General features: G+C 39.6%; 1 protein-coding gene, 1 long non-coding RNA gene, 1 other non-coding gene and 1 pseudogene across 4 annotated transcripts; 2 read left to right on the top strand and 2 right to left on the bottom strand.

The window, feature by feature from the left end:
• Positions 1-19,277: 19,277 nt before the first annotated feature.
• Positions 19,278-19,384, bottom strand: LOC128579429 (U6 spliceosomal RNA). The gene has a single exon (XR_008378146.1). It is a non-coding gene; the product is annotated as a U6 spliceosomal RNA (small nuclear RNA).
• Positions 19,385-71,199: 51,815 nt separating this feature from the next.
• LOC128579422 (rho GTPase-activating protein 15-like) lies at positions 71,200-230,257 on the top strand. 2 transcript variants are annotated; one of them, XM_053581528.1, is made up of 6 exons: positions 71,200-71,669; positions 85,546-85,607; positions 96,579-96,666; positions 105,772-105,837; positions 120,741-120,830; positions 229,691-230,257. In XM_053581528.1, the coding sequence occupies exons 2-6, from the start codon at positions 85,546-85,548 to the stop codon at positions 229,712-229,714; spliced, it is 330 nt and encodes a 109-aa protein (XP_053437503.1). In that variant the 5' UTR covers positions 71,200-71,669; the 3' UTR covers positions 229,715-230,257. The 2 variants fall into 2 exon arrangements, with proteins under 2 accessions (XP_053437503.1, XP_053437504.1); XM_053581529.1 differs by lacking the exon at positions 71,200-71,669 and adding an exon at positions 76,756-76,866.
• Positions 114,715-116,282, bottom strand: LOC128579421 (methionine aminopeptidase 2-like; annotated as a pseudogene).
• LOC128579423 (uncharacterized) lies at positions 202,893-205,472 on the top strand. Its single transcript, XR_008378143.1, has 3 exons — positions 202,893-203,013; positions 203,143-203,803; positions 204,007-205,472. It is a non-coding gene; the product is annotated as an uncharacterized LOC128579423 (long non-coding RNA).
• Positions 230,258-234,939: the final 4,682 nt, after the last annotated feature.

The raw sequence follows: 234,939 nt of genomic DNA, 5'->3' as shown, positions 1-234,939 counted from the left end.
AAAATTCTTTCATCTATACACTCTTTAGATAACTAATCATTGGACTTTTTCCTATACTCCTAGGCCTCAAAACATTTTCTGATGATTATTCACATCTGGAGTTTTTCTTTATCCTTATCTTTGGAAAAATGGTCTCATGGCTATATGGCTTTATTGAAAATGCAAATTTATACTTAACTGCAAGAGGTGTTTTAATTTTAGTGATGATTCTAAGGCTCGTACTAAGTGCCATGTTGCAATATAAAGGGTACAACATTTTCCATTTTTAACTATAGGAGAAGTATTATCTAGAGTTATAATTTAATATTATGCAAATTAGTTGTTCATTTATTTCTTGTGTAATTTACCAAATAACTATTCGATGCCATCTGTCAATGTAATGTCATTTAAATTACATTCCTAGTGATAATTTTAATCTAAAAATTACAGAAAACCTTTCACTTATAGCATATTTAAAGAGCAACTGGCTGTGCTGATACTTAAAAATTTGTCAGATCATTTACTTAACATTATCTTGCGAATTTCATTGTTAGCAATGGAATTTTAGGGTTTTATGTTGAATTTTGAAACATGAAGTAGAGATTCTTCTGAAAGGGACAGGAACATTTATTCAAATGTTACTTTTGTAACTATACAGAGGGTTCATCATTATATCCTCAGTATCAAGAGTAGCATTTTATAAATATTTGTTTTAATTGAATAAGTTAAGCAGTACACAGAGTCTGATCTTATAAAGTAAATGAAAATTTTAAAATTTGCCTTACATAGAGTTTTATAGTTAATTTATATGCATTCCATATGTGTAACATACTCAGCATATACTTAAATAAATTCTTTTGATGTTAGGACAGTAGCTTATAATTAGTTTAAGTATATTGAAATGAATACTTGGAAGTCCCAAAAGAGAATACTGTGGAAAACAGTATTAAAAACAGTATAAAAAATAATACTGGTATTATTCAGCCTCATATACATGAAAAACAAGGTTAGAGATAAATAAAAAATACCAGTAACTCTTGGCTATAATTCTCTATTTATAAAGAAAAAAAAATTTGATTCTAAAAACTAAACAATTGTATCACTATTTGTAGGAATTTTTTAAAATTAAGAATTAAATTAAAGCTGAAAATGGTTGACAAAAATGGAATCATTCCTGTTTTAAGTGCAATCAGAACTAGAAATAGGGTAGAGTATTGTAAAATTATATTTTTCTTCTTGATAGCCGAGATCACTAGTTAGGGAATTTGTATTTAGGATAGATTGGCCAATCTTCAGGGGATTTCAGAAATATACTTCAGGACCTCATTTAGGTGCTTTATTCTAACATAGGACTTCAAGTCCAGAGAGTCTAGAGAAAGGATTTTATCCTAAGGTTAATGTTTCAGAATGGAGAAAGAGAGAGGAAAGAGGAGGAGGAGAGAGAGAAAGAAAAACAAATACACCCGGGTCATAAAAAAGAGAAAACAGCAATGTGGAGGGATGAAGAAACAGGAAGATTTCTACTCACCAAATACTGTCATTTAAACTTTCTTCCAAGGGGCTTAATTTTAAAATAATATATTCACAAGCACATTTTATCTCCTGTTTTATCTCCTAAGAAGTACTATATCTATCTATCTATCTATCTATATATAGATTAAATCAACTGTGTACATTAGTGCAATCAAGGGGTACAATGTGCCGGTTTCATATAAAATCTGAAATATTTTCATCAAACTGTTTAATATAGCCTTCGTGGCATATTCTTCTTAGCAAAGTATCTCAAGAATGGAAGAAAAAGTATCCAATGTACTCAGCCCTACTATGAAGCTAATTTATACCTTTCATATGAAGGCTATAACCCAACTATAGCACAAGAATATGGGGAAAGGGCCAAGGGAGGGGAGGGGAGGGGGAGGTTGGGGTGGAGGGAGGGTAATTGATGGGGTCATACCTATGGTGCATCCTAGAATGGGTATAGGTAAAACTTACTAAATGTAGAATACAAATGTCTACATACAAAATCCTAAGAAGCACTTTACAGAGGGAAAATCTTAGTGAATCTCCTTTTATTACTGGTGGTGCCAGAAGATAAGACTTAGAGACTACATATGGTTCTTCTGAATTTTGAGTTTATGATAAATATAATAGGATTTACTAATAGGGTACCACGAAGATGCTGGATCCCTCTTCTGGCTAACAAATAGTGTTTTTCAGACTCTAGGAAGTGTTTTAGTTTATCCTTAAATGTTGCGTAGGATGGGTCTTCTGCACCTGCCCTAATTCCGGAGTCCTGTTTGGTTTGCCCTCCCCTTTTAGGTGTAGACGAAGGTGGTGGGCGTTTTCCAGGGCATTGCCCCTGCTTTTCCACGTGGGCTGCCTCATCCAGGGCTCTTTGAACTTGCTGTTTCGATCTTCAGCTCAGTCCTCTATCACACTGGTATTTATATACAGTCTGATGAAATCTTCTTTTTAGTTGTAGTGTTTAATCTGCTTACAGTTAACATAATTGTTGATATGGCTGGGTTTAAGTTTATCACCTTTTTTTATTTTTTTTTTAATTAAGTCTTTGTCCTTTATGTGCAAAGGCTTGAGGGTAAATAGTAACCTCATAAATTTTGTAAAGTATAGAATGTGAAGTATAAAATTGTAAGAACCTGGAAGGGTGAGGAAGCATGTGTAAAGGGTCAGGTGTGAACTGGTACAATAAACGGGCATTTGAAACCTCACATTTTAATAGAATTGTGTTTTCTTCTTTAAGAAATTACAAGGAGAAAAAGCCCATCATACATAACATTCACTCACTTTCATTTAACATAGCCTTCCTGGCATTTTCTTAGTTATTGTGCCAAGACATTTACATTCCACATTTACTATGTTTCACATATACCCTTTTAAGATGCACCGCAGGTGTAATTCCACCGATCTCCCTCCCTGTGCCCACCTTCCCCCCTCCTTCCTTTCCTTTTCCCCCTCCACCCTATTCTTAGGTTGTAACTGGGTTATAGCTTTCATGTGAAAGCCATAAATTAGTTTCATAGTAGGGTGGAGTACACTGGATACTTTTTCTTCCATTCTTGAGATACTTTACTAAGAAGAATATGTTCCAGCTCCATCCATGTAAACATGAAAGAGGTAAAGTCTCCATCTTTCTTTAAGGCTGCATAATATTCCATGGTGTACATATACCACAATTTATTAATCCATTTATGGATCGATGGGCACTTGTCACCCACTTTTATACATTTTTCAGTGCTCTTCTTTACAACTCATTTACTACATATAGATTCAGGATTCCTCCTCCTGTTATTTCCCTTTTAAAAAAATAATGTCTTTTAGTAAAAGGAGAACAATTTATATGATATGAAGAGAATACAGAGTATGGAAATAATGCCTTTTAGAATCTCCCACAGTATAGGTCTAACAAGGAAATATTTCGGCTTTTTTTTTATTTGAAAATAACTTTTTAATTTTTATTTTGAGGATATTTATGCTGGATATAGAATTCTGAGCTTACAGATTTTTTTTCCTTCAGCAATTTAATATTACCATCCAAAGCATCACTAATGTAATTCAACTTTCACTGTTCTGATAAGAGGTAAGCAGTGACTTTCACTTACACAGAAGTTGTCTTTTTTTCCTCCTGGCTGCTTTAGTTTCTTTTTATCTTTGCTTTCTAGCTTTTTTTTTTTTTAAAGGGTTTTTTTTTTTTTTAATTTGGCCAGGGCTGGGTTTGAACCCGCCACCTCCAGCATGTGGGACTGGCGCCCTACCCGCTGAGCCACAGGCGCCGCCCTTTGTATATTTACACTGTTTGACATTTACTAAACTTCTTGAATCTGTAAATCAATGTTTTCCATCAAATTTGGGAAATGTGGGGCCATTAGTTTTTCAAATGTTGTTCACTCTCTTCTTCTTCTGGAAATCCTATTTTTTCATACAGGTCCCTGAGGTTTTTCTTCAAACTTTGTTCTATTTGGTCTGCAGATTGGATAATTCCTATTGATTTGTCTTCAAGTTCATTGACTCTTTCTTCTGCCATCTCTACTATGCACTTAAGATCATCCAATGAATTACTCATTACAGACATCATACTTTTCAGTTCTAAAGTTTCATATTGGTTCTTCTATTATTCTTTCTATTTCGCTCAACATTCTCTACATATTAAACTCACTGTGGCTATGTTTTCGTTTAGTGCTTTGAATATATTTTACTTTAGTTCTTTGTACCTTTTTTGGTATATTTTTATAATAGCTGCTTTGCCGTCTTTGTTAAATCCAACATCTGGGCCATCTCAGGATTGGTTTCTGTTGAATTCTTTTTTTCTTTGCTTGACAATAGGTCCTGTTTTGCTATTTCCATATACACATTGCTGATGATACCCTGCAGAGAGTCTGGTTTCTGTTCTTTTTCTCTAAAGAGATTTTTGTTTTGTTTTGTTTTTCAAAATGTTAAGGGGGTACAAATGTTTTTGTTACATAGCATGAGTCAGGCTATAGACGAGTCCATCACACGAATACTGTTCATTGTACCCAATAGGCATTGTACACTTCTCCTTCCATGCCCCTCCCCCTTGGTTTCCAATGACTTTTGCTTCCCTCTGCTCCTGTGTGCCCTGTCAGGTAGTTCTGATTTATTAGAGAGTGCATGTGATTATTTTGGGGTAGGCAATTCAACTACCTGGAAGACCATCTTAAACTTAGGTACCTGGGTAAGACTTGCATTATAAAAGTTTTGCTAGGGCAGATCTGTAGAATGCCCAGGGAATTTCCCAAGTCCTTTTAAATTGCTGAGTTTGGATTCAGCATCCAAACTCCATCCTCCTTGAGGATCTCTATCAAGGATTGATGGTTTTAGAGGAGGTCTTACTCATGGTTATGTCCTTACTGCTAAGGCATGGCGTTTCTGGTCTTTCTGGTATCCCAGATTGGTGCCTAGACATCTCTTCATTCTGGTAAGGCCAGACCTTCAATGTCCTCTAGCCCTGCTCACCCTCCAGCATCTCTATTCTGTTCTCAACCTTATAGGCACCACAGTCGGAAAAGCAGCATGTGGTCTCTTCCTGCATGTGTACAGTTTAGCTCTTAATCCAATACTCATGAGCAACTATATGAAGACCTCTGCAGCCCTACCTCTGAGCAGTTCCCCTGGCTCCCCATCCTACAGATGGCCAATTCACCTGGCCCAAACTCAGGTCTTTGCCTCCTGGTCTCAGTAGGACCACTGTGCTCTTCTTGGAAACCAACTCATTGCTCCGCAGTTAAGAAACTACTCTCAGGTAGAAAACTGAGGCAATCATACAGCTCACTTTCCATATTGCACTGCCTGTACATAAAAACAGTAACCACCTAGGTGATGCCTGTGGCTCAATGGAGTAGGGCACCGGCCCCATATGCCAGAGGTGGCGGGTTCAAACCTAGCCCCAGCCAAAAAACTGCAAAAGGGAAAAAAAAAAATAAAACAGTATCTACATATATTTTGTCCAGTTTTAAAATTGATTAAGGTGAGTTATCTATCCAAGTACCAGTACTTCATCATGGCTAATGGGGAAATGCCTCAGAGTTAAATCTAGTATTCAACTACCCTGTTTCCCTGAAAATAAGACATCTCCCCAAAATAAGACCTACTTACAGGAAAGATAAGACGTTCCCTGAAAATAAGACCTAGCGCGTCTTTGAGAGCACACCTTAAAATAAGACACTGTCTTATTTTCGGGGAAACAGGGTAGAGTAATTAACTCGACTTAATTTGCATCTCTAGCTCTCTTTCTACCTAAGTGGTTTCTTCTCATTCTTTACTATGGGAACTCCCTTTTTACCTATTATCCCATTGTAAGGAGTCTCAAATTGTTTTCATAAGTGGAAAATTACAATTACAAATAAATAACAACAACCCAATCTATATTTTACTACTTATCACATGAACTATTTTTAGTGATACACAGAACGGATGCCCCACACAATCTTTAGCCACAAAGAACTTATTTCCAAAGCAAAAAGCTCTATCTGTCATATTACCATAGAACAGGCACCTATTTTTAGGTCAATGGCTTCAGAGCACTTTGTCTCAGTGTCGGGCTTTGTTTATTGCTCCACCACAGACCATGGTGGGAAGAAGAGGGACAGCAGGGAGTGTCCTGGCCCATCAAGCCAAGGACTGCAAAGGGTCACAAAGAACTCCTGTGGGAAACGTTTTATTTTATGCATCAAATATGAAGTAAGAGTAGACTAGGATTGAGAGAAAGAGAAGAGCAAAACAACACGTCAGCAACCTGTTTCACTGACATAGTTATCATTTCACCTTTACAAGAGATGGCAATCCCTGATTGATAGTTTGATTCACTCGCTGATGGATGTATTTCAACATTTCCATACTTCTGGAGAGCTACCAGAGGCTTCAAATACTAGTGTCCATATTAGAAATTATATCCACTTTACTAATATCAGAAATTGAACCAATGAGATACAATGCTAATTATTCATATAATCATTTATCATTTACATTCTGAGCACAAGGAATAAGCATAATTTTGCATAGAAAATTTCCAATTCCAATTCTTAGCAGACCACATCTTGAAAGACTATTCAAACATTAACTACAGATTGTTACTATACCCCCCAAAATGCTAGAGATTAATCACAGTCAAAGCAAACTTAAAATGCCTCTTTAAAACTACAAAGTGGACATAAACCTATGGCTTACTTCATAAATGATCACAGCAAAGGAAAATGTACAGGAGACTTAAGAATGTTTTTCTAGGCATAGTCTGGAAACATCAAAAGATTGCAACCCAGTGAAAACTCAAAACCCTGGATTTCTTTTTTTTTTTTTTTTTGTAGAGACAGAGTCTCACTTTATGGCCCTCGGTAGAGTGCCGTGGCCTCACACAGCTCACAGCAACCTCCAACTCCTGGGTCCAAGCGATTCTCTTGCCTCAGCCTCCCGAGCAGCTGGGACTACAGGTGCCCGCCACAACGCCCGGCTATTTTTTGGTTGCAGTTTGGCCTGGACCGAGTTTGAACCCGCCACCCTCTGTATATGGGGCCGGCGCCTTACCGACTGAGCCACAGGCGCCGCCCTGGATTTCTTTTTTATAATTGATGCATGGAAATCACCTTGGGACCTGCTAAATAAAATTTCCTTGGAGTAAGATGATTCTGAAGAAATTCAAGAGAATGAAATTTCCTTGATATAACATTATTCTGAGGAGATTTGAGAGACTCAGGGCATAATTCATATTTTAAGTATGTGTGAGAGACAACCCTCGAGAGTCCCTGCACCGCCACATAAAAGCCACTTTCCTGCAAGCATTCTTGAGGAAGCAATCTAAAGACAAGAAAGCAACCCGAATTCCCAGAGTAACCATCATGTTCTTGGTGCAGGATAGCTATTTCTCTGTTTGATTATGTGCTCCTAAAGGACTACAGAGTCTAGTTTCTGTCTTTCACTTGCTCTGACAATTGGCCATTACGGATACTTTTTTTAGGATTAACTTGTGCCGAAAGATGGAAAGAAAGGCATTTCATTAAGGCATTCAATTAAGATGTCAGAATATATCTTTTGTATCCCCCCAAATAAATGTTTGTTTCATCTTCTGAATACATATACCTGTGAAAGGTTGTACACAAGGGCAAACTCACACAAAACAGAGCTGTGGACAGGGGGGCGCGGATGACAGAGGGAGGGAGGGCATGAGGTGGGATCGCCCTAATGTGCACCTTGTGAGGGTGTATAACACGTTCCCTGGGTGAGGAGCTCCTCTACAAATGGAACGCACCCTGGAAGTGAGAACAACATAACCTAAAAATTGTACCCTCATATTAATTTGAATAAAGTTTAAAAAAAAGATAAAGATATGCAGTATTAATTTTGGGATTACTATATATTGTCAAAACCAAAAAAAGAACGTAAATTACTTTTTTCACTTAATCATAGTTATTTCCTGTCCCTCTAAAAGGACTTATTGGTCTATAAGCTTTTATTCATGCTTAAATATATAGATAAGTACAAAACATATACTATCAAATGTAAGTTATTACTATCATTAAGCTTTTATTGCTCTTGAACCTTCTACTGGCGTCAGTAATACTTTATAATTGCACTGAACATTAACAGGATAAAGCCTGGTGAATGGCTGATTTCATTTTCACTTATGAATATGAGACTTACGAATCTGCACCATAAAAGTTCAATAATGAGAGCTCTTTTCAGAAATACATCACATGATGCTTAATGCTAACTGAAAAATAAATTGATTCAAAACAAAAAAATTATCAAATCACATGACAAAACTTCTGCTATTGAAAAAGACAGGACCAAGCTGGGTACGGTGGCCTGTAAGCCCAGCATTTTGGGAGGCTGAGGTGGGAGAATTATTTGAGAGTAGGAGTTCAAAACCAGCCTGGGCAACATAGTTAGACCCTGTCTCTACAAATTTTTTTTTAATTTGCTAGGTAGAGTAGCACCTGTAGTCCCAGCTACTTAGGAGCCTGCGGCAGGAAGACTGCTTGGAGATTGAGGTTATAGTCAGCTATGATCTCTGCACTCTAGTCTCAGTGATAGAGCAAGAATCTGTCTAATAATAATAATAATATAATAATAATACAAAAATAAACACTAGGTGAAAAATCACTACTTTAGACTTTAAAATAAAATCCAAAAAAGGCTATTTACTTCCACTTACTACTTTCTACAGAAAATCAAATTCAAGGTCACCAACAACCTCTATGTTGCTGAATCCTATGGACACTTCCCAGTTTTTACTTCACCTGATTTCTCCACACCTTTGACCTGCTGACTTCCTCACCCTTCTGGAAATGCTCCACTCCTTGGCCCCTGAATCCCCCCGTCCACCAATCCCAGGGTCTCCTGACTCCTACCTGTCTCTTCTCAGTGTCATTTGCAAATTCTTCTTCTGTCCCTCCTACAAATACTGGTACACCTCAGGGTTTAATGCATACCTCTGTTAACACTTTCTGCTGCACAGTGAAATCCTCCACTCCTGTTTGTCATCTGTGAAAGCATTCATTTGCATTGAGCTCTTTATTGTCACATATTGGACACTGCCATTTGAATATTCCAACATGTTGGACTCAATTATTGCTCTTAGTATGTTCCTTGTCAGAGTGAAGACGATCACCTTATACTCAGATCAGAAACCCGAACATTATCTCAACCCATCGCTTTCCTCAATTTCATTTCCAAACTCACAGGTTTTGAATCTCAAGCTTCCACCTGCGGTGCATCTTACAAGGGTACATGTGAAACTTAGTAAATGTAGAATGTAAATGTCTTAACACAATAACTAAGAAAGTGCCAGGAAGGCTATGTTAACCAGTGTGGTGAAAATGTGTCAAACGGTCCATAAAACCAGGGTATGGTGCCCCATGATCACATTAATGTACACAGCTATGATTTAATAAAATAAATAAATAAATAAATAAAAAATAAAGCTTCCTAAGCACATGCACTGCTCTCCCTTTCCTCTGTCACCCCTCTGCTCAGCCCTTATCATTTCCCCCCAGATTACTGCCAACGGTCTCCCTCCTCCATTCCTGACTTTCTCCACCCAATTCTCTATACCCTACTCCCCAAATCATCTTCCTAAAGTACAAATCTGTCACATGAATTCCCTGCTGACACACCCTCAAGGCCCCAGTCCCTCGTATGGTCCATGAGACCATCAAAGTCTGACACGAGCTTTGTTCTCAGGCCCCCCACCTTCCATCTCCTCTCCGTCACACTAAACTTCTTCCAGTTATTAAAACTGCAATATCTCGGGCGGCGCCTGTGGCTCAAAGGGGTAGAGCGCTAGTCCCATATACCACAGGTGGTGGGTTCAAACCCAGCCCTGGCCAAAAACTGCAAAAAAAAAAAACAAAAACAAAAACTGCAGTATCTCTCTGTCCTCCAGGCCTTGCCATGTGCTGGTCCCTCTTTCTAGAGCACCTCTCTCTTTCCTGAGCCCTCCATTTCACACCTGCAATTAAGCATCTGTGGGTGTGAAGATGAAACTTAGCTAAGAAGAAACTTTGCCCCTCTCGCCTGCTCCCCGGCACCCTTTACACAGCCAACTGCAGTTCACCAAAACTCTAGGACTGGGACTTATTCAATAACGTATCTTTGGTGTCTACTTTGGTAAATATTTATCAAATTGTTGGATATTTATCAATTGTTGGTGTTTACTCCCTTTCCCAACTTTCGGGTACATATTTTTCAGAACTGTTCCTGGGAGATGACTCATCCAGTAAGTGACAGAGGAGTCACTGCCCACTGTAAAGAGTGGGTGAGTCTACTAGAGACCCCACCTGAGGTGCTGGATAGAGGCCTGTGAATGCCTCTCCAGCGGCAGGCGCTGGGGCACAACTGGAAATGTGAGACTCAAGGTCTTGCTTGAAATTTTTGAGCTCTAACAGCTCAAAGTTACACTTTGTATATCAAAGTTACACAGTCATTGTGACGGGGTGCAATATTAAAACACTAACAGTCAGTAGAGAAACACCATCAAATTTATTTTCCTGTCTTCAAGAAAGGTAGATCACCAAGGTCCTCTTTAAAAATATCTGTCCAAATATCTCTCTCCAGAAGAATCTATGCTTCTGACTGCAGACCAGACCCAGATTGATTTTCTATGAGTTACGCCTTTCCTGACGGGCAGGCAGATGATCAGAGGTTGACTTTACTCTTGGTCAATTTTCAAACACAAACTCAGGAGTTAAGTCATAACTCAGGCTTTTATTAACACAGTGAACCTGAGGCTGAGGCCCTAATGTTCACCAAGGACAAAAGACATGACTTGTAAGATATTACTAACTATATCCTCTTCAGAAGTATGAAAGTGTAACTTTATAGGTAAAAGGCTCAGTTCTACAGTTAGAGAAATCCAGATTCTAATCTCAGTTTACTATCTATATGATTTAGGGTAACTCAAACTCTCCAGGTTTTAATTTCCATATGAATGGCAATTCTTTGACAGTGTTTTCAATAGAATAATTGAACTAATATACACAAAGAGTTTAACGTAATGCCTGCTACAAATATTAGCTACCTTAATTAGCTATTCATCCTTCTCTCTTATATGTTTTCTAAATCAGGCAGCGATTACTGGAGTTAGCAAGGGCAGAGGGAACATCTCTCAGTTTTGTAAGTTACGATGTTTGCATTAATTACTAGAGGATTACCCACCACAATAAGAGAACCAAACCACACTTCCATATTCCACTGGAGGGAATATGCAGTCCTCTTAGATGTCAAAACATTCATTTCATTATGATTCAAAGAGAAGAGAATGACCTGCCAAAACACCAACCACTAAGCTTCCCACAACACGTGGATGTCTCTGACAGGTGTCTCCATTCCAAACACTGACCAGGCCAGCAGCCGGAACAGATGGCCCAGCTGGCAACATAGGCCTTTTCATCCGCCTGCGGTTTCTCACAGGTGCTGGGAGAAGGCGAGATAACTCAGTGTTTTCTGTTGTTTTGATAACCTTAACTGCTGTCTTTCCCACAGGCCAATTTTATTTTGGACATATTTCTATTTTTTAATATTTGACAACTGAAGACACTGGTAGCAAAAATAAAAACGTTTTTCTGAAAACTGATCTCATACACACATAATCATACAGCTGGCTTCTTCCCAGCCATCATTAATTTCCTTTCCCTTGAGCCTTTTTTCTCACCCCCATTAAAGTGTAACCGTCATCAAAATATCACAAAATCTGCTTGTAAGCATTTTTCACAAGCTGGGTTTAATACCGGAGTGTGTTTAAATAAGACATTTCCCCTTTTCTAAAATGAAAAAAATGCAAAAATATAATCATTCTTCCTCATGGTAGCCACGGCAGAGCACACTTGCTCTTTGTCTGTGTAACTTCCAGATTAAAACAGATGGGCTGACTTAAGAAACAGGTAATTTTAACATCCACCTTCACAAGCAGAATGGTGGCATGGCACATTAAAGTAGAAAAGCTTACACGTTCTAGGTGTAATTTATTAGTAACTTTTCCTTAGAACTTGACAAAGGCTTAAAACACAGAATAGAATTTTATACACAGAAAACATCTCTTTTTAAAGATATTTTAGCTATTCCTTTATTTTTGGCTCATTTGTGATATAGCTCATGAATAACTGCCATTATGAAGCTGTTCCTTTAAACGTGAGAAAACTAAGGCACCAATAATTATAGGTTGTGTATACCTAATGTTCCTTTCATTAGCTGGAATCCAGTGTAAGAGCCCCTCCCTTATCATCATCATCGTCATCGTCACCAGGTACAGTGGTCAGGAGCACAGCTGTGTTAAGTGGGACCTAGGTTCAAATTCCTGTTCCTGACCTTCCTAGCCCTATGACCTGGAACAAGTTGCTCAACTTCTCTGAGCTTCCATGTCTTCATCCAGGAACCCGATAAGCACTCCATAAGGTACTTCTTATTATTTATCATTTACTTCTAACATAAATATAAAAGTATGCCAAGGCCTCCCCATCTTAAACAAACTAATTCTCTCCAACTTCATTTAACTACTGTTTGTTTTTCCTCCCTTCCATTTCCTTAATTACTATTAAGTGCTCAATCCATTACAGTCTGGTTTCTGCTTCTACTAAAACTGGTCTGACGGTGGCCACCAACTACCACTTCTCTGCCAAATCTAGTGGATGTACTCATTCCTCGTCTTCCTTTACCTCACTAGAGAGAGCATTGACCCTGTTGGTCAGGTTGTCCTTGTTAAAACTCTCGTCTCCTGTAATTCACGTGATTACCCTCTCTCCTGATTTTCTTCCTACCTTCTTGAGCCTGCTCCTTCTGAATTCCTGAAAACTCCTCTTCCTCACCTCCTGAACTGTTGGCATCATCAATGGAGGCAGAAAAAGAGCTTTCGGCTCTTGTTGGCTCAACAAACATGACCCTTTGTGATCTGGCCCCTGCTTGCTCTTGTAGACTCGGTCTCTCCAATTAATCACATTTCTATTTCTGCCCCTCTCTCCCAGTCCTTTTATGCCATCGACCTACTTCCAAATCCCTGCATGCACCCATTGTATCCTGCTTCTCAGCCTTCCAGAAGACACGTCTTTTTCTTAGGTTCTCTCTCCTCCCTCCACATTTTCTCTGTATTTAGCCTTCAAAACTCAGCTCAAGCATCACCTTCTTCTCAAGCTGTCTCAACAGGGGCTGAAAAAGTCATCTTTAATATTCTACCCTCAGCTGAGGTTTCATAAATAGAGACAGGCTTCCCTATAGAGCCCCGGCAAAATTATAGAATCATGAGGAAATAAAGAATTGTTATTGTTTTAAGTGGCCAAGTTTTGGGATGTTTGTTAGGCAGCAATAGATAGACAAAACACCCCAAACTCACTAGATTTTAAGTTCTTCAAAGGCAGACTCATGTTGCGTTGAATACTGTATTGAAAACAACAATTCTCTGGTTTATGAAGCCCCCATGAATGATTAGTCAACTAACCACCCAACCAACCAGTCAACTAATGAGCCAGTCCATCAGTCAAAGTGGTCTAAAGTTAGTCTTTTCCCTTTAATTTAATTAAATGTTTCTTTGAACGTGGAAGCCAACAAAATGGGGAAAAGGGAGAGATAAGGAGAAGAATGAATGCTAAGTAAATTCATGTCTCTGGAGGGACTTACCGACCTAAAGTTCTAGCTCTGATCTGCTCTTATCACTACAGTCTCACTTCTATTTCCTACTACATATTTCCATTGAAGTATGTCCCTCTCTCTTCTGCCAAACCTAAACTTTTTACAAACCTTTATACCAGGGTCCTATTTCATCTTTTTGGCTATGTTACGATCATTGTTCATTCTTGAAATCTCAGTCAGCTTTGATTTCTGCCTTCTTCTCCCTACAAATATATTCCACCTTATTATTAATTTAGACCAATTTGCCTTGGTAATTTTTTTCTTTTTTGGGCCAGGGCTGGGTTTGAACCCGCCACCTCCAGTATATGGGGCCAGTGCCCTACTCCTTTGAGCCACAGGCACTGCCCTGCCTTGGTAAATTTTTTTTGGTGATTCGTCCTTTCCTTTAAACTCCTTCTTCCCTCGTGCTAGCTTGGACTCACATTACCCCATTTCTGTATTAGTCAAATGTCTTATGATGATAATGCTGTATTGAGAGTCTTTTAGTTACATTTCCAAGTCCTGATATGTCTAATGAAGCCTTTTTGTAGATGAAACATTTAATTTCAGGGCAAATAGGTTAAAGAAAATGGTAATTATTTCAATTGTCATTACTCTTTCCCAAAATAAATATTATTTGTAACAGTGAAAGGAAATCAGTTTTAAAAATGATATCCATGAAGTGACTAAACATTAGAACCTATTATTTGACAAATCTTATTAATGAGAAGTGTCATAAGAATAGATGACAGATGATGACTCTAGTGAGGAAGCAATCTGAATTTGTTTTTGTTAGCCTGAAAGCCAACATGAAATAAATAGGCAAAAGAAAAGGGGACAAAACCCAAGCTGGAACCCCATCTCTTTTGTATACATCAGTTCAACCTTTGTTAATAGGATAGGGAATTCATTATTTATATCAAGAGGAAATGGACAAACATTTTACGCCTGATAAGATTTTTTTCTTTATGCGTCAAATTCTTTAAAGGATCCAACTGAAAGATAGTCTTCATCATGGGAAGTTTGGAGAAAGAATTTATCCATATGCTAAATCTATCAAAGCTATTTCATGATTCTGTACCAGCTGAAGCTAACCCCAATTACCCTTTTTTCAATCAAGGGATTATCTTTCATGTACACATTAATGCACATCTTGATTTTAAGCAACAGTGAGTTATTTGCTTTGTGAGAACATGAAAGTCATCTTGATATTAAGAACAGAAAAAAAAATTCATTCTAATTAAGTAAATCCCATAATGTTATAATCTTATCTAGGAAACAGCTACGAGATAAGAATAGCTGTTTGCAAACTAACAATTGAGTTAACAATTAAGGTCACCTAACCTTATCTATCCCTACTAAAATGTCCTATTTTTCAGTCATTGTAAGAATGTATCTTATCACCAATAATAATTCCATATCAAAAATGATTCTGCCTTCACAGCAGGTGCCACAAAGTATGTATTTTTAGAAAGCTTCCACCCTTGAATTCATTTACTAGCAATCTAGTGGTGATTTACAGTGGACAAGAGGAAATTAAGAATAGGAACAAATGAACACATGTCGTAGGACAACATACAAATAAAGGCAAAACAATAACAAGGCCAAGGTGAGAACCAGTGCAAGGTGATTTTCCACTTCACACAAATGTTTTTATATCCAGATTACTACTGAGGGATCTTTATTAAATTACAGAATACTTACTCCAAAATCTCTGCTTGTTCCCATCCTTGGGTCAATTTTGCCAATTTAATTTCCAAAGACAAAGCATGCCCACCTTGACAAAAGGCAGTTGCTGAAAGGGAGTTTGGGGGAATGTGGAAACCACCTCCTCTTCCAAATTCAGTATTTGGCACTCCAGACGGCCTCATAAATTACACCAATCGTGGTGTTGGCCAATTAAGTTACACAGAAGTTAGAATTAGTTGAATACCCTGCAGTGGGTCTTAAGTGAGTCAAGGTGACCAGAGGAAAGTTGCCTAAATGGTATACAGAGTGAAGATGTCTGTTCCTGGTACAGTAAACAAGACCAAACCAAAAAGATTTGCAAGAGAGAGGAAATAAGGTGCTAACTCAAATACTGGCAACTGAAAGGAAAATTATGTAAGGGACATCCAAAATGCTGAAAAGCAAAAGAAAAATGAATGGTGAATGCAGAATATGATTGTCTTAACACAATAACTAAGAAAATGCCAGGAATCCTATGTTAACCAGTGTGATGAAAATGTGTCGAACTGTTTATAAAACCAGTGCATGGTGCCCCATGATCGCATTAATGTACACAGCTATGATTTAATACTAATAAAAATAATAATAATAAAATGGCAAAAGAAAATGCAAAAAAAAAAAAAAAGAAAAATTAATGGTGTAGCATGACCATGCTTTGTGGTCTACTCTGGCTGTGACAGATGGGATGGGAGGAAGGGACGGAGAACCGAGAGCTAGATGTTACATGAGTAAGAGGTTTCTGTGGTTAGACATGAGAACAATATAGTCTAGACAAGAAGGGCACTCGAGAATTATCCCATGGAGAGGAGGGACTCTGCTTTTGCTCTAATTAAATTGTTTTGGTATGTTCATGGGTGTCACTGGTGGGAAGCAAGAAGAATGGCTGGATTTAATGAAGAAGCACCAGAATTGGGAAAGTTCTTCCATTTCCTTGCCTTAGCATTTGACATTTTCAGAGGAGTTCTGGGGAGAATGTGCTCATCTCTCATTACTCATAGCCATAAAATGGCAAAGTAATAGGAACTAGTCCAGATGGTTCAGAGGAAAACTCTAACATGGATACACTGTGCTTCTTTCCTGCCAAAAGTTAGTGAAAAAACATTTACTCCCCTCAAATTGCTGGCATTTTCATTGCCTTATCCTGCCCCACAGAGGTTTTCTACTGCTTCAGATACCCCAGGACTCAAGAAGAGTTCTGAGCTCTTCTTCTGTTGTGGTCCCGAATCTCAAACTTTCTTCCCCCTATATAAAGTCTTGTGGCTCCCAAAATGACAGCTGGATCTGAGCTCTTCTATACTTGCTCTTTTAAGAAAAGATTATATAACCCGAGAACCTGGACTCAAATAAATATTTATGGGGTGAAGGTATGGAGAGACCCGGAGGGGAATCACAGAAATTGCTTTGCTCTCTCCACCTCACCAGATGTCTTCATTAGCCTCTTCTCTCAGATGGGGCTTGAGAATGGCCACCAAAAGCCATAGAAAATCCCAAAAGTGGAATCAGAAACTGCATTAGTGCTTATGTTTCCCTGATGTTATTATGCTTAAAACAACATCTGCCATTTCCTAATCCCGCCTAATCATTTAACAAGTTTTTTAAAGACCATCTATTTAGCATCTTGCTACAGATACAGCCTCAAAGTGTGGTAAAGAAGACCCCCTGGCAGAGTGACTACTAGCCTACTGTTGGCCTTTGTAGAAAGCAGAAAGTTATCTCCCATAGGCGAAGCCACATGGTACCCCAGCTTGGTGATCCTGGCAGACACAGTTCTGCACCAAAGCACAAGACCTGGTGAGCCAGCATGAGCCGGATGCCAGCCCCACTCCAGGAGGCTCTGTGTAAAGCACTAACTGCATGACTCTGCCCTCCCCCAGCCCTGCTCCCAGGCTCTGACCACTAGTAGCACATCTCTGCATGACTCCGACTGACCCTTCCTTATCAGTCTGGCTCTCTGGTCCTGGATCCCAGGAGCATCCCAACATCCTCACTTGGCCTGCTGGCCACTGCCCCCAACCTAAGACCTCAGCATGCTGAGGACTAATGAGTTACAGCTCCTTGTTCTGATCTTTTGTCATCCAGTTCTGCTTCTGACAAGAGAGAATACACAGAGGCCCAAACAGCCAATTATACAAACTTATGCTTATCAAAGCTGATAGCATCCAGAGCAGAGACACAGTTTACATTATCTTTTAACTATTCCAAGCACTGAGATCCCAGGCTGGTTTAGAATGTGAAAACAATCTATACTTCCTGTCATTTAAGTAAAACACTCTTGCTTTTCTGATGTCACACTTTTTGGAGGTGATGAGCTTTGCTGGCAGCTCTTGCGCTCTTTGGGAATGCTGGTAGCAAGATGATGGCCAATGCTACCACCGAGAGTGTTAATAGCAGAGGACTGAAGGCCAGAACACTTATTTCTCTTTGAGAATATTACCAACCACTTAATATGCAACTTATGAGCTAAAGTCCACAACTCATAGAAAGTGCGAAAAGCTTTATGAAATTTTATACTTTTTAGAGTCCTGAGGATTTAGTAGGCCTGGCATAGGAAACTGAAGGGCACCCTTCACATTTCAATCACTCTTGATAGAACCAGCTTAGACGGTGTCACAGGTTCCTTCAAAAGATTCTACATCCTTTCCAGGATTATCTCATTCCTTCCACTTGACAGAGACACATTATGGAGGTGGGGGAGGAGGGCAGAGACACTGAGGCAACAACAGGGGATGACACTCTAAAGACCAGGAAGGACCGCCGAATGAGTTCAGTTTTCTGTAGTTAGCTACAAAGACCCAAATACTTCCTCGTAGGAGAGAATAAGCAGCACCAACCCTAACATCCTTGTTTAAAAGACTAGACTCTAGAAACATTTTCCCGGCCTCATCCAAGCAGGTAGACACAACACAGAATTTGTGCCAGGTAAAAGCATGACCTTTCCAAAACTGACTTAGCTGGCACTGCGAGTGAGGATGTCTCTGGGTTCCGGCCACATAGTTACCCCCAGTTCAATTCTCCTCCTGGCCAGTGACCTTTTGTTCACATCCTCCTCTCTTTTATGTTTCCTTGACTTCCTTCATTCGGGCCCTTCCCACGGAGCCTCCGTGGTTGTTTACAGCCTGCCTCTGGTTTTCCTCTCCTACATCCTTTATGTCTCCACCATTGACACTGCAGCTACTCCTGCTTTAAATCTGTCTAGGTGCTCAGGCCCTTGTTTTAATTGTTGGGGATTCATCGAGGGTAGGCACTCAGAACTTTTTAAAAATAATTTTCTTTCTAGTGCAGGGAGACTGTTATTTCTTTTCATTGCGACTGTGGCATGCTGTGTCCACTAAATGATAGGAGATATCTTTGGGATTCATGCCACAGCACCCTACTATGGGGAACACAAATGCCCTTTAGATACACGTCGTCAAGCTCACTATATACACGTAGAGAATTAAGCCCTGCAGAACATGAGGTGACCCTAGATATACAAGTGAGAAAACAAGTCCTATTGTTTGAAGCCTTTGAAATTTTGCACATATATATGATAGTACCGACTTACTTCCGAACAAACTCAAAGGGTGCAAGGCAGATGAAAAACATTTACTGAGAACATGTTATACCTTGGTAGGTTTTCCTCTATCATTTCATCCAGTTCCCACCACACCACGTAAGTATTAGGGAATTTAGGTAACATTTTTGAAGACCACAACCAGTTCTGCTCAGGTCTGAGTCTTTAGCTAAACAATTCTATAGGGCTAACACATCTGTAATATGTTGTAGCTTATGATTCATAATATATTTCATACATTTGAAAGAGCAATTACAGAGAGCATAACATCTAATTCAATCATTTAAAATATAATTTATAATACACTTGATAGCATAATTTTTATTTTAAAATATACTTTTACAGTATTTCTTATTTTAACATAGACTTCATAATATGCTTTTTTTTTTTTTTAAATATGGAACGCTTCACGAATTTGCGTGTCATCCTTGCGCAGGGGCCATGCTATTCTTCTCTGTATCATTCCAATTTTAGTATATGTGCTGCCGAAGTGAGCACCATAATATGCTTTTATAGTATACTTTTAATTTTTAAATATAGTTTAAAAACTTTTTTTCTATGTTATAATCTGATGAAGACTTACAACTATAGTCTTTCACCTCAAGCTGCCACTTCTATGGCCACATCTCAACGTGCTGTCATAAGTTTTCTCTGCAACACGCTGTAAACATAGGCCTGGCAAATCACAGTGGCTCTCGCCTATAATCCCGGCATTCTATGGGCCAAGGCAGGAGAAGCCCTTGAATTCAGAAGTTTGAGAACATCCCGAGCAAGTGAAAGATCCCGCCTCTACTAAAAATTAAAAAAGTTAGCTGAGCTTTGGGGTGGGCACTGTAGTTTGAGCTACTCAGGAGGCTGAGACAGGAGGATTGCTTGAGCTCAGGAGTTTGAGGTTGCTATGAGCTATGATGATGCCACTGCACTGTGGCCTGGAAGACACAGTGAGACTCTGTCTCAAAAACAACAACAAAAACCTGCCCTCCCCACTGACACTGACCAGCACCCTTTCTTTTGCCTAGGGATTTGTTTCCTGCCAAAGCCCTGGGGGGGAAATGCCAACATGTCCATCTCAGGGAGAGACACTTTTCCTACCCTACAAAGATTTACAACTGTTATGGACCCATAATAATCAAAAATAAAAATCTTAAAACAACTCTTATATTAGTATGTGTTTTGATTATTTACAAGGTAATTTAAGATTTTAATTTTTTAAATTTCTGGGACCACGCCATTCTGTAAAAATTTAAGTTAGAGGCTCAGCATCCATAGCTCAGTGGTTTGGGTGCCAGCCACAAGTACCAGGGCTGGTGAGTTCAAACCCGGCCTGGGCCTGTAAACAATGATGACAACTACTACAAAAATATATCCAGGCATTGTGAGGGGTGCCTATAGTCCCAGCTACTTGGGAAGCTGGGAAGAAAAATGTCAGGCTGAGAAAGCCCATGAAATTATTGGGATCAAGAGAAAAGCAAATTAATGAAGCCTCAAATTTGGTGTGTAAGCAGCACAGGAGCAAAAAGCAGCTGATGTGTTCAGTACCTACAGTGACAGAAACTGTGTCTTTAATGTAATGGCCTGACCCACTGTCGTAAGCCCTGCAATGCCAAAAATCACACAGGCTCACCCCACCCATGCTCTGCTCTGGCTCCACAATGTAATCTTCATGTAGTGTGTTTGTTTGCTTATTTATTTATTTGACGGAAGAACTTCATCTGTAAACTGTCTTGACTAACATCAACTTGGCAACAACTCATCAGTTAAGTAACTGTTGACAGATTCTTCAAGATATGACTGCTACACTGATACTTTATCTTCCTGTTAATTAGTAATTATGCACTGGCAAGAAAAAGTGTTTCTTTTCAATTATCCCAGAATTCAGTGATTATTTAAACTTGACTAGTACATCTTCTGGGCAAATTGTGTTTGATAATCCTTATTAAAATATACATAGTGGTTGTTGACTTGTAACAAGAGAAAAAAAAGTGGTAGTTCAAAGGGTATTAGATATAGCACAAGGCAAACAGGGGCCCATTAAAATTTCCCCAACTGCTCTAATGAGAATGCCGAGGGTCATTTCTGCCTTGTTTACCATCTGTTTGGTTTCTGGCATGTGCCTCTGGTGAGAAGGGAGTGCCCCAAAGCCCTTTTGGCTTATCACAGTGTCATCCAGGGTCTGAAGTAATTTTGGCCTTTCATAAAGTGGCGCTTTCATAAAGTCAGACACTTACACATGTGGAATGAAAAACTTATTAAGTGTGAAAATGATGCTACCTGACGAAAAGCATCCTGATTTTTGTTGTTGTTGTTGCAGTTTGGCCGGGGCTGGGTTTGAACTCACCACCCTCCGTATCTGGGGCCAGCACCCCACTCACTGAGCCACAGGCACCACCCAGCATCCTGATTTTTAAAAACAGGGAAGCAATGTTTAAAAAGGAACTTTACAAAACATCGTATATTAAATTCTGTGTCTGCTTTCCAATCACCCAAAGGTTTTCATGATTTTATGATAATGAAAAACAGCTACTTTTCAATAATTAGGCTCTCATTAAAAAAAGGATTTGCCTTGAGTCATGTGATGGTATGCTAGACAGGACACAGGAAGCGATAACCACAAAAGAAAAAGTTGATAAATTAGAATTTCTCATAGTCATCACATAGTAACATTGAGGGGAAAAAAAGAGACAAGCCATGAGCGGGAAATACATTCACAAAACATAAATCTGGTAGAAGACTATAGCCACGTCCTCCTATACAACTCAATAAAAACACAACTCTGTCTTTTAAGACGGGTGTAAGATTTGGCAGACTTTGACAAAAGTGGCTGATAAGCACATGAAAAAGTGTTCAACACCAATCGGCATCTGGGAAATGCAAATTAAAACAACAGCGAGATGCCGCCACACACTCACAAAAATGGCCAAAATTAGAAACAGACTGTGTTGAAGATGCAGAGAAATTGTGACTTTCACGCTCTGTTGGTGAGAGTGTAATATGGGATAACTGTTTTGAAAAAAACATCTCATAGCGTCTCATAAAAGAAAAACCCAAACCACCACTAGGTTTTTACCCAACGAAAATGAAACAGGTATTCATAAAAAGGCTTGCAGAATGTTCATAGCAGCTGTGTGCACAATAGCCAAAAATCAGAAACAACCCAGGTATCCAGTACAAGGAAAATGTAAAAACAAACACAGGAATACCACACAGTAATAAAAAATTGTAAAAACTACTGATACATACAACATGGATAAATCTCAAAAACGTCATGTTGAGTGAGAGAACCTCACTCATCTGAAGGTCTAGAACTGGCGAATTAATCTATGGACAATCAAAACAGCGCTGCCTCTGGGAAGCAGGGTGAGAGTTGACAGAGAAGAGGCATGAGGGAAACAGGAGGTGACGGTAACATCCTATGTTTTTTATAGGGGTTTACACAGCTGTGTACATTTGTGAAATCTCATCTCATATACCCTTAAAATGTGTGCAGATCATTGTATATATAAACGTTACCAACACAATGGGTGTTGTATGATTCTTTCAATTTTGATATTTGTTTAAAAATTATAATGATGTGTTAAAAAGTAGATTGATATGACTTTAATCAAATCCCTACTAAATTCCTTTTAAAAATAACATTAGTTCACTAGGTGAATCGCTACATATAATGTAAAGCCACATAAATGTAACTGTTGACAAAGCATCAGTTCATTTTGTCACATCGGCCTTGCGATAGGAGAGCAGGTACCACTGCTTTTGTGTTCAATATCTGTCCTTCTACCAGTGTGCCAACCTGGTGTTCGCTTATATGGGTATGCATGTGGTATGTGCCCCTCAACCTGTTTATCCCATTTGAACCTGATATTATCGTAATGTAATCTCATCAAATGGTATACAAATTGATGAAAAATGAATACAGGCAGTTCCCAGCTTATGAGAGAGGTTCTGTAGGTCTGCCCTTAAGCTGAATTTGTATATAAGTTTACAACAGGTAAATTTGCTCTTACATAGTACTTGTAATAGTCTCTGTTCATAAGTGTGAGTTATACACCAATTAGATGTTTATAACTTGGGGACTCACTCTAATAGCCTCCATTCTCATAAGTGCAAGGTGTACTTAAAGTGGATGTTTGTAACTTGGGGACTGCCTGTATGCATAAGAAAAGGAGTTTTTGTTCATATATAAACTAACTTGAATGTTTCAGGCAGACGTGACAAAAAGAAGCTAAAGAAACGTTGCTTTAGATTATGATGAAAAGGGTACCAGTTAAAGATTGCAAAACAAAAAATCATAAATATCTAGAATTCTGTACTCAGACTTCTTCACAAGTCTGTTTATGTTTCTGCTCCATTTTAAAGAAACGAAAAGTAGGTAAGTGGTTTATGTAACAAAACAAAACCCTAGTGGCCTGCCAATCACTGGGCCCACATTTAAAGAACAGTTCTTAGATAAACTTTGAAAAGGGTAACTTTATTACCAACCATCCTATTTGATACCCAAACGGGTTAGGCAGGAACTAAATCTGGAGGGCGGTTCCTAGGGGACGGGGACCAATCAGGGGCAGGGGCTGCAGGAAACCACAGAACACCTGTCAGTCACGTATCTCAATCTCCTGGTAACATCCACACTTCCCTTAACCCCTGTCCAGAACTAGCCCAATAAAAGGAAACCACCTGAGAGTCCTTAATTTCTTTCTCTGCTCTTAGAGATTGACCCATTCTCTCTCCACTTTGTATAACTTCCTTCTTTTCGACAATAAAAGCTGTTTGTGTGGAACTGCTTCCTGTCTGAGCTCATTCCCTCCACCAGCTCTGCTTGTGATGCTTCCAAGCAAGGAGCCAAAGACCCAGGACAACAGTGCACCAAGAGCCCAGACCGGACAAACCCACACAAGTACTCTGTTACCTATCCCTAGCCACTTCCTTTCCTCCCCACGGGATTCACCTTTTAACAAACTAATGAAACTGTTGCTTAATTATTCATAGAAAAATCAATATCAAGCATGTCTAACCGATTTGTTTTAACTCCCTCACTCCTAGTACTGATCAAGTCAAATAACAGAGTTCCTGTAGTTTTTTTTTTACATAATTTAGTACGGATACGAATGTGTAAGTATTTGGAGAAGCAAGGTCAATTTTTAAACTCCGTGTGTGTGTATTTGTATACATATTTCAATTATACTCTAACCATTAAATATTATGCAAAACATAATTTTAATTACAGCATTCTATTCCTGAATGCTAACTTAATATATTTCCGTATTTAGAAAATTTTCAAAATCTTATCATAAATAGTGCCTAGTGAACAATCGTGTACATCGAATTGTCTGTGTTTGTTTTTTTAAATTTATAATAGATGTCCAAAGGTAAAAGAACAGAGTCAAAATATATAAACATTTTAATGGTTCTTTTTAGGTACCATCAGTTTGCTTTTTAGGTAACCAATATACATACACATCAATAATAAATACCTATTCTATTTTCTAGCACTAATACTAGTTATTAAATATGCAGAATATTAAACATCTTTGCCAAGTTAAAAAAAATGTACCTCTTACTGTTATGTATGTTTATTAGTAAGTTGAATATTTTGTTCACATATATTGAACATTTGTCTTTCTTTTTTTTGTAAATGGTCTGAGTTTTTTATACTTTTCTATTAAGACATAGGTTACTGGTTTCATTGTACAAAGGCTCAATAATCCCTTTACACCTACGGCAAGATGTTTGTTCATTTTATTAATTTTTTAATACACAAGCAATACTTTTTCATTGCCAGAAATTTTTTTAAAAAAGAAGAAAACTATTAGACACTATGAGATTTTCCAAGTTGTCCTGCACAAAACTAGTTCTTTAAGATACAAAACAAATTTTCTTTGGGGGAAATAAAAAGAACTCTTATGTTAACATATATTTTTGAAAGAATACTCACTATATGCTATTGTTAAAAATTCATAATGTGCAAAGGTATATTTAACTCACAGCTCAACAATAAAAAGACTCATAAGACAATTAAAAAATTGGAAAAGGCCTGAAGTAGATATTTCTTCAGAGAAGACACACAAATAAACACAAGAAAAGATATTCAGTGTCATCAGTCATTAGGGAAATGAAAATCAAACCACAGTGAGATACCACTTCACATCTACGAGGATGGCTATCGTAAAATAAATAAATTAAACAGAAAAAAACAGGTGTTGGCAAGGAGGTGGAGAAATTGGAACTCCCATACATTTCCAGTAACAATGTGAAATAGCACAGTTTCTATGACAAACAGTTGGATGGCTCCTCAAAATGTTAAAAAGAATTATCCTATGACTTAGCAGTTCTACTTCTGGGCACATACCTGAGAAATTTCAAACATACATTCGCACAAAAGACCTGTAAGGCGATTCATAAGAGTATTATTTACAATAGTCCGAAGTGGAAACAACCCAAATGTCTGTCAATACATTGAATAAAATATGGAATATCCATCCAATGAAATATTATTAAGCCATAAATAAGGATGAAATATTAATACATGCTTCAATACGGATGAACCTTGAAAACATGTAAGAAGCCAGTCACAAGAGGCCACGTTTTGTATGATTTTCTTTATATGAAATGTCCAGAAGAGGCAAACTCAGAGACAGAAAGCAGTTGAGTGATTGGCAGGGGAATTTGAGATGCTAATAGACAATAGGGTTTCTTTCTGGGGCTAACGAAGATGTTTTCAAAATTAGTGGTGATGGTTGCCTAACATAGTGATTGTGCTCAGAACAACTGAATTGCACTTAAGATGGTAAATTTTATGTTATGTGAATTATGTCTGAAAAAAAAAAACATTAAAAACTCTAAGAAGTACTGTTTAACCTTAACCAGAATATTCCCAGCTTTTTATATGGCAATGCCCCTTCTCCATGTTAGACTTATTAATATATCATGAGGCAGTAATGTTTGCAAGAAGTGAAGTGTGGGAAAAAGCTGCTATTAACACGACATTTTAAAATTCAGTCTAAAATGTGGCTATCTGAGTTCCTGGCTGAAAAGGGGGACAAGGATGAGAATGAAAGAGAAAAGCTAGGGATCAACTTCACCAGCCTCATAATGATTCCAGAGCTGGCCATTTGTTCCATGCTCTAGACGCAGAAAGCACAAACCTCAATTGAGTTCTCTTATTAGCAACAGATTTCTCTCCATCTTTGCTATTGTTGTAAGAAATGCTATCAGATCATACAGGTTACAAGTCAGGTTAAAAAGGAATCGTCTCATAATACAAATAATTATTTTAAAAAGGAAACAAATGATAAATAAAACATAGTCCCAGAATAATATCTCTGATAGCTACATTTATTGTATGTTTAACTTGCTATTTACAGGAGTTCAAGTGGAGAGGAACTTTTCTGAAAGAGAACCAGAAATAACATAATTAACCAGATAATAACAACAACATGGTTCTGCTGTATGAAAACGTGCAGGAAGAAAAGCAGGAGGGGAGTTCAATCTGAACTTTTACCAACATATTAACAATTTTCGCTGTTCTGTTTTCCAAAATGGCAACACCCACACTAACAAGTATCTTTCCATCCAGACAATTCAGAGTCCTGAAAACAGTAATTTAGTTGTGTGCTTGCCTCAGAGAGCAGCCTACACATCTATTAGGCTAAATGCAAAACTCTGCATCAGAGGGTTGAAAACAAACTACAAAACAGAAGACGGGAGTGGAAACAAAACCAGCACTTGGTGAGGGGCCTTTGTTGGACTCCTACATCTATTTTCAAATTATAATGTTGTATGCACAACTATTTTCTGGGAGAAGAATTTACTTTCACTATTTTTTATCTCAAAATAAAATCAGAATTATATCGAAGAAGTAATAACATTACAAAATCATTGTTAAGCTTTTCTTAGATGTAACTGCCAAGAAAGAGAAGCCAACTTCATCCAACAGTATTTATAAATAAGTTACTGTGTACGTGGAACATAAACTCATTTACCATTATCTGGAAACAAACAAAAAAAAGGACTGGAAAACATCGAGATTAAACTACACTGTAAGTAAAACAGCTGCTAGGTCAGAGTCAAACTTTGAAGTCCATTCCCTGGAGCATATGCTTCCATCCCCTCTCCTGTTAATGTGAACAGTCTGGCTTATTCAGAGAAGTGTCACTCTCCTGGAGAACAGCGCCTTTTAACAGCAAAGACCCACAATTCCTAGATGTTTTTAAACATTATTATTGAAGAAAGAGAGAGAGGAAAGTATTCCTGATTCTGTTCTCATCAAGTGAGGGCTAAGAGTTCATTCACTTTCCAGAATTATTCTTAACAATTTTGGCCCATGAAAAAGTACCTCAAGTAACGACCTCCACTCCATTCCTGTTTGTTTGCTCAATAACCAGGGCAAATGTCTTCTTCAATAAAAGGAATAAGCTCTGCCAAGATAGAAGAAGCCCTTCACACATTTTTAACACCAGCTGGCAAATGATAGAATATTTTCCGAAGTCATAGCTTATAACTTCCACCAGAACCTGCTCTAAAATGTGCACTTCTTAGCCCTCTATTTCAATTTCCTACATAATTTTATATATACATACCAGTTTTCTGTATGATTTATAATATATATATCAGTTTTCTATATGATTCTGAGCATATTCATTTGAACAGAAGTAAGAAGAGAAGAACTGCTCTTCAGGATACATTTTTAAACCATCCACAGTGGTTTCTGGGTACATGTCTTATCAGGACTAAATTCCTCCACCTGCAATCTGTAGAGTGTCCAGAGAAAACTGACAAGTAAATTATTAAGAGCTAGGAAATGGATGACTCTTACACATCTGTGAAGTGTATGTTTTGGGAATTTTGTTTCTGTAAAGGAAAGAAAACAAGAGACAATTACTTTCTGACAAACACCATTTTCAGTTACATGAAAAATTAGATGAGAAAGATGCTGAAGTTAAAGCAAAGGATTAAACTTTTATAGAAGAAATCTTTCATTATCTGACTTGGCTTAATGTTAGAATATGTTCCTAGGAAACTGCAGAGTTATCATTTCTGGGAAGATACAAGAGAGGAAATAAGAACTACGGTGTACCACCATGACATTAACCTGCTCTGAGAGCTGAGGCTGCACTGGGCAATCTCTTAAAGTTCTTTCTATCTTCTTAATCAATCACTGTCCTATCTGAGAGTATTGGTACCCATCAGCTACAGTAGAAAAAGGGACAGAGCAGTTGCCAGGATGTCTAGAGATGTAATATTCCCCACAGCCAATACATATCCACACACTGGCACATACACATGTATTTAGTAGTAAAATAGCCTGTGAATCCTCAAAGATTTGAGGATTTTTCAGGACCTTTCTCACATAAATTTTCATGTTCCCCCAGGAGACAGAGCCAGAAGGAATTCCAAGGGCCATAAACCAGGGCAGCAGAAGTTTTAAAGCAGCTGGGACTTTGGAACCAGGCATGGGTTATTTTGAATGGTTCATGGGTGCGTATGTGTGTGTGTGCTGGGAGTGCGTATCTGGAAAGGGGTGGTAGGAGGCTGGGAAGAGATGGGGCTAGAGCAGAGAAGGCCTTTCCTTCATTTCTTTTGACTGTAACAGAAACGAATCCAAACTGGTTTGGGCTGCCAGGGAAGCTCAATGAGAAGCCAGAGAGCCTGGTCTGAATTACGGCTTTGTAAGTCCCTAAGCAAGTGTGACTTCAGGCAAGTTTCTTATCCTCTCTGTGCCTCAGCTCTGTATCTACAAAATAAGGAGAATGATAGTAGGATTTCTTTTTTTAGCATGAAAGAGTTAATACTTGCAACACACCTTGCATATACCAAATGCTTGGTATATTAGCTATGTTTATCATTTCTTAGAACCCCAAAATAATCCTAAAATAGGAGAATGGAGGCCAGGTGCAGTGGCTCACGCCTGTAATCCTAGCACTTTGGGAGGCTGAGCGGGTGGATTGTTTGAGCTCAGAAGTTCAAGACCAGCCCGAGAAAGAGCCAGACTGTTTCTACTAAAAATAGAAAAACTAGCTGGGCTTTGCGTGGGCACTTGTAGTCCCAGCTACTCAGGAGTCTGAGGCAAGAGGATCCCTTGAGCCCAAGCGTTTGAAGTTGCTGTCAGCTATGATGACGCCACACTCAGTCTCAAAAAAGAAAAAAAAAAGAAAAATAGGAGCCTAGAAAGCTCCAGTACTTCAGCACTCTGACTCTCACCTTCTCCTTTCCCTGCTCAAAACTCCTCTGAGCCATTGCTGAGGGCGGCTGCCATCACTCCTGGATGTTTTCATGCTCCATGGGTCTACCTCATGAAGAGCTGGGGACTGGGATTGGTGAGTCTCGACTTACGTAACTCGACAAGGGTTAGGCTAAAAACATGCCACCATGCCTCTCTTGACTGGCAGAAAAGGAAGGCCGAGGAGGAATTTGTCTTGATTCCGAAGTTTGAAAATTCTCATATCTCAGCCATAGAACAGATTAAACAATTTTAGTCTTTAGAGATTCTGAGCCACTGATGATAAATATTTAAGGAATTTGGTGATCCTACTGCTCAGCATCTTCCTTAAACTGTTTTTTCTTTTCCTTCTTTTTTTTTTTTTTTTTCAATTTGCACAGTCCTACGTCCTTTTATAATAAAAATCTGGTAACTGCCAAATATCCACCTACTAAATAAAGTAACGTCTATCCATACAGTGGAATTTTTATTTGGATGTAAAAAGGAATGATGTAGCTATATCATGGTAAACCTTGAAAAAGTTATGATAAGGAAAAGAAGTCAGGTACAAAAGGCTACACGTTCTATGATTCCATTTACACGAACTGTCTAGTATAAGCAAATTTATACAGAGGGTAGATAAGCGTAGGGACTGAGGGGAAGAAAGAATGGAGAGTAACTGCTCATGGGTCCTGGGTTTCTTTTAGAGGTGATGAAAACACTCTGGAATTGCTGGTCTTGTGCATATACAGGAAATCATTGAAATATATCCTTTAAGCGGTCAGTTTTATACTATTATATTTTTTAAATATCTGGGAACTGGATGTGACACTAGAACACCTGGTTTTAGTCCTCACACTTAACCAGCTCACATAAGAGTCACCACTTGCCTTCCCAAATTTTGCTTCCTTACCCAGACATTTGGACAGAGGCTGAGCCAGACTCTCCTGGAGGTCCATTCCCGCCCAAAATTCTATGGGTAAGAAACAGAGTGCATCCCCCCAGAATCAGAGGCAAACTCTCTCCTTTTAAACCTTCTTGAACAATCCTCCCATTCCATCGCCCTTCTCAAAGAAATAATTCTTGCTTCTTTCTGAGTCTTTAAATAATACCTGTTTGGAACATGTAATATACTTTGTATTTGAATGGTAATTTTATTTACTCCATCCAATAACTCTCTGTACTGAGCACTACTGTTATTCTCATTTTACAAATACAGAAACTAGGGCTTGGGGAAGGTAAGTCTATTGCTTAGTTTAGCAAGAAGCAGGGCCAGGCACAAAACCTAAACTGCCCAGCTCCAGAGGTCATGTGATGAACCATTCACAATGAGTTACCTTTCTCTACCAACCAATTTCTCTGTCTTGGCTCAAATCTCATGGCCTTAAACATACGCATAAGCAATTTGTTGATTGATGAACTCAACAGTATATGGACTATGCCCACTATTCTATTGTAGCAAGTGATTCTTTTCAAGTTGGCTATTTAGAAGTTAGGAAATATCCCTGAATTCTTTATCGTATGTCAAATATAAACTAAATAAAACTACTTCTTAATGAAGGTAATGCTGGCATACCTAAGTAGAATAAATAAAGACCAAATTTAAGTTAATACTCTGTAAACAGGAAAAATTAATGGCAATTTCAAATCCTTTTATCATAAGGACACTTGTACTAGACTGTTTATTGCAGCTCAATTTACAATCGCCAAAATGTGGAAACAGCTTAAATGCCCACCAACCCAGGAATGGATTAACAAGCTGTGGTATATGTATACCATGGAATACTATTCAGCCATTAAAAAAAATGGAGACTTTACATCCTTTGTATTAACCTGGATGGAAGTGGAAGACATTATTCTTAGTAAAGCATCACAAGAATGGAGAAGGATGAATCCTATGTACTCAATTTTGATATGAGGACGATTAATGACAATTAAGGTTATGGGGGGGGAGCAGAAAGAGGGACGGAGGGAGGGGGTGGGGCCTTGGTGTGTGTCACACTTTATGGGGGCAAGACATGATTGCAAGAGGGACTTTACCTAACAATTGCAATCAGTGTAACCTGGCTTATTGTACCCTCAATGAATCCCCAACAATAAAAAATAAATAAATAAATAATGGCAATTTCACCTCTTGTCAGCTGTGCTCCTTATACCATTGACCAGAGTAATTTGTTTAATTGAGTCTTCCTGTTAATTTTAGATCATTTATTATACCTAGTAAAAGGTCATGCCTTTGAATTCCTCAAGTATATTTCAATTGCATTTATTTTTTATTTCCTTGTAAAGAGACAGACAAGACAAATTTATCCAGATCATCCTGAATATAGTAAGCTTAATCTGGACTGGTAAATACCAGAACAGATCCTATTTAATAAAGTCAGTAGGGGCTACCCCCCTTTACAGACATTAATTTCTTATGCTCATGTATTCAGACTGTGCATCTGACACAGAAACAAGACCCTTAGGACTGAACTGTAGCTAATGCTTGGGGGGGAGGAGTCTTAATGATAATTAGCAAAGTCATAAAAGGTTCAACTTAGTCTTAACATGATAACCAAAACAGTTAGCTTAAAGAGACCCTGTATTTTTCTTTTCTTTCCTTTTATTTTTGGAAATGGAGTCCCACTCTATTGTCAAGGATAGAGGGCAGTGGCATGATTACAGCTCACTACAACCTCTAATTCCCAGGTGCAAAGCATCCTACTGCCTCAGCCTGCCAAGTGGCTGTTACTACAGGTGTACACCACCAGGCCCATTATTTTTTTCTATTTTTAGTGGAAACAGGGTCTCACTCTCACTCAGGCAGTCCTTAAACTCCTGGCCTCAAGTGATCCTACAACCTTGGCCTCCCAAGGTGCTAGGATTATAGGCGTGAGCCACTATGCCCAGCCAACCCTGTAGGTTTATCTTTAGTGAAAATAAAACAAAGTAGTAAAAGCTTGCATTCTGGTGATGAAACATTAACATACCATCTAAATCTACTGGCAAAGTACACATTTTTACTAACTAGTGACAATATAAGATTTACTAAAATTTGAAGTCCTTCTGAAAGTATTTAAGTAATTTGTTGTATAAATATACCCAATCTAGAGTGTCAAATCACATTTAAAAAAATAATATCAAGTTAAAAATTCTAATACTGTGTTTTAAAGATAACATTGAAAATATTAATTTTATGTTAATTGCTTAATCTCTATTAAAAATATAACATGAATGTTTAAGAGAGAAAATTAAAAAGAAAAAAATAATCCTAGACCTGTTCATCAGATCACCATCCCAAACTCTTGAATTTCATCAAAAATTGCCATTTTAAAAGTTTTATTACTTAAATTATTGGATCTAGAATGCCTAATTATTACAAAACAAAAATATGAAACAAGTAGGAAATTATAAAACTTTAAGTTTTGAAAAATTGCTAAAATGCCTCATGGGTTAGTTAAGCAAGATTATCTAGGAATTGCAAAGACCTTAATTTATGCAAGGTCTAACAATTGTGGCTGGTATTTATCAGACTTGCAAACCTGATTTTCAGGTCTTCGAACCAGAATATTAAAAATTGAGTAAAATCTCTAGCATTTAGAGCCAGAATACTAAATATTGAGTAAAATGCATTTCAGCCCTGGAACAGGAACAATTTTGCACGAAAGGATATTCAAATCGCTCTTCATTGAGCAACCACAATGAGCCTTGAAGATTTACATGATTGAGCTGGAATTCAAAGCCAAAGACAAGAGAGAAGCATTTTTTTTCTGGGACACACAAAGAGATATCCATAATTAAACATCACACTTTCCTAGGGCAGCATGTTTTCTTATATTCACAAGCAAAATGAGGCATTTCAAATCAGACATTGCTGGCTTACAGTCATTTTTTTGCATAGCTATTGTTTTCATGTATTTCTGGCTATTAGGCATTTGTCTATTTTTGGTCGGTGAGGCATGCATTTTATAGAATTCTGGTTTTGCATAAAAAGCTGTACTTACGTTAGTGCAATTCCATTCCTACCACAGTATCTTAAGAATAATTATGGACTTATTTTGGATGGTCATATACACGTTTTATATTCAAAAGAGAGTGGCTGTAACCATAGTATAATTAGTACAATTCAAACAACTCTAGAAAAAAAACTTTCCAAAGTACCTATTTCGACTCAATCATATACTTTATTTTGCCTTACTGTCACAGCTAAATGTATCACAATCATGCTAGGATTTGGAAAAATGCCAAACTAGGTTTGCTTAACATTCCATTAAAAAGGTCAGAGATTAACAATGGAGTCAGTGTTCAATAACTCTTTTGTTCTAGGTCAAAGAATGCCATATTACTTCAGCCTGATTCTCATATAAATTCTAAACTACCAAAAAGCAGCAATTCTTTTGAATTTTACCTTCTATAAGTTTCCCCTACTTTCCTACCTGTACCCTAAACAAATTAAATCTTTTTTATTTTGTTCTTATATTCTAAAGAATATGTTTAATTTAAATCAAATACCAAAGAACAATACAGTTTACTTCAAAAGTGACCATTTTATCTAAAAAGACATTTAACCTCCTGCTTTCCATTCTAAACATTATTTATGAAGATTAACTCTGCTATGTAATATTCAGGCATACTATTAAATTTCATTTTAAAGTTATTTATCAGTATCACATAAACAAGCATACAATTATTAGGATATTATTGGAATCGACCTATCCATCCATATAAAAATTATGTTCTATAAAAAAGGAAAATATCTAGTTCAAGACCTGAGCACTTGGCTGTGGAAGTCAAACTATCATCAATGGACTCTGTTTATATTCGGAAGCCTCTTTGGACCATTAAACCAAGGATACAGGATTGACAGTGATGGGAAGCCTAAGTGCAATTTCAGCTCCCCAAAATAGATAATAATTCAACTAAAAATTGATTTTTCGTATCTTTCAAAGTCACTGTAAAAAATGTCTTGATGCCTGGGTTTCTTAAATCATGCTTAACAATTTTGTTATTAGTGTTGTGTTTGTCTTTCCAGCTAAAATTGGAGACAATATGATACATATATTTTATATGTTCCTTCAAATGTACTTGTAACATACTTGTGAATGATCTTTAATGACTTTCCTTAAAGCCCCCAAATTAACAAATGATAGTTACTTAATTCAGCCAAGTTCTCTCAAATCATCTCCACCAACATAGTACAGATTAATTACACTTCAGAACTGTTTTCGGCATCCATTACAATTTGTTCTCAGTACTGACCCCAGAGTGATTTCTTCAAAATCAAAGGCTATTCAAGTCACTCCTCAGCCTACATTTCTCAATGGCTTTCCTTGCTCTTGGAATGAAGACCCAAATCTTACAACATCCCAAATAGTCTGTTCCTGGTCTCTTATCCAACCATAGTTATCATTTTCCCTCTGGATTCCAGGCCCAGCCACACCAGTGTCCCTTCCTTTATCTAGGATACGGCCAGCCTGTTCCCACTCTAAGCCTTTGCACTGCCCTTCTTTCCTTTGGGCATGCTATGCCCTGCCTTTCACAGGCCTTTAGCCAAATAATTCCTGCTCCTTCAGATCTCCACTCCGATACCATTTCCTCAGGAAAACCTTTCCAAAGTACACCCCACCTTACCTAAGACTAGGTCTAGTTTCCTTGTGAGACCCTTTCTTTCCCAGCATTCAGTGTATTTGTCAGCCCCACTTACCTGATCATTTCATCGATATTTGTCTTTCTACTAGAATTATTCACACTTCAGCATGTATCAACATCACCTGGAGTATTAAATAAATGGCCAGTGGGTCCCACCCTCTACTGATCACCATGTCAGTAGTGAGGCCCCGAACTCTGCAATTACAACTTCCCAGAGTTGCTGATGTTACTGGACTGGGAACCAACTGGAGAGCTTTAAAAGTTACCAATTCCCAGGCCCGGCTCCAGAGGTTTGATTTAACCGGGCTATGGTGGAGCCCAAGAGTTCTTATTCCAAATATTACATGCTTATACTACAAAATTTAGTGGTTTATCTAAAATTTAAATTTAACCCACTGTAATGTATTTTATTTGCTAAATCTGACAGCCCTACTTATAACAAAACAGATAGTATGCAATATACTTACGCATTTATACATGATCGTAACCTGACTCTTCATCTCTACAGCGCGTAAGAAGAGTGGGTCTGAAGATGTGGTATTTTTAGACATAAGAGAAAATTTTTTCCCTGAGGTTTAGACCTAGAAGTCGTTACCAAAACATTATAAAATCTCATCTATGACTTTTTAAATATAGGTAAATTCTCATAGTCTAAAACTATGGGACTTAATTCTCATAGTCTAAGACTTAGGAATTAAATGACTTTGAGGCTCCTTTAAGCCCTAGGGCTGTGGACCTCATCTGGGGCAAGCAGAGAGAGAAGGCAGCATCAACATAGCCAATGAGTCACCTGGGCAGAGCTACTGCTGGGACTCCACACAGAGCAGGGGGCTCTTTCATATAAAAAAAAAAAAACAGGTAAAAACCATTTATTTCCATTTATAAATTTATAAAACCATTTATAAATACAACAGGAAAAAAGACTGAACATACACCTGCCTTTGATAATACAATTCTATCCTTTTAACGTCTATGAAGTCATGTATAGTTTTCCAATTTGAGAGAAAGATCAATAATTTCATGTCTTACATAAACTGATATGTTATATTTGCATTTTTTGATGCTGTGAAAGGTTGACTTAATCCCAGCTTGGCATGTTGATAGCGTTATGAGTAAACCAGAGATTTCCAAATTGAGAATCCTCTGGGATTAATGGCTACCATGTGGTCTTCTGCCTCTCCAATAAGTAACCTGACAGGTCTCTGATTTAAAGATTAAGACTCCAAATAAATATCTTAAACATTAAATAGCATTCTTTTATGAATACTCATAGACTTCAATCATTTTAACAACCACTGCTATCTTCTGTTTATACAATGATTACTTGTCAAACTTGACATGTACACTTTTTATTTACTATTTATGAGAACAGATTACTGAAAGATCGCATGGGCATCAGAGCTAATTCCAGCAGCCTTGGTGAAGGAACCCAGAAATTTACGTGAACCCCACAGGACCAGAATAACAGTGGCGGCAGGTGTAGAAAGATAGAGAAAGCTCATCATGATCAAAGCTGGCTGCACATTTGCAGGACTTACTTCAATTCGCCCAGCTTCAAGCAAATACACACAAGTCACTTCAGATTATTTTCTCTGAAGTAGTCAATTTTCATTACTTTTAAAAGAGATAATTTCAAAAATTAAGACCTACAACTGCATAAAATAGCCACTACTACTGGTTTCTTTTGTCAGGGCAGCTTACCAAATCCAAAGGCACTGGAACCTGCAATGCTCTGCGAAGCCTGGACACTTGTGGACATGTACAGCCCTGTCACCAGCAAGCCGTCAAAGAAGGTGCTTGTTGAAATTGTCACTGATACATAAGGAAAAGAAAAGAAAGAAGTGTCAATTAATACAGTCAGAACAATGCAGTAGATTTCTGAAATGTCAGACATTGTCAAAACGATCTTTGCTCATTATTAACAAATTATTTTTACACTATCCACATTTAGTATTTTTTCTTTTTTTTTTAAGAGACAGAGTCTCACTGTACCGCCCTTGGTAGAGTGCCGTGGTGTCACACAGCTCACAGCAACCTCTAACTCTTGGGCTTACGCGATTCTCTTGCCTCAGCCTCCCGAGTAGCTGGGACTACAGGCGCCCGCCACAACGCCCGGCTATTTTTTTTGTTGTTGTTGTTGCAGTTTGGCCGGGGCCGGGCTTGAACCCGTCACCCTCGGCATATGGGGCCGGCGCCCCACTCACTGAGCCACAGGTGCCACCCCACACTTAGTATTTTTACGCCAGAAATTACAGAGGAGCAAAAGGAAGCTCAGAACTCCAGCATCTATAATTGCCTGTCCTAAATTTAGTATCTCAGTTCAACCTTTCTGCATTCATTTACACATTTCCAGGTAGGTGGAAAATAATCTGAAAATAATACAGTATTGAAAAGATGGTTCCCCACTTCCATTACCACCCCTGAAGGCAGTCAAAGCCATGGCTGGAGTTTTGGCGCTGGGATGAAACACTTTTTTTTAAGCATTCCATGCTGTGGGAAACAATATTACACTGGCTGAAAGCGGAACAGTAAGATGTGCTGTATTTCTTATTGTGAGCCTCCATTTCACAGGTAAATTCCCTGAAGGTTTCCAACAAAAACAGACTAATTTGCATGAGGGCAGCCCTTTTCTTCTTGTGAAGGCCACTGCATGCTTTTTTTTTTTTTTTTTTTTTTTTTTGTAGAGACAGAGTCTCACTGTACTGCCCTCAGGTAGAGTGCCGTGGTGTCACACGGCTCACAGCAACCTCTAACTCCTGGGCTTAGGTGATTCTCTTGCCTCAGCCTTCCAAGCAGCTGGGACTACAGGCGCCCGCCACAACGCCCGGCTATTTTTTTGTTGCCGTTTGGCCAGGGCTGGGCCTGAATCCGCCACCCTCGGCATATGGGGCCGGCGCCTACTCACTGAGCCACAGGCGCCGCCCAAGGCCACTGCATGCTTTAAGTCTTAGAACAAAGTCTACAGGAGGGGTCCAAATGGTTCCATAACCAAAAAATTGGGATGTTCCTAGGAAGAAAAGGGTCAAATTAAGTGTATCTGTATGCGACTCAGGTTTGGGTTTTTAACATTTTTCTTGCTCACCATCTTAAAAATTGATCATAATTTCCTGCTTGACATGATAAATTTTCTCCTGCATAGGTTTTATAAGGCCACTATGATGCCATTTGCAGGAAGCAGGCAGGGGGAGGTAACATTGGCCTTGTGAAAGACTTAATGAAGAAGACGGCCATGGCAATTGCAACAACAACAAAAATAAACAAATGGGACTTCATTAAACTGAAAAGCTTCTGTACAGCCAAGGAAACAACAACCAAAGCAAAGAGACAACCTACACAATGGGAAAGGATATTTGCATATTTTCAATCAGACAAAAGCTTGATAACTAGGATCTATAGAGAACTCAAATTAATCCACATGAAAAAAGCCAACAATCCCATATATCGATGGGCAAGAGACATGAATAGAACCTTCTCCAAAGAAGACAGACGAATGGCTAAAAAACACATGAAAAAATGTTCATCATCTCTATATATTAGAGAAATGCAAATCAAAACCACCCTGAGATACCATCTAACCCATTTGAGAATGGCTCACATCACAAAAATCTCAAAACTGCAGATGCTGGCGTGGATGTGGAGAGAAGGGAACACTTTTACACTGCTGGTGGGACTGCAAACTAGTACAACCTTTCTGGAAGGAAGTATGGAGAAACCTCAAAGCACTCAAGCTAGACCTCCCATTTGATCCTGCAATCCCATTACTGGGCATCTACCCAGAAGGAAAAAATATTCTTTTATCATAAAGACACTTGTACTAGACTGTTTATTGCAGCTCAATTTACAATCGCCAAAATGTGGAGACGGCCTAAATGCCCACCAACCCAGGAATGGATTAACAAGCTGTGGTATATGTATACCATAGAATACTATGCAGCTATTAAAAAAAATGGAGACTTTACATCCTTCGTATTAACCTGGATGGAAGTGGAAGACATTATTCTTAGTAAAGCATCACAAGAATGGAGAAGCATGAATCCTATGTACTCAATTTTGATATGAGGACACTTAATGACAATTAAGGTCATGGGGTGGGGAAGGAAAAGCAGAGAGAGGGAAGGAGGGAGAGGGATGGGGCCTTGGTGTGTGCCACACCTTCTGGGGGCAAGACATGATTCCAAGAGGGACTTTACCTAACAAATGCAATCAGTGTAACCTGGCTTATTGTACCCTCAATGAATCCCCAACAATAAAAAAAAAAAAAGGAGGGTGGCCAGAGTCACATAAACTTTGAAGACAATTTTTAAATTAAACTCCAGGAAATTCATTGAACGAAGCTGAATGGTCTGGAACATTCATGTTATAAACCATAAAACAAGATACATATATAAGGTGTCTGATACCATGATACTATGTTAACCCCCAAATGGGACTGGATTTTAGAACAAATTACCTTACCATTCTTTAACAAGAAATAATAACTAATACTTTTGAGTACTGACATGTAATCCACATGTAAACCACTCCCCTGGGCACCTAGCTAAGGAATTTACATGTATTATCTCATTTAACTGAAAAAAGCACAGCAGGGGTGCAATTATTTCTCCAGCACACAAATGAGGAATTTACGGCCATTTAAGAACCTTGGCCAGCACCATTTATCATCTTAAAATGTTCTGATGTTGTTTATGTGGGTTCTCCCCTATTTTTCCCTCTGCTCAGCCCAGATCCCAAAGTGGCAAAGAGATCACTGCCAAATCCTTGTTCAATCGCTCCCTCCCCAGATTATTCACATGGAGGAAGAATATTTAAAGAAAAAGGAAAGGAAAGCATCAGGAGTTTGTATCGTGGTTATTAGAAGGAGAGCCAAAGGCTCTTGGGAGATGTCCTCTAGGATATGGCAGACAAGCCTCAGGGTAAGAAGGATGAGCCCTGGACGCTGGGCCATCATCTGCTACCTGCTGGCTGGGTGTTCTTGAGTAAACCACCTCATCTCTCTCAGTCTTGATTTCCACATCTATGGGGTAATTATCTAATTGTCTGTCGCCCACCCTGTTTTGTTGATCTCAGATTCCCACAACTGGTTCTGGGAATGCTTCCTCCCTTTAAAACATGAGTTCAAGTTAACCAAGACAGAACGTGCTTGAATTGCTTCAGTGCTCCAAGTAGGGTTTAAAATTAATTTAATTCCTATTAGGTTCACCATAGTGACCATGAGACTTTAATATTGTGTCTCAGATCATCCTTCACAGCAGATCACACCCAATCTGCAGAGCCTCATCGTGGCCCCATGGAGTCCCCTCAGCTCACACCACCCCAAGCCGCTTTCAGAGACAGCAATGCTGTACTGGTGCACAGGCTTGGGGGTGTTGCCCTATTCCTTTCTGCTTTTGCTCTGGCTCCTATTTCCCAAATTCTGGGGGGGGGGAAGGAGATTAGAGTTTCACAGGTCTGGAAGGGAGGCAAACCTGAATTTGAATCCCACCTATCTATCCACCTCTGATCAGTAGGTGACCTTGAGGGAGTCTCAGATTCTTCATTCACAGAAGGGAATAATAATACTGTGAGGTCTGTTGTAAGAACTAGTATCTCTCTCTCCTCCTTTTCCTCCTCCTTCTTTTCTTCCTTTCCCCCCTCCCCCTTTCCTGTCCTCTCTCAGACCCAGAGCTCCTTCAATTCCTGAGACCAGAAGTCCCCACAAATTTCTGGGCATCTACCTCCCAGGGCCTAGGCACGTAGGGTTACTGAACTGCCCACATCTGAGTCCTACATCTGCCTCCACCCTCCCCACCGCCACTTCCCCTCTGACCATGGTCCTCACCAAGTCTAAGCTGTGATCTCAGTGCATCCAGAACAAGTATCTCCAGCTTGTTATTAATTTGTTTTCCCTTCCAAAGGATATTCTTTAAGTACCTGCTCAGGGTTTATTTAAAACAGAAGCCAACCACTCTTGGAGATGGGCCGAGAACGAGAACAACAGGCAGCTCTCACTCTTTCCTTGGCAGCCCCTCAGAGACTCAGCTTTTGTCCCAAATGGGTACAACCCACCCAGCAAAACAAAAGCCCTGCCAGTCTAGTGTAGCATTGTTATTTGAACTCATTGGTAGCCTGTGCGTATCCAGTGACGTTTGAATCCCTTAGAGATAGGCCTCCAGGAAGCTGCCTGGAAGGCCTGTGACTCATTTGGGTCTTGAGATGACCAAGATCACTTGTCAGACATCCAGCCAAGCTGTTAACCCCTCACCAGACCCCTTCTCACCCTCTCAGTGGGCAGGCCAGACTTCTCCTGCCTCAGAGGATGAAACAAATTCTTATTTTTACTCCATCACACACCAAAAAAACCTGTTTCAGATCAGTTCTCTCCTTGATATAGATTCTTGGATGCTAAAGCAGCAAGGTCTAATGAGAACAGCCCAGAAGTAAAGACTTCTGGATTTTATTCCCAACATATTAAAATATATTAAGTTGCTATGTCAGACTTGGCACATTTTTCTATCGCTTGCTTCTATTCCTAGCACTGATACAAATACCTATTACTCTGTAAGCTCATTGCTAAGTGTTTTTAAATATGTGGGAAATAATTTCTAAACATTGAATCTTAGAATAAAAATAGAATTTCTAAGAAAAATACTTATTTCTCCATTTTAAATACCTATTATCCATAAGCTGACTACTCCCAAATTTCCATCTCCAGTCCAGACCTCTTTGCAAGATGCAGACGTATGTCAAGCTGTCCCAGAGACATCTCAACCTCAACATGGCCAACATGGAATGCCCATATCACCCCTACTCCCAAACCTTCTCCTGCAGACTTCCAGTTGCTCAGGCAAAAAACCTCTGAGCCAACTGGGGGATTGCCTTTCTCATACAGGCTGCTTCCAGGGGCTCAGAGAATCCTGGTGGCTCTGCCTTTAGAGGCTATCCAGAATGTGACCCCTTGCCTGGTTGGAGGGACTAGCCTCACACCCGCGGATTATTTATTTCTTTAGACATCAATCTGGTCTGCCCAGTCCTATCCTCAGCTCTCTAATATATTTTCAGTGTGAGTCAGAGGGAAGCTTTTGAAACAATCATGTCACTTCTCTCTTTACAATTTTCCAGTGGCTCCTCAAATGCTCAGAGTCTCCACAGTGGCCTTGTGGTCCTGCATGACCTGCCTCTGCTCCCTCTCTATTCTCGCCGCCTCCTGCTCTCCTCCTGGCCCACTCCACTGTAGCACACTGGTCTGTTTGCTATTGCGCAGATATATCAGGCCTTTGCCCCAGCCATTTCCTCTGCCTTGGACTCTCTTCTTCCAGATACTGAAGGGGTCCTCACCTCCTTCATGTTTCAGCTCACACATCACCCTCTTCATGATGCCTGCCTTGACTACGCTATTTAAATTTGCAGACAGACCCTGCACACTGGCTCCCACTGTCCCCACATTCCCAGTCCCCCTTGCTTGACTCTATTTCCCCTCCTTTTAGAATTATCACCTTCTAACACATTGTACTGATATATCTACATACAATATTTTTGTTTATTGTCAGTCTCATTCTATAGAATGTAATCTCCATCAAGGCAGGTATCTTGAGTATTCTGTTCAATGTCTTGAAAGATTCCTGGCACATTTAAGTGATCAATAAACATTTAGTGAGCTGTTAAAAACTCATTCATTCAAAAGTAGTACGAGGCTGTCTTATCTTCAACTTATTTCCAGAGAATATTATGAATCCTAGACTTTATGTGTCAGATGAATCCTGCATGGAAAAGCCACACCGAATAAAAGGAAGGCAGAGAAAAGTTGGCTATTTAAATATGTGAAATGTTTTCTAGAGCACAAGACAGATCAATGCAGAGAGAAACTGACCAAGGGACCAGCTAAAGGCACTTAGGAAAAAAGCTTAAGTACCCCTAAGTTCTCACATGCTGTGTGTTTACAAGAGCCATGCAAAGTGAGTTTCCTTATATGAAACAAAGTGATTATAACCCATCTCTCTGCATGCTAGAGTTGGAAATTTAAACTATTTTTTAGGAAAAACAATGTTTCCCTTTGGAAACATGCTACTCTTTTGACTGTATGGAATAAGCATTCTTTTCCTCCTTGAAACAGAAGCACAATAGATACGTGAACTGGCAACTAGTCTCTTTATTTTAGAAAGAGGAAGCCCTGCCCAGACTTGCATGCAACTTAAGACATAGCTTTCTGATCACCAGGCTCTTTTATTCAAGAAAACGGGTCCAATTTCTGTGTTTAAAGAACACCAGACACAGTTCGCACTTCCCTGTTAGCACACAGGACATTTCAGGATGTCCCCGCTGTTCTTACTGACCAGAGCCCTGGCCGTGAGTAGCAGTCTACAGGAGCTCACTGAGACTCTACACCAAGGCACTCTGACTCTGAAACTGCATCAGGAACACCCTTCTTTTATCTCTACTTACAGCCCCTGGCTAATCTGTCAGAGTAAACAAGCATGGACAGTGTCAGGCGGCGCTCTCTGGCTGCTGTGTCCCCATGCCCCAGCTGTTGTGACGCCCCAGCTGTTGTGACCTGCATAGCCCCGCGTCTTCACCCCTGCAGGCTGGCTTCCTGTAGGGCCTCTCCCCACATCTTGCCCTCTAGTGTCTTCCCAGTTCCCTTTCATCAAAGTGCACTTGACTCCCACAGTGCACAAGCTCTTGTCCTTCCTGTGTGCCCTGCCTTGACTTCCTTTCCTCCAGTTTCACGGACTCACCCTTCAAGCACTACTTTAGTTTTTCTAGTCTACTCATCACTCCTGTCTACAACCTGCTGCCATCTGGGCAACTGGCATAATCTTGAAAGCAGAAGAGTAATTTATGATAAATTAAAGGAAAAACTTAAAACCAATATGCCTCATGAGAAAAAAGTTGAGATTCATGTTTGTGAATATTAAATTACAAGAGAACCTCTGTAAGATGACCACCCAAGGGACTGTGACAAACTGGTCAACATACAGAGGTGGTCAGCATAAGGAACCAGGTCTACTGTACTGATACGTACATGTGCTGCACGTCCAATCTATGAAAATTAGGTCGACTTAAAGAGTTGGTCAATGTAAGGAAGTGATCAACTATGGAGGGCCTATTGTGTTAATATGTGCATGAACTAGAAGGTAAACTTAAAACGTTCATGGTGCCTACAATAGTTAGCCTACTGATGAGGCTGATTAGCTAAAGTCAGAAAACTGTTATCTACTATTTTAAATGAACTATCCATGAATCGTAAGATTATATGTATGTGTGTAGATCTAAATATACTCATTTGTAGAACGTAAAATACACAGTCCTAATTCCCACTACAGATATTCTTGTAATTTTCTGATACTCTGATTAAAAATGTTATATAGTACCAACTACATAGTTTAAATTTTTCTATAGCTCCTGCCATTTTAAAATGTTTCCTATAAAAATATTTATGAAGTATCTTTGCATAAGTTGAAGTTAGAGTTAAAAGATACAAATTTGAGTACATTAAGATAGGAAAAATTTTCACAAAATGTTTACATTTGAACTACCTTTAAGATAAACAGTTGTTGGGCTGCATGTGTCTAACTGATATCGAACTAAGCTCAGTTAATTAAGCAAACCCTTCATGTTTTTTCCACGATCATCAGCCAAATGCTCTACTTAATGTTAAGATGGGGAACAAATAGTATTTACCAAGTGTCAATTCACTTTATTTTTATTTTTTTTTATTAAATCATAGCTGTGTACATTGATATGATCATGGGGCATCATTCAATTCACTTTTAAAGGAGTTTATTGAAGAATTATTATAGGAATAATTGCCAAATCTAGGTGTAGGTATACAGATGTTTGTGGTACTTGTATTTTAACTTTCATTTTACAAAAATTTTATATTAAAAAGTTTGGGGGAAGAAATTTATCATAAATGCACTAAAGCAAACTAGCCCAAACAATAAAACATACTAGAAGGTACATAACACATTCAGACTTCGAGAACTGAGCAAGGCGCATGACTGGTTGATTGACAGACACCTTCTGTAAGAGCCAGAGAACCATGTAAGCACCGGAATTTGGGTTTTACTAACTAGAAGTTAAAAAGAGACATTTATAACTAGTCCCCCCTTGACAACAATGTTTATAAACTCTGACGGTTTGTCAATTCCAGCTATTTTATACAAATTAAAATGCATCACCCCTGTGGGATAGGAACCATGAGCTATTCATTTCCAATACCAAAGTTTTATTTATGTAAAATCATCAAACAATTTTAAATAGCTGAACACTTACTTATACAATCCATTCTCCCCCCGATCTGTTTCTCTTCATGGATTTATACATTTTCATGGTAAAATTTGTAAAATTCTTTTCCAGGGTACTTTTTCCCCCTTGGAGTCAATTTTTATATTTCATAGTTTTGCATCAAAATATAGTAAACAGAACTAATAACTTTAATTATATGGGAAAAACATAAGTATTATAGATTGCAAATAGTATTTCCAAATTGCCGGTACATTTTTAGGGGGGCAAATAAGGCATGTATATTATTACCTATAATCAGAAAGGCAATGTGTCCTACCAGATCACCATTCCCTTGTTCAGTAAACATCTCTAACTTTCACAGATTAAAACCCTAACTCTTCAACAGGTTTCAAAGACCTTCAAGCTGTGGCCATCACCCATCTCTGTGGTTGAATTTCTCCATTTCAGCTGAAAACACCCTTGGATCCAGTGAAATCACAACATGTTTTACACTTCCCCGCCTCCCTGGACTTCTCACCCGGGATGACTCCCCCTGTTACCTTTTGTTAAAACCCCACCCATTCTCTAGGCACAGGCTTGAATGCCACCTCTCTCATGAAGACAGATCCCTTGGTGAAAGCCTCCTCACCCATTTCAGAGACACACAGCTCTGGGAAACTGCAGGGCACTTGATCACACTCTGCTTTCCCCAGAGCTTGGGTCAAAGAAGGAGCTCAACCAACACGTGTGCAGTTCAACCACACAGAAATATTTGTTCCAATATAAAATAACATACAAGGATAAAAAAAGAATATAACGGAGAAATGGATTGCAGTCAATGTCATTTGCATTGTAAAATCTAACTTCCCTTCAACAGAAAAAAGGGCAAGAGTTTGTTATTCATATGATACGTAACAGTTTCCCCTGAAAAGAAAATAAAAAATAATGTGGTATTTTGTTATAGTACCCAAAAATCAGAAATGTCTATAAAAGTTTTGGTTGAATTTTACATTTAACTATGTTTCTTTTGTGTGTCTGTATTTTGTGCATAAATATATACATACTTTATGTACAAACCAAATTAATCTTCTATTAAGCTTTGTCACTAAGGTACCTAATACTATTATCTTCACTGTAAAGTTACTCAGCCAGTTCCTTAAAATAAACATCAGGGATCAGAAGGCGGAGGTTATGCGTATCTCTTCACATCTGTGTTAAACTGGCAATGAGCTTAGCGCCAGGAGACTATAAATATGGATGGCTGGGTTGTGACAGCAGAATGAAAACATGATGTAGCAACACAATCCAATTCTTATCAGTGGCTCAAAGAGCACCTCCGTAGAGATGACTAATTACAGAGTCAGTGATTATCTGTTACAGCTTCTATTAAATGTTCTGAACAAGGCTCTAATGCTGTTCTTGCAGAAAATCACTGTAAGATGAAAGTCTGGAAGAAAATAAATTTAGACATTTAATGCTTTTTGCATTTCATCCTAAAGCTTCTGGTCTACAAATGCTCTATGGTCTATTAAATTTTGATCACTTCCAGGATATTCCAGGACTATTTTATAAAAAAGGCTTTTAATATGTGCAGAAAATAAACATAGCAAACAATATTTGAAATGTTTCCATATTTCTTAAGATGACAACCGTCACACAAATTACACAAATTTTGAAATTAGGACTTAAGTATCAGTGATTATGCATCAATTGCACAGTTTCCATTTCTTGGTTTTATATATTTTGAAGACGAAAAAACACCAGCAGAATCTAATATTGTCAATATTTTTAAAATCATCACAGCATCTTGCCTAGGAACAAGAACTCGTTTGCTTTTTGAACACAGATTAAATAGCCTAAGGAACACATGTATTTCTTTGAAAATGAAAGAAACGGAGTTTATTTGCTGCAAAATTTCATCAACACTGTGTGTTCAACTACTGACTCGCCTTTAAAGTACCAATAGCTCTGAGTACCAAATAAACATCATCAAAAAAAGCATTACCATCTCCATTCCAAACCTCCAGAAGAACATGACCCCTGAACTACTTCTCATTGCATCTATTTGTTCCATTTTGACATAGTTTTATGTGATTTTCAAATACTAAGTCAGGCATTTCAACAATAACATTACCAAAGCAACAACAGCAATAGAAAGAAATCAGCCCAGTAAATACATAAAAGCAATCACTGTGGGTCATGATTCACTGATGGAGGATATGAATCCACAGTAGTGAACAGAGATCTCAAATAATTAGATCAGGAAAAAATGGGACTCTGATCAGCCGTCTGCTTCTGCTTTACCTATTTATCCCAAAAACAGATAAGGGGCATGATGAGGAAGGACGTGGCTGTCCACCTGCCCATTTCCAGAGAAGCACTGCTGAATGTACCATACCCACCCACATTCTTCGGCTGATCCACATCATCCCTAAGAGCTCTTCACAGTTTAACAGACCTCTCCTTAATAGTAACACAGCTAAAGAATATTTGAGCAGTACAGTCCAGGTACCATTCTAAGTCTTTTATAGGTATTATTTCATCTCCATTTTAGACAAGGACTATTATTACATCCTTTGTAGCCATGAGAAAGCTGAAATAAAATGGGGAGAGGGCCAAATAATGTACCTTAACTGGCATGTAAAAGGTGGCTCTAAGAAATGGAACTGTGTTCCCCATCCTCAACCGACTGCCAAGTACATAGAACAGCCTCTGTCTCCTGCGGTGCTGAGAAAGTGACAGGGGCTCCACCTTCTCTCAGAAGGCAGTGGTACAGTGTGCTCCCAAGCTCCAGATATAGGGGTGCAACCTCCTGGGAGTATGCCCAGCAGGCTGCCCTGCACAATGCACTTAACCTGATGTCTGCTGCACCAATTATTATCAAAGCCATTTATGATCATCAGTATTATGTTTCTCTTTAATTTTATACAGATCTGTACAGTTCCATGGGGGACAAAGGAAGGAGGAGAAATGGTCCCCAGGGAGGACTAAATGCAGTGTGATAGAGGACTGAGCTGAAGATCGAAACAGCAAGTTCAAAGAGCCCTGGATGAGGCAGCCCACGTGGAAAAGCAGGGCCAATGCCCTGGAAAACGCCCACCACCTTCGTCTACACCTAAAAGGGGAAGGCAAACCAAACAGGACTCCGGAATTAGGGCAGGTGCAGAAGACCCATCCTACGCAACATTTAAGGATAAACTAAAACACTTCCTAGAGTCTGAAAAACACTATTTGTTAGCCAGAAGAGGGATCCAGCATCTTCGTGGTACCCTATTAGTAAATCCTATTATATTTATCATAAACTCAAAATTCAGAAGAACCATATGTAGTCTCTAAGTCTTATCTTCTGGCACCACCAGTAATAAAAGGAGATTCACTAAGATTTTCCCTCTGTAAAGTGCTTCTTAGGATTTTGTATGTAGACATTTGTATTCTACATTTAGTAAGTTTTACCTATACCCATTCTAGGATGCACCATAGGTATGACCCCATCAATTACCCTCCCTCCACCCCAACCTCCCCCTCCCCTCCCCTCCCTTGGCCCTTTCCCCATATTCTTGTGCTATAGTTGGGTTATAGCCTTCATATGAAAGGTATAAATTAGCTTCATAGTAGGGCTGAGTACATTGGATACTTTTTCTTCCATTCTTGAGATACTTTGCTAAGAAGAATATGCCACGAAGGCTATATTAAACAGTTTGATGAAAATATTTCAGATTTTATATGAAACCGGCACATTGTACCCCTTGATTGCACTAATGTACACAGTTGATTTAATCTATATATAGATAGATAGATAGATAGATAGATAGATAGATATAGTACTTCTTAGGAGATAAAACAGGAGATAAAACAGGAGATAAAATGTGCTTGTGAATATATTATTTTAAAATTAAGCCCCTTGGAAGAAAGTTTAAATGACAGTATTTGGTGAGTAGAAATCTTCCTGTTTCTTCATCCCTCCACATTGCTGTTTTCTCTTTTTTATGACCCGGGTGTATTTGTTTTTCTTTCTCTCTCTCCTCCTCCTCTTTCCTCTCTCTTTCTCCATTCTGAAACATTAACCTTAGGATAAAATCCTTTCTCTAGACTCTCTGGACTTGAAGTCCTATGTTAGAATAAAGCACCTAAATGAGGTCCTGAAGTATATTTCTGAAATCCCCTGAAGATTGGCCAATCTATCCTAAATACAAATTCCCTAACTAGTGATCTCGGCTATCAAGAAGAAAAATATAATTTTACAATACTCTACCCTATTTCTAGTTCTGATTGCACTTAAAACAGGAATGATTCCATTTTTGTCAACCATTTTCAGCTTTAATTTAATTCTTAATTTTAAAAAATTCCTACAAATAGTGATACAATTGTTTAGTTTTTAGAATCAAAATTTTTTTTCTTTGTAAATAGAGAATTATAGCCAAGAGTTACTGGTATTTTTTATTTATCTCTAACCTTGTTTTTCATGTATATGAGGCTGAATAATACCAGTATTATTTTTTATACTGTTTTTAATACTGTTTTCCACAGTATTCTCTTTTGGGACTTCCAAGTATTCATTTCAATATACTTAAACTAATTATAAGCTACTGTCCTAACATCAAAAGAATTTATTTAAGTATATGCTGAGTATGTTACACATATGGAATGCATATAAATTAACTATAAAACTCTATGTAAGGCAAATTTTAAAATTTTCATTTACTTTATAAGATCAGACTCTGTGTACTGCTTAACTTATTCAATTAAAACAAATATTTATAAAATGCTACTCTTGATACTGAGGATATAATGATGAACCCTCTGTATAGTTACAAAAGTAACATTTGAATAAATGTTCCTGTCCCTTTCAGAAGAATCTCTACTTCATGTTTCAAAATTCAACATAAAACCCTAAAATTCCATTGCTAACAATGAAATTCGCAAGATAATGTTAAGTAAATGATCTGACAAATTTTTAAGTATCAGCACAGCCAGTTGCTCTTTAAATATGCTATAAGTGAAAGGTTTTCTGTAATTTTTAGATTAAAATTATCACTAGGAATGTAATTTAAATGACATTACATTGATAGATGGCATCGAATAGTTATTTGGTAAATTACACAAGAAATAAATGAACAACTAATTTGCATAATATTAAATTATAACTCTAGATAATACTTCTCCTATAGTTAAAAATGGAAAATGTTGTACCCTTTATATTGCAACATGGCACTTAGTACGAGCCTTAGAATCATCACTAAAATTAAAACACCTCTTGCAGTTAAGTATAAATTTGCATTTTCAATAAAGCCATATAGCCGTGAGACCATTTTTCCAAAGATAAGGATAAAGAAAAACTCCAGATGTGAATAATCATCAGAAAATGTTTTGAGGCCTAGGAGTATAGGAAAAAGTCCAATGATTAGTTATCTAAAGAGTGTATAGATGAAAGAATTTTGAAAAGGTACTAAGTAATTTTTGCAATTGTGGTAATCCTCATTTTCTGGTCCATGATTTCCAAGAAAATCTTAATCTAACTTTAGTATATGTTTGGGTTTTGATTTGTCAAACTGTTTTTAGAGAACTGATCTAAATTCTCAAGTTAAAGACTTGGCCTGGAAAACTAAAATTTGATGAAAGGCAAACTAACATATAGATAACATACAGATACATTTTTATCAACGTATTTCTTGCTTGCAATTACTGCTACACAGAAATGCTAAAGATATTATTTGTTTGGTTGGTTGGTTGTTTTTGAGACACAGTCTCACCCTGTCACCCTGGGCAGAGTGCTCACAGCAACCTCAAACTCTTGGCCTCAAGAGATCCTCTTGCCTCACCCTTGCCAGTAGCTGGGACTACAGGCACCCACCACAACACTTAGCTAGTTTTTCCATTTTTAGTACACACTGGTCTCACTTTGCTCCAGCTGGTATCCAACTTCTGAGCTGAGGTGATCTACCTGCTTCAGCCTCCCTGAGTGCTAAGATTACAGACGTGAGCTACTGCACTCTGGTCAAGATATAGCTCTAAACAGAATTGAAAATATTAAAATATCTATTGGATACAGGTGGATTCATATTCTGTGTCAAATAATCAGTATCTGGCAGAACAACTAAATTCTCTCAAAGACTATTTCACTTTTATAACTAAAACTTCCAATCACCTAAGAAGCTTTTTAAAATTCAGATTCCCAGAACGGCATCTGTAGCTTAGTGGGTAGGGCGCCGGCCCCATATACCAAGGGTGGTGGGTTCAAACCTGGCCCCGGCCAAACTGCAACAAAAAAATTGCCGGGCGTTCTAGTGGGCGCCTGTAGTCCCAGCTACTTGGGAGGCTGAGGCAAGAGAATCACCTGAGCCCAGGAGTTGGAGGTTGCTGTGAGCTGTGACACTGCAGCACTCTACGGACAATGATAAAGTGAAACTATGTCTGTAAAAAAAAAAAGTCCAGATTCCCAGCTCCCCCAGGGCTTCTGATTCTGTATTATTAGGATAAAGCCCAGGAATCAGCATGTTTAACAATGTCAGCTCAGTACATTTTGTCGGTGGTCCTGGGGCAGACAAGTCCCAGTGACAGCAAAACTTTCAGATTCATAGCTCCTGGGAAACAGAATCTCCAACGAAGGCTGTCCATGGGACTAAAAATTACAAATGAACTGAATTGAGACCACATTAAGAATTCAACTACAGTAAAAAGCCACTTTGCCTTTTAATATACCGCAGTTTCCTCCTAGTGCAAATGATGTTTAACAAGATAAGTATGTAATGGGACACCTGTTCTTAGGAGACCTCACATGTGCCAGCAAATTTTCTCTGACTGATGAGGACGAAACAGAATGAGGAGAAGCAGCCAAGGTTGCAGGAGATTTGGGGTGAGCTCTAAAGAGCAATGTCAGAGTGCTGACTGCGAACTCACAACAGAAGTGAATACGTCCTGAATTTGGCAGGTGAACATTTAAAGAACATTTAGCCAATGTTACATAGATATTATAGTTTCATTAGCATGTCTTGTAGGGAATCCTTGCCGAATGTAAGGGAGTACCCCTTTCTTTCCTGCTTGCTATCAGGCCATCAGAATTTCTTGAATTTACTCATGAATCAACATCGAGTTAAATGGTTGTTGCTGGAATCTCACTTCCAATGTCTAGGTAGTAATTCCACTACTTCTCTACCTACCTTGAGCTTCAACTCTCGTCTAAAGGTATTTGTGTTCTACATTTTTCAATCTGAAATAACCTTATTGGTGGAGAAGGTGGAATCAGGATTTGCATAGGTCGACTTTCCAACAGCCACTCTGCAACATGATACAACAGATTCCCATTATTTGCAGTAGTTACGTTCTATAAAATCACTACTAACACTGAATTAGCAAATATTGAAACACAGCTCCTAGAGGACATACGGAGTTAGAGTCCTGTGAATCCCTAGTCACAACTTTTTCACCAACCAATCAATTCATAGCCTTGTTTTATGCATTTTTCTGTTTAAAGACGACTTTATTCAATACATATTGTTGATTCATTAACACTGAACTCATGGCCAACAGCACTGAAACCCATGCCTGAAGGAAGCTTATCTAACACCCATGTTTTCTCTGTAAGGCATATCTCAGCCTTCAGCACTTCAGTGCTATACCTGCGGGCTGTTTTAAAAGTGAAATCACCAAGTAAAGGACAATAATTAAAACTATGCCCTCCAGACTGTTTACAGTATGAGAGCTAAAGCAGGAAGGCAGAGCCCTTGGCCTCGCCTGGTAAACGAGCACCGGCCAGTTCACATTGTCCAGCACTTGCTCTGTGCACAATTTCAAGTGACCATGAAATGGAGTTCAGCATGGATTTGGGGGTCATGGGGGTCACAAATAAAAACCTGCAAATAATGAGGATCAACTATGTTATCTGCCCCAAGGCAAAGACCTCATCCTTTCATTGCTCTCCTCATGCCAAGTCATTACTTTGCTAGGGTTGCTGTTGACAACGTACCACAGACGGGGTGGTTTAAACAACAGAAATTTATTTATTTTTTTTTAGAGTTCTGGAGGCTAGAAGTTGGAGCCCAAGGTATCCACAGGTCTGGTTTCTTCTGAAGCCCCCCTCCTTGGCTTGTGCTGGCCGCCTTCTCCCTATGTCTCCACACAGCCCTTCCTCTATGCTCACTCGTGTCTGTATCCAAATTTCTTCTAGTTACAATGACACCAGTCATACGGCATTGGAGCCCCCTAATGACCGAATTTTAACCTCCCTAGAGACCTTATCTTCAAATACAGTCACATTAGGAGGCACTTGGGGTTAGGGCCTGAACACAGGCATTTGGGGAAGGGGCAGCCCACAGCCCGTAACACCAAGCACGTCTGTCGCACACTGCTTTCCCCCATGCTTTAGTTTACTGCAGGCTTGGACTTCCCAAAGACATTCTCCAAGTCATGCCTCTTGGTTGAGTGTCTTTTTAAATGCTTCTGAAATCTAAGCTGATCAGAACGCTCTTATAACAAGTTATAACATAATTAGTATTGACTATTTACAGACCACTTTCCCTCTTGAGTCTCAACAATTCTCTTGTGGAGCTCTAGCATGGCCAGGAAATCAGACCCCTTCTACAGTCCTCTGCATCCTAGGCGCTTATTATATTAGACAGGTACTGGGAATGCCCCAGATTCCACCCAAGCCTCTACACCCTGCCTCTAATGTGCTTTTCCAGACTTTCCTCTGAGTCCGTGCCCCTAAATACCTCTCCCTGTCCAAGACATTTTCTCGGTTTCAGGCCTGTCTTCTCACCAGCATTACTGCCCACAACTCTTTTCCTCTCCATCTCTCCCTGCTGAAATCCTTCCAATTCACCATCTCAGCTAAATGTTAGCTATTCCAGGACTGTCCTCCTTCCTCCAAGCCTCTTCCTCCCCGACAAGCTGCACTCGCGCTCAGCTCTGTGAAAATGACCACATTCTACCCTTGTGTTTGTGTGCACATCCGATAACCCTCAATATGCTATCACTACCATTGGCAATGGCTTATTCACTGTCGCGTCCCCACACCACTCAGCAGAGTCCCCACTAGGTTATTAGCAAATGTTTTAAAGCAGATATGCTTTGCTTTTAGTAGAACTTGGATTTAAATTAGGTAAATACAGTTGAAGTCCCTCATGACTACCAGCCTTGCTTTTCTGCTAATTTTGTGATAGCTATTAGAAAATCAGCATCCATGGCTGAGCCTGGCTGCACGGGTCACTGTCACTTCTCACGAGCTACCCCGAATCCTGCCCCAAAGTTCTCCAATATACATCCACAGCATGCCTCACTCAGAGGTAGACCTTGAGGCAAGCAGAGTGAACACCAGGACAGAGGAAAAGAAGTGGTCCAGGGAAGGGAGGGCAGATATCTGTTAATAAAAGTACAATATGAAATGCACTGCCATCGTGGGTAGTAGGAAATGGTGTAGAACACTTGCTCAAAGTCATCCCACTTGAAGGATAAGCTGAGGGCTGCTCCTGCAGGAAGCTGATTCCTGCCAGCAATGCACGTGGGCAGGCGTAAAGTGACCTTCCAGAGAAAGCCTCTGGTACAGAGATGCAGGCAGTCCCAGAGAGAAGCAGGCTGGAGCTTCTGGGCTGGAGCACAATGAACAAAATGTCAAAGTTCAAGGGATGTGGGAATGTATTTATAAATATTACAAACTCCTGCATGGCAGAATCAAGTTTCCAACTGCTAACTCACGAACAATGAAGTGGACGAGATGCCATTATCCTGTTGGAGCACCTCCACCTTACAGACACTGGGCAAACAGCAGTGAAATGCAGTGAGATGATTAGTCTGGGGCATGTACTGCCTTTGCTTCTATTATGATTTATTTAATTTTAATTTTGAATAGCTTAATTTTTATTTTTGAGACAGGGTCTCAGTTACCCAGACTAGAGTGCAGTGGCATCATCACAGTTCACTGCAACCACAAACCCCCAGGCTCAAGCAATCCTCCTGCCTCAGCTTCCTGAATAGCCAGGGACAACAGGTGCATGCTATCATATCTAGATAATTTTTCTATTTTCTGTAGAGAAGGAGGGTGTCTCACTATGATCTCCTAGACTCAAGCGACAGTTCCACCTTGATCTCCCAAAATGCTAAGATTACAGGCATGAGCCACTGCACCCGGCCCATAATTTAATTTTTAAGGATCACTGTTTAACAGCTGTCTTGCAAAATACCTGCAAATTTAATCAATAGCATTCATAAACTGATTGAATATGAGGGATATACACTAAAGTATCTGTTACACTACCTGTTCTTTTTGAACAAAATGTACACTTTCTATGCTGTATTCCAACCACGTATTCTATCTTACCATGTGGGGCAACAAACGGAATTGTCCACAAGCCTAGGGTGCCTGGAAGCTAGCTGGAGATGGGTACTCCATTTTGCAAAAGAAGAGGGTAGCAGCAAAGCTGAGCTTCCCATAAAATGGGGGGCTACCTCCCCCCATGGACACTGCAACACTCAATAGGCCCCAGAGGCTGGGTTGACTTTCCAGACAACTATGGTTTCTGACTGCCTCGCCACACATAGACTGATCATTCCCCCACCGATAAGATTACCTGGACCCACAAAGATTGATTACCCCCCGTCCCACTGTTTTTATTCCTACTTTCTCTGTTAAAAGGGAACACCATGAGGGTGGGGAGCCGCCTTTCACTGGAACACAGACCCAAACAAAGTGCTCGGCAGCAGCCCTGGTCCCTGCCCACCTCTCTATGGGGATGATGAGAAATAGCAAAAACCTCCAATTTTTCTTACTCCTTTTTTCTTTAAGTGTTCCTAATAATGCCTATTTGTTCATCCACATTCTGACAGTGGGGAATTTGTCCCATTCCCTTTCAGGATAGTCATTTGACCACAAAGGGACTCACCTTGAACTTCCAAGTCTCAGTACTAGCTAGGAAATGAATGACTGTCATGTATTAAAATTTGAAATTCACTCTGTGTGTCCTTTCCCACTGTGGTTCTTTCTATTTCACACCTGGTATCCTCCATGAAATCTATGTTTTGTTTTTCAGATTATCCAGGCATTTGTCTCCCACTTCCTCAGATTCAGGGAGAATCGCACGCCTGCCAGACACATTATTTTTTGTTTCATGAGATATACTTTATCCTTTCCCAGGAGCCTATTATTCTTTTAGCTTAAGCCATAGCCAGAAACCCAAATCCTGTTTTTCAATATTTATCTATGTAGCCAGATGACCATATCCTATATGCCTCTTTCTCTTGCAAATGCAGCTTCCAAAGACAGTCTGACTTCCCAGTCTCAGAACCACAACTTCCAAAGGTGACGTGGAGGGTTCATGTAATGACTGTGTTCATCAAGCACCTTGGGCTAGAATATATTGCGCTCACAAACTGAGGGACAATAGCATCTGCTCCTGTTGCTAGGCAACCAGGCTGTCTGGCAGCAACGCTGCACCTATCCACCAGCTCTAACAACGAGCAGCTGAAGAACAGAGCTGCAGACATCTCCAATCACAGTGGCTATACACAAAAGGAAAAGCTATCTCTGCGATGTATTCCTTGAGCACGAGACCTGGCACCAGAAAGTGCTCAGTAAATGTTTGGTGAATGAAATTTCTCTGCACCCCAAGTATTTGTATGAAAGTACATTGCAGGTTCCTGGATTTCCTGGGGTTTTAGTTGGTCTCTAACCATATTCTATTAGTGATCAAATATGTTTCTTCCTTCACCACCCCTTCACTCTTCAATCAATTCCAAACCAGCTTCCACCTCATATGTACCCCAAGAGCAGCACTCCGCAGAAGTCACTAATGGCTCCTTTGTTGCTGAATCCAGCAGCACTTTTCGTCCTCATCTTACTGGACTCCTCTTTATTGCTCTATTCCCTCTTCCCTTAACTTCCGGGAGCCCACAGTTTTTCTCCCACATAACTGAAAGTGTTTCTTCATCCTTTACTGACCACCTTTCCTAATGTGTAAAGGCTGGGAATATCCTTTGGTCTCTGCCCACAGCTCTTTCGTATTCTGTTCCTATTTTTATGCTGTCCTACCCCCAGCTGGTCCTGACACCTTGTGCCACCTACAAGTTAGTGGATCTCAAGTCTCTCTCCTCTCGGCTCCAGCTTAGCTCCGAGTCCAGACTTCTACTTCACATCACCACTTGAATGTCTCAATGACATTCAAACTCAAATCTGTCTAAACCTGAATGTATAATTCATTTAGATAACCAACATTTGTTGAGTACCCACTGTGTACCAGGCACTGTCACATTTATTGAGTACCCACTGTGTACCAGGCTCAAAGACATCTGTGAATAAGACTGTGCCCCTGACTGCATGAGGCATGAAAACTCTCCATTCCCCTACCCCCAATCTGATCCTTTCTCAGTGCTCCCCACCTCCCTAAATTGCACAGCCATCCAAACAAATGCAAAATCCAAGGATTGAAATCATCTTTAATCTCTGTCACTGTCCCAACTCCCAGCCACATCCATTCCTAATACTGCCAATTTTATCTCTTAAATATATTTGATGTTTGTCCGTATCTCAAGTTCCATTCCAAGCTTCTATCTTGCATAAATTGCTTCCCTGGCTTCTTACCTGGTCTTTCAGCATTCACTCTAGTCTGCTTCCCTACATAGTCTGAGTGGTCTTTGCAAAAGGCAGATCTGATCATAGGACCCTCCTTCCCCACTCATACTCCCAGGCTAAAATCTCTCCTCAGCATCTCTGCATTCTTTGGATATAGGACAAAAATCCTTAAAAAATGGCCCCCACACTCTTGATTGCTCAGCTTCATCTTGCCCTGTCTGTTCTAGCCACATTTACCTTCTCTCTACCAAATCACAGAACCTATATACCAGCTATTTCGTTTCCTGAGAACGTTCCAATGTACATACTCACCTCTGCCTGGTAAAATTCTATTTCTTCTGCCACTGTGGCAGCTAAGCCTTCCCTGTCCATATGTTCTTTCAGTTTACATCTATATTCTTACTTTGAACTATTGCCAAGGGTATCTGTGAACCAACTAATGTCAACAAGTTAGCATCCCATCTTTATTTTATCCTCCTTATGGATAGGTCAGTGTGTGCACTTAATTGTCTTTAGCCTGAAATATGCTTTTGTAAGTAGGTGGCATGTACATAATAAATGAAGTAAATATATGAAAAGATCTGATGGAAGTGGGCTCTCAACAGATATTAAACGAATTAACTGGAAGTCAGAAAACCTGATCTCTAATCCCTGTTCACAGGAAGTGTACTAGGAAGATTAGGTTATTTTTAAAATGAGAAGACTACAGAGATTGAAATTCAGACGCCTACAGGCCAAATGTGGCCCACAGACAGGACACGTTTTATTAGGACAGCACATGTGTGAACAAACTTTTGAAGTTAATGCCTTTAAGTGAGGTTTATTGTGGCAGTCTGCGCAGACACCATCACATCCCTAGCCCGAATAACGTCACATAGTTATTGTTTGTTCTAGAAGGCACGTGGATTTGAAGATCTAAAGGATGGTATGATCGCTAAGGTCTCTTCCAAATGTAAAAATAATCTATGCCTTTATTACATAGGAAAAAGTTGCTTATGGAATGATAGAGGGGGACTGAATTTAGTTGACATCAAATTGTATAGCAAACAATACTAAAAGGTAAAGCTCAGAGATAGCATCCAAGTGCTCTCAAGTATAGAAAATATTCCGGTGAATTTACTTATAAAAGAGGAAAGGATAGCTTAATGCGTATAACATCTGGAGATCAGAATTCTAACAGAGATTAAAACACATGTATTAAAACAGCCTCATCTTAATAGGCTCAGAACTACAGGTTGTTGGTCACCATTACATAAGAGATGGCACAATCTGCCAGTTCTGGCAGCCTCATCTCAGTAATGAGGCTCGGGACGGAACCAGAGGTAAATGAAGATACACACAGCAACAGACCACCTGCCCTATTTTCACTAACTCTTACTTCTCTGAATAAATTCTTCTTTATTTCATTAAATTTCCATTCCCCTCATGTAAAAGTTACTTTAGTAAAACCTTAGCTCCTGAAATTATTAAATCTTCCTATATTCTATGTTTCCCAAATGTTTTTAAAATTGAATATACCTTTAAAGCCTAAAGACAACCTTAATATCAAAATGTTTCCACGTACTGAATAGTCAACTAATTACCCTTTGATGTGTATCATTTTCATTCTAATTTTGTTTACAATAATCCTTAAATTTCAAATTCATATGTCTCAAAAGGTAAAAAGCGATCTAAAACCTAGTCCAATCTTTTTCTACAAATAAGGAATATTATAAATAGGGATGTCCAAATTAGTCATCATAACCAAATTACCTAAATATGCTGTTTCACTTATTCAAATACATATTGCCTTCTAATATAGTTTCTTTAATATAGGAACAGTAGTCTGAGACTATTGAAGAAGTGAGTTACCATATAAGACCACAGGCACTTGCAAGGCAACAGTATAAAATGGCTTTTAAGTAAACATACCATTTAAGACTCACTTGTCATACACATCTTTCTAGAGCAGTTTTTGGAAGTGGACACATACCTTTCTCGAAAATAGTTATATGGACGCTTTGAAAAGGGGATCATGAAGGGGAAAGTTATTCCATTTCTTTCCTATGACTTTAGGAGCTACATAAGAGATTCTTCTAATTTTTTTTCTTTTTAAGACAGGGTCTCACTCTATTGCCCAGGCTACAGTGCAGTGGCATCATCATAGTTCACAGCCTCCTCAAATTCCTGGGCTTAAGCAAGCCTTATGCCTCAGCCTCCTGAGTAGCTAGGATTATCGGCACATGCCCCACATCCAGTTAATTTTTCCATTCTTTTGTAAAGCTACGGTCTTGCTCTTGCTCAGTCTGGTCTTAAACTCTGGCTTCAAGTGATTGCCCCACCTCAGCCTCTCTCCTAAAGATTTATGAAGCCTGGATCTCTGTCCAATAAGCTTTTATCTCCCAAAGAAACTAAGAATAAGTAATGAATAATCTTGTATATATTTTCTATATAGAGAGTATAGAAAATACAGTAACATGTCCAATAAACATATGAAAACATATTAACCTCACTGATAAAACCCAAACAGTACTCAGACAGTAATTACTTTCTGTTAAAAAGGCAAAAACAAACACAGACATCCTCACCATTCCCACGTGAGGAGAAGATTCAGTATTGGAATAGGAGCACCCGTGAACACTGGTCGCTTGGTGTAACCATTCTGTGGGATAATTTCTCTATATGTGTCAAGAGCATTAAGATATTCATGCTATTTGATCTAGTAATTACAATTACTACAGTAATTCTAGAACTGTATCCTAAGGAAATAATCAAAGATACAACCCAATATTTATGGTCAATACTATAAACTGCTATTTACAATGTCGAAAAACTAGAGTAGCCTAAATGTTCAATATCCAAAGAATCATTAAATAAATTATTATACACCCATGTGAACATCTATCATGCAGCCATTAAAAAGCTCGCTTTTTGAATAATGTGTATTAACATTGGAAATATTTGACAACAAAATGTTAAATGGAAAAAGTAGGAGGCTAAACTCTTGTTACAGTAGGATCCAATTTTGTTTAAAAGTATATTCACGAATGTTGCTTTATAAATGTTGTTGCTGTTGGTGTGGGTGAAGGTTATATAGATCTGTTTAGCTTGTGAAAATTCAACAAGCTATACGCTTAAGCTACTTGCTATTTTTCTATATCCATGACATACATCAATAGGGCACTTGGTTAAAGGTTGATTTATAGTATTTCATACATATGCCCAATCCAAACAAATGGAGAGAAATATGGACAAAATAAATGTGAATCTCCCCAGCACTTGCCTTGGTAACCCATATAACTCAGGTCGGAAGAAGGCCTATCTTGAGAACAGACACACAGCTTCACTACTTACTGGTTGGGTTGTCTGGGGCTATATGACCTCTTTGAGTTTCTAAAGAAGGTCAACTGGGACTACCATGATTTAAGAATTAAATTAGATGATATATATAAAATTTTTAGAATAATTTCTGGTACTTGTGCTCAAACTGTTAGATTTGTTATTAAAATTACCATTGAATAGGATTTAAATTCTTATTGAGAATGAGGTTATTGCAAGCAATCACTAAAAATTTAGAGGGACTACCATACTACAGTACCAACCCCCATGCCCCACAACTGCCTCTGCTGACCAGCAGCTGCCATAATTTCCACACTGGCACCTCTCATTCCTCACAGCACCCCACAGAGTTCCTGGAACAGCATTGGAGCTTCCTGAGGCATAAACGTCCCATCTGATCCCTGAAAAGACAAGCATATCTGAAACCTTAAAGACAGGCAAACTGCCTTCATTTGCCTCCAGATTCAATGAAATCGCTTCATTTGGAGGTAGCTGCGTGGGTGATGCATTAGATAACAGATTCATAGAAGAAATACAGAAACCAAAAATTTCCACAGTTGATTTCGTTGATGAAGTAAATTCATAGGCTATCAGCTGTAGGTTCCATTTCCTTCCTTTACTAAGCTTTGCCTATTATCTAACACTTTGAAGGACATTTTGGATTCAACCCGAGCCTGGCAACTTCACTGTAAATTAATAATAACTTCTACTTCCAAAGGTCAAGAATGCATTGAGGTTAGCTACTGCTCAATAAACATTCAAAATCCAAATCTTCCTCCCTCAATGGTATTACCTGCCTTGGGCACCTCCCCTTCCCTTCCTTCTCTCACACCACCAGGCCAAAACTAGACTGGTACAATTTGCCTAGGACACACTATCCCCTCAGAAGAGATCAGACTTTCATAACTCTCACCTTCAGTGAGTGTCCTAACAGCTGAAAAAAAAAGAAGATGTACTGAAGTTTCTACTACACTTACTCTGATCATAAATCCCAGACCCTCCTGGGTTTCCTCTAAGTGGTAGGTAAAATGTTTTTAGACAAACTGGAGCTTATGAAGACAAACGCAGGTTGTCAAGATTGTCCAAAAGGCATAGAAGAATTCAAGCTATTTTCTTCCTTTTAAAAGACACTGGCTTTTTCCCCTTCAGTCAAACTCCCAACGAGAGCTGATTTCTTTGTTTTTATTCACACTTATTTACACTGTGAAACTCACTGGCACTTATTAATATATTAATAAGATGTCATCCATAAAAACTGCCCATGTTTTTCTCAGATGTTCCCTATACAATTATGAGTTATGTGATAACAAGGACTGCATGTTATCTGTTGTGGTAACTGTATAATATTTGAGAACCTATTTCTGGTTGCTCAAAATGTTCTTTGAATGAATACATAAATTTATGTTAAAGCCAATAAATATTTACTATGGACCAACATATGTACAAGATGTTGTTTTAAGCCCAGAGCACAACAAGTTATATTTCTTGCCCTAAAATAACCTATAATCTAGTAAGAAAGATGCATGAAGGATAATTCATTTTATTTTCATTTGATTTTATTGATTATTTTTAATATCTTTCTCCAACCACACCTAGCCAAATGGGAATTATTTTTCAATTATTGAAACTAAATTACATTTTTCTGATTGTAAAGGTAATGCCTACTCATTTTAAAATTTTGAAAAAAAATGTAATGTTTTAGAAAAAAGATAAAATCACTTGAAACACTTTTATCTAGACATCTCTGATGTCAACATTTTATTCCAGGTATATATATAACTCTAACATTTAACCAAAGGATATTTGTCTACTACTTCTCTGGTAATCAAAGAACTTCTGACTTCTTTAAAACTAAAAATTATAAATCAGGCTATGAGTCTACTGATGACACCATCAGATTGTTTTAGGGATCTGCAGAACTTTAGACCACTGGAAGAAAAAGAGACAACTTTCCAGGTAGCAAAATCTCTTTAAGTAAAGCGATTTGTGGACATACTAATTTTAAAATATTATATGATCAGTATATTATTACATAATAATTATATATACTTATATGGCAATAAATATATGATCACTAATATTGAAGTATTTTACTCAAATAGCATAGTTAAGGTTAAAAATATAATTTATTATATTGTATATTTATACAATTTATTATATTTATTTCCATATTTATTATATTATACAATTTAATAGTTTATATATTATATCATTATATTTATTATATTACTTTACAAAAATATGCTAAGCTTATATGCTTTGCTATTTTCAAAAGCAAAGACTAAATTTATGCCTGCAACAATAAATTAAGAGACATGTTTCTTTTTCTTTTATTCACATATCCATCACCTCAGACCCCATTGTCTCATATGTGGTAAGAACATTTAAGATCTACTATCTTTGTAATTTTCAAGCCTGCAAAACATTATTATTAACAGTCACCATGCCATAGAATAGATTTCCGGAATTTCTTTCTCCTAACTGGAATTTTGTATCCTTAACCAACATCTCTCCCGCTCCTCCGTCCCCACCCAGTCCCTGGAAACCACCACTCTACCCTCCTTTTCTAGAGTTCTACTCTCCTGGAGCCCCCACATAAATCGGATGGTGTGGTATTTGTCTTTGTTTGCCTCACCTGTTTCACTTAGTTGAACGAGAGACACATTTCTTAACTCAATGATTCCCAAATGCAGTCTACAGAATACAACCTGTGTAGAAACCACTTCGAGGACTTAGTAGTAATGCAGATTTTCAACCCCAACCAAACATCTAAGAAACAGAATTTCCAGGCAGGATACGGGGAGTGGCAGAAGGAAAACCTACAGAGAGAGACCTAGAGAGACTGCTTGTTTAATAAATATACCAAATAATTCTTAAAAGCGCTAAAGTTGGAGAACCACTGGTTTGTCTCTTAATTAACAGAATTGGGAAGGAGGACTGTTTCAAGAATCAAAACTCAAGGAAACATATTTACATTTTTCAATGTCACTGTGAAGACTTGGTCGGTAGTAACTGTACACATAATATGATTTATTGACAACAATGACTTTCTCCTAAACTGAACACAATACATAATATGGGATAGGAAAAGAAGAACTAAATCATATCATTGCAATTCTAGTTTTCCTTCTCAAAAGAGAAAAGCTACGCTCTTCATCCAAAGAAGGTAGGTTTAGCCTTGGTCATATGGATGCAAGAGCGGTGGATATCAAGGTGGAGATAAGATGGGACACAATTGGATTAAAATTGTGACAGCTGTCTTGAGCCAGAAAAACATTTCCATCCTGACCATCAGCCAGTTAGAACAGCAACGTAAAGCCTTGTGCTTGAGATTTAATGAAAAGGAAGTCACAGAGATGGTTAGTGGTACAACAATGGAAATTTAACGACAACTTCTTGAGGCCACATTCAAGTGAAGACGTGCAAATTCTGGGAGAATATGTGCCTGAGAACTAACTCCACCAGCCCACCAGAGAATTAAGTACAACAAAAGTTGACCAAAATTAAGGAAGTCCGTTATCACAAACTGAGATCACGCTTCTGGTTCTCTAGGCCTCCCGGACATATTCCCCAACAGCTAATCCTGATCTCTAAAGAAAACCAATTCTCATCTGTAATACTAGTTTGGACTTTAAACTGGGTTCAGTGTCCTCCCCTCCAAAGACTGATGGTCCTTAAGGTGGATGGTCCTCTCTGCAGAGAAGCTCCTCCTTCCAGCCCCTCTGCTGGTGCTCAGTCACTGCTTATGAGCCACATCATAACTGTGTTCCCTCAATAAAGCTTTCCCTAACCCCTCTGATCAGATTACAAATTCCATCAAATGTTCTCACAAAATCTCACACTTTTCCTGCTTAACACTTACTGTATTGTAATTAAGTAATTATTTGAGTACAGTTACGTGCCATACAATGATGTTGTAGTCAGTGACGGAGTGCACATATGACAGGTGAAATAGATAATAATTCTGTCTTTTGACTGTACCTTATCTAAGTTAAGCTAGGTTTAGATACACAAACACCACTGTGTAACATGGTAACATGCTCTACAGGTTTGCAGCCTGGGAGCAGTAAGGACACCTACTGTGTATAAGGACACTACACTCTATTAGGTGTGTACACAATGACGAAATTGCCTAATGATGAATTTCTCGGAACATATCCCCCTCACCAAGTGATTCATGACTGTAATTACTTGTTCAGTCTCTAAATCCCTCCTAAGCTTCACGAAGCACTGAGATGCCTTGTTCACTGCTGCTGTTTCCCCAGGGCTGAGCACATAATAGGGTTGAGTACATAATAGGGTTGAGTCATATCTACAGATCACCTAAAAATTAAAATCAATGTACAGTCACCACTCAGGTACTTACAGTTTATTTACGACACAAATTTAATCTCAACCATCACCTTTAAAGCTAATTATAGTTTAAATGTTAACAGTTATTGTTAACCTGTAATTTTTCATTCTGTTCTAGCTTATGAAACAGTGAATAGAAAGTGGTGGGAAATTCAAAATCATATTTACTTAAAGTAAAATTAGTCATTTTGTAAAGTGAACCTGCAATTAAAAATAGTAACTAAGCAGTTCTACAGTGACCATGGCTTCAGTTAAACAATGTCCAATCAAGGCAAGATATGAGTATTAAACATTCATGAGCTGCTCAGAATATTATGAATTAATCAGTACTTCCTCATTTAAATGTTTAATATTTAATGCTAGTGCTTCTAGTCTCTTGAAATTATTACAATCCAGTATGTCTTACAACTGAATAACAACAGAATTAATATATATTTCTTAGAATTCTGCTTATGGAATCTACAGTGATCTGTATGTTAGAGGAAAGTATGATTCTAATGCATTAATCTTTGGATAAAATTCTCAACACATTTATCTCAGAGGCAACAAACATTCATGATAAACAAAAGTAAGTGCTTGTGTGATGTGATTGCCTTTCATCTATGATGATTTGTAGAGGCTTACTAAAAATCTGGCTTTCATGAATTCCCCTAGACAAATGTTAAGTGGTCTGCCAAAGTCATTTTAGTTAATACAAAATATTAGTGCTTGCATGTTGGTCTAGTAAATCTTCTAAACACTAGCTATGGCGATAGAATAATCTCCCTGCAAATGAATCAAACCATTCCAAGTCCTCTCAGGCAGTTTAAAACTAACGTTGGCATTTAAAAATTCAATACTAGCCATAACATTTTATTCTTACATATCCTCTATCATTTAGAAATCTCAAGGAAATTAACTGTGATTCATTATATCTTACAACATATTCAGTTCCTTTAACTGTATGTAGCAAGGAAATACCTTTGGGCATCATATACTAAACAATGGTTAACTACTATGGGTTGAACTGTGGGGTCTTCCCCAAAATTTGGATGTTGAAGTCCTAAACCCAATGTTTCAAAATGTAATGTTACCTGGAGATAGGGTCTTTTCAAGGGTAATAAAGTAAAAGTAAATCTGGTATCCTTAAAAAAAGGGAAAATCTGAACACAGAGATAGACATGTGTGGAAGGAATTCGATATGAACAAACATGGAAAAGACAGGCATCCACCAGGCAAGGAGAGAGGCCTGGAACAGATCATGCTCTCACAGCCCTCAGAAGGGATCAAACCTGCCCCGGGATTTTGGACATCTAGCCTCCAGAGCTGGGAGACAATAAATTCTGGGTTTTAAGCAATCCAGTTTATAATGCCTTGTTACAGCAGGCCCAGCCAATGGATGTAGTGACGTAGTAAAACATTGTGTGCCACGAAAGAAATATTCCATTTGTAAAATATAAAAATTGTATTTTTCCAGTACGGCTGCAATTTGACTCTGGTGCATGCAGTACATTGACATGAGAAATTATCATATGTTATTTATTATGAAAAGTTACATCTTACAATGTCAATGATACTTTAGAGAGTTATAGTAGCAATGGCACTTGGTCCTCTGAAATTTATAACCTTTTCACATTAACAAAGATTTTTAGCATGAAATGACCTTTTTCCTCTTTCAAAATAAACTAATTTCTGTGTATTATCAAAACTACAATGAACAATAAGTATAAAATATAATTTTCATCAGATGAATAACTACTTTTTCTCCAGTAAAGCAAATTCAGAACAGACATACAAAGGCATCAACCAGGATGTCTACCAGCATTAATGCTTAGTGCTTCTAATGCCCATAACCATTATAATCATTAAGTTCAGTGGACTGAATTCATACTTTTGTGGCAAAATACAAAATAAGGCAACTCATATAAAGTTTTAGCATATGTATCTTAAAGGAAACCATGTTAGTCTATTCCAGGTTATTGTAACAAAATACCACAAGCAGGGTACTTCAAAAACAATAGAAATTCATTTCTCACAGTCCTGGAGGCTGGAAAGTTCAAGATCAAGGCTCTGGCAGCTTCAGTGTCCAATGGAGACCTGTTTCTTGGTTCCTAGATGGGACCTTCTTGGTGTATCCTCGCATGGTAGAAAGGTTAGCTAGCTCTGTGGAGTCACTTTTACAAGGACACTAATCTCATACATGAGAGATCTATCACTATGACCTAATCACATCCCAAAGGCCCCCATCTCCCAATACAATGACCTTGGGGATTAGGATTTCAATATATGAATTTTAGGGGGATACAAACATTCAGACCATTGTACATATTCTCTAGAACAGTCAAATTTATAATAATTAATATTATAATTGAATGAGATTCTGTAAAATATACTATATCCTAAAATAAATTCCAAGAAATATATTAATATAGAAGTAAATCTACTAATAAATTAATCCATGATAAATAATTCATGATACACTAAGATGAGAAATTCAGCCATATTAATATCAAAAAGGCATATTAAACACTAAATATAGATACGATTTTTAAAGTGGCTCCTGAGAGTTTGCCCATATTTATGCAAACATATAAACTTAAGATAAATAGAAAACATTTCAGGCATCAATCAAATATTACTAAGTGATTTAACATCCACTTTAGTTATCTAAATATATTTCCTAGTGCCATCTACTATCAGAAGAACATTCTGAATCTTTTCTATTTTTTTTTAACACATAACTTTGGCTCTTAAAGGTCAGTTTTCATGAAGACATTTCCCTTCCTACATTGGATAATGCCATGATAATTTATGCCCCTTTCTGTATTAAAAAGACTACTGACACACTACTGAAAATAAGATTTGTATAAATAACACTGAAATGCAATTCAGCATAAAAAGATCTCAGTGCTTTGTCATTATAATTGCTTTTTTTTGCTTTTTAAAAAAAATCAATAGGTTTCCCAGTCCTCCCTCAAGTTTACCAGCAATTAGCTTTACTAGAAATCTGACACTATTTGCACTAACCAGTTTGTAAGTTGTTAACAGTTTAGTATATTTAATTACAAACAAATAACATATTCATATTGCCTTTGAATTACATGTGAACAAAAATAGGAGGAGATAATTAAAAGACAATAAGCATGATATTTTGAAGGGAAATAAATACCATGTTCTTTAAGTCTTATAATTGTCATTATGTAATGACTACTTTGGATACTGCACCTATCACCAAATCGTAGTCCTAATAAAACACACTTAGCTAGGTGGGAGTTATGTTCATCTCAATTTTTTCTATAGACATATGCTTTAAGGAGATCTTCCTTTCAGTCTAACATTCCATGATTCAATGCAGTTGAGTGAGCCTAAACTTTTCTTATCAAATCTTCCAACATCCCTTGCCATGAAAATATTTTCACTATGTCATTTGTGTATACACGAATTAACTCTTATAATCATTTATTTCTATGCTTTCCTTCACTTTTGAGCCCCTAAATTTAAAAGTCTAATGGTGGCTGGTTGGGTGGCTCACACCTGTAATCCCACAAGGCAAGAGGACCTCTGGAGGCCAGGAGTTCCAGACCAGCCCAGGGAACACAGTAAGACTTAATCCCTACAAAAATTAAAAAAAAATTAGCCCAGCCTAGCGGCATGAACCTGTAGTCATAGCTACTAGGGAGGCTAAGGTGGAAGGATCCCTTGAGCCCAGGAGTTTTAGGTTGCAGTGAGCCGTGATCATGTCTAGAAGTATAATAATAAAATTAAAATGAAATAAAAATCTAATGGACTTATATTCAGATATCAGTTCTTATTTGAGAAGGCAAACATCTTTTCATTATGACACTTGCCAAGTTAGTACCCCCAAGATAATTTAGGCTACGCACTATTGATACGTACTGCTTTTTAGGGTTTGTTTAAAGCCAGTGGTTTTGTCTTTGTTCCATTTTGTTTTGATTTTGTTTGTTAATTATTTGGTGAACCTTAAGGCAAGAAGGGGAGAGCACAAGAATCAGTGAGAGCCTGAAGTCTGATTCTTCACCTCGCCCTTCATTCTACTAAGTCAGGAAACAGGAAAATGACAGTATGTCGGCTACATGCCACATACCACTCTCTACGAGTGTTGACTTCGCAGATACACTGTACAATATTCATTTGAAATGAATTTATTTAAAATATTTGTTTCTTGCATTGATTTTAAAATGTTATATTTTTGGTACTTAATCATTAGTTCACAACTTTCATTTTCAACTTCCAACTAATCGACATTCCTCCTGATGCATTATATAAACCTTGCTTTAAACCTTAATTTAAATCCTCTCTCTCTCCCTCTCAGTAAATACGATACTGTAAGAAAGTCTCTGGGGTCTTGAAATATGTCACTGGAAATGACCCCAAATGTATAAACCCATATTAAGTAAATGGAGACTTCAAATAGTCTCTTTCCCATATAAAAGATTAAGGAGATATTCACTAAAAACCCATTTATAGACCTGTTTATATTCAAAAGTCAGAAAATTATTTTTTAAATCATTATACTGTTTAAACATGAGGATACTGAGCAACACTATAAGTATTGTCTAACATTCACAGAAAGATGAAAAAATAGTCTCATAAAATGCCTTTTGCTTTTTGTTCTTAATTCTATCTTTCCTAACAGGAAAAATGATATTTTAACATGGAAATGGGCTCTGGCCTTATTCAAAGGTATTTCCTTCATTCTGTCCTTGTTAGATGATGTTATACTCCATTATAATGTGACAGCCACCCCTGCATTCACCTACCAATGTGCCTTCTGATGGGAACTACCCACCAATGCCTGGTTCCTCCCTTTCTTTTTCTCATGCTGTGTGGTGACTCAAGTGTCAAGATTCCTGCTGACTTCAAAGAGATCTCCGCTCCAAGATCAGCACCATAGGGGAAAAATATCAGGGCAAGAAAGGCTTCCCAAGGAAGATAAACTCTTGAAAGTATCCTGAATCCATATTTACTGCAGATTATTGAAAAAGCTAAACTACTGCCCTGCCTAAAACTCACAACAATAAGTGGAAGGGCTGTCATTCCTTACCTGGTTTTGCGTCCACATGCACAGCTTGTTGTACTCTTTGCCACGAAACATCTTAAGGACTCAGGGCAACTAAGATAATATGATTCAATCACTAGCAACACTCAGTTTTCTCTACAGCTTCACTCAAAGCAGTTACAATGTGCTCTTAACAAATTATATTTTGGCAGTGCTAATATTTTTTTAGGCCCTGGTTAGGGGACACATATACAGGTATATATAATACACAAAGAGAGTTTGGTAGAATGTGTATTAAATATGCCAATTTAACCCAAATGGTGATGTAATCAACTAGTAGTTATAATGAATTTGTTTTGGTAAAAAATAAATTATAAAATTTATGGCCTTACATAACCTGCATCTTGTTTCTATCTCTTCTAATTATTTTTTTTTTCCTTTTTTTTTTTATTGTAGGGTATTCATTGAGGGTACAATAAGCCAGTTACACTGATTGCAATTGTTAGGTAAAGTCCCTCTTGCAATCATGTCTTGCCCCCATAATCCAACAATACTCAAAATCCTAGCAAATAGAATACAGGTGTGGGACGGCGCCAGCGCCCGAGCACGCTGCGGCGGGTGACAAGGATCCCCTCGTCAGTCTCACCTCACCGGCTGCCGTGGTGACAACCGCTGCGGCTCCCCCGTTCCTCGCCGCCTTTGCCTCCAGCAGCCCCGCGTCCCGGCCAACTCTCCGCCTCCGTCAGCCGCCGCCTGCCCGACTGCGCACAACGTGACCGCGTCACGTGACCCGGCGCTGGAAGACGGCGTCCCCGCGCACGTCGGACGGCCGAGGCGCCTCAGGACAGCAGGGGCTCCACAGTGGCCCTGGGCCAGGAGGCGGTGTTCGCCGCAGCCCCAGTGCCGGCCCTTCCCGGGGACCGACGCCAACGTGGTCCTCCAGAGACTGCGCGACCGGCAGTGGCTGGAGGCGGTGTTCGGGACCCCGCGACCAGCCTGCCGGGTGCTGCAGCGCACTCACGCCAGGCCCAGCTTAGGGGAAGTGCGCGCGCGTGTGCTCGCGGTACTGTGCCTGGTGTGGCGGCTGCGCGACCTGAGCCAGGCCCTGCGGGAGGCCGAGGCGGACGGCTACAGCAGGCCAAGTGACTGCAGCCGCTGACCCAGGCCGCCTATCTGGACGAGGCGCGGCGGAGGCTGGAGGGTCCGGCGCAGCCAGCTGAGGCTTCGCGGGAGGGCTCGGGAACTGAAGGTCCACCGGAAGGAGGAGGCCAAACTATCGGGCCCGGCAGCGCGTGGCGCGGGGGATGGATGCTGCGCCAGGAACGGTCGTCGCGCGCGGTCAGACCGGCTGGACGGGTCCCAGACGCACAGCTCACAGCGCTGGGTAACGTGACGCGGTCACGTGGCGCGCAATCGGGCTGGCGGCGGCTGACGGAGGCGGAGACTTGGCTGCGACGCGGGGCTGCTGGAGGCCGAGGCGGCGAGGCACCGGGGAGCCGCAGCGGTTGTCACCACGGCAGCCGGTGAGGTGAGACTGATGTGGGGACCGTTGACACCCGCCGCAGCGCGCCGGGCGCTGACGCTGTCCCACACCTGTATTCTATTTGCTAGGATTTTGAGTATAGTTGGATTGTATTCATTAGTGAAATTGGGGGGTGTGCGTGTGTTTTTCTTAATGGGTCCTTTTTATGGTTTTGGTATCAGGAAGATATTTGCTCCAGAGGATGAATTGGGAGTGTTCTTTCCTTCTCAATGTTTTTGAATGGATTCTGCAGCATAGGTATGAGCTCTTCTTTGAATGTTTGTTTAAATTCTGGTGTAAAATCATCTGGTCCAGGACTTTTTGTTGTCGTTATTAGAAGCTACTTTATTTTTGCGATTACTGTGCTTGATATAGGTCTGTTCAAGAGTTCTAATTCTTCCTGGTTAAGTCTAGGTAGGTAGTATGATTCCAGGTATTAGTCCATTTCCTCCACAATGTTAAATTTCTGGGCATAGCAATTTTTGTAGCAATCAGAGATAATCGCTTGTATTTCTGCGACATCTATTGTTATTTTCCCTCTTTCATTTCTCAGTGAGGTTATTAGAGATCTTACTTTTCTGTTTCTAGACTAGCCAAAGTTTTATCAATTTTTTTATTTTTATCAATTTTATTTATTTTAAGGAACCAACTCTTTGTTTTCTTAATCTCCTGAATGGTTCTTTTGTTCTCAATTTCATTTTCTTCTGCTCTGATTTTGGTTCTTTCCTTGTGCTAGGTTTGGGATTGGATAGCTCTTTCTTTTCCAGTTCCTAGAAATGATGCATTAGATTGTTGATTTGTGCTTTTTAAATTATTGGCTGTGGGCATGTAATGCAATAAATTTCCCTCTTATGACTGCTTTCTCAGTATCCCAGAGGTTTTTCATCATCATTTTGTTAGACAAATCTAATGATTTTTCTCCTTTGTTTTCTCCTTGAAATAGTTGTCTTTCGCGTAAGATCATTTAGTTTTTATGATTTGGGGAATGAAAGGTTTTGTTGGAAATGAGTTCGACCTTGATTCCATAGTAATCTGTAAGCTACAAGGTATAATTTCTATTCTTTTAAATTAGGCGAGGTTTGATTTGTGTCTTAGGATGTGGTCAGTTTTGGAAAATTATTCATGAGCTAATGAGGAGAATGTGTATTTGGTAATATCGGGGTGGTATGTTTTGTAGAGTCATGTTAAAGTCGATTGTTTCTTTGCTCAGTTTGTGTTTGGAGGGTCTGTCCAGTTCTGTCAATAGGGTGTGCAGTCCCCAGAAATTATGCTGTTATAGGATATTATATTGTTCAGACTTGTTAGAGTTCATTTTGTAAATCTGGAAACATTTAATGAATTTGGGTGCATAAAGACTTAGGATTGAGATGTCTTCTGGTATTGTTCCCTTGACAAGAAAATAGAGTACTTTATTTTTATCATTCCTTACCTTTTGTGGTTTGAAGCCCAGTGTATCTTGAAATTGTGACCCCTGCTTTCTTTTGATTTCCATCTGCCTGAAATATTGATTTCTAATCCCTCAACCTGAGTCTTGTTTTGTCCTTAGCTGTTAAATATGTTACCTGAGGACAGCATAGAGTTGGCTTGTGCTTTTGATCCAGTCATCTGGTCTGTGTCTCATCAGTGAGTAATTCAAGCCATTCACTATGGCTTGACTATGATGGATTTGTGTTTGTCTTTTGTGAAGGTTGCCACCTACATTTATCACTTGTACCATTGAGGAAGTTAGGCTATGACCTTTAATTTCTGTGTGTCTTTTCTTGTGGTACATTGTTATGTTCGATGTGTAATATTACTCTGGAATACTTCCTGGACAGGTGGTCTTATAGTGGCAAATTTCTTCAACGTTTACTTGCAAGGAAAACATTCGATGTATCCATTGAATATGGAACTTAGTTTCATAGAATACAGAATCCTAGGCAGGGAGTTGTTGTGTTTGAGTATATTGAAAATGAGAGTCCTATCTATTCTAGCTTGTTGTTCTTCAGCTGAGAAATCTACTGTCACTCTGATGGAATTGTCCTTGTACGTCAACTGGTGCTTATTCCTGGTGGCCTTCAAAATTTTCTATTTCATTTTGGCCAAGTTTTTTACAATGTGTCTAGAAGATGCTCTGTTTGAATTGAGATAAACTGGGCTTTGATATTTCTCAACGGACTTTCTCTGAATCTTTGGTAATACTTAAACATTTTTCATTTATGATATCCTCCAATAGGTCTTCTGTGCCTATAATTTGTATGTTTATAAACTTTATAAAATCCCATAATTCTCTAAGATTGCTATTCTTTTACTCTCTTGGATTTGTTTGTTTTGTTTTTTGAGATAGACTGTCACTTTGTCACCTGAGGTAGAGTGCCGTGGTGTCATAGCTAATAGGAACCTCAAACTCTCGGGCTCATGCAATCCTCTTGCCTCAGCCTCCCAAGTAGCTGGGACTACAGGCGCCTGCCACAATGCCTATTTTTAGAGATGAGGTCTCACTCTGGCTCAGGCTGGTCTCAAACCTGTGAGCTCAAGCAATCCACCCTCCTTGGCCTCACAGAGTGCTAGGATTACAGGTGTGTGCCATCACACCTGACCTTTACTCTCCTCTTTTCTACCTCATTAAGTAAGTGAATTAGCTCAAGAGCCTTGTCTTCAAGTTCTAAGATTCTTTCTTCTTCAAGGTTTATGCTGTTATTGAAATTTTCTGTTGCATTTTAAACTCCTTGAATGACTCCTTCAATACTTTGAACTCTTTTCTAATTTCATCATGTCTTTTGATTGTTTCTTGGGTCAGTTTTTTTTATTTCTGTTTGGTGACTTTCCACTTGCCCTTGATTCTCTTCATCACTTTGGACATCTATAATCTAAATTCTTTTTGTCTTTTCATCTTTGACAGCAGCTTGGTAATCCCTTGCAGGATTGGTCTATTCTAGTTTTTCAAGTTGATATAATTTTTATTTGTTGGATCCTCTGCATGTGTTGTTACTTCTTGTTATTTCCTTCCCCTACTTAACTTTTCGCACTTCCTAGTTGTCCTGAAGCCTCTTTGTTTCTGTGCTTTGAGATTAAAGTTGTCTTTTGGGCGGCGCCTGTGGCTCAGTGAGTAGGGCGCCGGCCCCATATGCCGAGGGTGGCGGGTTCAAACCCGGCCCCGGCCAAACTGCAACAACAACAACAACAAAAAAATAGCTGGGCGTTGTGGCGGGCGCCTGTAGTCCCAGCTACTCGGGAGGCTGAGGCAAGAGAATCGCGTAAGCCCAAGAGTTAGAGGTTGTTGTGAGCCGTGTGACGCCACGGCACTCTACCAAGGGCGGTACAGTGAGACTCTGTCTCTAAAAAAAAAAAAAAAAAGGTTGTCTTTTGGTACAAGGATTAAAAAATGAAAAGGAAGGAGAGTAAAAGAATGAGAAAATGAGAGATAAAAAGAAGAAAGCTAATGATGATAATTGTAACAGGCCATGCATAGTGAAGCATACCAGCAATTATCAGTGATCTGGCGGCTCTAGGGCTGGTGTATTACCCAAAGTTAGATGATTCTGACCAGCCTTATCCAGAGTGAGACCCTACTTCCATCAAATATGGAAAAAACAAACAAACCAACAAAAACATGAACTTTAGTGAGGAACAGCTGTTGCAACTCCTCAGGAGGTCAAAGCAGGGATTTCCAAATCCAGGTGTTGAAGGCCACCATGAGCCAGATCATTGCTGCAACACTGCCATGGAGGCCTTAGAAATGGTCTTCCAAAAAACCAAACACAAAACACACTCAAAAGAGAGAGATTATCTTGATTGTTACTTAAGGGATTTATGAGAGAAAGATTAGAAAAGTAGAAAAAGAAACAAAAAGAAAAAGAAATGGAGAAGAGAATAGAAATAGTATAAAGTTAAAAAAAAGAAAAAAACAAAAAAGTTAAAAAAAAAGGAAAAAAATCAAAAATACATGTATTGCATGGTCCGTAAGTAATGCTCCAGGATTAGGAAAAGCAAAAGAAAAAAAAAAACCTTTTCTTCCTAATGACAATACGTGGCACTTCTTGGTTAAGGGGGGGGGGAACCCAGTACTCTGTATTCTGCATGTGGTAGAGGTGGGATGTTATCAGCTAGTTGCCAAAGAGATCCAGTCTTGTTTTCCTGATTCATTGATGTTATTCTGGGCTTGGTAGCTAACTGTATGAGAGATGAATCCCCATGGGGGTGGTAGAGGCAAATTCTTGAAGCTTATGCCAGACTATGAGGTGGGGAGGCAGGGAAGACTCTGCCATCCAAACAGTTCCCTGCAGCCACAGATGGAGCGGTGTCGTAGGCATAATCTGCTCACCTCTGCCCATGTGTTCAAGGAAGTCAGCCCTGGGGTAGCTCCAACTGCTGGAGTCAGAAGCATTAACATAATGGGATACTGTGAGGCTTCTCCAAGCTTGGCTCCCTTGGGTGTCAGCCAGCTCAAGGTTTTAGCATTATCCACACCTGCCCTGTCAGTCTCCCTAGGCAATGGGGACCAGGCTGCCAGGCCTCCCACTGAACAGGCTCCAGGACCAGATCTGCCCAGCCAGTGGCAGTAAAATGATAGCCTGGGTTCAGGCCTCTGGCTTTGTCCCTAAGAGGCAGAATATACTCTCTCCAACCCTTGAACAAAAGGCCAGCTTCTGTGCACCTGAACGTCCTGTGGGACCTATATTCCTGCTTGTTTCGTATCAGTCTTCAGGCATGGATGGACAGGCCCTCCCAGAGTTCAGTTCAACTCCCAGTCCACTCCTACAGAATGCCATGGTGCGGTGTGGGGAAATCACCTGCAAAATTGATCCCCCAGGGATTCCACATGCAGGCTCTCTCTCTCCCTGGGTTGCTGCAGTCCTTTGCATCTGCTTTTCATGCGTGCCTCTCACCCTTTTTAACGTTTTGCTCCTGGTGCTCCATTCTGTCTCACTGTGCCTTTGCAATGTTGTTTCTGGACAGGACAATCCAGATGGAGGCACCTAAAGACTCCGCTCATCAATTTGAGATCAGCTGATGAAGAAATGTCTCTAGTCTATCATCATGGAGCCTCCCTTTCTTCATTCTTTTTAAAACCCATCTGGGTATTTATGGACTGAAAATAGATTAGAAGATTTTTTTATATTTTCACAAAAATGAATGGATTATTTTGTTTCAACGTATTACTGGTGTAAAAATATTTCATGTTACATGGATCATTTTTGTGATGCTACAGTCCTGACTATAGGTATGCCCATCACTCATATGGTATTCATAGTACCCACTAGGTTGGCTTAGTCCATTTGCCTCCTTCCCTCTACCCCTTTCCCTTGGTTGATTTCCACATACTTTTACTTCCTTCTATGCACATGTGAGCTCATCAGTTAGCTCCAATTTAATAGTGACTGTATGTGGTGTTTGTTTTTCATTCTTGAGGTATTTTACTTAGAAGGATGGTCTCTGGTGCCATACAGATTGTTGTAAAAGGTATTAATTTATCATTTTTTGTGGTTGAGTAGTACTCCATGGAATACATATACAACATTTAATTAGTCCACTCATGAATTTTTTGTCAGCACTTGGTTTGTTTCCACATATTGGCAATAATGAATTGTGCTGCAATAATCGTTCAAATGCAGGTATCTTTTTGGTAAAATAATTTCTCTTCTTTTGGGGAAAATAACTAGTAGTGGGACTACTGGGTCAAATTGTAGGTCTACTTTTAGTTCTTTAAGAAAACGTCATTCTCATTTTCATAGAAGTTTTACAAATTTGTGCTCTAACCAACAGCATACAAAAATGCCTTTCTCTCTGTGTCCATGTCAGCACCTATTGATTTGGGAATTTTAATAAATTCCATTGTAACTGGAGTAAGGTGATAATGTCATTGTGAATTTAATTTGCATTACCCTAATAGGTCATGAAATTGACCATTTTTTCTTATTTTGAGAATTGTCTTTTCACGTTTTTTGCCCACTTGTTTATAAGATGGTTTGTCTTTTCCTGTTGGTCGCTTGAGTTATTTGTAAATTCTAGTTACTAGTCCTTTATTGGAAGTGTCATTTGTGACTATTTCTTCCATTCTGTTGGTTGTCTATTTTGATCTGTTAATTGTGTCTGTAGCAGTGCAGACGCTTTTTAGCTGAAACAAATCCCAGTTTTGGTTTTGTCATGATTGCCTTTGGGGTCTTTTTCTTAAATTCTTTGCCTAGAATCATATTTAGAAGAGCTTTTTCTACATTTTCCTCCAGAATACTTATGATTTTGTGCCATAAATCTTTTGTATATCCTGAGTTTGAGCGGTGAGGACTAGTGGTCCTACTTCATTCTGGTGCATGTAACAATCCAATTTTCCCAGAGCCATTTATTAAATAAGGCTTCTTTTCCCCAGTGTATGTTATTGCTGTTCCATTGGTGTATTTCCATATTTTTGTAGAAATACCATGCTGTTTTTGTTAAACTACAAGGCTATAGTTTCATAGTATGGCTGCAAGTGTGGCACTGGGAGTCCTACAGATTTGTTATTTTGCTTAAGATTCAGGCTCTTTTATGGCTCCAAACAAAGTATAAAATATTTTTTTCTTTATCTGTGAATTATGACTTTGGCAAATTGATGGAGATTGCATTGCATTTATTAATCACTTTAGGTAGTATTGATATTTTAACATTATTGTTTCTACTAAGTCAGGATATTTGTTTATATCCTCTGCAACTTTTTTGTTCAGAGTTTTATTGTTTTCCATGTTAGAGAAATTTAACTCTCTTGTGTGTAAGTATATCCCTACTTATTTTATTTTGTTTTTGTTTTTATGAATGTTACTTAGTCTTTGATTTGACTCCTGGCTTAACTGTCATTGTTATATAGAAATGGTATTAATTTATGTATATTGGCTTCTTATCCTAAGACTTTGCTTAATTTATTTATTAATTCCAGAAGACTCTTGGCAGAACCTTTGGGGTTTCTAGGTACAAGATTATATCATTGGGAAAAAGTGATGTCCACTTAACCAGTTTGGATACCCTTAATATTCTCCTCTTTTTTATCTTGCCTAGGACTTCTAGCACTATGTCAAAAAAGAGTGGTGATAGTGGGAATCCTTGTCTTACTCCAGTTCTTATGGGCAATGCTTTCAACTTTTCTCCGTTGAATATGTTAGTTGTATGTTTTCCAAATATGACTTTTATAATTCTGAGATCTTTTCTTTCTATGCCTAGTTTGTTCAGGGTTTTTATCATGCCTTGTTTGCTATCCTTTGCATATGGAATGAAGTCATCTTGGCGCTTCATTTTTTTTTTTTTTTAGTATGCTGTTTTATTCAGACTGCTAGTTTTTGTTTTGTTTTTTTTTTGAGGGTTTTTGCACCTGTATTCATAAGGGATATTGGTTTCTACTTTTCTTTTGTTATCATTGTGTCTTTCCCTGGCTTTTGTATGACTATAACATTAGCTTCATAGAATGAGTTGGGGAGGTTTCCCTTTTTCTCAATATTATGGAGTAATTTCTACGTTATATGTGCCCGGTATTCATTGTAGGTTTGACAGAATTCAGTTATGAACATATCTTGTGCAGGGCTTCTCTTTTTTGACTAGATTTTTCCTTACTGGTTTAATCTCACTTTTCTTTCTGTTTTTTGGTCTACTCAGTTTTCTTTCTTTCTGGTTCAGTGTTGGAGGTTGTGTGTTTCTAGGAACTTTTCTATTTTCTCTCTGTTCTCTAGATTATGTGCATAGCGATTTATCTAGTATTCATGGATGATTTTTTTAATGAAAATTTTGAAATTATTAATGTTTTACTATACATATTGTATTCTCTCAGAACTGAGGGGAAGGGGAAGGCCCCACTCAAGTGAGGTAACAAACTTGCCATCAAAATTTAAATATAACTGACAATGTTATGGTTAGTCCAAAATTCCTGAGAATTTGAACATAATTTCGTTTCTGTGAACTTAAAAACAAATGTTTATAATTTTTAAAATAATATGTTTGAAAAGAAATTCAACATATCAACATGAATATGTTAGCAAGGCAAACCATCATCCAACTGTATGTCTGAAAATGTCTGTTTTCTACATTATGTGCATAGTGATTTATCTAGTATTCATGGATGGTGTTTATTTTTGCAGTATGTATTTCTGCAATGTTACCCTTTTCATTTCTGATTCATCTAATTATAAACCATTCTCCCTAGAATTAGGTAATAATCTCCCTGTGGTTTTTATTTGCAACTACCTGATGATTAGAGAAATGAGCCTTTTTTCATGTGTTTCTTGACCATTAACCTATCTTCAATTGAAATCTTTCTGCTCAAGTCTTTTGCCCTTTTTTTTGATGGAGTTGTTTGATTTCTCCCTTGCTTATTTGCTTGAGTTCTTTGTAGATTCTGGTCATCTGCTCTGTATCGGATGAACAGCATGTGCATATTTTTCCTCTTTTGGTAGGTTGTCTATTTATTCCTTGGCTGTGGAGCAATCATTTAATTTGATCTCTATATATCTCAATTTATGCGTCAACTTGAATTTCATGTAACAACAAAACCCATTCTATATAGAATTAGCAGTTTGTAGTCTTCAAACATCACAGCTTTGAGAACACTCCATTGCTTGATTTATGTTTGTTTTGGTCTTACTGGTATGCAGTTACCACTGCAGAAAAGTATTCATAACTTATTTTGTATAAATAGAAGTCATTTCCTTTGAGTACATACCTACAAGTGGGAATAGTGGATCAAAAAGTAGGTCTAAAATGCTTATGTAGAGGTCTAAAGTATATATAGTATTTCAGCAATCTGAGTCCATTCTGCAAATGGTTGGGTTTTATATTCCTATAAAGATATGAACATATACTTAATTACATTAAGTGTTCTGCATAACTTCATAATTTCTATATTCCTTCCCTTCAGGTTTTGTTTTTTCAACAAACAAAGTTTTCATGCTTTCTTAATGCATTTCTTTTTAGTAGGTATGCAGTTGTATTAGGTTAAATGAAAAAGTATTTGGCAGTTCTAGACTGACAGTCACATATTGAAAATGCCTACTACATAGTATATTATGAAGGTTATGTAGACTTATTATAACAGGAAATGTCCTTATTCTCTCCATTTGCTGCTGTTTAAGTTGACAGCTTCTCATCACGATACAAATTTTATTATACTTCTTCAAAAAAAGAAAGAGATAAGTTAATAAAAGTCCATCACATAACAAGTTAATGAACAGTTATATAATCCTATTGGTTGATGCAGAAAAAAAGCATAAAGAAAATTAAACACTCTTTCACATTAAAGATACCGAGGAAATGGGGGAACATTTCAATTTAATAATGAGAAACAATAAAACACCTACAGCTACCATCATTCTTGTTTGGGGAAAACTGAACACTTTTCCCTTGAGATTGAAGAGTAGACAAGGATACTCACTTTTACCGCTTTTATTCCATGTTGTATGGAGGTGTTAGCTACTGTAGTAATGCACACAGGTGAGAAAGGGAGAAATAAAAGAATCAAAATAATATAGAAAAACTTCTATAATTAAAAAATGAATTCAGCTAGATTTCAAGATACATGGTCAACTCATAAAAATTCATCACATTTCCATATACTAGCAATAAACATTGGAAACTGAAATTAAAAACATAGTACTATTTACAACCTCTCTAAAGATAAGAAAATTCTTAGGTACACTATTAAACAAAATGTGCAGGGTGTGTGTGCTGACTATTACAAAATGTTGATTAAAAAGGCTCAAGGAATGTGTTTATCCAAACGGAGAGACATATTGTGTTCATGCTTGGGAAGACTCAACATGGAAACAGATTTAGTTGCAATAACTATCTGAATCCCAAGTTTTATTATAATGTAAGCATGGATAGGCTTTTTCTAAAATGTGTATGAAAAAGTATAGGTCCTAGAATAAGTAAAATCATTCTGACAAAATTGAAAGTGGGAGGGATTATTTTACTCGATATTTAGGCTTACAGTATTACAGTCAGTGCTGTATGAGAGGGGGATTGAGGCATAGATCAAAGGAATAGAAGAGAGAACTTAGAAATAGCCCCAAACCATATGGCCAACAGATTTTTGACATCAGTACAAAGCAAATCAGTGAAGGATAGAGAAACTTTAATACAAATGCAGTCAAAGTAATTGGACATCCATAGGCAGCATAATAAAGCCCCACCCAAGTGTCACACTCTATGCAAGAGTTAAATGATAAAATGCTATGGAAGGGGTCATATATTGACACTTCCATTTAAAAAACAAAATATAAACCCTTTAAGAGGTTTCTAAAAGAAACACTAAGAGAAAATCTTTAGGATCTAGGTCCAATCAAAGAGTTTTTAGTCTGGACAACAAAAGCACAATGAATCAAAAGAAACTTTTTATAAATCAGACCTCATTAAAATTGAAACCTTTTGCTCTATAAAAGTCCTGATATAGATGTGGATATAGGAAGAAACAAACTACCGATATAGGGAGAAAATATTTGCAAACACATACCTAAAAGACTAGTATCCAAAACAGGTAAAGAATCCCTAAGCCTCAACATTAAAACACAAGGACAAAAGCCATAAACAATCCAGTTAAAAATGAAAACATCAAAAGAGTTTTCCCTGAAGAGGATATACAGATAGCAAATAAGAATGTAAAAATACAGCCCATGCTATTAGCCTTTAGAAAAATCCAAATTAAAACCACATGAGATATCACTACATACCCATCCCACCTATCAGAATGGCTAAAATAAAAAAAAAGTGACAACACAAAATGTTGCCAAGAATGCAGAGAAGCAGGGCCACTCCCATATTGTTGGTAAGAATGCAGAATGGTATAGCCATTCTGTAACAGAAGACAGTTTGTCAGTTTCTTGTACACCAAACATGTAGCCACAGAATGTAACAATTCTCCTCTTGGCATTTATCTTAGAAAAATGAAAACGTATATTTACAAGGAAACCTGGATATTCATAGCAGTTTCCTTTATAATAACCCCAGAGTAAAAGCTTCAGATATCCTTCTCTGTGTGACTGGTTAAAAAGTGTGCGGTATGTGCTAGTTACCAAAGCTTAGCAGTGAGAAGAGAAGAAGTGTTGACACAAATAACTATTTGGATGCTTCTCTCAGGAATTATGCTTAATGAAAAAGGTTAAACCCAAAGGTTGCAAGGTTATACCATATGTGATTTTATCTATATAATATTTTTGGAATGGAAAAAAAGTTTAGAATAAATAACAAGTGAGTGATTCAGGGGTTAGAAATGAGGGAAAGATCAGGAAGGAGGGTGGTGTGGTTGGTTATAAATGAGCAACATGAGGTAGCATCGTGTTTAATGTACTGACTTTGGGAGTGGATAGGACACATCTGTACACCTGATAGGAGAAATCAAAGATTGGTGCACTGCATCAAATTCAATAGGCTGAGACATTGCACTATAATCGTGCAAAGTTATCATCATTGAGGGGGACCAGGTGTGACAAGCCGAAAAATGGTCCCCCCAAGTGCCATGTTCTAATCCCTGGAACCTGTGAATATGTTCCCTGGGATGGCAAAAGGGAGTTGGCAGATGTGATTAAGTTAAGGATCTTTCAATGGGGAGATTATCCTGCATCATTCAGGTGGGTCCAGTGTAAGCACAAGGTTTTTATAAGGGAAAGAAAGGAGGTAGAAAAGTAAGAGAAATGGATGTGAGGATGAAGTAGAGGCTGGAGTGATCCAGTGGCTGGCAGAGACCACAATCCTAGGAATGCGGGTGGCCTTCAAAGCCAGAAAGAGTAAGGACACGGATTTTCCCCTAAAGTCCACAGAAAGAAGGCAATCACACCATCCCTTTAATTTTAGTCTAGCAAAACCCACCTTAGATCAATGTTCTCTGGAAATTTCAGATAATAAATTTCTGATGATTTAAGCCACCAAGTACGTGGTCGTGTATATCAGCAGCAACAGGAGACTAAAATAACCTGTGGCATCTCCCTATATTAGTCCTTACAGTTTCATGTAAATAGATAATTATCTGAGTAATATTTTCAATTAAAAACATTAGGAATCTGATCTCCAGTATGAAGAATGCCAATTCAAGTTGCCATGAAGCATGAAAGCTAAAGAACAGGGAGGTAAAAAATAAGAAATTTCTCCTGTTCGATAACACTTACAGTAACATCTAATAAACAGAATGATTTACTCCCGGTACTTGTACAGCTTTCTCCAACTTTTCTTACTTCCCTCCTTCTAGTACAGTGCAATGGTGAAATGTTGGCCCTCACATCAAAGTGCTTTGATCCATATTCCAGCATTACTCCTAGGGGCTCTGAAACATTGGATGGTTGTTCCAGAATTGGAAATAATAACAGTAATATTTTCCAAGGGCAGATATAAACAATTATTTAGGGGAATGTGTTTGTAGTATGTTGGTACCTAGATTGTAGTATTTCCCTAAATTCTCCACCCAGACCCCTTAACCAGTCTTCATGCTCTGGGCCTTCATCCTCCAGAATTCGCTTTTCCCTGCATTAGACAGCCTTTAACAGTTCCCAGTGATCCCTGCAGTGGACAGCCTTTGTGGTTCTCAGTGATCCCTGCAGTCGACAGCCTTTAACAGTTCCCAGTGATCCCTGCAGGAGACAGCTTTAGTGGGTCCCAGTGATCCCTGCAGTGGACAGCCTTTATGGTTCCCAGTGATCCCTGCAGTGGACAGCCTTTGTGGTTCCCAGTGATCCCTGGCTTATTGTACCCTCAGTGAATCCCCAACAATAAAAAAATAATAATAATTAAAAAAAAGAAAGTTTCATTTGGTGTAGTACATAATATAATCCTTTTTATCTCAATGAAACATGAAGATATACATATGTGTGCGCGTGCATGCGCACGCGCGCGCGCACACACACACACATATATAGAGAGAGAGCTGGTGTGCGCATAAAGAGTTTACCAAAGGGGGGAAAGTAATTGAACACCTAGTTTAGACTTTGCTGGGAATCAACACATTACAATTTGCATCATGCATTTATTTTATCCAGAATGCCACAAACCCCTCTGTGAATTTATAATGAATTATTGAATTTCCGCTAAGAAAGTCGCACTTGTGGCTCAGCACCCATAGCTCACATACACCAAGGCTGGCGGGTTCAAGCCAGGCTCCAACCTGCTAAACAACAATGACAACTGCAACCAAAAAATAGCCAGGTGTGGTGGCGGGCACCTGTAGGCCCTACTCGGAAGGTCGAGGCAAGAGAATCGCTTAAGTCCAAGATTTAGAGGTTGCTATGAGCTGTGACACCACAGCACTGTACTGAGGGCGACACAGTGAGACTCTGTCTCAAAAAAAAGAAAGAAAGTTGCAATTGTATTAGCATTGAAAGCCAGTATATTACATACAAATAGGAAAAAGAAGTAATCCCACATCATGGAAGAAGGCAGTGAGGCAGTGCTGCAACAGTGTCTTGAAAACTGCTTGTGACACGTGAATTGTTGTGTTTTAAATGCCCTTCCATGACCCAACTGGCCAAGTTATATGGTCCCATTGAATTTGACCCACACCCGTACACTCAGCCTCAGCAGGTATATGGGGATGTTAAAAAAGGAAGAATTTTTCCAAGAACAATAAGTAAAATTAAGAAGGCATTACATTTGTCTTCGTGTTACCATTTTCAGTCTATTTTTTAACCTACAGCCTTCGATGCCCAGAAAGAAAAGTGAGTAAAGGTGTATTGCTGTCCAACAAATCCTTCACGTTCTTCTTCACAATATGTCTTTGTCTCTTCAATGGCTTGTAATGATTATGATCTTGCAGGCACTTCCCATAAGCTATCTGTGCATTATTAATGAAGTTCTATGACGGGAAACGTCCATCACTGCAATGATTCTTGAAAAGCATAGATTCATTCAAACTAACAATGCATATGAGTTTGTCACAGTTTTAACATATGCATTCTTCTTGCAGATGGTTGAAAAAGAAGGTTATCTTCAAAAAGCTAAAATTGCAGATGGAGGAAAGAAACTAAGGTAATAAAAAGTTCTTTGACCCACTTTTATATAACTATGCTAGTTCCTGTATCCTTAACTTGTATCACTGCTATTGTTTGGGAAGCAAGGCCCTATGATAACAGACTGGTCCCTTTTGCTACCACTATGATCAACATTATTTTTAATATAATTGTAGTTTTTGAAGAAAGGCACAACAGTACATATTATTACACAGAGCATACAGATATGAAATGCTTCTTGTCCTTTTAAAGTATAAGTTCTTTAAAAAAAATTAAAGGAAGTAAGGCAATGGATCTTGATTTCTGGGATTAACAGATTTTGGAGTAAAAGGACTTATTTTCATTACATAAAAATTTCCTGGAGGGTGCAGTGAGTGTCTCATGCCTGTAATTCTAGCACTTAAGGATTCAAGGCAGAAGGATTCCTTGAGCTCAGGAGTTTGAGAGCAGCCTGAACAAGAGTGAGACCCTGTATCTACAAAAAAAGAAAAATTAGCTAGTAGTGGTGGTATATGCCTGTAGTGCAAACTACTCTGGAGGCTAAATCAGGACAGTCTCTTGAGCCCAGGAGTTTAAGTCTATAGTGAACTATAATTGGGCCACTAGACTTCAGCTTCAGACTGGGCAGCAGAGCAAGACTCTGTCTAAAAAAGAAAAAAACGAAAAAAAAAATCCCTACAGTAAATTAGGGGAGCAATTGTTTAAAGGATGAAGTAGTTGAACTATATTTTTAGATAAGTAAATCAGGACCCTTTCTTACCTCACCAACAGCATGGATAAAAAAATCCTCATGGTTTAATCTCATTTCCCACGTCAACCCTTCACTGGGGCTTGATGGGAGAAAGGAGGTAACATCATTGGTCAATCCTACTCTCCAGCCTCATGCAAAGAAGACGGGGGGTGGGGGGTGGGGGGGAGGGATATTACAAGAAACCAAGATGATGCCCTACCATGGGGGTTATGTAAAGTATCCTTGCCGATCCATAGCAAACTTTGTAACATCTCTGAGAAGGCAGGGCCAGGAGGAAGCAAAGGACCAGAATAGGGCCCTTCCCCTAACCCACTCACATGAATATGATTTTTGGTAGTTGTGATCATTGTATACTATTGTGTACTTGCTTTATTTGCTTTTACTTTAATATGTTGTTGTACAATTTGCATGCTGCAGTTTAATTTCATATAAACATTTGCAGGCAGTTTCATTATTTCAATCTATTTGTAAACTATTATGCATTCTTTCAGCTTTTCTCACTTAAAGTTATACAAATTTTAGTTTTTCCTTTTTTTTCCCTTTTTTTATTTTCACCATAGATATACAGAATTGAGTTTGTGGCCTTGTGTTATCATTACTCTGGGAATGATGTCTAACTGGTTTTATTTTATTTTTTGTTTCTAATCCTCACTTCCATCCCCTTTAGACCTCCAATTTAATGCATTTAATGTGTGTTCATCAAATCCACTTTCATATATATATGTATGTATCAGAATATCTGTGTCACCTTAAAAGTAGTGTGTAGTTGTGTGTATGTGAATGTGTTGTATTGCATAAGCATTTTTGTGTAGTAAATTACATTATGGTTCTTACTACTTTCATTCAACGTTAGTGTTTGGACATCTTTCTATGGTGCTAGACAGACCTGTGTTTCTTAACCATGGGGAAAATAAGTCATTAGGTGATTTTGTCATTGTGCAAACTTCATAGAGTGTATTTACACAAACATACGTGGTATGGCCTATTACACACCTAGGCTGTCGCTCACTCCCAGGCTACACATTTACCATGTTACTACACTGAGCACTGTAGACAATCTTAACATAATTTGTGTGTGTGTGTGTATCTAAACATATCTAAACATGGAAAAGGTAAAACATTGTACAATGATGTTACAATGAACAGGATGTCACTAGATGACGGGGATTTTTCAGCTCCATTGTGATCGTATAGGACCAACATCTATATATGGTCTGTGTTTGACTGAGGCATTGTCATACAGTATACGAATGTATTCAAAGCTAGGTCATTTTTCCCAATTACTGCCCTTTGCACCCTGTGCAAAGACACTGTGGTTAATGATGACCTGCATATATGACGGTGATCTCATAAGATTATAATATTGATTTTTACTGTTCCTTGTCTATGTTTGGGTACAGATCTAAACACACTTACCATTGTCTTACAGTTGTCTACAATATTCAGACTGTACAGGTTTGTAACCCAGAAGCCATAGGCTATAGCACAGCCTAGGTGTGTAGTGGGCTATACCATCTAGGTTTGTATAAGGACAGTCAATGTTTTTCATACAATGATAAAAGTACCTAAGCTTAGACACATTTCTCCAAATGTCATTAAGTGACACATGACTATATACTAAATTTTACTTACCCAGTCCCTCAGGTACAAACCCTAAACTTCCTCTAACTCATTCCATCCAAGACAACATTTCAATGAATCACACATATGTGTCCTTTTAACCTGTTAGGAACTCTCAGGGTAATATAGCCAGGAGCACAGATCGCTTGGTGTTAAGTTATGTACATTTGTAAATCCACTGAATACCACTGCCAGACTTTCTCCTGAATGAGTGCCCCTGTTCACATAACTGCTCTGCAGTGCAGAAGGGATCTCATTTCCCATAATCTCATCAGCATACGGCATTATCTTACTCTCTTACTTCACTAAATTGGTGGCCATAGAATGTTACCTCAATGTCACTTTTATTTGTATTCTGCTGACTGGTATTGCAGTTGAACAACTTTGTCTGTTTAGAGTCATTCAGATTCTGCATTCTAAGAATTGCCTATTTATAAACTTTGATTATTTTCTATTGAGGTTTTTCCTTTTTTTATAAATTGAGGAAACTTAATATATTTCTGATAACATTTTGACAAATTTTGATATTGGAAATATCTCCTACAAGTTTATGGTGGTTTTTGTTTGTTTGTTTTTATTGTAAATACTTCACATATTGAATATTGTATGTATAATCAACAAGATAATAACATATGCTATCCTACCGTGTTGATGGTCTATAATATACCGAATCATTTCTACTGTCCTTTAAAATTTGATTTTTAAGTTGAGTTCAGTTTTATGCTAATACTTATAATTACAGTGAACCCTCCTACTGCTTATCAATTATTATTTTATATTTTCTAGAGATCAATGCTAAACTTGGACTACTTGATCAAATTACATGACCGTTTTTTTATGACTCGTATTTTGTATTCCCATACTGCTTTACACTTTCATCACTAACACCAAAAATGTTGTTTACTTATAACTTTAAAAATCATGTTTCGATCACATGATTTAATCTTGTTTTAATCACATTTATAATTTAGCAACTAATAATATACCATACTTGGTATAATTTGTATTTTTATGTAAAATTTCCTTTGATAGGCTTTGTAACATTTCTCAACAATCTTTATATCTTTTTATAAATTTTAATGAGTTAATAGGCAATATTAATAGATGCTTACTCTGTCAAGAACTTGGCTAAATGTTTTACAAGTTTTAAGTAATAATTATTAATACAATGTAAACTCTATTATTACTTAGTATTGTACAAATGGAGAGTCTTGTACAATTGGTCACCTGTATTAACCTCTCCTTTCTCCTATTTTATGCAGACTTAGTATGACAGAATTTAGTCCTGCCTTCTGATTGAAATATGTTTGTTTTTTATCTTTTGCTTTCATCTGTTTGAAGTCAAGGACTAAAAATTATCTTTTTATCTCAGGACATCAACTGTACTAAAGACTTCAATTTTCACTTAATAAATATCATTTTATTAATTTCTACAACGTTTTCTGCTCATAAATCCATTCTAGATTATCTGTACTTTGTGCTGTTTTCTTATCTTCCATTTTCCTCCTTCTTGTTTTCTCTTTTATTCGTATTTAATTATTTCTATTTCTATCTAAGGAAATTTTGACTGATCCCTAAGTATGAACAGGAGAGGCTACAAGGAAGATGAATTCCTTGGCTGTATCTTACATTCAAAAAAGATCATACATTTAGGCTTATTTTGGAATGAGGTTGTACACATTTCCTTGGTGACACACTGGTAGATTTAAAAGCAGGACATATTCAAGATTCGGCTCTGCACCCATAGCACAGTGGTTACAATGCCAGTCACATACACCAAGGCTGGCAGGTTCGAACCCAGCCCAGGCCAGCTAAACAACCTTGACAACGGCAACAAAAAATAGCCGGGTGCTGTGGTGGGCACCTGTAGTCCCAGTTACTTGGGAGTCTGAGGTAAGAGAATCACTTAAGCCCAAGAGTGTGAGGTCGCTGTGAGCTGTGATGCCACAGCACTCTACCAAGGATGACATAGTGAGACTCTATCTCAAAAAAAAAAAAAGGAATATATTCAGCATTCAACTTCAATTTTAATTTTGAACATCAAAAATCTACGTCAGTTTTTCTGATTAAGTTTAGGAATTTATTTAAAGATGTCCATCCCCCAAACTGTGAGTAACCCTGTCCTCTCTAAAATTCTACAAGCCCCTAGTAAAGTTAATTTCAATGCACTATTTCAACATGCTCTGCTAGCCTCTCCCTATGCACCCAGTCAGTCCTTCTCCTTAGCCGGCTCCTTTGTATGTCATACTTCTTATTACATGTAGATTCTTCCTCTGTTCTCTTGCTCAGAAAGAAATACTTGGGAGTGAAGACATGGACATAAATATGGGTATTAAAAAAAACGCAGAACAGGGCAGTGTAGTGGTTATGTCTGCTAGTGCCTGCTTTCATCCTAAACTTTGTTTGCTTGAACAATTGTTATTTAGAATGGACTTCCTGTGATACTAAGGTGCCTGCCTAATGCAAACATATCTTTTCTTTAGTATTTTCTGCTCAGGATCATAATAAATGCTTCATGGCTATATCTGTCTTTCTCAATTTCTTGCAACACTGACAGAAATGTGTGTCCTTTATACTTCACTGTCTCTTTAACACACCTTTTAGCAGTCATAAATCATAAGAAGCTTAGAATGTGAGAGAGAAAATACATTCCTAGACCTACTAGTTTGAGAACAAGTCTGAACATTTAACAGTGTCAGAGTGATTTTGCAGTAAATCAGTCAGAGACACTAGAGTAAATCACTTTCACTTCCATCACTGGTGCAGAATCAAATCAAATCCAGCATGACCAAGTCAGGTAAAAAAGGCAGATGGCCCAAATAGGGGAGGCTAAAATTTGCAAAGTAATCACATGTGTGTTTTCCTCTGGCTTTTTTGGTTTGTCAATGTGTTGTTACCTCAAGAAGGCATAAGAGAAGTGAGTGTAGAATATAAAGCTTTGGTGTTTAGAGCAAGCAAATGTGTTAAACCTAGAGCTGAAGCTAACAGATTCTTAGAATGGCAATGAAAAATTTAAGGGCGGTTTTCCATCAAGCTTTCTTCCAGACGAGCAGTGACAAAGTTGCTGTTATTATGTGCTGCCATCCGGTGTTCATTGTGTAGAATGTCAAGCTGATGTCCACACTGAGTTTTTGGTTATTGTTTTATAGGTGCTTTTTGTGTTTGTTTTCAGTTTAGTTTGGTTTTCTTTTTGGCATTTTGCAACTTCACAACTCAAGATCTGTTTTTAGGAAAGTTTTGTGAAGGGTTTCACTTGGATAAATGCCCCACTGATTGCATAAATTGTATATAATTGCCCTAATACAAATTTAGTTCTCCCCCCTTCCTAATTGTAGTCAGTACCTTTCTCCCCTCTGAGATGCGATTTTTTTCTGTGTGTCAAAATATTAATAAAATAAACACCTGAATTTCTTGTCCTGGTGTCTGTTTCCTGCCCTGAGTCACTAGGATTAATCCTTTACCTGATTTCCTATAAATCTGTCTGGAGACCGGGGACTGCCTCGCTTATTCATGGGACTTTGGATTTACTAAAATTAGATATTTTTTGAACCGTATGTCTTATTTACCCCTTACATCTATCTCACAGCTTGATTTTTATCTCTTCCTGTGAAAAAATAGAAAAGAATGCTCTCCAAGTTGTGATGAAATGTGCGGACCTGACTGGGTATGGAATGGATGGCAGGCGGGGATAAAGGGTTTGCAGGGCAACACCAGGGGACAATCCAGGTCAAGCTAAGAGTGACTTTGCTCCAAGGGAGAAAGAAGGTCTGGCAATTCTTTGGAAACAGTTCTGTGACTCCCTCTCTTAGCTCCTACATTGAGGCCCCACACAGGCAAGCTGAGCACAACTGAAGGGTGGGCTGCATGCCACCTTCTCTGGGGAGGCTGGAATGAGCAGGGGCCTCAGGGTCTAGGAGGCTTGGTGGTTGAACCCCATCTTTATGACTTTTTTGCCCTTGGTGAGAATGCAACATCCCTATGCTTCAGTTTTCTCATCCATAATATGAGGTTAAGCCCATCTACTGAAATTATTTGGAGGATTATTTCTTTCCATGATTATTTCCCATCTTTCTATAGTTAGAGGTAAAGTTTTTTATGTATCTCTTATTTTCCTTAATATTTTAAGCCCTGAGAATTGTGTTTAGCATGTTGTAAATGTTTAGCAGGTACTTATGACTGGTTTAGTGATTAAATTACATGATTCATATAGAATACCAGGCGCCATGTGTGGCACACCATGGGGCCCAAAGCAAGCTCATAGTATTTGTGTAGGTATGAGACATAGGAAGACCCTTGGAAGAAGCTCAGGGATGAGCCACTAGAATTATATATTGGAAAAATAGCCTAAATGTTCAGGGTTAAATAATTTAGGGAAAAAAGGAATGCTAGCAGTGCTGTATTAAAATAGTAAAGAACAAAGAAGGGAAATTTAACTTTTTTTCTCTTTTTTTCTTTGTCTTTGTTGGTAAACAATAGTCAACACAGAGCAGGAAAAATCTTGATGCATGACCCTTTGAAATTTGAAAATCCATATATACCTGTACTTTTACTCAAAAAACCTTTAATGATCAACTACTGAAGGTCAGATACTGTGCCCCATCCTGGAAAGGACCTAAAAGACCAGAGATGGTGTCTCTCTTTGTGGGTGCAGGGAGACTGGGGGATTAGACGAACTTTTATTATTCTAAAAACAACTTCATTTTAGAAAGGTTTATTTGAAAAATTTTATCCAAAACTGCTAGACTCACCTGTCCTGGCTAAGTCCTTTAAGCTTACAGAAGTTACTCACTTTCTGAGGTGTCACCCAATACACTGAATAGCAGTCACCTATAGTTACTTGATTGCATATGGAAAATATTAAAGGTTTCACTTGGAGCAAAATCTTGCCAACTGATTCTTCCCATGTTCTCTCCAGGGATGACAGTGTCTCACTGTGTTAAGTAACTGAGTGAAAAGGCCATTCCGCTGAGATCCTAAGAACTATTCCATCACAATTAGTCAAACATATCAGAATGAGGAATGGACTGAACAGATATTGTATGGACAATGATCAAGCTGCTAGAGTATTTTGTTCAGAGAGGAAGGGTCAGACTTGAGTCATAGGTTAAAAGTTGTTCCCATTAGATGAAGTCTCAGCTACTCCTAGACTACAGGCTCTTGACTCCCTTTCTGGTTTTATGATCCTTACCGAATACAGATGATTTGTTCCTTACTGAGACCAGAATAATCCCTTGTAGGAAAGAGACAGGTTCCACCCAGTTAGGAACATACACCTACTTCTGATTTCTTATGAGGAATAAAACGGTACGTGGTCCTACTCCTTGAAACAGTGCTAATTCTAAGGGAAGAGAGCTTGGGAGTGGTGAGTCTTTCCCCTAATTTTCTAATAAGAATAAGGTAAATTAGCTAATGACAGAATTCAGATGGCTGATATTTTGTCACAGGCTGTGCACACTAACTTTTATGATTTAATGATTTCAACCCAAACTATGTTGAAATTTGACATTGACAATATCCTTAACTAAGGTAGTACTGCTTCACCCTTTAAAAAAGTAATGAACAGATTATAAGTTTTGGAGTCAGAAAGACTGGGTTTAACTATAAATATAAAGGTATGACCTTAAGTACATCACCTAAACTCTCTGATCCTCATTTTCGTCCATTAGTAAATAAGGACATTATTCGTACCTTATCATTTTTTGATTGCGAAGTTAAACCTATGCTAAATGATCAAATTTACAGTAGGAACTCAAAATAACTTATGCTAGTTATTATTTTAAAAGAAATCATGGGGGGAAATGAAATGAAAGAAGGACATCTAAAAGGTTGTCAGCAGCATTTTATTCTTCATTTTGAAATGACATTCTTTCCAAGCAATAGATTTAAATGCTTTCACTTTTATTCTAATATGATAAAGATAATGTTTACAGTTTACGAACACAAAAAGAAATAGCACTGTATTTAAGGTGTCAAAGCAATTTATATTACTAAAGTTCCAAGACCTGTGGTTCCTACCCTCTCCAGCTCATTCTTCTGTTCACGTAATAAGAACACAGTTCACAGCAGTTCAAAGTCCTAATCAAGAACAATGAGATAATTGAATTTCATGCAACGTTAGTTCTAACCAGTTCCAGTTCCAACTTTAAGGAAGGAGAAGTTTTGCCAGAAAGTTTATAAACGATCAACATCTGAAACAGATTCAAATCAAAACCATTTAACCAGGACTTACTATAGATAGGACGCAAATAAGGTATAGTATCTCCTTGCCAAAAGATAAAAAATATAGTGGGAAATGTAACAGGCAGGTTAAATATGGATTCGTCATGTGTGAGGGTGTTCCATACTCTCTCATCACATATGGTTAAAATAATAAAATAAGGATGCTCACAGAAGATGCCCAGACTAGACCAGCAGTCTTTCTAACGTTTCTCTTTCTGCTATTTGGGGCCATGTAATATTACAACCTGTAGCATATGAAAGCTATGGCTCCTTCAGTTCACCTTGCAGCTACCGGTACCTAAAAGGAGAAATGAGCAGTAGGGCAGAAGAAAACACCTATATGATTTTCTTCCTGTGTTACTTCTTTACATCTTTTCATTATTTAATTGAAAAATTGACTCTTCATTTAAAGACAAGAGGATCCAAGAACGTGATGTTTGTATTCCTATGTTGGAAAATACACATTGTGTTTCTTGTGTGTCTGTTTATCCTGTTCTTTTTTATAATAACACAATGACGCGTCGTTAAAAAAGCGTCAGACGTGTAAGAGCAACCTAATTCTTGCAAACACTAACCTTGCTGAATCAAAGCTGTCTTTTCATCAAGATCCTAGATTCTAAGAGACAAATGGAAATAAATGACACAAAGTTGTTGAATGGTCATTTAAAAAATATGTTTGTGGGGTTTTCTATTGACCCGAATGAAATCTTTCTGTAAATATTTTAAAAGTTGAATTCAACTATTTTAAAGTTAATATTAAGCCAAAGCAAGCTGCAGCAATATGATATAATGGATAGAAACTTATGTATATTAATCTCCTTAATGCTTTGTCATCTAAAAAGAATACTTTTCACAACACAAACACACACATAGTCTAACTGTACAAATAATGTATGCTTAATGTAGAAAAGTTGGTAAACACCAAAAAATATAAAGGAAAAGAAAAAGCCATGATTTTACTACCTGATTTAAGTATTATCATAGTCAGACTTTTTTCCATGCCAAAGTGCACTCACCAATTCAATAAATATATATTGTGTTTCTATTCTGTCCAAGGCAGTATGCTAGGAACTGCGGATACCTCTATAAAGATGAAATTGTTTTTACCATTTGGGAACTTATTTTTTTAATGGGATAAGAGAGAATGAAATTTTAAAAATATTTTAAAATTTATTATAAGTAATATACAAGGAAGTCATGGAGGCACATTTGAAAAAGCAATATCTTGTCTTTTAATGAATGGAATTAATGATCAGAAGGGGCCTCTTTGCCTACTTTCCCTAGTAATGGAGGCCTGTTCATGTCCATGGTGAATGTATCCCACTTTATAAACTTTCTTACTCTGTAAGCCTACCTTTCTCATCCTCAAAAAACTGTTTCCTGCTTCCTTAAAAATGATAATAATAATCAGAAAGGTTTCAGATGGGTGACGAAGACAGCACAGCATGGAGTTTTGGACTGTAGATTGCATTATGGTTTGCATTAAAATCTTCCCATGTCAGTATTCTTCTGAAGTGTAGGGTTCATTATTTCATTATATGAATCTACCATATGCAATTTACTTAACAAATCTCTTATTTTTTGATATTTTTGGTACAGAATTAACAAATAATGATGTACATTTGTTTCTAAACATACAGCCTTAACAATGAGTGAGATATTTTTCTTTAGAATAAATTTAAATTAATAGTAATGAACACGTAAAGGCAAAAGATATGCATATTTTTAAAGATTGTTTTAAAAATATATTGTCAATGGCACTCCAGAAAGGACATACCAGTTTATACTCCCACCTATCGGGTATGAGAGAACCCATTTCCTATACTCTCATTAACCCTAGATGTTATCATTCCTTTTAATCCTGGACAAATTGATGGGCAAAGAGGGAAAAAGTATGCCTCTGTGTTTGTTTGCATTTCTTTGATTTCCAGTGAGATTCAACATTATGAAAATATTTTAAATTAAGCAATGACATATGAGCTGGTTAGTTTTTCATCCTCTGAAATATACTAAACCAATGAAGAGAAGACAAAATGAAAGAAGGGATTCTGATTTCTATTTTACTTTGCTATTTTTGGCTTGATGTAGAAATATAGACTTTTTATGAGAGCAAGGCACATGGTTACATAAAAATAGGAATTTTAGTAGTTGGAAAAGATTTCAGGAAGATTTATAAATTGAAAAATTTTTACTATAAAGACCATGCTTTTCAGTAATTACAGAATGTCTTTATTGTCACCTAAATTTCATGGCACCTATAGATTTTAATAAAGAGAATACTTCCAGGAAGACTACTTAAAAATAACAATGGTATTTACTCATTCCAAATGTTGCTCATACTGTATCTATAAATGATTTCTTCAACTGATAATGCTTTTTTCCTCTTTGTTTTTTCCTAAGGAAAAACTGGTCTACTTCCTGGATTGTTCTTTCTAGTAGAAAAATTGAATTTTACAAAGAATCCAAACAACAGGCTCTGTCCAATACGGTAAATAATTCTCTATTTCTACTGTTAATCATCTTTTCAGAAATATCGTTGTACTAAAAGTTTGGTTTTGTCAGAAATCACACTAAAACTTCCAAGCTACCAACATCTGAAATCAGATGGAGAAAATGACTCAATAAACTTTTAATCAGATGAAGGGAAATAGAACTTAGTGTCTATTTTATTAAGTGGTGCATTTGGAGAATAATCACAAAATGAGATGAATGGTGAGCAGCTATATAGTAATGTGAAGGTAACACTTCAAATTAAGGTGCCATTTATAAATATGTTATTCTTATTTATGAAATGATCACTAAATGTAGCTACTTGCTCAAATAATGTATTATAAAGAATGTTATAAAATGCATTAGTAATAAATGCTTAACGGATGATACCAAGGGAAGCTGTTTTAAAGAATAAGACATAAATTGTATTAAACCATGTATGTGCATCTTTAACACATGAATTTAAGTTGTTATCTAGCATGCTATAAAGTACTTCAGACATTAATAAATAATAATAAACTATTCATAAATGGCACCTTAATGTAGGGTGTTACCAATGAGGAAACACTCTACGTTAACAAAGTGATTTTTTTCCTTAGTCTAACTGTGACATTCACTATATAAAGCTAACCTTTCTCCACATTTCTGTGATTCCATCTAATGGAGCAAATATAATTTCTGTATCCTGTAGTTATTACAAAGTGAAATTAGTAGGGTTTCTTCATTATACCTGGAGGAGGGCCTCATACATGCCTGCAGAGATTTCACAGTGATAGCTAGCAAGTGGAGGCAATTTGTTGGGGCCAATTCAAGCTCACAACCTTGCTACCCGAGCCAAGAGACACTGTACGATGTAGAAGACAGTGGACAGGGAACATAACTGACAGCCTCCTGTTTAGGAAGGACTTCATAGCCCACTGGCCTGATGGACAAGGAGAGGGGTCGCCTGGCAGGAGTAAACCACAATAAACTAATTTATATTTGGCAGGTAATAAAACGATGGTAAATTCTTTGCTCTCCAGCCACTGTTGTGTTTGCTATGTAATCCTCTTTAAATAGGAAATAGAAAATCATTTGCTAGAAGTTTTTTTTTTTTTTTTTTAAGAAGATTTTAGCAAGAACAAAAGGTAGCTTTTGGCTTGCTTCTGATAATTGCAATAGCCCTTATCCCCAGGTGGTGTGCTGATTTTGGAGTCTCAGTGTGGGCCAATCTGTAAACTAATTATGAATAAATTAAAAATATATCTCGGTTCTTTGTATTTTTAATTCAAACTGCCTGAGAAAATTGTTTTAGTATTTTGTTTTGTTTTTATTTTTGGCTACAAGAAGGTTGACATAATCTTTTTAAGAAAAATAAAGTAACCCTAAGGGCCAGGCACAAAACAACTCCCATCCACTTGCAGGTCCTTTGTCTTCCCTTTGAATAAGTTCTAAAGGGGAAGTCAGGAAGGAAGGAAAGTGGCTGGCCTTGCTGAGTTAGGCTGCTGAGAAGATGATCTTCATCCTGCTGAGTGAAAAGAATTCCACTGGGAGGAGAGTTTATGTGAATGTGTGGGATAATGGGAGAGATTAGATTCCATAGTAAAGCATTGGTTTATTTTTATTTTATTATTTTAATCTCTTCCTAACAGGAGATATAATTACCAGCTGTTTAATTTTATACAGGTGAAAGAAAACTCCCTTTTAGATTGGAGGCAAACCCTGCAAGTTAGCTTACTAATTGCATCCCTCTAGTTCAACCTTCAGAATTATTGTAAATTGACAATAGACTTGACTTATAGAGGAAATTGGTTAACGTTTTTTTGGCAGTCCGTATTTATTACTTTTGGCCCTGTTTTCAATGCTTTGTACAGTTTCTCCAAAGCATTCATTGTCTTCAAAGTGAATTCAGGGCAGGAACTAACTGTTTTGTGGTAACGAGGAAGAGAATTACAGATTCGATTCATGTTTGTACTGCTGGAATTGTCTTGCTAGTCAACTTCTTGGATTCGTTTCTAACCAAGTATTAAAGGCCTAGTGGGATAGCCCACATTACCAGTTCTAGTCTCAGAGAAATGATAATGATGACTGCCAGGCCTTGATTAAAGATGCTGTGGCTTTATTTTGGATGGGATTTATGCCCAAGTTTCTGAATTTCTCTTGCAACCCTTTATGCATGTCCTGGTGTTGTTAATTGTGCTTCTGGGAAAGTCTGTCCTTTCCTCCAAGGGATTGATAGAAGTTGCCTGAGTGAGTTAGGAAGGTGATTTAAAAGAGTAAATGGCATTTTAATCTTTATACAAATGATCTTTGAATGTTAATGCTGTGGTGAAACAAAGCAGCAAAGTAGCTAGAGCAGAGTTTTGAAGTTGGACCTCAGGGATATAATTCTAGTAGCTGACAAAGTTGCTCCCTTCTTTGAACTTAAGACTCCTCACCTGTAAGATGAGAATGGTGACATTTGACAACAGAAAAAATAAGAGATGAAATTAATTAATAAAAATAAAAATACATAATGACTATAAAATAATTATGCTCTATTAATCATAATGTGGAAACAGCCTAAATGCCCACCAACCCAGGAATGGATTAACAAGCTGTGGTATATGTATACCAAGGAATACTATTCAGCCATTTAAAATAAAATGGAGACTTTATAGTCTTTGTATTAACCTGGATGGAAGTGGAACACATTATTCTTAGTAAAGCATCACAGAATGGAGAAGCATGAATCCTATGTACTCAATTTTGATATGAGGACAATTAATGACAATTAAGGACACGGTAGGGGTGGGGGAAGGGGAGAGCAGAGTGAGAAAGAAGGAGGTAGGGGTGGGGAAAGGAAGAGGAGAGAGAGGGAAGAAGGGAGGGGGTGGGGCCTTGGTGCATTCCACACCTTTTAGGGGCAAGACAGGATTGTAAGAGGGACTTTGCCTAACAAATGCAATCAGTGTAACCTGGTTTCTTATACCCTCAATGAATCCCCAATAATAAAATAATAATAATAATAATAAATGAATAAATAAATAAATATGTTGGCTGGGCTGGTGGCTCACACCTGTAATCCCAGCACTCTGGAAGCCTGAGCTCAGGAGTTCCAAACCAGCCTGAACCAGCAAGAGCTCATCTTTAAAAATAGCTAGGTGTTGTGGCAGGCATCTGTAGTCTTAGCTACTTGAGAGGCTGAGGCAAGAGAATCTCTTGAGCCCAAGAGTTTGAGGTTGCTTTGAGCTATGACGCCACAGCACTGTACTGAGGGTGACAAAGTGAAACTCTGTCTCAAAAAAAAAAAATACGTAAGTAAATATATTCTATGGTACATGATATAGTATAATTAGAACATATTATTACCCTATATTAATTTTGCATTTGAGCTGATTCAGATATTTATACAAGAGACATACTTAATTATGGAGACTACATAACGCACAGCCTCCAGAAATGAAAATGTATATGCGTAAGCAGCATAAAATGTCATATGCGAGCACTAATACGGAAAATGAAGCCATCTGTCCATCTGGGGCCCTAGATATAACTTCCTGCATGTCTATATGAAGTTTCCCAGAGCCCTTATTTTCTTCCCTTGACTCTTACCCTTACTGTTTTCACATTTAATATAGCATATTACAAAATGATCCCACATTCCATGTTTGGCTCCCTTCTTTCTGAATGAAGTTCTTTTAGTTCATATCTGTCTTATTCTCTTAGAGCTTCTACAACAGAATACCAGCAACCAACTGGTTGTTTTAAATAGCAGACATTTATTTCTCATAGTACAGGCACCTAGCAAATCAGGTGTCTGATGAGGGACTGCTTCCTGGTTTCCATTTAGCCATCTTCTCACTGTATCCTCACTCTACAGTAGAAAGTGAGAGAGAAAACTTTTACGTCTGTTAATATTAGGTCACTAGTTTGATTCTTGAGGTCTTTATTTTTATGACCTAAGTATCTCCTAATGGGCTTACTTTTCAATGTTATCAAATTGGGGTTTAGAATTTCAACATATGAATTTTAGGGGAACACAAACATTCACTCTACAATACCCAAGTCACATTTTTATCCAAAGCAGCTTTCCCCTGAAATAACCACAGAATCACTTCACTGGTATGTGTAGATTAGAGAATTATAGGCTCTTATTCCTCAGTGGTCTATTAAAAGAGCTAGCAGACCGACCTCTTCTGGTTTTGTTTTTATAGTAAGGACACTACATAGTAACCTGCCACCTACTATCATCACCATTTTATAACAGAAAGGACATTATAAAATACTCAATCCAAAATCTAGGAAGGATAAAAATCTCAGAATAAACACATCTCTTTCAAGACATGAAATTATACATCTATATACATAGTTTTATTTTGCCCACTTTATCTCAAATTAGGACAAACTGTATTCAGAGTTTGACTAGCCCTCCAGTGAGGAGGACTGCCAGTGTCCCTAGATATAGTTTTCCTGGATTGTGAAGGAAAGGATAGTTTTCACATTCTCATAGATTTTCTTTTGTATATATACACATATACATATTCTGATCCATAACTTACTAAATTTTTTAAACAAATATTATAAAATAATGTAGAAATAATTTTTAGTAAAATGTATAAAATTCCTATGTAAATATAAACAGTTAATACTCAGTTACCTACATCAGCACCACCCACAACAAGATATAAACCCTCTCAACCTTCTAGAAGCCCCATTTCTATCATTGTCCCTTTGCCATCGTCACCACCTCTTCTTTTTCTCTGGAGTTAGGAAGATTATTTGCATTTTATTCCTTATTTTATTGTTTTTTTTAATATTTCTCCACCTATATCTATATCCCTTAAAATATTAATATAGTCTGTTTTTTAATTTATATAGATATAATTATAGTATTTATTTCTTCTTTTGCCATGTATGTCTTGCTTTTTCTGCCCTTTAATACTCCATCATTCCATGTTTTTCTCTGCTAGTTTGGGAGGGACATACTTTTTTCTCTTCTGTTAGTAGTTAGCCTAGGATTACAACACTGGTTCATATCAAAGACTAAAGTGAGTCAAATCCTTTACTTTCTTCCAAGATATTACTTCAGAATATTTTTAATTCATTTATCTCATTCCTAAGGTATTGCTGCCTAGCATTTTAATTTAACACCACTAGACATTATTCTCTTTTATACAGTAAAGGTAGGTTTATATTTGCTCAATGTTTACAGCATTCTTTGTTATTTATTTCTTCCTGAATCTTAATCTTGCATTTTAGAATTATTTTTCCTTCTGCTTGAAGTGTATTCTAAGAAATTCTTATATTTAGAGTCTTATGTTAGAAATGTATCTTAGTGTCTGCTTATTTGAAAAAAATCTCTATTTTTCCCTCATTTGGGAAATATATATTTTCTCTGGGTATAGAATTTTGAGTTGGCAGTCACTTCTTTCAGCTCATCAAAAAATATCATTCTACTGTTATCTGTCATCCATTATTGCAATCAAGAAGTCATCTGTTAACATAACTGCTATTCTCTCATTGCTCATAATATTTTTCTCATTATCTTTATTTTTCCACAGTTTTAGGATGATGCCTAGAGACATCAATATCTTTTTACTTTTTTCTGCCTAGATTGTTATGCTTTCTGAAATTGTTTATTGATGTCATTAATATATTTTAGAAAATTTTCAAGCATTGTTTTTTCAAATGTATCCCCTTTTACATTCTCTTATTTCCTTCTAAGCTTCAAATTAAACCTACATTAAATGTTTCTTCAAATTTTTTATACCCTTCCTTGTCATATCTTTTTTCTTTTTTTTTTTTTTCAGGTTTCTGGTAAATTTAATACATGTGTCAAAAAAAATCAAAGGCAGGGGAAGGGTAAATAAAATTATAGTGAGGTCGGGGAGGATGGCCATGGAGACACACAAAGAGGGGTGATAAATGGCAGAGTGGGGAGCTGGAACAAATGGATTGCTTGGGTGTCACATCAATCCAATCCATAGTCCTCTTCTGGGAAATTTTTCTCTTTTTGAGCTGCATTGCAAGTAATTTATCTTTATTTATCTTCCAGGTCTTTATATCAGTCTCTTTTTGTGATATGCAATATGGATTTGATTTTAATTCTTGCAATGTTTACTTTTAGACATTTGTTTCTTTGTTTGAACTTAGTATGTGATTGTTAATTGTTTCCTGCAAGCATTTTGAAGACTTTATTTTGTTAAAACTTGGAGACATAGTTGTTTTATAATTGATGTCTTGTGATACTAACATCTGAAGTCTGCTTCAGTTGATTTTTGCTGGTTCTTACTAATGAGGCTTTGTTTCTTGTATGTCTGGTTATCTTTGACTGTGTGCTGATCATTTTTATTCAACTATTATCATAGGAATTTCCCTGAGAAAGTATCCTTCTACAGAGTATTTTGCATTTTTTCTTAAGAAGCCTAGGACATTACCAGTAACTGATTACTTCAATCTAAGTTAATAGAATAAAATTTGCAGGTTATACGTACATAATAAGAAGGCTAGAGCTGTGCTACAACTTCTCAGGGACCATGTTGTTTTTCACTTCTATCCTTCTTTTTTTTCTTTCTTCCTAAACACTGTACTTCTACCAAGAAAGTCTTCTTTATATTCTTTGTATTCACTTGGGATTGGAGAAAGAGAAAAGCTTAATGTTTGGTGTCCATTTTTTTTTTAATGAAATCTCAGGCAGAACCTTGTTCCCTTATTCTGTTAGGTTGATTGATCAAAGATAAAATGTGTAATATAAACAAATGACTATAGGAAAATGCACTTACGTTGCTTTGATGTTTGGTTTCTCTCACTGCATTCAGATTCCCATCCCCCACAAATATTTCCCCTAGCAGTTCCAACTATCTTTATATACTTTGAATTCTTTTAAGACAATTTTAAAAAATATTTTATCCAGCATTTTTTTTTTTATTGTTTCCAGTGGGAGAGTTGATCCAGAAACATAGCTTCTCATTACAATCTACCTCACTTTAATGTAAGTATACATTTGGTTAATCAAGTTTGTGCTATTTATATAAGCCTTGGTGGGAAAAGACTTCATAAGAATATGTATTGAAATCCTACAATGAACAGCTTGCTCGTTAGGGCTACATATAAGGCATAGAGATATAGTCAAGATATAGTCTTTGCCTTATAAAATCTCTGCCAAAAAATAGGGTGAGATGAAATATGAAACATAGTAGAGTTTTTCTTTCTTTCTTTCTTTCTTTCTTTTTTTTTTTAGTGAGCGCTCACATGTGAAAGATTTGAACTGGGACTTAGAGGATGGTTATAATTTCAATACATAAACATTTGTGGGCAAGGAATACAGGGCAAATTAAAAACATGAACAATGGCATAAGACGAAGAACCAGCAGAGTCTGTCCACTAAAAAAGAGAAAAGAATCCAGTAGAAACTCTGTAAGATGACCACCAAGGGACTATAACAAACTGGTCAACATATTAAGGTGGTCAATATAAGGGACTAGACCTACCGAACTGATACGTATATATGTTGCATGCCTAGTCTATGAAAATTAGGTCAACTTGAGGTGGTCAGTGTAGGGACTTGGTCAACTATGGAGTTTCCACTTATTTTGTGTCATTGGAAGACAGGATAAGTGAAAAGGATTGAGAAGAGTGCTGTAGATTGTGATTTGCTACCTGGGACAATTCTGTGATAAGGTATGTCAGTATTCTCCAGATAACTTCTTCTTAGAATAATCTATCATGACTATTCTTTTAATAAACATGTATTGAACAGCTGTACAAGCCAGTGTTATGAGTCTTAAAAGAGCCAGACCTACAAGATGGATCAAAGCAAGAGAGGAAACTGGTTAATTTCAGATCATAAAAGCTTCATCTCATTTAGCATAGGAGCAAAAACTTTTGCCTGAAAAACACCTAGATTATTATTTGTTTCATCTGGTAGTAGAGAAACACTAGAGGAACAGGAGTTGTCAGTTTAATTTATCTTCTCAGTCCTTGTATAATACACCTTGTATCTTTCAGATACACTTACCTATTTTAGTATCAGTGAAGCATTTCAATTGGCCCCAACACTTCTGATTCAACTTACCTTCTCAGTATTTTATATACTTCATGATTTTAGAACTTCTGCTTGATACGCAAGGGAGGCAACTGTAATGTGCATGGTATATGGAAAAGTTGTGTTCCTGGTTTAACAAAATCTATTGATGAAATGCCTCATGGAGAAGAAGCTCTGTAATTTATAGCATCCATTCATTTATTTATTCTAACAACAATTAACTCCTACCAGGTGTGATATAATGCTTTTTCCCCCTAGAGGCAATAAAGATTCCAGATGAATGACAAAGGATTCCTGTTCTCAAAATGCTTATAATATGGTAAAGGAGACAGAATTTTATATATATGTGTATAATTATATATGTATGTATATGTGTGTGTATATATGTTATATACATATGTATGTATATGTTATGTACCTATGTATATGTATATGTGTATATATATGTAGGTATTTTTTTATAATAAGCCATGACAAAAGTGATACAAAATTTCAGACAATATTTCATAAAACCATAGATTTAGCTATAGGTAGTCCTAATAATGGTTAGTCTATGTATCTTTCCATTTGTTCAAATATTATATCAAATATTACTGACATCTTCTATGTTTAAGTTACTATGCCAGATGTTCTGAAAGATACAAAAATGAATCAGAATGAAGCCCTATCCTTGACAGTCTAGAAACAAATAGAAAGTATGCTCATAAACTGAATAATTCTAGTGAAAAAATGAACATTGTAGTTGTTGTAAAATGGCATGAACAGAGGCATGCGTTAGTTTTATGGTAACTGAGATGGGAGTGATTGCTTCCATCTGGAAAGGTTTTTAATTATATTCATAGAGAGAATGACATTTTAGGATGACTAGGATTTTGATGCAGTGATAGGAGAAAAAAGCTTTATGTAAAAATAAGTATTAGTAAACAGGGAAAATTATGTCCTTAATTTATGTTTACTTTACAGATATGTACCAATCTCTCGCCTTCCCCTCATTGCACTGTGTGCTAGTTACTGCTCTTGAAAACATTTTAGTAGAGCTTCTCTGATGTCTGGAGTGAATATTCCCCAGTATAGACTACTTTGTTTATCTTTTGCTAGATGCCTGGGAACAGTGTCAGTGAGCGATATCTTCAAAACAAAGTTGAGCAACAGCACTGTAGAACAGTAAGTAGTCTAATTTTGCTAGAAAGTTTGTGTGGGACTGGTTTATGAAGAACCTTGATTGAGAGAAGAGATGATTGAATTCTCTAAGAAATATAGAGCTTTTTGTAGCTAATATGAAATCTCCTCATGTTAGGAGTGACTCAGTTTTCAGGGACATGTTTGGGAAATTAAGGTGTATTTTTTTCTATTTTTAATAAGAAACACATATAGAACTTGTTACATTATCTGAGAGGCATGTTCTAAAATTTTATGCAGATTGACAAAAGCAATAAGGCCTGAGCTCTTATTGATAAAGAAAAGGGCAAAATGGCTAAGTTTATCATAATTTTGGTTTAATGCATTTAGTAAATCACAAAGTATCTTTTCACTGACAAAATATTTTTATTGTCTTATATGTCTTTGACCTTCATGGTCATTTCTAAAAAAGTTCTAGGCCATAGAGAATAAGCAGGGCAATTCATGCAAGGAGAATTGAAAATATCCAGTCCCAAGAACACAGGTATGTCACCTGTAAAGCAAACCTGAAAGCAGTTTTCTGTGACTCCAGAATATTTTTTCAGGGTTACACCCCACTATTACAGAATAAATCCATCTTGTAAAGTCTTTGCAGTTTGAGAATTTTTTCTTGTATCCACTGCCACCATCCATGGGACGAACTCAGTCTCATTGTTAGGTGGATGAGATCCACTGTTTCCACTATGTTCAATATTGCTCAGAAAACTTAGTATCACTTTTGACATACACTCAAAAGCATTAAACATGTTTTAGGGAATATTTTTTCTCTAAAATTATGTGGTTATAAAGTCAGTATATTAAAAAATTGTTTTTCATTTTACATTGCATTAATATGTACTTTTTACCAAAGGAAACAGCTGGCAAAGTTTCTTCTTTTTAAATTGCATATGTATGGAGTATAATGGGATGCTTTGATAAATGTATATATTGAGGAATAATTAAATCAAGGTAATTAACATATCCACCATTAACTTACCATTTTTTTGTGATGAGAACATTTAAAAATCTATTCTCTTAGCAAGTTTCAAGTATATGATATACTATTTTTAAGTATAGTTAGCACACTGTGTGATAGATCTCCAGAACTTAATTCCTCTTATTTAATTGAAATTTTGTACACTTTGATCAAAATTTTCTCACACCCTTCCATCCCCAGATGCTAGAAACCACAATTTCACTCTCTACTCCTTCTATGAATTTGACTTTTTATGCTTCAGACTATACTATAAATCTATAGTGATCAAAGCAGCATGGTACTGGCACAAAAAATAGAGAGGTAGATGTATGAAAAAGAATTGAGAACCAAAAGATGAACCCAGACACTTATTGTCATTTGATCTTTGATAAGCCTATCAAAAATATAATTTGGGGGAAAGATTTCCTATTTAACAAATGGTGCTGGGTAAATTGGCTGGCGACTTGTAGAACACTGAAACTGGACCCACACCTTTCACCTCTAACAAAAACTGACTCTCACTGGATAAAAGACTTTAACTTAAGACATGAAACTATAAAGATTCTCGGAGTGAGTGCAGGGGAAACACTTCAAGAAATTGGCCTGGGAGAATACTTTATGAAGAAAACCCCTGGGGCAACTGAAGCAACACCAAAAAATACACCACTGGGATCTGATCAAACTAAAAAAGCTTCTGCACTGCCAAGAACACGGTAACTAAAGCAAACAGACAGCCCTCAGAATGGGAAAAGATATTTTCAGGTTACGTTTCTGACAAAGATTTAATAACCAGAATCCCCAGAGAATTCAAACTTATTAATAAGAAAAGAACAAATGATCCCATTTCATTGTGGACAAGAGACTTAAATAGAAGCTTCTCTGAAGAAGACAGGCACATGGTCTACAGACACATGAAAAAATGCTACTCATCTTTAATCATCAGAGAAAAGCAAATCAAAACAACTTTGAGACATCATCTAAGTCCAGTAAGAGTAGCCCACATAACAAAATCCCAAAATTACAGATATTGGTGTGGATTTGGAGAAAAGGGAATACTTCTTCACTGCTGGTGGAATGAAACCTAATACGTTCCTTTCAGAAGAAGTTTGGAGAACACTCAAGGATCTAAAAGTAGACCTGCCATTTGATCCCACAATTCCTTTATTAGGATATATTCCTCTATATATCCAAAAGACCAAAAATCACTTTGCAACAAAGATATTTGCACCAAATTATTCATTGCAGCTCAATTCATAATTGCCAAGTCATGGAAGAGGCCCAAGTACCCATTAACCCATGAATGGATTAATAAATTGTGGTATATGTATACCATGGAATACTATGCAGCCTTAAAAAAGGATGGAGACTTTACCTCTTTTATGTTTACATGTATGGAGCTGGAACATATCTTTCTTAGTGAAGTATCTCAAGAATAGAAGAAAAGGTATCCAATGTACTCAGTACCTTTATTAAACCAATTTATAATTAGTCACACTTCCTTATGAAAGATAAATCACAACTATAGCCCTGGATGAAAGAGGGAAGAGGAAAAAGATGGGAGGAGATGGGAGAGGTTTGATAGAGGGTGGGTAAATGGGGGGAACACACCTATGAAGTGTATCGCAAGGGAATAAGTCAAATCTATCAAGTATAGAACACAAATGTCTTAACACAATAATTAAGTAAATGAGGTGAAAGCTATATTAATTAGTTTGATGTAAACATTCCAAATTATATAAAAAATGAACACATTGTACCCCAGAAATGCATAAATGTTTTCATGATGTATGTGTATATGTCTTAATAAAAAGAAAAATAAAGAAAGAAAAGAATTTCACTTTTTTAAAATTTTATTTCTAATGACAGAAAACTTTGCGAAGGCTGTGAATAAACGGTTAACTTGTTCAAACCACTCATTCAGCCATAACCTCAAAAGCAAAAAAGGTGTAGTATAAAAAGCCTCATTAAAATAATCTGTTTGCTTTTTTAATATTCTTTACTTCCCGTGTGAATAATGAACATAAGCATTAATTAAATAATGCAATGCATACAATACTCATCCACTGTAGTATAACTTTAACAACAAAACAAACTTATATATGGAAGTAAAATGATGTGATTTAGCAAAAAGATGAAAATAGTTTCAATCAGAAAACTATTCATGAATTATTGAGTATTCTTCCGTGCAAAATGAATATAGAATGATTTTATCTTTGTAGAGTGAGTACTGAGCCTTATTCAGACCCCCGCTCAAGGATCTCATGAAAAATGGAGAGGCAAACAAGAGAGCTACCAAGTTTAGCCTAATGAAGGCATTTAAAATCTCTGTTTATATTTTAATTTTTATAATGGTAGTCCTCTTGCAAAGTGAGCATGGTTATCTTTGGTGCAGCTTATTAGTATAGCCATATGTATTGCATCATCATATGGCCTCATCAAACATTTAATAATTAGGAAAACAGGTTACAGTCCAAAATCTAGAGAGTAGTGGATAGAGATGGAAATAAAGAAAGAAACAAAAGAAATTAAATTCTAGTGTTTTATTAATGTAAGCTTTGGAAAGAAAAAAAAGGAGATCAAGTGATCAATATTACTATAAATGAAGCCAGGTTCTCTAGTTATAATTTTCTCAAGATTTGGCCATTAACCATAATAAATTCTATATCTTATATAATTTTTAATAACCACAAAAATCCATGAAATTGATAGAATGCTTTATAAATGGATAATAGTTTACTGTCCCTCAATAAACCTCACCTTAGGCTCTCTCAGAAAACTATTTTAATTATAAAGCTTGCCTCTCTGTGGTTTATCATTTTGGTCAGTGTAATGCATCTGTTTTGGAGCTTACATTTTTCTAAGATAAACTTAATCCCAGAGTGTATTTCTTAATTTATGGACTATATGTACTTAGTCTTCCTTAAAAATTCCCTACTAAATTGAACTGCTCTGGGAAGCAGCATATCATATTAGGTAGGAACAGAGGCTTTCAAGTCAGACCACCTAGGCTAGGAATCCCAGGTTCACATATTTGCAGCTGTAATCTTGGTTGTCTCATTTGCAATATGAGGGTTAAAAGAGTACCTATCTCCTCGAGCTACTTGTGAGAAAATTGGAGTAATGTGCCTAGCACCTAGAAAACACAATAAATCGTAATTATATTTATTATTGCAGTTATTACTACATGAAGCAATGGAGTGTGGTGGGTAAGAGCAGAGGCAGATGAGAGAAGGGGAAAGAGAACCTGGGAAAAAGCCTAATGACCTTTAAAAGGCTTAAGCTAAGAGGTGTCCTATTGTTTCTGCTCAGATGCCAGTGGTGGGACTAAGTAATTGGTCACATTTTGATGCAAAAGGAGATAGGGAAGAAATGGAATGTCCAGCTGGTTTGCTGCTTGCAGTGACAGCTCTAGACCCCTGAAGAGAGAGCACAGCACACATTTTGGTGGAGAACTATCCGTCTCTGCAACAAGAGCAAAACTAGCTGTCTCAACCCTATATATACATTTTTTTTTTTTTGAAAACAATCACATAAACAAAGCTTTATGGGAGAGGTACTTGTACAAATCAAGGACACAGAGAATGAACTCAGAAAGAAATGAGGCTGGAAATGACAGGAAACAGTTCCTGGGATATGTTTCCAGGATGGTGTCCACTCTGGCTGCTACTGTGCAGGGAGCCTCAGCAGACAGGTGCGCTGCTCAGCTGGAAAGGGAGCTGCAAAGGGACTGTGTAGGAAAAGCTTAAAACAATTTGTAGGCTGGGCGGCGCCTGTGGCTCAGTGAGTAGAGCGCCAGCCCCATATGCCAAGGGTGGCGGGTTCAAACCCGGCCCCGGCCAAACTGCAACAAAAAGAAAAAATAGCCTGGCGTTGTGGCGGGTGCCTGTAGTCCCAGCTACTCGGGAGGCTGAGGCAAGAGAATCGCGTAAGCCCAAGAGTTAGAGGTTGCTGTGAGCCGTGAGATGCCACGGCACTCTACCCGAGGGCGGTACAGTGAGACTCTGTCTCTACAAAAAAAAAAAAAGAAAAAAAAATTTGTAGGAGGGAGGGAGCAGAAGGAGAAACAGAATTTATCTTCCACATTTCTTCCGATTTCTTCACCAACCAGAGTCTTCACTTGCCTGCTTCTTAAGGGCCCTGGCCTCACCCTCACCCAATGAGGGGCATCTGAGGTGGGTTCAGTGAACAACAGGAGAGACTCTGAGGAGGCACCTGAGACATCAGAAATATGCCCAAGATAGTCACCTTGAGGAAATAAATTAGCCTTTTTGTGTAATGTAAATGTAAAACTGTATCAGCTTATAACAAAAATAGACTGAGTAGAAGCTATTATATTTATTATAACAAGATTTTAATTCAGAAATAAATGCTCATTTCTTGAAAAAGAGAGAATACTTTCTCTTCAAAAATAAACAAAAACACCCAACATTCTAGTACCCCAAATCACTAGCAAAGTTTTATTTTTCTGAAAATCTGGTTTGATTTGGGCATGTAATATACTGAGAAATTTCATTGAAGAAGCAGTTCCAGTTATTATTGACATCATTGATATTCATATACATAAAACTCACATCTTATAATCAAAGTATCATCTTCTATGGTGACAGGGGCCATACTTTAGACATTAATAAAATCAGGTATCCATTCAGCACTCTTTACTAAATCATTTGGCCCAAATGAGAATTTATAAGTGAGTTTTATCCTCCTCCATGAACAATTTTCCAGAATCAAAACCAGTTATGTGATAAAACTTAATCCCTCTAATCAGATTTTATATTTCACATGTAAGAATGATAAGGATCATTTGAGTCTATATTCTGGAATAGCAATTAATCCAAAATAAAAAGATGGCAGCTAATAACCTGTTGCATAAACTCTGAGCTTTGTCCATTATTTTAAGCCACATCTAGTAATAAGGGTGGAGGATGAAGGACCAGAGGATTGTTGCCTACATACATGCCCAGTCTTCATCGTGGAAACTACCACCAAGCAAAATCTGACCTTTGATATTTTATTAGTACACATTAAAAGACAATGGACCCCAAATATCCCATGAAAAATGGAAAACTTAATCTGAATCAGAGACAAAAAATATTAGAGAGAAAATACTCAATCAGTTATTATTGGGAAATGATGAAGATGGACTAAGAGCATAATAAACATCAGAAGTGGATAAGACCTAGCATCAATTTTTAATAACTTCATATCACTCCAACAAAGAGGCTTTTATATTGTCCAAAAAACAGTCACCCTTACATAATTCTATTTCAGTATTTTAAAAATCAGTCATTTCTATTTTAAGTTTACCCCCAGAAGAAATATATGTGCATTCTTCAATTTTTAAATTCATATTTAGTCAGTTTTTTAAAAGTTTATTTTTATAATGATGTACAATATGATCCATTGGCATCATGCAGTTTATTAACAGACTTTTTTCTTATGTTTTATAGCTGTAGAATCAGAAATACGTTTTCTATTAAAGGAGTCTTTAATTTCAGGCTTCTTGAATAAAATCTTGATCATCTTCCAAATAAATTCTACAACTTTTCTGAACTACTTATTCCAGTGCTTAACACTGAAATGCTGAAAATTTTCCCTTCTAATAATTCCTAGGCCTTTCTGCTGTAGCTTTGTGAATATGAACTACTGATCAGTACAATTTTTACACAGTCCTCTCTCTACTTGTCTCAATTTTCTCCTCTGAGGTTAAATGTATTTGTTGGTTTTAATCTTACTCAAATAAATTTACATTTATCTTTGATACTTATGAATCCACACCAAATCTTTATTTGCTTCAGTTCTTGCCTACAATCAGTGTAAATGGAAACATTGTGCTTTAACTTCCTATGCATTTCCCACTTTGTAAATCTCATTCTGAGATGTATTATTTGTTTTTGTTAACATATTGGACTAACCCAGATATTTTTCATTATAATTCTCCATGCAGTTCATCAATTGTTTCAATAGTATCTGTTGAACACTTACTGTGGGCCACTTGGCTAGATTTTGAAAAAATAAATGTAAGACAAACCCAGTTATCTGACTGCATAGCTGGAGGGAAGAGTCAGCCCCCCCAAATGGTTACAATTCACCCTGTGAATAACACAGAGGGTTGCAAACGAGTATGTTTTGAAGTAGGAGAAAGGGAAAGGAGTGACTTGCCCAACAATAAGGAGAACCTGTGGAGACCTTCTTGGAGTTGCATTGTGAAAATGAGCAGGCAAGCAGGCTGGGTTGAAGAGGGAGATAAATGTATTCTGGGTGAAAAGAATGAATGCATGTTCACATCCCAAAAGTATATAATTGTGGAAACGTGTTGTATTTGGTTGCTGCCATGGCTATAGCTAATGTGGACTAATGAGGAGAATAATTGGAAAAGGAATGAAAACAAGAAGGATGGGGAGGAGAGGATACAAAGCAGCCTGTATGTACCTCACTGATAGATTTGAACATTATCCTGTCAATAATATGCTTTCCAGGAAAATAATGTGAGGTTTGTAATTTAGGGGGGAAAAAAAGTCAAAAAAGTGAAGAATGAACTGAAAATATTTTTATTGGTCACAAAGGCAAGAGCTAGAATAATTTAGGTGGGAGAAAATAAAAACTCAATTGAGGTTATGATCATGAGATAGAGAAGATGAAGCTAATTCTGGAATTGGGGCTGCTGTGCCTTTTGATTTTGGATGGCAAGAGAAAGGGCGAAGGGTTAAAAAATTTTCAGGTGAAATTATTAGTGATTATTTTTGAAGACAAGCCATAAAGAAAAGGGGCCAAGTCTGTGAACACAATGATTCCACTGAAGAGTCTGTGCTATCCTCTAGTGACGGCGTAGAAAAGGCCTGAGAGAGGGACGGAGGGAGGGGGGTGGGGCCTTGGTGTGTGCCACACTTTCTGGGGGCAAGACATGATTGCAAGAGGGACTTTACCTAACAAAATCAATCAGTGTAATCTGGCTTATTGTATCCTCAATGAATCCCCAACAATAAAAAAGAAAGAAAAAACAGTTCTGGCATGTGGAATAAGCTGTGGGCCAGAGTAACCCCCCGAGGAGTCAGCAAATGACAGGTGATGGTACAGGACTGGGAACATGACTGACACCCCCTGGAAGCAGTGAGCTGGGAGAGATAACAAGGGCCTAGAAGAATATGCCAGGGCTTACCAACAATTAGGAAGTGGGGAAAGGAAGAGAAGTCAGTGAAAGAAAAAGGAAGGAAGAGTATAAAAAGAGAAAGAATTTGGTCTCAAACTCATCAGCTCAGGTGATTCACCCGCCTCAGCCTCCCTGAGTGCTAGGATTACAGGCATGAGCCACCATGCCCTGCCCAAAGAGACATAAAAAGTGAAAGAATTTGGAAAGAAAATATGGTATTTTTACAGCTCAGGAACAAGAGGGTTTTAAGGAAAAAGGTCGACAGAAGCTAACGATACAGAGTTCAGAATACAGAGTTCAGGTAAGATGCTGATGGGAAAGAAGGGCACCAGATTGTTTTTTTGTTTGTTTGTTTGTTTGTTTTGTCAGATCTGAAAATGTCTTTATTTTTTTTAGAAAATGGATTCCAGGAAGGTTAAAAAGCAATACCAGAGAGTATAGATGCAGAATTGGATGTAGTCATTCAAAGCATTCAAGTAAGAATATGGCAATATAAACATCCAAAAAGCATCCCTTAGATGTTCAAAACAAAATGTTTAAGTCATTCCTAACTAATTTAAGCTTTATAGCATTTCCTAGACAGGAGAAACTAAAACAGTTAACATTTGAAAAGTCCTGAAAGCTTTTTCCTTGGTTAATTAGACCGTTTGCCTTTGATCAAATTCCTTCTTTTTTAACATGAATAAAAAGTATTACAAAGGTCCACGGTTAAAACAGACAACATGTTGCAAATTAATTCTAGTATAATGTATTCCAACAAAGCTTAGAAAATAAAGATGTTGAGGTGGCTTTGGACTAAGTTTAATAGTCATCTCCTCTGCTGACAACTTCTTTGCATGTTGGACGCAACGGTATGGTATGTTCAAACTGTGCTGTACATGATCCTTTAATGTCACATAATGGTGGATATGGATCTACAATGCCCGAGTCACACAGATTCTTCAGAGCCATTAAATATTTACTTTCTCCTAAGCGATCAAGCCATCTGCGGCAGAAGGCAAGGGTGCCGAAGCCTTATCGGCACATGTCCAACATTAAAATTTTTCACGTAATGTGAACATTCCATGTCATCATGAACAACACCTTTTCCTGTACTACCAAAGGGTTCAATTGCATACACTTTTCCTTCTTCCATTCTTGTTGCCTCTCCTTTCACCATGGGCACTGTTTTCCCAGCATGTATTCTATACTGCCCAATTGAATGTCCATTCAGATTACGGATTGGTTTCACTTGTTATGTCTTCCCATCTATTTCAACTTCATAGGATTCCATAACTTCTTAGATGGCCTCCCCAACGTCTATGATGTTCACATAGACGAACATCAATTCCAGCACACTTTATTGCAGTATTACTAGCATCCTTTACAGTTTTTAATAATGTATCATATTTGGGATTAAAAGTGACAGTAAAAGCACAGTCAATAATCCTACCACTTATGCATGTTCCAAAATCTATCTTACAGATGTCATTATACTGTAATACTGTTGTGTCACCAGCATTGGGAGTATAATGGGCAGCACAATTATTGAGAGAACACCCAGTAGGAAATGCCAGGCCTGCATTTAATCCATTCTCTTTTATCAATTTGCGTAAACAGTCTTCTAACTTTTCACAGATTTCTATCATTGTCATCCCAGGCTGGATCCAACTCATAACATATTTTCTAACTTGTCGATGTGCTTCTGCAGCTTCTCGAAAATCATTCCAAATCTCTTCACTGGCCTGATCTAAGGCTTTCTTTTCTTCACTTGTAGTTCTCCAAGCAGCTGTTTGCCCATCTTGTGTGGGTGGATATTCTCACTCTTGTCCTTTGGGAAATACACCATTGGGATACAGGTCACATATTGGAACTGAGGGTCTGTTTGAACTTTTGATCTCTCCTTCCTTCCTTCCTTCCTTCCTTCCTTTCTTCCTTCCTTCCTTCCTTCCTTCCTTCCTTCCTTCCTTCCTTCCTTCCTTCCTTTTCTTCTTCTTCTTCTTCTTCTTCTTCTTCTTCTTCTTCTTCTTCCTCCTCCTCCTCCTTCTTCTTCTTTCCAGTTGCTCCATCCCCATCACCATCTCCATCTTCATCATCATCATCTCTTTCTTTTTTTCTTCCAATGCTTGTTTTTCCAATTTCTTGCTACCTCATCCACTGAGGCTCCTGATTCTTTATCAGGTTCTTGTTGCCCTACTGCAGCAGCCCCTTTACTCTTCTTCTTCTTCCATCTTTTTTTCTTGGCTGCTTCTTCAGCCATAGAGGCAGCTTCCTCCTCCCTGTCATCTGCATCCAAGTCACCATTCAGGTGGCTCCCGAGGCCGCTGCCTCCTCCACACCCGCCATGTTGCCTGAGAGAGTGTGAGGGAATGAGAGCGGCACCAGATTGTGTTGATCTGAATGGTCAAGACCTTTTAGAAAAGTCAGATGTCAGTGGTTAGGAGAGAATGGAACATGATCAGACAGAATGTGAATGCAAAACAAGGAAGAATCTGGCAATAATGAAAGGGAAATAGGTAAGACCAAGAAAAAGTCAGGTTGTGGAGCTGATGCTTGCTTTTCCTTTTTTTTTTTTTTTTGGTACAAAGAATTGAATTGAGCATAGTTACAAGCTAAATGATATAATCCATTTGAGAGTAGGAGAAAGGGACAGCTCAGAAAATAAGACACAAGATTGGATAAAATTAGGAACTAGAGAGGTATAAGCTTTGAGCTCCCTTTGGGGCAAGACAGGGCATGCCTTGTGGGTCATTTATGGACCATGTGGCACTGATGGGCCAGGTAATGTTGATACTGGTAGCAGCAACTTGTCATATCCAGGCAAGCAAGTTCATTAGGTAAGAGTCACAGATCCAGGCCTGGAATTTGGAAGCCAGAGGGAAAGTGAGAAATGTTGACACTTATAGAGAAAAAGTAAAATATGTGAATACTTGTTCTTGGACCTAAAAAAGGCATTGATTTTTAGGTAAATAAACTAGTAGGAGGAAGATAGAGGTATGGTGGGGAGGCCATGTATTCTGTTGTGATCAAGGACTTGGAACTTGGAGTCAGATAAAAGTGAGTTCATATCTCAGGTGGGGCACATCCTGAGTGTGTGATCTTACATAAGGCACCTGGTCACTACCTGTTTGAGATTGTTCATGTGTAAGTTGAAGGCAATAGTAATATTTTTATCAGATTGTTTTAAGGGATAAATGAGATATCAATATAAAGTGTTCATAGAGCAAGATAGGAAGCTGTCATTAAAGTTTATATATTTTTTTATTTTAATTATACAAACTAAATATGAAAAGTGTGAAAATTTGCGAAGTTTCCAGCACAAAAACTCCATGATGCCTGTGAAGTAGGAGTAAATCACTGGATGGGGCAGACTAATGAGGCCCAAAGCTTTGGAAAAGAGGTGTCATGAGGAAGAAGAGAAAGGGACCAGAAACACATCAAAAGTTTACCCAGCAAAGTCGAAGACCCAGCCGAAGGAGGTCTTGTTAGTCCAGTATTCGGTGGTATGAGAAAGATCACAGAGGGACAAGCAGATGAGAAGGGTATCAGTGGAGGGAGTTGCTGACTGTTGAATCAGGGACCACTGCTGGTCACAAAAGAAGTGAACTCAAGAGGGGCTTGAGAGGCTGGGAGACTGCACAAAAGTGGACGATTTCAATAACTTCAGAATCACACATGACAACAGAGTGGCAGTGAGGAAAGCTCTGGAAGTGGGATTTTGGAGTGAGAAGCAGCACAAAGACTTCTGAAGTGGAGAGGAAGTGAAGGGATGAGATCAGGAGGAATGGAAGAGACAGGGCGATGTGGAGAAAGTGCTCAGGTGGATGATGCCATGAGATTATTGAGAGAGTTCCGAGGGCAAGAAACCTGAGCCAGCTGCCATGTGATTTAGTCCATGATGCTGACAAGAACATTTTCGAGATTGACATCACTAGAGTATGATAAGACTGTGGAAAGCTTAGAATGCTTTTTACCCACAGGTTTCCTCTGTATCCTATGGAGTCTATAGGTAATATTACAGATACTGAGGCTAATATGGGATCCATAAAGAAGAGCCAATATTTTCCTTTAACCTGGAGGCCCAGTGCCCAGCAAAGTGACTCCCACATTGATACACAGCAGGTGTACAATAATTGCTCAGTGAATGATCCGTGACATCCCACATTCTATCTAAATATGAGTCCATTAAACCGTTTGTCACTTCTAAATCACAAACCAAAGACTTCATACCCATTGGGAAAAAAATACAAATCTTAATTTTTGTAAAATTGGAATTTTAAGATACCCAAGTCTCCCTTCCAAATCACAAATGATAGTTGCATTTTGGTATTTTTCCTTCATTCATTAATTCAGCAAATACTCATTGAACAACAACTATGGGCCAGGCAATCTTCCACACATTGGGAAAAACAGTGGAGGGAAAGGCAAACAAGGCCCAAGCTCAGGGAGCTTAATTCAAATGGAGGGGGGGTAGGACACAGACGGTCAGCATATAAAAATATATATGTTAATTTCTGTCGGGAGGAGGGCTGCAGCGAAATTAAAATAAGTAGTGAGCCAGAGAGTAACCAGGAGCACTGAAGCACAACTCTTTTATACAAGACAATCAGAAAACACCTCTAACAAGGTGACATTTAACTGGGACCTAATGGATAAGAGGGAACTGGCCATGTGAAGATCAGGAAATATTCTAGGCAAAAAGGTAGGGCAAAGGACCTACTGCGAGATCAAGTTTAACAGCAAAGGACAAAAGCAAGATCACTATGCCTGTCCTAGAGTCTAGTGTGCAAGCCATAACTTTCCCCAAATTCATACATGTTTAAGCATGAGTCTGAGCACAGCGTATAGGCAAATTTCAAGCCCTGCGTAGTGGTGAAGAATAGGCTCTGAGCGACACTGCCGGCATCTAAATCCTGGCCCCTCAATTTCTAGCTCTGTTATCTTGAGGAAATTTAACGAATCATTTGACACACTTTCTTACCTGAAATATGGTAATAATAAGAATACCTACTTCATAAAGCTGCTGTAAGATTGAAATGAATTATTAATAATAGTTGTAAAGAACTTAAGGAAGGGTTTGACACATAAAAAGTGCTTGTTATATAAAATATATTATATATATAATACTACATATAAGACTGTATTATATAGAAAAGATAATCCCTTTGTTATTATTAGTGATTATTTTTGTTGGTTCTGAGTATCACCTAATTTAATTAACTCTATAGGAAGGATGTCGTTTTTAATTTTCCTGCATCACAAATCACCTAACAATGAACACCATAATCATACTTTGAGATTTTCCACAATAGTAATCGCCTGGCTGGCAAAGTGTGGGTAAATCATTAAACACTTTCATGGATCAAAATATGAGGTATTTAAAGGTGATGGCAAATCTTGAGGAATTTCTTATGAAGTCACTATTAAATAAAAAAGGGAAAGGCAGGTATATTATAACTTTTATCCTGTCAACTGAATTTATCCTGCAGGAAACTTATGCTTGGCTTGTACAATGTTTTGAACAAAAATTATACAGTTGTCCCCCCCCAAAAGCCCTCACAACTTATTTTTTAAAATTCCAGAGATGTGGCTTCAGACAAATAGTATTTCTATTAAGCTCATAGAATTAGACAAAATAGTTATGAGGCAACATATGTGACAGATAATATCTTTCAATATTTTTACCATTATATTATTATTTTATGTATTATGCTCACGTTCATGTTGAAAACATTGCCCAAAAAACTATTATAGGCTATGTATATTAAAACTGATAAAGTAATGGTTTTTCTTTAATAAATTTTAGTTACTAAAAATGTTTAATAATTGGAGTTATGAAAATTTAAAATTATATGTGTGACTCACTTGTATCAAATGAAAATAAGAAGCAGCAAATATAAATGATATTCCTATAAATTTATTATTATGAATTATCAAAATAAAAACAAATTTTAACTAACATCTACACTGTAATTGGGTAATGATAAAGAAACTATACATTATAATCTATTTAGTATGTATTACATTTATTAAATAAAATTATACATATACTTACATGTATAATCTTAATATCTAAATTGTGAATTTCCAGAAGGCATAGTTGGTACAATAAATACAGTATTTACTGAGTTTGTTAATATAGGAAACACAAACCTAAAAGGAGTCTTTGAGATTAATTAATCTGCCTGCTCACTTCTCAGATGATGTATGTAACAAGGCTCTAAATAACGTTTCTAAAGTCACAAAACTAAAAATTAACAATTTTTCGCATTATAGTATGATTTATTAATTTTTCTTTTCCTTTAAAGTGTAATAATTTGTGACTTACAATGGTTTTATGTTATCAATTGAATAGCAATATTCCACATTATTGAGTAGCAGATTTTAAACTTTTTTTAATAATTACTAAAAACACTATTTCAAAATGTCAACATTTTAAATATTATTTTTTATATTATCTATAATGAGTGATATAATTTAAAAAATAGACTTCTAATTTTATATGGTAAAAATTATAAAGTCTCAGGCAGCGCCTGTGGCTCAAAGGAGTAGGGCGCCGGCCCCATATACCAGAGGTGGTGGGTTCAAACCCAGCCCTGGCCACAAAAACGGCAAAAAAAAAAAAAAAAAAAAAAAAATTATAAAGTCTCAAATGAAAAATTCCTTCAAATTAGGTTTCCAGGAGATTGGAGCAAGGCTTTATATTATAACTATGTATAGCTACTAACTCAATAAAACCTATTTTCTTTGAAATGTATCTACAATGTTATATGCTTTTTAATCTTATTTCATTTTGGTTTACAGAAAACTGGGCACAAAGCAGAAAGTGTGGATTTGTATGGGGCACATATAGAATGGGCCAAGGAAAAATCAAGCAGAAAGAATGTCTTTCAGGTAAGAATGCTACATATATTCAGTTTATTCCTATTTCCTCTAAATCAGAGCTTTCTTGAGTAATCAAAGTAAGATTACCTTCTTGTGATGTGTTCATGTGCAAGAACTAGTTTTCTGAAGGTTATTACGAAAAATTGACTTGTTGAATCTTGTGTTTGGTTTGTTGTTTTCCCCTGATGATTAGTTGCTATCTGAACACAAAATATCTGTCGTGCATGAATTAGTTTTACACACAGATCATTGAATTTTGTGCTATCTTTTATGGTTTGGGGTTTAATTGTGTTGGAGTTTGAAAATGCTTAACAAATACTTTTAATATAGAATTTTCAGATACACAGAAACTAAGAGTCACTAATGATAAGCTACTGTTGTTCATAGACACTCCTGCCTTTTAGTCATTAATTATATCACCAGTGTAACTTAAAGGATGGAAAGGGCTGAATCGATAAAATGAATCTTTCCATATTGCATACTTTAATTTTCAGAAAACATTTATGATTATGATTAATAATTATAATAATATACCTTTAAATAGAAAGAACCATATGAAATCTTTAAGAGAAATTAAAAACTACATAATGTTAACCAAAATCATATAATTTAGGGTGATTTCTGTGGCAATTAATGATTTTAGACCATGGAGCTTGATATTTTTTATTTTTATATGAAATTTCAAAGTAACCAGTAAGTTTTATAGGTATATTTTAGAATTTATATTATTTAGTAGCCAGGAATCCAGATTATTACATTTTTTTAATTAAATATCTTTTAAGGGCATTTGGCCTTTGAAGGGAAGCCAATTCTTCTGTTCTTAAATACTGTGCTGAAGATAATTAATATGTTAGGTCTTATAGAAGCTTAGGTAGCTGACATTTCCTATCTATATTTTCACAGGAGGGAGAAAAGTTGGCTTCCAGTCTGATCTATATTTTCCACATGATAATTCAGTTAAATCCAAATGATTTGGGTCTGTTCACATTGAAAAAACAAAAGAAAACAAAAAACATTTTTAATGTATTCTGGAGTAAATTGTTTTTCTGGTTCTAGTTTAATCTATTTAGGTATAGAAATTATTTTTATCAGAAAAGAAAGTGAAAGAATATATGCAATTATGATGGGTCAATTTATGGTAAACTTTAAAAAGAAAGAAAGGAGGAAGGAAGGGAAGAAAGGAGGGAGGAAAGGAGGGAGGAAAGGAGAAAGGGGAGAACATGTGTTTAAAAGAAAAAGGAAAAAAAAGAAAAGAAAATCAAATACAACTTGTTTGGACACAACGCTCTAAAGCCAGAAATTATTAAAATGTGGCCGTACAGAATCAGAGAAACAAATTTTGCTTTAAAGTGATATACCCTGTTTTCTCAATTTCTTATTTTTTTTTATTATTCTGCCATAAATAACAAAATTTAAAGATTATAATCCTAGCTTTTATAATAACCTAGACAACCAAAATGAAAGCTCTGGTCTAGATCAGGTGAGCTCAGTGGTGGAGCCTTATTATGTATTAAGGATTTAGCAACATAGTCCCCAAAGTTGTAAAAGAAAGATATTGAAATTTGACATAGACATAATTCTTGGGCAATAGAAACTCTTAGTGGCTAAGCCAGGCTTGTTCAGTTCCTTCTGTTAACCTTATGAAGTTAAATTAGACCAAAAATATGGATAACAGTCAACTATGTATGATGAATACAAGGCTGTAAATATTGAAGAAAAACTTTAAAAATATTTATGTATAATTTTACATGCCTAGAGAGAGATGCATTTCAATCATCTATATTGATAGTATCATCCTAATCTTTTTCTGAACATGACTAACCACCTCCTGTTGCAATTTTCTACTTGATTTTTGTATTTTTAAATATAGGTACTTCCAAAGATATTAAAAAGCATTCTCACTTTTTAGCTTTAGGAGGTGAAAATCTTGCCAGCTAGTTTTGTTTGTAATGTAACTGAGTGACCATAGGGCCATGGTGTTCTTACATCAGTTTATCTGCTTTATTTTTTATATTGTACCCTGTAGTTTGAAGAATCAGAGGTGATTTTAAGAATATTGTGAATAACAAAGCTAAAGACATTCAAGTTTAATTTTCTGCTTCATATTTTTTGGGGCAGGGGGTGAACCACTTCATTATTTGCATGCTGAACTCTTCTCATCACCTGAACACATGAGCTGTGGTGAAATTTACTAATATGTATCCATAGATCCAGACTACGCGAGTAAGCCTTTTGAGAAGAATAGTATAAATAGCTTTTATAGTTCTGTTAACAAAAATGCATTGGGAAGGATTTGCTGGAGAGCTAAATCTAGATGACTGCATCAATATTTGATTAGATACATTAGCTGCTCTAACTCTCAAATGATCAGGATAAACATAATTATGTCTCAAAAACATGGTATTAAGGCATTGTTGGGTGTTTGAGTGTGTGTGAGCAGGAGTTTCATTACCTACAGAATAATGAAGTGTTCCTTTCTGACTGAAAAAGACCATCATAGCTTCAGCTGATGTACTATATCAGAAATAGCTTTAGAATTCCAAGTTTGAATTAGGCTTGGTGTTCCATCTCAGTCTATGAATTATAGATTACAGATAGCAAATGACTATTGAGATTTTTGGTTCAAGAAAAATCAAAGAAGTGCAAATTAGAAATAATTTAAAATTTGAAATCTGTCTTCAAAAAGTTGATGGATTAGCAATTATATGCTGCATAATTACAATGTCTATGGAGAAATTGATCTTAAAATGAATATAAAAACAAACAAAAATAGTGTGTGCTTAAGATACGCTTGAAAGTCTCAGAAGAACACATTTGTGATATTAAAAAAATGGAAGGATTCCATTTGTTTGTATATGCCCATTTAAACCTTTAAGTTGTCATTTTCTCTTTGTTTTAAAAGCTAAATTTCCTTTATAGTCAAAAGCTTATCAAACTATTAATGTGGATTCAGAGATGGGCAGAGGCCTGAGTCCAGGGAAAAATGAAATTGATAGACTGTCTGGCTGGTTTGAGGGCATGGGAAGCTGTATTACAAGGCATTTGACGTTATTGTTGCAGATATGTGAACCCTCACCCACGGGTTCTAGGAAAAGAACAAGTTGAAAACAAGGCAACTATTAATTTCAAGTAAAATAAAGGTATAAGGAAAAGATGAGGCAATCATGGTACAATTGTAGGTTCAGTATAAACATGGCTTAAATAATCATAATAATAAAACCTATGGATTTAACCAAAAAAACGTTATCTCCCGTAAATCTCTTGTCTGAGGTTGCCAGCATTCTGGAGCTGGGAGGCAGAAAGAATCTTAACATCTTGTCACGCAGTACACAACTGTCCCGTGGCTCTGTCGTCTTCACTCTGGTAGCACAGCCCATCATACCTGATGCTGCTCCAGTCTTTCTCCTGAGAATACACCTCCATTTCTATGGGGGTGAAAGAGACTTGCAGCACCAGGTAGGGAGGCGACAGCTTCTACCACTCTCTGGAAACTAACACCTGGCCTCTTTGCTCATCGGTGGCGAGTGCCTTACCTACAACCATTTGAGCTCATGAGCCCATGTCTACAGCACGGGCAAAGGAGTGAGTGACTGACGTAGGACAGGGAAAAGCTCACTGGAAGAGCCAAGGCCAAGGAACTGAGAGGCAAGAACATTGGATGGTCCACCCACATGGATGAAGTCATTAAAAATTATCCCAGAAATAGAAGTGGAGAGGAAGCCAGTGAATGACGGGGAAGAAGAGGGGAAGAAGATGGTGTAGTCTAAGGGAATAAACTTCAAAGCATCCAGCTTTAGGTTTTTCTTGTTGATTTTTGTTTAGTTTTTGCCAGGAGAAAAAGGAAGGAAGGGTTTAAAAGAGCCAGTACTAACAAGGAAGAAACTTATCCCAAATTCTGGACTTCCTTGAGGTATGTGGGGTGTGTGAAATAAATACCTTCTCCCAATGGGGGCTGCAGCAGGTAACAATGAATCCAAGGACAGTCCAGCTTCAAGCCAAAATAGGAGGTGAAAAATGTTCAAACAAAATGCTGAGGATGCAGGGTGGCTTAAAGTTTACAGAAATGGTATTCAGGGGGGTACAGAGATAGTTTAGGAGGGATGGAAATTGGAGATGAACACAGTATTAAGTCCAGATCTTAGCAGCTGACTGGAGGGCCTTGGACTACTGGTAGCCACCGAGGTAACAGAGGATATGAAGTGTAGTGGTGTTGGTCACAGGCATCTCTTAGACCTGTGCTTTACAAACCACAGTAATCTATTAAGAGACGAAAAATAAACTTGGTGGGTTGTGATTAACATTTATAGAAGAAAACAGAAAAGTTCAATTCAAGTAATAGGTAAAATCTTTGTTTCCAGAAACATTTGCTTCAGTTGTGGGGGAAGGGCGAGGGAGCATAATCTATGTGTGTCTGTGTTTACTGGGCCACTGTATACAATATGCTTCTTACTGGGGGTAGATGTCAAAAAGTTGGAAGACCCTCTCTTGGAAAAAGGCGGACAACTGGGTTTGAATGTTTTGCTTATTGGGAGGCAGGTTGGAAGAGTCTTCCTCAGGCCTTGCATAATGCCATTGAAGCAGCTCCCTTATTTTCTGTCTAAGCACTGGCTATCCTCTGAGAACTAACATAAATTTTTTGTTCTTCATAAAGTGATGTTGCCGTTCCACCTGTAATATCTATCTACATTACATGTGAAGCTATATAGGTAGCTTGTCATGTTCTTTAGAAAAATATGTTTTATGAAAAGACATGAAGTCTTTCACTTAGTATCCATGCCCTCAGTCAAGCTAAGCAAATATTTTTATGCCTACTGTATACCAGGTACTGTTCTGTATACTGGAGACACAGCAGTTTTCATAACTGACAAAACCTTTTTTAGAGGGAAGTTTCTCTTGTTATCAATTCACTCTCTTTGGTTGTTATAGTTCTGTTTGGACTTTCTGTTTCTTCTTGAGTCAATTTCAGTAGCTTGATCTTTCTGGGAATTTTTTCAATTCATGTAGATTATTTAATTTGTTAGAATGTGATTACTCATAATATTCTCTTATAATCTTTTTTATTTCTGCAAGGTTGGTAGTGATGTCTTTTCTATCATTCCATAATCAGTGATTTGAGTTCTCTCTTTCTCTCTCTTACTTGGTTAGTATAGCCAAAGGTATGCCATTTTTATTGATATCTTCTAAGAACCAACTTTTGTTTATGTTAATTTTCTCTATTTTTTCTATTCTGTATTTCATATATTTACACTCTAATCTTTAATTTTTCCTTGCTTTTGAGTTTACTCTGCTCCTCTTTCTAATGGCTTAAGGTGGAAACTTAGGTGATAAATTTGAGAACTTTCATCTTTTTCAATATAACTTTCAATTTTCCTTTAAGTATGTAAATTTAACAAATATTTCTTGGCTGTCTTAGCTATGTCAAAGTTTTTATGTCATGCTTTTGTTTTCATTCATTCATCAAGTTTTTTCCTAATGTTTCTAGTGATTTCTTTTTTGTTTCATAATTATTTAGGAGTGTTTTGTTTAATTTCCATGTATCTGTGAATTTCCCAAATTTCCTTCTGTTACTGATTTCTAATTTAATTCCATTGTGATTGGAGAAAATAATCTGTATGATCTCAGTACTTTTAATTATATTGAGGACTTGTTTCGTGGCCTAACATGATCTATCCTGAAGAATGTTTCACGTGCACTTGAGAAGAATAGTGTATTCTGCTGTTTTGAGGTGGAATGTTCTAGAGATGTATTGGTTGCAGTTGGTTTGTAGTGTCGTTCAAGTCTTCTATTTCCTTATTGGTCTTCTGCCTCATCCTATCTATTGTGAAAGGCAAGATGTTGAAATCTCCAACTATTACTGTTGAGTTGTCTACTTCACCCTTTAATTCTGTCAGCTTTTTCTTCATGTATTTTTGGACTCATGTATATGCGTGTTTCTAACTTACGTTTTCCTGATGGATTGACCCTTCGTCATTATAAAATGTCCTTCTTTCTGTTTAGGAACAATTTTTTCCCTAAAAGTCTATTTTGTCTGACATTGGCATATCCACTCCAGGTCTTTTTAATTACTTTTTTGCATGGAACCTATCTTTTCATCATTCAACCCACTTGTGTCTTTAAAGTGTGTCTCTTTCACACACTATAAGGGATGGTAAGATCATAGTTTTGTATTCATTCTGCCAATCTCTGCCTTTTAATTGGAATGTTAGTACATTTAGTCTGTTGGTTTTCAAAGCTGCTATCATTTGGAGGTGAACGCATAGGTGGTACTCTTCCCACACACACACTAATACTATGGGCTCTCCAGGCTTTTCCATTTTAGCTATGCCTGATGTCAGCCATTTAGGTTTAAAAAAAAAAATACCAGCCCTTCAATAAAATGGTTCACGTTTCAGTTATTGTGGCATATTAACTGTGAGCAAATGCATACAGTACAAACTTTGTGGCTAGCTCTTCAGTCCACAAATCCCTATGTAAATAACAGGTACCTATCAGGATTAGTGACCAACCACAGCAGCTCTTTCAAAGTCTGTTAGTGATCTGACATTGCACATCTGTTATTTCATTTAGACACTGACAGCAAAGGGTGAGATTGTGTTGCTTCCATTTCTCTAAGTGATAAATCCACACAGCACTGTATAAAAATGGATCACTGTAAGGGAATTGGTTAACAAAGATGAATGTGTAACAAAGAAACAAAAAATGGTAAAGATGGAATTGAAGTGGCATTTGAATAGAACATAAATGAAGTCCCACAGAATAGACAACTGTGGGAAGGTGGACGTCCAGAGACTCTAGCTACGAAGCGGGTGGAATTCACTGAACGCACACTGAGATGAGGAAAGTGGTTGTGACAAGGATGAGATGTCCCAAAGGAAGTGAGATGTTCACACAAAAATTTTACATTTAAGGAACTGTCTGAGCCCATGGCACGACACTAGAAGCACGCTGGATTAAATGTTGAGTGCGATCCAAACGTGATGCTTTCCCAAGGGTACAGGAAAGATGCTCTCTCAGTACATAGTAACAGTCACACTAGAAGAAAACAAACGCTATTCAAATTACTCTTGATAACTTTTTTTTTTTTTTTTGTAGAGACAGAGTCTCACTGTACCGCCCACGGGTAGAGTGCCGTGGCATCACACAGCTCACAGCAACCTCTAACTCTCGGGCTTACGCGATTCTCTTGCCTCAGCCTCCCGAGCAGCTGGGACTACAGGCGCCCGCCACAACGCCTGGCTATTTTTTTGTTGTTGTTGCAGTTTGGCCGGGGCTGGGTTTGAACCCGCCACCCTCGGCATATGGGGCCGGCGCCCTACTCACTGAGCCACAGGCGCTTTTTTTACAAAGAAAGCACTTTCATTTTTCAATGTCCGTTAAGGCTTTAAATTGCAATGCATTAAATTATTAGCTTTTCTATTTTTTCATTTCCCTATACAATATTTTTGTAACCGTCAGTTAAGTGAGTTTTGCACGTTTTGACAAAAATTTTAAAGGTCATGGAACTCTTAATTGTTCCATTAAGGCAATTTTGCACAGTTCACAGCCATTTTCACTGTCCGGTACCACCCAAGTAAGAACTGCATGTGTGTGCATATATATAAAATATATATGGAGCGTGTACTATATATAAATATAAAGGGCAGATCACACCATTACAAGTCATTTGGTGGTCATTATAAATAAAATATTCTCTGCTCTGTAAGTGTGCCCTTGGGATTCTTTTGGACTAGGAATGGTTGAAACGAGCTCCGGTCGTCCGCTGAACCCCGGATGCGCGCGGAGCGTGGGGCCCAGGCGGTGCCGCGGGCGGCGCAGGCGGCGGCACTTCGGCCCCGCTGCGGCTGCGAGGAGGCCCCGGCTCGCGGGGGGCGGGGGGCGGGGGCGGGCGGCGGCGGGAGCCGCGGTTCACGCACAGCGGCGGCAATGGGAGCGGCCCGGCACGCACGGCGCCGGCGGCGCCGGGAGCGGGAGCGGAGCCGGCCACGCACCGCGGCTGTGTCGGCGGCGGATGGCCCAGAGCTGATCTATGCGGCGCTTGGAGGAGTTGTGTCTGCGGGCGGTGGCGGCGGGGCCCTGCAGGAGAGCGGAGCGGGGACAAGATGAAGTACCAGAAATACCTGACGGTGCTGCAGACGGCCATTGGCGTCACCCCCTCCAACCGCAGCAGCCTCCTGCCGCTCAAGAGGAAGCTGTGGTGAGGGCGGGCACCGCCGCGTCCCGCGCGGGCGGGTTGGGCCAAGGGGCCCCAGCCGGGGTCGCGGGGGCCGCGGGGTGGGGTGGACGGCAGAGGGGCGCCGGCCCGGGTCGCGGGGGCCGCGGGGCGGGGCGGGTCAGGGGGGCGCCGGCCGGGGTCGCTGGGGCTACGGGGTGGGGGCCAGGACGGGGTCGTAGCCGGAGCGGGGCCGCTGGGGGGCGTGGGCCGGACCTGGACCTGGCCCGGTCGTGCAGGCAGGAGGCCGTGGCCTGGCCCGACGGCGCGCGGCGCAGCAGCCATTTCCGAGCCCCTCGGCCGGGCGCCGTCGCGTGTGGATCCCGAGGCAGGTGACACCGAGAGACGCGCGCTGCGGCGAAGCAGCGGCCGGAGGCCCCGGGCGGCCGCACCCGGACACCGGCCTCCGCACAGTTGTCCTTTAAGCTTCATTCCAGCGAGCTCTGGTTCAGAATTTCCAGCCAGGTGGCCTTGCAGACAGCGAACAGTTTATCATCGCTGGATGCGTTTTCTGTTATTTCTAGAAAGTCATTTGCTGCTGCTGATGTTGAGTACGTAGTCAAGATTGGGCTGTTCCAAGGGCAAAGGGAGTAAGTTGCAAGATTACAATTGCATTGTCAGAGACTGTGTTTTATTTGCACGCGTTTTGGTTCCTGCTACCTGGAAGCTGTTAATGAGGTAATGGGAAGAGAACATCCTTAAAGAAAAACGCTGGAAGTTATTAGTGTACATTGCTGATTATCTATAGGCGTATATATTGCATGCCATTAGCATTTATATATGCCATCTGGAATCCCAGTGGCCACCTAGGCATTCCACTGGCTTGATTTAGGCTTAAGACTCTTTCAAAAAAATAAGTAAAGGAAAGCTGACTTCAGAAAAAAAGGTGTCAGTAATCAGGATAGTCGGTGATGATTTTAATTTTAAAATCAGTAGTCAGTGTGTAGCTCATGAAGGTTTTATTGAATTTAATTGAACGTGGGCTAGTGTAAAACTAGGGTTGTAGAGCAAAGAGGTGCATTTCTTTTCTTTTTTCTTTTTTTTTTTTTTTTTGAGACAGAGTCTCACTTTCTTGCCCCCAGTAGAGTGCTGTGGCATCGTGAGTTCACAGCAACCTCAAACTCTTCGGCTCAAGTGATGTTCTTGACTCAGCCTCCAGAATAGCTGGGACTGCAGGTATCTGGCACAGCACCTGGCTGGTTTTTAGAGATGGGGTCTCTCACTTGCTCAGGCTCATCTCAAACTCTTGAGCTCCCAAGCAGTCCACCCACCTCAGCCTCCTAGAGTGCTGGGATTATAGGCATGAGCTACTGCACCTGGCCTGCCACATGCCTCTTATCATTTGACCTCTTAGCTTCATTTCAGAGACCTGGTCAAAACTTTAAAATTGCCTAAATGACTTTGTGGGAGCTCAGTGGGTAGCATTAGAAAAAACATAGATCATAGCCTGGTTAAATTCTTAAGACAAGGTACTCTTGCAGAGTCTGTGTGCAGGGTGAGTCCAGAGCTGATACCCCCCTGGTGTGTACCAGTACAACTCTCCTGGTGACCAAAAGTTTTTTTTTTTTTTTTTTCTTTTTTTTTTTTTTTATTATTGGGGATTCATTGAGGGTACAATAAGCCAGTTACACTGATTGCAATTGTTAGGTAAAGTCCCTCTTGCAATCATGTCTTGCCCCCATAAAGTGTGACACACACTAAGGCCCCACCCTCCTCCCTCCATCCCTCTTTCTGCTTCCCCCCCCCATAAACTTAATTGTCATTAATTGTCCTCATATCAAGATTGAGTACATAGGATTCATGCTTCTCCATTCTTGTGATGCTTTACTAAGAATAATGTCTTCCACTTCCATCCAGGTTAATACGAAGGATGTAAAGTCTCCATTTTTTTTAATAGCTGAATAGTATTCCATGGTATACATATACCACAGCTTGTTAATCCATTCCTGGGTTGGTGGGCATTTGGGCTGTTTCCACATTTTGGCAATGGTAAATTGAGCTGCCATAAACAGTCTAGTACAAGTGTCCTTATGATAAAAGGATTTTTTTCCTTCTGGGTAGATGCCCAGTAATGGGATTGCAGGATCGAATGGGAGGTCTAGGTTGAGTGCTTTGAGGTTTCTCCATACTTCCTTCCAGAAAGGTTGTACTAGTTTGCAGTCCCACCAGCAGTGTAAAAGTGTTCCCTTCTCTCCACATCCACGCCAGCATCTGCAGTTTTGAGATTTTGTGATGTGGGCCATTCTCACTGGGGTTAGATGATATCTGAGGGTTGTTTTGATTTGCATTTCTCTAATATATAGAGATGATGAACATTTTTTCATATGTTTGTTAGCCATTCGTCTGTCATCTTTAGAGAAAGTTCTATTCATGTCTCTTGCCCATTGATATAAGGGATTGTTGGCTTTTTTCATGTGGATTAATTTGAGTTCTCTATAGATCCTGGTTATCAAGCTTTTGTCTGATTGAAAATATGCAAATATCCTTTCCCATTGTGTAGGTTGTCTCTTTGCTTTGGTTATTGTGTCCTTAGCTGTACAGAAGCTTTTCAGTTTAATGAAGTCCCATTTGTTTATTTTTGATGTTGTTGCAATTGCCATGGCAGTCTTCTTCATGAAGTCTTCCCCCAGGCCAATATCTTCCAGTGTTTTTCCTATGCTTTCTTGGAGGATTTTTATTGTTTCATGCCTTAAATTTAAGTCCTTTATCCATCTTGAATCAATTTTTGTGAGTGGGGAAAGGTGTGGGTCCAGTTTCAGTCTTTTACATGTAGACATCCAGTTCTCCCAACACCATTTATTGAATAGGGAGTCTTTCCCCCAAGGTAAGTTCTTGTTTGGTTTATCAAAGATTAGGTGGTTGTAAGATGTTAGTTTCATTTCTTGGTGTTCAATTCGATTCCAAGTGTCTATGTCTCTGTTTTTGTGCCAGTACCATGCTGTCTTGACCACTATGGCTTTGTAGTACAGACTAAAATCTGGTATACTGACGCCCCCAGCTTTATTTTTGTTACTAAGAACTGCCTTAGCTATACGGGGTTTTTTCCGGTTCCATACAAAACGCAGAATCATTTTTTCCAAATCTTGAAAGTACGATGTAGATACTTTGATAGGAATGGCATTGAATAGGTAGATAGCTTTGGGAAGTATAGACATTTTAACAATGTTGATTCTTCCCATCCATGAGCATGGTATGTTCTTCCATTTGTTAATATCCTCTGCTATTTCCTTTCTGAGGATTTCATAGTTTTCTTTATAGAGGTCCTTCACCTCCTTCGTTAGGTATATTCCTAGGTATTTCATTTTCTTTGAAACTATGGTGAAGGGAGTTGTGTCCTTAATTAGCTTCTCATCTTGACTGTTATTGGTGTATACAAAAGCTACTGACTTGTGGACATTGATTTTATATCCTGAAACATTACTGTATTTTTTGATGACTTCTAGGAGTCTTGTGGTTGAGTCTTTGGGGTTCTCTAAGTATAAGATCATGTCGTCAGCAAAGAGGGAGAGTTTGACCTCCTCTGCTCCCATTTGGATTCCCTTTATTTCCTTGTCTTGCCTAATTGTATTGGCTAGAACTTCCAGCACTACGTTGAATAGTAAAGGTGACAGAGGACAACCTTGTCTGGTTCCAGTTCTAAGAGGAAAAGCTTTCAGTTTTACTCCATTCAGTAAAATATTGGCTGTGGGTTTGTCATAGATAGCTTCAATCAGTTTTAGAAATGTGCCATCTATGCCTATACTCTTCAGAGTTCTAATTAGAAAAGGATGCTGGATTTTATCAAATGCTTTTTCTGCATCTATTGAGAGGATCATGTGATCTTTATTTTTGCCTCTGTTAATATGGTGGATAACGTTTATAGACTTGCGTATGTTAAACCAGCCTTGCATCCCTGGGATGAAGCCTACTTGATCATGATGAATGACTTTTTTGATGATAAGCTGTAGTCTATTGGTGAGGATTTTGTTGAGAATTTTTGCGTCTATGTTCATGAGTGAGATTGGTCTGAAATTCTCCTTTTTGTTTGGGTCTTTTCCTGGTTTTGGTATCAGGGTGATGTTTGCTTCATAGAATGTGTTGGGGAAGATTCCTTCTTCCTCAGTTTTTTGGAATAATTTCTGCAGTACAGGAATAAGCTCTTCCTTGAAGGTTTGATAGAATTCTGGAGTGAAGCCATCTGGACCAGGGCATTTTTTAGTTGGAAGCTTTTTTATTGTTTCTTTGATCTCAGTGCTTGAAATTGGTCTGTTCAGGAGGTCTATTTCTTCCTGGCTAAGTCTAGGGAGAGGGTGTGATTCCAAATATTGATCCATTTCCTTCACATTGTCAAATTTCTGGGCATAGAGTTTCTGGTAGTATTCAGAGATGATCTCTTGTATCTCTGTGGGATCAGTTGTTATTTCCCCTTTATCGTTTCTGATTGAGGTTATTAGAGATTTTACTTTTCTATTTCTAGTTAGTCTGGCTAATGGTTTATCTATTTTATTTATTTTTTCAAAAAACCAACTCCTTGTTTCATTAATTTTCTGAATGATTCTTTTGTTTTCAATTTCATTGATCTCTGATTTGATTTTGGATATTTCTTTTCTTCTACTGAGTTTAGGCTTAGATTGTTCTTCTTTTTCCAATTCCATAAGATCTCTTGTGAGATTGTTGATGTGCTCTCTTTCTGTTTTTCGAATGTAGGCATCTAAAGCGATGAATTTTCCTCTCAAAACTGCTTTTGCAGTATCCCACAGGTTTTGGTAGCTTGTGTCTTCATTGTTGTTACGCTCAAGGAAGTTAATGATTTCCTGTTTTATTTCTTCCTTCACCCATCTGTTATTCAACAGAAGATTGTTTAATTTCCATGCCTTTGGGTGGGCTTGAGCATTTTTGTTAGAGTTGAGTTCCACCTTTAGTGCCTTATGGTCTGAAAAGATACAAGGTAAAATTTCAATTCTTCTGATTCTGTTGATATTTGTTTTGTGTCCCAGGATATGATCAATTTTGGAGAATGTTCCATGGGGTGATGAGAAGAATGTATATTCTTTATCTTTGGGGTGGAGTGTTCTATATGCATCTATCAAGCATAGTTGTTCTAGGGTCTCATTTAAATCTCTTACATCTTTGTTTAATTTCTGTTTAGAGGATCTGTCCAGCTCTGTAAGAGGTGTGTTAAAGTCCCCTGTTATGATGGTATTATCAGATATCATATTGCTCAGACTGAGTAAGGTCTGCTTCAAGAATCTGGGAGCATTTAAATTGGGTGCATAAATATTTAGAATTGAAATGTCTTCTTGTTGTAGTTTTCCCTTGACCAATATAAAGTGACCATCTTTGTCTTTTTTGACTTTAGTTGCTTTAAATCCACATGTATCTGAAAATAAGATTGCAACTCCTCTTTTCTTCTGAATTCCGTTTGCCTGAAAAATTGTCTTCCAACCCTTGACTCGGAGCTTTAATTTGTCTTTTGAGGCCAGGTGTGTTTCTTGCAGACAGCAAATGGATGGCTTGTGTTTTTTAATCCAGTCCGCCAATCTATGTCTCTTCAGTGGGGAATTCAAGCCATTAACATTTATTGAGATAATGGATAAGTGTGGTAGTATTCTATTCGTCTTATTTGGTGAGAGTCCATTGCTTAATTTTATCTTTTGCATCAGTGTGGAGGTTAGGTTTTGTCCTTTGATTTCTGAGTTCTTACTTTGCTGCTGATCCATTGTGGTGGTCAGTGTGCAGAACAGGTTGAAGTATTTCCTGTAGAGCTGGTCTTGTTGTGGCGAATTTCCTCAATGTTTGTATATCCGTAAATGATTTGATTTCTCCTTCAATTCTGAAGCTTAGCTTAGCAGGGTACAGAATTCTGGGCTGAAAATTGTTCTGTTTAAGTAGATTAAAGGTAGATGACCATTGTCTTCTTGCTTGGAAAGTTTCATTAGAGAAGTCTGCGGTCACTCTGATGGATTTGTCCCTGTAGGTCAACTGGCGCTTACTCCTGGCAGCTTGCAGAATCTTTTCTTTTGTCTTGACTTTGGACAGGTTCATCACAATGTGTCTTGGAGAAGCTCGGTTAGAGTTGAGGCGACCTGGGGTCCGATATCCCTCTGAAAGCAGTGTGTCAGAATCTTTGGTGATGTTTGGGAAATTTTCTTTTATAATATTCTCTAGTATGGCTTCCATTCCTCTGGGGCATTCTTCTTCCCCTTCTGGAATTCCTATAACTCGTATGTTGGAACGCTTCATAAAGTCCCATAATTCTGACAGTGAACGTTCTGCTTTCTCTCTCTTCTTTTCTGCCTCTTTTACTGTCTGAGTTATCTCAAGAACTTTGTCTTCTACCTCTGAAATTCTTTCTTCTGCATGGTCTAACCTGTTGCTGATACTTTCCATTGTATCTTTAAGTTCCCTAATTGACTGTTTCAGTTCCTTCAGGTCTGCTATATCCTTTTTATATTCTTCATATCGTTCATCTCTTATTTGATTCTGTTTTTGGATTTCCTTTTGGTTATTTTCCACTTTATTAGCAATTTCCTTCATTGTTTCCATCATTTCTTTCATTGTTTTCAACATGTGTATTCTAAATTCCCTTTCTGTCATTCCTAACATTTCTATACTGGTGGAATCATCTGCAGTAGCTACCTCGTGGTCCCTTGGTGGGGTTGTTCTAGACTGGTTCTTCATGTTGCCTGGAGTTTTCTGCTGATTCTTCCTCATGAGTGATTTCTTTTATCTGTTTCCTTGCCCTAATTTTCCTTTCACTTCCTCTTGCTCTTTAAGTTCTTGTGCCTGTGGACTAAGGGTTATAGGACCAGAAGGGTGAGAAGGTTGAAGAGCAAAAAAAGGGGATGAAAGATAGGAGGACCGAGTGATAAGAAAAAAAGAAAGATAGAGAAAGGAGAGGGGGTGGGTATAAGGAATATTGACAAAAAGAAGAGAGGCACAGAAAGAGGGAGACAGGGCAATATAGGTGTACAGTAGGGTACTTTGACACAACCTTAAAAAACCCCACCTTCTGGGGGTGCCCAGTTGCGTGGTTCCCTTGAGGTCAGCAGCTCTTTGCTAACCTGATCAGACACAGTACCCCACCTCCACCAAGTAGAGAGGAAAGACAAAAATGCTTTAAATCAAACCAAAAGAAGCAAACAGAAAACTTTATGGGGATAAAATTGGGTGAAAAACCAAATTATATTGGTAGAAACACTAGCAAAAATGAAGTTGAAGTTATTAAAAAAGGCAGCAATGGGAAATTATAATTAAACTAGGAAAGTTGAGAAAGAAAAAGGGATCTGTGTGGAAAAGATTGAAATTAAAAAAACAAAAGAACATCAGCAACGTCAAAATAAACAAACAAAAAAAACAACCAAACCAAAAAAAAAAAAGAAGAAAAAAATACACAACCAAAAACAAAGCAGTTTGTATATGTTATTGAATATTGTCTGGGCAACACGTGGTCTTCTGGGGTATGAGATGTTAGTCACAGTTCTGATACGACTGGAGGCTGCTGATTTCTCAAACCCCAGCAGGTAGACACCCTAAATCTCTCTTCAGCCTACTTAAAAGGCACTTTGAACTTTTAAACTTGCTGAGCAGAAGCTTTCCCAGCTTTCTCGCTGGAATCGCTGCTGAAGTGGCTATGCACTTACTCAGTGTGCCAAAACCGATCTCACTCTGCCCCTGTGGGTTAGGGCTGCAAGACGGCTCAGACCCCACCCTTAGGCTACTTGGTTGCTGGGTTACCAGCTCCCACCCGTTTCTAGCTCTGCGACCCTGAGGGCAGAGCTTGCCGGGGCAGATCACTGACAATGGATCCGTGTGACCCACCGCCAAACACTATCAGCTCCGTCTGGCTCAGTGGCTCAGACTGGGGCCCTAGACAACGGCCAAAGTTCTCCGCACTCCCGCTCAGGCCTTCCCCAAGGCAGTTCAACTCAGTGCCAAGTCCAAGGACATCAAAAGAGTTCACAGGTAAGGCCTTTCTGGTTTGCAGTCTCGCTGCTAGTGAACTTACAGTTGTGGGCGGGTTTAGACGGATTGAACACACGCGACCACTTGCCGGCTTTCCACTGTTTTAGTCCTCCTCTTGGGGTCCAGAAGTCTCTCGCTGACTCCCTGTATTTTCATAGGAGTGATGATAGGCAGTTCCCACCAGCCAGAGATGCCTGGAGTCCTATCTCCCCAGACTCACGGTGCCCAGATGCAAGGAAGCTGTTACTCGGCTGCCATCTTGCTCCGCCTCCCGACCAAAAGTTTTTATGATGATCCTGGTAAGGAGGGGTGGGTTCATTCTTCTAGTTATATTTGTGATCTTTTTTTTCTGTTTTATTTTGTCTTTGGATTTGGTATTACGTTGAATTAACTCTAACCAATTTCTTTGCTGTCAGACATTTATAAAATTTGGTGGATACAAATTCCTACTATCTTTCTCACCTGAGGCAGGAGGATCATGTGAGCCCAAGAGTTCAAGACCAGCCTGGGAGCTTTTAAATTTGGAAAAAAGAGAAAATAGCAGTGCATTTTTAAGTCAGGTGAGAGAAAAACTTATGAAAAATACAAGATAATTTATTTATCAAAAAAATTATGTTTGCAGTAACTTCCTAAAATTTGGTTACACCTACCAGCACTTCGAAATAAAGTGAGAGAGAAGAAATAAGGAGAAAAGTTGACTCATATATTGTTATGACTGTATTTTTCCCTCTCCTGTGCCCTCTTTTGAATAAAGTTCATTGTTTTCAGGGAAGCTTTTGCCCTGCAGCAGCACCCAGGTAGACATTTGTATACACTGTTGATGAAGGTACAGATTTGTACAGCCTTTTTGAAAGGCAGTAATATTTAGAAAGCGCCTCCCTCTGACCCTGCATTTCTACTTCTAGGAATCTTTCCTAAGTAAATATTACACTTGTGCCCAAAGATGTCAAGGATGTTTGTTGCTTTGTGGTCTTATAGCAAACATTTGAAAATGAACTAAATGTCCCTCAGTGGGGGAGAGGTTAAGTAACTTGTGTTACATCTAGTGTATATTATGGAGTACTATTTAGCCATTCAATAGAGTGAGATAGTTCTGTAGGGGTTATTATGCAAAGGGTCTATTATTCAAATAGTCTATAGACTATTCAAAGTCTATTATTAAGTGAAAAAAATAAGGTGTAGAAAACATGAACAATGTGGTCACCTTACTACAGAAATTTAAAAGGAAATAAATACAGGCATAGGTAAGAATAGGCATCTGTCTGGGAGGTTGTGCAGGACGACCTGTCAGTAGTGGTTGATTTTGGAAAAGGGAGGGAGGTTTGAGATGAGGGAGAAGGTGGCAGCTTTAACTTTCCATTTCTGTATCTTTCTATACTCTTCAAATGTTTTAACTTGTGGAAGTTTTACTTTTATTCTAAACTGTAGCTACACCTAAACTAGTCTGTTTTATGGTATTTATTCTGTCTTATTAATGTAGAAATCATTTATTTTGTTACCAGTCCATTTTGTGTGTCTTTTTAAGCCATTAGAGACCTGTGTTATACCTTTCAGACAACATTTTATTTCTTTTTTATTTTTTTTATTGTTGGGGATTCATTGAGGATACAAAAAACCAGGTTGCACTGATGGCATTTGTTAGGTAAAGTCCCTCTTACAATCGTGTCTTGCCCCCAAGAGGTGTGGCACACACCAAGACCCCACCCCCTCCCTCCTTCCCTCTTTCTGCTCTTCCTTTCCCCACCGCTCCCCGCTTCTCTCTCTCCTCTGCCCTTCCCCCACCCTCACCGTGTCATTGTCATTAATTGTCCTCATATCAAAATTGAGTACATAGAATTCATACTTCTCTATTCTTGTGATGCTTTACTAAGAATAATGTGTTCCACTTCCATCCAGGTTACTATAAAGGATGTAAAGTCTCCATCTTTTTAAATGGCTGAATAGTATTCCATGGTGTACATATACCACAGCTTGTTAATCCATTCCTGGGTTGGGGGAATTTAGGCTGTTTCTACATTTTGGTGATTGTAAATTGAGCTGCAATAAACAGTCTAGTGCAAGTGTCTTTATGATAAAAGGATTTTTTTCCTTCTGGGTAGATGCCCAGTAATGGGATTGCAGGATCAAATGGGAGGTCTAGGTTGAGTGCTTTGAGGTTTCTCCATACTTCCTTCCAAAAAGGTTGTATTAGTTTGCAGTCCCACCAGCAGGGTAAAAGTGTTCCCTTCTCTCCACATCCACGCCAGCATCTGCAGTTTTGAGATTTTGTGATGTGGACCATTCTTGCTGGGGTTAGATGATATCTCAGGGTGGTTTTTATTTGCATTTCTCTAATATATAGGGATGATGAACAGTTTTTCATATGTTAGCCATTCGTCTGTCTTCTTTAGAGAAGGTTCTATTTTTGTCTCTTGCCCATTGATACATGGGATTGCTGGCTTTTTTCATGTGGATTAATTTGAGTTCTCTATAGATCCTAGTTATCAAGCTTTTGTCTGATTCAAAATATGCAAATATCCTTTCCTATTGGGTAGGTTGTCTATTTGCTTTGGTTGTCTCCTTAGCTGTACAGAAGCTTTTCAGTTTAATTAAGTCCCATTGTTCATTTTTGTTGTTGCAGTTGCCACAGAAGTCTTCTTCATGAAGTCTTTCCCCAGGCCCGTATCTTCCAGTGTTTTTCTTATGCTTTCTTTGAGGATTTTTATCATTTCATGCCTTAAATTTAAGTCTTTTATCCATCTTGAATCAATTTTTGTGAATAGAGAAAGGTACAGATCCAGTTTCTGTCTTTTACATGTGGATATCCAGTTCTCCCAGCACCATTTATTGAATAGGGAGTCTTTCCCCCAAGGTATGTTCTTATTTGGGTCATCTAAGATTAGGTAGTTATAAGATGTTAGTTTCATTTCCTGATTTTCTATTTGATTCCAAATGTCTATGTCTCTATTTTTGTGCCAGTACCATGCTGTCTTGACCACTATGGCTTTGTAGTACCGCCTAAAATTTGGTATGGTGATGCCCCTGGCTTTGTTTTTATTACTAAGAACTGCCTTAGCTATATGGGAATTTTTCTGGTTCCATACAAAACACAGAATCCTGTTTTCCAAGTCTTGAAAGTATGATGTTGGTACTTTAATAGGGATGGTGTTGAATTGGTAGATTGCTTTGGGAAGTATAGACATTTTAACAATGTTGATTCTTCCCAGCCATGAGCATGGTATGTCCTTCCATTTGTTAATATCCTCTGCTATTTCCTTTCTTAGGGTTTCATAATTTTCTTTATAGAGGTCCTTCACCTCCTTTGTTAGGTATATTCCTAGATATTTCATAATTCTTTGAACAGACAACATTTTAAATATAAAAAATTAGATAAGTCACCAAAGTTGATCAATATTTGAACATAGATTGACAAAGAGGAAACATAAAATAAGGAAACTGACTTTCATAAACCACAGAAATTACTGTTATTACTTTAGAAACTTTATCATTTCTTTTTTTTTTTTTTTTGCAGTTTTTTTTGGCCAGGGCCGGGTTTGAACCCGCCACCTCTGGCATATGGGACCAGTGTCCTACTCCTTTGAGCCACAGGCACCGCCCCAACTTTATTATTTCTAAGACAGGAGCTGTTATCCTGCAGGTACTCAGGGCATCCTTTTGCTACCTAGTTTACTCTAAGGCTGCCACCAGACTGACTTAGAAATGAGCACAGGCTGGTCTTGAGTGTGTGTCTGCGCTCATGTGCATGTATCCCAGTGTGTGCTCTTCAAATGACTAATAGCTTATTTGTTGTTTCTTCTTACCTGTGTTTTCTTGATTTCATAATTATTCTGAATTGTTTTGTTTTGTTTCATTTTCTTTTTTTGGAGACAGAGTCTCATTCATTTGCCCTGGGGTTGAGTGTCACGGTATCACAGCTCACAGCAACCTCATACTTCAGGGCTCAAGCCATCCCTCTGCCTCAGCCTCCTGAGTAGCTGGGACTACGGATGCCCATCACAACTTCTGGCTAGTCTTTGTATTTTCAGTAAAGACAGTCTCACTCTTGCTCAGGCTGATCTTGAACTTCTGAGCTCAAGCAATCCACCCACCTCGGCCTCCCAGAGTGCTGGAATTACAGGCATGAGCCACCATACCCAGCCTAGTGTTGACTGTTACCTTCAAATTTGTAAGAGCTATTTTCGTGCTTAACAAAAGCAAGCTGAACAGTATCAGGGATGTACACCATAATTAAGCTGACTAGTGCCGGGTGCCAGGCTCCAGACTGAGTGCTGGGAAAGTAACCACCTGGGGGAAGCAGACGCCCCTAAGTTACTTGGAAACTTCAGCCTCCTCTTAATTGCTGCTTTGATGGTTGCAGAGTTGACTTTTAATGAATCTTACTGTTGGAGTATTTGAAGTCTGTTAAGATTTCTAAACTAGACAGCTGCTAAGAAATACTTAGTAAGGGTGTCTGGTAGAATTAGCTCTATTGTAGTTCTTCACCTTCTGGTTGAAAAAAAGGAGCATGACATTTTCAAAGCTATCCTCAAGTAAATGTTCGCCTATAAACCTCCCTTCTTAAGAATTTTTTCCCCTTCTTGCATGGTAACGCCATCCTCTGAAAATCCTAATGGTGCTACTTCTAGTGTCAGCCAAGGAAAACCCTCTTTAAGACGAATTAAGGGAAGACTGCCCAGAAGCAAAAGTCTGGATAGCTTCGATTTCTGTGAGCTCACTGTAAGTGGACTGGCTGATGCTTTCCTCATTTTTAAGATAGTATGAAAATTTTTATTTTACCTTTCTATTTTCATAAAAACGTAACGAGCTTATTTTGTGGTAAGCATTTTTTGTTTTAAAAATTGTTTATTCAACAGGTTACCGACCAGAATGTTTTCTTAACTAGTATGAGTGTTACATTTATAATACATGGTTCATAATGATGATTCTGATGCAAAGATGAAGATAGGGAAATGCTCTGAACTCTACAAGAAAAACTGAACTGAGTTCTACAAAGTATTAATAATATAAATTTCTTAGAAAGTCTCAAATCCACATGTTAATATAAGTGGGGACTTAAGGATCTGATTAATTCCAAACATCCAACTTCCTGGTAGTGCCAGATGATAATTACTCTAATTAGGACAGATCCCAGTTCAGTCAACAATGGTGCTTTCTTTCTATTCTAAGTGATTAACATTTATGGTCGTATTTTTTTTCATGCCAAGTTACAGGTTTTCATATGGGTATATGGTAAATTCGTGCATGTTTTTAGAATAACACACTTTCAGGCCTCACTTGAATAAAACTATTGTAATGCCATAAAGGAAGTACTAGAATTTTCCTTTCTGTGAAAAAGTTTTATTTGGGCCGGGTGCAGTGGCTTACGCCTGTAATCCTAGCACTCTGGGAGGCCAAAGCAGGTGGATTGCCTGAGCTCCCAGGTTTGACACCAGCCTGAGCCACAGTGAGACCACTGTCTCTAAAAATAGCCAGGTGTTTTGGCTATAGTCCCAGCTCTTGGGAGGCTGAGGTAAGAGAATCGCTTGAGCCCAAGAGTTTGAGGTTGCTGTGAGCTATGGCTCCACGACACTCCACCAAGGGCAACAAAGTGAAACTCTGTCTCAAAAAAAGAAAAAGTTTTATTCAAATTTATGTATCATAGGGTTCAATGGCAGATTAACGAATGTTTAGGATGCCTGGTAGACTAGATGTGTGTCTTTCTTCCCTTTGAGTTCTGAAAAATTCTCAATTATAAACTTACCACTGACCATTGTTGTTTTAAAAAATGGTATTGAAGTATGAAACAAAATCCTGTCATTTACATCTCTTACCTATAATTAATGAAAATAAAAGCTCAGCAAATGGAAATGCTCTATATTTTTTACATTTTACTTTAATATTTTCATGTTTACTGAAGTAATTTAGTTCAGTAAAAGTGATCCTGAACATTTTTTGTGACCCAAGACACAAGAAGGTAAAATGAGTTATCAGAAGACATTTAATCAACAACTGAGAAAAGGAGTAAAAAGACTGTCATTTCTTGCTGTGTAGACCTAACAGTTAACGAGCCCAAAGAAAATATAAATGTTTTAAAATTAAGTGAATTGCTTTTCAGAAGTCAAACATTGAGTTCATGAGAAACAAATTTTAATTATTTGTTGGAATATAAAAATATATTTTTATATATAAAAATTTTAAAAAATATATTTTTATATTCCAACAAATGTTTGGAAATGTTACCTGGTTTGTTACCAGGTAACCTGAAATGTTATACCAAGTTTTTTTCTGTCATGTTAAATATTGTCATTACTGAGGCATAATCAAATATTTGATTAATTTGACTTGTCATAAAATATGTTTACTTGCTTAAACAGCATCATTCAGATTGGGGAAGATAAAATTTCTCTGGAATATGATAGTAAAAAAAGCTTTACTTCATGTAAGGTTGAGTTCAGTTTCTCACAAATAGAAATGGATTATTTCCACTATGGAGAAAAGTTGGCATATACAGTTATCTTTTTATCATGATAAAAAATATATTTAAAAATTTGATAGTTTCATCACTTCTTGACCTTTTGGCTAAGATCAAGTGTAAAAATTTGTTAGTTTATTCTCTGCCTCATTCCATGAAAGAGTTGATCTGACTGAAGTTGGTACATAGTCCAAGCAAGGAAAAAAATAACACTACCCAGGTGCAGAATTAATTTGTTTTCTTTTTTCTGGTCTTTTCTATTTGACTTTATCTCAAAAGTGAAATGTCTTAGCATTCTTGAAAGGAGGTCATTTTGACTTTGAGATTAAAGAGAGGAAAAATTTAAGTTCACAGAAGGCCAATTCCAGGGAGGGGCTGTGCGCTCTGGCTTACCGGGATTCAAACACTAAGTTGTTTTTGATTTTGGTTTTCTACTTCTAAAGAATGCATTGAGAGGTTATGGACTTTGGTATACTGACGTTTCATCTCCCTCTCAGTAACGAGAATGTGTTGATAAATTCTAATTACTTCAATTTGAGTTTTTTGCAATTTGCGTTCATTTTTGTGGTTTTCATGGTCATGGTTGGTGGGCAGCAATTTATATTTATTTTACTCTTTCAACATTTTTAGAGTGTTAAAATTTTTACAATGAACATGTTCCATTTTTAGAAAAACAATAAGCTGATTTTCCAAATAATAAAATATAAAAAGAACAGCTTAACAGCATGGCTAGTCCCATTTTCTACTTTATGATATGGCAATTAATACTATAATATCCAAAATACGTCAAGGTACAGAGCATCTTTGGCATGGTGATAAAAAATATTTTTTCCCATGCTTTCTTGGAGGATTTTTATTGTTTCATGCCTTAAATTTAAGTCCTTTATCCATCCTGAATCAATTTTTGTGAGTGGGGAAATGTGTGGGTCCAGTTTCAGTCTTTTACATGTAGACATCCAGTTCTCCCAACACCACTTATTGAATAGGGAGTCTTTCCCCCAAGGTATGTTCTTGTTTGGTTTATCAAAGATTAGGTGGTTTGGCCTGGGGAAAGACTTCATGAAGAAGACTGCCATGGCAATTGCAACAACAAAAATAAACAAATGGGACTTCATTAAACTGAAAAGCTTCTGTACAGCTAAGGAGACAATAACCAAAGCAAAGAGACAACTTACACAATGGGAAAGGATATTTGCATATTTTCAATCAGACAAAAGCTTGATAACTAGGATCTATAGAGAACTCAAATTAATCCACATGAAAAAAGCCAACAATCCCATATATCAATGGGCAAGAGACATGAATAGAACTTTCTCTAAAGATGACAGACGAATGGCTAACAAACACATGAAAAAATGTTCATCATTTCTATATATTAGAGAAATGCAAAGCAAAGCAACCCTGAGATATCATCTAACCCCAGTGAGAATGGCTCACATCACAAAATCTCAAAACTGCAGATGCTGGCGTGGATGTGGAGAGAAGGGAACACTTACACTGCTGGTGGGACTGCAAACTAGTACAACCTTTCTGGAAGGAAGTATGGAGAAACCTCAAAGCACTCAAGCTAGACCTCCCATTTGATCCTGCAATCCCATTACTGGGCATCTACCCAGAAGGAAAGAAATCCTTTTATCATAAGGACACTTGTACTAGACTGTTTATTGCAGCTCAGTTTACAATCGCCAAAATGTGGAAACAGCCTAAATGTCCACCAACCCAGGAATGGATTAACAAGCTGTGGTATATGTATACCATGGAATACTATTCGGCCATTAAAAAAAATGGAGATTTTACATCCTTCGTATTAACCTGGATGGACGTGGAAGATATTATTCTTAGTAAAGCATCACAAGAATGGAGAAGCATGAATCCTATGTACTCAATTTTGATATGAGGACAATTAATGACAATTATGGTTATGGAGGGGGAAACAGAGGGAAGGAGGGAGGAAGGTGGGGCCTTAGTGTGTGTCACACTTTATGGGGACAAGACATGATTGCAAGAGGGACTTTACCTAACAATTGCAATCAGTGTAACTGGCTTATTGTACCCTCAATGAATCCCCAAAAATAAAAAAAAAAAATACATTTTCACTTCTTTCCCTTCCTCCCTTTCAGGTTCTAAGTGTGTAGGCAAAGAGGTGTGAGCAATAATGTAAAATGCCACAAGATTGCTTGAAATTTTATTGCTTGTCTTGATCAACCCCAGGGTGCCTTTCTCACTTCCATTCTAATCACCACTGCTCACTGCACCAGTGTGAGAGCCAGGAGAAGGCAGCAGTGGTGAGCCTCATGCCCTGGGGACGTGGCTGCTCCCCTCACCCCGGACTCTAGCGTGTCTTTGGGTATCTTTGTGTTCACTCTTATATCTCTCCAGTGTCAGTGGAGGTGCTGGTCCCAAGGCCACTATCACATCTCCTCACTATGCCCATGTCCTTTGTATTCCCCCAAATATCAAACATGACAGATATTATCCTCATTAAATCTATGTTGTTTGATTTTTTTTTTTTGACTGATTGCTTCATGAACTATGGCCATTGAGTAAAGGAAAGCTTAGGGACAAATATTAAAATAGTGGGCGTCATGGGCTGAGTGCAGTGGCTCATGCCTGTAATTGCAGCACTCTGTGAGGCTGAGGCAGGTGGATTGACTGAGCTCAAGAGTTTGAGACTAGCCTGAGCTAGAGTGAGACCACATCTCTAAAAATAGCTGGGTGTTGTGGTGGGCACCTGTAGTCCCAGCTACTTGGGAGGCTGAGGCAAGAGGATCACTTGATCCCAGGAGTTTGTGGTTGCTGTGAGGTATGAGGCCATGGAATTCTGCTGAGGGCAACAACGTTGAGACTCTGTCTCAAAAAAATAAAAAGGAGGATCCGCCAGGTGCAGTGATTTATGCCTATAGTCCTAGCAGTCTAGGAGGCCGAGACAGGTGGATTTCTTGAGCTCAGGAGTTTAAGACTAGCCTGAGCAAGAGCAAGACCCCTTCTCTAAAACTAGTGGGTATGGTGGTAGGCACCTGTAGTCCCAGCTACTTGGGAGACTGGGGCAAGAGGATCCTTAGCCCAGGAGTTTCAGGTTGCTGTGAGGTATGACATCATAGCACTCTACTGAGGGCAACAGTGAAATTCTGTCTCAAAAAATAAAAAAAGTAGGTATCAAAAAAGCAAGAAGACATACAAGTTAATAAAAACACATTTGACATATGGGAGATAAAATACCCAATTTACTTTGTGGACTTCTCTTATGGGCAGCAGACCTAAGCACTAGGAAATGAGGAGGAAATTTGTTGGACAGGCAAAGTAAATGCGGTGGTAGAGTAGAGAGGTTGGAGGTGGAGGTAAAGGTGATGTTGCAGGTGGTGTGATGAGGGAGGAGATGGTGGCTAAGGTAGATGGAGGTGCTGGGGGTTGTGGCAGTGGAGGAAGTAGTGGTGATGTTGGGGTTGGTGGAGGTGATGATGATGGTATGGATGGTGGTAGAGAAAATGGCGGCAGAGGTGACAATGGAGTTGAAGATGAAAGTGGAGGGGGTGATGGTGATGGTGCTTGTTGTGAAGGTGAAGATGTTGGTCATGGAGGTGGGGGAAATTGGAGGTGAAATTTTTATCCCTAGGGTCCTGTGCTACCACACTCCCAGTTTTTCATTCTTCCCTAGCACAGGAAATGGCAACCTGACGTAGTTCTTGCCAAGGAGATGCAAGAAGAAAGACATCTCTGGGGAGGGCATCTCCTCTGACACAGAAGAGAAAGCTTTGTGCTCCTTTATTCTACCCCCTTCTTTTTGGCTGGAAGTGTAAGAAGTGAGGGCACTCCTGGAGTTGGAAGTGCTGGTGGTGGCGGGTGGAGGTGGAGGGCTATTGTTAGTGGGTGTGGTGGTGGAGTGGACTGCACCAGCTTCTGTTCTCTCAGTGGACTACGCCTTTCACTTTTTAGGCAGTTGGAATGTTCCTGTTGGCAGGTAGCAGAACACTGACTCAAACTGGCATAAATAGTGAAATCATGTATTAGCTCATATACTAGAAGTTCAGTGGTCGGATGATCTTCAGGACTAATTGAATCCTGTGGTCCCAGTTCCATTTCTTGGGACACTTCTACTTTCCTCTGCGTAGACTTCGTGAGTGGGCTTGCACCACGATGGGGGCAGCAGTTCAGGCCTCACATCCACATGAGCAAGGCAGGGAGGGCCAGTGTCTCCTGTCCATGGGTCTCTTTTTTAAGCATGGAAAACCTCCATTCAAGCTCTTTCTCCCACTTTCCATCCCAGTAAATGCCATGCATTGATTTGCTTAATAGCATTCTTTGACCATAAGAAAAGTCTGAAAATCTCTAAGTAATAGCCATAAGAATGTAAGGTAATTCTTACATAAAAGGCATGGTAAAACAAGACTGTTTAGAGTCCTCAAAAATCGGTGCCTTTTGCTGATCAAATAATACTCATTTAAGGTAAACAGGAGCTTTTTTCTTACGTGACAAGGCATCTGAGGTAGGCCGTCCAGGGTTGGTGACCCTGCTCTAGAACGTTCCCAGGAACCCACTTTTTCCGCCATCCCAGGCTCCCCTCTTTCTGTGGGCCTCAGCCCGCGTTGGTCTCTCCATGGCTGCTGTGTGTCTGCCCTCACTTCTTTCACTTCCAGCCAAAAAGAAGGGGGCAGAGTAAAGGAGCAGAAAGCTTTCTCCAAGGGAAACTTTGCCTCTCTGTGTCAGAGGAGATGCCCCCCCCCAGAGATGTCTTTCTTCTTGCATCTCCTGGGCAAGAACTACGTCAGGTTGCCATTTCCTAAGCTAGGGAAGAATGGGATTCTGCCAGGAAGGAGGAGGAAACAGATACTTTGTAGGTGGCCAGTAAAGATTTTAATTTAATTTTCAGTTAAGATTTTCCTAAGTGTTTCTCTGTTAATATTTACTTGGTCTGGTATGCTTCTTAAGAGTCAGCTGAAAATTATGACGCACAGTTTGAAAGAAGAATGAAAACTTGGGAGTTTGGTAGCACAGGCTGCTGGGGATAAAAATGGGATTCTGCAAGGAAGGAAGAAGGAGGAAACATACTTTGTAGGTGGCCAGCAGGGTCTTCTCCACCTACATACCCCGGCAGGTCTTGATCTCACCACTGTAGAGACCAGAAAATTAATCTGCAGTCAAAGCCAAGTCATCAGTATCTTAACTTCTGATTGCTACCCTGGTATGTTGTGAGAGATAGAGATCTGATATATATATATATATATGATATATCTGTGCATCTGTAGATACAGATCTGAGACCTCTGCATAATTCAACAGTCATATAATTGTGAGACTAATTTTCCCATAGGACTCACAAAGTATGGTGACTTATTTCTGTTTTCCAGATACAGTGATTTGCCGTGGGCCAGTAGCATAGACACAGGTTATAGTCCCGTCAGCCTGCCAGTTTGACATTGTGTAATTCTCAATGCTTGTTATTAATTTGGAGCTTTTGCATAATTTCAGATATGTTCATGAAGTGAGACTTTAACTCTTTTAAATAATCATTTTTATGTTGCATTATTTAGGTTTGTACAACAAAACTTGTCATAAAACCTGACCAAATCATATTCAGTTTAAGAAGGCAGAAAAGTATGTAATATCTTTCTTCCCTCCCCTCCCCTTCCCTCTCCTCTCCTCAAGACAGGGTCTCCATCTGTTGCCCAGAGTAGAGTGTAGAGTGCAGTAGTATCGTCACAGCTCACTGCCACCTCGAGCTCCTGGGTTAAAATAATCCACCTCAGCCTCCTGAGTAGCTGAGACTAAAGAGGGAAGTGGCTGATTTTCCTGCGGTTTTGGGGGAGATGGGGGTCTTACTAGTATTGCTCATGTTGATTTTGAACTCCTGGCCTCAAGTAATCCTTGGCTTGCCAAAGCATGAGAATTATAGACATGGACTGCTGTACCCAACATACATAATACGTTTTAGAAAAAAAAATGCAGGGCAGCACCTGTAGCTCAGGGGGTAGAGCACTGGACACATACACTGAGGCTACTGGGGTCGAACCCAGCCCAGGTCAGCTAAAACAACAATGACAACTGCAACAAAAAACAGCCGGATATTGTGGCAGGCACCTATAGTCCCCGCTACTTGGGAGACTGAGGCAAGAGGATCACTTAAGCCCAAGAGGTTGCTGTGAGCTGTGATGCCACAGCACTCTACCCAGGGTGATAGCTTGAGACTTTTTTCAAAAAAAAAGAAAAAAAAAGAAATGCAGCCAAATGGTTCAAATACAAAAAGGTTGAGTACCTGAATTAGAATATTTTAGCTAGTTCTATGAAATCTTGTCTATTCAGGGATAAGTTTTCCCTAATTCTAGAAGTGTTTTAATGTAAAACCTTATAAGGTCTCTTATGTTATAATTTATGTGTCCATGTTGCCTCCCCAATTTCAAAGACAGGTTATGTGTAAAGAACTAGATTGTTTTATAATACCTGACATAATGTTAAGTGCTTGATAGAACTCAGTATAAATATTTGCTAAATGAATAAAGAGATGTGACTAAGTAAATACAAGGTCTGACAATTAAGTCTGGAAACTTGTCCTAAAAAAGTGTTCCGTACCTCACTGCTAAAAATCACTACTGTCAGCTTAGAACCTGTGGCTCAAGCCACTAAGGCACCAACCACATACACCTGAGCTGGTGGGTTCGAATCCAGCTGGGCCCACCAAACAACAATGATGACTACAGCCAAAAAATAGCCAGGCATTATGGCGGGCACCTGTAGTCTCAGCTACTTGGGAGGTGGAGGCAGGAGAATCTCTTGAGCCCAGGCGTTGGAGGTTGCTGTGATCTGTGATGCCAGGGCACTCTATCCAGGGTGACAGCTTAAGGCTCTGTCTCAAAAAAAAAAAAATCACTACTGTCCCCTTCTCAGTACTCCCCTGGGGAAGCTGTGCCCCTCACAGACAGTGCTATGGGAGCTGGTGCATTGTAGTGATGCAAGAGCCGCACCTTTCTTGTACCAAGATTTTCAGTTAAGATTTTCCTAAGTGTTTCTCTGTTAATATTTACTTGGTCTGCTATGCTTCTTCAGAATCAGCTGAATTTTTTTTTTTTTTTTTTGTAGAGACAGAGTCTCACTTTATGGCCCTCGGTAGAGTGCCATGGCCTCACACAGCTCACAGCAACCTCCAACTCCTGGGCTTAAGCGATTCTCTTGCCTCAGCCTCCCAAGTAGCTGGGACTACAGGCACCCGCCACAACGCCCGGCTATTTTTTGGTTGCAGTTTGGCCAGGGCCGGGTTTGAACCCGCCACCCTTGGTATATGGGGCCGGTGCCTTACCGACTGAGCCACAGGCGCTGCCCGAATCAGCTGAAATTTTTAACGCACAGTTTGGCACATTTTTGCCGTGTTTTCATCAGTTCTGCTCTAACTGCCCACCCTGACCTCTCTTCATGCATGACACTTTCTCGCCCCTTTGAAAATCATTTAATCCATGTGTACACCGCCCTTTTTTTCATGGCATTATCCCCATAAACTTGGACTGACATGTCCCTGATTTCACTTACACTCTGCCAAGTTTAACAAGAAATTTAATGTCCCAGAGTAGCTGGGATTACAGGCACCCACCACCACACCCAGCAAGTTTTTGTATTTTTAGTTGAGATGGGTTCTCACTTTGTTCACTTTGTTCTCAAAGTCCTGAACTCAAGGGATTCTCTCATCTCAGCCTCCCAGAGTGTTAGGATTACAGGTGTGAGCCACCACACCTGGACCCGAAACTTTTTCTATCAGTGCACTGACCTATATTTAGGAAACAAACAAGCATTTATTAAAAAGCACATCTTTTTTTTTTGCAGTTTTTGGCCAGGGCTGTGTTCGAACCCGCCACCTCTGGCATATGGGGCTGGTGCCCTACTCCTTTGAGCCACAGGCGCTGCCACCCCCCCCCCAAAAAAAAAGCACCTCTTTTTAAAACATATTTTTTTGGTGGCTCACATGTGTATTCCTACCACTCTGGGGAGGCTGACAGTTAGATTGCCTGAATTTATGAGTTCAACACCAGCCTGAGCCAGAATGAGATCCCATCTCTAAAAAAAAGACCACTGTACACAGTTATGATTTAATAAAAAATAAAATAAAATTCAAGTGATCTGATAAAAAAAATTAAAAAAAAATAGCCCAGCTCTGGCAGGCACCTGTAGTCCCAGCTACTTGGGAGGCTGAGGCAAGGGGATCACTTGAGCACTAGAGTTTGAGGTTGCTGTGAGCTATGATGCTGTGGCACTCTACCAAGGGTGACAAAGTGAGACTCTGTCATAAAATAAAATAATGTATTTTTTTCTTTTTTAAAATTTCTCCAGTATTTATTTCAAAACAAATACATGGATAAAAATCATCAAGAAGAAAAGTCAGTATAAACACATTAAAAATGGAAAGAAGGAAATATAAGAATTTTAGCAATTAAAGCATATTTTTTCTAACCAACAGAAACGAAAAATATTTATTTTTTTTTTTTTTAATTTTTTTATTAAATCATAAGTGTATACAATGATATGATTATGGGGCATCATACACTCACTTCATAAACCATTTGACACATTTTTATCCCAGTGGTTAACATAGCCTTTCCGGCGTTATCTCAGTTACTGTGCCAAAACATTTATATTCTACATTTTTAATTCTTCTGTTTGGTAAATTACTGAAGTATTTCTTCCACTAGATGTCACTGTTGTACTTGAAAAGTGGTCTGTCACTAAAGTTCTTTAGCCCCAGGATGGCATGTTTCATTCTTTCCTCTAACAGAAGACACCACCAGATTATCCAGACTGATTTTATTCCAAGATAATTTCCTTCAAAGGGAAATCAAGATGGAATTTGTTGTGCAGAATTGAGGATTTGGGCAGTGCAGTGGCTCACACCTGTAACCCTAAAACTCTTGGAGGCCAAGGTGGGAGGATTGCTTGAGCTCAGAAGTTGGAGACCAGCCTGAACAAGAATGAGACACCCCCTACACACTGTCTGTACAAATAATAATAATAAAAAAAGATTAGGCGCCCTAGTCCCAGCTACTCTGGGATCACTTGAACCCCAGGAGTTTGAGGTGGTTACTGTGAGCTAGGATGATATCACTGCACTCTATGCTGGGCAACAGAAAGAGACTTGGTTTCTAAAAAAAAAAAAGAAAGAAAGAAAGAAAGAAAAAGGAGGATTCAGCAAGATCTAGAAGCATCCAGAGCCTCCTCAAGAATGGCAAATTTGTAAAAAGCAGCCCCATAAAAAAACTTTTAATTTTCCTGTAAACCTGTTTATTTGAGTTTTGTTTTGTTTTGGTTTTTGTTTTGGAGACAGAGTCTCACTCTGTAGCCCTCAGTAGAGTGCTGTAGCGTCACAACTCACAGCAACCTCAAACTCTTCAGCTTTAAGGGATTCTCTTGCCTCAGCCTCCCAAGTAGCTGGGACTACAGGCACCCAGCACAATGCCCGGCTGTTTTGTTATTGTTGTTGTTGTAGTTGTCATTGTTGTTTAGTAGGCCCAGGGCTGGGCTCAAACCAGCCAGCCCAGGTATATGTGGCCGGAGCCCTAACCACAAAGCTACTGTGCTGAGCCCATTTGAGCTTCTTTTGATGAGCTCTTTTACTCTTTGTGACCTGTGTTCTGTTTTTATTTCAGAACCAGCTTTGTTCTGAGGATAGAAGGCAGTTAGTCTCCAATTTCCTTTCTCTCTTTCACATATCAGGCCTTTTTGTGATCCAGTTCTTCAAAACAGAAAGTATAATAATGTTTCAATTTAAAAATTATAATACTCAAGACATTTCTCTATACAAGGAATTACAAAGATAAATAAGAATTTTTTGTGTTCAATTTTCCCCCGTCATATTTATTAACAGAATAGGAAAAAGAAATCTCTCCAGAAAATTGTTTGTGAGCTTTTGAATGTTTCCCTATGCCTGAAGTTACATGGAAATATGACAGATGTGAGCACAGTGGGAATTTTGCAGTGTCTGCCAGATACAACACTTGCTTCACAGAGAGTAGATACAGTATTTTACTGCAGAGTCAATAGGCTATTAATACTTACCAACCAACCAACAAATAAACATAAAATAAGCAAAAGATGTTAGTCACAGTTCTGATATATGGTTAACTTACTATGTAGAGCATCAAAACTCTTCTGACAAGATGATTTTAAAATTCTCAAATGTTTGGAAATTGAGCAAAATAGTTCCCAAAACAAATGAAAGAAGAACAAGAAGAAAACATAGGAGAAATTTAAAACGATTTTGACTAGAAAAAAATTGTGAAATACTTAGAAAATATAGTTTTAAGTGCAACATAATAATTTTAAAGTTCAATCTGGGTGGGTGTGGTGGCTCATGCCTGTAATCCTAGCATTCTTTATTTTATTTTTTTATTATTAAATCATAGCTGTGTACATTAATGCAATCATGGGGCACCATACACTGGTTTTATAGACCGTTTGACACATTTTCATCACACTGGTTAACATAGCCTTCCTGGAATTTTCTTAGTTATTGTGCCAAGACATTTATATTCTACATTTCCTAAGTTTCACATGTCACATGCACCCTTGTAAGATACACCGTAGGTGTAATCCCACCAATCACCCTCTGTCTGCCCATCCTCCCCCCTCCCTCCACTCCCTCTCCCCCTTCCCCCTATTCTTAGGTTATAACTGGGTTATAGCTTTCATATGAAAATTAGTTTCATAGTAGGGCTGAGTACATTGGATACTTTTTCTTCCATTCTTGAGAAACTTTACTAAGAAGAATATGTTCCAGCTCTATCCATGTAAACATGAAAGAGGTAAAGTCTCCATCCTTCTTTAAGGCTGCATAATATTCCATGGTGTACATATACCACAATTTAGTAATCCATTTGTGGATCAATGGACACTTGTGCTTTTCCCGTGACTTAGCAATTATGAATTGGGCTGCAGTAAACATTCTGGTACAAATATCTTTGTTATAATGTAATTTTTGGTCTTCTGCATATATACCTAGTAGAGGAATTATAGGATTGAATGGCAGATCTATTTTTAGATCTCTAAGTGTTCTTCAAACATCTTTCCAAAAGGAAAATGTATTAATTTGCATTCCCACCAGCAGTGTAGAAGTGTTCCCTTTTCTCCACATCCACGCCAACATCTCTGGTCTTGGGATTATGTGATATGAGCTAATCTTACTAGAGTTAGATGATATCTCAAAGTAGTTTTGATTTGCCTTTCTTTGATGATTAAAAGTGATGAGCATTTTTTCATGTCTGTAGGCCATGCACCTGTCTTCTTCAGAGAAGTTTCCCTTCAAGTCCCTTGCCCAGCCTGCGATGGGATCACTTGTTCTTTTCTTGCTTATACGTTTGTGTTCTCTGTGGATTCTGGTTATTAAACCTTTGTTGGAGACATAAAATGCAAATATCTTCTCCCATTCTGAGGGCTGTCTGCTTGCTTTACTTACTCTGTTTTTGGCTGTGCAGAAGCTTTTTAGTTTGATCAGGTCCCAGTGGTGTATTTTTGAACCAGATTCAATTGCCCAGGGGGGTCCTCCTCATAAAATACTTGCCCAGACCTGTAATCCTATCATTCTGCAAGGCCAAAGAGGATGAATTGCCTTAGCTCACGAGTTTGAGACCAGCCTGAGCAAGAGCAAGACCCCAAATCTAAAAATAGCTGGATGTTGTGGTGGGCCCCTGTAGTCCCAATTGTTTGGGAGGCTGAGGCAAGAGGATCACTTGAGCCCAAGAGTTTGAGGTTGCTGTGAGCTATGAATCCTGGGCACTCTACTGAGGATGACAAAGCAAGACTCTGTCACCAAAAATAAAAGTGCGACCTGAACTACCTAGTGATCCAATCAGCTGGGCATGGTGGTGTGAGCCTGGGGTCCCAGCTATTAGGGAGGCTGAGGTGGGAGGGTCGATTGTGGACCAGGAACTTGAGGGTGCTGAGAGCTATGATGATGCCACTGCTCTCCAGCTTGGGGGACAGCATGAAATCCTCAAATAAATGAATACTTAGCTTAAAAGTCACTTATCCAATAGCCTATTTAAAAAGTAGCAAATTATACTCAAAAGGGGAAAAGAAAAAAGTAAAGAGTGATGGAAAATGGATATACAATTGAAAAAAATAATGAAAAGTTGGTTATTTGGAAAGAATAACAAAATTAATAAACCCCTAGCACAACAAAAGGCAGGAAATATTGAGCTAAAGGGAGAAACGGAGGCAAACATTAACATAAGTAGAGAGAGTTTATTGGGCCAATGTTGGGGACTGCAGCCAGGAAATCATAGGAAGTTACTCTAAATAGATGCTCTGGTTAGCAGTAATTACAGATAAGTTTTTAAAGAAAAAAAAAAAAAAGACGAGAGTATTTTCTAAGTTGTTTACCAAGAATTTATATTGGTTTGTTAAAATAACATAAGCTACTGAAGTTCTCTGTGTCAAAAATTCCAGGAGCATGAAGATAGCAGGTCAGGGTCACACTTGTGCAACTTGTAGTATCATTTAAGACATTTATCAGCTAGTCTGGAAACTACTGGGTAGGAAAGAAAAAATAAATTACTTAAAACAATTACCAACAAGCATGGGTACAGGGGATATAACTGAAGTCTCATGCTCATGTCTTTCTGGGCCCGATACATTTTGCATACTTCACATTTCTCAGCTTGCTCTGAGTCACTTCTCTTTCTCAAAAGCAAAAATTATCTAATTGAAATAAAAAGTAGACATTGCTGTTGTCGATGTTAAATACAGATACTCAGAAAAAAACAATTAAGTTTAGAGTTTATGCAAGCACAAAGCTTAAGGACAGCCAGCCAGGAAGCACAGATTCCAAATAATAGATTTCAGTGTTACAAAGTGTAGAAGTTTGGAGTCACTTACATAGACAAGGTTTGGGGAAGCTTAACAGAACTTCAACATCTTTCTAAGCAAGGCTCAATGCATAGTTACAAAATGGTCTGATTGGGCTTGGCATCTGTAGGTCAGTGGTCAGCACCAGCCACATACACCGGAGGTGGCGGATTGGAATCCAGCCCAGGATTGGATTCCAATCCAAACAGTGGTAACTACAACCAAAAAATGGCTGGGCATTGTGGCAGGCACCTGTAGTCCCAGCCACTTGGAAGGCTGAGGCAAGAGAATCACTTAAGCCAAGAGTTTGAGGTTGCTGTGAGCTGTAATGCCACAGCACTCTACCCAGGGTGACATGGTGAGACTCTGTCTCAAAAAATTAAAATGAAATAAAAAAGGTCTGATTGGTCAATGAGTTGGTAAACGTATATTTAACTTTTCACGTTGAAGATGTAACAGTCATAAGGTCTTTTGCACCATCTAGTCTAAATTAGGTTCAGGACAAAGAAGAGGCAGTTAAATCACAACAAAGTTCAGTGATTCTAAGAGCAGGAGGTTTGGTCTTTGGTTTCTCCAAGTCATTTACAGAGTAAGAACAATAAGAAAGAGAGTTAATGTATAATCTTAGAAGTAACATCTCTCAAGACTTAAAAGTGTTCTTGGAGTTCCAACAGCTTTTAAATTTTATTTTCACACTATAGGCATTTAAAAGATAAGAAAATATTATGAATAACTTTGTCAATAAAATATGACACTTCAGATCAAAACAGGAACACTCACAGAGAAGTCTTTCTATAGAAATGTTTTCATTTTTCCTGGATAAATACTTTTTCCTTTTATTAAGTCATATATACATAGATCATGAATACATTTATGCTTTTGTGGGATACAATGTGTTTTTTTTTATACAATTTGGAATGGTTACATCAAACTAATTCAGCTTTCACCTCATTTACTTAATTATTGTGTTAAGACATTTATGTTCTATACTTGATAGATTTGACTTGTACCCTTGCAATATGCTCCCTGGGTGTGGTCCCACCATTTACTCTCCCTCTGTTGAACCTCTCCCCTCCCCTTCCATCACCCTCTACTTCTCTCCTTCATCCTGGGCTATAGTTGTGATCTTTTATAAGAAAGTGTGAGTAATTATAAATTGATTTCATAAAAGTATTAAGTACATTGGATACTTTTTCTTCCACTCTTGAGATACTTCACTAAGAAGAATATTTTCCAGCTCCATCCATGTAAACATAAAAGAGGTAAAGTCTCCATCTTTTTTAATGCTGCATAGTATTCCATGGTATGCATATACAATTTATTAATCCATTCATGGGTCGATGGGCACTTGGGATTCTTCCATGACTTGGCAATTGTGAATTGAGCTGCAATGAACAATTTGATGCAAATATCTTTGTTGCAAAGTGATTTTTGGTCTTTTGGATATATAACTAGTAGAGGAATGGCAGGATCAAACAGCAGGTCTACTTTTAGATCCCTGAGAGTTCTCCAAACTTCTTTACAAAAGGAACGTATTCCCACCAACAGTGCAGCCTGGATAAATACCTAGGAGTCCAATGCCTGGATCATATAGTGCATGTTTAACTCTTTAAGAAACATCCAAGCAGTGGTCGTATCATTATACATTCCCACCAAAAATGTGTGAGAGTTCCAGATGCTGTACATCTTCCCCGATGTATGGTTAGTCTTTTTATTTTATTATTTTATTTTTTTCAAACAGAGCTTGTTCTGTTGCCCAGGATAGAATGCAGTGGCATCATCATAGCTTACTGTAACCTCCAATCTTTAGACTCAAGTGATCCTCCTGCCTCAGCACCCAAGCATCTGGGACCACAGGTGCATTCTGCCATGCCCTGTTACATTTTTAGAAATTTTTTTAGAGATAAGTTCTTGCTATGTTGTCCAGGCTGTTTTCAAACTCCTGGCCTCAAGTGATCCTCCCACCTTTGACCTCCCAAGGTGTTTGTTTGTTTGTTTGAGACAGAGTCTTACTCTGTTGCCCCAGACTTTTTGGTTGGTTTTCTTTTGGTTTTTAGAGTGCCATGGCCTCAATATAGCTCATAGCAACCTCAAACTCTTCAGCTAAATCATACCTCCTGCCTCAGCCTCCCAAGTAGCTAAGACTATAGGTGTACACCACCATACCAGGCTAATTTTTTTTTTTGAGACATTCTTATTATGTTGCCCTCAGTAGACTGTTGTGGCGTCACAGCTCACAGCAACCTCAAACTCTTGGGCATAAGCAATTCTCTTGCCTCAGCCTCCCCAGTAGCTGGGACTAAAGGGACCTGTCCCAATGCCCAGCTATTTTTTTTTTTTTCTGCTGTAGTTGTCATTGTCATGTTGTTTGGCAGGCCTTGGACCAGGTTTGAACCTGCCAACCCCGGTGCATATGGCCAGTCTAAGCTATAGGAGCTGAGCTAAGCTAAGGAGCTGAGTGTAATTTTTCCTATTTTTAGTAGAGACAGAGTCTCACTATGCTCAGGCTGTTCTCAAACTGACATCAAGCAATCCTCCCTCCTGGCCTCCCTGAGTGCTAGGCTTACAGGCAGGAGCCATCATGCCTGGCCAAATAAGATACATTTTAAAAATTATTTTCACCTATTCCTCTTTAATGTTTTATTTATTTATTTTTTTTTTATTTTAGACAAAGTCTCACTCAGTCACCATGGGGTAGAGTGCTGTGTTGTCTCAGCTCACAGCATCCTCAAACTCTTGGGCTCAGCAGGTCCTCTTGCCTCAGCCTCTTGAGTAGCTGGGACTATAGGCATGTGCCATAACACCCAGCTAGTTTTTCTATTTTTAGTAGAGATGGGGTCTTTCTCTTGCTCAGGCTGGTCTCCATACAGGCTCCTCCAGTGGTTTGTAAAAACAGAAATCCACAGATTGGGGAGACTGATATTTTATTTTTTAGCAGTAGGGGTAAGGATAGGGATAGAGGTAGGGTTAGAATTAGGGTTAGGGTTGGGGCTGGAGGTTGAGAGGAGAGGCTTTCAGTTAAGACAAAGAGAAAGAAAGAAAGCAGGAAGAGAGATTTAGTACTCACTGAAGCAGTATGAGTTAATAATTTCTCTATCATTTCACTATAAAAAGATCATTTTTACAATGTTAATTAGAATAAGTTTGATCTCTGCCCTGGAAACCTCCTGTTTAAATTCATGAGGATGTGAATAAATACTGCACAGGTATATTACAAACCTATTCGCCATATAAAAAGGATTGTGCTTGTTTATTCAGTGGAGAAATAGGCTCAGTTGCTTAAAAGGCTAATTATAACCCTTACATTTCCCATAAAATACTTGGCCCTTTGTTGGATGCATCGTAGTTAAAGTGTTGCTGTAACTGCTTGCAGTTTAGAAATCCTTTATTTAACAGAAGGAAATGAGCTATATCACATTGCTTAGGTTACAGTCTTGGAGCTAAAAGTTAAATTAAAAAGCACCATAGAAAATGGACAATTAAAAAAGCTAATGACATAACTCTGGGGAAGATAAAGGAACAAACCAACATGGGGAAAGAGGTGGGTGTTACCACAGCTGGTGAGGGTAAGAATTGTCAGAGAAAAAAACAAACAGCAAGGAAAGAAGAATCAAGATGAACAAATTATTTGAGAAGGGCTTTTAAAATATGCTTTGCAAAGTTAAGTAAGGTTATCAATTCAGAAAAAGAAATGTCCTCTAAACACAAACCCTCAGAAAAAACAAAAGAAAACAAAGCAAAACATAACTAACCTGGGTACTAGAAAGCTAACCAATGACCCCAAGGGTTGGGCCTAGATAAATTATTAAAACCTATTTCACAAGAGCAAAGCAAATTGAGAATAAGAATACTACTGGTCAAAGGGGAAAGTAGAGGAAAATTGTGAAAGTAAAAAGATTTCTTATGCAGGCGAAATCTAGACTCAATAACAATAATGTGCACATGTGATATTCCTGCCTTCATGTGCCAAACTCTCCACAAGACTGAAGTCTCCGCTTCTCAAAATAGCTGGCTGAACACAAGTATCTGTAACCACAGAGGAAAGATGATGAAAATGCTTATGGGTCAATGCTCTGATCCTCAAAAGGCAGTGCTGCCCTTATTCCCCTCTGTGTCCCCAGTCTTAAACTGTGTTAGTGGTAGCAGTTGAAAACTAGAGAGCCTCCCTCTGGGAAGTCCACGGTAATCTAACTCATGCACACAAGAACCCATGAAGCCATGGAGGACACAGAACATTCTCTGTAGTGTAATTAAAATGAAGGATTTCAGAGCTGGAATACACCTTAGAGGTCAGCTAATCTTCTAACCAATGATGAAGCGCCTCCAAAAGAGATGTACCTCTCCTCTCTAAATGCTTCCTGTCAGTACTGCTTTCCTCTCGTAATTTTTTTTTTTTATTTGTCTTCAAGTCTGGGTGACAGTGAGACATTTCACGTCCATGTTTCTGTGGCATTTTTCTTCTCCCTGTGTGCAGTCTGTAGTCCAGCTGGACCCCAAGAACACTAGGAAAGGACAACATGTATGATTTACCATCTCAAATGTCTGTGATTAGTGGAGATCTGCTTTACTATTCTGCTATGTTGGGAGGCATTTCTGAATGAGAAAATGTACATTCCACCCAGTCACCATACCTGGGAGAGTGGCTTCCCCGGCTGATGTTGTGCCTTCAGTTCTTCTATCTGTTTGTTCAGCAGAGTGACTTCAGCCTTTGCATGCAGTCTGGGGTTTGTTATTTATTTATTTATTTTTTTTACTGGAAGCTTTTTTTTTCATTTTGCAAGGGATGTCAATAGACAAATGTTTATTCATCACTTACCTATCATATAAACACAGTTATGTTCAGTAGACATCATGTTACTGTATTTGGGAAACAGGGACCAGATTCTCTAATAATCTACGTGAAGAGAAAAATCTAAATGAACAGGTATCTGGGCTTTATTATATGTTATGCAAGAACTGAAAAAACTGTAGCTGGTAGGCTTGATCTTTCTACTGTAGCTGAACATCCTTCAGCCTGATGATGTCTTTGAGCTCTACCACCAACTGCTCTGCACAAGCCAGGTGTTTCAGAACTCTCTCATGTGTTCTGGTAAAGTTCATCCCAGTTTCCTGGGTTGATTCCTAGTTTTCAGATGAAAAAGTGGCCAATCCAGCAGGGAAAAGGTATCAGCTTCCAAACAGGAGTTTCCTTACTCCAACTTCATCCTTTGTTTTGCCTGACTCATATCCTATTAACTTAAGAATCTTTCAAACTTTGATCCAATCATCATCATCATCATCATCACAAACATTATACTATCTTCAGCATTTCAGAAATGTTAAACATAAATGTTATCTCATTTTAAGTATTACCTTACTTGTACCAAAGTGAAAATTAAAGAGAAGTATACATCACATACCATTTAGAAAAGGAGGACAGGGTAGCACCTGTGACTCCAAAGAGTAGCGTGCCAGCCCCATACACCAGAGGTGGTGGGTTCACATCCAGCCCTGCCCAAAACCTGCAATAAAAAAGAAAAGGAGCTCAAAACTTAAGTTAAGAGAGTCATTGAAAGCCAATATGCCCACACAGAGATCTGTCTCAGTAGAAGAATCCTCACAGAAGCTGTGCCAATTGGAAGTAGGTATTGGAACTGCCACAGAGAGTCCCTATTAGAGTGATGCAGTGTTCTGCTGCTCAGGGCAGGACCGGGAACCCTATTTTCTCACCCTAGGTGAACACAGAAAGCAGTATCATTACAGACCCCCTTTGCAAAACACAAATAGGCTCCCTCATTCAAAACCTGAAAGGTTGGATGCCTCAGGATCATTTTTTGCACATAGTCCTCTGGCTAATTGTGCCATACTTCCCTAACCCCCCCCGCCCACAGGATAGGAAAAGCAGCATTTAAACCCCCTACACTGAAAATTCAGGGGGCTTCCATATTGGATTCCCGCCTCCACTGCTGGAGGTTCTTTTCCCACCGGCTTATCACTCTTTCTAATAATCTTTCCCTGTCAATGAACTCTATCATGTTGGTTATCTGTGTGGTCTGTGGTTTCATTCTTCCAACTCAGAGACCAAAGACTAGGCATAGAGGGAACTTTTCACAATGAGGGCAATGCCTACTGAAGCTGTGAGAGCAACACCACTGCCAAGAGTCTCCACTAGGGTGATGCCCAGTGGAACCATGGTAGCAGGACTGCCACCAAGACCCCACAACCAAAGAGCTACCAGTGTGCAAGGTCAACTACGGAGAGCTAGGTCGACTCATTCCAGCCAAACCGTAGGCACAGGACTGCCCAAGTCCTTGGGGACCCATCCTGCACACCAGAGTGGACATAGAATCAAAGGAGATTATTCTGGAGCCTTTAGACCAGTGGTTCTCAACCTTCCTAATTACTGCCTTTTTCCAAACGGGGCCGTGACCCATAGGTTGAGAATCACTGCTTTAGATCCAATGTCTGCTGTCTTAGGTTTCAGACTTGCTTGGCCTTGTCACCCCTTTGCTCTTGCCTATTGCTCCCTTTTAAATGGGATCATGTACCCTATGATTGGACCACCACTTTATCTTGGAAGGATATAGCTGGTTTGGATTTTACAGGCTCACAGATAGGACTTTGTACTTTTAAACTGGTGCTGGAGGGACTTAATAGTTTGTAGCTATGAAAATGAAAAGAATTTACTTGTATGTCAGAAGGGGATAAGTTTTACAGGCCCAGGGGTGGAATGCGGTGGTTGGCATGTCCCCTCCAACACTCATATACAAACTTAATAGCCAATGTGGCAGTATGACGGAACGGGGGTTTAAGAGGTTACCGAATCATAAGTTCTGCCCTCAGTAATGGATAAATTCATTCATGGATTAACAGGTGAATGTCTTAATGGGTACCATGGGAGGGGAACAGGTGGCCCTATGAGAAGAGGAAGAGAGAGCTGAGTCAGCACATTAGCACAGTCAGCCTCCTCACCCTATCATGCCCACAACCCTCTGGAGCAGCACAGAGAGCCCCCACCAACAAGAAGACCCTCACCAGCTACAGCCCATGACCTTGGATTTCTCAACCTGCACAACAAATGAATTCCCCTATTATTACTAATATTTTTTTATTAAATCATAGCTGTGTACATTAATGCAATCATAGGGCACCATACACTGGTTTTATACATCATCTGACATATTTTCATCACACTGGTTGACATAGCCTTCCTGGCATTTTCTTAGTTATTGTGTTAAGACATTTATATTCTACATTTAGTAAGTTTTACATGTACCCTTGTAAGATGCACCATAGGTGTAATCCCACCAATTACCCTCCCTCTACCCATCCTCCCCCCTCCCTCCCCTCCCTCTCCCCTTGCCCCATATTCTTAGGTGATAACTGGTTATAGCTTTCATATGAAAGCCATAAATTAGTTTCATAGTAGGGCTGAGTACATTGGATACTTTTTCTTCCATTTTTGAGATACTTCACTAAGAAGAATATGTTCCAGCTCCATCCATGTAAACATGAAAGAGGTAAAGTCTCCATCTTTCTTTAAGTCTGCATAATATTCCATGGTGTACAAATACCACAATTTATTAATCCATTCGTGGTTCGATGGGCACTTGGACTTCTTCCATGACTTAGCAATTATGAATTGAGCTGCAATAAACATTCTGGTACAAATATTTGTTATAATGTGATTTTTTGGTCTTCTGGGTATATACCTAGTATATACACATTCTATGAAGTAAACATTACCCTGATACCAAAACCAGGAAAAGACCCAAACAAAAAGGAGAATTTCAGACCAATCTCACTCATGAATATAGATGCAAAAATTCTCAACAAAATCCTAGCCAATAGATTACAGCTTATCATCAAAAAAGTCATTCATCATGATCAAATAGGTTTCATCCCAGAGATGCAAGGCTGGTTTAACATATGCAAGTCCATAAACGTTATCCACCATATTAACAGAGGCAAAAATAAAGATCATATGATCCTCTCAATAGATGCAGAAAAAGCATTTGATAAAATCCAGCATCCTTTTCTAATTAGAACACTGAAGAGTATAGGCATAGGTGGCACATTTCTGAAACTGATTGAACAATAAAAATCCTCAAAGAAAGCATAGGAAAAACACTGGAAGATATTGGCCTGGGAAAAGACTGCATGAAGAAGACTGCCATGGCAATCGCAACAACAACAAAAATAAACAAATGGGACTTCATTAAACTGAAAAGCTTCTGTACAGCTAAGCAGACAACAACCAAAGCAAAGAGACAACCTACACAATGGGAAAGGATATTTGCATATTTTCAATCAGACAAAAGCTTGATAACTAGGATCTATAGAGAACTCAAATTAATCCACATGAAAAAAGCCAACAATCCCATATATCAATGGGCAAGAGACATGAATAGAACCTTCTCTAAAGATGACAGACGAATGGCTAACAAACATAAGAAAAAATGTTCATCATCTCTATATATTAGAGAAATGCAAAGCAAAACCACCCTGAGATATCATCTAACCCCGTGAGAATGGCCCACATCACAAAATCTCAAAACTGCAGATGCTGGCGTGGATGTGGAGAGAAGGGAACACTTTTACACTGCTGGTGGGACTGCAAACTAGTACAACCTTTCTGGGAGGAAGTATGGAGAAACCTCAAAGCACTCAAGCTAGACCTCCCATTTGATCCTGCAATCCCATTACTGGGCATCTACCCAGAAGGGAAAAAATCCTTTTATCATAAGGACACTTGTACTAGACTGTTTCTTGCAGCTCAATTTACAATCGCCAAAATGTGGAAACAGCCTAAATGTCCACCAACCCAGGAATGGATTAACAAGCTGTGGTATATGTATACCATGGAATACTATTCAGCTATTAAAAAAAGTGGAGACTTTACATCCTTCGTATTAACCTGGATGGAAGTGAAAGACATTATTCTTAGTAAAGCATCACAAGAATGGAGAAGCATGAATCCTATGTACTCAATTTTGATATGAGGACAATTAATGACAATTAAGGTTGTGGGGTTGGGGAGGAAAAGCAGAAAGAGGGACAGAAGGAGGGGGGTAGGGCCTTGGTGTGTGTCACACTTTATGGGGGCAAGACATGATTGCAAGAGGGACTTTACCTAACAATTGCAAACAGTGTAACCTGGCTTATTGTACCCTCAATGAATCCCCAACAATTAAAAAAAAAATACACTACTGGGACCTGATCAAACTAAAAAGCTTTTGCACAGCCAAGAACACAGTAAGTAAAGCAAGCAGTCAGCCCTCAGAGTGGGAGAAGATATTTTCAGGTTATGTCTCCAACAAAGGTTTAATAATCAGAATCCACTGAGAACTCAAACATATAAGCAAGAAAAGAACAAGTGATCCCATCGCAGGCTGGGCAAGGAACTTGAAGAGAAACTTCTCTGAAGAAGACAGGCGCACGGCTGTCTTCATATGAAAAAATGCTCATCATCCTTAATCATCAGAGAAATGCAAATCAAAACTACTTTGAGATATCATCTACCTCCAGTAAGATTAGCCCATATCACAAAATCCCAAGACCAGAGATGTTGGCGTGGATGTGGAGAAAAGGGAACACTTCTACACTGCTGGTGGGAATGCAAATTAATACATTCCTTTTGGAAAGATGTTTGGAGAACACTTAGAGATCTAAAAATAGATCTGCCATTCAATCCTATAATTCCTCTACTAGGTATATACCCAGAAGACCAAAAATCACATTATAACAAAGATATCTATAGCGGAATGTTTATTGCAGCCCAATTCATAATTGCTAAGTCATGGAAAAAGCCCAAGTGCCCATCAATCCACGAATGGATTAATAAATTGTGGTATATGTGCACCATGGAATATTATGCAGCCTTAAAGGAAGATGGAGACTTTACCTCTTTCATGTTTACATGGGTGGAGCTGGAACATATTCTTTTTAGTAAAGTTTCTCAAGAATGGAAGAAAAAGTATCCAATGTACTCAGCCCTACTATGAAACTAATTTTCATATGAAAGCTATAACCCAGTTATAACCTAAGAATAGGGGGAAGGGGGAGAGGGAGTGGAGGGAGGGGGGAGGATGGGTGGAGGGAGGGTGATTGGTGGGATTACACCTACGGTGTATCTTACAAGGGTGCATGTGAAACTTAGTAAATGTAGAATATAAATGTCTTGGCACAATAACTAAGAAAATGCCAGGAAGGCTATGTTAACCAGTGTGATGAAAATGTGTCAAACGGTCTATAAAACCAGTGTATGGTGCCCCATGATCACATTAATGTACACAGCTATGATTTAATGAAAAAAAGAAAAAAACAAGTTGTAATTTAGTTTCTTGCAAATGTTTTTGAGTGCTTTCAAGTTCCCGTGTCTTATTTTTCAGGTCATTTTTACACTGGTCAAGTTCATTTTTATTAGTCGTAAACTACTCTGGTACCTAAATATGTGAAACACTAAGAATTAAAACAGACTGATCTGGTTGTTAAGACATCTGGGTAACCCATAATATGCTATTAGAAGAATGAAACAAATTACTTCATGCAAAAGCTATAACAAGTGACCAGCTGTTTTATATGGCACCTGTCTTCTTTCTGTAAGTTTATTCTGAAGTGTGAGATTGGATAACAGGTCTGGTATAGGGATACCAATTCTTCAGTTTCCTTCCAACACTGTCTATGGATTTTAATACAAATGTATTAAAGTAAAAGAAGCATCAAAGGGTCCAGTCTGTTGCCTAACTTAGTTATCATTTTTACTTAATATCCTTTCTCTCCCAATATATGTATCCCTTCCTCTGATAATCAAGTCAACAAAAATGCCTTGGCACTCACTATTTTGTAGCTATACAACAAATCTGCATTATTCAGTTATCTTCTGAAAACATTGCATTCATTAGGCTTTTTCACTATCATTGATGAGAGTAAAATCATTATTCCAACTTACTTTTGGTATAAGGGTCAGCCAGAAAAAATCTTAAAGAAGGAAACTGTATCAGGTCCTTCACATTCTAAAGTTTCTTATAGTGTTTGCTTTCCATGTAACTTTGAATGCCGTTTTAAATGCTTACCCTACTTAGTTCCTCCTCAACATCACCAATTTTTTCAATCAGTTCCACAATCTATTTTTCTTGAGCAGTTAATTTTCCATTCATGGCTCTAAAATAAAGTTTAATGTAAGTTTAGTAGTTATCTTATGTGTATCAAATTTGTAAAGCTAGATAGTCAGCAGAGTATTATAACTCAAAGTAGAGAGGGAGGGACTACAACTTAAGCTTTTGTAATCAGGGATATGGAATATAAATACTCCCCACAGAATGCTGGGAAGACCTGAGACTGGAAGGTATCAGGTATCACATTGGAAGGGGTGAGATAATGGGCTAAAAACTGGAGGCCTAAATTAAACTATGTGTACAGACTAATTATACCCCTGACCCTTGCACACATACCACTATCACACCACCACATAAACCTTCATGAGGTTTAATAAAGGGATTATTCTCTAGGGCAGTTTCTCTGCCTTAGCACAACTGATAACTTTAAACCAGATATTTCTTTGTTGTGGGGAAGTCCTGTGCATTTCAGTATGTTTAGTAACATCCCAGTCATGACAATCAGAAAATGTCTCTGGCATTGACATTATTCTTAGTAAAGCATCACAAGAATGGAGAAGCATGAATCCTATGTACTCAATTTTGATATGAGGATAATTAATGACAATTAAAGTTATGGGGGGGAAGAAAGAGGGATGGAGGGAGGGGATGGGGCCTTGGTGTGTGTCACACTTTCTGGGGGCAAGACATGATTGCAAGAGGGACTTTATCTAACAATTGCAATCAGTGTAACCTGGCTTATTGTACCCTCAATGAATCCCCAACAATAAAAAAATAAATAAATAAAAAACAAGTCAAGGCACAGGAAAAAAAAAAAAAGATGGAGACTTTACTTCTTTTATGTTTATGTGGATGGAGCTGGAGCATATTCTTCTCAGTAAAGTATCTCAAGAATGGAAGAAAAAGTATACAAGGTACTCAGCTGTACTATCAAACCAATATATAAGCGAACACACTTCCATATGAAAGGTATAACCTGCCTACAGCCCAAGATGAAGGGGACAGAGTAGAGGGAGGGGTGGGGAGGGGGGAGGGTGAGTGGAGAGAGGGTAATTGGTAAGACCACACCCATGGTGCATGTTACAAAGGTACATGTCAAATCTACTAAGTTTAGAGTATAAATACCTAAACACAATAATCTAGAATGTGCAGTGAAGGCTATGTTTGAAAGTAATTCAAATTGTATGTAAAACCAGCACATTGTACCCCATAAATGCATTAATGTACACAGCTATGATTTAATAAAAAATAAAAAAAAGATTGGCCACTTCCTCCTCAGACTCGGGATTATTGGGAAGCAAATCTCATATCATTTCATCCATTCACTTCAGCATATATCTCTTAGAGTTAAGAGCATTTAAGACCATTATCACATCTGAAATGTTTGACTTTGATTTCTTCATATCAAATGCCTAGTCAGTGTTCAATTTTACCGATTGTCTCATATGTGTGTTAAATTGGTTTTCTTGCACCAGGACTCATCACTAGATTTGGTTGTTAGGTCTTAAGTAGCTAACTAGATTATCATCCAAACTTTTTAGAGTGAAAGGGGCCATTCTTATTAATTCTCACAACACAACAAGGAGTGTCTCAAGCAAACTAGGACTTAACTCTTTCTAGTTTTAAGTTTCTTTCTCCTTCCCATTACAGGTGTGAGCAACCATGTACAGCTTCTAATTTCTTTACATGAAGAAATATATTCTAAGACCAGGCATGGTGGCTCTCACCTGTAATCCTAACACTCTGAGAGACCATGGCATTTGGATCACTTGAGCTCAGGACTTCAAGACCAGCCTGGGCAAGAGTGGAACCCCATTTTTACTAAAAATAGAAGAACTAGCCAGGTGTTGTGCCTGTAGTCCCAGCTACTCAGGAGGCTAAGGCAAGAGGATCTCTTGAGGCCAAGAGTTGGAAACCATGGCACTCTACCCAGGTTCACAGAGTGAGACACTGCTTCAAAAACCAAACAAAATAAAAGATGCAAATAAATAAAGTTTGTAAATGTAAATAAGTGCAAATTTTGTTGAGGATATCAACTGGGTGGAAGCTGATGAAAACAACAAACTGTCACTAGAAAATAGTTCAACATATAGCATATTTAGTTTAAATCACTAGATAAAAAGCCTTTCACTGGCAATTTAACAAATCCTATTTAACAATTACGTGTTTCTTGGCCAAGGAACGTGGCTCATGTCTGCAATCCTAGCACTCTGGGAGGCTGAGGTAGATGGACTGCCTGAACACACAGGTTAAAGACCAGCCTGAGCCAGAGCAAGACCTCATCCAGAAAAATAGCCAGGTGTTGTAGGGGCCACCTGTAGTCCCAGCTACTTGGGAGGCTAAGGCAAGAGAATCACTTCAGACCAAGAGTTTGAGGTTGCTGTGAGCTATGATGCCACAGCACTCTACCAAGGACAAAAACAAAACAAACACACACTCACACACACACACACAAAAAAAAAAACTATTATTTGTTTCAGTTCTTTGTTTTCATGTTTGTCAAAGTGAAGGGCCTGGCAGCGAATCCTAACCCTGTGATTGGGCAGAGAAGTGGGGGAAAACAGCTACTGTTTAAGACCATTTTTTTTCCTTTAGTTCTAAATGAGTAATTGACCTTGGGTCTTCTGCAGAATGCCAGCACCTTATCTCAAAACTACTTATAACATAGCAACCACAGTTTTTGTTTTTTTTTTTTTGCAGCCATTAAAAATAGTTTTTAACAAACTCTGTAGTAACTCTTTAATTGCTGGAAAGAGAGGGTTTTGATTGCAACACTACAATGTTAACTAACTCCCACCCAGACATGTTAAGGGCAATAGGAGACATAGGGGATATAAGAGAGAGAGAAGCTAAAAAGGCTAGTTAGCAGGGTGAGGAGGGCGGCAGGGCAGAGTTGGTCTTTCAACAGGGGCTGAGAGATTCTCAGCGGCTGCCCCCTGGGTGAAAGTTGGCCCTGGTGCCCCAGCCACCACCAGGGAAAGCCCGCCCTCCTGAGTCTCACAGCTTCCTGCGTGGTCAGTTCCAGATAGAGCCAGCCAATCCTAAACCTCCTAAGTCACCTCAGTCCCTGCCCCGACCAACCTCCCGACTTGGTCCTGGTCCCCCACCGCCATGGGAAACTCAAAATGCATCGGGCCAAAGAGTATAAAACCCACCATCATTTCTACCTTGGGGTTGTCCCCTCTGAGCAGAGTCCTGCCAGAGGTACAGCCTAAGCATGCTTGAATGTCACTCCTTCGTTTTTCGCATGTGTGTCTGGTGATCTCTCAGTGGCCGAATTTGGTCTTAACATTGGGAGGAGGCACCCGGATCCCCCTCCTGAGACGTCACTGCATGGAGTGCTTCAGGAACCTGCCGGTGAATTGTGAGTCTTGGGTGAATGGAATGAATGGTTGGTGTCTGGTAACTGGTAACTGTTTTGTGGGACCTAGGTGGACGCGCTGCAGAAGGGTTCCGACGTGAGCCGGGAGAGACGTCTCTGCTTCACCTGGTTTCAGGATTGCTCTGGTGGATTTTGCGTCCACAGAGCCTGGTTTCACAGAGTCGGGGAGGACGGCTCCATCTGGTTGTTTGATTAAAGGCGCCTGAGTGAGTGAGTAATTAGTATCTGTGTTTGTGTGATTAATTAGTGTTTGTGTTTGTCCTGGATGGAATTAAGTGTTCGTGTGTCACTTTAGTGATTATTTTCAGCTCTTTTTTGATACTTTGTTAAAGGATTGGTCGCGCCACCCCCCTCCGCACTTGACCCGGGTGGTGTGTGTGAGTGGGTAGCAGACCTCTATCTTCAGGGGACCTTGGGAGATTTCTCCCCTGTAGAAACTGGGTTATTAACTTTCTTTCTACTATGTATCTTGGACCCTCACCCACGTGGGGCATTTTTGGCCTGGCAATCTTTGTGCTATTTGTCTTTGTTATCTGTGTTGGGCTTGGTAGTGCTGCCCTTTCCGATTGGTCAGTCAGGGAGCGCGTGGCTTTAGCCTGCCTGTATTACCTTTTGGCAGTTTTGTTTGCATTTCTAACCCTGTCTAAAGAATTTTTTTTTCCATAGATAGGTCTAATTCCTCTGCTCTTCCTTAAAAATCTCCTTTAATACCTCTCTGCTCTGTTTCCTTGACTAGCCATGGGCCAAACACAGACCACCCCCTTAACCCTCTTCCTCGCCCATTTCTGAGATGTCCAGGCCCAGGCCAGTGATTTAGGCCTAGTGACAAAAGAGGCAAACTTACCATTTTCTGCCACAATCAGTGGCCCACCTACGGTGTCAGGTGGCTGGAGGAGGGAACTTTTAATCTCCCCACCATATACCAAGTGAAAGACATAGTTTATGGGAATCCAGGCCACTCTGACCAGGTGGCTTATATCACCACCTGGCAGGTTGTGGTGGAACAGCCCCCCTCTTGGCTGAAGCCCTTCTTCCCTCCAAGCCCCGCAGTCCTCACTCTGCAGGAGAAACCAGGGAAGCACCAAACCAAGCCTTCAGCCCCACTTTATCCAGTTCTCCCACAAGCCTCTGAGCCTCAGGAGGACATGCTTCTGTTAAACCCTCCTCCATACCAAACCAGGGGGGTGGAGAGGCCGAGGCAGTAGGTGCCGGAGGGGGAAGGGAGGGACCTAACACAAGGGGAAGAACTCAAAGAGAAAGGGCCCAATGGACCGGCTCTGAGCCAGACCCGACAGTCCTTCCTCTTTGAGCCATAGGGTCCCCTGATGTACAAGGAGGCCAAAATGGTATCTATTGGCCATTCTTGACGAGCAACCTTTATAACTGGAAAATGCAGACACCATCATTTTCAGAGAAGCCTAGTGGTTTAATCAATTTGTTAGATTCCACCCTATTCACACATTAACCCACGTGGGTCAATTGTAGTCAACGCCTCCAGATCCTCTTTACCACCGGGGAAAGGGAGAGGATTCTGGCAGAGGCTCAGAAGCTAGTCCCTGGGGCGGGTGAGACCCCTACCTTGAACCCTGCACATGTTGCTGAGGAATTTCCCTCATCATGTCCTGATTGGAATTATAACACCTCTGAAGGTAAGGGGAGGAAGGTTCTCAGGAAGGGGCTCCAGGCAGCGGCCGGAAGCCTACAAATTTGGCTAAAGTTAGTCAGATTAAGCAAGGTAAGGCACCTGGGGCATTCCTGGAACGCCTCTTAGAGGTGTACCGGATTTACACCCCCATAAACCCAGATGACCCTATTAACCGCTCTGCTGTAATCATGTCCTTTGTTAATCAAGCAGCACCGGACATTCGTCGGAAGCTACAAGGACTAGAACACCCAGGGGATAAAACTGTCTCTGAACTTCTGGCAGTAGCAGAGAAGGTATACAACAACCGGGAGGAAGGGAGAGCCCCCCTTGGGAGGGACCAGTGTGCCTACTGCAAGAAAAAGGGGCACTAGAAAAATGAGTGCCCTGTGCGGTCAAGAAGGACACGACAGGGCCAGGCCCGAATCCTGGAACTAGGGGAACTGAGCGACTAGGGAAGATGGGGTTCAGAGCCCCTTCCCGAACCCAGGGTAACTCTACAAGTGGAGGGGAAACCCGTGGAATTCCTGGTGGACACGAGCGCTCAGCATTCCATCCTCAAATGGCCTCTCGGAAGCCTACCTAACCGTAAGTCATGGGTCCACAGGGACTAGTCAATATTCATGGACTACTCAAAGGACAGTGGATTTAGGGAACAACCAAGTAACACACACCTTCATGGTCATTCCTGAGTGCCCCTACCCACTGTTGGGAAGACTTGTTAACCAAAATGGGAGCTCATATCTACTATCAACCTCAGTGAATATTGGAGAAATAACCCTGGTGTAAGCCTGCTTCAGTATGTAGATAACCTCCTAGTGGTAGCAAACAGCCAGAATGAGTGCCATCAAGCCACCCGAAACCTCCTTCAGACCCTAGGGGAGTGGGGGTATCGAGCCTCAGCTAGGAAGGCTCAGACCTGTAAAACCTAAGTAACCAATCTTGGTTACATACTCAAGGGGGGATAGAAGTGGCTATCAGACTCTAGAAAAAAGCTATCTTAAAAATTCCTAGACCTGAAAACAGGAGAAAAATCAGAGAATTCCTGGGGTCAGCAGGGTTTTGCCAGCTGTGGATTCCAGGGTTTGCTGAAAAGACAAAGACATGGGGCCACCCGAGGACAGAAGCCCTTAATTTGGACCGAGCCAGTGGCTCAAGCTTTTGAGACTATTAAAGCTGACCTCCTATAAGCTCTGGCTCTGGCCCTGCATGACATGACCAAACCCTTTCATCTGTATGTGGACGAGAGGGCAGGAGTAGCAAAAGGAGCCCTAACCCAAGCCCTAGGGCCCTGGAAGTGACTGGTGGCTTACTTATCAAAACATTAGATCCTGTAGCCGCAGGATGGCCGCCATGCCTGTGTAGTATAGCCGCCACAGCCTTATTAATCAAAGATGCACACAAACTAACTCTGGGCCAAGACTTAACTATAACTCCCCCCCCATGCTATTAAAGGGGTGCTCAAACAGCCACCTGACTGGTGGCTGACCAACGCCAGGCTGACCCACTACCAGGCCTTGCTATTAAACCCACCAAAGATCCAGTTTACCTCCAGTACTGCCCTCAACCCGGCTACTTTGCTACCTGACCCGGACCTGGCACAGCCACTTCATAACTATACCGAGATCCTGAGCCAGGTCCATTGCATCCGAGATGATCTCCAGGACTGCCCTCTACCTCATGCAGACCACCTGGTCCACGGATGGCAGCAGTTTCATCAAAAATGGCAACAGGTATGCAGGGGCAGTGGTCACAACAGAGACCAAAGTGGTCTAGGCAGAACCTTTGCCCCCTGGCACTTCGGCCCAAAAAGCAGAACTTATAGCCCTCACCCAAGCCCTCCGGCTAGGGAAGGATAAGTGGCTAAACATATACACAGATCGCCGCTACGCTTTTGCAACAGCACATGTGCATGGTGCTATCTATAAAGAGAGAGGACTGTTAGCAGAGGGAAAAACCATCAAGAACAAACAAGAGACATTAGACCTCATACAGGCACTCTGGTCTCCAAAAGAACTGGCTATCATACATTGTTCAGGGCACCAGAAACCTCTAACCCTGGTCACAAGGAGAAATTGTTATGCAGAGGCCACAGCAACTGACACCCCAGCCACCCTGGTCCTGATGGCACAACTACCCCCTGTACCTGTACCTAATCTGCCAGGGCCTGAATATACCAAAGAAGACCTGACCCAAATACACAGAAAAGTGCTATTGTGCTACCAGGAAAACAAATGATACTATACTCCAACTACAAGACTGATTCTCCCTGACAATCTTGGCCTAAACCTGACTTACCAGATCCACAGCAGCACTCACATGGGGCCACAGAAAACTGAGGATTTGTTGCGCAGAGGCCCCCTCAAGATATTTAATCTCTAGGCCAAAATGCAGTCTGTCACTTCCAAATGCAACACCTGCAAACTGGTAAACACTAAAGCCAATACGGGACCACCCGGCACAAGAGAACAAGGAACTAGGCCTGGGACTTAGCAGGAGGTGAACTTTACAGAAATAAAACCTGGAAAGTATGGATATAAATACCTTCTAGTTTTCATAGATACTTTCTCAGGATGAGTAGAAGCCTGAAACTGCCACCGTGGTGAACAAAAATTACTAGAAGACATCATCCCAGATATGAACTTCCCACTCAGGTAAGATCAGACAATGACCCAGCATTTATCTCCCCAATATAACAAAATTTGGCTTCACTTTTGAATATTAAGTGAAAACTACATTGTGCATATAAACCCCAGAGTTCAGGACAGGTAGGAAAAATGAATAGAACTTTAAAAGAGACTTTAACTAAACTAACCTTAGAAACTGGTGGTGACCAGGTAACTCTCCTCCCCTTCGCCCTCTGTAGAGTAAGGAATTCCCCCTATACCCTTTGTTTAATTCCTTTTGAAATATTATTTGGTAGGCCACCTCCAATCTTGCCTAACATAAAACCAAAACTGCTAACAGATTTTAATTACCCAGACTTCCGTTCTTCTCTAGACTTACTGTATGTTGTTCAGCAACAGGTGTGGCCTCAGTTGTGGGCTGTGTATGAAAAAGACCCTCCAGGGACAGCTCCTGTGGCTCAAGGAGTAGGGTGCTGGCCATATATACCGGAGGTGGTGTGTTCAAACCCAGCCCTGGCCAAAAAAAAAAAAAAAAAAAGAAAAGAAAAGAAAAAAAAAAGACCCTCCGCCTGAGCTGCACAGATACTGACCAGGAGACTGGGTGTATGTGAAGCACCACCACAGAGAAACTCTCGAACCAAGGTGAAAAGGGCCATACTTCATCATCCTGGTTACCCCCACTGCCATCAAAGTAGACAGGATCGCTGCGTGGATCCACCACACCCACGTTTGACCTGCGGACTCTCACCCAGAAAAAGACAATACCGCTGGACCCATGACTGGGCCCAGTCACTCAAAATTAAGGGGGGAATGAAGGGCCCGGTGGTGAATCCTAACCCTGTGGTGGGGCAGAGAGGGTAGGGGTATGGGGGAAACGGCTACAGTTTAAGAAGACCATTGTTTTTTCTCTAGTTCTAAATGAGTAATTGACCTTGGGTCTTCTGCAGAATGCCAGCACCTTATCTCAAAATTACTTGTAACATAGCAACCACACTTCTTTTTTTTGCAGCCAGAAAAAATAATTTTTAACAAACTCTGTAGTAACTCTTTAATTGCTGGAAAGAGAGGGTTTTGACTGCAACACTACAATGTTAATTAACTCCCACCCAGAGATGTTAAGGGCAATGGGAGCCATAGGGGATATAAGAGAGAGAGAAGGTAAAAAGCCTAGTTAGCAGGGTGAAGGGGGGTGGTGCAGAGTTGGTCTTTCACCAGGGGCTGAGAGATTCTCAGCGGCTGCCCCCTGGGTGAAAGTTGGCCCTGGTGCCCCAGCCACCACCAGGGAAAGCCCACCCTCCTGAGTCTCACAGCTTCCTGCGTGGTCAGTTGCAGATAGAGCTAGCCAAGCCAACATGCACTCTTTGTTCTCACAGCCTCCAGGTAGGGGCCAGGCCCGGATAAAGCCAGCCAATCTTAAACCTCCTAAGTTACCTCAGTCCCTGTGCCAACCAACCCCCCAACTTGGTCCTGGTTTCCCCCAGGAAACCCAAAATGCATCACGCCAAAGAGTATAAAACCCACCATCATTTCCACCTTGGGGTAATCCCCTCTGAGCAGAGTCCTGCTGGTGTTACGGCCCAAGCATGCTTGAATAAAGTCTCTCCTTTGTTTTTTGCATGTGTGTCTGGTGATCTCTCAGGGGCGGAATTTGGTCTTAACAAAAAGTTTGCATTGCTTCACAAAAATTCACAATTACCTTAATAAGAGTTTTTTTGGTGAGTTTCTGATTAACTTCAGGTTTATTCATTATGTTCTTTCAAGGTACTCAGAGTTTCCTGTCATAAAAAGGAGAGGACAATTACTGAATTGTGAAAATAACGTACTTCTGTTATCTAAAATATAACAGAAGTTGTACAATAACTTACAAGTAATAGTTGATGGTAGTATCTAAACTAAAAATCTACTCATTAAGACTGCTATGCCCAACCTTTAAAAAAGAAGTTGTGCCGGTGGCTGTCTACAGTCCCATCTGGGCCACCACTTGTCAGAGCCGCAAACACCAGGCCTGGCCTTTCTCTGGCCCGGCTCGTCTACTGTCCAGACACGGACCTCTGTGCTGCTGTCCTAGCCAGGGAGAGTGAGCGAGAGTGGGAGGACGCGAGAGAGAGCCAGAGAGAGGGAGAGACAGTCTTTGTAGGAGGAACCCGAGCTGCCGAAGTGTCCCTAAGGCACAGCAGTCTCCTCACAAGGGGAATGCCAAGCGGACTTCCTGCAAGCTGGAAGCAGAGCCAAGGGAGGAGCTGGAGGCGGAGCGGCAGCTGAAGCCGGTGCTGCCTTCTCCCAGGGCTTTGATAGGCGTTGTCCAGTGGCTCTGTAGAACCACAGGTGTGGACACTGCTTGTACCACTAGTACGGTGTGTGTCTCTCAGGCTCTCTTGCTCTTGCGTTAAGGAGAGTAATCACCGAGGTCATGGGTGTTTCTCATGCTTACTGATTGTTCCAGGCTTAGCTCTCACTTCACAATACTGTATGGTCTGCTGCAAAGTTGGTCAGAAGTGCCTTATCTTTTCATGCCTGTAATCCTACTACTTGAGAGGCTGAGGCAAGTGGATTGCCTGAGCTCCCAGGTTCGAGACCAGCCTGAGCCAGAGTGAGACCTCGTCTGGAAAAATAGTCAGGCGTTGTGGTGGGCACCTGTAGTCCCACCTACTGGGGAGACTGAGGCAAGATAATTGCTTGAGCCCAACAGGTTAAAGTTGATGCGAACTATGACACCATGGCACTCTATCGAGGGGAACAAAGTGAAAGGCTGTCTCAAAAAAAAAAAAAGTTTCTTTTATACTTTGAGGGCGACATAGTGACACTCTTTCAAAAAAAAAAAAGCGAGAGAGAGAGAGAGAGAGAAAGAAAAAGAGGACAGGCTGGGCGTCCATACCTCAGTGTTTAGGGCACTGCCCACATACTCTGGGGCTGGTAAGTTTGAACACTGCCCATGCCTGCTAAACAAAACAAACAAACAAATAAACAAATAAAAAAATAACTAGGTGTTAAGGCAGGTGCCTGTAGTCCCAGTTACTAGGGAGGATGAGGCAAGTTCATCGCTTGAGTTTGAGATTGCTTTGAACTATGATGCCAGGACACTCTACCAAGAGTGACAAAGTGAGACTCTGTCTCAATTTTTAAAAAATGAGGACAATTTAATATTAAATCTTTTTATCCTTTTTCATGGCAATGGAAGATGGTCTCTCTCTTGCCTGGGCTTGAGTGCAGTGGCATCCTCATAGCTCGCTGCAACCTCAAACTCCTGAGCTCAAGCAATCCACATGCCTCAGCCTCTCAAGTAGTTGGAACTACATGCCTGTCTAATTATTTTATTTTATTTTTTTAAGTCTGGGTTCTGCTATGTTGCTCAGGCTGATCTCAAACTCCAGGGATTAAGAGATACTCCCTCTTCAGCCTTCCAAAGTGCTGCAATTATAAACATGAGCCACTGTGCCTGGCCAGTATTAAATCTTTGAGTATGAGATATAGCTAATTGTAAATGTTTATAGTTTTCACAAACTAAACCAGGGAGTTGCATATTGTCTTTCAGCATTTTGTTTTGAGTCTGCCTCAAGCTGTCGCCCATTGTAGAATGCTGTAGCATAATAGCTCACAGCAACCTCCAACTCTTGGGTTCAAGCAATACTCTTCTTTCAAGTTTTCTGTTTTTAGCAGAGTTGGGGGGTCTTACTTTTGCTCAAGCTAGTTTCAAACTTGTGATCTCAAGCAATCTACCCACTTTGGCTGCCCATCACAATACCTGGCTATTTTTTTTTTTATTGTTGTTTAGCAGGCCCAGGCCGGGTTCAAACCCACCAGCCCTGGAGCATGTGGCTGGCTCCCTAAGCACTGAGCTATGGGCACCCAACTTGTGTTGAAATTTTTCAACTCCTGAACTGATATGTCAATATTTGTTGTTGTTTATTTATTTCAGAGACAGAGTTTCTGTCACCCAGGCTGGAGTGCTCAATCTCCTATCTCAACTTCCTGAGGCAAGTGGATTAGCTAGGACTTCGAGCTCAGTATTTTTATGTTTTGTCTTACTGAAGTATGAGGCCCCATGTTTTTGTGACAGTTGTCTCCACTAATCTCAATAATTGCAGGCCTGTTTTAATCTCCGTCACTTCAGCTCCTTAAAGATCTCTGATGATGGCCTGACTGTGGTTGGAGAGAAGGGGTAATCTATGGTGAAGGCCTGTCACCATGGGTTTACAGAAAGATGCCTGGTACTTTGAAATCACCGTGGATGAGATGCCACCAGACACTGCTGCCACACTGGGTTGCTCCACGCCCTTAGGGAAGTTGGGGCCATGTTGTGGTGGTATCAGCCATCTAGCTAAGTCTTCAAGATTATTTGGTTTATTAGACTGGGAATAAAATTCAGTTCCCAAGGGTTTAATTTGTTTGCAGTTCTTGGAATATTTTTGCAATTCTTTGTAAGAAACCATTTGTAAGCAACTTTACAAAATTGACAATAAATAAAAAAGGAGTAGAATCTTTTTTCCTTCAGCAAACCAGAATTGCCTTGTATTCCTGACTTCCTATATATCTTTTTATTGGGACAGGTAATCTTCAAGCTCCCTTAGGTGATGATAAATTTAGTATTCCTGGCAGAGCAAAAAGGGAACCAAGTTTCACTAGTCCATTGGGAAACACTAGTCTTCTGGCTATGGACAGGGAGACATCAGACATCTGTCTCCCTGTCCAGGATTTTATATTAACCTTCCTGAAGACACAGAGACAGCCGTGGTTGTCTGATACTTATAAAGATAAGGTAGGTTGTTCCCCCTGCCACAACCTGGGGCATCCACTGCCTGGAGCTGTTGTGTCTGTGTGTTCTCTTGTGATGCTGACCCCAGTTCATTTGTCTGTCCTCCTGATATTTTATTACAAAAATTTCCAAATGGAACAGCAAGGTTGAAAGACTTTAAGAGCTGAATACTCACCTCCATATTCTATCATTTGAACATTTTTTCCATTCTCTCTTGACTTTTTTTTTAATGTGCTACAGAGAAAATTAGCTTAAGTTCAAACTTGTCTAATTTTTTTGTTATGAAATTTATATAGTATATATTTACTGGATTTTGAATTGACTTACACTATTGTAGACTCCTACCATCACCTCAGGATGCCCCTGCCCAGTTGGTCCCCATCCCCAAACCCATAGACGTAAATCACTCTTTAAACTTTTTCCTCACCATATATTAGTTTTTACCTATTTTGTTGTTGTTGTTTGTTTCCTCTTTTTGAGACAGAGTCTCACTTTTTCCCCCTTGGTAGAGCGCCATGGCATCACAGCTTGTAGCAACCTAAAACTCCTGGGCTTAAGCAATTCTCTTGCCTCGGCCTTCTGAGTAGCTAGGACGACAAGCACTCGCTACAACGCCTGCCTATTATTAGAGACAGGGGTCTCTCTCTGGCTCAGGCTGGTCTCGAACCACTGAGGTCGGACAATCCACCCAACTTGACCTCCTCAGTGCTCAGATTACAGGCATGAACCACCATGCCTGGCCTGCTTTTACCTACTTTTGAATTTATATAAATGGAATCATGAAGTGTGTTGTCTTTTGTCTCTGGCTTTTTTGTTAGACACTGCTTTTGAGATTCGTCTGTGTTGCTGCATATGTCTACGGCATCTTTATGCCACAGAGTGGTATTTCCTTGTATGAATGTGCCACAGTGTGCTTATCCTTTTTCCTGTTACTGGCTGCATGGGCTGTTTCAGGTGTGGGGCTATTATGAATAAGATGCTATTATGAAAAGAACTATATAAGTCCTTTGTCAACATATGTTTTAATTTACTTGGGGTCAGTATATAGACATGGAATTATTGGGTCATAGGGTAGTTAAACATTTAGTTTTATAAGAAATTATCAGACTGCATTCCACCAACAATGTATAAGAGTTTTAGTTGCTATCATTTATTATTTTCTGTCAACATGATTTTAGCCTTTTTGATGGAGACATATGTAGTTTCTCATTGTGGGTTAAATGAGGATTTCTTTGACTAATGATATTGAGCAAAATTTTTTCGTGGGTTGTTGGCCATCTATCCATCTTTTGAGAAATTTCTCTTCAAATATTTTGCCTATGTTTTCTTTCTTTCTTTTCTTTTCTTTTTTTTTGAGACAGGACCTTACTATGTTGCCCTTGGTAGAGTGCTGTGGTGTCACAGCTCACAATGACCTCAAACTCTTGGGCTCAAGCAATTCTCTTGCCTCAGCCTCCCAAGGAGCTGTGACTACGGTCGCCCACCACAAATGCTGGGCTATCTTTTACATTGTTGCATTTGTCATTGTTGTTTTAACCGGCCTTGGCTGGGTTGCCAGCCTCGGTGTATGTAGCCAGCACCCTGCCCACTGAACTAGGGACACTGCCTTGTCTATCTTTTAATTGGGTTAATTGCTGCTGAGTTGTAACGAGTTCTGTATGTATTCTAGATGACAATCCTTTGTCAGATATGGTGTTTCTAAGATATTCCTAATCTGAGAATAGATCCACTGAGAGGTATCTAGTTTTTCAAAAATGTTTTAATAGTTCACTTTATTATATAACTAATTTGTAATTTCAGATCAATGTATTGGCTTGTTAGGGGACATCATTCCTTCCTAATGTGTCATAGCCTAACATAGACCATTCCAGGTGTCAGAACATTGCCTTTCATTCAGTTTATTGATGACAGAGTATGGAATGAAAATGGACGGATAGATAGTTGCTTGTCAGAAAAGTTGTGTTAATGTTTCAACATACCCTGGTTTAAGTGGAGCCCTAGGGAAAGTTGTTCCATACACTATCTGCTTCCTCATCCAATATCATCACCAGTTCCTGTGTATCTTTTCCACTATTGACTCTGAGATGTCCTAAACCTAAAAGGTTCCCATTTAGATATATGTACATAGGAGTAAGTAAAAAGATACCTCACTCCAATTCTTACCTGTGGGATTAAATGGCCTGGAATGTGGATAACGAGCTATGGCCAAAGCCAAGATTTTTTTAAGGAGCCTTTGACAGAAACATTAAGATTAGCATCTTAGCTGGGCATGGTAGCTCACCCCTACAAGCCTCGCACTCTGGTGGCCAAGGGGGTTGGATTGCCTGAGCTCATAGGTTACGGACCAGCCTGAGCCAGAGTGAGACCCTGCCTATAAAAATAGTTGGACATTGCAGTAGGCAACTGTAATCCCAGCTACTTGGGAGGCTGAGGCAAGACAGTCACTTGAGCCCAAGAGTTTGAGGTTGCTATGAGCTGTGATGCTACAGCACTTAACGGAGGGCCACAAAGTAACACTCTGTCTCAAAAAAAAATATATATATATATATATATATTAGCATCTTAATTCAAATCCAGAAAAAATGATACTGGGAAAAATAAGGTCTTAACTGTGTTTAAAAATGCCCGTAAGAAGCTAGGCACCTTGACTCACATCTGTAATCCTAGCGTTACCAGAATTTCTTTCTTCAGTAGGTCCTTGGTCTCAGGGGTTCAAAGAATGAACCTGCAGACAACAGATCAGTGGTTAAATAGGATTTTACTAGACAGAAAAGGGTAAAAGACCACCAGAGATTTTGGACACATCTTCTGGCAGAGGGAAAGACCCAAATGGGGAGTCTTCACATGGGTCCTTTGTCTAGAAGTATAAGGTCCTAAGGATAGCATTTATCCAGGACTTTGTAGAGGGAAACACTTTTTCAGTGTTCATGAGTGTTATTGACCAGTGAATGCAGTCCCTCCATAGGGGCAAAAGGTCAGGGGGTTCCCTTCATGAAGTTGCCTAGGGCTGGTGAAAGCTTAACTAGAGTTTCCCAAGGCAGGGGCAGGAGGAAAGCCAGGAAGACTAGGTCAGCTGTTGTGCTTCGGCTTAGCTTCTCAGACTCCATCTTGCAGGCCACACTTTTCTGGCTTCAGCTCTCACCAGGGTTTCCCAAAGTGCCAGTATGGACTTTTCATCAGTCACACCATGGGAGTAAATGCTTTTTGGGGTCAGAAATGTAGATCTATTTAATTCTTGAACTTGTTGTTCCCAGTGTTTAAGTAGAATGCTACTTGGAATGTAAGCATCTCTGTATAGGTGGTATACTTACTGACTTTACCCTAACGACTGACAGGCAAGCACTTTGGCCACAAGGTTAATGGGAATACCAGCTTCAGGGCACAAATAGCAAAGCTCTTGTCTGGTTAATAAATAAAAGGGGCTGCATACAAACCTTTTGAAAGTGTGTGCCCATTCTTTAATTTTGTATGTTGCTCAGTTATGAAGAGGCAAGGAAACACAAAATCTAAGTTTTAGGGGCAGCCTATGGGCTCATTTTGTTTGTTGGTTAGCTAACTTGTGTGTTTTTGTCTTATCTAAGCCTGTGAGAATATCTAGGAGGATAAAAAAACAAATCCCACAAGTAGGTGTGCAGTAGTTCACACCTGTGGTCCTAGCACTCTGGGAGGCCAAGGTGGGTGGATTGTCCTGAGCTCACAAGTTGGAGACCAGCCTGACCAAGAGCGAGACCACTGTCTCTAAAAATAGCTGGGCATTGTGCCAGGTGCCTGTAATCCCAACGGCTTCCAGAGGCTGAGACAGCTGGATGCCCACAGCCCAAGTCTGAGGTTGCAGTGAACTATGATGTTATTCCCTTACCCAGAATCAAAGCAGCTTTAAAGCCAGCTATAACCTGTCAACACTCTCCCTTCGCTTAAAAAGGTCCTGCCTTTCCAGGCCAAACTCATGTACACTTTCCACCTATGGACTGATGATTTTATATGTCATTCTCGTCTCCCTAAAATGTGTGAAGCCGAGCTGTAACCCAACTGTGGCGGGACCACTTGCGGGACTCAGAACCAACCTCTCTAAACTATTTTACAGAGTTTTGGGGTTGTTTTGCATTGACAAGTCACTTATTGTCACATCCATCAGTCCAAGAGCTTTTTCTTTTACATTTTGTCTTTTTCATTCACATTTTTGGACGCAATGGTGGTGGTGCTCATGGTTATCTCTGTACTGGCATAAGCCAGAGTTAATATATTTTATACCTGTGATGGGATAGCACTTACTGCTATGATCATAACCAGGCCTCACAGTATTATTTTTTAAAGCTGCTTTGACTTTCCACCTAAAGGGCATATAACCCTTTAAAGAAATGCTTGTATTGAGGTACCAGGAGTTTTTGTTTTGTTTTAAATCATTTAACTGATCTTCAACCCTCACTATTTATCATCTCCCCCTGTCCCCAAAATAGTTGATCTCTGCGGAAGATCTCACATAGTTTGTTTATCTGTGAAGGTTTTCTGCTGACTGTATCTAAGATGATGAGCACCATGCATTGTTTTCCAAGATTAAAATTGCATATTTCAGTATTAGTACATGTCCCTTCTTGTGTGAATATAGTGGGCCTCACAAAAGCTGATCTTAAGTTTCCACCGTATAGACCAGCATCCATTGCCCACCCCAGGGGAAGTGTCTTCATCTAAGCCATCATTGCCACCATCATCATCATAAATATGATATGTCCTAGAAAGTTTGGAAAGTTGCAAGGAGTAACTCATGGATAATGTTGACATTGAATGATAGATCTCAATCTGTGAATGAGCATCTGACCAGAAAGTACTGCAAGAGGAAGAGCGGTTTCATTTCCCTTGACATGTTATTTTCCTCGTAAGCAGTATTTAATGGCTCCATATGCCCATAGACTGTCTACAGAGAGGAGACTTGGTGACCTGCCACACCACAGTTGACTCTATACTCTGTCTTTCCCAGCAGGGTCTCAGCTGCTCTCTTGAGATGTGAGATTTATAATTTCAGAGGTGGAAAAGTATGGTGTATAGGGGGGATATGCTAGCTTTATGAGACTCAGAGTTCAAACCCCAGTGACGTGTACATTAGTAACGTGAACTCTCTTGAGTCACATCACCCTCACTGAACCCATCATTGACTTGTGTTCTCGTTCTCTTTCTTTTCTTTTCTTTTTGCTTTCTGGACAAGGCCTCACTCTGTTCTCCAGGCTACAGTGCTATAGCATCCTCATAGCTCACTGCAACCTCAAACTCGTGGCCTCAAGCGATCCTCTCATTACCAAAGGAAGAGAGTTTGGCCACCTTTCATTGTCAGCCAGATGCAAAGATTGGGATTAGGCTCACCAAACAAGACTTAGCTAGATGGCTGATACCGCCATACTTGCTGTGATGCTAACACCAAGGCCCCAGCTTACCTAAGGGCTGGGACTCTAGGATAATATTTAGAAATAAACATATCCTACATCAAGCACACAAAATGAACTCAGTGTGAGTTTAAAATGACTTGCTTTTCTTCCAGAGGCTTAAGGGACCTGGGCCCCCCTGGGATACATGCAGAATTGGCTTCCCTGGAGTTATAAATTCCATAAGCCATTTCTCTGAAGCTGTACACACCGTGAAGCCTGAGATCAAAAAGCATGCCACCCTTCCTCAGAGATACGGGCCAGATGGTTGACATATGTTAACAACATATTGTCAGAGGTCTATAGGTGCTCTGCCCTGAGGGAAAGACACAGTCGTTACTTCATACTGAGTAAACTGAGTGAATGCTTGAAGATATTCTTCTATTAACTCTGTTCCCCTGTGGCTACTTTCTTCTTTATGATTTTGTTTACACACCTGCCCAGAGGTTAGTCAGTGTCTAGAAGAAGATGTTTACTACAAAAGTGATTGTGTTGATGTGGTAACAGGATATTTCCCTTTTAGTTGATTTCAGATAGGTAAATTGAGGTAATGGTGAAACTAATAGATAATAGATCAAGTGTGTACATGACTATAAAGGTATAAAATCAAACCCCTAAATAAAGATCTTCGCTACATGCCATCTCATCTCGTGTAGTCCATTTCTTGACATAATAATTACAGGAGCGAGTTTACGGCGACTGTGGCCGGCGACTGCTCCTGGGCGTTGTGGCTGTGATAGAACGCACAGCTCCTCAGAGCCGCCCTTTGCGAGGGGACCAGGCCGGGTGACCACTTCAGCGCGACGCCCTCAGGACACCGGGGTTCTGCGATTCCAACCGTGAGTGTGACCTTCCTGTCCCAGCCCTGCCTGCCCAGGGGCAGCTGGTGTTCAGAGAACCGGGAGGGGGAGGTTCTGTGTTGAAAATGGAGAGTGCGCTGTGTCCGAGGTCCTCACACACCGGGCGCAGAGGCCATTGGGGTTCGCGCTGGCTCGGGCTCGGCTTGGCGTGATGGGTGATGGGGATGGTGGCTGCAGGATGAAGAGCGTTCTGTCCCCTGGAGTGAGGGCTGGGTTCGTTCCTGACTTTGGCTCATGGTTGATGTCTGGGGGGCCTGCGGCATGAAGAGAGTTCAGGCCCCTCAGGTCAGGGCTCCGTTTTGGATGATAATTTGGTTCAGATGAACCTGTGGGATAGAGGGTTTGGGTCCCTAGGTGTGGCTAAAGTTAGGGTCCTGTTTGGGTGGTAATTATGGTCAGAGAGGCCTGCAAGATAAAGTTTAGGGGCGTAGGGTGAGGGTTAGGGTTAGAGATCCAGGAGGGGGTGTCCGTATGGAAAATGGAAACGGAGACCACTCTGTCCACCACACTGAGGTCCTCCACACATGGGTTGCAGTGGCCGCTGGTGTGACATCCACTTAGTGGCTTTTCCACACTGAAGTGACATCAGACTGTTGGTTCCCCAGCTGTGGTGACCTGGATTTGGGTCGGGCTTGGCCTTTGCAACCAAGTTTGATGTCATCTCTGCTTTACTGACAGGGTGTTGACAAGATTGTTTGTAAAAGTTGTTACTTACTGGTGCTGGTGACAGATGCTGGTAGTCCCAGCTACTGGGGTGGAGTCTATGGCAGGAGGATCGCTTGAGCCCGAGTTTGAGATTGCTGTGAGCCATGACACCAGAGCACTCTACCCAGGGTCACAAAATAAGACTCTGTCTCAAAAAAAAGTCTTTTACTTCCAATTATTTTATACTTATAGGGAAGGAACTCAAAATAGCAGCACAACGTGTTCTTTATCCTGCCTTTCATTTGCTATGTCAGATTTGCCACTGCATAAAGTACTATCAGGTGTTGGACCCAAAGCAGAGACATTGTCCTAGGTGGTGGCCGTTGACTCCCAAATCGGGAAATATCCAGTTCCTATCTGACAGTTCAATCCTGGGGCTCACTTGGCTTCATCACCTGCGGCTGCTCAGGGAGGTGCAAGTCCCAGCAGTCTGTGTACACCTGCTTCTCAGGCTTGTCAGTGCCACTTGCTTTACAACTGTTGCTTTGCCATTTGCTCCTGTGTGTGAGTGTGGCTGTTGTTGGACTAATGAGTCTGTCATTTAAATTAAATAATGGAAGAGTGGATAAGAGATAAAATATTTTATTTTTATTTATAGAAAAGTCAGTAATTTCAAACAGCAAGGATGTCTTTTTAAAGAGCTGTTCTTCTGGGGAGGGTGTTTGGAAGTTACTTTTTTTTATATATAGTAAAAGTAGAAGTAATGTTATTAACTAGCATAGTATATATTAAGTAGATCTCTTTGTCTATAGATTCTAAGGCTAAAAAAATTGTTTTTGTTGTTTTGGGTGGTGCCTGTGGCTCAAAGGAGCAGGGTACCGGCCCCATATACCAGAGGTGGTGGGTTCAAACCGGGCCCTGACCAAAAAAAAAAAAAAAAAAGAAAGAAAAAGAAAAAGAAAAGAAAAAAATGGAAAAAAAATGTTTTTGTTGTGTTTTTAAAGTGGTTATATTTTTAAAGTATTTTTATTTAGACTAAATTTATAGTTAATATTTTATTGCATGTATAGAGTGTCCTTTGTCTTTGGTATTATGGGGTCTACCAACTCTATGATAGTAGAGTTTGGAAGTGAACACATCATTTTTAGATAATGGCATGTAGGCTTATCTGATTTCATCAGGGCTTGTCTAGTAGTGTCTAGTAGGTAGTGGTTGTTTAGGATAATCGCATCCATTATCACTTTTTAGTTTTGTTTCTGGGTTTGTATGTATGGATTTTGGGGATTTTTTGACATGGGAACAATGGCTATGATTTCAAGTATTAATTTTTTGATCATAAGGTATTTTAGTTGGAAATTAATACAATGAGCAAAGAGACAGGAGGGCAGGCATGTTTTGTATATAGTAATATAGATAGTAATAGGAGGAGCCCCCTCCTGTTACTCTAGTAATAGAGTAACAGGAGGAGCCCCCTTCCCAACGTGGTTATTGTGTTAGGACCATCGTGTTTGTATTTTAGTGTTAAAGAATTTTTTCTTTTGAGTGATGTTTTGGATTATATTATTAATAGTTTGTATTTTTTAATTGACTGGGCATCATTAGAGAAAATAATATGTATCTTTGAAATTTTGTCATTTATGGTTATAACTTAGTAAGGTGTTGTTTAGTGTACTTTGATCTTTTAAGTTTTTTAAACTGGTCTTCATTTTGTGTTAATAGTGTTTCTAGCTTGAGAAGTAGTATTTGAGTCTTTTGTACAGGCCAAGTGGCTAATCTGAATATTAAGACTAATAGTCATAGCAGGCATTATAAAATGGTTAAGAAGACATATTTGGTAGAAATGAAGGGGTGTCTATGACTATGGCAGGTGTTGGGGAGATGTAGTTTTTGAGTATATTTATTAGGTGTGTCTGGTGAGTGTTGTACGTTTTTGTATATGGTTTATGAAAGGTGCAAGATGTGTAATAGTGTAGGGACCTCAAGTGTTAAATAAAATTTGATATATTTATTATTAGGTGAATTAAATAACTTTATACATTTTTATCTTGATGGAAGGGTAGAATGTGTATCTTTTGAGTCATTGTTACAGTCTCAGTTAATTAAGAAGATAGAGGGATGTATTGTTCTAACTGGAGTTTGCTGTCCTTTTCTCTCTGTTGTGGTCCACGAATCCCAGTCATTGACTGTCTTAAACATTTCTTGATGAAAAGGGGGCAGTGTGAATAGTGGGCTCTGGAATCAGTTCTGTGAGGGCAGAAGTGGATATTTGTTTAGAGCAGTGTTTTTTCAACCTTCTTTATCTCGTGGTGCACATGAATCTATATTTAAACTTTTGTGGCACACGTAAATTATGTTGATCAAAAAAAGAGTAAAAAAAAATTGTGCTTTGAACTTCTTTTGAAAATAATGAAATTTAAAAACTATCATGGCACACCTAAGATCCAGATCCTCTCACGGCACACCTGTGTGCCATGGTCAACAGGTTGACAATCACTGGTCTAGTGGTTGTTTTTATATAGGCATGTATTTTGTTTTTGTAAATGCAGATATCTTGTGGTGACTAGTATTTGTAAGTGGATAGTCTCTAAAGTGTAGATTGTGGTTGAAAGGGACAGTGAACTGGTCCCCTCTTTAAAAAGTTTGACGATCCCTGAAACAGAAATCATTTTACCACAAAGATATTTGCACCAGAATGTTTATTCCAGCCCAATTCTTAATTGCCAAGTGATGAAAGCAACCCAAATGCTCATCAACCCACATGTGGATGAACAAATTGTGGTATATTTATACTATGGAATACTATTCATCCATAAAAAGATGGAGAGTTTACATTTTTTGTTTACCTGGATGGAAGTGTAACACATTCGTCTTAGTAAAGTATCTCCAGAATGGAAAAAAATGTGTCCAGTGTACTCAGTACTATTATGAAACCAATGTATAAACACTTACAGACTCATATGTGTGATAAAAGACAAATATAGTCTAGTGAAGGGGAGGAGAGAGAAGGGATAAGGGAGGGGAAGGAGGGAGGGCAATTGGCCAGAGGAGGGAGGACATTTGGTGGGATCTCACCTAATGTGCACAATGCAAGGGTATATTTCAAATTAACTAAGAGTGTATTTTAAATGTCTTAACTCCCCCCCAACAAATAAATAAACAAACAAACAAACAAACAAAAAAACAAGTAAATGAGGTAATGGTGATCTTAATCAGTTTAATTTAAGCATTCCACATTGTATATCAAATCATGACATAAATGTATAGTTATGATTTTAATTAAAATTAATAAAAAGAGGGTGGTGCCTGTACCTCAAAGGGGTAGGGCACCGGCCCCATATGCCCAAGGTGGTGGGTTCAAACCCAGCCCCGGCCAAAAACTGCAAAAAAAAAAAAAAATTTATTCAATGAACTGTGAATGAACACAAGTTAACCATACATAGATCAATATTCTCTCTACATCCCACTATTTCATTTGGATGCTTGAAATGCAATTCTGATGTCTTTGGACATGACTTACTTGCAAACTGCCTAAATGAAGCAGAAATCATTGGTTTTGTTTTTGTCTCAGTGTGTCTATTTATTGTTTGTAAAAATTACGTTAAATTTTTCACTTTTTGCAAGTGTTAATAAGTAATATCTTATCAGTGTCCAGGTCTTACACAACTTTTTTCAAACTTCATCCTACGTATTTAGTATTTTTGATGGTATTGTACATGGAATTACAGTATTAACAGACTTTTCCTTTTAGAACAGTTTGATATTTACAGAGCAGTTCAGCAGATAATGTAGAGTTTTCAAATACCCCCTGCACAGATGTCATGTAATCCTTACATTAACAACTTTTATGGTACATTTGTTTTAATTAACAAACCAATATTGATAACATCATTAAGTATCCATTTGTGGGAGGAAGATCACAGATAGAAAGTGCCACTTTCATCACATTGTATCAGGATACATACTGTCAACATGATCTATGACTCTTGACATGGACCTTGCTCATCTGGCTGCCATAGTGTTTGTGTGATTTCTCCAATGTCAAGCTATTCTTTGTTCCCTCTTCCATCATGTGCTCATTGGAAGGAAGTCAGTATGTCAAGCCCACACTTATGAAATGGGGCGTTGTGGTCCCGAGTATTAGGGTACAATATCTACACCATTTATTGAAAATGAAAGATTTCTCTCTTCTCCCCCACTTATTAATTTATCTATGTAGTAAATATCTATGGACTCAAAGATTTTTAGCTTATGTTATGAGTTATAATTCTATACTCCATTTTTGTTGCTTAAGTCGTTAAAGCTTTTGCCCTTGAGAGCTTATTCTACTGGTTTTGTTTGTACTGTCGTGTTGAAATACGATACTGATAGATGGTGTTGTGGTTTGGGGTTTTGCTTTGTTTTGTTTTTAAGCACTTTCGAGTAATGTTAATCAAGGCTGAATAAAATAGTTTGCGATTTAGAACTTTCTCATTTTTTATTTATTTGCATTCTTCAAGTTTAGAACAGCAGAAACCCATTTGGAATAAGTAAAACAAAGTACTTCAGTGGCTCAGGGGAAACAAAGTCCACCGGTCAATCAGGCATAGCTAGATCAAGGTAAACCATGTAAGAACCCAATCTCTATTCTCTCCTCCACCCCAATCTCTTTGATTTATGTTCTGTTGTATTGACTTCTCTTTGGCCAGTTTCCCTCCAGGGATGGCTCCACTGCATATTTAAAGCCTTACAGTTGTAATGTCATCAAGTAATGGAAGGATTTTACTTTCAACATGTGCATAGAAGTCTCCAAATTGAAACTTTGCCCTGTCTTGGGCACATGTACGCTCTTGAACCAGATGCTGTTGTGGAGGGATTGAATTCTCAGATCAGCCAGGTCCAGTCACCAGCCCAGATGAATCTAATTGAGGTCAGCCCCTGTGAAGCGTTGGGACTGAGCATAGTGGACGTTCCCTGATGAAATAAGGCTTCCAATACCAGCTGATAGGAGTAGATGCTGGGCAGGTTACAAACAGAAGCCCTCACAGGTGATGATCAGCATGCACATGTTTTGGTTTGCCTCTTCTGCACTGCAGTAGAATTCTTCGTCCTTATTTCTCCTCCTTCAGGCTGGAAGTCATACCAAATTCATTTGTGGATACCTTCTTTCTCTTCTTTCCAGATTCATCTTCAGTGTTTGGAAAGTGACCAATCCTGGAACGATGAATCCTTGTTCTGATGAATGAATTTTTTACATGCATGACGTATCGATTGGTGTGTGTAAATAATGAAAATACAATAAATCCATAAACACAAGATAATCTGAGAAACGAATATTATATAATCTGATGAATGTGATCCTCTTCTTGTTTCTGAAAGACTAATTATTTTACATATCTGCTGATAATCATGTCTGAGTCTTATACAGCACATCTTAGTTGCCAGCATTTTCTATCTGGTCATTTAATCTTTATAACAATCCACTGAAGTATAGATGCCTTTACAGTGCCATGTTTCAGTAAGATGAATGCCTCAGTAAGAGTGAGAGCTGGGCCTATGAAGGTGGGGAGTCTGGATGGAGTCCACATTCTTTTTTTTTTGCAGTTTGTGGCCGGGGCTGTGTTTAAACCCACCACATCTGGTATACGGGACCGGTGCCCTACTCCTTTGAGCCACAGGTGCTGCTGGATTCCACAGTCTTTACCACTATGCATTCCTGTCAGGCACTGAGCTGAAGCCTGCCATGTGAGTAGGACAGAGTCTCCCATTTTAAAGACTTGTGCAAGCAGGAGGCAGACATCGTGTGCATACACATGAAAAGTGCTTGTAGTCAGAACAGCCCTGAAGGGGAGCTGTGTGTTGGTCCATATCACTAAAAGATATTGCATGAGGGCCTGCTCACGTACTGAGGCTGTAGTGGGGCAAGGTGATGTACTTAGAACCTCCCAATGTCATATTGTGTGGTGAATGCTTTACTATGTTTATGCTAAGTTTGGATTAATGTTGACATAGCACTGACTAGTCTTATGATTAGATTACATATCAGAAATGGTTCTTATGAGCATGTAATTGTTGATATATTGATTTCTTATGACCTTAATAACTGGCACACTAGGATGCAATGTATGGTGTACATTGGATATTTATTTTTCCATTCTTGCAACACTTTACTAAGAAGAATGTATTTCAACTTCATCCAGGTAAATGTAAATGATGTAGAGTTTAATAAAAGACTAATATAGTCCAGTTCAGAAGTAGAGGGAAGCAAGGTGTGGGCATTTGGCAGAAGGAGGGAGAGCGTGAGGCAGGATCTCACTTAATGTTCACATTGTCATGGTGTATAACACACCCTTTGAGGGGCTCTTCAACAAAGTTCTTCAGGAAATTTACCCTGAAATGGGAACAATGTAACCTCATATTGTAACCTCATAGTATTTAAAAAAAATATAAAAAACATACTAAAAATAAAAGAACTGAGGAAGATAATTTGCTACTTACTGGTTGTTTCCTAAGGATCAAATACAAAATTGAAAGATAAAGGCGTTGCATCTGAATGTGAACATTTTAATTATTTGTATTATCAATTGTGAGTCTAGGCTTTGGGAGATAATAAGGCAAATTCCATGTCAGAGGAACAGTGATTCCGTTCATTTGCACCTCATGTCAATATGACACCAATGGGACAATATTTCTGACCCCTCTGCCTTTTACAGAGAAACAAACTGGATCATACTTTGATAAAACCCAAACTGATGGGAGCATATTCACAGATACACTTCGATGACTGCTGATCTGTGGTTCAGAAGAACATGTGTGGGTTAAGGGGAAGAGGGCTTAGGTATATGATGTTGAAAATAATTTTCTCTTGTTTTAGTGTACTTAGTGGCAAAGGTCATCATCAGCTGGGGATGGTTGTTAATCCAGAGCGTTCTGATTTCTTTCCTCATATACTAACAAAGGGAACTTGGCATTCATCTGTTCCTGATGGAATTCTGCACTCAGGTGGTGGCTTTCAGCAGCAGGTTCTGTTAGAAAAAAAAAGGAAAGAAAAGATTATATTACAGAAATGAGCTCAAAGCTAAGCTAACTCCTCACTTCTCTAAGGATGGTATGTGGACCAGCAGCTTCCACATCACCTCAGAACTTTATAGAAATGCAGAATTTCAGCCCCACCTCAGAGCTACTGAACCAGAATGTACCTTTTATGAGATTCCTAGGAGATGTCTGAACACAGTAAAATTGGAGCTAAAGTAAAAATAGAAAGTCAGCAGTTGGATTTGTCAGTATCATCTGATGAATCCTGATTGTCCTTAGCGGCTGAAGCAGTTTATCTTTACCTGGCAGCCTGGACATTCAGATTCCGTTCAGCCTGAGATCCTGGCACATGATTAGAAAAGGCTAGCCTGACCACCAAAGAAGGGCAGAGATTCCTTGCAACACAGGCCCACGCAATCTGGGGCTCCTGGCTACCCTAATGTGGTCAGGGTTGAGAGGTGGAAACAGCAGAAGCCCCTCAGGCAGCAGAAAAAAAACCGCTTGGGTCCAGGCACTGGAGTAAGCAGTGAGCTCTCCAGGAGCTTGGTGAGCAAGCCACCCCTGGAATGGGAGGAGAATAGTACCCTCTGCTGACAGTGCTGGACATCCCTGCTTCTGGCAAAGGAAAACTGTTTCATAGGTCCAGGTCCATTGTCATAGAGCAGGCAATGAAGCATGAATTTGGACCTGACAGGCAATACCTTAATAACAGCACAATAGGATGCATTTAACCAGTTTCCCATTAGCGGACGTGTTGGTGTTTCCCGTTTTTCACCATTCTCAACAATGTTGCTATGAGTGACCATAGGCATACAGATTCTCACACTTGAATGATTATTTCATGAGAATTTGAAATTGCAGAGAGGGACATGAGGGGTTTTACATCCCATTCTAGTGTTAATCAAGTAAGTCCTGGGCTGAAGTTTGCTGGTGAAAACATAGAAATCAGCAGCTGCCCAGATTACTTAGGGATGCTCAAAGGCCTTAGTGGGAGTTAGGCAATGTTGCTTTTTTTTTTTTTTAAGATTCACTGTAGATAAAAGAAGAAGAGTTATTTACTAAATCCTCAAAGGCCCCAGGTTTCCTCTTTCATCTCTGAATGATCTTAGCCATTGGGGGCTCTCCCAGGATAACACACCCCTAGCCTGCCACACCAGAGGACCATTATAGCTCCTTCAATTCCTTCTTTGTTTGGTACCTGAAGAGCCTATTTTTCACCCTTGGGAATATTTCTATATTTGTCTTGTGCTATTTGAAACATGTACAGGTGTTTGTACAGAGAACCAGGAGGTCCAAAAGGCCCTGTTTCCTGCATGGAAGGCATGTCCATCCTTCCTTTCTTTGCCCCCCTTTATCCTCAACACATCCTCACCCAGAAATCCCTTCAGTTCAGCCTATGGGTGGTCACTGCTTGAAGACATACTTTAATCCATTCATCAGCTAAGCACCCTCATTATGCCAGGCAATCCGTACACGGATCCTGAAGGACAGATGCTGTTGCCTCCATTTTGTACACATGGAAACTATGGGTAAAAAGCCTAAACGACATCTGAGGTGCAGTGTTTGACTGTGACACCAGATTCCCCAGTGGAAGCCCAACGCATGGCCACGTTTTAGAAAATATTGCAATTACTGGAAGGGGGAAAGGGCCAGTGGGCTTCTGTCCTGACTCAAAAGGCCTCACTGTGCCGTGCCTATGGTCTCTGGTGGCTTCTAAGGAAGTCCTTCCCTGTTAGTTCTGGCCCAGGTGGGGGCTTCCTCCAGTGACCCTTCCCATGGTCGCCCGAACACCTGTTCACACATACAGAGGGTCTTTCCTAAGTCTTTGTTTCTCAGAGGCACCGTTGTGTTTGGAGTTCTTGATCCAGCCAGGTGTTACTAGTCAAGGTGCGGTGCTTCCTTCCAAGAGTCAGGCCCTTCTGGCATGGTTCACCTCTTAGAGATGTTACCGGGCAGAGATTAACAACAAGCAGTGAAGGTTTCACCAACCTTTCCTGAGCATCAGGCGGAAGTACAGGATGGGGACCACCCACCTATGTCTTTGATTATTGCTTCCCAGAAGAGCCAGTCATCCGTTACTTTTGTTAACTTACATATTTTTCCCAATTTCAGATTCACACAGAACACACACAAAAATACATCCACAAAGACCCCGAAACATCATCGCAATATGTAACCAAGACGATCTTCAAACTATTCTTCTCTCCTTACAATTATTAGTAACTGTTTGGTATGTTACTAATAACATACTAATTACATTTTAATGGACTATTTCCTGGGCAAAGTCAGGTGCTCAGCAAAATTGAACAGGGAGTTCCATATGGCGCCTGTCCCCACTCGCTCAGAGCCTTCAGACTACCAACATCCCCCACTGGAAAGGCACATCTGGAACAATTGAATAACGTATATTGATATGCCCTTATTATCCAAAGTCATAGCTTACATCAAGGCAACAACTTGATATTGTACATTCTCTGAGTTTGGACACATGTCGTGTATCCACCACTATAGTATCATACCGAGTAGTTTCACTGCTCTAAATATTCTTTGTGCTCTGTCTGTTCTTCCCAACCTTCCCCACAACCCCTGGCAACTACTAATCTTTTCACTGTCTCTAGTTTTATTTTTTCCAGAATATCATATTTCAGCTTGTATGGCATATAGCAATTTCAGAGTGGCTTGTTTGTATTTTTAAAATGTTTTGTGCCTAAGCTTACATGACTGTTCGTGTATTATATATTCATTAACTAGTGATAATATCAAACACAGTTTAGCAACTTTCTTCCATAAAAAGTAAGTCTTCTCCATATTTTCTCAACAGTATGAACAAAGATTAGGGTATCAACCACAATAGTCACTAACCGACTTGAACATTTACTGTGCCATGTACTGTTCTACTGTAACTGTTTTCCACCTGCAACGTGGACTGTATTGTGCCCCCCTGAAGAGCATATGTTGACGTGCTAACCCTCAGTATGTCAAACTGTGACTGTACGTAGACAAAGGACCTTTAAGGAGGTATTGAAGTTACAATGAGGTCATTAGGGTGAACTCTAATCCAACATGACGGTTGTCCTTAAATACGGTGGAGATTAGGACATGAACACACAGACACACACAAAGGAATGATTATGTGAAGAGGGATGAAGAAGACAGCCATGTATAAGGCAGGGAGAGGGCTTCGGAGGAAGCCAATCCTGCGGTCACGATCTTGAACTTCCAGCCTCCAGAACTCTAGGAAAATAATTGTTCATGCCACCAGGTCCGTAGTACTTTCTTATGACTTCTCTAGCAAACTACTATAATGTGTAACATTTATTCTTGCCGTAGCCTCAAAAGGCAAGTACTACTGTCTGCGTTTTATAAGAAGAAACCTGAGGCCCAAGGAATTTTATAAGAAGATAAATAACTTGCCCACGATCCACCACAGTGTAATATCCAGCTACCAGGATATGCTGTGCTACCATAAAAATCCCCAAATCTTAGGTGGTTAACACAACAAACGGTTACCACTGACTGATGTGGACAGTGTATCAAGGGTTGGTGAGGGATACTTCTTCCTAGTTTCTCAGGGTCCCAGACTCATGGGCCCTTCATCCCAACCTGTTTCCACAGGCTCCTGAGATCGGGGAAGGGAACATGGTGAACCTATGTTGATTCTGAAGTTTCTGCCTTCTCATTATTTCCTCTTACATTTCCCCTACTAAGGCAAGTCATTAGGGCACATCTGTCTTCAAAGGGCTAAAGGAAGGAAGCATAACCCCACCACGTGCCCAGAAGGAGAGGAAAACCAGGATGTTTATGGATAGCGTCATGGTAGGTACACAGGGCAAGCAAGCTCAGGGTGAACATGTCTTCCCCGATACAGGCGGGGCAGTGTGGGGCAAAAAATTCTCTTCACCTGGAGAGAGGTCTGGTCTCTGGCTTCAGCTACTGGGAGGAAATCTCAAGGTCCCTGGAGTGTCCTGCCTCATACAACATCGTTATCTGCCTGGGGGCTTTAGCCATGAGACAGTCTAAGAAGGTGATGTATGTTGGGTGCTTTGGGACATGCCATATGACTTCTGAGCTCCTGAGGGGCTGAAGGCTAATGGTCAGCTACACACACACAATGTGATCAAGTTCACAAAAAAGCCTGAACACTTGGGGATCGACTGAGCTTCCTGGGTTGGCGGGACTCTGTGTGTACTGCCTCACCTTGTTGATACTATGAGGGGAACGTGTTCCCAGGACATGAGACTGCACATCTGGACCTGCTCCAGATTCTGCTCTAGGTGTCTCTTACTTCCGCAGTTCTAATATGCATCCTTTCACTCTAAGAAACTATACTCACTAATGTAACACTTTCCGGAGTTCTGTGAGTCATTTGGTCTTTTCAACCAAAAAGGTGGTTGTGGGAGCCCCTAAATTAATAGCCAGCTGGTCTGAAGTGAGGGTGGCCCTGGGATCCCCTGAACATCTAAGTATTCATCTTTTCCTTTTTTTATTTTTATTTTCATTTTTTAAATATTTATACTTAACATAACACTTTATCCTATTGCTCTGCTGAGACTTTTCCTCCATTTAGAGAAGAGAACCCATCTTTTAGTGGTTGCCACTTCCCTCTTTCCAAATTAGGTATAATTTGACATAGGAGAATTACAAAATTCACTTTTCAGTAATACAATCCAATTTAATTTTTTATACAGCTTGAAACTGAGGGTTACAATACATACATTTGAAAATAAAATGACATCTTTTCACATAACTTATTCTGAACAGTAAAAATTAACTTTATGTACCTGACCGTCAACTTCCATGCAAATGAAGAAGCAACATTGTCAAACAATATATCAATATTCCCAATGATGGTTATTACTGAGGTTTCAATTTCTGACTATCTTACAAAGTTAAAATTTGTTCTCAGAATTTTGTTTTTAAAAACCCTTTTGGAAGTGCTTTTATTTCTTCAGGGTGATGGCAACGTAAATTGTGAAAACAATGTGTAAGGTGTCAAAGATAGTATAAAAATACATACAGATACACAAATATAATAAATATTCCTGTTTTTTTCTGATTCCAAAAGCAGATATCTAGCCATCTTCCTTAAATGGTATCAAAAATCTCCAAAGAGCATCTAGGTAACTGGAATATGCAAAACCACTCTATAAGAAACAGATAAATTGGAAGTAGGGCTTCTGTCACAAACAGGATGGCTATAAAGCAAACAATCTATGGAAACATTCGTATGTTGGAAGTGGCGACAGAAACACAGGTATTTTTCTTGTTGTTTTAAGAACAGCTATTCTGATTTTTATAACCCTAAATTCTAATACATCAAACAAAAGGTATTAACATTTCACTTAAGATCACTCAGCATCCTCAGCTTTCAAAGAAATATAGTAAACACCTTAAAACCATGAAAATAGTGTTAACAAACTATACTCTAAATTAGTATGTGACCCCAAATGTTGGTCTTCTTAACAGGTGATGGGCAAAATCCCAATCGTAGAACAATCTTCAGAAAAGTTGGCATGACACTCATATTCACTCTTCTCCCAAAGAGGATGGGCATGACAGTGGGGCTCCTGGGCCTAAGCATCTGGTTGTAGTATAAAGCAGGAAAGGGGAAATGACCGGACAGGGCTCTCGGAGGGGAAATCACTAAGATACAGCCTGAAAGTACGGCTCAGGAAGGTAGATTTTGTAACTTAGAGTGTGGGTGAGGTAGCCCCCAGTGAGTTCTCATAAGTGGAGGGTAACACTCCCTCATCCCTTGTAGGATTTCATTGTTTGAAAATGATCTTGAAGTTCAGCTTTATCTTGGAGACCACAGTATGTGCTGCCTTTGCCATTTTCCTCCTGCCATTTCTCAATCAATGTCTCATCTCCGGTCCTCTCTGGCAGTTTGGCCCCTAAGAGCTTGGTGGCAAAAGACTGTTAGCATGGCAGAGCCAGACGTGAGCTACTTCCCTCCAGGAAGGCAAAGCTCTAAGAGCAGGCAGGACACACAGGCCCGCTGTCTGCTGCCTCCTCGCCCCACCTCCCTGGTGGCCTCATGGGGCCATTGTCTGCCTCTCCGAGATTATATGTTGGTGGCCTTGTCCTGTGATATTTGTGTGACGCTCATGCCTATGAATGTGGACAGGGAAGAATTGAATTGTATGAGTGTTGGCATGTTGGCAGTGCCAGGCTCCACTGCTTCAAGTTTACGGGCACCCAGCTGTCACTGGAAAGTATGTACTCCCCGCCTCCCCACCCCCACCATCCAGGTCTGCCAGCCCTTAAAGGCAAAAACCTTTTGAAATTCAGGGTCAGCACTTGCAGCCAGACAGTGGTTGTACTGTCCACCTTCAGATAGCAGGGCCCTAGAAAACTTGAAGCAGTTAAGTCCCAACATGCCGCCACTCATACAATTCAATTTCTCCTCAAACATAGGCAGGAGCATCAGACAAGTAACAGGACAAGGCCTCCTACATATCATCTTGGAGAGGCAGACAACGGCCCCATGAGGCCACCAGGGAGGTGGGGTAGGAGGCAGCTGACAGCAGGCGTGGGTTTCCTGTCTGCTCTAAGATGAGAGCTTTGCCCTAATGGAGGGAAGTGGCTCACTCCTGGCTCTGCCATGCTAACAGTCTTTTGCCTGTAAGCCTTTAGGGGCCAGGTGGCAGAGAGTTTGGGAGATGAGGTCTTGACTCGGAATAGAAAGGAGGAAAATGGCAAAGGCAGCACACACTGTGATTATATCCTACAAGGGACAAAGCAGCAGGAAATGGAGAAAGAGTCCTCTAAGGCAGTGGTTCTCAACCTGTGCATCGTGACCCACAAGAACTGTATTAAAGGGCCACGGCTTTAGGAAGGTTGAGAACCACTGCCCTAAGGGAACTCAGGGAAGAGAGCCACTTCTGATAGTTAAGCCAAGTAAGGAAATGTTTTAGGGATAAGAAGTCTTTCCCAATCCTATCAAATGCACAGACATCCAAGTGGGCTGCACCTTGTAGCTGCCAGCAAAGATGGCTCTCAGGGATTAGTTTTGGCAGCAGGGCCTGGGGTTAGTTTTGGCTTTTTAGCTGGGGGCGCGGCTGCAGAGTTTCCACAGCTTGGGGGAAGGCGTCGCTTGGGAGCTCGGCGTCGTGGCCCATCAGTGGCCTTATATGCAGTCTGGGGACTGGCTCCTGGATTTGACGGGAGAGGAGGTTTCTCACTTGAGGCAAAACTGATGGTCAGCGCTGGCTGGCTGGTGGGGGCTGGGCGTGAGGTGGTCAGGGTGCCACCCAATGTACGGAAGCCACCGGAGCTGCTGCTGCTGGCTGTCTGAACAGCACTGGGAGGGGACTGGCTGAATCCAGAGGTGGTGACTGTGCTTGATGTATGGTTGGGAGTAAACATGGCAACCCGGACGATGGAAATCTGGGCTGGGATAAACCTGTCAGCAGAGGCAGGGAGTGCCCCAGAGAGAAAGGGCTGTGCAGCGTAAGTGGTGGCGCTCCTCACGCTGCTCCTGGTGCGGCTCACACTGCTCAGGGGAGATGAGGAAGACACAGCAGGTGCCGCAGAAGATGGAGGTGCCGCAGAAGATGGAGGTGCCGCAGAAGATGGAGGTGCCACAGAAGATGGAGGTGCCGCAGAAGATGGAGGTGCCGCAGAAGATGGAGATGCCGCAGAAGATGGAGGTGCCGCAGAAGATGGAGGTGCCGCAGAAGATGGAGGTGCCGCAGAAGGTGGAGGTGCCGCAGAAGGTGGGAGGGGTAGAATGCTCAGCATTCCAGACTGAAATCGTTGCTTGGCGGTGGTGGATGGGGCAGATAGGGCTTGGGATTTAGTAAACGTCTTCGCTGGAAGAGCTACAGGTTCTGGGCTATCCTCAGTCATCTCGACGTCTTCGATGGCAGGGGGGGCTGCTGGCGGGTCCACCTCCATCATCTCGACTGTGGAATCGGTGGTGGTGTCAGTGTCTGGTGGGTCCACCTCCATCATCTCGTCTTCAGTCGTGTCTGCCAAAAACTTGTTCAGCCAGTCAAATGAAGCTTTCTTTTCTAAGTCCAGGTGTTTAGCAGTGACTGAATAGCCAGGGTCGGGAGCTGGAGGCAAAGTCAGAGGTTCCCCTCGCGGACAGCGCAGCAGCGGAAACTTCCGTTTTCGTGGCCTAGAGCTGTGAGTTGTAGATGGGGAACTGCAGACGTTTGTGGTCGTTTCTGCAGCCTTCTCTCCCCGGGACTCCTTGTCTGGGACAAGTGGAGTTGAGGAACTGAAATGATGACCCAGCTCTTCTCCTCTTATTTTCTTTGCTGGCCTCAGTTGTGTCTTGGAGCGGGATGAGGAGGGTGAGGAACTGGGGCCGCTTCTCTTCTGGAGCTGTGAGAAGCCTCGGGTAGAGCTGTAGGAGCTGGTAATGGCATTGCGCCTGGGGACAGGGATGCCACATGTGTACGTGCTCGCACAAGATGTGCACGATCTCTTATTCAAGGGGTCCTCTGAGCTCTGGGAATCGGGACCTTTCTTCAGACGCTCAGGCTTAGGCAGCAAAGGAGCCCGGACTCCTTTGGCCACCAGGGGCTCAAGGGCTGAAGGTCCAGTCCCACTGCTGTCATGGCAACTTCTTGTATTTTTCTGGCCATCAGCAAATATTTGGTCTTCCCCCCTCACTGTATTTTCCATCCTGTCTTTGAGGGCACTTGGGTCTGAGACGTCGCGTGATAGTGAGGACAGTGCTGAGCTGATCACCTGCTCCCGTCCTGCAGAACGAGTCCATTTTCTGTCAAGAGGGGGGATCCTCACAGTCCCCGGGCGGCCCACCCACCGGAAATGATGAACAGGTAGCCGGGTCTTCTTCTTGGGGAAGCCATCCCAGCACACCCTGGGAAGTACCCCCACATGGGAATACCCGGGCTGTCGAAGGGGATCCCATCTTCGAGGTACCATCATGGAGTGCCTTGAGGACATCCCACCGTCCCTGTGGCAAGGCCTCCTGGAGGCCGGGAGCAGAGGAGTGGGGAGCAAGGGGTAAACATGGCGGACAGGATGGGCCACCCGGGCTGGAGGTGAGGGCTGGGCGGGAGGTGAGGGCTGGGCGGGTGGGCTGCGGTCAGGCCTCTCCTGCGGGTCCCCGCCCTCCTGAGCTGGCGCAGGCTGCTGCGGGCCAGATTTGTCCAGATAACTGCCCATGAGGGCAGTTCAGCAGAGTCAGGTCCTTCGAATAGGAAGGACCTACCTACTCTGGGAGGTTTGTGTTGACTACAGACTTTGCCAAGGTGAAGGGATCAGTGTGTTCGCTGACGTTCCGTGTTCTGAGCAGCGCGTTCTGAGTTCCAGCATCAGGAGCCTCCATGACCAGCCTGACCTGAGCACCTACAGGCAGCACCAGGTAGAGCAGGAGGGCAGGAGGTGGAGCAGTAGTGGAGGAGAAACACCCGGGACGGCCCTGACACTCGCTCTCGGCCTGTATATGTGCAATGTTGTCCATCTTTTCCACATGTGATGCTGGTGTTGACAGCATGGGTACTACAAGAGGGCATACACACTACTCAGACTATGATGAAATTAATGGCCTGATTCTTCACCCTTGTTGGTATCCACCATCTCAGCCATGCAACTTTGCACTGCTCTACTACTCAGCAGGTGGGTGTAATCTTCCAACCCCGAGCTCAGCATGTGTCTGGCTTTGGTCAATAGGAAATCAGCCAAAATGCAAGCTGCTGTGAAGGTATCATTTGGCCTACTGACCTTGACTTTCTGTCATCCCTGGGAAGACATATGGGGTCCAGCCATCTAGTCTGTGTAGGATGAGGGATTTGTGACACTGAGCTGCCCTAGCCAAGGCCAGATGAGAGCACATCTCCTAGGAAGCCTGCTGATGCACAAGAAATATTCATTGTTCAATATCCCTGTGTTCTGTGGTTATTTGTTATGCAGCTACAGCTAACTGCCTTATATTCTAATTAGTTAGGCTCCTTGGGTAGTGCACCAGCCCCATACACTGAGGATGGCAGGTTTGAGCCCTGCCCCAACCAAACTGCAACAAATAATAGCTGGGTGTGGTCGCAGACACCTCTAGTCCCAGCCACTTGGGAGGCTGATGCAAGAGAATCACCTAAGCCCAGGAGTTGGAAGTGCTGTGAGCTGTGATGCCGAGGCAATCTACCAAGGGGAATAAAGTAAGACTATGTCTCAAAAAAAGAAAAAGTCACTTTTAAACACTCTTTTCTTTAAACATCCCCCTCCACTTTCAGAAATAACACATTAGAAGCTGAGTGAAGATTGCCTCAATCTATCCCGTTCTCTTTTTTCATTTTATCTTACACTATGACTCTTCTTTCAAACTATGACTTACTCTTACTAACACTTACTATTTTTTCAGCAGGTCAAGTGCTGACCCAGCACCCCTTTGCACCAGTCTTTCAAACCCTGGCCACACTAACTAATCAACCTGATTGCTGTTTATGCCAAGATCTAGACCATGCAAAGCAACCTGAATTCATTTTCATCCCTGCTGATGTCAGTGCCTGGTGGAACCAATCTGGAAAAAGCATGAATGATAATATGTGGTATCCACAGCCAGAGAAGAAGCAACATACGACTTCACCTGCTGGTGAGACAACTGGTCTGTAAAAACTGTGGAGATATCTTTTGCTCAGGGACACATAACAACCTGATATGTGAATATGCCAGTGAAGAGGACAAGACATGACAATCCCCAGGCTGGAAGGTCACAGGTTCTAACCTGACTGTCTATAAATAATACTGGTCTTTTTATCTTGTGTGGTAATAAGGTATACAAATGGTTCCCACTCAAATGGTTAGGATGCTATAGTCTTGGCTATCTGACACGCTCTATTACCAAGTATTCCACTTTAAATTCCAGTCAAATTACAATCTTGGGCTCTGTTGCTCATAAGGTTGTACCTTATGAACATACAAAATGTGACATTATAAAAAATCCCCTTGTATATCATAACTCAAAGTTCTTTTCAATGCTCAGGATCCTTTATTCAGCATTTGGAACTTAACAGAATTGAAAGTGCAGTCATAAATCTCTCCATGGTAATAGAATAAGAGCTAAACATCACCATGTGGGCATTGGGAACACTTCAAGCAGAGATTAACAGCCTAGCATCTGTTGTAATTCAAAATCACCACATCCTGGATGCTTTGATAGCTCAACAAAGAAGAGCTTGTGCTGTTATTTGGGGGAAAATGTTGTTTTTGCATAAATCAGTCAGGGAAAACAGAGACTGATCTACATCTCTTAAAGAACAAGATAAACATTCTTCATCAAATTAATGAAGTGAAACCATTCTATTGAACTGACCTTTTCCCAGGAATGGGAGACTGGTTTAATGGGGGTATGAGGAAATGTGCTTAGATCTGTTCTTTTCTGCTTATTCATTCTCATCCTAATTTATAGTCTCTTTTTTTTTGAGACAGAGTCTCACTATGTCACCCTTGGTAGAGTGTTGTGGCATAACAGATCACAGCAGCCTCAAAATCTTGGGCTGAAGCAATTCTCTTGCCTCAGTCTCCCAAGTAGCTGGGACTACAGGTGCCCACCACAATGCCTGGCTATTTTTGTTGTTTTTGTTGTCACAATTGTCATTGTTACCTTAGCCAGCCAGGCTGGGTTCAAACTTACCAGCCTCAATGTATGTGTCCGGTGCCTTACCCAAGGCAGGTATGGGTGCCACCTCTAATTTATACTATTATATGTCTTATCAAACATCTTATCTTATTACTAAATTGCTAACCTGCTTTCTCTCTCTCTACATTTACCACCTCAGCTCTTAATGTTTGAAACTTCTAGGGAAGTTCCAGACCAGAGAAATGAAGGAGCTAAGGAAATTTCACCCTCAAATATAATTCCTTGGTATATATATATATATATATATATATATATATATATATATATATATATAAATGAATTAAAAGGCAATTCATGATCAGAAAGCACTGGCCTCCCCTCTATAAAACCCAAGTACCCTGATTTAAAATCAGAAAAGGCTGCTGGCCTCCTTATCACATGCTAATAGATCTGGCTCCAGGGTCATTTGAAGCTCAATACCTGTCTCACATTAGTTTACAAATCAATCTGTTTCCACTCATCTACACTCTCCCGCCATAGCAACCACTTGATACATGTATACTTTCCAGTTTCTCTCCTCTCTTCTTTCTAAAAAGCATCTTTAAAAGTCACTGACCATCACTGAGACTTTGGGTACTCATTCTTATGCTTCCCCCCATTCACGTGGTATTTGGAAATAACCTTTCTCTTATGGTTGCAGAAAGACAAGGCCCAAAGGAGAGAAAGAGCACCCAAACACCACATTTATAAGAGGAAGGGCTTTATTCACCAGCTGGGAGCTTATAGAAGAATTCCAAACAGCCGTGCTCCCTGACTGCCTTGGTCTTTCTCTTTTTATTGACAGTCAAAAAGTTCCACCCCACAGGTACCCTTCTCATTGGCCAGTTTGAATCAAGCGGGAGATGCTATTCCACCCTTACAGAACTACAGGATTTCACAGAACTTAGAAATTTCCAAGTTTCAGGAAGTTAAGTTTATAAATTCCCAAGAGCTGAGTCACCGTGGAGCAGACCCTGCATATGTATCCTGGTGGTCTCCTTGAGAAGACCTGTTCTTCTAGACCTCACCCTTCGCGGCTATCCTCTCTCATTCCCCTCTTTTGAGATTCCAAGATATTTTAATTTGAGGTCTCACTATCAGCTTGTTTCTGCAGGTGCCAAGATTAGTTACTTTTCAGCACTGAGGTTTTAGGGACTGTGACTCTTCTTGGGTTCTCTACTCGGGCCTTAATAGTACCATGGTGGTGGGCTAATATATATATGAGTTTTTACGTTTCCCTGTGACATTCCCCCACTTTTCCAAAGTTCAAAGTCCAAAAAGTCCCTTGAGGAGTTTCCTCAAGCTTCAGCTGTGCATTGACCAGCCAGCTCCCAGTATGTGGCTGGAGCATGGCATGTTGATTGTTTCAAAAGTTACCTTTACTTTCCAAGAAGCAGTGAAGCCCTAGTCAGCCAGCTATGATGATTCCAGGTATTTCTTTCACCTTTACTGCTGTGCATGTGGTCAGGATGATGGTGTAAAGTTCTTTCTACCTTGGTTTCAGGGGGACCAGGTTCTGATTCCAGACCTAGACTGGGTCCCCTTGATCCTCCAGAGAGAAAGGATGTACAGACAGAAAAGACTAAACAGAACACAGTTAATTATCCCAGTGGAGATTTTCCTTGTTACTCTTTCTAGGGTTTTTATCTATTCAGTTCAGACTTTTCTAGTTCTTTTAGGAGTTCCTGCTAAATTGCAGAGAATTGACAGAGACCTCTTTGAACAACACCAGTGGCAAGGCCTGCATCCAGTTAAGCTTTGCTTCCTAGCAGAGTTTACCAATTTCTGCTTTTATGGTCCTGTTCATACACTTTATCCTGTATAAGCTTTGAGGCCTATAAATTATTTAAAGCTTTAGCTTATTATTTGCACTAGTTCTGTTATGAAGGCTAGCCCATTATCAACTTTTAAACAGAGTGGTAACTTAAACCATGGGATGATTTCTCCGGGTAATACTTTACTACTTTAGGAGTCCTTTTTATCCCAGTGGGAAAGGCTTTTACCTATTCCAAGTCTGCTAGACCATCACCAGCCAGTACTTGTTCCCTCTAAACCTGGGCATTTCAGTAAGGTCTACCTGGAAGTCCTTGAAGGGCGTTGCTCCATACGAGTGGATTCCTCGGGGTACTGTTAGTCCTTGGCACGCGTTGAACTGGCTGCTGGTGATACACTGTAGACTGACAGTTTTGGCCAGGGATGCCAGGTGGGAGATGTAGAAGTACTGGCTCAGCAAATTTATCAAACACTCTTGTCACCACGGTGGCTCCTAGAATCTGGGGGACTGCTACTTGTCCATCTGGCATCTTTATTCATTGTCCCTCTGCTTCCTGGCTCCCTTCTGCTGCCAAACATTCCCTCTCCTCCCTGGAGTAGATAGAGTGAGTTCCGGGACCCATGGGATGAGGGGAGCCACTTGCGACACCTGGTATGGCTGGGAGGCAGCCCTTTTTGCCTCAGTACTAAACCCAGTGTCCCTTTAGTGATGATGGAAGCATTTCTTTGATGTCCACAACAGTGCATAACTGCCACTTTTTGGGGATTCCATACTGCCTCTCGCGATTGGAGCATTTCTTACTGATACATAATGTCCTTTTTCCCCAGAATTTAATAGTCCCTTCTCCTTGTACAATGCCCTGCGTACTTGGAGAGTCAGAAAAGCATTCAAATTTTTCCCTTGACTTAGTTCTAAGGCTCCAGTCAAGGCAATGAACTCAGCCTTCTGAGCCAATGTTCCTTGGGGTAGGGGCTTAGTCTCTGTTAAGGTAACCGCTGCATACCCAGCCCTCCACTCACCTTGCACCGTCATGTAACTGCTTCCATCTGCATACAAGTCCCAATCTGCATCTGTCCAGGGCTGGTCACGCAAGTCAGGTCTGCTAGAGTACACATTATCTATAACTTCCGTAAGGTTACGCTCAGTCTCTCTTTCACTGACTGGAAGGAGCGTGGCTTGTTTCAGAGTGTTGCATTAGAGAGCCAAAAATGTCCCTTAGTGTCCATTAAATTGACCACAGAGTGGGGTACTTTCACTCAGATCCTGTCCTAGAGTCAGCTTGTCAGCTTCTTGCACAAGGAGAGCAGTAGCGGGTAGAGCCCGTAAGCATGGTGACCATCCTTTTACCACTCCATCCAACTGCTTAGAGAGGTAAGCTACAGGCCTTGGCCAGGACCCAACCAGCTGGGTTAACACACCCACAGCCATTTTATCTCTCTGAGACATACAGAGTAAAGGGTTTGGCCAAGTCTGGCAGTCCCAATGCAGGTGCAGCCATCAGCCTCACCTTTAGCTGGGAGAAGGCACATTCCTGTTCTCCTTCCCACTCCAAGGGCTCTTCCTTCTCTTCTTTAGTTGCGTCATACAAGGGCTTAGCTAAGACAACAATGTTGGGGATTCAAATATGACAGAAGCCGACCGGGCCTAAGAATTTCCAAACCTGCTTTTGGCTCATGGGGCTGAGGAGGCAATTAATGACCTGCCTCCATTTTGTGCCTAGATACCTCTACCCCTGCTTGACAGTAAATCTTAGATAACGTATTTGCTGCCGGCAAATCTGGGCCTTCCATTTGGATACTTTATAGCCACATACCTCTAGATGTCATAAAAGATAGTCCATGCCTTGGGTGCAGCCCTCCTGGGTAGGGTGTCCTGAAAGGAGGTCATCGACATATTGGAACAGCACACATTCTAATTCCTCAGCTTGGAATTTCTGGAGGTCACAAGCCAGCGCTTCTCCAAAAATCGTGGGTGTTTTGAACCCCTGTGGCAACCTGGTCCATGTGCACTGTTTCCATGTCTGGTCTCTCCCACTGGAAAGAAAACAGCCTCTGGCTTCCCAGAGCCAGCCTTATACTGAAAGATACATCTTTTAAGTCCAGACAAATGGGCCGCTTGGCTTCTGCTGACAGTAGATTCAACAGAGTATGTCTCATTTTATAAGTTGACAGTACAGACAAGGCTGGGATCTAAATACAGGTGGACCACAGCCTCTTTTTTCTCCTTTTAAACTATTTTTCTCTCTCCAATTTCTCTCTTTACTAAAGGCAAATTATAGTAGAACTAACTTATTTGCCAAAATAAACTGTACCTTCAGTATATGGGGTCTGATTATTTCCATAAAGTGCAGTAAGAATAATTAATTATTAGCCATCTAGGCTCTTCTTTCCTTTAAAATTGGCTTTGCTGGAACCTTTTATAAGGAATGTCAGGCTGGACTTTTTGAAAGCCTTTCAGAGCCCAAGTTTTATCTGTGCCATTAGATACCTGTATGTATTGGGTAAATCCCTCTTCTCTTGAGGTCCCCAAGCACATTTCGATTCCTGGACCCGTCAGCAAGCGACCTTCATTACTTACCAGAGATCAGGAAATGTTACTGATGGGTATCTGGCCAGTTTTCCAAAGGGCTTTTTTTATTGGCCTTATAAAGTCAACCTTAATTCTTTAATGCAGTCTGGACACCTCTGGAAATGCTATTCCAGCCAAAGCCTTGGTAAAATAATGAGTGCCTTCATCATGTCATATAGAACAAAACAGATTCTTATTGAACTTATGAAAATAACTGTATTGTCAGAAATTAAGAATACATACAAATGGCTTGCAAATTCCAGAGAAAACAAGGAGAGAGAAAAATACATGTTTCAAACTCTGCTCATAAGTACACACATTGCTTGAAAAACTACAAATAGCTCAAAAGACAGAAAATTATTTCTTGACTTCTGGAAAACAGAACACAGAAAGAATCAACAATATTTTGACCAAAAAGCCATTTCAAACTAGCCCAGATCCGCTTAACCGATTTCTATTCTGTTGAGTTAGGTTAGCAATACTCATAGACATGTTAACTTTCCAATGAACGTTCTAAAAATCTGCTTTTTAGTCTGGCGGTATTCAATTTCCAAAGACATCAGGAATTTGAATTTGAGAGAATTTGTCAGCCTCTCTTAATATTTTTTTTTTCTTTTTAGGATAAACTTTGGACTCAGCCAGTTACATAAAAAATACTTTCTTTTTTAGATGAATTAAAATTATTACCAACAATATATGTTAGGACAGACCAATGTCTTATACATTAGGACAGACCCATGCTTTATAATATTGGAACATATATATAACCATAACCTACATAAAATTAATCACCATTTCATATTTGACAATGTTTCCTATATATTTTGAATAAATCAAATAAGTTTAATTTGTTTTCCCATGACTTTCAGTGGTCTTAATATTTCAAGAAGACTAAATTTAAAGTTGCGTTTTTTTTTTGCTGTTGGCCTTGGCCAAGTTTGAACCCACCAGTCTCAGTGCATGTGGCCAGCGTTGCAACCACTGCCCTTTGGGCTCCAAGCCCCAGATTTAGAGTTTTTATTTTGAAAGTTTTGTCAAATATCAAAGGCCTAAAACATTTGTTTAAAGAAAATTACAAGCCAAAAGATTTTAAAGGAAATAAATAGTCAACTGGATCATATGTAAATTCTTTCACAAATTCTCTTTTATGAGCTTCATTTAACCTACACAGACCACTTACAAACATTCTAAACTTTCTTTAACTTTTTCCCTGCCTTTCACTTTCTTATACAACCATTCTGTTTTCAGTGCAAATTTTATCACACAAGATTCTTTCTTTACACAATGCCATTCTCCTTTCTGTTTAATTTCTCTTACTCAAAAACTCACTTCCCACAAAACAGGATCCCAGTTTACCATGAAGTCACCCATTCACTCGGCCAAACTGATAACTAGAAGGTTTAAAAGGCGAGAATCTTATTCTTTGACAAAGATTCAGTTTCCACAACAATTTAAACAACCAAATTATTACATTTTACAAATGAGAGACATTTTATGAGATATAATATTGATACAGGATTTTCCCACTCTGGAAAGGGAACCCCCATTTTTCAGGCTCAGGTGAGCTTAGACATCAGACTCCCATCTCCAGGCACAAACCCTCCGAGCCCCAGCAAGGTCATAAACAAAGCAGCCGAAATCTTTTGGAAGGCTCCACCCTAAGGAGCACACACCTTAATCCCCTCTCCAGACAAAAACTGCAACAAAGACCTAATAACCTTGCCCAGGGTGAGGCGCTGCATTGATTCATTTGATAGAACACCCTTTCAGTTTGTAAAGTTATTTTTCCATCTACCAAGTCCTGGACAAAATATCTCTCAGAGATAATTATTTACCCCTAGAAAAAGGACTTATGCAGGGAACCTCCAACCTGGGCCTCCTCCCCACTTCCAGAGGCTGTTCACCTTGGAAACCTGTTGCTTATATGGATACAGCCTCATTCAGCATGAAATTTACACTCTCTTCCCCATATTTCCAAGGGCCATCCAGAGCTCACTGGACTGCCTAAACCACAACACTTTTCAAGGCCCAACCCCTCTGCCAATAGCTCTGGCACTCTCCACTCTCACTGCGTGCCCCTCAGTCCAACAAAATGCCATTTTATCACTGATCTGTGGCCCGCTGGCACAATTCTCAAATTACTGAGACCAAACACTCACTGAAGAAATTCCGGTAACAAAAATACAACAACATTCTTTCTAATGTCTTTTCATACCCCCCCCCCCAAGTCCCACATGGCCAAGTCAGGAAGATTGTTCAAGTCACCACCAAAGACAGAAAGCAGAAAACCTGGAACTTCCAGTTTCTCTCATAATAGCCAGGAGGCAAAGTTGGAGCAGGAAAGAAAGGCACACTCACACATTTGTTTCACCCCATGAATGGAGGGGGGGTGAACCCCACCTATTGTTACCCATCTCGGTCGTTCTCAAAGCACTCACATGCACACAATTCCAACCCAATTCTTTTTTCTTTTATTAAATCATAGCTGTGTACATCAATATAATCATGGGGCATCATTCACTAGCTTCACAGACCATTTACCAAGTTTCACATATACCCTTGTAAGATGCACCGCTGGTGTAATCCCACCAATACCCTTCCCTCTACCCCCCTCTCCCCTCCCTCCTCCCTCCTCTCCCTATCCTCCTTCCCCCTATTCTTAGGTTGTAACTGGGTTATAGCTTTCATGTGAAAACCCTAAATTAGTTTCATAGTAGGGCTGAGTACATTGAGTACTTTTTCTTCCATTCTTGAGATACTTTACTAAGAAGAATATGTTCTAGCTCCATCCATGTAAACATGAAAGAGGTAAAGTCTCCATCTTTCTTTAAGGCTCCATAATATTCCATGGTGTACATATACCACAATTTATTAATCCACTCGTGGATCGATGGGTTATTTGGGCTTCTTCCATGACTTAGCAAATATGAATTGGGCTGCAATAAACATTCTGGTACAAATATCTTTGTTATGATGTGATTTTTGGTCTTCTGGGTATATGCCCAGTAGAGGGATTACAGGATCGAATGGCAGATCTGTTTTTAGATCTCTAAGTGTTCTCCATATCTCTTTCCAAAAGGAATGTATTAATTTGCATTCCTACCAGCAGTGCAAAAATATTCCCTTTTCTCCACATCCGCGCCAACATCTCTGGTCTTGGGATTTTGTGATATAGGCTAGTCTCACTGGAGTTAGATGGTATCTCAAAGTAGTTTTGATTTGCATTTCTCTGATGATTAAAGATGATGAGCATTTTTTCATATGTCTGAAGGCCGCGCGCCTGTCTTCTTCAGAGAAGTTTCTCTTCAAATCCCTTGCCCAGCCTGCGATGGGATCCCTTGTTCTATTCTTGATAATGTGTTTGAGTTCTCTGTGGATTCTGGTTGTTAAATCTTTGTTGGAGACATAACCTGCAAATATCTTCTCCCATTCTGAGGGCTGTTTGCTTGCCTTACTTACTGTGTTCTTGGCTGTGCAGAAGCTTTTTTGTTTGATCAAGTCCCAGTAGTGTATTTTTGAAGCTGCTTCAATTGCCCGGGGGGGTCCTCCTCATAAAATACTCGCCCAGACCTATATCTTCAAGGGTTTTCCCTGCACTCTCCTCTAGTATCTTTATAGTTTCATGTCTTAAGTTTAAATCTTTAATCCAGTGAGAGTCTATCTTAGTTAATGGTGAAAGGTGTGGGTCCAGTTTCAGTCTTCTACAGGTTGCCAGCCAGTTCACCCAGCACCATTTGTTAAATAGGAAACCTTTTCCCCACTGAATATTTTTAATTGGCTTGTCAAAGATTAAATAACGGTAAGTAGCTGGGTTCATCTCTTGGTTCTCTGTTCTTTTCCAGACATCTACTTCTTTGTTTTTGTGCCAATACCATGCTGTTTTGATCACTATTGATTTGTAGTGTAGTCTGAGGTCTGGTAGCATAATTCCTCCTGCTTTGTTTTTATTTCTGAGTAATGTCTTGGCTATTCGAGGTTTTTTCTGATTCCATATAAAACGAAGTATTGTTTTTTCCAGATCTTTAAAGTATGACAGTAGAGCTTTAATAGGGATTGCATTGAAATTTTATGTTGCTTTGGGAAGTATGGACATATTAACTATGTTGATTCTTCCCAGCCGTGAGCATGGTATGTTTTTCCATTTGTTAATATTTTCGGCTATTTCTTTTCTCAGAGTTTCATAGTTTTCTTTATAGAGATCTTTCACATCCTTTGTTAGATAAATTCCCAAATATTTCATCTTCTTTGGGACTACTGTGAATGGGATAGAGTCCTTAACTGTTTTTTCAACTTGACTATTGTTGGTATGTATAAAGGCTACCGATTTATGAATGTTGATTTTGAAGCCTGAGACGCTGCTATATTCCTTGATCACTTCTAAGAGTTTTGTAGTAGAGTCCCTAGTGTTTTCCAGATATACTATCATATCATCTGTGAAGAGCGAAAGTTTGATCTCTTCTGACCCTATATGGATACTCTTGATCGCCTTTTCTTCCCTAATGGTGGTGGCTAAAACTTCCATTACAATGTTTAAAAGCAATGGACATAATGGGCAGCCTTGTCTGATTCCTGATCTGAGTGGAAATGATTCCAATTTACCTGCATTCAATATGATATTGGCTGTGGGTTTGCTGTAGATGGTCTCTCAGTTTAAGAAATGTCCCTTCTACACAGATTTTCTTAAGTGTTCTGGTCATGAAGGGATGCTGGATATTATCAAAATCTTTTTCTGCATCGATTGAGAGAATCATATGGTCTTTGTTTTTTAATTTATTTATGTGCTGGATTACATTTATAGATTTACGTATATTGAACCAGGCTTGAGACCCTGGGAGAAAACCAACTTGGTCATGATGTATAATTTGTTTGATGTGTTGTTGGATTCTGTTTGTTAGGATCTTGTTGAATATTTTTGCATCCATATTCATTAGTGATATCGGTCTGTAATTTTCTTTTCTTGTTGGGTCTTTTCCTGGTTTGGGGATCAGGGTGATGTTTGCTTCATAGAACGTGTTAGGTAGTCTTCCTTCTTTTTCTACGTTTTGGAAGAGGTTGAGTAATATAGGTACTAATTCCTCTTTAAAAGTTTGGTAGAATTCTGACATGAAACCATCTGGCCCCGGGCTTGTCTTTTTAGGGAGGTTTTGTGTGGTTGATACTATTTCCGAACTTGATATGGGCCTGTTCAACATTTCCACTTGATTCTGGCTAAGTGTTGGAATGTGACGTGCTTACAAGTATCGGTCAATCTCCTTCAGATTTTCATGTTTCTGAGAATACAGTTTCTTGCAATATTCATTAGGGATTTTTTTTTTATTTCTAAGGAGTCTGTTTCATCTTTGCTGTTTCTGATTGATGAAATTAGAGATTTTACACTTTTTTTTCCTGATTAGGTTGGCCAAAGGTTTATCTATTTTATTGACCTTTTCGAAAAACCAGCTTTTGAATTATTTATCTGTTGTATCATCCTTTTGTTTTCAATTTCATTTAATTCTGCTCTAATTTTGGTTATTTCTTTTCTTCTACTGGGTTTGGGGTTGGAATGTTCTTCCTTTTCCAGTTACTTGAGATGTCCCATTAAGTTGCCTCTCTTTCTGTTCTCTTGAGGAAGGCTTGCAGTGCTATAAATTTCCATCTTAGAACTGCTTTTGCGGTGTCCCGGAGGTTCTGATAGTTCGTGTCTTCATCGTTGTTTCATTCCAAAAAATTGGCGATTACTTTCATTTTTTTTTTTTTCTTAGAGACAGAGTCTCACTTTATGGCCCTCCATAGAGTGCTGTGGCTTCACACAGCTCACAGCAACCTCCAACTTCTGGGCTTAAGCGATTCCCTTGCCTCAGCCTCCCGAGTAGGTGGGACTACAGGCGCCGGCCACAACGCCCGGCTATTTTTTGGTTGCAGTTTGGCCAGGGCCAGGTTTGAACCCGCCACCCTCGTTTTATGGGGCCGGCGTCCTACCGACTGAGCCACAGGCGCTGTCCGGCGATTTCTTTCTTAATCTCATCTCTGATCCAGCTATCATTCAACATAAGGCTATTTAACTTCCATGTTTTTGTATCAGTATGCAGATTCCTGTTGTTACTCAGCTCAAGTTTTATTCCATGGTGGTCCGAGAAGAAGCATGGAATAATTTCTATTCCTTTAAATTACTGAGGTTAGACTTGTGACCTAAGATGTGATTGATTTTGGAGTAAGTTCCATGGGCTGATGAGAAGTATGCGTATTCAGTTTTGTTGGGATGAAATGTTTTGTAGATGTCTGCTAAATCCAAATGTTGGATGGTTAGGTTTAAATCTAAGATTTCTTTGCTCAGCTTCTTGTTGGAGGATCAATCCAACACTGCCAAAGAAGTGTTGAAATCTCTGACTATTTTGGAGCTGGAGGAAATAAAGTTGCTCATGTCTGTTAGATTTTCTCTTATAAATTGAGATGCATTCTGGTTGGGTGCATAGATATTAATAATTGATATCTCATCATATTGAGTATTACCCTTAACAAATATGAAGTGACCATTCTTGTCCTTCCTTACTTTTGTTGATTTAAAGCCTATTGTATCTGCAAATAAAATTGCAACACCTGCTTTTTTCTGATTACCATTTGCCTGAAATATGGATGATCATCCTTTCACCCTGAGTCTGTATTTGTCTTTTAGGTTAAGATGTGACTCTTGTATGCAACAAATATCTGGCCTGAGTTTTTGTATCCAGTCAGCTAACCTATGCCTCTTTAGAGGACAGTTTAAGCTGTTCACATTAATGGAGAATATTGATAAGTCTGGTGAAGTTTTGGGTATCGAGTTTTTCAAAAGTCCAGTGGGCACTTTTAATCCTTTTGCCAGTGTGGAAATTGGAATTTGATCCGAAGTTTCTGAGTGAGTTTACTTTTGTGGTATAGGATTGGGTTAGGCATTATGGAAGATAGGTCTGAGAATATCGTGAAGAGCTGGTTTTGTTATGGCAAATTTCTTCAACATATGACTGTCATTCAAGTATTTAATTTCTCCGTCATAAATGAAACTCAGTTTAGCTGGATACAAGATCCGGGATTGAAAGTTATTTTGCTTTAGGAGATTAAAAGTCAGTGACCACCTTCTTCTGGCTTAAAAAGTTTCAGCAGAGAGATCTGCAGTCATTCTAATATTCTTCCCTTTCAAGGTAATGGTTTTCTTTCTCCTGGCAGCTTTGAGGATTTTCTCCTTCATATTAACTTTAGTGAAGTTAATTATGATACGCTTGGGGGATGTCTTATTGGAGTTGAGTCATGCTGGGGTTCTGAAGCTGTCTCCTATCTGAATTTCAGAATCTCTTGGTATGTCTGGAAAATTCTCTTTCATAATTTCATGCAGAAGGGCCTCTGTGCCCAGCGAGGCCACTTCATCTGTTTCTGGAACTCCAAATTTCGGATATTCACTTTCTTTGAATTATCCCAGAGCTCTCGGAGAGAATGATCCATTTTTGCTCTCCATTTCTCTTCCTCTTTGAGAGTTTGGGAGCGTATAAAGGCTTTATCTTTAATGTCAGAAATTTTTTTTTCTCCTTGCTCCATTCTGTTGCTGAGGGATTCTACTGTATTTTTCATATCTTTGAGGGCTGCAATTTATTGCTTCAGTGTGTCTAAGTCTTTGGTGGTTTTGTCTTAAATTCTTGAGACAACTTTTGATTTTCTCCTCGAATTCCCAATTCCACTTTGTTAATCTTGTCTGCAATCCAAATTCTGAATTCGATTTCTGACATCTCAGCCAGTTGTTTATGAATAGGATCTTCAATTACATCTGCCATATCTTTCCTTGGGGGGGGCGGTTTGATCTATTCTGGTTATTCATGTTACCAGAGTTTTTCTGCTGATTCTGCCCCATGGTTGTTTTACTCCCTTTGATTTTTCCCCCCTGGGGCTTTGTTGAGGGCCTGTACAGTGTTGTGGCCTGAGAAACTGAGACCCTGTCTGGTGTGGTGGGGCTAACTGGTTCTGTCTTGTTTTCAGTTGGTTTCTGTTCCACCCTAGTGAAACAGATACTCTAGATTGAAGTCTCAGCTGCGGAGAAATATCAGCAATTAAGTCACCCCACCCCACCCCCACCAGCAAACAATTGGAAAAGGAAAGTCAAACCTTCCTACCACGGTGCACCCAGGGCGCCACCTGATTTGTCCTCAGGCGATTGGTTCAGTTCAAAAAGTCCAAATCAGTTCTCTCAGTCTGCACCTGTCTCGGGTGAGAGTTTAAGAGGTCTGTGGGAACTGAATCACAGGGGTCTGGTGACTACTCTGGTGTGGCTTTCTCCAGTGCTGCGTGGACTCAGGAGGAGCCACCCAGGCAATAGATCAGTCTGGGAAGGTTGATGCCTCCTTCCCCACCTTGCACCGCTGTCACACCCAGTCACTGATAGCCCTGCAGTTGGCTGACCCAATTGCCTATAGTGAATCGGTACTCCAGGAGTTTGTACCTGCCTGAATCACAAGGAAGTCTGCCAGGCCACTGTGTTCTGCTTCTCTCTAGCAGAAGGAGGTGAGGCCTGACAACCTTGGGCGCTTGATGAAGGTTGGGGGGTTTTCACTCAGGTCCAGACTCGCCCCTGATTAATGTTACTGACAGAACAGAATAGAACAACTCTGCGGTTCCCCTGCAGAAGAGAAGCTGAATTGAGTTCCAAATTAGCTTGTCTTTGCTCTTGTATTGTCTATAGGCTGATGATCCCCTGAGGTCCAGGTGCATCTTAGGTTTAGTATAGCAGACCTCTGCGTCAGCCCCACTCTGGGAGTTTCCCCCGTTTGCAAGTTGGAGTTGCCTAAGGCAAATCCTATACTCACAGTCTCTGGTTGCCCAGGGAGACAGGGGGTGTGGCTTCAGAATAATTGGTAGTGAACCATATTGCTAGCAAAAGAGGGCTGCTGCTTTATGGCTCAGGCAACTGCTGCTCCTGTGTAGCTCCCTTCCGGCCAACCATCCTCTCTCTGCTCCTGTACCCCAGAGTCTGCACTGACCAGCTACAGCCCAGCACTGTCTACACCCCTTGAGCAATCGCCTAAGAGTCTGAACCCCTGGGGGACAGGCCTCTAGACCTTGGAGGGAGAGCAGAGGGGAGCACGCAGAACGCTGGGAGCCTGGGGTTGCGGGCAGAGAACACACACAGCTTTACACAGTTTTATGCCTGGCCGTATTGTCACCAGAAGACAGCTGTCACACTGTGCCTCAGGGAACTGCCACTCTGGTGCAGTACCCTCTCTGCTGACCAGGACTGGTCTCCAGACCTCACTGTGAGTGAAGGGGAGTGCTGGGAGTTCAGAATTCCAGGTAGATACTATATACAGTTTATACAGTTTTATGCCTGGCAGGAGGACGCCGTGACACCCTAGTAGGGGAGGTAGGTCAAGTTTTTAGAGGGTCTCTCCCGTGGTGTGTAGTGGGAGGACCTTTGAACTCTTCCCCATTGTTTGTGGGGCTCTCCGAGCTGTTCTCATGGGGGAGGGGACTCCCATCTGCTTGGTGATGGATTTTGTACCTTTTGTTTGTGTCCTTGTGGTCGCAGCTTGCCTCAGTGGGGTTGATGTGCGTTCTTCAACCTTCTCTCTTAGTGCAGCTCAAATCCACCAGGTTACTTGCTGAATTTTTGTCCTTAAACTCTCCTACTGGACGGGAGCCTCTGTGGAAAGCTGGCTTCAGTCAGCCATCTTGTCTCCTCCCCCCCTCCAACCCAATTCTTAACCTGGACAGCTTCGATTTCCCACTCCAGCTGCTACTTAGCCATAGGAGGCAAACGAACACTCCCCTAGGCCCTGTGAAGGGAGGTCCAACTCCACCCTCGGAGTTCTTTCAGTCACACCACATCCACACACTCTCACATACCTCTCAACAGACCTGTCAACAATCTAATGCCCAAGGAGTTGATCAGGCTCCTTTTCCACTAAAACTGTAATGGGACCTCCAGATCGATCATACCTTGCCTTACACTTCTCCCTGTGTAAGTACCCGTTCCCGCATGTCAGTTCCTCCTGGTGTTTGACTCCTTGAAGACCTGCCAATGGGGTCCTTTCTCAGCCTAGTTAAGGCGTCTACACAGGGAGGCCAAACTGCCTCCCTGGAGTGCTCAGTGGTTCACGTCACCCAGGCTGATCAGGGGCCCCCACGTGGGTGTCCAAAGGATTGGCAGCAACTACCAGGTGCGTGTTCTCTCCGGGGGGATCTTACTTCCCGGTCAGGGAACCAAAAATGTTGCAGGAAGACAAGGCCCAACAGAGAGAAGGAGCACCCAAACACCACATTTATAAGAGGAAGGGCTTTATTCACCAGCTGGGAGCTTACGGCATAGAAGAATTTCAAATGGCCGTGCTCCCCGACTGCCTTGGTCTTTCTCTTTTTATTGACAGTCAAAAAGTTCCACCCCATGGGTACCCTTCTCATTGGCTAGTTTGAATCAAGCGGGGGATGCTATTCCCACCCCTACAGAACTACAGGATTTCACAGAACTTAGAAATTTCCAAGTTTCAGGAAGTTAAGTTTACAAATTTCCAAGAGCTGAGTCACCATGGAGAGGACCCTGCATGTGTATCTTTGTGGTCTCCTTGAGAAGACCTGTTCTTGTAGACCTCACCCTTCTTGGCTATCCTCTCTCATTATTAATGTACCATAATTGTGAGTTGATCTTTCAGGGAACCAGATCAAGGGAAAAGGACAGGTTTTGCTATGACCCCTACAATACAGATTAGTAGAATAGATAAAAAACACAACCCTAATATCCAATGTCTCCAAGAAAACCATTTAGCTCATAAAGATTCTCATAAACTCAAGGTTAAAGCATGAGAAAAAAATATCCCATGCTATGGAAATCAAAAGTGAGCAGGAGGCCTGGTGTGATAGCTCACACCTGTAATCTTAACATTCTGGGAGGCCAAAGCGGGTAGACTGCTTGAGCTCAGGGCTTTGAAACCAGCCTGAGCAAAAGTGAGACCCTGTCTATAAAGAAATAAAACAAATGGCCAGGAATTGTGGTGGGTGCCGGTAATCCCAGCTACTCAGGGGGCTGAGTCAGGAGGATTTCTCAAGTGCAAAAGTTTGAGGTTGCTAATGCTATAATGCCATGGCACCTACCCAGGGTGATAGAGTGAGACTTTGTCTCAAAAAAAAAAAAAAAAGTGAGCAGGAGTAGCTACTCTTAGATCAGATAAAACAGATTTGAAATCAATAACTGAATAACTTTAAAAAAAAAAAGACAAAGATAGCCATTATATAATGATATAGGGATCAATTCAACAATTAGATCTAACAATCCTAAATATACATGCGCCTAACACCAGAGTCCCAGATTCATAAAAGAAATACCACTTGATCTAAGAAAAGAAACAAACAACATATTAATAGTGGGGCACTTCAACACTCCAATGTCAAAACTGGACAGCAAAGAAACACTGAATAAGACAGGACTCTAGAACAAGTGTACTTAACAGACATTTACAGAATATTTTACTCCCAAAGTATAGATTTATGTTCTTCTCATAAGAACATGGGACATAATTATCCAAGATAGATCATATGTTAGGCCACTAAACAAGTATCAAAAAATTGATAAAAATCAAAATAATACTATGAATTGTCTCAGACTACAGTGGAATAAAACTAGAAATCAATTCTAAAAGAAATTTTCAAAACCATACAAATACATGCAAATTAAAAGGCATAATACTAAGTTAACTTTGAGATCAACAATGAAATGAAGGTGCAAAATTTAAAAAACATTTTTTAAATTAAAAGACGAACTAACAAAATCTCTGGGGTAAGTTAAAAGCAGAGCTCAGAGAGAAGTTTATAGCACTAAATACTTCCGATTAAAACACAGAAATATCATAGGCTTGATGCCTGTAGCTCAACGGCTAGAGTGCCATCCACATACACCAAAGCTGGCAGGTTTGAATCCAGCCAGGCCTGCCAAACAACAATGACAACTGCAACAAAAAAACAGTGGCCACTGTGATGGTTGCCTGTAGTCCCAACTACTTTGGAGGCTGAGGCAAGATAATCACTTAAACCCAAGTGTTTGAGGTTGCTGTGAGCTGTGATGCCGCAGCACTCTACCCAGGGTGAGAGCCTGCGACTCTGTCTCCCCCAAAAATAAATAAATAAAAGACAGAAATATCACGAATTAATAACCTAATGTCACACATTGGGGTTCTAGAAAAATAAAAACAAACCAAACCCCAAGCTGGTAGAAGACAAGAAATAACAAAAAATCAGAGGAGAACTAAATAAAATTGAAACAAAAAAGAACAATATAAAGGATCAAGAGAACAAAAATTTGATTCTTTGAAAAGACAAATAAAACTGATATACCACACAAAAAAAATAAAAAGAAAAGAAAAGAATTGATAGACCACTGGGTAGATTAACTGAGAAAAGAAGAAAATGATTGAAATAAGGTCAATCAGAGATGTAAAAGGAGACATTATATCATGATATCATAGAAATGCAAAAGATCTTCTGAGACTACTATGAACACCTCTGTGAACACAATCTAAAAATTCTAGAGAAAATGAATAAATTCCTGCAATCACACAACCTCCCAAGCTGAGTTGTAGAAAAATAGAAATTCTAAACATACCAACAAGTAGTGAGAATAAATTAGTAATAAAACATATGCTTCCTCCCCAGAAAGCCAAAAACCAGATCATAGTGATTCTTACCAGACATACAAAGAGGAACTGGTACCTGTCCTACTGAGACTGTTACATAAGATTAGAAAGAGGAAATCCTCTCTAATTCATTTAATGAAGTCAATACCAACCTAATACCAAAGCCAGGAATGAATACAACAACAACAAAAAGAAAACTAAGGGCCTGATTAGCATCTATCCAAAAACAATCAAGAAAACACTAGCAAAACAAACCCAAGATCACATGAAAAGTATAGTTTACCATGACAAGTGAATTTCCTCCCAGGGATACAAAGATGGATTAACATATGCAAATCAAGATGTGATTCACTACATAGGCAGAATTTAAAACAAGTATCATATGATTATTTCGATAGATACAGTAAGAACATTCACTAAAATCCAGTGAAGGAGCTAAGGAAATTTCACTCCAAAATTGACTACTTGTATAAAGAATATTTTGAATTAAAGGCCATTCACAATCAGAAAGCATTTGGAAGGGGCTTCTTCTCTATCTACATAAAACCTGACCAATGTGATCGAAATATCAAAGGGGCAAAACTAACTTTCTTTGTTCACCCTGAAGGCTAGCAGACCTACTGCAAATTGTTTAAAACATAATAACTGTCTCTCAGGTTAATTTACAAGTCAATTCATTTCCCCCCATCTATTCATCCTTCTTAGCATTCACCTGCTGCTCCTGTACTCCACATTCTCCCCCTCCCTTCTAAGAGGCATCTTAAAAGGTATCGGGCCATCATTAAAACATTGGGAGATGAATCCTTTAATTCTCCCCATGTGCATGATATTTGGAAATAAACATTTCTCTTACTATCCTGCCTTAATTGTGAGTTGGTCTTTCAGCCACCTTTTGGGGGGAAAGGGCACATTTCCCCTCACCCTACGCCAGCAAGTGTTAATGATAAAAAACCCTCAGCAAAATAGGCATAGACAGAATAAATACATACATCAACATAATAAAAACTACATATGATGTCAATGGAAAAGAAGCCATACTTGTAAAAATAATTTAAAGAGGTTAATGCTGAGCCAAATTTGAAGACTATGACCCAGAGCCACACCCAGGAAGCCTTGAGCAAGTGGACTCCCAGTTATGGGTTTGCAGTTTGGTTTTAGGAGATAGGAATTACAGGTGAAGTTATAAATCAATAAGCAGAAAACATACATTGGTTTGGCACAAAAAGCTGGGACATCTGGTGGGTTGGGGCTCACAGATTTATACGTGGGTTTAAAGATTCTTTACCTGATAATTGTCTGGAAGAGTTAGACTTTGGCTAAAAGACCAGGAGTCAGCAAAAAGACATGCTTAAGGTAAAGGGTTTGTTAATCGGAGACAAAGCACTGGACAGACTCAACTGGTTTGTTGTGTATATTGAGGACGCACAGGTAAGTCTTCCACAGCCTTTGGCTGTTGTGAGTCACAGAGGGCATCTCTAATAAGAGGAGGGAGCATGATGAGACATGTCAGATTTCCTCTCTGCTGCCTAGCAACTCAATATAAGGGATCCCCTTGGCCAAGGGGGGGGTCCATTCAGTTAGTTGCTGGTGGAGGGGGACGTAAGATTTTATTTTAGTTCACAAGACAAACCCCTTCCAAATCCTTTCTGATTGTGAATGGCCTTTAATTCAAACACTATTCTGAATGAGATAAAGTTAAAAGCATTCCCAGTAAGAATTGAGACCGGACGATGCTCACTCTCACCACTTCTACTCAACATAGTGCTGGAAGTCCCAGCCAGAGAAATCAGGTAATAGAAAAAAATAAAGGACACTCAAGTCAGAAAAAAAAAAAAAGTTACACTATCCCTGCTGCCAATGAGATGATCTTAAATCTAGAAAACCGTAAAGCCTCCTCCAAAAGACTCCTAGAATTAATAAATAAATTTAATTATCTCAGGTTACAAAATTAATGTACACAAATCAGTAGCATTTTTATACACTAATAAATGCTAAGGTGATCATCACATCAAAAATTCAATACCATTCACAATAGCTACAAAATAACATAAAATGCCTAGCAATACATTTAACCAAGGAAGTAAAAATCTCTAAAGTAAGAACTAGAAAACACTAATGAAAGAAATTGTAGATTACGTGAATGACAAAACACTGGAAGAATCAATATTGCTAAAATGTCATATTGCCCAAATATGACTTACAGATTCAATACAATTCCCATTAAAATGCCAACATCATTTTGGAAAGAATTAGAGAAAAAAATCCTAATTTTCACACGGAATCACAAAAGAGCCCGACTAGCCAATGCAATCCACATCTGGAGGCATTACATTTCCAATCTTCAAATTATACTGCAAGACCATAGTAACCAAAAAAGCATGATATTAGTACAACAATAGACACATAGATGGAGGACACAGAGTTCTGAATAGAGACTCAGAACTATACATAAATAGTAAAGAAAGGCCAGGTGTTGTGCATGACACCCTTAATCCTAGTGTTATGCCCAGAAGTTCCCCCAGAGATCACACAGCCACACGAGCCAAATTTTCAGGGGAGTCCTTTATTGGAGAGCCGACTGACAACTGCCTCAGTGTCCCAAAATGAAGTTTCTGAGAGCAGCCCCTAGTTGTGTGTGGCTGTGTGTGTCTCTGTGTGTGTATCTCTGTGTGTCTGTGTGTGTTTGTCTCTGAGTGTCCGTGTGTGTCTGGGTGTGTGTCTGTATGACTCTGTGTGTGTGTCTCTGTGTGCCTGTGTATGTCTGTCTCTGTCTTTGTGTGTGCCTTTGTCTGTGTTTGTGTTTCTGTGTGTTTGAGTCTGTGTGTTTCTTGTGTGTCTTTGTGTGTGTCTGTGTCTCTCTTTGTGTCTGTGTGTGTGTTTCTGTGTGTCTAATTGTATGTTTGTCTGTGCCTTTGTCTGTGCCTTTGTCTCTGAGTGTGTGTGTCTGTCAGTTTATGTATCTGTGTGTGTGTCTCTGTGTGTGTCTATGTGTGTGTGATTGTGTGTCTGTGTGTGTCTCTGCATCTTCCTCTGTGTGTCTCTCTGTATGTGTCTGTGTGTGTGTGTGTGAGTCTCTGTAATATGTCCCTCTGGGTGTGTGTCTCTGTGTTTGGGTCTCTATTTGTGTCTATGTGTGTGTCTCTGTGTGTGTCTGCGTGTATTTCTCTACATGTGTCTTTGTATGTGTCTGTGTCTGCATCCCTGTGTGTGTCTGTGTGTCTCTGTGTGCATGTCTGAGTGTGGGTCTTGTCTGTGTCTCTATGTGTTTGCGTGTGTGTGTCTGTGTTTGTCTCAGAGTGTCTGTGTGTGTCTGTATGTGTGTCTATGTGTGTGTCTCTGGGTGTGTCTGTGTGTGTGTCTATGTAGGTGTCTCTGCGTATGTCTGTGTATGTATCTCTGTGCGTCACTGAGTGTGTGTCTCTGTTTGTGACTGTGTGTCTCTGAGTGTCTGTATGTTTGTGTTTCTCTGTATGTCTGCCTGTGTCTGTCTTTCTATGTGTGTCTGTGTGTGTCTCTGTGTGTATTGCTGTGTGTGTGTCTGTGAGTGTGTCTTATGTCTGTATGTGTGCCTATGTGTGAGTCTGTGCGTGTCTCTGTGTGTTTATGTGTGTGCGTGTGTCTGTGTGTCTCTGTGTGTGCCTGTCTGTGTCTCTGTGTGTCTGTGTTTGTGTTTCTGTGTGTTTGAGTCTGTGTGTTTCTTGTGTGTCTTTGTGTGTGTCTGTGTCTCTCTTTGTGTCTGTGTGTGTGTTTCTGTGTGTCTAATTGTATGTTTGTGCCTTTGTGTGTCTGTGTGTGTGTCTCTGTGTGTATCTCTGTTTGTGTCTGTGTGGGTGTCTCTGTGAGTGTGTCTGTGTATATGTCTGTGTGTCTCTATATATGTGTCTCTGTGTATGCCTTTGTGTGTGTGTGTCTGTTTGTGTGTCTCTGTGTATGTCTGTGAGTGTGTCTGTGTGTGTGTACGTGTGGTTGTCCATTTGTTTCTCTCTGTGTTTCTTTGTGTGTCTGTGTGTCTCTGTGTGTGGCTCTGTGTGTCTCTCTGTATATGTGTGGCTCTGTGTGTGTCTCTGTGTTTGTGTCTGTGTGTGTGTCTGGGTCTGTGTGTGTATCCATGTGTGTCTGTCTCTGTGTGTGTCTGTGTATCTCAGTATGTGTGTCTCTGTACCTCTGTCTATGTATGTATCTGTGTCCATGTCTCTGTGTGTCTCTCTGTGTGTGTCTGAGTGTGTTTCTCTATGAGTGTCTGTCTTAGTGTTTGTTTACCTCTGTGTCTGTGCCTCTGTGTGTGTGTCTGTGTGCGTCTGTGCATGTCTGTGTTTGTCTGTGTGTGTCTCTGTGTGTGTCTGTGTGTTTGTCTCTCTGTGTGTCTGTGTGTATGTGTGCATGTCTTGTGTTCTCTGTGTGTCTGTCTCTGTGTGTGTCTGAGTGTGTGTCTGTGTGTGTCTATGTGTATATGTGTATGTCCTTGTGTGGGTCTTTGTGTGTGTCTTTGTCTGTGTGTGTGTCTCTGTGTGTGTCTGTGTCCCTGTGTGTGTTTGTGTGTATCCGTGTATGTGTCTCTGTGTGTCTCTCTGTGTCATGTGTGTGTCTGAGTGTGTCTCTGTGTATGTCTGTGTGTGGGTCTGTGTGTTTGTATCTCTGTGCGTCTGTGTGTGTATGTGTGTGTCTTTGTGTTCTCTGTGTCTGTGTCTCTGTGTATGTCTGTGGGTGTCTTTGTTTGCATCTGTGCTTCTGTGTGTATATGTGTGTGTCCTTATGTGGGTTTTTATGTGTGTCTCTGTGTCTGTGTATGTCTTTGTGTCCTTGTGTGTGTTTTTATGTGTGTCTCTGTGTGTGTTTTTGTGTGTCTGTGTGTGTCTGTGTGTGTTTTGATAGAAAAGTATAAAATTACTAGAAGAAAGTGCAGGGAAAACACTTAAAGAAATTGGCCTGGGAGAATATTTTCTGAGAATGACCACCAGGCAATTGAAGCAACACCAAAAATACATTACTGAGAAATGATCAAATTAAAAAGCTTCTGCACAGCCAAGAACACAGTACATAAAGCAAGCAGACAGCCCTCAGAAGATATTTTCAGGTTACGTCTCTGACAAAGGTTTAATAACAATAATCCACAGAGGGAGCGGTGCCTGAAGCTCAAAGGGGTAGGATGCCAGCCCCATATGCCAGAGGTGGCGGGTTCAAACCAGCCCTGGCCAAAAACTGCAAAAAAAAAAAAATAATAATAATAATCCACAGAAACGCAAACATATTAGCAAGAAAGAACAAGTGATCCCATCTCAGGGTGGGCAAGGGACTTGAAGAGAAACTTCTCTTCAGAAGACAGGTGCATGGCCTACAAACACATGAAAAAAATGCTCATCATCCTTAATCATCAGAGAAATGCAAATCAAATCACTTTTAGATATCATCTAACTTTAGTAAGATTATTCCACATCCCAAAACCATAGATGTTGGTGTGGATTTGGACAAAAGGGAACACTTCTGCACTGCTGGTGGGAATGCAAACTAATATATTCCTTTTAAAAAATGTTTGGAGACCACTTAGGGATCTAAAAATAGACCTGCCAATCCTTCAATTCCTCTACTAGGTACATATCCAGAAGACCAAAAATCACTTTTTAACAAAGATCTTTTCACCAGAATGCTTATTGCAGCCCAATTCATAATTGCTAAGTCGTGGAAGAAGCCCAAGTGCACATCAACCCATGAATGGATTCATAAATTGTGGTATATGTATGCCATAAAATATAGCCTTAAAAAAGATGGAGACAAACAGCACCTGTGGATCAGTGAGTAGGGCGCTGGCCCTGTATACCGAGGATGGTGGGTTCAAACCTGGCCCTGGCCACATTGCAACTAGAAGTAGCCTGGTCTATTGTTGTGGAGGGTGCCTGTAGTCCCAGCTACTCAGGAGGCTGAGGCAAGAGAATCACCTAAGCCCAAGAGCTGGAGGTTGCTGTGAGCTGTGATGCCATAGCACTCTACCGAGGGTGATGGAGTGAGACTGTCTCTTAAAAAAAAAGGGGGGGGGACTTTACCTCTTTCATGTTTACATGGATGGAGCTGGAACATATTCTTCTTAGCAAAGTATCTCAAGAATGGAAGAAAAAGTATCCAATATACTCAGCCCTACTATGAAACCAATCTATAAGCATCCACACTTCCATATGAAAGCTATAACCCAACTACAGATGAAGGGGAAAGAGGATGGGCAGGGGAGGGAGGAGGATGGTTAGAGGGAGGGTAATTGGTGGGACCACACCTATGGTGCATTTTATAAGGGTACATGTTATATCTACTAAGTGTAGAATATAAATATTTTAACATAATAACTAAGAAAATGTGGTGAAGGTTATGTTAACCAGTTTGATGAAAGTATTTCAAATTACACATAAAACCAGCACATTGTACACCATAACTGCATTAATATACATAGCTATGATTTGAAAAAAAATAAATGAATGAATAAATACATAAATTTGACTTGATGAAAAATTTTAAATGTGTTTGTCAATGGACACAATCAAAGAGAGAGAAAGTCAAACACTAACAGAAGAAACACATGCTGATCACATATCTGAGAAGGCTCTACTATCTCATGTATAATAGAAAGTCTCACAACTGAACATAAAAGCAACCACCCTGTCATGGTGCATCATGGGCAGAGGGAAAGCAAAGCCAGCATCCTAGGCCTTTCCAACTAACAGGTCTTGTCTGGGCTGTCGCTGTCCTTTGTGGTTCTAGTGAGCTGACCCCACAACAAATCCACAGTGGAAGAAATGGCCACAGATTAAACTGCCAAGGAGTCCCTGTCACTGAAGTCAGCACTTAGCCAAGGTGAACAGCTGTCCTGTGGAGGAGCCACCGGGGAGTGAAGGGGTCCTTCTGTTGAGGACAGCAGCAGAGAAGGGGTGGGGAGCCCAGTGTTCTTCCCAGGGTCCCCTGTTGGGCATCCCAGACCTGAGCGAATCCACCCCAGGGGCAGTAAGGGGCACTGTGGGGCTGCCCAGCTGGAAACCAGCCACCTGTTCTCTGCTGGGGGCCTGGGGCTCACTGTCCCAGGCGACAGACTGGCTGCTTAATCTTAGTCCCAGGGAGGCTCAGGCCAGGCCCTGCCAGCCTCATGTAGAGAAATCTCCGTGCCCAGGGACTGGGAGGCCATGTGAGGGGAGGGGACTGATTTGAATGAAAGGCCTCTCAGTCCCCACAGTGGGAAAGTAGGTACAAGAGACAGGGGCAGCTCTGAGGCAGCTGTGGATCCCCAGGAATCAGAGCTGACAGGAATCTCCACCATGGCCTGTGCCCCTCTCCTGCTCACCCTCCTCACTCTCTGCCCAGGTGACAGGCCCTGGGAAGCAGAAGTGCCTGGGTGGGGTACACCTGGTTGATTTCTCCCTTTCATTTTGAGAGCATGTGGTGGAAAATGACCCCAGACTACCTCTGTGTGTCTCCATCTCTTCTGTTCCAGGATCCTGGGCACAGTCCAGACTGACACAGGAAGCCTGGGTGTCAGCGTCTATGGGAGAGACGATCACCCTGTCCTGTACTGGAAACAGCAACAATGTTGGAAAGTATAATGTGGGCTGGTACCAGCAGATTTCTCCTGGTGCCCCCCAAACTGTCATGCTTGGAATTTCACGGCCCTTAGGAATCCCTGATCAGTTCTCTGGCTCCAATACTGGCAACACTGACTCCCTGACCATCTCGGGCCTCTAGCCTGAGGATGAGGCTGTTTATTACTGCTCATCATGGGATGATAGCCTGAGTGCTCACACAGTGCTCCAGACACATGGAGAACTGAGACAAAAACTGCCCTTGGCCTCCCGTGAGGTAAATAACCCCATGACTGCCTGTGACAAATGCAGACGATGACTGTTGCCAACCCTGTGTTGTCAGTGTTAGAGGAAGTGAGGTTGAGCACATTGCACCTTCTAATTGTCAGTGGGGTTTTTTCCCACGTAGTATTCATTTATTAAAAATAAGAGGGCAGCGCCTGTGGCTCAGTGAGTAGGGCACCGGCCCAATATGCCGAGGGTGGTGGGTTCAAACTCAGCCCCAGCCAAACTGCAACAACAACAAAAAAATAGCCGGGCGTTGTGGCGGGCGCCTGTAGTCCCAGCTGCTCGGGAGGCTGAGGCAAGAGAATCACGTTAGCCCAAGAGTTAGAGGTTGCTGTTAGCCGTGTGATGCCACGGCACTCTACCCGAGGGCGGTACAGCGAGACTCTGTCTCTACCAAAAAAAAATAAATAAAAAAATAAGAGATATACTCGACATACTATAAAAGGTACAATTAAATCGTTTTACTATGTACACAGAATTATTCTTCCACCATCATAATCTAATTTTACAATACTTTTATCAACTCCCCCACCAAATCCCACAATTATCAGTCAGTCCACATTCTTCCCCCACCCCCAGCCACTGGTAATCCCTAATCCACTATCTATGAGGGATATAAACTTAAAGAGCAAAGAAACTTAGTGACTCAAAAACAGATACACTTAATAAAAACCATGTCCAAACAATAATAATGTGCTGAAACCAGAGATAAAGGCAAAGTCACATAAATAAAATCAGACAGAAAATATTATAATATATACAGAAGATCAACAAATGAAACAATTGTGACTATTTCATGTGCACACATTGAGAAAATATAGTGACATTAGATTTTCACACTGTTAAGAAAGAAAGAACTGTCACCATGTAATGAACTTTCCAGGTGTATTTTTTTTTTTGAGAAAAAAGGACAAATTAAGATCTTGTCAGCTGAAGACAACCTGAAATGTTTCATCTCCAATAAATACCCCAAAGTCAAATAAATAAATAGATAAATAAATACATTAATAAATTAAAAAAAAAACACACAAAACGAAGGTCTTTGGGTGGAAGATAAATGCTAAATGAGAAAAATATTAAGCCTAAGGGATGTGGGAAGAAAATCAATAGGTATATTAGCAAAATATTTATTTTTCAGCTCTTAAGTTTTATCTAAGTTATAGCATTTTGATAGAATTTCTGCATATAAATTATGTAATGGGAAAAAATTGAGCTTAGTATTAACTCTACATAGACTATGAAAAGTTAGGCATATTGTTGTCTTTAGAACAACTAGAATAAAACTAAATAAAGAGATAAATTCAAACAACCAATAGAAATATCAAAAGAACCCACTAAATAATTTTCACGTATTCCAAAAGAAGGCAGCAATGAGGTACAGACAAACAGAAATCATGGAAATAAACAGAGAATGTATGTTAAAATTGCAATCTTAAATACATTTATACCAGTAATTTCATTAAATGTAAATGAACTAACCACATACATTAAAAGGAAGAGATTGTCACTTTTAAAAATCAATAATAAAACAAAGAGACAACCACATAATTCTACCTGAAACCCCACTTAAAATATAATTCTATACAGAGGTTAAAAGTAAAATGATAAAATGGCATAAAGCATTATTTCAATGTTAATTTCATCATTTTGATAGTGTATGTTGCATATAGTGTTATGAGACTCCCTCAGTGGGGGAAACTGGGCAAAGGGCACACAGGAACTCTGTGGATTGGAGATCTGGGTTAAAGATCAGGGACAGAAGTAGCTTAGGCTGACATTCTGGAGGATGGGCTGAAAACAGTCCAGATTCCTCAGACAACCCCCACTGCACTGCACACAGCACAGTGTTGGAAACAACCTGGGGGGTCTAAACAGAATATTCAGTGACAAGACTGCCCAGAGCTAACATTCCTGAGTCTGGACTCCTTCGTGACCTCCCCAGGCTGCGCATAGTGTGGTCTGTGGTCTGAACAGAATGTTTAGCAATTATAGATTAAGATCTGCTGAGCAAGTCAAAGTATAGAATGGGACCAAAAGGAGAGCTAAGGCAGTTAGAGTTTACACCCTAAACACTGGCCCTGTTTCTTTGGTAACTTTCTGACTTTATGATTATAGGACATTGTTCTTAGATGTTTCCTTCCACTTTTTCCTATTACTTCCTCATTCTTTACCAAAAAAAAAAAAAAAAAAAAAAAAATGACTCTTAACCTTACATTGAGTAATGAGGTTAGAGTTTCTTAAAAAATAGTGACTCTTACCCTTACATTTAGTAATGAGGTTAGAGTTTCTCTGTGTTTGTTATTAACTGTTTGTTGAGTACTTTGTTAGCCATACACATTTTTCATGCTCAGTAAAAGACCACTGAGGTTTTTGTTTGAGGCAGCTCTTCCTTGCTACTTTCTGAGCATGTGAAGCAGCTCACCTCTCTGAGCCCCCTGGGTTATTTCACTGCAAGTGTGAGAGGTTTCCATCCATGCTGCACCCTCGCCAGCTTGTCCACAGATAGCAAATGACTACATAACTCAATTTAATATTTTTCATCTTAATTTGTATGTGTAATTATATTTAAAAAAACATGAAAGAAATGTAGACAGATGGGGAAAGTTCTATGTTTGTTATACTCTATCTAATTAAAAAGCCTGCAGTTTCTATGCTATGCAGGTATGTTTTTATTGTTTGTTTGTTTGTTTATTTGCGACAGGGTTTCACTATGTCATTGTCGGTAGAGTACTGTGGTATCACAGCTCACAGCAACCTCAGAGTCTTGGGGTTAAGAAATTCTCTTGCCTCAGCCTCCCAAGAAGTTGGGAGTACAGGGGAATACTGCAACCCCTGGCTACTATTTTGTTGTGGTTGTCATTGTTGTTTAGCAGGCCCAGGCTGGGTTAAAACCCACCAGCCCCCGTATGTGGCAGTGCCCTAACCACTTAGCTATGGGTGCCATGCCATAAACAAGGGATGTTTAATGTACCTTAATCCCCATGAGATGGTGTCCCCTGAGCTATCAACCCCCATATATAATTTAAATTTTGATAAATCCATTGAGGTGATGAGCAGAAACACCAGAAAAGTTGATCTAGGAAATCTATGACCCCCACAGGGGAAAGCTGAAGCACAGTAGATGGCCAGACGCAGACTGAGGCAATGCACTTACTGTGGGGCACTAAGGCTCTCCTGGGATTGTCCCATAAGTTAGAGAAACACTCAGAGCTTCTCAAGGAGCTGAGCAGATAACATGTGAACCAAGTCCTGATTGGCTGGAAGATTTGACCTGCCAAGAGCAGAGGCCTATCAGAGTCCACGATTCTCTTCCCCATTGGAACTGACTCAGCTCATTCTTCTCCACCTTCTCCTGCTGACATAAGAGCACACAGGGCAGGAAGGGTCTGGGTCTGGGGACAGACCTATATTAATTTATTTCTAAAGGTAGGAAATCTGACCTCTTGATTCCTGGAACAACATAAAGGGACTTAAAGAGCTCATTGTCTCAAATGGAGCATCAGGAAGTCTGAGTCCAGGCCCTTCAATTCCACGTACTCTCTATCTACTTACACAAGGACAACAAACATAGTTATGTCCTATGTTTACAATATACACACACGTTGATGAACATGTGTCATATGTTCACACACATCCACAATCACATTTACACATAATATGCATTTAAAATACCAACTGATGTTATCATAACCATTTTACATACTCAATTTTTATTTCGTTTTACTCATATTTCTCCACTTTCTTAGTACTTATTTAATAATTATTTGTTGTTAAATTTTTAGCTACCTGTTGAGATTATTTTTCATCTCATTGATAAATAGTTTTAGAATTTCCTTTAAAGCAGGCCTGGCAAATTTGATGGCTTTTGTTAACAAAAAAATCCATCATTCTCTTTTTATTCTTTCCTTGTTTAAAGTTAACTTACATAGAATGACATTTGGGGATATTAAGTACACAGTTCAATGTGTCTTTACTAATGTAAATGATCCCAACAGCCCAACCATGCTTATGTTTTCATTTCTGAAGAAAATTTTCACACTTTCCCTTGTAGTCAATCTAATGCTCACTATGGCCACCACGGAGAATGTGTCCCTAGGGGCCTGTAACATTATCATTTGCCAAAGGACACTGAATAGAAAACTCAAAATCTGCCATATGCTCAGTAAAATCAGAATATCCACATCATCACTGCAAAATCCCACAAAGGACTTTAGGGAAAACTCTTGAAGTGAGGATGATGGGTTTGTGGGCTTTGTGTCCACAGATGAGATAATTAAACACTGGGAAAGTGAGTGGAGGAAGCCAGTGAATGATTTTCTGAGAAGTTATGTGCCAGGCTTAATTCAGGCTTAATTCCAACAGATATGAAATCACAACCATGAAACAGAATCCCTTTCATTTTCTGTACTTGACAGTCATGACAACTCCTACGTCATCTAAATAGTTTGATGAATGAAACACAGATAAACTTACGTGAAAGTAGTTAGATTCTATTTCCTGACTGTGCAGCAGTTTTGGAACTTTAAATACACAGAGCAAAAGAAAGGGAGAAAGAGGAGAGAGGAAAAGAGAGAGACGTTGATCAGTAAGTGACACAATCACTGGGTTTTTATAATATAACTCAGCCAGGGAGTAGGATATATGGTAAGAGGGGCAGATTTTCTTTTATTTTTACATATACATGTATTTATTAGGTTTCCGTTTTTTGCCATCACAAAATTAGAGGCCTAAAATTTAATAATAATAACAATGTTTAAGATAAGGACTAGAAACAAAAGCCACGTAAAGAATGAGCAAACATAAATACATTCAGAAAAGAAATCAGATAATTGCTGCATCAAAATATTCAGCAATACTACTACTAATAATGCAATGA

This window comes from Nycticebus coucang, unplaced genomic scaffold (assembly GCF_027406575.1).
Source record: "Nycticebus coucang isolate mNycCou1 unplaced genomic scaffold, mNycCou1.pri scaffold_53, whole genome shotgun sequence".
NCBI lineage: Eukaryota > Metazoa > Chordata > Mammalia > Primates > Lorisidae > Nycticebus > Nycticebus coucang.
Note: the sequence above shows the minus strand (reverse complement) of the source record. Positions and strands in the feature narration are given on the sequence as shown.

Coding starts and splice junctions, on each gene's coding strand:
- LOC128579422 (XM_053581528.1), top strand. CDS start 85,546: ATGGTTGAAAAAGAAGGTTATCTTCAAAAAGCTAAAATTGCAGATGGA. Junction 96,667..105,771: donor AACAGGCTCTGTCCAATACG/GTAAATAATTCT, acceptor ATCTTTTGCTAG/ATGCCTGGGAACAGTGTCAG. Junction 120,831..229,690: donor GCAGAAAGAATGTCTTTCAG/GTAAGAATGCTA, acceptor CTTCTGTTCCAG/GATCCTGGGCACAGTCCAGA.